Source organism: Oryctolagus cuniculus, chromosome 12 (assembly GCF_051225735.1).
Source record: "Oryctolagus cuniculus isolate XC-2025 breed Fujian yellow rabbit chromosome 12, ASM5122573v1, whole genome shotgun sequence".
NCBI lineage: Eukaryota > Metazoa > Chordata > Mammalia > Lagomorpha > Leporidae > Oryctolagus > Oryctolagus cuniculus.
In genome coordinates, this window is record NC_142878.1 from 87,087,337 (window position 1) to 87,307,500 (window position 220,164).

The 220,164-nt window shown below is 51.9% G+C and overlaps 3 protein-coding genes, 1 long non-coding RNA gene, 2 other non-coding genes and 1 pseudogene across 16 annotated transcripts in view; 3 read left to right on the top strand and 4 right to left on the bottom strand.

Annotated features, from left to right (window-relative positions):
• Nucleotides 1–20,672: 20,672 nt before the first annotated feature.
• DAPK2 (death associated protein kinase 2) lies at nt 20,673–142,209 on the bottom strand. Of its 8 annotated transcripts, none has more exons than XR_016218244.1 (12): nt 142,045–142,183; nt 133,880–133,977; nt 69,879–70,100; nt 60,008–60,146; nt 45,454–45,583; nt 42,381–42,429; nt 41,666–41,692; nt 38,064–38,216; nt 36,626–36,757; nt 24,240–24,329; nt 24,049–24,135; nt 20,673–21,355 (listed from the first exon to the last, which is right to left on the bottom strand). XR_016218244.1 is itself a non-coding variant. In XM_008268912.5 (12 exons), the coding sequence occupies exons 2-12, from the start codon at nt 133,954–133,956 to the stop codon at nt 21,275–21,277; spliced, it is 1,101 nt and encodes a 366-aa protein (XP_008267134.3). In that variant the 5' UTR covers nt 133,957–133,977; nt 142,045–142,183; the 3' UTR covers nt 20,673–21,274. The 8 variants fall into 8 exon arrangements, 6 of the variants coding, with proteins under 6 accessions (XP_008267134.3, XP_089166664.1, XP_008267131.3 ...); XM_008268912.5 differs by having other exon boundaries at nt 36,626–36,671; XR_007910155.3 differs by lacking the exon at nt 36,626–36,757.
• LOC149123147 (uncharacterized) lies at nt 57,788–59,738 on the top strand. The gene is made up of 2 exons (XR_016218245.1): nt 57,788–57,933; nt 58,036–59,738. It is a non-coding gene; the product is annotated as an uncharacterized LOC149123147 (long non-coding RNA).
• On the top strand, nt 95,978–96,131 carry LOC138842954 (small nucleolar RNA SNORA62/SNORA6 family). Its single transcript, XR_011381208.2, has one exon. It is a non-coding gene; the product is annotated as a small nucleolar RNA SNORA62/SNORA6 family (small nucleolar RNA).
• A 35,520-nt stretch (nt 142,210–177,729) lies between the features above and the next one.
• Nucleotides 177,730–195,176, bottom strand: CIAO2A (cytosolic iron-sulfur assembly component 2A). Of its 2 annotated transcripts, XM_002718162.6 has the most exons (5): nt 194,998–195,176; nt 189,787–189,951; nt 181,611–181,660; nt 179,009–179,054; nt 177,730–178,201 (listed from the first exon to the last, which is right to left on the bottom strand). In XM_002718162.6, the coding sequence occupies exons 1-5, from the start codon at nt 195,119–195,121 to the stop codon at nt 178,104–178,106; spliced, it is 483 nt and encodes a 160-aa protein (XP_002718208.1). In that variant the 5' UTR covers nt 195,122–195,176; the 3' UTR covers nt 177,730–178,103. The 2 variants fall into 2 exon arrangements, with proteins under 2 accessions (XP_002718208.1, XP_008267130.1); XM_008268908.5 differs by lacking the exon at nt 179,009–179,054.
• On the bottom strand, nt 185,140–185,270 carry LOC127484048 (small nucleolar RNA SNORA38). The gene has a single exon (XR_007910829.2). It is a non-coding gene; the product is annotated as a small nucleolar RNA SNORA38 (small nucleolar RNA).
• A 2,250-nt stretch (nt 195,177–197,426) lies between the features above and the next one.
• Nucleotides 197,427–220,164, top strand: part of SNX1 (sorting nexin 1) — a 45,262-nt gene continuing 22,524 nt past the window's right edge. The window contains exons 1-2 of one of the 2 annotated variants that reach the window (XM_002718154.6): nt 197,427–197,597; nt 216,278–216,389. In XM_002718154.6, coding sequence (XP_002718200.2) covers nt 197,439–197,597; nt 216,278–216,389 — 271 coding nt within the window. In that variant the 5' untranslated portion in view covers nt 197,427–197,438. Of the gene's footprint in view, nt 197,598–211,422; nt 211,459–216,277; nt 216,390–220,164 lie in introns of those variants that run through there. The other variant, XM_089310543.1, reaches the window with a different exon arrangement.
• Nucleotides 205,863–208,559, bottom strand: LOC149123148 (RNA helicase aquarius pseudogene; annotated as a pseudogene). The gene has a single exon (XR_016218246.1). The product of XR_016218246.1 is annotated as an RNA helicase aquarius pseudogene (transcript).

Sequence of the window (220,164 nt, forward strand, 5' to 3'; positions counted from 1 at the left end):
TTTTCCAATAAAATCACAAAAATAAAAAAAAAAAAAAGAACAAGACCAAGAAAATATAGGGAAAATATTTCAGACATTGGTCTGGGCTGATTTTTGGGGATATGATCCCAAAAGAATAGGCAAAAAAAAGCAAAATTTGACAAATGAAATTATATCAAACGTAACAGCTCATGCACAGCAAAGGAAATCAATCAGTGAGTGAAGAGATACTTACAGAAGAGGAGAAAATATCTGCAAACTATCCGCCTGACAAGAGATTACCATCCAGAATACACAAGGGACTCCCGAGGCCGGCACCGTGGCGCAGCAGGGTAAACCCCGACCTGCAGTGCCCGCATCCCAAATGAGTGCCACTTCAAGTCCTGGCTGCTCCACTGCTGACATGCTGTGGCCTGGGAAAGCAGTAGAAGATGGCCTAAGTCTTTGGGCCCCTGCACCCACGTGGGAGACCTGGAAGAAGCTCCTGGCTCCTGGCTTCGGATCAGCTCAGCTCTGGCCATTGTGGTCATTTGAGTAGTGAACCAGCAGACGGAAGACCCCCCCACCCCGGCTCTACCTCTCTCTGTAACTGTCTTCAAATAAAAAAAAAAATTAAAAAAAAAAAACCTCCAGCAACAAAATAATCCAATTTAAAAACAGACCTGTGCTGGAGCTGTGGTGCACTGGGTCAATCCTCCACCTGCAGCGCCGGCATCCCATATGGGCACCAGGTTCTAGTCCCGGTTGCTCCTCTTCCAGTCCAGCTCTCTGCTGTGGCCTGGGAAGGCAGTGGAGGATGGCCCAAGTGCTTGGGCCCTACACCCGCATGGGAGGCCAGGAGGAAGCACCTGGCTCCTGGCTTCGGATTGGTGTAGCGCCAGCCATGGTGGCCATTTAGGGGGTGAACCAACAGAGGGAGGACCTTTCTGTCTCTCTCACCATCTGTAATTTCCACTTTCAAAGTGAGGACCAAGCCTCCTAACAACCAAGGCAGAGCAACATCTGGGAAGAACACACCACAGCCACCAGGGGCGCTGGTCAAATGGGCAGAATCAATTGAAAGCTGAGGGGGTCAGCTGCGACGAAGCCAGAACCAAGGCTGTCACGCAAGGGTTTTTTATCGTGAGCACCTAAGGTGCTTGAAAGGAATCGGGCTGGAGATCCGACTTCAAAACACTCCCCAAACCACAATTTGATATTGACCAGTCAAAAGTCAAGTCAATTCTTCAAGGAAGGATCACAGTTCAGATATTCATATTGCCATGAAATAAATAGCTATTGATGTATTTTGATGTATTATAATACATTTTGATGTATTATTTGTATTTTGTCACTTCAGTTGAAATCTGTTCATTTTTCTTCTTTTGGTGAATGTACAGATTCCATATCTTGTTTGTATATGATCAAATAGCATGGGGCTCATTTTGGGGTCACTTTATCACTTTAAGGGATAACTAGTCATATTTTACTGAAGACAGCAACACATCTTTTCCTACATATAAGATTGTGATTAGACATCTAATTCTGTAACTGAATATGACAAAATAAAAATCAGTAAAACAAAGCAGGCATTTGTTTAAAAAGAAGAAAAACATGTAAATTTTTCAATATTAGGAAGACTATATGCCCTTATACATAATCACATGTGGATAGTTGCATATTATATACATATATAATCTTTAGAAGGAGTTACAAATAGCTAAGTATGGTGACCAATTTGAGGAGTCAAGGAAACTTTATATACTTTGGTTTTCAGGAACAATCCAATTTTTAAAAAAGATTTATTTTATTATATTTGAAAGGCCAGGTTACACAATGGTTGGGCTGGGCCAGGCCAAAGCCAGGAGCTTGGAACTCCAATCCGGTCTCCCACATGGATGGCAGGACCCCAAGTACTTGGGCCATCTTCTGCTGCTTTTTCAGGAGCATTCTCAGGGAGCAGGATTGGAAGTGGAGCAACGCAAACTGGTTTCCATTCGATGCCACTATCACAGGTGGCAACTTAACCCACCGCACCACAATGCCAGTCGCTATGTACTTTTTTTATACTTTAACACTTTTAAAGCATGTGAATCATATTTCACTGACTAGAAAATTGACATAATTTTTAAATAGTGACAGATCCCCAGAATCCAATCCAGAATTGGACTTGTATTTGTTAAAGGTTTCCCCCAAGAATTTCTTAGAGGAATCGTTGGGAACCTGCTGAGCCTGTCAAGGGCCCAGCCCCTGCAGCGCCACCTGGTGGCCTTAATCAGACAGGTTTCCAAGCATCCTAGTGCAATGCCTGCAGGTGCCCAGAGCACTCTGCGGAGGACGGAGGGTAACTCGTCACTGCCCCAGTGGGCATACGGTTGACCTCCAGAGCTGCCTTTGCGGGTGCTGACAGGGTGAGGTGCAGCTCCGGGAGCACCCCAGAGACAGCCTGCTGAAGCACACAGCACATGGATTTTAGAGTTAGACCTGGGCTAGGACCCTGGCTCCGCCCACTCCTCCATTAAGCTTTGTTATCTCACACAGCTTAATGTCTCAGGTCCTCAGTTTTCTCATTTGCAAAATGGGTACAGAACTAAGCCAGATCAAGTCTGCACACAGACCTAGAACAATATGTGCATGACAGGAGCTTGGCAAATGAGAATTCTCTTCCCTTTAGTGACTTCTTACTTAACTTTACTTCCCAGCCTGGCTCCTGGGAGCTTCCTGTGGCCTGGGAGGGCTCACGCTGGAGAGAGATAAAGAAAGGTGGGATGTCTATGCTTCTGTAAGTCCTAAACCTTCTCCCCCTCCCCTGCCACCCACTGGTTTCATCTTTAGCCACTAAGGAATGCATCTCAGACCTGGCCGAGATGGCAAAGGAGCTGGGTAGTGGCCACAGTCCTCATAAGCAGGGTCAGATCCACTTGCGATCCTGCCACTACAGGCCATCCTGGCGCAGGGTGGAGGCCCAGGCTGTGCTGTCAGACTGAGCACAGCCTGGGTGACAGCGGATGAGAGCAGGAGTCCCGGTGGATGTGCAGGGGGCTGGGGGGACTCTGAGCTGACCACGTGTCCTTTTAGGTTACGATGATGTTCCCAGAAGCTCCAGATAAAATCAACCAGGAACCCCCTCTTCCCCAGCCCTTGCTCCAGTTAGCCTCTTGGCCCCCTGCCAGGTCTCCTTGGAGGTGGCAGAAGCCAGGGCCTCGATGTCAGAGGAGAGCATTTTGCTGGGAGTGGCAGTGACTGCTGGGCCCCAGGCTCCCTGGCAGTGGAAGACACCAGCCTGGACGCAGGACGAGCCTCACCGTGGGGAATCGGGAAGCGGTGAGACCACCTGGGTCACGAGTCTGCTCTTTGAACCCACAGCAGCAGAGTCAGGTGCTGGGAGGGCAGAGTCCTGTCTTCAGAAATTCCTGATTCACCTGGGAAAGTGCTGGCCTTAGTCCCTGTGAGTTAATGGATGACCCTGACCTGAACTTGGAGTCTCCCCAGGCTCATGGCACATGGAAAACACAGGGGCTTCGGAGCCAGTTGGAACTGGATTTGAACCCAGACTCGCCCATTGGGTCACTGGCTCTGCAGCTTCAATCGCCTCTCAGAGGCTCGGTTGTCCTCATCTGTGACATGGAGACAAGAGCTCTTTCTCGGGTTGTTGCCAGGACCAAAGGCAGCGTGTGCAGATCCCCTAGCTCGCGGCAGGCATGGGGTAGGCGGAGGCTGCCATCACTGTTGCTACTCCCACACGGACCGCACAGGCAGGCCACAGACAGGTGGGAAGAGGGCTGGTGGTGCACCTGCCTGCTCTGCCCTCACGGTGGTCACGGTGGGGCACAGAGCTCTGGCCAAAGGGGCTGGACATGCGAAGGCAGAATGTGACTTGTGGCCGGTAGTGAGGCTTGCGACAAAGCCCAGCTCCCCAGGATGCAGGCTGTGAGGGGCCCCAGCCAGCCCCCAGCAGGGAGGGGCCTCGTGGGGCAGGCACGGCCCCTTCTTCACGCTTTGCAGTTGGGGGAATGGTTGCCGGGGTGGAGAAGGCAAGGCGTTTCCATCCCCCTCACCCGTTTGCTCCACTTCCCTGAAGATTCTCCAGCAGAGGAGTTGCCAGAAGTGAAATTCAAACCCCAGGCCCAGCCTGACAGCCAGTTCCCAGGCTGCACCTCCTGCCTGGTCTGAGGCCTCCTTCCAGGGAAGGGGGCGGGGCCAGCAGGGTTTGAAGTCTGCAGCCCCAGCTCCTGGCTGTTTCTGGGGACTGGGGAGCCTCATGTGAACCCCAGGGAGTTCACTCACGGAGCAGCCCCGAATGTAGCCAGGGCACCAGGGCTGTGGGAAGAGCCACCACCCAGCGGGGACAGGGCCGAGAGCCTGGGGGGCCTCAGGCCTGCCTCCCCGGGGGCTACTCCCCTGCTCTTGGCAATGGCTTTCTCCCCCGCCCCAGTTTTGGGGGAAGCTATCTCTGCACCCTCCCCCCTGCTTTAAGGCTCGAGGTCCTGAGCCACCCAACTCCAGTCCCCTGGCTTCCATCGTTGGCCCACAGGTGAGCATGGGAACCAAAAAGCTACAAGGAGGGCTTACAGAGGCCCAGCAGTTCTACCCTCGTGTCTGGTGCTCACAGTTCAGGACACACGCGGTCGCTCTGCCCTGGCCTGGTTCTGTGGCGGAGGCTGTGGGGTGACACAGAAAAGCCCAGCCTGTAGGGCAGGTGGGAAGCCGCGGTGCCCTGTGATCGCCGGTGGAGACGCCGCAGCCCCTCTTCCCTGACTCCTGGCCCAGACCAGCCACCACCTGGGTGCCCGTGCCAGGTCCTGGGTATTTTCAGCCTCCAGCAGCATCAGCAGCGGCTGCGAGCCATCAGCCATATTGTATTTCATGTGACCGAGGCGCCAGGCCAGCGGCGGGGCTGTGAGGAGCCAACCTCCCGCCCTTGCCACTGCCCTGGATCCCCTCGCCCCCTCGCCCCATCTGCTGGTCTCCGGAGCCAGGCCCAGGCCGAGGACGTGCTGGGGGAGGGGGCTTCCGCCAGGCGCACCGGGCACTAGAAACGGCGATGGCATGGGCTTGAGGCTCCTCCGCGGCCCCACGCCTCCCCGGCTACCACCAGGCACACCCCCACAGTGCTTCCCCCCCCCACCCCCCGCCCTGGCGCCGGGCTGTGGGAGGGCGACCTGTTGTCCCGACTTGCCCTGGGCTCTCCTGGTTTTAGCTTTGAGAGTCGCTGCCAGTGTCGGCTGAGCTGGGGCGTGGGTCACTCTGGGGACGTCGCTGGTGATCACTCACCACCCGCACGTCGGTCCTCACGTCCATCCTCCAGCTGCGTTTCCCTCCCCAAGGTGCAGCGTCTCAGACCCAGGGGAGCCTGGGCTGGAGGTGAAGGGGCTGGCAGGCTGACCCCGCCCACCCTCCTCTCCAGGCCCACCCTCACCCCCACCTCATTCAGGTGTCTCCCATGGACCCTCACTGCCACTTCCTCCTCCCCTCAATCAAATCAAGACTTGGGAGTCACCTGTGGGACTGCGCAAGACTCCTCCCCTTCAGGGGGCCTGGGCAATATGCGTTTCTACCAAGTTCCCAGGGCCTCCATGTGAGAACCACCGCTCCACACCCCAGCCCTGGCAGAGACCTCCCCGTAGCTCCCAGAATATGGACTCAGACCCAGGTTCCAGCCCCTCTGTGACCCAGGCCCCAGCCCCTCCACCCCAGGCTCCACACCACCAGGCTACCCCACTGCCTGCAGGCTCTCTCCCGCCCTCGGCCTTTGCCTCCCATCAGTCAGAATGAAGGACTCCTGGGCAGGCATTTGGGGCATTTTGCTCAGCACGCCCATGTCCCACATCCAGGGTCCCCAGGTTCAAGCCCCAGCTCCTCTACTCCCCATCCAGCTCCTTATGAACGTTCGTGCTGGGAGGCAGCAGGGGCTGGCTCCAGTACTTGCATCTCTGCTCTGCATATGGGAGACCAGGATGGAACGCCCAGCCCTCACTGTTCAGGATATTGAGGAGGTGGGGGAGAGAGGGGTGGAATCTCCATCTCTCTGTCTTTTTGTCTTTTAAATAAAGTGGAAATAAATCAATGAAATTTTAAAATGAATGAAGGGCTCCTCCCTCTGTTCCTGTAGGTCCCGTGAGCCTGCTGATACTTTGAGAACAGAGACATCTCCTTCCATCCTGGCCTACATATTTGTTGAATGGATAGAAGCAGGATGATGGATGGTCCTCTGGGGAACCATATTTGCATATTGCATATTTGCATATTGAAAGAATGTGCAACCACGTGACCAGTGTGACGCCTACCCTGTGGGTCCTGCCAGGAGACCGTGAACTCCCTGGGCCTCTTCAATGGGGTTGGGCAAGCAGGTGTCACCTCTCAAGCCCTTGCTCAGGCCAAGGACTGGCCATGCCATCCTCCTTTTGGGAGAAATCGACTCCCCATCAAGCCCATGGCCTTACTCAGCAGCCCCACCCGGCCCCATGGTCATTTGCAACAAAATGGATGCACCTGGAAAACACCATAGTTAGTGAAATAAGCCAGTCCCAAAAGGACAAATACCATATGTTCTCCCTGACCTGTGAGAACTAATAGAGCACCTAAAACAAAATCTGTAGAAGTGAAATTGACACTTCGAGAAGGGACGACTTGAGCTGCCCTTGTCTTGACTGTCGAGGAACAGTTCCTTTTTTTTTTTTTCCTTCATACTATTTTTTGCACTCTTAACAGAGTTAATCATATGTGTATAAAGTCAATTGAAAATAGATCTCAGTAAAAAATAAGAGTGGGAATAAGAGAGGGAGGAGGAAGTTTGTAACTGTAAAGCTGTATAGTTCTACATATATTCCTATGGATTTACTTCTAAGGGTACAGTTTAAAAACTTATTGAGGGGGGGCCAGCACTGTGGTGTAGCTGATAAAGCCGCCACCTGCAGTGCCAGCATTCCATATGAGCGCCGGTTCGAGACCCAGCTGCTCCACTTCCAATCCAGCTCTCTGCTATGGCCTGGAAAGGCAGTGGAAGATGGCCCAAGTCCTTGGGCCCCTGCACTCATGTGGGAGGCCCAGAAGAAGCTCCTGGCTCCTGGCTTCAGATTGGCGCAGCTCTGGCTGTTGCAGCCATCTGGGGAGTGAACCAGTAGATGCAAGACCTCTCTCTCTCTCTCTCTGCCTTTCTTTCTCTCTGTGTGTAACAGTGACTTTCAAGTAAAATAAATAAATCTTTAAAAAAAACTTATCAAGGGATCCCAAATCCCATTAAGCTGGGTGGTAAAAACGTCATCTTAAGTGTTAAAGTGATCATGTTAAGTGTTAAAGTTAACATATAGGTAGAATTAAGTCTTAAAGTGATCACATAAATAGGATCAAGAGTCTAGTAATAATAATAGATATAATTAAAAAGCAGAGAATGTTCCAACATGGGAAGTAGTCCACATATCGGACTCATAGAATGGCAATCGCTTTAAGTAACACTCTGACCTGAATAGCCCTAAGGCTTCCTGGTCTGACTGAAAAGCCCATGAGAGCATTTCAGGCATAGAAAGCCAAGACACTATGGCAAAAAATATTCTACATGAAGGATCTCTGTGAGTGAGACCCCAGTGGAAAGAAGTGACCATTAAAGAAGGAGGTACTTTTCTCTGAAGGGAGGAGAGAACTTCCACTTTGCTTATGGCCTTTGACAGAGTTTGTGGACTCTGTCATAGCCTAGGCAGCTCACATCAAGGGCCTTGGGTGATCACCGATGTCATGCATGAGAGGGTTAATTGTTAAATTAACAACAGGAGTCACTGTGCACTAACTCTCCATGCAGGACCTCTGTCCTCAGAGTTGTATTATGAGAGTTTACTGTAAAACTTGTTCTCAAGCAGTTTGTGTGTGTGTGTATGTGTGCAAATTGTTGAAATCCTTACTTAGTATAGAGTTGGTCTTCTGTGCACAAATTTAATTGAAAATGAATCTTAATGGACAATGGGACAGGGAAGGGGAGAGGGAGGAGGAGGAGGTGTGGGAATGTGGGTGGGTGGGCAGGCATGGTGGGAAGAATAATTATATTCCTAAAGTTGTACTTATGAAATTTGTATTCCTTAAAAAATAAATTAAAAAAAAAAGAAAAAAAAAGAACATCCACCCTGGCCTCCTCCCCAACCAGGAAGTGGCCCATCAGGTTCAAAGCCTGTAACTCAGCTGTTGGAAAGGCCTGAGAGAGCCAGGAGCCAGGGGACACGGCTGGTTAACACCTGGGGTTCAGTTCGCCTTCTGCCAGCCGCTGGGCCTCTTGCACTTCCTGTTTCTGCTCCTTCCCCCGGGTCAGCTGAGGTCTCGCCCTTCCGAGAGCAGGCAGGGTCAGCCAGCCCCTGGGAAATTTCCCCTCCCCAAGTGTGAAAGGCGATCCACCCACCTGTGAGCGCACACAGCCACATCCCCGTGACTCAGCACAGGCAGCTGCTCTGCACCTCGTGCCCTGGGGGAGCCTCCAGACAGCCCAGAGGTCTGCGAGCACAGAGCCCAGGCTGCAAAGCCTGCGTCCAGAAGGCACCTTCTCGAGGGGATTCCTTCTGGACGACACCCAGACACAGAAGTACACCCACAGAAAGAAAGACACTCTCACACAGAAACACTGACACATCTAAATATATCCACGCAGGTCAGACTCTGGACATAACTGATCTATCTATCTATCTATCTATCTATACACACACACACACACATATATATATATATCCAGAAACACACATACAGACACCCAAATGCAGCCACACACACACACACACACACTCCTCAAAAGGCTTAGCCAGAAGCGAGCCACAGGGGCCAGAGGAGAGAAGACTGTGAACTAGTAACTCGCCTCAGCGGGGTCACACATACACCCTCCCCCCCCCAAGACAGGCGTCTCATTCCTTCATTTATGGTGGCTTTCCCAAGACCAGCCACTAGAAGGTGAAGGACTGGTGACCAGAACGCCAGCTCCTGGCTGCTTTCTCCTCTTGGCAGGAGTTGGCCCATCCCACAAGGTCAGGTGCAAGGCCAGCTTGTCCATGCCGTCCTCTGGATTGCCCCAGGTGGAGGCAGCAGCTTCTCCATGCCTGCCTCAAGCCTGCTGCTTGGTCTCTCTTTAGCTGTTACTTCTTTCTAGTTGATTCTGTGGGGAGCAACTGGGAGCAACTCGGACTAGACTAAGTTACTGGAATTAAGACTTATTCTATGCATCTGCTCTCCCACAATATGGCGCTGGGAGAGGAGGAACCAGCTGCTACACAGCTGCCTCCAGTTCAACCAATAAACAGCAGGACCTGCTCCTGATTGGAGGAGAGCAGCGTACTCGGCGTGTGGGTAGCAGAGTTGGGATTGGTGGAAGAGGACTATAAAGGAGGAGAGAGACAACATGCACCAGGAACATCTATCTGAAGGAACACCTGTGCAGCCCCCGAGAGAGCCGGCCGGCGGTGTGCCGCTCCCCCGCGGAAGTGGGGAAAGTGGCTAGGGGGAACCGCCCTTCCACGGAGGTGGAAGGGACAGTAGCCAACCCGGGAAGAACCAGCAGCAAAAAACCCGGGGAGGGCCGAGCAGACGAAAGAACAGCACAGGGTTCTATGTCGTTCCTCCACGAAGACGGGGAGCGACAGATTCTCTGTGCTTGTGCCCCCCTACCCCCCAGATAACAAGTGCCCTGTCTACCATGTGCCCCATCAAAGGTCTGACACTGTTGGCCTTCAAGGCCAGAGAGCATGGGATGGGAGACAGCCATGAGGATGGACATGCTAGGAGGGGATGGCAGCCCAGTCCTGGATCCAGGGGTGCTCTGTTTGTGGCTTCTTGCTGGTCCGAGGCCCTGGAGCCCTCCTTGCTACCCTGGATCAACCAAGGGACTTCACTAACACACACTAGGTACCCACGGGCACTGTATAGAAAAGAGCAGACAGAAAGACACAGCCCCACCAAAGGAGACAGACATCAAAACTCAAGAACCTGATTGTGTAACAGGTGGAGCTGCACCTGCCTCTGCCTGAAGATCTTACGTTGAAGTCCTTGCCAGCCCCACATTGAAGACACCCTGTTTGAAGATAGGGCCCTGGGCCCTTACGGGGGTCCTGAAGTTCAAATCAGATCAAACGGGCATATTGAGAGGCCCTCGTCCAACACAGCTGTGTCCATACCAGGAGGAGAGATCACGGGACATCGCGGGGGCAGGTGGCAGCAACAATCGGACAAGGGGGTCCTCAGCGGACACCAGTGCTGCTGATGCCTCCTCCTCTGACTTCCGCCTCCCTGACAGGGAAAAGATGCATTTTCACTGTGGAAAACACGGTGGCACTTTGTGCAACCAGCCCTGGAGAACTAAGAGAGCGTGTGATTAAAACAGAGAAGGAGTTTGCTCTGAAGACGCAGGGAGCGAGCGAGGTTTGGGGTGGAAGAGGGGGCATTGTCGACAGAGCACACGTGCCCATGATGGGCAAAGGCCAGGGGACTGGAAGGGCAGGCAGGGCCAGGCCAAACGGACACCTTGGGCTGTGTTAGGGTTCGAGGCTTTAAGATACAGACAGACGAAAAACAGAGAAACAGTGGGTTGGCTTTCTACTTTAAGCAATGCTTTTTAGCTAAAGACAAAAACAACCATGAGTTTTTTTTTTTTTTTATGATGAACTTATATTATTTACTTGAAAGGCAGAGAGACACAGAGAGAGGGAGAGACACAGAGAAAGAGAACGTCCAGCTGTTGGTTCACTCTCCGAATGCTGCGATGGTCTGGGCCAAGCTGAAGCCAGGAGCCAGGAACTTATCCAGGTTTCCCTGGTGGGTGCAGGGGCCCAAGCATGCGGGCCATCTTCCATTGCTTTCCCAGGTGCATTAGCAGGGAGCTGGATCAGAAGTGAAGCAGCTGGGACTCAACCCAGCACTCCAATATGGGATTCAGCATTGCAGGCAGCAGCTGAACCCACTGCAGTACAACTCCAGCCCATCACGGTTTTTTGTTTGTTTTAAAGACAATACTTAAGCACCAGTTGCTCTATTCACAGTTTGCAGGTAAGTGGGATGGCTCTGTCAGTCCATGCCTGCCAAGAGAGATCGGTAGGGACAAAGAGAATAAGCAAGTTCAAGTTCACCTTTTCTCTCCTTGTATCTTTCAGCTCCTCCAGGACGCAGATACTAAGAGGGAATTAGAAGAGCAGGAGATCTGGGGGAGGGGGATGGGAAACAGGTGCAAAGGATGCAGGAAGAGGAGGCAGGAGCGGGCAGGCAAGAACTTCCAGATGTTGGTGATGAACACCCTGATGTCGGTGAGACCCTCAGAAGGGAGGGAGAGCCTCAGACCGCAGTGCAGCTCTGAGCGTCTCAGCTGCATGGACAAGGAGCCCCGAGCAAAGAGTAGAGGGGTCCCTCCGCTGGCCAAGAACAGCCTGGTGCCTGGTGCCTGCCATCCTCTGCCTGGCCCGGCTTGCTCTGTGGGGAGGACACGACCGGGGGCCAAGGTGCTGGTGTCAGGGGCTGGAAGCTTAAGCTTACTGCAGACTCTCTTGAAGTATCCGGGCTGCACGCCTCTGTGGCTGCCACACTTCTGATCTCCTCTCCTTCCTCCCCGGGTTCCTTCCCTCAGTCCTGCCCACCCTGCCTGCCCCCTCAGCTCTTCATCCCATCTGCCAGGCATGAACACCTTCACAGGGCACAGAAACGAACTGACACGGTCCCTCCCCTTCAAAGCGTTCCCCTATCAGCAGAGGCATTCGGCACAGCGGTTGAGGCATCAACATGAGATGTCTGCATCTCATGTCAGGGAGCCTGGGTTCCAGCCCTGGCTCCAGCTTCCTGCTAGTGCACACTCTGGGAGGCAGCAGTGATAGCTGAAGTATGTGGGCCTCTGCCCCCGATGTGGGAGACCTGGATTGAGTGAGTTCCTGGCTCCTGGATTTTTAGCCCCATGCTGTTGTGGGCATTTGGAGAATGAACCAGTGAATGGAAGATCTCTGTTCCTCTCTCTTTCTCTTTCTCTGCCTTTTTATGAAAGATTTATTTCTTGGAGCCTGTACTGTGTGCAGGGGACTAAGCCTCCGCCTGCAATGCTGGCATCCCATATGGGTGCTGGTTCATGTCCCAGCCACTCCTCTTCTGACCCAGCTCTCTGCTATGGCCTGGGAAAGCAGTAGAAGACGGTCCAAGTGTTTGGGCCCCTGCACCCAAATGGGAGACCCAGAGAAGCTCCTGGCTCCTGGATTCAGATCGGTTCAGCTCTGGCCATTGTGGCCATTTGGAAGTGAAGACCTCTCTGTCTCTCTGTCTGTCTGTAACTCTGCTTCTCAAATAACTAATAATAAAGATAAATAAATACTAATCCTTTAAAAAGATTTATTTATTTGAAAGTCACAGTTACAGAGAGGGAGAGGAAGAGGAAGAGAGAGAGAGAGAAAGAAAGAGAGAGAGAGAGAGAGAGAGAGAGAGAGAGAGGTCTTTCATCTTCTGGTTCACTCACAAATGGCCACAACAGCCAGGGCTAGGCCAGGCTGAAACCAGGAGCCAGGAGCCATGTGGTTGCAGGGGCCCAAAGACTTGGGTCATCTTCATGGCTGTCCCACGTGCATTAGTAGGGAGCTGGATAGGAATTAGAGCAGCCGGGACTTGAACCTGTGCCTGGTCTGCAGCAGATTATTTAGCCAAGTTAAAGAGCCATATCCAGTGAAACTCTTCACTCAGTGATTCCAGGTCTACTTGTAAGTTTCAATGGCAACATCGTTTCCACCGCTCCCTTCTCCACTGTTCTCCTGAGATCAATGAACTCTTGTTGGGATCCATCATAGAGTCAGGATTTCATTGAGAAAACTGGAATAAAACAGGAGTCAAGAAGACGCCAACCACAGAAGTTACAGCATCAAAAAATTTTCTCTGTTGGGCATCAACTCCTGTGCTGTAAGAAAAAAAAACCAGATGGGGCTGGCATTGGGGCGCAGCCGGCTGGGCCACCACCTGTGATGCTGGCATCCCATATGGGCACTGGTTTGTGTCCCAGCTGCTCCACTTCCCATCCAGCTCCCAGCTCATGGCCTGGGGATGGCAGCAGAAGATAGCCCAAGTGCTTGGGCCCCTGCACCCACATGGGAGACCTGGAGGAAACTTCTAGCTCCTGGTGTCAGCTTGGCCCAGTCCAGCTGTTGCAGCCATTTGGGGAGTGAACCAGCAGATGGAAGATTGCTGTCTCTCTGTCTCTCCTCTCACTGTAGCTCTGACTTTCAAATAAATTCGTCTTAAAAAAAAAAAAAGGAAAGAACTGGCACTTCCAGTGCCCAAGGGTGCCTGGAATGGAAACCCAGTGAAGTTGTCCCTGTTGGCTCGCTGGGCTCAGCAAGCCGGACCTCATGTGCCTGGTAGAGTCCGACCCCCAGGAGAATCCAGAAGCTGAGTGCAGAATGAGAAAGCAAAGGGCTCTCTTCAAATGGAGTCCTAAACACCTTCACACCCGTTACAGTGGAACTGTGTCCTCCCCAGATTCGCATGCTAAAGGCCAACTCCAGGGGCCTGGGCTGTAGCACAGCGGATTAAAGCCCCAGCCTGCAGTGCTGGCATCCCATATGGGTGCCAGTTCAAGTCCCAGCTGCTCCACTTCCCATCCAGCTCTCTGCTGTGGCCTGGGAGAGCAGTAGAAGATGGCCCAAAGCCTTGGGCCCCTGCACACATGTGGAAAGATCCAGAGGAAGCTCTTGGCTCCTGGCTTCGGATTGGCGCAGCTCCGGCCAATGCGGCCAATTGGGGAGTGAACCAGGGGATGGAAGACCTCCCCTGCCCTCCCCCCAGCTCTCTCTGCCTCTCCTTCTCTCTGTGTGTAACTCTAACTTACAAGTAAATAAATAAATCTTTTTTTTTTTTTTTTAACAGGCAGAGTGGACAGTGAGAGAGAGAGACAAAGAGAAAGGTCTTCCTTTGCCGTTGGTTCACCCTCCAATGGCAGCCACGGCCAGCGCACTGCGGCCAGCTCACTGCGCTGATCCGATGGCAGGAGCCAGGTGCTTCTCTTGGTCTCCCATGGGGTGCAGGGCCCAAGCACTTGGGCCATCCTCCACTGCACTCCCGGGCCACAGCAGAGAGCTGGCCTGGAAGAGGGGCAACCGGGACAAAATCTGGCACCCTGACCGGGACTAGAACCTGGTGTGCTGGTGCCGCAGGCGGAGGATTAGCCTATTGAGCCTCAGCGTCGGTCAATAAATAAATCTTAAAAAAAAAAATAAAGTCCAATTCCAGGGCTGGTATTGTGGCACAGCAGGTTAGAGGCTGCCACCTGCCATGCAGGCATCCCCTTGTGAGTGTTTGAGCCCAGGCTGCTCCACTTCTGATCCAGCTCCCTGCTGATGTGCCTGGGAAGATGGCCCAAGTGCTTAGGCCCCTGCCACCTATGTGGGAGACCTGGATGGAGTTCCTGGCTTCTTGCTTTGGCCTGGCCCAGCCTTGGCCATTGCAGCCATTTGGGAGCTGTCTCTCCATAGGCTGGGGACCCAGTGGGGAGTGCCAATGCTGACTACTGTCTTCCAAATAAATAAATAAAATGAATCTTTGGGAAAAAAAAAAAACAGAAGCCCAACCCCCTGTACTTCTGCTATGACAGCTAAGACAGGGCCTTCAGATTCATGAGTAAGTTAGAATAAGGCTGGGTAGGGGGTCCCAACCCAGTCCGAGTGGTGTGCTTAGAAAAGGAATGCAGCTGGTGCCACGGCTCAATAGGCTAATCCTCCGCCTGCGGCACTGGCACCCCGGGTTCTAGTCCCAGTCGGGGTGCCGGATTCTGTCCTGGTTGCTTCTCTTCCAGTCCAGCTCTCTGCTATGGCCCGGGAGTGCAGTGGAGGATGGCCCAAGTGCTTGGGCCCTGCACCCGCATGGGAGACCAAGAGAAGCACCTGGCTCCTGGCTTCGGATCAGCGCAGTGCCAGCCACAGCGCGCTGGCCACGGCGGCCATTGGGGTGAACCAACAGAAAAGGAAGACCTTTCTCTCTGTCTCTCTCTCTCTCACTGTCCACTCTGCCTGTAAATAAAAAAAAGAAAGAAAAAAAGAAAGAAAAGAAAAGGAACGCGAGCACACAGAGAAGCATCGGGGATGAGCACACACGGGGCAGCGGCCACATGAAGACACAGCGGGAAGACGGCCTTCTGCAGCCTCACAGGAAACCAGCCCTGCTGACGGCCTGGTCTGGGACATACCAGAGCTGTGAGGACATGTTCACTGTCACTATGGCATTTCTAGCCAATGCCAAACACCGCACAAGAAGAGAACAAGCCGTGGGCAATGGCAGCGCCTTTGAGATGAACTTCACGGTTCCAAACAGAAGGACAACCCAGCGCCCACCAGGACCCTCCCCTGCTGCCAGCCTGCTCAGCAGACCCCCTCAGGAGGGTGGGGAGAGAGCAGCCAGCCTAGAGGCCCTGGCTGAGAGCCTTTCCTGCACGTGGTGGGGGAATCCCTCGTGCTGTCTCCTGGGAGAGACCCGGCTGCATCGGGCATCATAAAAGGTGTGTCCACAGGAGAAGAGGTGTCCCTAGGTCCCTCCAGAGGCTGCAGACCCAGTGGGGGTGTGCCAGTGTTGACCACCGCAGGAGTCCAGGAAGTGCCAGCCCCACATGTACCACCCTGGCAGGCTGTGCCCTTTGGGCTAGAGGGTCAGCAGGTGCAGGAAAGGGGATTTCCCCAATTTTCTCCTCTCTCTCATTCCAAGTGGCTTCTCCAGGTACAATTGACTTGAAAGGCAAAGTTACAGAAAGAGAGAGAGAGAGAGAGAGTCCATCTGCTGGTTTATTCCTCAAATAGCCACAGTGGCCAAGGCTGGGCCAGGCCAAAGCCAGGAACCTGGAACTCCACCTGGGTCTCCCACATGGATGGTAGGGACCCAAGCACTTGGGCCATCTTCTGTTGCCTTCCTTGGCACATTACTAAGGAGCTGGATCAGAAGTAGAGCAGCTGGGACTTGAACCAGCGTTCATATGGGATGCTGGCATTGCAGGCAGCAGCTTAACCTGCTGTGCCACAACACTGGTCTCCGTGTATTTGCTTTCAAAATATAATTTTTAGGGCAGGTACTTGACCTAGTAGTTAAGATGCCCACATCATGGATCAGAGCGCTTGGGTTACAGTTCCAGCTCTGGCTCCTGAGTCTAGCTTCTTGCTAATGCAGACCCTGGGAGGCAGCAGGTGATGGCCCAAGTAGCTGAGTTGTGCCAACCAAGCAAGAGACCCAGATGGAGTTCCTCCTGATTCCAGCATCAGCCTCACCTACCCACAGCTGCGGTAGAAGGAATCAGCATGTGGGAGTGCTCTCTCTCTCCTTTCCCTCAAATAAAAAAAAGTATGTATATATAATATATATACATATATATAAAACCATCACATTAGTTATGTATCTCTAAACATATGGTATAGTGCTTGAGCTTTAAAAAATAGCACCGTACTGTATGTGGTTCTCTGGGATTCTTTTTTCATTCTGCACTTCTCCAGGAAAAGCAGAGAAAAGTGTGGATTGGACGGTGGGCAACGACAGGCTGGAGTGCAGCACCCCCGCCGTGTGACTGCGGACAAACGGCTCCACTGCCCTGAGGCGCAGCCGCTCGGCGCTGGACCTGGAGTTCCCACTCGCCTCACAGGGCTCTGCAGAGGACTCAGTGAAATGCATGCAAAGTGTTCCCACTGCAGAGCAGGCATGAGAAGTCCTGTGGGCTCCTTCTGCTTTCTTCTGTCACTTTTCCTCTAGCTCAAGGGCGGAGGATCACTGGCAGGGGAGGCAAGTGCAAATGGAATTTTCCCCCCAGATAATGCAATCAACAGGTTTTTAGGTTAAGGACTGGGGACATGAAGCTTATTCAATAATTACTCAAGTATGCATTTGAGCAGTATATTATTTATGAGCTTGCTCATGGACAGACGAGGTGGAAAAAAAAAGAAAAAGAACTGGTGGGAGAGAGAGAAAACCAGGGAGAGGGGAACTGGGAAGGGGAAGTCACCAACTGTGTTACTGCCTTTTGAAATGTCAATCACCATTGTTCACAGCTGTTGAACCGTTCCAATCCCTAAGCCTATTGAGGTTCGATAACAGTGGGATTCTCACCCTGACTCCAAGGGAGACATTATTCTTTAGGGTGCAGCAAAAGTACCTAGAATAATGTCAGGGTGACATCAAGCGGGGGAGCAGATGGAAAGAAAGTTCTAGCAGCGCATGTCAGACAAAATCCCCACCAGCAGCCCAGGCCTGGAGGCGGCTCTCTCCACAGGCACGGACTTGTGTGGGGCACGGGTGCCACTCTGCTTTTGCAGGCAAGGCTCGGTTCACCCCTGCTGGTGCGGCCTAGGTTTGCATCCAGTGTGAGGTTTTCAGCAAGCAAAGATGCAAGTGGAAAAGGCAAATGCAGTCTCGGCTCTGGAGTCAGGAAAAGCGGCAAGAACACCATTAAAACGCAGCACACTAAAATATTTATCCATGGACTTGTGAAATATTAATGCAGCACCCTACACACACGCAGCCACCCCCACACCTCTGGAAAGAATCACGTGTTAGCCGAGCACAGCTTCCATCAACAAGATGTTCCATTTGCCTCCGAGCACACCGTGGCCTCTTGCGGGCAACACAGCTGTCATCAGGGCCAACACAGCACATCTGGTTCCCTGCTCAGCCTCGCACCTGGAAGGCAGCAGCCATCTGCCAGCAGAGAGGCCACAAGGACTGGGGGTGGCATGGGCACCTGGCTTCTGGCTGCTGGGCCTCCAAGTCACTCTCAAAGGAGGCCCATCCTCGGAGGCCTCCCTCTGCCCGCTGCCTGGTCCTGGATTTACCAAGGGATTCTAGGAAGTCCAGCAGGTGCTCCCAAACACTGCAGAGCTGAGCCAAGTGGATCCAGTCTGCAAAGCAGCAGGCCAGGAGGAGCAGCCTATAGGCACGACAGAGCCTTGCCAGCATGCAGAACGAGCACCCCATTCCACAGGGACCACAACCCTGGTATCTAGAACAATACCACACCCAGAGTGGGAGCCTAACAAATCTGGGTTCCCTGGCTTTCTTTTTTAAAATTATTCGTTTCTGTTTTGATTGAAAGGCAGGGAGACAGAAACAGAAAGATCATCCCTCTGCTGGCTCACTCCCCAAATACCCACAGCAGCTGAGGCTAAGCCAAGGCAATGCCCAGAGGCTGGCACTCAATCCGGGTCTCCCAGGTGGGTAGCAGGGACCCAAGTACATAAGCTGGCATCTGCTACCTCCCAGGGTGTGCACATTTACTAGCAGGAAGCTGGAATCAGGAGTGGAGCTGGGATGAGATTCTGGGCAATCCGATAAGGGACACAGGTGTCACAGGCAGTGACTTAGCCCCTGTGCTGAACCCACACCTCTTCCTGACTTTCTTACCGCCCACGGGGGTCAGTGGATTCGAGGCCTCTGCCCAGGGGTGGGGCCCTTTCCTGTGAGAAGATGGCAAATGTGACCGTTTCTTCCATTCCCAGGATGAAGCAGGCCGCAGTAATGCACAGACAGGAGCGTGTTTAAAAGGAGGCGGCTCCAACGGTCCACCCACTTCCGGAAAGATCTACCGCAGGTCAGCAGGCTGCAGACAGGAGCACTGCACCTGGAGTCGGGCGGTCTGGGCTTGCACCAGACATGTCACAGATGGGCTGCGCGAAGCAGAAGCAGCCACTTCCTCTCCGCAGCCTTTTGTCTTGTCTTCAGGAAGACGCAGCGGCCAGGCTGGGTAAGGTCACAAAGCTGAGCCTCCGAAGGTGGTGGGAAACGAAACCCAACCCTTACTGCCTGCCTTTCTAGCAGGACAGAGGTCCCCCCACCTCCTGCCACACTCGACTTCCCTGCAGCGCCTGAACCTCGTTCCAGAACATTCCCTGCTGATGGATGTCACCAGCCCCAGCCAAGAGCCCCTCTCTGGCCCAGGGCCCGGAACTCAGTTGGGGGTTCTCAGCTTGGGCTGCCCCACCCTCCTGAGCTGGAGGGAAGCCATAGCTTCTCCAATCAGATTGAGGCCACTCCATCTCTGGCTGGAAGCCTTTCCCACACTGGACAGCACAGCTGTTCTTATTCTACTTTTTAAAAATGTTTATTTTCATCTACTTGAAAGTCATTGCAACACAGAGAGGTGGAGGTGGGGAAGTGTGGGAGAGAAAGAGAGAAAGGGGGAGACAGAGAGACATAGAGCAACATCTTGCACAGACTAATTCACTCCCCAATCATTCACAATAGCCAGAGCCAGTGCAGGCTGAAGCCAGGAGCCAGGAACTCCATCCAGGTCTCCTACATGGGTGTAGGGGCCCAAGCACTCGGGTCATCCTCAGCTGCTTTCCCAGGTACATTAGCAGGGAGCTGCATCAGAAGTGGAGCATCCAGGACTCGAACAGGCACTCATAAGAGATGCCAGCCCCACCGGCGGCAGCTTTACCTGCTATGCCACAGTGCCGGCCCCGAGCCTATCTATCCTCGTGGGAGCATTTCGTTCTAGATCCATCTCCTGGAGGAAGACAGCCTGGCCCACTCTCCCCAACAATGTACTTGGAGGACCAGATGCCCTCCCTTCCTCCTCTCTCCTGCCCGGCTCACCTCCTCTGCCCAGTTCCCTCACTTGTCGGGTCCCAGGGCCTCCCACTGCCATCTTCAGATGAGTCGCGTCCTCAGGTCTGGAGTTCTGGTCAGCTGCTCTGTTCTCTAGGCCCAGAAAGCAGGGCCCACACCTCACCCTGTTCAGTCACAGGGCCAGGTAACCTGTCTTTCCTTGCTGTCCTCTCTGCTGGGGCCCCTGCTGCCACATCGCTCCCCTGCCTCTCTCCTGGCCTTGGTTGGCAGGGGTCTCAGTGGGCTAGGCTTGCCTGACTGAAGCACCACAGGCCATGCAGCTTAAAGAACTATTATTTCTCTCTTGCGGGCTCCAGACATCCGACAGCAAAGTGTCCACAGGGCTGCTTTCTTCTGAGGACCCTCCCTCCGCTTGTAGGCGGCCATCATGGCCTTCCCATGGTCTTCTCCCCCCATTACTGCCACCAGTCAAATTCGGCTCACCCCAGCGACCTTAGTTTAATGATCTTTTTAAAGATCATCTCCAGGGGCCGGCGCTGTGGCATAGCAGGTTAAGCCGCTGCGTGTGATGCCAGCATCCCATATGGGTACCGGTTCAAGTCGAAGCTACTTAACTTCCAATCCAGCTCCCTGCTAATGTGCCTGGGAAAGTAGTAGAAGATGAGCCAATTGCTTGGACCCCTGTACCCATGTAGAAGACCTGAAACAGGCTCCAGGCTCCTGGCTCCTGGCTCCTGGCTCCTGGCTCCAGCCTGGCCCAGCCCTGGCTGTTGTGGCCATTTGGAGAGTGACCCAGGGGATGGAAGATCTCTCTCTCTCTCCATCTCTCCCCATGCCCCTTTTTCTGAAACTCTACCTTTCAATTAATAAAATAAATCCTTTTATAAAAAAGATGGTCTCCAAATACTAATATTGTGTGGTGGGGAGGGTTAGAACTTCAGCATGCTAGTTTTGGGGAGACACAGCACAGGCCTTTAGAACAGGAGCGAGGGCAGGAGCAGGAGAGGGGGCACAGTTCCATGCTATAATCAGAGATGGACACCTCGAGGCTGGGGAAGGCAGGCCCCCTGCAGTCCAGAGAGGATAGTTCCGGGCGACCGTGAGGCTCTGTCCACTCAGCACCCGAACTGGGGGCTCCCACACAGTTGTAGGTACCCCGGCTAAGGGAAACCAGACAAGGTAACCCTAAAAGAAGCCCCACACCAGGTCAACCAGAAGTTTAATAAAAAAATGAAAACCATGACAGCATAGTGGGCGGGCAATGGGCTGCTTTAGAAGGTTCCGTGTGCCTGTCGGGCTGACGTCCTGACTGCACGAGGCTTCCTGGAGGCCGCGGGCCTGGTCCCTCACGCAAGATTCACCTGCTCCCCTGCTCCTGCTCCCGAGGTTGGGGATGGGGTTCTGTCTTCCTGGAGTCTTTTGTGACCAGGCTGCCCTGAACTCCGTCACCCCCGGGGGGCGCGAGTCTGACCTGCACCCCAGGGCGAGGAGCGTGCCCAGCTAGGTGGTTTTCCCAAGCACACAGCCTAGTCCCAGCCTTGAGCTCGGCACAGAGAGCAAGCCCATTGCACGGACCATCAGGAGCCTTGGCCCCGCCCATGCTTCCGGCACAGGACGCCGCCGCCGCCGCTCCCGGGGTCTCCCAGCTCCCCCGCAAATTCCTCCGACGCCTGCAGCCACATCGCTCTTGCAAAGTGCTCAGGGATGCACACCGTCTGGGGACTGTGGTGGGCCCCAGAGTCCGCGCAGAAGGGAGCCCCGCGGGGCCGGGACCTCCCAGGCAGGCGGAAGGGTGCCGCTCATGTCAGGAGGTGCTGCTCCTCCGCCGGGGGTGGAGGGCCTTCCTCCGCGCCACGTCCTCCTCCGTGTCGCTCTCGCAGTTCCTCTGGGGAAAAAAACAAGATGCCCAGGGCAGGACGGTCAGGAGAGGCCAGGAACGGGGCTGGCGGGGGCCTGCACGTCAGAGGCCAAGGACGCAGATGCTGGAGGGCAGGGGTGGGGGAGGGACCGGAAATGAGGCCAGACCCAGCGGATCCCTGTCCTGAGCCTGCCTCCAGGGGACAGGGAAGCAGGCAGGGCTTGGAAGGGGAACCAGGCACCAGGAGAGGCCTGGTTACATCTGGTGCACCAGGAGAGGGGAGTTCCGTCTGGTGCTCTCTGTGCCTGCCATCCAACCCACACTGCACTGCTGGGATAGGTGGTCCCAAGGGGGACAGGTCTCCCGGGCGTAGTGTGTAGAGACAAAGTGTGTGTGCACGCGCACGCAGGTGTACGTGTGTGCCGTGGGTCCCTCCCCAATTCCCAACAACCACCTCTCCACTCCCCTCCTTGACCGGCGCACGCTGTGCTTTGAGCAAACCCTACTGTGCAGTGTGTGCCTTGAAATGATTTCTGAGCTCTATTTCTGTGCAAGAAGAAAAGCATAAAGCTCAGTCTGTCAGCTGGCCCCGGGTGGAAGCAGTGCCCAGGCAGCCACCCTGGAGGGCACGGTGTCTTCATTCGGCCGCTCCTATCAAATCTCATTATTAAAATGATGAGAAGAACTAATGCAAAAACCCTTGAGTCATAAAAAAGCTGCTGTGAAACAAAATAACAAAAACACCAAAACTAAAAACAATCTGTTGTCCGAAGTTCAATGCCAATGCTTTGCAAATGGAAGGACCCATCCATCATTGCACCTTTTTCTTCCTCCTCCTCCTCCTCCCCCCTCCCAATCTCCTTCTTTTTCCTTCTTGTTCTTCTTCTTCCTTTTTTTTTTTTTTTTTTTTTTTTTTTTTTTTTTTTTTTTTAAGGAAAGTCCCTTTAGCAAAACTGTATATCAGTTGTCTGGGGTCCAATCCTTTTTAACTTGTTCCCGTGAGCTGCTGAGGGAGCCGTGTTTGAGTAAAGAGAGTCCTATTTTTAAATGTTTGCACAAAGCCAAAAGTTAAGGAAGAAATGCCTGTTCTGTTCAATCACCCTCTGGTCCTCTCTCCCCAAGGACCGCAGTGTGTGAGGATGGCCCGGTTGGGGCTCAGCCTGAACGCTGTGCCTGCAGCCCCCCGCCGAGTGTGCCCCCCAGGCCCCCGCCTCTCTCTGTTTCCTGGATCCAGCCTGAGCCAGCTGGAAATCCACGGTCAAGATCAACTTAAGCCAAATACATCCTGGGCCAGGCCCGGCTGTAGCTGTGCTGAATAGCAGCTTTTGAGCCTGAGTCAGAGCCAAATAATAAAAAGGAAGCTGAGGTCAAGTCTGCTGTCGTCCTCGGAGATTCTCACAGGGAGGCGGTCCCCTCGCTTTCACAGCAGATGAAGGGCCCAGAAGGGACACGGCTTGGCCAAAGCTCCGCTGTTGTTCTGGGCCTCTGGAGCCGTAAATCCTCATGTCTTGGCAAGAGCAAAAATCAACAGGGGCTCAGGCTGAAGAAAGAGAGCCCCCAATACGTGCACAGGACTGGGTCCTGGGGGGCCACTTGGGGGCGCTGCATCCCGGTGCTGCCCAGGACTGCTTGCCCATCTGTCTCCGGCAGCTGCGTCTTGAGCTGGGAGTCACCTTCTGTCCCCACGGGGGCCATCCGGACACTCAGTGAGCAGTGGGAAGGGGCCGTCCGGGGAACCCCTACCAACTGAAATACACACCCTGGCGCTGCACTCCACAGTCTGTGGGAGGATTTTAAACCACAAAAATAATCGCCAACACTTGCACACCAGGTTTTAAGGTTATATCTTCATTTAATCCTCAGCGACTATTAATAACCCCATTTTGCAGAAGACAACATCTTGGCACAGAGAGGTTGAGTAATTTCCTCAAGGTCACACAGTATGAGGCAGACTTGAGTCCTGATCACCTTCCCCAGCATGCTCTGGGCTAAGCCTCTCATTGTAGATGCTCCTCCGTTACTGCTGGGTTACGGTCCACTTTACGTGCATCTAATCCACCTGATCTGCTGAACATCATGGCTTTGCCCTGCCTGCCTCAAACACACTCAGGACACTTACATTACCCTAGGGGTGGGCAGAATCATCCAGCCACGAGCCTATTTTATTGAAGTGTTGTGCATATCTTGTGTGATTTAGTCAATACTGTTCTGGAGTAAAAAGCAAAAATCATTGTATGGGAAAATCTTTGCACCACCAGAAAGTTGGAAAACATGATGTGGAAACATGCCAAGCCAGGGACTGCCTGTAGGCACTCACCCACAAGAGGGCATCTAAATGTGAGAGCAACACTGGTGTGGGTAAAGTGAGGTTAAACAGGAATGAAGACAGACTATAGAGCTTGCCGTCTCATTCCCCAGCATCCCCTGGGTCCCGGGGAGAGGCCATGGCAGGAGAGGGGGAATGGCGGCAGCAGGGCCATTTGAAGGCCACTGGGAAAGGACTCCAGCTCCCCCAGTGACACCAGCCAGAGGTTCCCCAAACACCTGCAGATCATGCACCGGGCTCTAGGGCGGACTGGGACAGGGCCAGCAGCAGCACAGGCTGGAAACAGCTCCCAGCTGCCCCACAGCGGAGCTCCAGCCCTGTGCCGCCCGCCCACCCCCACCCCCCCCCCCACACCTGGCTTCTGCCCAAGAAAGGGGACTAGGCCTTCACTCACCATGTCCTCGTCTGGCCTCAGGTGCTGCATCCTCTTCATCAGGGAGCGCGTCAGGTGGTTGCACAAGGAGACGATGCTGAAGGAGAGCTGAGGGAGGGCGAGGAAAGGGACGGGCAGGTGAGACCACACACAGAGAGCCGGGAGAGCCGCCAGCGCTCCCCACCCCCACCCCCACCCCCACCCCGACGCACCTTCCAGCGCCGGCGGACGTACTGCTTCTTAAAGTTCTCCAGGTTGACCGCGGACTCCCGGCGCACCATGGCCTGCTGATTGTCCACCGGCTGAGAGAGGAAGCAGAGCGTGGGGCTGACGCGGGGCTTCGGGCGGCGGCCACCCCCTCCCTGCGGAACCCTGGCACCTCCCGGCCCCAGCAGGGCACACGGGGCCGGCGGGAGGCTAGGGCTGCCGAAGTCGCAGCTGTTCAGAGGCCCCCTGTGGCCCTGAGCTGTTATTACCACAGCCAGACCCGCAGGCTGGCTCCGCTGCAGCCTCTGCCCCTCCCAAGGGGTCCAGCAGGAGGCAGGGGCCGGGGATTATCTTACTTTAATATACTGTATTTACTGTGGGCCGTGAAACCAAGTTGGTGGTTGCCATGGGTATCTTTATTTATTTTTTTTTTTTTTACTTTTTAAAATGTGTATTCTTTAAAAAAACATATTTTAAGGGCTGCTGTTGTGGTGCAGTGGGTTAAGCCGCTACCTGGAAGCCAGCATCCCATGTGGGCACTGCTTTAAGTCTCGTCTGTTCCATTTCAGATCCAGCTCCTTGCTGACGCACCCGGGAAAGCAGCTGGGATGGGAGCTTGGGCCCCTGCACCCACGTGGGAGACCCAGGTGAAGCTTCTGGCTTCTGCCTGGCCCAATCCTGGCTGTGGCTGATATGGCCATTTGGGGAGAAAAACCAGTGGATAGAAGACTGATCTCTCTCTCTCTCTCTCTCTCTCTCTCTCTCTCTCTCCTCCTTTCAAATAAATAAATACTTACATTGTCTCAATTGTATTTCTACAGCAGCACTGTGACAATTTGATTAATATATATGATGTATGATGATCAGATCAGTTAGCATTTCCTTCTTAAACATTTAAAAACATTTTTTGGATTAATAATTCATGGGATTTGGTGTGATAGTGCAATAAATGCATCTAGTGTGTACTGCCCGAATCAGGTAGTCAAGGTTCCTTCCTTATTATTTCATGTTTACAGGCTTCAAGCTCCTCTCTTCTATTTAATCACAAACTACATGAAAGGTTACTGGGAACCATAGCTACCCCACCAGCAGTGGAACGCTAACTGTGCTTCGTGGAGAGCGTCATTTTAACGGCACTTGGAGAGTGCACAGGCAGCCCTGGGCCTAGCAGGGCATCAGCGCTCCATTAGAAAATAAGTTAGGGAATGGGCATGTGGCCTGGAGGTGAAGACACCTGTGTCTCTGAGTTTGATTCTTAGACCTGGCTCCGGCTTCCTGCCAGTGCAGACTGGGAGGCAGCAGATGACAGCTCAAGTAATAGGGTTCCTGCCACCCACATGGGAGACCCACATTACATTCCTGGCTCCTGGCTCCAGCCCTGGCCATCGCAGGCATTTGGGGAGTGAACTGGTGGATGCCAGCTCAGGCTGTTTGTCTTTCCATTTCTCAGATAAAAAAAAAAATCCTTTTTAAAATAGAAGGTAATAGGGGCTTTGATGAGGGTGAGGGTGAGGGTGAGGCAGATGCCATGTGCAGCTGCCTTTCCCAGCCTGGAACTCAAGGCTCAGCTTCAATCTTCATGTTCCCAAGAAGCCTGGCACGCTTCTCTGAGCCTCAGTTTTCTCATCTGTGATACGGGGACAATGACATCAGGTAACAGAGTTGTTACGTCATAAAGCAATGTGGGCCTACGGAGTGCCAGCCCCAGCACCCCTCAATAAGCAGCGACGAACTGCTCATCTTCCTGCCTTCTCTGCTCCCTCTTGGATCCCCCCTTTTCTGTAGAATGAGGTTTTCCTAGATCAAGAGATGAAGCTGTGGTTTCAGGGGTTCTGTGTTTCCAGATTTAGTGTGTGTGGACTTGAACATAAATGTTCATGGCAGTGTATTCATAATAGTCCCAAAGAGGAAACCACCCCAAAGTGCATCGGCTAATGAACAGATAAAGAATGGTCTGCCCATGCCACGGAACAACCTTCCGGAGCACCACTCAGGGATACCCATGGAGTGCTGGAGCCTGCTACAACACAGACGACCCTGGAGAACATTAAAGTGTCCTGCGTGGGGCCGGCGCGTGGCACAGTGGGTCAAGCCTCTGCCTGTGGCACCCATATGGGCACTGGTTCTAGTCCTGGCTGCTCCTCCTTTGATCCAGCTCTCTGCTAATGGCCTGGGAAAGCAGCGGAAGATGGCCCAAGTACTTGGGTCCCTGCACCCATGTGGGAGACCGGAAGAAGCTCCTGGCTCCAGATCGGCCTGGTTCCACTAGTTGCGGCCATCTGGGGAGTGAGAAAGCGTATGAAGTTTCTCTCTCTCTCTCTCTAATAAATAAATCTTTAAAAAATTTTTTCAAAAATAAAGCATTATATGAATGAAGTCAGACACAAAACACTTCCTATTGTATGTATCCATGTCTAGAAAATGCCCAGAATACACAGGTACACAGAGACAGAAAACACACAGAGGTCACCAGGGGCTGAGCGTGGGGGAGAAAGGGCACACTACCAAGTCTGGGGTCACGGACGCGTTCTGGGGTTAGCTAGTGATGACGATCATACAACGTCATGACTGCTGAAAACCACTAGACCGTACATCTTAAAATGGCAAATTATATCTCAATGAAAACCTGCGCAGTGTGTGTATGTACAGGCACACATTTCTCCAGAGGGGAGTCCATAGCGTTCGTCCACTCTCCAAGGATGCCGTGACCTCAAGAAAGTGAGCTGCCCGGGTGACGCGTGAGGTCCCAGGCAGCCTGGGTTTCCCTCTGCTCCAAGCCTTCTCCGGACAGTGCCCCAGGGAACGCTGGGTGAGGCAGCACAGGGATGACCCAGTGCCGGCCTGGTCCCCTAGCGGCAGCCAGAGCACGCGGCAGCCAAGCGCTCGGCAGCCGGAGTGCCCGGCCCTTCCTGCTCGGCTCCACCATGGCCCCGGGCACCAGAAGGAAGCAGTGCCCGTGACTGGCCACACTGCTCTGGTCTCCGCATCCTCTGGCAGGAGGTCTAGTCCATGGCTACTGCACACCATGCCCTGCAAGGCCTTGCATAACCTCACAGCCCAGTTCAAGTGCAATGTCCTGCAAGACAACTTCTAAGCCTGCCTCTGTGCTCTCCTGTTCCACACAGTGCCTGTCTCAGTCAGCTGGCAGGGGAGTCATCCCACAGCTAGGGAACAACCTGAGGACACAGAAACTCTCTTCACGTCTACAGCCATGACCCCCTGTCCCTCCTCCTCCCCGCCCAGACCCAACAGCAGTGGATGCTGGAGACTTGCATGGTTACATTGCTTCCCTGAGCCGCTGAAGGGACAAATTAGAAAGAAATCCCAGGACCCGAGACCTATTTCCTGCTGCCGACAAGAAGCCCAGGTCACCGGGATGAGCCTGGCCACAGCACCATGAAGGGGGTCAAGACACCCAGACTCCCCGAGGCCCTACAGGGTTGTCAGTGAGAGGCAGAGTTCCATGGGGGTCAGGGTGGGAGACGAGAAGGCCAGAGTTATGCACCCTGCAAACTGGAACACAGTAGCATGGTCAAAGAATGCAGGAGGAGGGCCCAACGCTGTCACACAGCGGGTTAAGGCATCGCCCATCACGCCGGCATCCAAAATCCAAGTGCAGGGTCAGGCCCTCGATGCTCCACTTCCAATCCAGCTCCCCGGAAATCAGCAGAAGGCCCAAGTACTTGGGCCCCCGCCACCCACGTGGGAGACTGGGATGGAGTTCCAGTTCCCGGCTTTGGTCTGGCACAGAATAGGCTGCTGCAGCCATTTGTGGAGTTGAAGCAGCATACGGAAGAGCTCCCCACCCACCCCCACCCCCCCTTGCTCTGCCTTTCAAATAAATATTTTTTAAAAAATGAATGCAGAAGGAAAGAGAGGAGGAAGATAGAGAAGAAAGGGAAACAGACCAAGGGCGCTGTGGGGACCTCAGGCCGTACCCAGCTCTCCCGACCCTTGTCTTAACCATCGGTTTCCCACCCACTGCACCTGCAAACCCACCGTGGGTCTAGGTCCCACCTGGAAGGGGACCCAAAAGTAGGCAGAGGGCAACTTCTCTTTGCTGAGGACCTGCCTTTTCCTCTTCCCCAAACCCTCCATGGCCTGCTGGCTCTCTCCACACAACCCAACCCGCTCCTGGACACCCCCAAGGCCTGCACCACCGGCAGCCTCCTCCAGCCTGAATTCCTCCCCGACTCCTTCCTGCCTGTTTGGCTCCCATCACACTGCTCTGCTTGCTGGTCTGCGAGCCAAGGTCTCAGGTCTTTGTCTGAGTCCCACTTACACTCATGTTGTCCCTTGGGTCAGGCCTTGCTCAGATGTCACCTCCTCAGAGAGCCTTCCCCAACCACTCTGTAAAACAGCACTGCCACTGGCCCCAGGACTCGCCACGCCACGCCCAGCTTCTTCCCTGCACATGTCACCGCCTGATGGCTTATTCTGGATTTGCTTTTTAATCTTTAACACATTTGTTTATTTAGGGGCAGGTTACGGTGAGTTAAGCCACCTGTTTCAGAGTGCTGGTTCAAGTCCCAGCTGTTCCCCCTTCTGATCCAACTCCCTGTTAACACACCCTGGAAGGCATCAGATGATGGCTCAAGTAACTGGGCCCTTGCCACTCACATGGGAGACCCAGATGGAGTTACAGACTCCTGGCTTAGGCCTGGCTCAGTCCAGGCTGTTGCAACCATTTGGGGGAGTGAGCCAGCAGGTGGAAGATCTTTTTCTTTTTACCTCTGTCTGTTTCTATGTCATTCTGCCTTTTGAGTAGATGAAAATAAACATACGTTTAAAATTTTAGTTATTTGAGAGACAGACAGATCTCCTACCTGCTGCTTCACTCCCCAAATGCCTACAGATGGCCAGAACTGGGCTGGCCAGAGGCTAGGAGCTGGGAACTCAACGCGGGCCTCCCACACGGGTGACAGGAACCCAGTCACTCGGGCCATGCCCTGGGGGCAGCAGCAGGAAGCTGTAGTCAGGAAGGAAACCCAGCGACTCTAATGCAGACTAATGCAGACTGTGGGGTCCTAAGCAGTACCAGCATCGTAATTGCTAAGCCAAAGGCCTATTTGTGTTCAATAGCTCCCTCTACCTCTGACCCCTCCCAACTCCTAGCATCTCCTTCCCAGGGTGACTGGCACCCTGCTGCCCCAGCCCACAAAACACTTCTACCTGGGATTCCACGGCAATGACTACAACTCACAGGAGCGTGAATGCCCTTCAAGCCTAACCCTTGCAGGGCACCTGTCTCTCACAAAAAGGGTTTGGTGAGGCAGGGTTTGTAGCCTGGGAGGAAAGGAGCCTTTTTGCCCACTTTCAGCTTGGCCAGAACACTCAGGACAGAAGTAGCTCAAGCCTGTTGCTGGAAAGTCAACACGTAGCAAGAATCCAAAGGGCCCCCCGCTGAAATGTCAGGGGGGACCAGCCCCAGGGTCAGGGATGGGAGAAGGCACAATAGCTCACTTCCAGGGCCTATGTAAATGCTACCCGCTGCAGCAGACCCCCGAGGCGGAGCCCGTCTGGTTGCTGAGGGCTCACCAAGTGCCCGTGTTGTGCCTCAGCCTGCAAAGTCCTTCCTTCCCGGAAGGAATGCAGCTCAAACAACGTTCAGCAAAGTAGGGAGGGGACAGGGAGGTGGAGCTGGGTCTGCCTTCGCCTGAGCCTCCCTCTCTGCAGACACATGGTGCCCGCCTTCCAGCCTTGTGGGCCCTCGGTGACGCCAGCCAGGGAGTCTGGTCAATTCTGCCCAGGCTTCTGGGAATGCCTTCGGGGCCCTGGACAAAGGTCAGAGAAGGAGGCAAGAAGACAGAAAGCTGTGGTTGACATCCGGTTTTGTTCCTGCAGTTGCAAATGCTTTGGAAAGAGGCTGGTGGGCGTGCGAGGTCCACACCGACATTCACAGAGCAGCCACAGCAGCTGCAGCCGACGTTCAGGCGGAGAATGGAATCCTGGCTTTTTAAGACACGGTTTTCTCTAAATGCCAGGCCTCCTGAAGACACTGCAAGCAGACTGCAGCTTTCCCAACCTTCGGCTGTGCCATCTCTCCTGCCTGATATTCCACGGAAAGCCGGGAGCACCCACATCTCTCTCCTGCCCTGTGCTGCTGTCACTCTACCTCTGTTTCTGATGGCTGGAGCCTGGGGCTGCTGCCCACCGGTCTTCCCAGCAAAGGCGCACCTGAGCCTCTGCTTCCTCCTAGGCGGGGAGGGAGAGCCGCAGAAGGGCCTAGAGCCCACGCGGTACCCCGTCCAGGCAGGAGGCAGGAATGCCCCTGGCCTGGCCTCACTTTTCTGAGTGAGGTCTCAGCATGGCCACTCTCTCTTTTATTCCTCGTCTCCAGGACCATCAGTGTACTGAGTGGCTTTTCATTCCCCTGGAAATCTTCCCAAAGCTCTCCCTCCTGCCCTGTTACAAAACCCAAGAGACTTGAGAGATGGACATAACAACCCAGGGCCACATGTAGACGGTGCGTGGATCCTGATTTGAGCAAACCACTGTCACGGGACCCCCTTGAGAAAGGTGGGGCATGTCTGGAGCTGGTATCCAGATGAGAGGGAGGAGTTATTGCTGGTTTTGTTGAGTGTGATAATAGCACAGTGGATAGATGAAAAAGAAAGCCCCATCAGAGATTTCTGCTGAAATAGTTAAAAATTAAATAATTCAGAAGTTTGCCTTAAAATACTCTAAGTGGGGGTAGGCGTTTGGCTCAGCGGATTAAATTCCTACTTGAGATGGCCACATCCCAAATCAGAGTACTTGGGTCCAGGTCCTGGCTCTGCTTCCAATCCAGCTTCCCGCTAATGCACACCCTGAGAGGCAGCAGGTGATGGCCCAAGTACTTGGGTCCCTGCTACCCGTGTGGGAGACCCAGATGGAGTGCCTAGGCTTCAGCCTGGCTCGTGTGGGGATTTGGGGAATGAGCCAGCAATGAGAACTGTCTGTCTCTCCCTCTCTTTCTAACTGCCTTTCAAATAAATAAAGTAAATCTTAAAAAAAAAGTTTAAAACTCTTCCCCTTTTTAAAGCCCATAAACTCCATTCCACCTTCAGTTAACAGTTCCAAATTCTTGACCCCAAGCTGGGCTTTTCCTGTTCTTTATAAGAACTGGCACACGGCCGGCGCCGTGGCTCAATAGGCTAATCCTCCGCCTTGCAGCGCCAGCACACCGGGTTCTAGTCCCGGTCGGGGTGCCGGATTCTGTCCTGGTTGCCCCTCTTCCAGGCCAGCTCTCTGCTGTGGCCCGGGAGTGCAGTGGAGGATGGCCCAGGTGCTTGGGCCCTGCACCCCATGGGAGACCAGGAAAAGCACCTGGCTCCTGGCTCCTGCCATCGGATCAGCGCGGTGCGCCGGCCGCGGCGGCCATTGGAGGGTGAACCAATGGTAAAGGAAGACCTTTCTCTCTGTCTCTCTCTCTCACTGTCCACTCTGCCTGTCTTAAAAAAAAAAAAATAACAAGAACTGGTGCGGGGCCGGGCAGGTGCCAGTGTTGGTGAGACTTCCCTGAGACAGCCCCTGCTCTCTACTGCCCCTCCTGCCCTGTCTCAGTCAGAGCTCATCTTGTTCCTGTTTTCTAGGTTGGGGACACTATGTTATCGCTCAACCACAGCCTGCCACCCTCCCATCTAGAGGGTCCCCAACTGCCCCAGACGTTGAGTCATAGTCAGTGTCTGTCTTATCCTTATCTGTCACCTCCCCCAGAGCCAGAGCACAATCTACGCTTGTTCAACTGAGCTGGCCCCTTCTACGGCTTGAATATGCCCTCTGCGGGGTCTCCTATCCAGCAGGCAAAGAAATCTTCTCCAGGGACCAAGAGTGCTGCAAAGGAGGAGAGGCACTGAGTTCCCCAGACATTCACAGAAGGGCGGTATGGCGGGGGGAGGGGGAGTGCTGGCTGGGCACACAGCCACCCGCCCTTGGGCAGGGATGGAGAGGGCAGGGACAGAAGGAGGCAGGATCCACCTTTAGTTAGGATCACCTGCAGGGAGGGGGCTGTGGCTTCTCCTGCCATTATTTTCTCTCCGTCCCTCCACTGCCAGCCCCCTGCATCTGTAGCAGCGTCCTTCCTCAAGCCGTGCCACCACCCTTGCTGACACAGAGGTGGGCAATCTCACACTCTGATGGGCAGAGGCTACCTCCCGCCAAGGGCCACCGACACTGCAGCCTCCTTGGGGATCCATTCTCATTCAGGGAGGTATCACCTCCCCCTTCTCCTCCCCGCCTCCCAGGAACCCTCTGGGTGTGAATCCGGAAACCGACCTTTAATTCACAGTCTGGCTAATGAAAAATCCCCAGGCTGTCCTCCCTCCGGGCGCCAGCACCTATCCACTCCCCTTGCCCCTAGCAGCCACCGCTGGCCCTGCCCTCGATGCCACTGCTGAGAGCCAGCGGTGGGCAGCAGGAGCGCAAGGCAAGCAGCTCCTCCGGCTGCGTCCCGCCGGCTCCCAGGGCTCCCAGCAGCCTCAGCTTCTAGTGCCAAAGCAAAAAGGCTCTCCGTTTCACCAAGAGACACAGGACGCTCACAGACACTCTGAGTCTTCTGAAAGGCTTGGGGGGTTTCTCAATTCACTTCAGTTTGCCTCTGGAGGCCCTTAGTACAGAAAGAGTCTGCTTGGAAACACCTAGAGGGGAAGGCGTCACCAGGAACACAGGGTGGCATCACCCACAAGAGGACAACCAGGCTTAGCAGAAACGGTTCTAACTCAGCCTAGGGTCTCGCCAGCCGAGCCCACCCCCACCCACCCCCCGAGGCTGTGAAGGGAGGGCGTTGAGGGGCTCTCCAGCACGAGCCCCGGGTGGCTGAGTCCACACTTCTCACCGTACCGCTTCTCCTCCCCTCTTTCCAGTCTCCCTACTTCAAAACATCGCCAACATTGCACCCTTTTATTGCATTTTTATTTTGAGCTGCACAAGAAAGTTGGCCCTGCACTGCTCAGTTGGCGGCTCCCCCTCCTGGGCGGCAGGGGAGGAAGTGTTGACACAGTCAGGGGACCTCTCGTATTTGCAGTGTGTGCGCCAAGCAAGTTGACGACGTCCGTGACAGCACAGGTGAGCCCTGGGAGCGATGGCAGACAGCTCACTGGCACCAGTTCTCTCAGGCAGAGCTTAGGAATGGGGCTGCTTCGCCATCTTTCACTGGTTCCAAGATCCACATTCCCATTTCTCTGACATCAGGGGGCGCCTCCCAGTCCGTGGCGTTGTATCTTCACTGCCGGCCTCCGGCGGAGGCAGGTGCTCCGGGAAGGGAAGCCATCCGCGGCCACCGGCCTGACTGCTGGACCTCACATTCTCTGCATGAGGTTCGCTGGATCACAGATTGAGAAGCCGCACCTGCACAAGCACCAGCGGCCCAGCTTCCTGGGAAGAGCAGAAGACGGCCCACGCGTGGGAGACCCAGATGAAGCTTCTGGCTCCTGGCCCAACCCTGGCCACTGTGGCCATCTAGGGACTGCACCAGCAGGTGGAAACTTTCTCTCTCTCGCTCTGTTTTTTTTTTTTTTTTCTCTCTCTCTCTCTGTAATTCTGCCTTTCAAACAAATAAATCTTCTTTAACCCATCTTAGAGATGGGCATCCTGGGTTTCTTCTTTTTTTTTTTTTTAAGATTTATTTATTTATTGGAAAGGCAGAGTTACAGAGAGACACAGGCAGAGAGAGAGAGAGAATCTTCCATTTGCTGGTTCACTCCTCAAATGGCCACAATGGGTGGAGCTAGGCTGATCTGAAGCCAGAAGCCAGGAGCTTCCTCCGAGTCTCCCACATGGGTGCAGGGGCCCAAGCACTTGGGCCATCTTCTACTGCTTTCCCAGGCCATAGCAGAGAGCTGGATCGGAAGTGGAGCAGCCAGGACCCATATGGGATGCCAGAACTGCAAGCAGTGGCTTTACTCGCTATGCCACAGCGCCGGCACCATCCTTGGTTTCTGTTCATTAGATTCAACTAGCTGTGAAAGGTTCTAAGTTGTTAGAATCTTTCTAAGTTCTTCATCCATTACATAGAAATAATAATAATAATAATAACGGCACCACTCATCCCCTCGCCTCAGAGAATTCTTTTAAGGATCAGGCGAGTCACAGGCCTAAGGGCTTGGGAAGAGAAAAGTCAGTGCACATGAAAGAGAATATTATTTTCTCTGTGCATTTCACACCCCTATTCTGCAGCAGCAAGTCGCCCTGCTGGCTTAGTTCATCAAATGTGGCCCAAGACCTCACTCAGATCCGCGGAGGGAGGCGGGAAGTGAGAAGTGAACAAATCCGTTATCTCACGTTAATTTTCCTCCCTCGGAGAAGGGGACCCTGGGGGGCTTTCCCAGCGTGGCTGCCTCTCCAGCACTCTCCGAGGAAACTGGGTGGGTGGGTGCAGGGTTGTGCGTCGTGAATCAGGAGCCAGCACCTCAGCAGTCCTGGGGTCCGTGGAGCAGGCGAGAGGCCCTGCAGCAGACACACAGCTCCGCAGGTGGGTGAGCACACACATGTGCAAGCCATCAGGGGGCATTGCCGGCCGGATCCTGGGGCTCAGAGCTGCACGGCGCCCAGGACTTCCTCACTGCAGACTCTGCTGAGCAGCTCCGACAGAGATTCGCTCGCGTCCCCGCGGAACACGGAGCCCAGGCCATCTGTGCGCCCACCCTCCAGCTGGAAGCCGTTCACCACTTCCTGCATCCACTGTAGGTCCGCGGACAGCTCCCGCCTCAGGGCCCCGAACTGCTCCTGCACGCGCTCCAGCTTGCGGGCCACGCCCCCGAGGCTGGCGCTGGTGGCCTGGAGGTCCTCTCGCAGGAGCTTCTTCAAGGACTCCACCTTGCGGAACTCGTACCTGAGCTGGGACAGGTCGTGCCGGGCGCTCTCATTCTCCTCTCGGTACCAAGCCTCCTTCTCGTTGTAGATGGAGATCAGCGTCTCCACGTCGTCCTGGAGTGTGTCGTGGGCCCCTGCCAGGGCGCGGCACCCCTCATCCACCCGTGCCATGTCCTCCACCACACGGGCAAAACGCTCGAAGTTGACATAGGTGTTGTTGGGGGGCATGCTTGAGTGGCATTTGAGGGTGTACTCCCGCAGGCGCTTGGTCTTCAGCTGGGGGGGCTCCGTCTCCCGCTGTTCGGGGGCGCTGGCTTCTCCTCCCGACTGGTGAGTGTTCAGACAGAAGAAGCAGAGTGTTAATCTGGTGCGTGCCCTGAAGGGCTGGCTGGTGGAGGCACGGGCGGAAGGCACACACGCAGCCTCTTTGCCATTCGCTGCATGCGCCAGGCCATGGGGAGAACCAGGCTGCATGGAGCACCCCCATAGACCACAAGGAAGGTTCGAGGAGCCTGGGGACACGGCCTGCATGCTCGCTGCCAGGAGGAGGGGCCCGTGGCCATTAGAGAGGGTCTCCACACGCGTAGCGTTTAAGGGGTGCTCGCGCAGAAAAGCAGCTACAGCTGGGACTCTGCAGGCATCCGCTCGAGGACCGGAACACACAAGGCCATGGCTGACAGAGGGCACGGGAGGCATCTGGCTCACGTCAGGGCTCCTCAGGCCCTGGCAGCACTCAAAGCACTGAGCAAGGCGCAGCGCGAGCCAAGCTCGCATTCCAAGCCCACCCGCACTGCAGGCCCTTGGTTTTCCCCGTCCTTCAACGAGCACATGAACCTGACCTTCTCCTGGGCCACGGCGGCCTCCCTGTCTCCATCGCCCGCAGGCCTCTCCCCCTCCCCATCCGCAGGCTCGGATCACCCTCCTGGCTTTCTGATCTAACCATCACGATAAGCAGGAAGTCCGGCACGTGCCTGGGTGTGGGTAACTGGGCGGTAGCAGAACCGGGGCCGGGATCCTGGCTGCTGAGTGCCACCCTCCGACGTGCACGACCCCCCGAAGAAACAACAACTGGAAGCTCAATTATAGGGTGAATGGGGCAGGTTCACCTGTCTGCCCCCACCCCCTGATGTGGGACAGAGATGTCTCCATGGCCACAAAGCCTCGTCCGGAGGCCTGCTGGCGCCTTGTGTGTCAGCTCAGATGTCACTCAGAACCCCAGAAGTCAGAAAGAAAGAGTCCTGGCTTCAGAGCTGTCTTTTCCTTAACTGCCACTGACCCCTCTACCACTGGGGAGTCCTGGCTTTGCCTTGAAATGAGCCGGTGACAAGTTCTGCACCACGATGGCCCCAGAGGAAAGGGCTGGGTGTGAGCGCAGTTTCTGAGCATTTCAGTTCCCAAGTTATCCGATCCCGGAAGCGGGCACTGAGAGTTGTGGGAACCCCACTGAATGAGCTCAGGCCCTCTGGGGTCCCAGACGAGCTTTGGTCTGTGCCCGGGGCCCGTGTTCCAAGCAAAGGCCTCTCTGCATGCGGCCGCCCCAGCCAGCCCTGGCGACAGAACAGAGGTCTCTGCTCGCTTGGACTCACTGCTGCGTCCTTACCGTGATCCAGGGGTGAGAGAGCGCCTCTTGGATGGTGAGCCGCTTCCTACAGTGAGGACGAGAAGACAGCGGTGACCCACGAGGGCAGAGCTGCGAGCAACCATCTCCACACTGCTCTCTGTTTGCCCACTGCTGTCAAACCAGGATGGACGGAGGTGGGCTGCCATGCCTGCTGTCCAGGGAGGTGGTCTGGGAAGACCCCTCAAGAGGGTGACCTTCCCACTTACACCTTCCCTTCAGCCCCAAAGCTGAAAGACCTAAAGCTGGGGCTGGGGCTGTGGCAGAGCCCGTCAAGCCTCCGCCTTTGATGCCGGCACCCCCTATGGGTGCTGGTTGGAGTCCCGGCTGCTCCAGCTCCCTGCTAATGTGCCTGGGAAAGCAGCAGAAAGATGGCCCAAATGCTTGGGCCCCTGCACCCATGTGAGAGACCCGGGAGAAGCTCCTGGACCCTGGATTCAGATTGGCCCAGCTCTGGCCATTGTGGTCATTTGGGGAGTGAACCAGCAGAAGGAATACCTCTCTCTCTCTCTTTCTCTCTCTCTCTCTCTCTCTCTCTCTCTCTCTCTCTCCTCTCCCCATCTTTCTCTGTAACTCTGCCTTCAAATAAATAAGGTAAATCTTAAAAGAAAAAAAAAAAAAAAAAAAAAGAAAGCAAGCCCTAAAGCCACACTATACAAGAGCTATGGATGTTCTACTGTTTCCAGAATGCTCCAAAAGTCAGCTCCCCATTGTTAACCCCTGGTCTCTGTTTTTCTGTTTGCCTTCCAGATCCCTCCCCTGCCCGTGGCTGCTCTGTCACCAGGCAGGATGACCCCTGTCCCCACTCCCAGTGCTGCCTTTGGGAAGTCAGGGACTCTGCTCTGCCAAGGACCTAGGCTGGCTGCCCCTTTGCAGTCTGTGGGACCAGGCAGACACGGCCTTCCGGTGTGTGGCCCTTTTCCCCATCCCATCCGGGCCCTACTCTGCGTGCCCAACCCCCTGTGACTCCGCCCACCTCCTTCTTTGCCTCCAAGGCCATGGGGCGGCCCCACGGGGGGCTGAGGCAAGGGTAGGATTTGCTGGTCTCCTCCACATTCCCTGCACTGATGGCTTGGAGCTGCCTCCCCAGCTGTCAGCATCAAGTGGCTTCGAAACTCTGCCACTTCATCTTTTCCAACCCAGGTGCTTTGGGGCAGGCTGCCCGAGGCCATGAGCCCGAAAGAAACCCAGGCTGACTTACGCATACACACACACACACACACACACACACGGTGATTTGCATCCCAGGAGAACACAGCAGAAAGACTTGAGCACACGGATGAATGTCCAGTCTCAGCTGGTCCACCCGTCTCCGCACCTGCCCCATGTACACCCCAACAGTGCAGATGACAGGTGTGGCAAAGAGAGGCGACAGGAAAAGGGCAGTGCCTGAGACCAGGGCCTTTCTCTGTTCTCTTACCGGGTCTCTTTAACCAGAAGCTTCCGAATGAAGTCCTTGGCCAGCTCGCTGGTCTGGCTGAAGAACTCCTCGTCGAAGTCGTAACTCACTGCTGTGATGTTGGACAGCGTCTCCTGCTTCGTGTCACCCAGGAAAGGGGATGCTCCGCTTAGGCTGCAAACAGAGAGGGAACCCCATGACTGCGGGAACAGGGTGGAACGTGAGGGAGGGGGCCGGGAGTCCTGGCCTGCCCTGCCCTGCCCTGCTGTGTGTTGGGGGGGAGCTGGTAAGCTGGGGAGGCTCCCAGGCAAATAGCCTGCTCGCCCTGGGCGTCCACCCAGCAGCCTTTCCAACCAAGCCCAATTCAGAACATTTTTACGGAGCTCCTCCTAAGAACCTGAAAGAGAAAAACTGTGTCTTCAGGGCCCGTGTAGTGGTGCAGCAGGTTAAACTGCTTGCGACACCAGCTTCTCATATAGGAACATTGCTTTGAGTCCTGGCTGCTCCACTTCTGATCCAGCTCCCCGCTATTGTGCCAGGGAAAGCAGCAGAAGGTGGTGCAAGTGCTTGGGCCCCTGCACTCACATGGGAGACTGGATGGAGCTCCTGGCTCCTGGCTTCCGCCTGACCCACACCTAGCTGTTGCAAGGCATTTGGGGAGCGAACCAGCAGACAGAAGATTGATCTCTCTCCTCTTTCAAATAAAAGAGATTTATTTATTTATTTGAAAGGCAGAGCCACGGAGAAAGAGAGGGAGAGACAAAGAGAGAGGACTTCCATCTGTTGGTTCACTCCCCAGATGGCCACAATGGCCAGGGCTGGGCCAGGCCAAAGCCAGGAGCCAGGAGCTTCATCCAGGTCTCCCACATGGGTGCAGGGACCCAAGCACTCGGGCCATCCTCCGCTGCTTTCCCAGGCACATTTGCAGGGAGCTGGATCAGAAGAGGAGCAGCTGAGACTTGAACTAGTACCCATATGGGATGGCAGTGTGGCAAGTGGTGACTTAACCTTCATATGCCAGCCCTGAATAAGTCTTTAAAAAAGAAAAGCCGTGACGTCAAGGGACACGGAGACACGGCTCTTCACAGTGTCCAGGAGAACACAGCAGGAAGCCAGACAAAGGCCCAGGGCGCACAGTGCAGGGAGCTGGGGCCACTTCCCGGGAGAGCGGGCATTCGCACTGCTGGGGACCTCCGGAAGGGAGAGGTTGCCAGCAGCGAGAGGAGTGGGAACGGCTTCCAGGCTGAGCAGCGACTGAGCCAAGCTGGAGAGGCGTGCAGACGGGCCACAGCACTGCGGGTCTGTCACGCACGTGGCACACAGATAGCGACCCCCGAATCCACTGTCTCCTGCCTGGCACACAGCTGCTCCCGGGCTGCCTCTCCCCGTCGGGCCACTGTCCCAGGACTCACTGTCCCAGGACTCACTGTCCCAGGCATCCTTCTCTGCACTCCCTGACTTCATTTGTGATACCAAAAATGTCCCCAAGCCAGAAGCACACGCATCACCTGGGATTCCTGCTTTTTTCCTGGCCACATCTAACTGCCCAAAAGTCTTGTCAGTTCCATTTAACAAATATCACTTGCAGGTTATCCCCAACCCTGCTGCCATGTTCTGAGCATGGTGGCAGCAAGGTACACCAGCAAAAAAAAAAAAAAAAAAGAAAAAAATTGTTATTTCAATCCTGGGTTTGAATCACAGTTCTACCACTCTCAGCTGTGTGACCCTGGGTAAGTTACTCAGCCTCTCTGAGCTGCAGTTTCTCCATCTATAAAACAGACAAAGAAAGCCCTCACCACACTTAGGAATCATGAAGAACAAACACATATAAAATAATGCTTCATGCAAGGGCTGTGGAATTCAGGGCCATTGTCATTGTCACGGTTATACTAGGAAGGACCTCCTGTGTCCCTGCAGTTTCACAGGATCTCATCTAAACCCCTGAGCCTCGGGCCTCGGGAGTTGGCCCCTACCACACACTCAGGACGTTTCAGCCACGCGGAACGTGCTCTGTGTTGCTTTCCTCAGCCAACACAGCACCTGCCCTCCACCCACCTGCAGGAAAACTCATTTCAGCCCTTGCAGCCCAGTGCCATTCTCCGTCTCCCCCTCCTCTCATGCAACCATCAGCAGCCCCAGCAAACCACTGGCTCCTCATCTGTATCTCGCGGAGGTGGGGACATGGCTTGTGAGGGTTTGATGGCTTAAGTGCTAGACACTGGACCTTCAAATTCATGGTTTGATGGGATCTGGGGGTGGGGCCTCTGGGAGATAAGTAGCATTAGATGAGGCCGTGGAGGCTTTGTAAGGCGAGGGAGACAGACCCGAGCTAGCACGCTTGCTCAGTCTCATCCTATGATGCTGCAGTAGGCGCTGGCTGGAGACCGAGCATCTGCCGGCGCCATGCCCTTGGTTGCCGCGGGGCGTCTCCCCCAGCCAGGGAGCCCCTGGCCGGCAGGGTGCCCACCAGGGAGCAGGCCCTCAGGAAAGCTGTGCTGAGTTCAAAGGAGCCACCAGAAGACCGTGTGCCCCGTGCACACTGGGAGTCCTAGGAAGGTTGACAGGGAGACCAGAGTTCCGAAAACAGCGAGGTTCCAAGAGCCAGCGTCCGAGCACTCAGGCTCTGACCTGGAGTTGCACAGTCATCAGTTCCTGGCCCTCTCTTCGCTTGCAGCCGATTCAGCACGGGTTTTTAAAAGGCACTCAAGCCACTCCCCAGGCCTGGCAATTCTGACTTTAGAGATCCTGGTGAGTAGTGGACGCTCCATGGTGCCGCCAGGGCTGAGCACCTCGGCTGCACCTCCGGGGCGTCCACCACGCCTCACCGGCACCCAGGCCAAGTGCCGCTGCCAGGGGCAGGGCCAGTTTATGGGGATGAGATGCGAACGGTCCCTTAGCTGTCCAGGGCTGCCGCAGCCCGGCTCCCCTGACTGCAAGCAGACTCCTGCCCCAGGGAGCCATGGGAACAAGGCGGGGAGCACAGTGGGGAGGCGGGGCAGGGACTCCCACTAATCCACCAAGCAGGTGCCAGGGCCAGGGCTAGGAAACTCCCCCGCGTGGTCCCTGCAGGGAAGTCCATGATTCCTGTTTTTCTGGTGGCAAAACAAGTCCAGAGGTTAAGAATGCGTCCAAGGCCACAGAGACGGAACGGGACGGCCGGCCTCACTCCAGCCTCGCCGTCACCCAACCCACAGGGGACCGGGGCAGGAAATCTCTGCTTACACGCTGAATACTGCAGGGACAGGAGAGGAGGGGAGAGGGTGTGAGGAAGGACAAAGCGTCTGGGAAAGGAAAGGCGGGATCCAGAGGGCTACCCGAGGCTCCTGCATGAGAACCTGCACCACCTGACAATGGCAGGTGAACCAGCCTGGGGAGGCTGGGCAGGGGCTCCTGGTGTGGACGCCGGGGGCTGCTCTCAGGGCTCCTGCTCCACCTCAACTCCAGGGTCAGGAGTGTGACACACAGCTCAGTGAGCCTGGCCTCCGGCTTGCTGTGTGGACTGGACATATCCAGCTCGGGGCAGGTGTGCAGCACGCACAAGTCTGTCTGTCTATCTCACTCTCACTTCTCCCGCCTCCCACAGAGCTAAGCTGGGGCGTGCTCTTGGTGTCAGGGATACTCACAGGATGTAGGTGATGACGCCAATGCTCCTGCAAAACAGAGAGCAGTCAAGTCAGGGCCATCAGCACCCCCCACCCCCATCCCAGGCCGGCCAGGGACGCCCCACGGGGCCTCAGGGGTAGAGGCCATGGGCCTCCTCTGTGGCAGTCCCGGGATGTCGTTTGGAGCCCCACACCCTTCTCAGTCCCACCCTCCGCAGCAGCCTGGGATGCATTTGGAGTCCAAGGACCCAAGTTCAAAGTCAGACTAAGCCCCTCTCCTCCTCATTTGAGGACAATGACAACCACCTCGCACCTGGTGATGGCGGTGCTCGGCCAGCTATAAGGGGCAGGGACCAACTGCTGCGGCATCCCCAGGCCACACAGTGCCCAGTGAACACAAGGCTGCCAGTGAGCCTTGGCGGGCTGACGGAGCGAGCCATCGTCACTGCTTCCTGAGGCTGTGGCAGGCCCAGGGGTGAGCCTGCGCCCCGGCCCCTCCTCTCGCCTTGCTCCTCACTGCTGCCCGGGCTCCTGCCCAGCCACGGCCTAACCGGCTTCAGCTCCAGGCCTCACTGTCTCCAGCTGCCCGGGCTCCAGGCCCCGCATGCTTGAAGCAGGCAGAGGCTCTGAACGGTGCATGTGGGGAAGGGGTACCCATGGGCAAGGGGCTGTCACGTGGAACAGGGTCCGGGGCCCTGTGCCCACTCCAGGATCCCTAAGCGTGCGGTCAGCTCACCACATGTCGGCTTCCAGGCCCAGGGGCTCATAGTTCACAATCTCTGGAGCTGAAACAAAAGTCACAAGAGAGAGTCCACAAGGGTGCGGAAGGGACAGGAGACGGCTGGGGGAAATGTGAGGGGTTTGGTGGCAAACGTGTCCCGGGCTGAGTCCCCAGCAGCCAGCTGAGACTGTGTAGACCTAAGAATTCTGCAGCAAGGGCTTCCCATAGCCTGAACATTTGCCGCCCCGCCCACCAGGTTGAACCCCAGTTCCTGATACGATCGTATCACAGGGTACAGCCTGGAAAAGGGGGTTAGGTCATGAGGGTAGAACCCTAGGAATGGGCTTTTCCTTTTTTTTTAAGATTTATTTATTTATTTGAAAGGCAGAGTTATGGGGCGGGGGGGGGGGGGTGGTAGAGAGATCTTCCATCCACTGGTTCACTCCCCAAATGTTCACAATGGCTGGGGCTAGGCCAGGCCTAAGCCAGGAGCGAGGGGTTTCACCAGGGTCTCCCAGGTAGGTGGCAGGGGCCCAAGCAATCAGTCCATCCTCCACTGCTTTCCCAGGAGCCTTAGCATGGAGCTGGATCAGAAGTGGAACAGCTGGGACTTGAACCAGCACCCATACGGGATGCCAGCATTGCAGGCTGCGGCTTAACCCATTTTACCACAACTCTGGCTCCCACAGAAGGGAATTTCTTATAGGAGAGGTCCAAGGAAGCTCATTTACCCCATTGCCATGTGAGGACTCAGGAAGAAGTTACCAGCTCTGCATGAAGCAGAGTGTAGGCCCTCACCAGACCCCAGTCATCTGCTGGCACCTTGACCTTGGACGTTCCAGCCTTCAGAACTGTGAACCACAAAGTCCTGTTGTCTAGGATCTTGATAGAGCTGCCTGACAGAGCCAGCACGGGGTTGCCTGTGGTCCTGGTGGAGACTTTTCATGCCAGGCCCTGGCAGAGAAGAGGGAGAGGCCCCCTGGCACACCCAAGAGAGGAAGAGGAGGGTACAGGAAGGAGCAATGGGGCCCTTATGAGGAGGGCTGCTTGATGGCCCTGGGGTGGAATCCAGCAGAGAGAGAAGCAAAGCTGGCAGAGAGGGAATCCACAGAGAGGCTGCCTCCCACCGGAGGGGAGGGAGATGGTGCTGGGGCCACTGAGATGATGACAGTGAGGTGTCCAGGGGCAGCAGGGGAAGGTGGCCCCAGGAGCGGGGGCCAGAGCCGTCATCGGCAAACAGGTGGAAAGAGGAGCTGAGCCAAGGGTGTGGTGACCAGGGCGTGAGCTGGGCCAAACCGGGCCAGAGACCAGAGGAGCCCTGCAGAGGGAGTGCTGAAATTTGCATGCACTCCAGTGCCCAGGGTCCAGACACAGAAGGGTGGAGACCCAGGTACGGATGACTCTGGACACACCTGGTGAGCTATCAGAGCTGAGAGAGAGGAGGAGGGATGCAGCCTGTCCACCCACTAGTGGGAAGTGGAGAGTGAGAGAGCCTATGTTTATTTTTCTAGAACAATATTGAAACCATCGCATCTGGGACAGGCGTTTGGCCTGGTGGTTAAGACACCCACATCCCACATTGGAATCCTGGGCTCTGTTTCCAATCCAGTTTCCGGCTAACACAGGGAGGCAGCAGGTGATGGCTTAAGTGCTTGGGTCCTTGCCACCCGTGTTGGAAACCTAAGGTTGGGTTCTTGGCTCCTGGCTTCAGCCTGGCCCAGTCATTGGGGGCATTTGTGGGGGGAACAGTGGAAAGATACTCTCTATCTGTCTCTCAAATAAATTTTAAAAATAGTTCGTAGAAAATGCATTATGAAAAACCTATGCATGCATTTCAAAAATGTTGGCACCAAAATAAAGTTAGCTTTTGATTCCATTTTTCCACAGACTTTTTTCTTTTTTAAGCACATTTAAAAAAATTATTTTGGGGGAAGAGGGAGAGAGAGAGAGCAAGAGCTCGCATCCATTGATTCATTCCCAATTGGTCACAGTAGCCAGGGCTGGGCCAGGCCAAAGCCAGGAGCCAGGAGCTTCATGTGGGTCTCCTGCGTGGGTGACAGGGGCCCAGGACTTGAGCCACCACCAGTTCTGTCTTCCCCTTTGGTCAGACTGTGGTGAGACGTGTCAGCCCCCTGGCTGTGAGGAGACCACCGCTGCGGTCCCCCAGCACAGAGGCAGGTGTGGCTCTGCACAATCAGTCCTCTCCCCTTCGTGGGACTGTTCCCTCCAGGCCACAGCCTCGGGCCCGGGCTTCATGGAGAGGCTTCTGGGGTGCAGGGCAGGTGGGGGCCTGGGCCCAGGGTGAGAGACAGAGAGGGAAGAGACAGCAGCCAGGCCTGCAGGAGCTGCACACCAGGACAATGAATGAGGGCCAGGCGCATGGGAGAGGCTGGTGGGCAGATCTCGCACCTGCCTGATGACTTCCTGTTTCCTTTTCACGAAATTTAAAGGTTGGGTTTATGGGATCGTAAGTGGGCAGGGTGATTTCAAATGTTCACACTAAACTCAGCTAAAAACAGAAGGTAGGGCCAGCTCTGCAAAGGGTTCTAGCTCCACCTGGCCACACCTGCCCCGCTGGGTGCTCACAGCCTGCACCTGGACCCTCACCCAGGGGCTGAGCAAGATATCTCAGGACTTGGGGCTGACGCTGTGGCACAGCAGGTTAAGCTGCTGCCATGCAATGCCGGCATCCCATACAGGAGTGACTGTTTGAGTCCTGGCTGCTGCGCTTTCGATCCAGCTCCCTGCTAATGCACCTGGCAAAGCAGCAGGTGATGGCCCATGTGCTTGGTCCCCTGCCACTCCCATGGGAAACCCGGAAGGAGTTCTAGGCTCCTGGCTGCAGACTTTGCAGCAATCTGGGGGGTGAACCAGAGATTGTTTCTCCCTCTATAACTCTGCCTTTCAAATAAATAAACACCTCTTTTTAAAAAAGAGACATTTCCTTCCCTCCGTGATCGGTTTCTAGGGGGCGTCCTAACGTGTCACCTCCCCATGCAGAGGCCACAGCCCTAACCGCAGGGTTCATGCCTGGGATTTCTCCACCTTTTAATGCCAGATGCTTAACTAGGAGACAAACAAAACTCACCAACAAATTCCGGCGTCCCAAAAATGTTCTTGAATTCAACTCCATCTTCGATTTCGTGAGCCAGGCCAAAGTCAATGAGTTTGATGTGTGGAATGGGAGTATTCTTGTCTAGCAACATAATATTTTCTGGCTGGGGAACAACAACAACAAAAACAACAAAACCCAAAAACAAAAACAAAGGAAGGAAGAAAGACGGTAATTAGAGTCCTGTTCTGTGTTTTTGCTGTGGGGCCTGGGGTGGGGTTGTTCTTTTTTCGGAGCTGAGAACAGCAGAAACCCTTGCTTTCGTGTCCTCGGCCTTCTCCTGCGAGCTCAGAAGCAGGCACCGGGCTGGGCGCAGGGCCCGGGTTAGGAGCCAGAGACCTAGGCTTTAGTGTCCGTGCGGGCTCTGAATTGCAGGCCCTGTTTCCCGATCTGTCAGATGGGGTCAGTGGGACACGGGCAGCGTTTCCTGTAAATACAGCCATGGGCGTCTGTGTGAGTGTGCGGGTGGCGGCCTGCCCGCCCGGCCCGGCCTGCTGCACACTCGGCTCACCGACCCTGGCCTCCTCACTGTCCCGGCCAGCCAGCTTCCTGTTGACAACACTCCTGTCCTCCCAGCTCTCCCTTCTCTGTGCGTTTAACTGATTCTGGCCCACAGCAAGACACAGGAACAAAGGCACCTGCTTTCCGGGGAGAATCACAATGCCCCAGAATCCATAGGCAGCTGCCAGGCATGCCCGGATGGTGAGGGCAGGCAGAGGTAGAGGATGGCCATGCCCTGGCTGGGCCCCCGGAGAGGCTGGACCAGGATCCTGAGTGCCACCTCTCCCGTTCCCACCCTGCCGAGACCAGGACGGGGGCGAGCAGGTCCCTCAGCTCTGCCTGCCTTCCTCCGCTCCCCCACGGCTGCCCCTGAGTCCATTTGAAAGGCAGTGTCCTGCAAACGTGAGACACAGACGTCCAAAGCAGCCCGAGAGCCGCTCCACCCAAGAGTGGAGCCCCGAAACACGACGCACCCATACTGTGTATCGCAGGGTTCACATGGCATTAGCGCTCGGCCGCAGAAAGGAATGAAGTCCAAGAAGACGACAAAAAGGCGTGAAGTGTTCACACGCTGGCAGCTGGTTGAACATGGTTTGGTCCCTGAATTCGGTCAGGACTTTAACCCCCAGTCGTAAGTCAATGGGCCCAAGAGGGAGGAAATAATAAATTGTGGTGCTAAGACATGAGAGCTCGGTGCTTACGATAGCAGAGCAGGGAGAGAGCTTGCGGCTCGAGTCTAGGAGAAGAGAGTTTAAACGAAGCGGAAAGAGTGCGGTCTCAGGGAAGACTTAGGGAGAAAACAGCAGAGGAGACTACGTACGCTGGCGAACACAGCGGACCTACGTGGAGGGTGAAGGCGTGCACAATGTAGGATCCCACCAGCCGAGAGCCTCCGCACCGGCGTTGGAGAGCAAGCTCAGCTCACAATAGCTAAGACGTGGAATCAGCCTAAATGCCTGTCATCCAAAGTCTGGATAAAGAAATTATGGGATATGTGCTCTATGGAATACTATACAGCAGTAAAAAATGAAATCTAGTCATTTGCAACAAAATGGATGAATCTGGAAAACACCATACTTACAATATGGTGAAATAAGCCAGTCCCAAAGGGATAAATACCAGATTTCTCTCTGATCTGTGACAACTAATAGAGCACCTAAAAGGAAATCTGTAGAAGTGAAATTGACACCTTGAGAAGCAATGACTTGAACCACCTTTGTCTTGACTGTAAAGGAACAAGGTGTTTTTTTGGGGGGGGGGTTTCTTAATGGCGAATGGAACTGGTAATGGGAGAGGGAGGAGGAGGAGGGGTGGGAGTAGGGGGTGGGGGCTGGGTATGATGGGAAGAATCACTATATTCCTAAAGTTGTACTTATGAAATTTGTACTCATTAAACAAATGAAGAAGAAGAAGAAGGAGAGGAGAAGGAGAAGGAGAAGGAGAAGGAGAAGGAGAAGGAGAAGGAGAAGGAGAAGGAGAAGGAGAAGGAGAAGGAGAAGGAGAAGAAGTGAGGGCTTTGGGAAGTGAGCGATCAGCTCGCTGCAGTGCAGTCCCCATGACAGAATCCTGGTGGCTTCAGAAGAGACCTCCGTGCCTTCGACACACACGCTTCCCATCTCTGTGCCACCCTGCAGCCCCACAGCAAAGCATCCTACCCAGAGGCCAGTCCGACAGGGGCCACTGGATCTCGGACTTGAACCTTTGGAACTTGGAGCCCAAATAACTCTCTTCTCTAGAAACTCGGGCAGCCTCGGGTGTCGCGTGACAGTAACAAGAAGTGGACTCACACCATGCGACAGTGCGGATGAACCTTGACAACGTCATGCTGAGACGAAGAAGCAGCCACAAAAGACCCCGTGGTACGTGATCGCACTTCTAATCAGCACCGACAGAAGCCTAATGTGGGTTAGGAGTTGCCCAAGTCTGGGGAAGCAGGGATGCTAATGAGTACACAGCTCCTTCCTGAGCTGGTGGAAATGTTCCACAAGTGATTCGAAAGTTGTTCTACTGGTGACTGTGGTATTGGTTACCTAACTTTGTAACCCATAGACATTAAGCGGGTAAGAACCCCAGAGCAAGGCCACGTTTTCTACCAGAGTTCCCACCCCCAAGAAACTAACACACAGCAAGCAACAGCTCTGTGGCCTGGAGCACACTCTCCTATCACCGCCTCCTCCCCCCGGACTGCCTTCACATTTCAGTCAAGACAGCAGCGCCTCCTCCGGGAAGCCCTCTCTGCCTCTGCATCAGCCCCACAGGCTCCCTGAACACCCGTGCTTCCTTCCCCCGGTGCTCCCAACACTGGCAAGCTTGTCTGAGGACTGACCCGTGCCTCTCCACTGGGCGGCGACGGTCCCCGAGGCTTTGGGAGAGAGCCTGCCATCCAGCAGGTGCTCAGTAAGTGAAAGAAGACAGGTGCCACCTGCTAAGCCCCTGAATTACACAGAGCCAAGTGCTGCCCACACATGTGACACTGAACTCTCTCGATGACCTTTGTGTGGCAGTGTTATCCTTCCTCTTGGGCAGAAAAGGGAACTAAGACTCTGCCAGACTCAGGGACACGGGGATCTGTCAGCCCCCAAAGCCGATCCCTGCACTGCACGATCCCCTTCCCCTGTTCTTCTTGGATCTTCTCTGGGGACCCCAGGGGGAAGCAGGAGTGGCACGTAGGTCTGGCCACGCAAGCAACCTCAGGCGCCCGGATGCTCTTTCTTCTGGTGATGCCCTCACACAGGTGAGTGGGCCCCAGGCCCCGCCCCAGCCTGGTCCTCAGAGCCTCAGGTGCTCCTGATTTCAGATGAGAAGACCTGACACAAGGGCGCGGCCTGGGGCTGTCAGGCGGGGTGGGGGTCGTGGAGCAGCAGGAAGGCTCTGCAGGGCTATCAGGACTTGCCTTCTTGTCTTCACTTACCATTCACTCGTTAGGCTGCTTGGGCCAGATGCACCTGCAGATCCAAGACCTGCCCTGCCTGGAAGTAAAGATGCCACGGGTTCCTGGCCAGCTAAGGTGATTCCAGGCTGGCTGGGAGATCAAGACCTCCCTACATCAGCATATTTCCTGCATTCAAAAAGGCCTCCTTCTTGCTGGCCTGGCCGACACTCACAGCCTGACCATACCCAAGCCCAGCAGCATACTAGTGTCCTACGTGGTTCTTGTAGTCACCCTGATGCTGTTATCATCCCCATTTCTCAGATGACGAAACTGAGCCCAGAGAGCTACATGACTTGCTCTAAGTCCAGCAGCTCATAATGGCAGTCTCAGGGGCTCCCCTGGCAGGCTAGCCTGTGCTCTACATTCTGCATCACCCACCCTGGTTAAATATCCTGGGTGGTCCCACTGACCACCAGGGAGAGTCCGACTGCCCTGCGTGATGCCTGAGGCCCTGGCGCCTCTGCACCAGCTGCCCCAGGCTACTGGACGCTATCTTCCAGGCTCATCGCCCACCGCTTGCCTGTGCCTGCCCCACACCTCTCAGGCTGGGCAGTGCCAACCCCCAGGGCACCGTCTCACACCCATCCTTCACTCAAGCTGGTTTGCCAGCCAGGAATACCTTCCCTGCTCCTCTCCATGCCCACACAGCCTGTGCCCGACGGCCACACTCCCTTTGCTCCCTCCTTTTCCAAGGACTCCTGCTCTGACTCTGACCCCCTCGACACTGACAAGCTTGCTGGCAGTCCTGAGCTGTAGGCTGTCTCTCATCTGTGAGCCACTTTCCTAGGTGGAGGCCTTTCCCCTTGGAAAACTTCTAATCAGTTTGAGGTCCCTCTGTGGTGTCTTGTATGCTGCAGCCCCCACCACCACTAGGGGCGCCAGAGAGCACAGGACTCTGCGGGGCTGGAGCCAGGTTGCTGGGTAGGGAGGTCAGAGAGGCAGCTGGGGGACAGGAAAGAGGCCATCCCCCAAGGTCTAGGCTAAGCACCTCTGTTTCTCCCTCCCCCCAAACCGGGCAGAGTGGTGGAAAAGAACCCAGGCCGGGGGCAGGGGAGACCGCAGTTCCAGCTCCACCCCCAAGGCTGTGTGAACTTCAGCAAGGCCACTTCCTGTCTCCGGGCCTTGGACCCCCTCCCAGTGCTGAGCGAAACACTGGATGCCGCCCAAGGCCCCTTCAAGCTCGAGGCTCAGTAATTCCAAGGTGGCACCACCTGCCAAGCCAGCTGAGCAAACCTGCACTGCCCTGAGCCCCGGGCCAGTGCCAGGGTCAGGAAGGAAGAACAGGCGCTGGGCCCTCGCCAGATGCCCTCGGGGGGAGCGTGATCCTCTCACTCCCCCGCTCCTGTCATTCTCCCCAGCATTACTGACTTCCACCGAATACCTCACCCACACAGCTGACCTCACCGCCAAAGCTCGGCTGGAGGAAGAGATCACCCTGAAGAAGGTGCTGCCCAGCCCAGGCCTATGGAGCTGCCCCCAGGAGGTGCAACTGCCCCTGCCTGTCCAAACAACCCAGCAGCTCAGCCTGCCCCCAGGCACCCGTGGGAGAGGCCTATGTGTCCCCTCTGAGTCCCGCATCTGACTGTAGTGCCGCCCAGAAGCCAGACCTCCAGGAGGGACACGTGTCCCACGTTCCCAGCACAGCACACACCCAGGAGCCCGTGCAGGAGAAAGGCAGTGCCGAGCACAAGGGACAGGAGTCAGGCAGGTGTGGGTTCAAATCCCAGCTCTGCCACTTACAGTCAGTCTCCTCTCTGTAGCGTGGGGACAGCACCTACCAAGGCCTAGGTTGCTCTGAGGATTTGGACGGACAGCGCACAGAAGGGGCACAACCCAGGGAGACTCCAGACAGCGGGGGTGATGTCTGTTCATTCTCTTCCAGGAGGCAGCAGCGAGCGGCGGCCCGGGAGCTCAGACAGTGCCTGGTGAGCCGCCCGCACTCAGCTGCGTGCAGAAGGCGCCTGTTCAAAGACCCCACTCCCACCCCCCATCCCAGCCCCAACTCCTGACAACAGGTGGCAGGGATCCTCAGAGGTCAGTCGGTCCCTTCACATTGCAAAGCAGCCCACAGAAACAGAGAGATTGCCAGGGTCCCTGAGCAAGGGTCAGAGCCCACATGGGCAGCCAGCAGGCCAAGGTCCGTGTGTAGCCTGCCTGCTACTGGCTGGGGCCCGGCCAGGCCGCTGCTATGGAGACGAGGAAGCTCCCTGTGAGTTAACCTTCACCGGCAACGTCAAGCACGGCCCCAGATTCTTCAGGCGTCGCCCAGCAACCGCGGAAAACAAGGCTGCTTGCTGTGGGGCCTCCGTGGGCCTCCAGGATGCTGTGGCTCCCGCTCCTCCTGGCACACGGCAGGCGAGACCACAGGCAGCCCCACCCCACAAGCCTCTGGTGTGGCCCACACCCAGCGTCTGCCTCTGCTGGACGGTCACAGCCCTCCCTCCCCCTGCCACCTCTGCTCAGCTCTGCTACGTCCCCACTGCCCCCTCATTGCCGCACCCCAAGCTGAAGTTCCCTCGCTGCGATGCCCCTGGCCACAGCTCCTTCCCCTCGGCACCCAGCTCCAACGCACCCACCCTGGAACATCTCCCACCCCGCACATGCGACTCCTCACTCCCACCCAGGGGCCTGCGGGGCAGCCTGTGCGTGCTTCTGGCAGAACCAGTGGTAGTACGTTCACCCTTACACATTCCCCCAGACCCCTGGGCGAGGACAGGGCCTGGCCTCCCGTTTCTACCCCCAGCGCCCAAGAGCGCTGGCCTCATGGTGGGTGCTCAGTCCCCATCTCCTGGATCAATGGACCGATTAGCCAACACAGTGGAGAGACTCCACCGAGATAAGGGGGACGGGCATGGGCCTCAGGATCTGGGTTGGAGTCCCAGCCCTGCCCTTGGCCAGCAGCCTGACACTGGGCCAGTTCCTTCTCTCCCTCTCCTGTGAGGTTTCCCACCTCTGTGTTAGGACTGCTGTCAGACGTAGCCTCAAGAGCGCCACTGGGAGGATCCAACCAGCGGCCTGTGGTCCACCCTGGGACTGAGGCTCCTCATCCTATGCCTGTGGACCTTCAGGCCACCCCTCCAGGCTCTGCTAAAAGCCTGTCTCCTCCAGGAAGCACCATCTGCCTGGCCCCGAGCTCGTGTGGCTCCTCCTCCCCGTGGATTGCTCCCTCGCCGAGGGCAGGTTCTCCCCTGTTCCTGCAAGCACCCAGTCCAGCAGAGGGCAGAGCAAAGCGCACGGCACTTCCCAGTTTGCACCGGTACCACGTGCATCTCCTGGAGCCTTACTCTGTGAGGCTGGTGCTGTCGCCAGCCCGGCACTGTAGGGGAGGTGCCGGCCCGCAGTGCCTCGGGCAGCAGGGAGTGGAGCTGAGGGCCAAGCGCAGCCTGGCCCCAACTCCTGTGTGCTTCCCATGCTCCCGCGCTGACCCCTCGCCTAGGGCAGGGGTGGAGGACGTCTGACCTGCAGGCCGTGTGGTCTGACCCTGCCAACTGCAGGCGGGACTCGAAATTCAATACATCTATATAGCAGGCTCATCTTGAAGCTGATCGTCCGCATGCCCAGTGAACAATGCTATAAATACCCAAAAGGCCCTTGGCAGAAGAAAGGTTCCCCGCCCCTGGCCTAGATGATGCAGGGGCTCCCTGGGGTCACCCCGAGGCTGCCGGCCACGTAGGCATCTCCACCCCAGCTTGGGTGCCTCAGCGGTTTGTTGCCCCAGCTCCAGGTTTATCTCCCAGAAAACCCACAGCTGTAGTTTAGGGAGCAGCCCAAACTCAGCTGCTTTTGGACTTGTTAAACCACAGGCTCTGGCCACCCACTCGTGGCCTCCCCCTCCTCCAGGGAAGGCCACTGCACGGCTCCGCCCTCCTAGGGCTGTAGAGGAAGGAAAGCTCACTTTCCAGGCCATTCCAGGACCAGAAGCTTTCAATGTTGGGCCAGCATACAGGCCTTACAGTTGGCACCCGTGACAACAGCACCCCCCATCCTCAGACCCGTGAGACTGCCGCGTGAGGGCGGGATGGCTGGTACCCTTCAAGCCCGCGAGGAAACTGGGCCTGGATCCTGGCACCCTGAGCCCCAAGCCACGCTCCTCACCAATGGCAACCTCCTGGGAACCGAATAAAAAAGACAAAAGCAACAAAATCCCATCCCTAGGAGTGGGCCCCAGGCGGGTACTGGAAAACAAGCTTGGCCCAAGTGTCTGGGACACTCGTGCCCTGGCCTCCACAGACATGGGCCTGAGTTCCACTTCTGCCCTGTGCCCTCTGCGTGACCTTGGGAAGTCATTGGCTTCTTCGAGTCTTGGACCCCTTGTTTGCAAAATGGAACCATTAATACGGTTAGGGGTTCAGAGGAGGCACATTGAAGCCCCAGGGGGCCCTGACACCCTCCCCTCCCTGTATCAGAGGCATAACCTGAGGGTCTCCCTCCTGTGTCCCCATTTTGAGATGAGTAGCCTGCCTGTGAGACATTGGCTGCCTCCGTGACACCCAGACCTGCAGAGAGCACACGCTGCTGTCCAGTCTCAGGGGACCAGGGATGCACTGGAGCCCACTGGCTCAGGACAGCGGATTGCTCAATTCACAGGCATTCTGTGCCCAGTTCTGAAAGTGAGCTGTTGTCAAAGATAAGGGTCAGACACGGCTCAGTCCCGGCTGTTGCTATTGTCGGCATTTGGGGAGTGAACCAGTAAATAAAAGATCTCTGTGGCTGTGAGTATGTACGTGTGTGTGCACATGCCTTTCAAATAAAAAGGGATTAAATTAGACAAACTTAAATTATGCCAAAAGTATAAATATTTAAAACTCATGGCGCCAGCGCTGTGGCGCAGCAGGTTAAGGCCCTGGCCTAAAGTGCCGGCCTCCCATATGGGCGCCAGTTCGAGTCCTGGCTGCTCCACTTCCAATCCAGCTCTCTGCTATGTTCTGGGAAAGTAGTAGAAGATGGCCCAAGTGCTTGGGCCCTGCACCCACATGGGAGATCTGGAAGAAGCTCCTGGCTCCTGGCTTCAGATCGGCGCAGCTCCGGCCATTGCGGCCAATTGGGGAGTGAACCAGTGGATGGAAGATCTCTCTCTCTCTCTCTCTGCCTCTCCTCTCTGTGTAACTCTGACTTTCAAATAAATAAAAAATCTTTAAAAAAAAAAAAAAGACAGCTCTTTAAAAAGATAAAACTCATAACTTCCTTTCCAAAAACTACAATTTAGTATTTTCTGTGCTCCTTGGGTTATTTATCCCCGTTGCATCTGTATCACTAGAGACCAATACTACGCAAGGTGGTACTGCACACTTCTGTCCCACTCCGGTAAGGGATCTTGAAATGAGCCACGCTGGGTACACTTACACCACAGATATCGGCAACCAGGACCTGAAGTACCGTCTTCTTGACTCTAGACTTAAGGTGATGGAGAAGCTCACTTAATAACACAGATGAAGCGGGAAAGGGTGTTATGTGTCTAGCTACCACTTTGTGAGTAGCAGAGAAAACTGAGGAAATATGCTGCCCGCGGTCAAACGCTGTTGTCCGAGTGAGCCACAAAGCCGCCTGTGTCACCCGTGAGCAGAAGTTCCAACGTGTCACCAGCATTCTCATGAGAACTACCTGCGTCCTGTGGCTGCAACCTAGGGGGGGGCCCCTGATAGAGGGTTTGGCAAGAACCAAAGAAAGTGTCCTATGAGAATCAATTGGCTGTATGGAGCTGACAATACAAAGTATTATGGGGAGTGGGCATTGGGTGCAGTGGTTAAGATACTACTTGGGACACCTGCCTCTGACACTGGAGTGCCTGGGTTCGAATCTCAGCTCTGCTTCTGATTCTAGCTTCCTGCTAACACATACACACACACACACGCACGCACGCACGCACCCTGGCAGGCAGCAGGTAACTGCTCAAGTACTTAGGTACCTGCTACCCATGGGGGAGAAACAGATGGGGTTGCAGGATCCTGGCTTCAGCCTTTCAAATAAAATACAAATAAAAATTAATTTTTTTAAGGTGTGACCTAAAGAAGTAAGAAATCTAGAGTGTTAGAAGCTTGTGAAAGAAAATCTGGTGATTCCCAGCTTTGCTTATGGTGTTGCCTCTCACTAAACTCAAGTCCCAGCACCCTGATTTAGTTCCTGTGTGACCTGGGGCAAGTCACCTAACCTCTCTGAATCTCAGTGGCTTTGTATGTAAAACAAAGTAACACTACCTTCTACTTCAATGAAGATGAGATGTGCAGGCATGCCATATTCTAGAAAGTCCCACATACCCTGAAATTTCCATTATATTGGAGCATCTTGCTCAGGTATTTGTCCCTCTTACTGCTATTTATAATAAGCCAAAAGTCCCCTTAGAATGCTGGGCTCCTGGCTTGCATACAATTTTCATGAATTCCTACAGCTGTCCTTTTCACTTAAAATATCTATACACCAGCTTCCAGAACTGTTGAGAAATAAATGTGTGTTCTTTATAAACTAATAAAATAAGAAAGTAAAATCAATAAAGCCCTATCAGACCCAAGGACTGCCTTCCGTATCTGAGTTCTCAGGTTGGATCGGCTGGGGCAAGGACAGGGGTAGACACTGGAGGGAGGGGAGACAGACACACTCATGCCCAGGGAGAAACTCCCAAATCCAAAATAAACACAAAACTACATGAAGCACCCTCCCTCCACAAGGTCTTTGTTTGTGTTGGGATCCTGGGCCAGGACGAGGTTCCTTGGTGGTACCGAGCCCCACTTCCTAGTGATCCCATGTGGGTGCCATCAGTACTGAGGGACACTCAGCCCAGTGTTCCTGCCACCCAGGTAAACACGGTGTGACATCAGCTATCCTCCCCGCCCCCACCCCCACATCACTGGGCCTCTCGGCGGTGACTCCCAGCACACACCAGGAGCCACCAGGACAGCTCCCGCTCTGCTGCAGCAGGGCGCTCACCCTGGGGAGAACTGGGTAGCTTTAACTCCAGGCAGCCTCCCCAGCCAGTCTCAGGGGAGCCCCTGCGAGGGAGCCAGCAGGTTACATTCACTCCAGACGCTGGCATACAGTAGGCCCTCAATAAATGCACACATCAGTGAACTGAAGCCTGCCTGGAACCTCTCGTTTTCCTTGGGCATCATGCATGCATGTGGTCTTCAGCAAGGCACTCAGTCATTCATTCATTCATGCATGTACTCATTCATCTGACACGGAGCGACTCGTCCTGCGCCGTGCGGCAGGGAGTGACGAGCGCTCACGCAGAGGTCTGTGCACAGGGCAGCGGAAGCAGAGGCGAGTGAGTCCTCAGTCACGCTGCTGGGAAGTGGCGAGGGTGGCAGGGACTTCCCGAGGAGATGGTGTGTCTCCTCGGCCTCAGGGGGTGAGCAGGAAGTCCACGGGCGGACGGAAGGAAGAGCAGCACATCCCGGATGGAGGCAGCCGGAACAGAGCAGGAGGGAGGCCGGAATGTGGAACCGGCATCTCACAACCTGGGCCGGCCCTTTGGAGCAGGGAGGGTGGCTGAGCTGCAGACAGGGCTGAGGCGGTGCGAGAAAGGCCCACACACCAGGCCCAGAATGGGGCCGGGCCGTGTGTCCCGCGGGCTCCAAGGACCCATCAAGGAGCTCTGGGCAAGAGCGGGCCATGATCTGTCTTTACCAAGACCACTTATCTTATGCGATCCTGTCCAATTCATCTGTTCTGCAGTGAGGCTGGCAATGTGTACAAGCAGGGACAGAGTCTGACTGTCCCCAGCGCAATGGGGGGGACATAGGAGGCGCTCATCAAACAGCAGCCCGAGGACAGGGGGTTCACGCTCCAAGGAAGGTCCAGGAGTGGACCCACATCCATCACCTTCGAGCTGGAAAGTGGGCGTAGAGCAGGCTATGGAGCGACACAGTGGTCGAGTCCCCGGGACAGCAAGGCCGACCTGATTCACTTGGTGAGGGCCTACGGCACCGGCACCCCGGGTTCTAGTCCCGGTCGGGGTGCCGGTTCTGCCCTGGTTGCTCCTCTTCCAGTCCAGCTCTCTGCTCTGGCCAGGGAAGGCAGTGGAGGATGGCCCAAGTGCTTGGGCCCTGCACCCGCATGGGAGACCAGAAGGAAGCACCTGGCTCCTGGCTTCGGATCAGCGCAGCATGCCAGCCGTAGCGGCCATTTGGGGGTGAACCAATGGAAGGACGACATTTCTCTGTCTCTCTCTGTCTCACTGTCTAACTCTGCCTGTCAAAAAAAAAAAAAAAAAAAAAAAAAACAACAACAACAAAAAAAACAAACAACAACAACGAAACCAGAATATAGCAGGACAGAAAGCAGAGACCCCTCATGGAGAATCAAACTCAGGAAGGAAAATGTATATTTTATCATCTTTTAAAAAATTATTTTACTTTTCTTTATTTGAAAGGCAGAGAGAGACAGAGATCTCCCATCCGCTGGTTCATTCTTCAAATGCCCACAACAGCAGGTGCTGTGCCAGCCTGAAACCAGGAGCCTGGAAGCCATCTGGGTCTCGAACATGAGTGGCAGGGACCCAAGTGCTTGAGCCATCTCTGCTGCCTGCCAGGCAGTGTGCCTATCAGCGGGAAGTGGAGCTGAGGCTGGACCACAGGCGCTCCACTATGGGACACAGGCATGCCAAGTAGCGTCGTACCCCAGTGCCAGCCCCAGAATGAGGTGGCTTGTCCACGGTGGGAAAGAACGTGGAAGCCAGAGACATCCTCTAAGCTGCCCACCGGATGTTGAGCAGGAAGCCTTCCAGCTGGCAGGAGGCTCCAGCCAGGGGGCGCACACACCCCCCCCCCACACACACACACTCTGGCTGCAGGAAGCATCTCCCCCACCATGAGGTCACCCTTTTGAGTTCCAGCTCCTCGTCACTTCCTGAAGCTGCCCTGCTGGGCCCGGGCCAGGGGCTGCACAGGCCGGGGAGTCCACACAACTGCAAGGCCGCGGGTGGGGGTTAGCAGCATCATCACCAACTCGATCTGCCTGCCCAGACTGTCCCCAGGTCACAGGAGGTGCCCAGGCACAGCCCCCACCCGCAGTTCCCACCTAGCAACCAGGTAAGGACTTCGCTGGCAGGGTTTGTTTTCCTTTTGTTGGGGGTGGAAGGGAGGGGGCCAAAGCACCATACCCAGAGCTCTGCTTCCCTCTCTTCCGGAAAGGGAAGCAATGAAGACAGCCACGATCGGAGCCCCTGTCCCCGAGTCAGCACGGAATGCCTCTTCTCTCGAACCCTTACCACCCCTGTGCCAGGCAGACTTGCAATGCAGCTGAAACAGCAAGGATCAGACTGCAAGCCAGCGCTCCCCACACCACAGCAACATCGTGAACCTGCCCTGGTCCTTGGGCCCTGCTGGCTTCCTGCAACTCTGCTACCTCGACCAGACCCATTAGAGAAAAGACAAGGAGCTCATCAGAGGCTGCTCCCCTAGAGCCAGCACAGACATCAAAGCACAGCCGTCCATCGCATTACCAGCAAGGAGACCCAGGTGCACCCCCACGCAAGCTATTTCCTGCTTGGTGGATAACCCCGGAGGTCCAAAGGCCTGTCCAGGGGACCCCAACTTTGACCCTGTGACTCCCGGGCAAAACACTGCAAGAGGCCTTCTGTTAGAGGAAACTCAAAATATCATAATAGGCACGGGAGGGGGACCAGCGGAAGAGCTGGGAGGAGGATGCACGCTGGGGTGCAGGGCTCACAGCCTGGCCCAGCTACTGTGAGATGGGGGGCCTGTCGTGGCTGCTCCAGCCAGAATGGGGGTGTCAATGTGGACTCTGCCCTGCCTTTACCCGCACATCTAGGTAGGCACTGACCGCTGCTCACACGACCGCTTCGGCAGAGTCTCTGTCCTCTCCTCCGTCTCACTCAGACTGGCCAGCTGCCAGTCTCCAGGCTGTCCCCATTCTGTCCATCCCCCCAGCCAGAGGCACTGTCCTGAAACACATGCCTGCTGCTCTCACCTCCCTGCTCACCTCTCACCTCCCTGCTCACCCGGCCCCAGTGTCTCTCAGGACAAAGTGCAAGCTCCGTGGCTCAGCTCCCTCCCCTAGGGTCAGCTTCCTGCTCCCTCTGCACTCCCTCTCACGTGCACTTCGCAAGAAAGCCCTGCCCTGTTTAGTGACCACATACACTACAGTCCTCCCTTCCTTACAAGGCTCTTCTCTGCTAACTCCTGCCAGTCCTTTAGGATTCAACTCAAATACCACCTCTTCCAGGAAGCCCTTTCTAATACCCCACTCTTAGATGTCCCTTCTTTTGGGCTCCCATGATGCCCCCAGTCCCCCTGCCCGGGGCTTCCTCTCTCACAACACTTAGAGCTGTTGATCTTTCTTCTCTCTCTTCTGCACCGAGTTCCCTGGAAAGAGGAACTAAGCCCAGACAGAACCTCGGTTGCTTTTGTATCTACGGCAATTCTCAGGCACCCTGCATGGTCCTTGAAAGATCGCAGGAATTCTGGACAGAAAAACGAATGGGCGTCTCCCCCGTAAACACGTTCAAGGTCCGAGCAGGGGACCCTGGGTGTCAGGGATCTTGCGAGGGTGCAAGAGACGGCAGCCGAGCCGTGACTAAGGGAACTGCTCTTTCTACCGTGCCCACACTCTTGCTTCATGACGTCCAATGCGGTCACCGTGAACTTTCTCGACCCTGCCGATCAGTTACCACAAATGATCACTGGCCCTGGACGCAGCTTGAGGGCTGCGCTGTGGGGCAGAGTCAGTGAGGGCAGCCAGGGGTCCCTGCTGGGCTGGAGGCTGCAGGCTGGGCTGGGTGGGGGCTGGGCAGCCCACCGACCTCAGGAATTCCTTCTGGCTGTGCCCAGCCTGGACTTAGCTCGTGACAACAGGAAAGCTCCATCGTGTGAAACGTGCTTGGTCTAGTTTCCTGTCACTGGTCTGCTTGTTTAAAACTCACACCCCTCCTGCCCCTGAAAAATGCCCTGTGCTTTGACTAAGGAGCTTCTTGCAGGCTGTGCCTCAGTGGGTGACAGGACTGGACAGGCGGACTCTCTGCACGGCACCCTTGCTTTCCCGGGAGCTCAGGCTTTGCCAGGGTAGGATGAGGAGGGCCAAGCAGGCCCCAGGCCCCTCCTGCCTCCTAAACTCGGGTGCTCGTCCCCTGTGCCCCTTACTGACCTTGAGATCAAAGTGAGCAATTTTCTTTGTGTGAAGGTAGTGCACCCCATCCAGGATCTGCTTAATGAAGCTGGTGGCCTCCTCCTCACTCAGCGACTCCTTCTGGGCCAGGAAGTCAAAGAGCTCTCCTCCAGACACTCTGCAAGACACCGGCGGGGGGGACCAGGCCCAGTCAGCTCTGCGCGGCAGGAGGCCAGGCTGCCCGGGTGCACCTTGAACCTGACCCTCCAGGCACCGGCGGGGGGGTGGGGGGCACCTTCCCCTTGCCCATGTCTGGAGAGTTATCCAAACAGTACCAGGGACTGACTGCCTCAACGTGCTCTGTTCTTTCTTTTGCACCAGGACAAGGCCACGCTGAGCCTCTGCTCACCCCGCGGGCCCAGGCTCTTGGTCACTGTGGTTGTCACCCTGTCCCCTCTCTGAGGCAGCTGAGGACAGAGCCCAGCACAGTGGCAGATGCTATGCTCTGAATGGTTTTCTTGCCCCTCCCCCTCCACCCAGTTCATATTTTGAAACCCTAACCCCCAAGGTGTCAGGAGGGGGATCTTGGGGAGGTGACCAGGTCCCGAGGGCAAAGCTGCCAGGCCTGGGATGAGTGCCTGCTAAGGGAGACCTCAGAGAGCTCACCGCCCCTCCCGTGGTGCCAGCTGACAGGGAGAAGAGGGCCATCCAGGAGAAAGGGAGTCCCCGTGGACTTCCCAGCCTCCAGCCCAAGACAGAAATCTCCACCGTTGGTAAGCCCCCCAGTTCATGGGATCTGCTTGTATGGCAGCCTGAATGGGCTAAGTGCAAACAGAGGTGGAGTACTATGGTGTGAACGGACTCAGAAGACAAAGAGGAACACAGAGAAACTGAAAACCCAGGCGCCACTCCAGCCCCTGTCACCGACCACAGACAACTCATTTCCCTTCTCTGGTTAGGTCTCAGCTTTCTCACCTGCAAAATGGGCAGACCAGGCAAGATGGCCCCTCAAGACCCCTTTCTCTGAATTTATAAAGGATAGTCAGCCTCCACAGGCTCAAGGGAATCTAGGCAAGTCTCCCAATCCAAACACAAGACCCCATTAACTATACCAATCTCTGACGGCTCTAGAATATGACTCTTGACATTTTTTTTTTTTTTGACAGGCAGAGTGGACAGTGAGAGAGAGAGAGAGACAGAGAGAAAGGTCTTCCTTTGCCGTTGGTTCACCCTCCAATGGCCACCGTGGCCGGCGCGCTGCAGCCGGTGCACCGCGCTGATCCGATGGCAGGAGCCAGGTGCTTCTCCTGGTCTCCCATGGGGTGCAGGGCCCAAGTACTTGGGTCATCCTCCACTGCACTCCCGGGCCAGAGCAGAGAGCTAGCCTGGAAGAGGGGCAACCGGGACAGAATCCCGCGCCCCAACCAGGACTAGAACCCGGTGTGCCGGCGCCGCAAGGCGGAGGATTAGCCTAGTGAGCCGCGGCACCGGCTTCTCGCTCCTTTATTCAACAACACCTGGATGCACTCAAGAACCTGAGCATCAGGGAAAGAGCATCCAGACACGATGTGGCACAGCACGAAGGCCTTAGCAACTCCCACCGTGAATCATGACCTAAAAAGCTGGACCTAAGTCTGCCTAAGCCTGGTGGTCAATGCAGTCAACAGAAGGTTCGGCAGTGGTGGGAATGTCCCATATACAGGCTGCCCAGTGCAGTGACCACTAGCCCAAGTGGCTTCTGGGCACTTTGAAAAAATGGCTAGTGCATGGAGGAATGGAATTTTATTTTTTAAGACATTTATTTTAAAGGCAGAGTGACAGAGAGAGAGAGAGACAAAGAGAGAATGTCAGAGGGACAGATCTTCCATCCACTGATTTATTCCCCCACATGGCTGCAAAAACCAGGGCTGGGCCAGGCCTCCCACAGGGGTAGCAGGGGCCCAAGCACTTGAGCCATCTTCCATTGCTGTCCCAGGCACATTAGCAGGAAACTGGATCAGAAGCAGAGCAGCTGGGACTCACGTTGGCACTCTAATATGGAATGCAGCATTGCAGGCTGCAGCTTAACCACTGCACAACACCAGGCCCTAGAAACTTAACTTTAAATTCAATTTATGGATGGGCATTTGGCCTCGCAATTAAGACACCTGTTAGGATGCCTGAGTCACACATCAGGGTACCTGGATTTAATCCATGGTTCTAGCTTCTTGCTAATGCAGACCCCCGGGTAGCAGTGGTGATGGCTCAAGTAGTTGGGTTCCTGTTGCCCACATGGGAGACCTGGGTTGACTTCCCAACTTTCAGCTTTCGCCCATCCTATCCCTGGCTGTTGTGGGCATTTAGGGAGAGAACCAGCAGATAGGAGTACTCTCAAGAAAAAATTTTAATGATTTAGTTTTAGTTTAAAAACTGAAGTGGAATAAAACAATTTTCCATTAAACAAACATAACATAATTCTTTTGGTAGGACTGCATTTTGCTTTTTTTTTTTTGACAGGCAGAGTTAGACAGTGAGACAGAGAGAGACAGAGAGAGACAGAGAGAAAGGTCTTCCTTCCATTGGCTCACCCCCCAAATGGTCGCTACAGCCGGCGTGCTGTGCCGATCCGAAGCCAGGAGCCAGGTGCTTCCTCCTGGTCTCCCATGAGGGTGCAGGGCCCAAGCACTTGGGCCATCCTCCACTGCACTCCCAGGCCACAGCAGAGAGCTGGACTGAAAGAAGAGCAACCGGGACAGAACCAGCGCCCCAACCAGGACTAGAATCCGGGGTGCTGGCGCCGCAGGCGAAGGATTAGCCATGTGAGCCGCGGCACCGGCGTGCATTTTGCTTTAACCCCAGAGTTACATACAAGTTGAGATAGGCTAAAATGTAAAATGTTCACCAGATTTTGAAGAAATTTTTTATACACAGTATGAAGAAAGAAAAGTAGACTATCCCAATAAATTTATATTGATATTACATATTAAACAATACTTTGTTTATATCTGATTAAATTATATTATTGCAATTGATTCACTTATTTCCTTTTACTAATTCAACTTGGCTCTGAGAAAATTGTAAGTTACATATGTGGTTCGAATTACTTTTCTGTCGGGCAGCAGGAAGGGGCTCTCCTTTAGATCCAGCCACCAGTTTACAGGAGACGCAGGGGCTGGAGGAACAAGTCAGATAACAGCATAACAGCTGGAGGTGTGGAGCGGCAGGCTAAGCCACTGCTTACAACACCAACATCCCATATCGGGACGCTGGTTCAAGTCTCCGCAAGTCTGCTTCCAATCCAGCATCCTGCTAGTGTGCTTGGGATGGCAACAGAAGGTGGCCCAAGTGCTGGGCTCCTACCACCCATGTTGTTGGAGTTCCTGGTTCCTGACTCTGGGCTGGCCCAGCTCTGGCAACGGTGGCCTTTTGGGGAATAAGCCAATAGCAGATAGAAGATTCTCTCTCTCTCTCTCTCTCTCTCTCACTCACTATACCTTTCAAATAATCTTAAAAAAAAAATCCCATGAGGAAGGAGTATGTCAAATCTAGACTATGAGATAATCAACAGGACAAATGACTTCATTTTTCCAACAAATCATAAAATATGGGGATAAAGGAGAGAAGGGGAAGATGGAAGGGTGCAGAGAGTGAGCTGAGGCGGCCCCTTGGAGGGTACTGACTGCTGGAACCTTAGAGAGCGCTGGATGAGTTGAGGCCTGCAGTGGCTGCCTTGGTGTGGAGGCCAAGGCTGGTGCGCTGTTTCCTCAGCGTCTCAAGGGTGAGGTCATCCTGTGCCCCACCCCCACCTGGGGCAGGGTTTGGCAGCTGGATCGCCTTGCAGCTGCAGAAGCAGTAACCTTGAGTCTGCTCTGCAGGCTGGGGTCAAAGGGCCAGCACAGTGGCCTCAGCCTTTACCTTAGGGCGGGGCATGTGGGAGTTCCAGGGCTCAGCTTTTCTTGTGAAACAGGACAAAGAAACTGTTTCATGCCACCTTCCGGGTGGGGCTGGGAGTGGGAGGAATCTTGAATCAGAGGCCCCTGATAAAGGCGGTGAGCTCAGCACCGTGCACCTGTCATCGCCAGAGGTGGCCGAGGGGGCCGAGGGGCTGCCTTAGAGTCCAGCTTTGCCACCTGCGCGAGCTGCTTTCCCAAACATTGCCTCACTACAGCCTCACATCCACCCCAAGAGGGAGACGGAGGTCCCCGTGTGTCAGACGAGGAAACGGGCGCAGAGAGAGCAATGGCTTGCCTAAGGTCGCACAGCCAGGAGGCAGCAGACCCAGGCTTTAGACCCAGATCTTCTCAGCCCAGTCCAGCACATGTCCCTCTGCCTGTGCTCCTTCTGTATTGCAAAGCCTGAGACGCTGATGCAAACAGGAGTGCCCCAGGGCCAGCCCAGGCACTGGGCAGTCCTCCGACATCCCTGCTCGGCTGCATCCATGGCTTCACCACCCTCGGCTTCCTTATTGTCTCTCTCTCTCCCCGGCTACATCATTGTGACTTCCATGGTACCTAGTGCAAAAAAGACCCTCAACAGGACCTTGTGGAATAAAGAACAGAGGGAAGAAACAAAACGCTAAAAATGTCAACATGACATAGAATGTTCCATGTCACATGGAGAGCGAAGCCTTGGCATTAGCAAGAGACCTGTGCAGAGTCCTTTGTGAATTTCCAAGTCCACAGTGCCCCATTGCAACACACAGACCCAGCCTTGCCCCGTCCTCCTAGCCCAGGTTGAACGAGGCTGTGATCCTGGGGAAATCCCACCAGTCCTACTGTAAGTAAAATGCTGCACCAATATAGAAGATGATGGCTACCCTGGAGAGACATTCTATCACCCAAAGCCACAAACAAGAGGCTCCTCCCTGCTGGCTGAGGGCTTTGCAAGGCGGTAACCTGCCATCTGCTTAAAGGTGTGAACTAGGCAGGAAACCTGAAAAGACATGGTCTCCTTGTGCTGACAAAGGGGGAGCCACGTGGCTCCTGGCCCTTCCATCTCCCGCAGACTCAGAAAGGCGGGAGCCTGCCCAAGTAACTGCTGGAGCCCTGGGTGCCCAGCTGGGGGCCTCCGCACCCAAGATCAGCCACCTCTTTGCAAGGTTTTCCTTCCTTTTTCCCACTATGGTTTCTACCAAGACCTTCCCAGAGCTAAGGCCCGGGGCCGAATCCCGCCCCATCTCCTTCCACACGCCTTCCCTCTCTCATCTCACGTTTCTTCAGCCTAAAGGAGAAAAGCAAACCCTAACAGCCTGGCCACCCCCCTTCTTGGAGTGCTCCCAGGAGCTCTGAGCACGGCCTCGGTGCTCCCTGCAGGTGGGTCTGCCTGCTGGAACTCTGCTGGGAGCGAGTGGCTGATGGGGGAGGGATGTGGCCGGGGCTGCCGGAGCCCAGGAAGCTGGGTTTGATTCGGGGAAGCAGCAGGTCCGAGCCAGGGTATTGCCTTCCACAGGCTCGAAGCCGGGGCGGCCCCAGAGGCAGTCAGGGGCCTACAGGTCTCACTTGCATCTTTCAGGGTGATGGCCACACGCGGCACGAGTTAGCCTATGAGATTCTGAACACATCCTCTCTACCTTGTCTGAACAACTCAACCCTGCCCAACCCTGCCTGCTGAGCCCCGTCTGCCTGCTTCCGATCAGGCCAATGACCTGACCATGGCCTCTAAGGAGGCTGCAGCTGGGATCACAGCAGCTGAAAGGGACTTAAATCAAGGCTGCTCATGCCCTCTTGCACAGCAGAGGCAGAACAGCAGTTGCTAGAGGGCAGGCTCTGCCGAAAATCTGAAGCTGAATGGGTTTCAGCTGAGTGGGCGGCTGTTGGTGCTCACATTCAAGTGTGGGGCAACCACTAACCCGCCAGGTCCCAGGGAGGCCCGGGAGGCCCAAGACTTCTGATCAGCCGGAGAGGAGTCACCAAGTCAAAGCACCAAGCCCCATCAATTAACGCCTCTCCTGGGAGACCCCTCCACCCACAGACCCTGGCCCACGCTGTTCAGGCCTGTTCAGTCTTGGCAAGTTTGGGTCTAATTTCATATACCCTTTGAGCATTCCTGAGGCAGGCACTCTGAGGGTAGTGAGATGGGCTTGGATGTAAAGGAGGAGACGGACACTGATGGGGGCTGGTATGGTGGTACAGTGGGTTAAGCCACCATTTGCAACGCCACCAACCTATATTGGAGGGCAGGTTTGAGTCCTGGCTGTCTGCTTCAAATCAGAATAACGTGCCTGCAAAAGCAACAGAGGGGGGCTGGCTCTGTGGTGTAGCGGGTAAAGCCACCACCTGCAGTGCCAGTATCCCATATGGGTGTCGGTTCAAGTCCTGGCTGCTCCACTTCCGATCCAGCTCTCTGCTATGGTCTGGGAAAGCAGTAGAAGATGGTCCAAGTCCTTGGGCCCCTGCACCCGCATGGGAGACCTGGAAGAAGTTCCTGGCTCCTGCCTTCGGATCGGCACAACTCCGGCTGTTGCGGACAATTGGAGAGTAAACCAGTAAATGGAAGACCTCCCTCTCTCTCTCTCTCTCTCTCTCTCTCTCTCTCTGCCTCTCCTTCTCTCTGTGTGTAACTCTTCCTTTCAAATAAATCTTAAAAAAAAAAAAAAAGCAACAGAAGATGGTCCAAGTCCTTGGGCTCCTGGCTTTGGCCTGGCCCCGATCTGGCTATTGCACACGGAAAGTCTCTCTCTGTCTCTTCCCCTCTCTGTTTCTCTGCCTTTCAAATAAATAGAATAAAATCTTTTTTTTTAAGATTTGTTTATTGTTATTTGAAAAGTAGAGTTAGAAAAAGAGAGGGAGGGAGAGACAGAGACAGAGAAAGAAATCTTCCATCTGCTAGTTCATTCCCCAAATGACCGCAATGGCTAAGGCTGGGCCAATCTGAAGCCAGGAGCCAGGAGCTTCCTCTGGGTCTCCCACATAGGGGCAGGGACCCAAGCACTTGGCCTTCATAGGCATACCAGCAAGGAGCTGGATAGGAAATGGTGAAGCGGTGCCCTTTATATGGGATGCCAGCATTGCAGGTCCTTCACCTGCTATGCCACAGTGCTGGGCCCAGAACAAAATCTTAAAACAAAACTGTGAACAGACAGAACTCAATGGGCCAGCAGCCCAAGCCAGGCACAGGAGCCCCCGTGTGAGGACGTATGTCAGGGGAGGCATATCGGGGCTTCTGAGTGAGAAGTGTGCACATAACTGGGGGCCGCCTCTGAGCCCCTGAGGACCTCAGGAACATCCTCAGGGCACCCCAAACCCCACTCCTGAGATTCCACACACAAGCAAAGCGGGCAATTTCCCCAGTAATTAAAACATAAGCACACCATCAAGGAATAGCCATAAAGATCAGTAAGTAATGAAACAGGTTTCAAAACCAGTGACCCAGGGGCTGGCACAATTGGTGGCAAATGAAAACACACCTATGTTACAGGCAGCCCTGGTTAATCAACACCAGCGTTTGAAAGCAAAACTATCGGAAGCCCTAAAAACATCTGCCTTTGACCTAGTCCCTCTTGGGGATTTAGATAAAAGAATTCAAAAGAAAAATGAGCCAACCTTGTGGGAAGAAAATTGCTTCCCAGTAGAACTTGTAATGGTGAAATGATGAGCAATACAAACCAATGTCCAACAACAGGGACCCAGTATTGGCAGACAAATCAATAAAACACGGACAGTCAGATAAAAGAGAAAAGGCTATTTACGGAATTGTATTAACTGGGGGGAAAGAACAGCAAGAAACTGGACAATGATTGTACACAAATAAAGCTGGGAGGAGCCACAGGAAGAGAAAGAGCTGTGTTTTATGGCAGAATTATGCATGTAATTTCTTTTAGTTCCTATGAATTTGTGGTTTTTTTTTTTTTTTTAACAATAGAGTTTAGAGAAGTGGCGTGGCCTTTCCAGCACCGTGGGGTTTGTCACTGTGCTGGCAATCAGGATGCCAACTGTGCATGCCACCCCTTGGGCTGGCCACACCTGGAGGACCCCACTGTCTGCGTCAGGCTGGTGCAACCGGCCAAGAGGTCCACAGGAGAAATGTGGGGAGCACTGGGAACTGGGGAAGAGGCTAGCACATTTCTACACATTTCAACCCTGGGCTGGATGACGTTAACAGTCACACACAACTGGGGCCAGCACTGTGGCATAGCAGGTAAAGCCGCCACCTGCAGTGCCAGTATCCCATAAGGGCACTGGTTCGAGTCCTAGCTGCTCTACTTCCGATCCATCTCTCTGCTATGGCCTGGGAAAGCAGAAGATGGCCCAGGTCCTTGGGCCCCTGCACCCATGTGGGAGACCTGGAAGAAGTTTCTGGCTCCTGGCTTCAGATCAGCTCAGCTCTGGCCATTGTAGGAGTGAACAAGCAGATGGAAGACCTCTCTCTCTCTCTCTTTCTCTGCCTCTGCCTCTCTGTAACTCTGCCTTTCAAATAAATAAATAAATCTTTGTGTTTTTTTTTTTAAAGAGTCACACACAAGAGTACACAAATGCCTATCTCTGCTACTTCAGTCTGCACCCTGCCAAGTCCAGGATAGAATGATTTCAAATGTCAGGTGGCCCCCAATCTGAGGGTTGGGTAAGGATGGCTACATGGTTTATAGACAAGATCTGAAGCTCGGGGGGGGGGGTGACTTTGCTCAAGATCACAAAATCAGGGGCTGCTGAGACAAATGCCACCATCCCCCTGCTAACTGGCAGGTGCACACATGCTTAAGGGACTCCAAACATCTCTTCAATTATTTGAAGGCTCCCCTCATACCTTCTTTTGTTTAAATTTATTTTATGTGAAAGGCAGAGTAATAGAGGGAGAGAGACAGAGACAGAGACAAAGATCTTCCATCCGCTGGTTCACTCCCCAGATGCCCACAACATCTGGAGGTCAGACAGGCCAATCCAGAGACTGGACTGGAAGTGGGGTGGGGACCTGAACCCAGGCACTCTGTCTCGGGAGGCAGGTGTCCCAGGTAGCATCCTAACCTTCACACTAAATGCCCACCCCTCAGAACATTAACACGGGGTCTGGCTGCTTGATTGGACACAGCTACTGTCTTGTATCACAGCTCCACCCCAACTACTCTCTGTGGAAGTCCCACCTGTCTGTTCCATGACAATGCCTTCAGCTCACCAGGGTGGCCACCCCACCCCTGTGGTCTGAGTATCACCTTTCCCTTTTCTGCTGAACGCTGTGAGGTCTCCCCTGGCTAGACCAGCTATAAGGCCAGCCCACCCTGTGCTCACAGCTGTGTACACAAGCCGTGCTGACCCCAGTCCTGGCCCTGCCACCTCCAGGCTATGGGATCTTGTAAGTGCCCTGGTCCCTCAGTGTTCTCATCTGTAGAATGGGGGTAAGAAGAGCATTCGTATGACAGCATGGTTGGGAGGATTGAAGAAAGAAACATGAGTGCTGAGCACAGTGCTAGTGAGATGCCTCCCTCATCACCGTCTGTCACGGACAGAGCAGGATGACAAAGATACAGCACTGCTCAGACGGCTCAGCTTCTAGTGGGGCTCTCTAAACAGCAGCTATGGTGAAACTAACAGAGGCATTGGACAAAGCACAGGTGCAGTAGGTTTTCCCCAGGGAAAGGTGGGAGCAGGGCTGTATAGAGCCCTAGGAGCTGTTGGCTCCTCCCCTCCTCAAAGAACAGATCCCTTCCTGCAGCCCCTTCCTGCCTCCCACCAATCCCTCTCAACCCCTCCCATCAGGGGAGGACCCAGTGTCTATTCCCTTTGGCCCCCAGGGCATAGTGGCAGCCAGTACTTGGACCACTGCCCTCCACCCCTGTGATCCAGCAAGCCCCACCCTCTTCCAGCCCTGTTCCAGATGGAGAACTGAGGGCCACTGATGCCCTCTCTCGAGGCCGACCTTCGGTCTGGGTGCTGCTGCTGCCCTCCCGGGCCTGGGGCTGGCACCGCCTCCCCCTGCCCGTCCCTGCTGCCCCACTCACAGCTCTAGGATGAGCACCACGTCGGTGCGGTTCTCGTAGACGTCGTGCAGCGTGATGATGTTGGGGTGCAGCACCTGCCGCAGGATGCTCACTTCCCGCTCGATCTCCTCCCGGCACACGCCCCGCCGGCTGGCCCGGCTCTGCCGCTTCTTGATGAACTTGGCTGCGTACTCGAGCCCCGTGCTCTTCTCCCGGCACTTCTTCACGATGGCGAACTGACCGCTGTGGGCACACAGATGCACACGGTGAGAACGCCACTGCGGCTGTCAGGCAGGTGGCCTCTCCCTCTCTCTCAATCAACAGGCCATGCTGATTCAAGGTCACACCGCAGGACAGGACAGATCACGCCACCCGCCAGCATCTGCACGTGGCCGACAAGCCAGGACTGGGCTGGGCTGGGTACCGGGCCTCCCTTCCTTGCCTAGGAATCCTTGACCTTTCACCGGGGCCCTGGAAGGTGATGCACTTGGTCAGGTAGCCACCACCTTGTCCTAGCAAAGCCTCAGCTGGACTCCAAGTCTAGTGTCCCCCCGATGACAACACAATGTCCAGAAGCAGCCTGGGCTGTGGGTTGTGGCAGAAGCAGTCTCGCAAGGTTGACCATCACAGGGAGAAGTCACCCCAGTGAGAGGACTGGTGTGAGCACAGGGGCTGTGAAACCAGGAAACCAAGGCCCAAGGGAAGCCAGGTGACGCACCTGAGGAGCCACAGCAGAGCCAGGCCTCAAAGCCAGCTCACCTCACTGTCCACCGCCTCGAAGACAGCTACAGGACTCAAGACCACGCTTCGTCAATTCAGGCACTGGCACCCAGGCTGGGCCCGGGAACCCGTCACTCCAGGGACCGACAGCCCTGAGCCAGCAACCCTGGGTGCTCTAAAGACTGCCCATGCCCAGGGCAGCCACTGTCTGCCTCTCCATCCCAGGCCAAGCAATCAGCAGGGCGGAGGTAAGTCCCTGGGGACTGCCAGTGTTTACCTGTCCTGGGATCCCCCCACTCCCCTTCCACCATTTCTACTTTGGCCCCCACTTAAATGCCACCCCAAATAGCCACTGCTCAGAAAGTTCATGGCTCAGCGTAAAGGCTCCATAAGGGGCCACCAGAGTCCAGGCTAAGGATGGACTTTGAGTGGCCTGGGGTTCATGTGACCCCCACTGAGGGCCCTGGGTGTCTGCTCCAACCTCAGAAAACAGCCCAGCATCAGGCCCATGCCATTATCAGAATAACCTTCAGAGAGATTGTCTTCAAGACAACCTGAGTGACAACCACAACCAGAAAGTCAAGTTGAGCAAGCAAAGAATACGGGCGCGCTTCAAAAAGTTCATGGAAACAGAACTCAAAGAGAAGTTTCCTTTGGGGCCAGAAAAAAGTGAAATTCATGCAGTTTTTTCATAGGATGCATTTTTCATGAATTGTTTGAACACACCACACAGATTCACCAACACTCCAATAACTCGTGATGGCAACTGCTTTTGAGATGTCGCCACGCCATCAAGATGTCACCATGTGTCTCTCTCCTCCTCCATCCACTCAGAATGGTCTAAGCATCTGCTGTGTGCTGGGCAGCAAAGCCTTTGGGCCTTGGGCACATCGAATCCCTTAGCAGGTGCCAGCAAACCCTCGACAAACCTTCCAGCCCCAGGCGGCCGCAGGTCTAAGCATCGGGGCAGCCACACTCCTGAACTCTCCCTCCATCCCCTCTCCCAGGGGACTGCAGCTGGCAGGGCCTGGCATTTCAGTTCCACGGCCTGTCCACAGCAGCCCGAGGGTGACCCAGCTGGTGGGGACAGCAGAGTTGAAGGGGTTAAAGTGGCGAGGTTCCGCTCCCAGGACACACAGGCAGCTGGCACCGCTGTGCTCTGGGACAGGCCCAGCGCCCAGCGGTCCAGCTCTCAGCCCTGCCCTCTGTTGATGGTGTCTGGACCACAGAAGGGCTGAAGAACAGCTCAGGCCAGCTTGACACAGCTGGCCTGTGCCTTAGAAGGGAAACCGGGCCGGCGCCGCAGCTCACTAGGCTAATCCTCTGCCTGTGGTGCTGGTACTCCGGGTTCTAGTCCCGGTTGGGGCGCCGGATTCTGTCCTGGTTGCCCCTCTTCCAGGCCAGCTCTCTGCTGTGGCCCAGGAGTGCAGTAGAGGATGGCCCAAGTGCTTGGGCTTCTGCACCCACATGGGAGACCAGGAGTGTGGGGAGCAGCTCGGACTAGACTAAGTTACTGGAATTAAGACTTATTCTATGCATCTGCTCTCCCACAATATGGCGCTGGGAGAGGAGGAAACAGCTTTTACACAGCTGCCTCCAGTTCAACCAACAAGCTGCAGGACCTGCTCCTGATTGGAGGAGAGCAGCGTACTCGGCGTGTGGGTAGCAGAGTTGGGATTGGTGGAAGAGGACTATAAAGGAGGAGAGAGACAACATGCACCAGGAACATCTATCTGAAGGAACACCTGAGCAGCCCCCGAGAGAGCCGGCCAGCGGTGTGCCGCTCCCCCGTGGAAGTGGGGAAAGTGGCAGGGGGAACCGCCCTTCCACAGAGGTGGAAGGGACGGTAGCCAACCCGGGAAGAACCAGCAGCAAACCCGGGGAGGGCCGAGAAGACGAAAGAACAACACAGGGTCCTGTGTCGTTCCTCCACGAAGAGGGGGAGCGACATAATGGTGCCGTGACTCGGATATGAAGCCTAGGCAGGGTTTAGTGTCGTTCCTCCACGAAGAGGGGGAGCGACAAGGAGGAAGCACCTGGCTCCTGGCTTTGGATCAGCACAGTGCACTGGCTGGAACCGCCATTCGGGGGGTGAACCAACAGAAGGAAGACCTTTCTCTCTGTCTCTCTCTCACTGTCTATAACTCTCTCTCTCTCTCTCTCTCTCTGTCTCTCTCTCTCTCTGTCTAACTCTGCCTGACAAATAAAAATAAATAAATAAAAATTTTTAAAAAGCTATAAAAAAAAAGAAGGGAAACCGGCATTTTTCTCTATTGCACACCTCAAAAATTCCTCAAACCCTCAGAATGCAGACAAGTGTTTGCTTTTGCTGCCTCAAGCTTTCTCTCTGTGAGAGCAGCTGCAGCCATGGGAGGGGAGAGGGGGGGACGGGGAGGGCAGGGAGCCATTCCGCCTCCTTCCAGAAGGAGGTATTTTTTGAGAGTGGGAGCCACATACCAGGCGACACCACTCACCCGGCCGCTCTTCACGCTAGAGGGGCCTCCATGAGAGCCAAGGTCCCTGGCCAGGTTCCCCCTTACCCTGGGCATTACCACCCTCTCACAGACACAGCCCCTGGGACTTCAAGGAGAAGCAGGCCTGGCCTCAGGGACTTGTGCCATCACCTGGGGCGGCAAGTCTGTACCTGCCCTGAGCATCAGTCTTCTCATTTGTAAAATGGGTGTACGACTCCCTGCTAGACAACTGTGAAGACTGGACATACCCGTCTTGGAGTCAGGACTAATAAATGGCTCGTGGGAAGGCCAAGCAAGAGTGGAATGGCCTGGGGCGTGTAGCCAGGGCACGACCAGTCACGGGGCTATTACTGTCCTAAGCAATTAGCCAACTCTTGCTCCCAGAGCAGTGGTTCTCACTGCTGCCCGAACAGAGGAGTCACCCAGGGAATTTTCAATCTACTGGCGGGTGGCACTCACTCCTGGAGAGGCAGAAATCTGAATGTCCCAGGGGTGACCCTGGAGGGCAGCAGCCCTCTCGCTGTCTCCATTTCACAGAGGGTGAAACCGCGCCATTGCTGCTACCAGCACTCCCTGTGCCTCGCGCTGTTCCACTTCCCTGCCGCTCTCTGATCCAACTACGGAGGGTGAAGGGGGGTTGGGAAGGATTACAGGTAAGGGGTTGCCTCTGCACAGGCATGGCTTTGGCTTGAGAGTCAGCAGTCTGACTGCTGTCGTATGTGTTTGCAGAGCAACACAGACGATCCCCCTGGGCTCTGGGAGGGTTGTCGGAGTGGAAATTTGCAGGCACCCCCTGCACACTGCACCACAGCAAACGCACAGAGGCAGAACACATCAGAGGGCACCAGCGGACTCGGGGGCAGGCGATGACTGTGACCAGCCCTTGACCACACACCAGGAAGGCCCTGCAACCAGAAGTTGAGGCCCACAGCGCAGAAGCCATGGAGCAAGGCAACAGCAGTGAGGGGTGGAATATGAGGTCCCTCTGGGTTAAGAGCACCACCCAGGGAGGGAGCAGAGGAGAGCTATCCGACCTCAAAGGAGGGCACTGCCCACACTCACCCAAACATCAGGCCAATACTGAATCGCTAATGCTCATACACAAAGCCTGCATGCTGCAGTGTGTGCCAACAGTCAGCACCTGATCCAGGGTCTCACACAGCAACAGGCCGGCCATCAGCCTGCACCTGCCATCAAAGCATTGTAAGTTTGGAGCAGGAACTGGTCCCCTCGGTTCTTGTTTCTGCCACCTGAGGTCTTACCTAGGTGGGAAAGCTCTAAGGAGCCTGCGACCACAGGGAACAGAACTGAAGGCCTTCCCCCCGCTCTCCAATTCCTATCTCGGGGCTGGCATCAGGAGACACAGGTTCTCAGAGCCCAGCCACTGCCCGGCCCTCACCCTGGGCAGCCTGGGCAAGCCCCCAGCATGATAAAAGCTGCATCACCCACCTCCTGGAACTGCTAAGAGAATCACAAACGACTGAGGGCTTTGCCACCCAGCAGCAGGGATGCAGGAGGTGAGGGTGCTGGGACCCGGGAGTCTGCAGCCAGCTTGCAGAAGTCCCACAGGGTGGCCTAGCGAGGGACAGTTAAGTCCGCAACACACCGACCCCGCTCGGCACGCTGTCCCACAGCTATGTCAGGAACAGGTTGCAGCCCCTCGGTCACTCAGCTCCGGGGGAAGTGCCGTGGCACCGGCACGTGGGCCTCTCCAGGCACCCTGCAAGGGCTCTCCTGTTGTCTGCTGGATGTCACGTGGAAAGAGCCCACCTGGAGCAGCCCCCAGAGCTCAGAAACCACCCCAGCCCCTCCTGAGCACCACAGAAGAACCTGGCCCAAGCCTGCCCAAACTCTTCACACACCACCTTGGCAGGGTGGTGAGACCTGGGCGTGGCCTAAATGTCAGCCCATATTGTAGGCTCTGCAACGTTCACCTCCTGTTTTCTCCCCATAAGCTAACTTTGTATGCATTTTGTCTCTTTTTAAAAGATTTATTTATTTATTTAACAGGCAGTGTTAGAGAGAGACAGATCTTCCATCTACTGGCTCACTTCCCAAATATCCACAAGAGGCAGGACTGGGGCAGGCTGAAGCCAGGAGCAAGGAACACCATATGGGTCTCCCATGTGGGTGGTAGGGGCCCGAGCACTTGGGCCATCCTCCACTGCCTTCCCAGGTGCATTAGCAGGGAGCTGGATTGGAAGTGGAGCAGCCAGGACTCGAACCAGTGCTCCAATATGAGATGCCGGCCTCACAAGTGGTGGCTTAACTTGCTGAGCCACATCACGAACCCCTCATTCCCTTTTTTTGTTTGTTTGTTTTTTGTTTTTTGACAGTCAGAGTGGACAGTGAGAGAGAGAGAGAAAGGTCTTCCTTTTGCCGTTGGTTCACCCTCCAATGGCCGCTGCGGCTGGCGCACCGCACTGATCTGATGGCAGGAGCCAGGTGCTTCTCCTGGTCTCCCATGGGGTGCAGGGCCCAAGGACTTGGGCCATCCTCCACTGCACTCCCTGGCCACAGCAGAGAGCTGGCCTGGAAGAGGGGCAACCGGGAAAGAACCCGGCACCCCAACTGGAACTGGAACCCGGAGTACCAGCGCCGCAGGCGGAGGATTAGCCTATTGAGCCGTAGCACCGGCCTCCCCTCATTCCCTTTTACTATTTGCAAGCATCCTTCTTGGTGCTGTTTTACAGATAAGAAAACCAAGGCTTAGAGAAGTGAAGTGACTTGGACGTCGGGACCAGGAGCAGGGCCAGGACACAAAGCCAGAGACAAACACCTTGTTCTGCTGGCCCAACTAGTGAGGAACAGGAGAGGGGAGTGGTGTCTCAGCACTGGGGTCCCCGGCACATGGTGACTAGAAAAAGCACACTGCTTTTTACACATGTTTACTAATGGTTTCAAATTCTCTAAAGATAACGCTCTCATGACCTGGACCAAGGCGGGCCACCCTCACTGCACCCCCGGCCCCACTCCCTATAGTGAGCCCTGGCTGATCCCACACCTGCTCTGCTCTGTCAATGACCACAGGCCAGTCACTGGAGGCTGGGAAGGTCCCCCACTAGTCTTGGTCTCTGCTCCAACCCAGGTGTGCCGAGGCAGAGCTGCACAGAGCACAGGGGCCCAACCCGGGGAATCGATGTCACGCGAGCTGAGAGGGCTCAAATAGGAAGTGTTCCTGGCAGAGGGATGTGGCCGTCGGGTTCCTCCTCCTGCTTCCCCTAGCAGTCACTGCAGTTCCTCTCCCCACCCTGGAGAACAATGAGCCGCAATTCCTCTGGAATTACCCTGCCAGCTTCAGGGACTAGCCAGCAGAGATGCTTCCAGATCTCCAGGCAAAGTCACTGCAGGTGCAACCCCACAGGTGGAGAAATGGGCCCTCCAGCCAACGCGGCCCAAAGGCAGAAGAGATCAGCCTGACCCCAGAGGGCCCCTACCCAGACCCCAGGGCCACAGACTGTCTGGGATGGTGTCTCTGAGCTCCCCACTCCTCTGCCTGGTCTTCTCTGCCTTCCCTACACACCCAAGCTCCAGCCAGGCCACTCCTAATGCCCATGAATGAGCACCTTTCCTCACTGTTTAGCAACCAACCTGTTTCTGAGCTCTTATGACCATGCACAGAAGGCTGGTGTCACCCAGGTTCAGAATTTAGAGTCAAGTTGGATTTCCAGCTCTGCAGTCTTTAGCAAATCACAGAAGGCTGAGCCTCCACTTCCTGTGTGTAACAGACACAAGACTGCCTCAGCCGCCAGGCGGATGAGAACGAAATGAGACAAGAGTGGGAGAGTGCCGCGTAAACCACGCTGTCACCGGGAAGGTGAATTTTTCTTTCTTTCTGCCCACTGGGTCGCCCCCATTAATCCTTCATCCCCATCTTCCAATCACAGCACAAGTCTTGAACCTCACTCAGCTCCACCCTCAGATCCCAGCCTAAAAGTAGACAGTGCTGGGGCCGGCGCTGTGGTGAAGCGGGTCAAGCCACTGTCTGCAGTGCCGGCATCCCATAGGAGTTCCAGTTGGAATCCTGGCTGCCCCCACTTCAGATCTAGCTCCCTGCTAACGCACCTGGGAAGCCAGTGGAAAATGGCCCATGTACTTGGGCCCCTGCACCCACATGGGAGACACTAAAGAAGCTCCTGGCTCCTGGCTCTGGATCGGCCCAGCTCCAGCCATTGCAGCCGTTTGGGGAGTGAACCAATAGATGGAAGATTCTCTCTCTCTCTCTCTCTCTCTCTCTCTCTCTCTGTGGCTCTTTTAAACTAAATAAATAAATCTTAAAAAAAAAAAAAAAAAAAAAAGACAGACCAGGGCCTCCAGGGACAGCCAGGATCTAAGAAGTCAAAAAAAAAAAAAAAAAAAAAGTTTAAAACAGTCACCCAAGGTCACAGCAAGGAAGGGAACAGATATCCAGGAAGACAAAATCAAGTGAAAAAAAACCATAATGCTGTCAGAAGGGAGCAGGAAGCAGGTCAGCATTCCAGGCCAGAGAGGTGATGGTAAGGGGCAAACATTTACCAAAAGCAGGTGGACTGCATGTCAGGAACTAGGCAGGCAACAAGGGGTGAGAAGCAGGAAGCGCAGTAGAGCCAGCAGCAGGTGCAGGGTCTGGAGCAACAGAGGTGTCCACCAGAACCTGCAAACAGAAGAGATTCCCGGCCATTCGGAAGGACTTTTCTCCCAGCCAGGGAGCCAAGCCCATCGTCAAACGGACTGGCCACCTAGCCACAACAGTCTTTCTATTCTCTCGACAATGGTTCTGAAATTGGAGGTATGGATCCTCCTCTCCAATAAACCTCGTGCAGAAATTTCATGTGTAAAAACCGATACGAGGGGCTGGTGCTGTGGCTCACTTGGTTAATCCTCCGCCTGTGGCACCGGCATCCTATATGGGCACCGAGTTCTGGTCCCGGTTGCTCCTCTTCCAGTCCAGCTTTCTGCTGTGGCCAGGGAAGGCAGTGGAGGATGGCCCAAGTGCTTGGACCCTGCACCCACATGGGAGACCAGGAGAAGCACCTGGCTCCTGGCTTCGGATCAGCGCAACGCACCAGCCGTAGCGGCCATTTGGGTGGTGAACCAACGGAAGGAAGACCTTTCTCTCTCTCTCTCTCTCTCTCTCTCTCTCTCTCTCTAACTCAGCCTGTCAAAATAAAATAAAATAAATAAAAAAGCAGATACAAGGCAGCGTTTCTTTTTGGGGAGAGGCACCGCACCCACCACACTCGTCTCCCTTGATGACTGAAGGAGCTTCACGGAACCCCAAAAGTTCCAGGGGACACAGTGCCTGTGTACTGGGGAAACTAGCTCGTGGATGACCCGAAAGACATGGGAAGCCATAAATTAAAACAAGGAGAACAGACCACATGGATGCTTCTCAAAATGAGTGTCCGGTCCTTGGAGAAGTTACTCTAAGTCAAACTCAGTAGGGTAAGCATCAGGAGCCAGAAGTCGCCCGAGGGCTTCAACCTGACCTATCAATGACCCTGGTCCACAGAGCCACAGGAGGCTGCCCTGGCTGCCCTGGCTGCCCTGTGGCCACTGCTTGCACAGGTTTGCTCATTTCATTCCCTGGCCTGCAGCCTAACTTCCTTCCTCTGGCTTGTATTGCTGCTGTTATCCAAAAAATCCGTAAGACACAGGGAAGGAAGGAATTGTTGAGCAGAGCCAAGTCGGGCTGAGGGCTGATGCCTTTTTTGGAACCTGCTCTAAGTAAAAGCACAGTGGATGGTGTTGTCAAATGAAGGGAGCTCCACAGTCCAAGACTGAGATAAATTAGGCTCAGCATGAGTTGCCCTTGGCAATGCAGAGAAAGGCTTCCAGGGACAACACGGCCTGGTGTTCTCTGATCTCTCCCTCAGTCTACCATCTTCACTCTAGACACAGCCCTGCTGTAGGTTACTGGGGCAGTGCTGAGCTCACTCGCCCGTCTGCTCACTCACCCATCCACCCACCCATCCATCCAGCTGTCCATCCATCTCTTCACTAGTTTATACTGCCACCCCTCACTTATTTTTAAATTTTTTACTTAGTTTCTTTTTATTTGAAAGGCAAGAGAGACAAAGAGACAGACAGAGAGAGATCTTCCATCCACTGGTTCACTTGTCAAATACCCACAATAGCCAGAGCTGGGCCAGGCTGAAGCCAGGAGCCCAAAATTCAATTTGGGCCTCCCACACTGGGAGCAAGGGCCCAAATACTTGAACCATCACCTGCTGCCTCCAGGGATGCACATTAGCAGGAAACTGGGACTCAAACCAGGCATTCCAACATGGAATGTGAGCATCCCAAGTGGCAACTTAACCACTGTGCTAAACGCCTGCCCCTCCCCCCATTTGCCAATCATTGTCCTAAGTGCTCCAAAGAAGAGATACCCCACACCATGAAGGACTTACAAGCTATTGCAGAGAGCAGAGAAACACAAAGAAAAGGAAATACAGCACGGATGTGAAAGAAATATCTGCGAGAAGAGAAGAGGCAGGAGATGCTATACAAACTCTCCTGTGGTGTCCCCAAGTCCCCATCTCTCTACCCCACTTCCTCCCTGTTAAATAACCACTTCCTTGCAGAGAAATACCAGGAATATGAACTTCCCCTTGCCTCTCTTCCTTGTGGCAATGACAGGAAGGAGAAGAAGCAGTCAAGTGGCCAGGCGTGCCCGGCTGGGTCAGGCACCCTTCCCACCACTCGAGCTCCTGACTGTCGATGTCCATTCGATTCATGAAAGAACTTCAGCGGCATGAACTTCTTGCTCACTGCTTGAAACATCAGCCAGAACCACAGCCTGAGCAAAGCCCAAGAGACTGTGCGTGAAAGATAAAACCTCGAATAGGCACTCATGCTTTAGAGCAAGAAAAGGGAGAAGATGGTGGAGGTGCCCCCCTGACTGTGGGACACACAGTCATCCTTATCAAGTGGTGAACTAAACAGTGCATCTTCTAGAACACCTGCCTCCCAACTCCCCTCCAGGGCCACAGATCCCCATCCCCAGCCTGCGAACCCTCTGCCTCTCCCTGGTCACATCCCTTGTGATCTTCCCCAAAGTTCATATAAGGTGATCAAGCATCGCCCAGGGTTGACTTCTCTCCAAGGTGACACATTCCCATTTACAGAGCACCTTTGGCCAAGAAGGGGCGTCAACAATGGCAGGTTTAGGCACACACTGAGCAGGTGGAGAAATGACATGGGGACAGAAGGCCTTCCTACTTTCCTAAAATTCACACTGAACACGTGGCTCTGCAGAGGACTGTGCATGGGTGTGGATATGGATGCAGACGTATGTCCAAATTGTTACCAATTATTCCTTGTCCCTCTTTTAAAAAAAGATTTACTTATTTATTTGAAAGTCAGAGTTACAGAGAAGCAGAGGGAAAGAGAGAGAGAAGGTCTCTCATCCAATGGTTCACTCCCCAAGTGGCCGTGACGGCCTGAGCTGCGCTAATCTGAAGCCAGGAGCCAGAAGCTTCCTCCAGGTCCCCCATGCAGGTGCAGGGGCCCAAGCATCTGGGCCATCTTCTACTGCTTTCCCAGGCCACAGCAGAGAGCTGGATGGGAAGTGGAGCAGCTGGGACTAGAACCGGCGTCCATATGGGATGCCGGCACTGCAGGCAACAGCCCCACCCACTATGGCCCCTCTCTGCCCGTTTTCTTCTGCACACCTGGATTTTAATGCCCAAGTACCCTTGCTATAATTTCATTTACAGCCTCAACTCCTGGCCACTTATGGTAAATTCTGTTTCTTGATTTCTGTGAATCTTTTATCCCAAATTGGCTTCCTGATCACCACTTGACAGTGCACAAAATTGCCCCTCCCAAACACTCAGCACTGTGCTGACCCATGTTGTGGGCAGAGCAGAGGTTAGGAGTCCTGGCTCCACCACTAACTTCCAAATCTCTTTCTCTCCTGAGGCCTGTGGTCTTCTGAAACACATACTTGCTCCTCATGCCCATTTCCTGCCATGTAACTCCTAAGAGACTTGGAACCTCCCTGGCCTTAAGGGTCTTTTCCTATGCTAATGAGCTGAATGGTAGCTGGCAGAAGGGGAACAGATCACAGGAGAGACCAAGGCAGGGTTAGAGCGCTGAGACCCTCCCACACACCTCAACCTCCAGGAGAGAGAGACTGAGGTTAAATTGATCATCAACGGCCAATGATTTAATCACTCTTGTCTATGTAATGAAGCCTCCATAAAAACCCAAAGAGGGAACCTGCTGTGGTGTAGCAGGTAAAGCCACCACTTGTGACTCCTATATGGGTACCACTTCAAGTCCTGGCTGCTCCACTTCCAATCCAGCTCTCTGCTATGGCCTGGGAAAGCAGTCAAAGGTGGCCCAAGTCCTTGGGCCCCTGAACCCACATGGGAGACCCAGAAAAAGCTCCTGGCTCCTGGCTTCAGATTGGCATAACTCCAGCCATTGTGGCCATCTGGGGAGCGAACCAGCAGATGGAAGACCTCTCTCTCTCTCTCTCTCTCTCTCTGCCTCTTGTTCTCTCTGTGTAATTCTTTCATATATATATATATATATATATATATATATATATACACATATATATATAAACCAAAGGGACTGGGTTTGGAGACAGCTGACCATGCGGGGATTCCTGATAAGAGATTTTACTCTGCGCCCTCCCTGGTGGGAAGTTCTACACCCCTTCTCCATTCCTCACTATGTTTGTCTCCTTATCAGCCTCCTTTCTAAGATCCTCTGTACTGGAAATGTGTTTCCATGAGTCCTGTGAGCTGCTCTAGAAAATTAGTCAGACCCAAGGAAGGTGATCTTGGGGATGCTGATGTATAGCCAGAATTTAGAGGTCAGAAGCACGGGTGACAACCCGCTATTTGCGACTGGCACTGAAGGTGGGACTGAACCCTCAATCTGTGGGATGTGATTCTACCTCCAGTAGACGATGTCAGAACAAACTTGCAGGACATTGCTGGTGGGAAGAAATCGCCACACAGGCTGGTGATAGAGGGTCTCGGATATGTTCTGTGTTGACTGTTGAGTGAGAGAACCGGGAACAGCACTTTGCTTTGGTTTTTCCTATACTCTTGCACACTTGGTCATAGGAGCACATTGAGCCTGAGAGCAGAGTTTGCTTCCTTATCTGACTTATCCTGCTAGGATTGTCCAACACATGGCAGCATGTCACATGCATGCATCCATGTGAGACATAATCCAGAGACACATGGCGTGATTTTTCAATGTCCCACTGCACTGCACAGGGCCTGGTCCCCTGGAAATCATTGCAGCCTACTGATTTATCAGTCAAGAGCTGCCAACTGCATTTCCAAAGACAGAGGGGAACCAGGGCTTCAGGCAAGAAGGGTAGCTCTCAGGCACTCAGCGAGACGCCCCCGTACCATCTTCACAGCCAGCAAAATGCTGGACACTCAAAAGGCCACAAATGAACTTTGAGGGCAAACGACCTAGGCACTCATCTTAGCCTTAAATACCAAGCATCCTGGAGGGACCTGCGGGGGAGAGCTGTCATCTTCATCAATCTCTCAGGGCCCAGCTCAGCCCCGGGCACCAAACAGGTGTTCAGCCAGCTTTTGTAGAAATGATGATCTAAACTGCAGAGGCAGGAAGGCTGGGACGGCCTTGTCATCTGCCAAGGTCCTCAAGGCAGAAGGAACACAGCAATGGCAGGCTCGCTTAAAAAGGAAAACCCTTGCTTGATTAGGTTTTTTTTTTGTTTTTGTTTTTTTTTTTTTTTTTTTTTTTTTGACAGGCAGAGTGGACAGTGAGAGAGAGAGACAGAGAGAAAGGTCTTCCTTTGCCGTTGGTTCACCCTCCAATGGCCTCCGCGGTTGGCGCGCTGCGGCCGGCGCACCGCACTGATCCGATGGCAGGAGCCAGGAGCCAGGTGCTTTTCCTGGTCTCCCATGGGGTGCAGGGCCCAAGCACCTGGGCCATCCTCCACTGCACTCCCTGGCCACAGCAGAGGGCTGGCCTGGAAGAGGGGCAACCGGGACAGAATCCGGCGCCCCGACCGGGGACTAGAACCCGGTGTGCCAGCGCCGCTAGGCGGAGGATTAGCCTAGTGAGCCGCGGCGCCGGCCTGATTAGGTTTTATTATTAAAGAAACACGCCCATTATTTAAAAAGGAAAACAGAAAAACACCAAGTGGAAGCTAAAAACTTGTTTTCAATCCCATCTTCTGAGATAACCACATTACCTCTGATGTCTGTTCTCAGAGTTTTCCTGGTGCAAACCACAGTCATTTCTATTTATTTTTTTTTTTAATTTAACTTCCTCGAGAGGCAGAGAGAGAGAGAGAGAGAGAGAGAAATCCCAAACTCTGATTCATTCCCCAAATGCCTGCAACGGCCCCCAGCTAGGGCCAAAGCCAGGAGCCCTGACTGATTGCAATGCAATCTTCCACGTGGATGGCAGGAGCTCAGCTGCTTGAGCCATCACTGCTGCCTCCCAGGGTCTACAATAGCAGGGAGCTGGAGTCAAAGCCAAGCATTCCAACGTGGCGTGTAAGCATCATAAATGGTGTCTTAACCTCTAGGCCAGATGTCCACCCCTGTTTATTTATTTTTAATATAAGGGAGAGGAATGCTGTATATATGAGTTTGGAGCCTACTTTTCTTCTTTAATTCTTCACTTAATAATAAAGCATGAACATTTTCCCACATAATTAAAAGTTCTCTTAATATCCAGCTTTTAATGGCTGCATAATGGCCCATCGTACAGATAAACCATGGTTTTTAAAGACAATTCTTAATGTTAGACATGTATCTGCAATTTAGAAACAAATGTATTTGAGAGTGAGCTCCCGTCCACTGGTTCACTTGTTGGGCAGGAACCCAATGGCCTGAGCCATCAGCGCTGCCTCCCAGGGTCTGCATTAGCAGGAAGCTGGAGTCAGGAGCCAGAGCCAGGTACTCTAACAGGGGACACAGGCATCCTAGATGTGACTTAACCACAGGGTCAAACAATTTTTAATATCATTAACTCATTAATGTCAATTATAATTTTAATATCATTAATAACACTGCTATAAATAACTTATGCATAACTTATGCATACATTCTCTGATTGTCTTTCTTAAGATAAATACGAAGAAGAAGCATCCTTCATCAAAGATATGGACAGTTTTAAGGTTTTTTGATGCTTAACTGATCATCCTCCAGAAAGACTGATTAACCCTATTAATAACTACAAACAACCTCAGCCCACTCCTACGCCCCAGCCAGGCTTCCCCTCGTCTTGCCAAACACGGCCTTGGTGCTTTTTCCAGCATCACTACTGCGATACTTGAAAGGTGGTATTTCTGTGTTGTCCTAAAGCTGATTACCAGTAAGCGTGCAGTCTTTTCCCATGTGTATTGGTCACCAGAACTCCCCGCTCATGTATGCTTTGCTGGTTTTTCTGTTGGGGTGTTGGCCTCTTCTTATTGTATATAAAAGCTAGGACACATTTATGATGTTAACCCTTTGTCACGTGTCTTACAAATATTTTCCCCAACCAACTTTGTCGCGGCTCAGTCATGACATTGTCTTGACAGGAGCTCCCGGCCGTTGTCAGCTCCTGATGGTGGGAACCAGGTTTACCATCGCCTCCCTCTCCTGGCAGTTCAGTCACCCAACTGCTGCACCCTGGGGTGTTCACAAGCAGCAAGTCTGTGCCTCCGTGGGACTTCTGACAGTGTGGGACAGCTAGGTACTCTGTGCAGGTGACACCTTGAGCCTGCTACACAGGATTGGAGGGTCCACCAGTATCCCTCAGCCCTCACCCCTGTCCTGTCTTCAAAGTCACTGTGCTCCCTTGATGGCCGACGTCCATCAAGGACGGGACAGGACAGCATCTGGGGGTGAGCATGTCTGGGCCCCCAGGGCACACCACATCTATGGGGCAACCAGCACAACAAATTCCCCCTTCACCCACGAGGTGTGTGGCGCCCTTCCTCACAGGGTTCCCAGGCTCTTCTTCCCAAAATGACGCCCACAAAGACATATGCTTGCCCTGGGAGGCTCACCCCCTTCCTGGCTGCAGACCACGAACCTGCCACAATCTCCCCCAGCTCCTCCTTGCTGTCTTGGTGGTCGGTGACAACGTGGCGGCCTTGATTGTGGGTGCAGTTCCTTCCTCCTTCCGTTGTGCTAGTAGCCCTCAGACTCAGGGGCGCAGCAGAGCAGTCTGGGGAGCCTGCTAAAAATGCACCTGTCCAGGTCTTAGCACAGGTCTGCAAAATCATAATTTTGCAGAGGGTCTGTGGCTGGCATTTGACCTTGCATCTGTATTTTCAGATTCTAATGGTCTCAGTGCCTCTCCCTGTGATCCTGGGCATTCACAAGCAGGAAGAATTACAGGTGGCTCCATGCTGCAGGACTCACTGGCCCGGGACACAGTGAGCCACAGAGTACGCCTTCCAACATGGCCCTGACCAGTGCACAGTCACCGCGGATCCCAGTGGCCAAAGCAATCACAAAGAAAGGGTTTCCCACAGGAATGGGCAGTGCCACCCCGCCTCCTCCTGCCTGCAGGCTTGCAGGTGGCCCATTCCCTCGCCCCCGCCCTCAAAGGGATTTAACGCAGATCCACACCCAGCCTGCCCGCCCGTGCCCGTGAGTCTGGAGGGCAGGGAGGGGCAGAAGGAGCAAGTGCAAGCCCTCTTGGAAACACATCTCTCTCCACCTCCTCCTCCCACCCAGCGCCGGCCCCCAGCAGAAGCCAGAGCCTTGGTGGGCCAGTGGCTCAGAGCATGGCTGTGCCATCTCTTCTGTCAACACTACCCCCAATTAGCAGCTACCAGGCGCCTTGGGGGCTGCCACTCCTGCCCGTTCCTCTGACTCTGCCCAAAGTCGTTAAGGATTTGGCACTGCCCGACAGCTTTCATTCAAGGCTCATTGTCAGGACGCAGGAAAGTTATGCGTCATCTTCAACACGACTTATTTTTCCTCCGTCTACCCAGGCTGAGATCTAGAATGGCCCCATCCCTCCATAATGCCCACCCATCAAGCATGGCCCACGAGCTGCCTCCAGGGGCCCCACACTGGACTTGCACAGGAGAACAGCACGTCCAGAGCACAGGGGTTCAGATCTGGAGAGGACCCCAGGATCACGCAGACCCCAGCTGCCTAGGAGGCTGGCTGTGGGAGCCTGGGCGAGCCTCCCCATCCCTGAGGCGGGGACCACAGCCACCACGCTGGTTGTGGTGAGGATTCAGTGCACTGAGCCGTTTGCAAGTGCCCGGAACAGCGAATGCCACCAGGCAAACACTGTCGCTCATGGTTTTATTTTTAGCTTTCTGAGCATCAGTTTCCTCGCCTGTAAAATGAAAATAATCCATTTATCTCACAGGACAGTTGAGAAAATGCAATTCAAGAAGCATGAGAACCCAGAGCCTGGTACGTCCTTGCTGACCACAGAAGGGTTCCAACTGAGGAAGGGTGAGCCAACTGGACGATGAGTGTCATGATCCATAGCAGACACTGGCACCCACGTCCTCTCAATATCCCAGGAAAAGAATTCCAACAGCCCACTGAGCAGTCCCTGGCTCACCCACAGCCCGGGCGAGCCAGACGGGTGCATTCCTGCCTTATCTTGAGAGCTGGCAGGTCCTGGCCTCCCTCCAGAGCAGAGAGGGGAAGCCAGGTGGTGTCTCAACACGTCAGGGCCCAGGACAGCCAAGGGACAGACTGTCTCCCTCAGGCCACCTGCCCCCACCCAGTTTCCTCCAGGTCAGGTTCTACTGCCGCAGGCTGGGCCTGGCTCGCAAGACTCCCACATGCACAGAGACGTGTCCTTGCTCTCTGTCTGGGTCCCCAAGACTCTGCTGGGTGGGCTCACCACTTGAGGAGAACCCGGGCCGTTGGCAGGAAGCTCATCCAGGAGCAGCTGAGACTGCCATGACCATAACCACGGTGCCCTGTGCAGGATGGCTCGGCATCCTCCCCATCATGGGGCACTGCCCTGGACTGCTCTCCCCAGTGCTTGCCTGGATCCCACCGGGGCCAGCAATGCCCGCAGGACAGGAGTGAATGCACTGTCATGCTTCCTGCATCCGAAGTGCCCAATAAGTCTTGGGGACACAAAGATACACAAGATGCTGTGCCCCACGCGTGCAGCAGCCACCAAATGCAGGAAGAAGGCAGCTACCATGTCCCATCCTCATTCCTCTTATCTTGGCTGAGCCAAAGACTCTGAGTATCCATTCTTGAACAGTGGAGCCAATTTGCAAAACTTCTTTCCACTCCTTAGGACATCCAACTTCATGCCAGGCACCTACTGTGCCTTGACATGGACTACACCCAGCTCAGGGGCACAGCGCATGTGCTGTGCAAGAAACCTGCATACTCACTCTTCCCACAGATGCCAGGGGCTGGGAAAAAGCAATCTAACTCAGTCAAAATCTCCCTCATCTCCAGCCCACCAGTTATCTGGCCAGCCCGTGGGTGTGGGTGTGGGTGTGGGTGTGGGTTGGGACCACCCATGTGGTAGGTGCTAGACCTGTGTCCACCCCGGGCATCGTGGGGACTGGGAGGACACTTCTGGCCCCACTGCCGACAGCTGCTCCTGGAACAGCAGGGTCAAACCACAGAGGAGGGGAAGGACCGGCTCTTCTCCCGTGCCACGGCTGAGGAAAGACTCAGAGCCGCCTGGGCCAGGTCGTAGAAAAGTTCACAGCCGAACGCCTGAGCCCCCAGATCTCTCCGCTCCCAGTCCTGCGTCTTTCTCCCACGGCAAGGATTTCCCATCTTGCTTCAGTGTCAGAGGTCTATTTCTTTTCATTAGTTATTTAAATTAAAAAAGAGAGCTATTTGAAAGGCAGAGAGAAGGACAGAGAGAAAAAAGAGAGATCTCCCATCAGCTGATTCATCCCCACCCCAGATGGTTGCAACAGCCAGGGCTGGGCTGGGTCAGCCTGAAGCCAGGAGCTGGGGGTGGCAGAGGCCCAAGTACTTAGGGCATCATTCGCTGCCTGCCCAAGCACATTAGCAGGAAGCTGGATCGGAAGCAGGGCGGCCATGACTTGAGCAGCATTCCGATATGGGATGCTTGTGTCACAAGCAGTGGCTTACCTCGCTGCACTACAGCACTGATCTCTTTAATTTACGTGTTTAGCAGAGTAATACGCATGAGCACCGCTAAGGCAAAATGGCATTGCACAGAAGGCTTTACAATGGAAGCAAGATCCTCCGGCAACATCCTTCCTCCTCCAAGCTCGACTCCCCAGGGACAACCACTTTTAACCCTTCTTGCATTTAAAAACACTTTCTTCAAACACAGGCGATGTCAAAAAGTTCACAGGAAAAAATGTAATTAAAAGAGAAGTTGGGGTTGGCGCCATGGCTCATTTGGTTAATCCTCCACCTGCGGTGCCGGCATTCCATATGGGCGCTGGGTTCTAGTACCAGCTGCTCCTCTTCCAGTCCAGCTCTCTGCTGTGGCCAGGGAAGGCAGTGGAGGATGGCCCAGGTGTTTGGACCCCTGAACCTGTGTGGGAGACCAGGAGGAAGCACCTGGCTCCTGGCTTCGGATCGGCGTAGCTCTGGCCATGGTGGCCATTTGGGGGGTGAACCAACAGAAGGAAGACCTTTTTCTCTGTCTCTCTCACTGTCTAACTCTATCTGTCAAATAAATAAAAAAAAAAAAAGAGAGAGAAGTTGATTTTGGTGCAAAAAACAAAAACAAATTCCATGCATATAGGGGGGATCAAAGCAATGTATATTTTAGGAAAAAAATTACACATGGATTTCAAAAAGTTTTACACCAAAATAAACTTTTAATTTCATTTTCCTAGTTTGAAGTCCCCTTATAAATCTTACATAGTGGTTTAATGCACAAGATAGATCACAGCAAAGATAAAATTTGAAAAGGGCACAGCACAAAGCACTTGCTTGACAATCACACACACACACACACACACACACACCAGCCCCTAAGTCTGCACAGCGAACTCAGTGTGAAAATCACCCCACCACAGCAAACTTCAGACACCCTCGCCTCCTGCTGGGTGCCCACTGTGGAGGCAGAGAGACCCCTTCTCCTTGAACTGACACCTGCACCCGGCACATCTGGATTTGTCCCCACGGCTCCCCCACCGCAGGTCCCTTAGGTGTCAGGACCCACAGCAAAAGAGACCTGTTCAGAGCCCCAGGTTTCCCTACGGCTCAGGCTCAGGCCGGGAGGAGAAGCAGGGAGGGATCGGCGGGCGGCGCGATGCTGGCGTGCCCAGTGGGTCTATAGTCACGTGGCCCCCGGTGTGGATGAATCGAATCAGGCCACTCTCCCACCCACGGGCAGGATTCAACTACACTCAGGCCAGTGGGGACGATTTGACGTCAGGGCAGCATGAGGGCACCCAAGAGCCTGACCAGCTGGGAAAGGGTGAACACAAAAGGCGTGGCAGGAATGCAGGAAGAAGGGGCACTGGGCACCTTCTCAGTGCTTGCTCCTTGCTCCTCCCCTGCTCCGCTTTCAGCCATCACTCCTCACCACCTCCACTGCCCGGCCCCTCTGACCCCCACACAATCCGGTCTGCACCGCCTTCCGCCGCGCTGTCCCGTGAGATGCTGGCGGCAGGAAGTGGCTCACTCTGCTATCTCTAGATCACTGTCCAGCCGAGGGAAAAGGCAGCTGCCCCCACACATTACACATACATGATGGGGCCCCCTTCCTTCCTCCTCCTCCTCCTCTTCTTCCTCCTACCCTCTCAGAGCGCATTTCCGCCTTCCAAACTCCAGACAAGCACACAGCCCAGGAAAACAGCAGCCTCTTCCTCCCAGTGTTGTGGGGGGGGGGGGGGGGTGAGCAGTCTCCAGAGACCTCTCCACAACTCTTGCAGGGGCGCCTGCCTGGAGACCCCTGGGCTGTGCTTCCTTTCTGCTCCTCCCCACCGGACACTGCACCCCTGAGAGCCCTGCTCCTCAAAGTGTGGTCCACGGCCCAGCAGCACGGACTTCCCCTGAGAGCTCGTTACATAAGCAGAACCCGGGCTGTCGCCGCGGCTCACTAGGCTAATTTTCCGCCTGCGGCACGGGCACCCCGGGGTTCTAGTCCCAGTCGGGGCGCCGGATTCTGTCCCGGTTGCCCCTCTTCCAGGCCAGCTCTCTGCTGTGGCCCGGGAGTGCAGTGGAGGATGGCCCAGGTGCTTGGGCCCTGCACCTGCATGGGAGACCGGGAGAAGCACCTGGCTCCTGGCTTTGGATCAATGCGATGCGCCGGCCGTGGCGGCCACTGGAGGGTGAACCAACGGCAAAAGGAAGACCTTTCTCTCTGTCTCTCTCTCTCTCACTGTCCACTCTGCCTGTCCAAAAAAAAAAAAAAAAAAAAGAAAGAAAGAAAGAAAAAAGGAAAAAAAAAAGATAAGCAGCACCTGTCGCCTGCCACCTGGTAGCTCACGTCCCCACTCAAGTTTGAGCAGCGCTATTTTAGAAAATATTGCAGCCAGGCCCCAACCCACTGCTGAACCGAGTCCTGGGTTCGACCCCACCGTTCTGGGTTTTCTTGCTGAAAACCAGTTTTCCTTCCTTGCTAAAGTTAGTCTCACCAGTAAACACAAACTGATAAGCACATGTTCAACGACCCCTCCTGGGAATAATAATCAATAGCCCTAGGTGGTTTCACAGAGGGGTCCTCATTGCTTACCCACAGGAGCCTGGGTGCCCTGTGGGCCAGGTGTTCCCTAGCCCCTACAGAGGAGCAGCCAAGCCTTGGAGATCCAGCAGCACAATCAGGCCCCACCACATTTGGTAGGCCGCTCACTGCTCAACGTGGATTAGCCCTGGTGTTTGCAGGGCTGGGGAGTGTCCCGCCCGTGCGCCATCTGAGGTACATGAAGTCACGTGGTCTGGCCCTGCCAAGGCAACCACAGGTGGAACCCGAAATTCAATACAGCTAGAGCAGGCTCATTTTTAACTTATATGGCCCACGAATGGTCCTTGGCAGAAAAAAATGTCTTATGAACACAATTCATTAGAAATCGAGAGGCAAATGCCCAGAGCAGCCATGGCTGGATTGGGCCGACACCAAGCGTTCAGGAAAGCTACCCAGGCCTCCCAAGTAGCAGGCAGGAACCCAAGGACGTGAGCCATCACCTCTGCCTCCCAGGGTCTGCATTAGCACCAAGCTGGTGTCAGGAGCTGGAGCTGGGAATCGAACCTGGGGTCTCTGATACTGAACACGAGCATGTTAACTGCTACGACAAATGCTTGCCCTCAAATGCGTTCTTGGAGCCGGCACTGTGGCAGAGCAGGTTAAGCTGCCGCCTGCAGTGCCAGCATCACATATGGACATCAGTTCAAGTTCCGGCTACTTCACTTCCAGTCCAGCTAATGTGCCTGGGAACGCAGCAGAAAAATGGCCCAAGTGCTTCAGCCCCTGCACCCCGGGGGAGACCCGGATGGAGCTCCTGACTACTGGCTTCGGATCGGCTCAACTCCAGCAGTTGCAGACGTGTGGGGAGTGAACCAGAGGATGGAAGACTTCCAATAAATAAATAAACCTTTAAAAAGAAATTCTTTTTTTTTGCTTTGGTCTTCTTGTTAGAAACAGGAAATCGGCTTTTCAAGCTCTGCTCATAAATAAGATCCTGCAAACGTACCTTGAGAAAACACTGTTCGAAAGTTTGAGTTTGTCCCCACGTCTTCCACTGTATTGGTCATAGTAATTTGTGCATAATGGTCAAAAACTATATTTAAGTAATTAATGGGCAGATGAATGACTGACTGGAACATTCATCAGAACTCCTCCACCCGTGGTGCTGGGAGCTCCCATCAGGAGCCACATAATGTCGTCTCTCTCCCTCCCGGTGACACTAGTAGCTCTATGTCTACATGGGTGAATTCAGCAGAAGGATATTCGTCACCATCACTATCGTGACTTGCCTCATGGGATACTCTGCCTGCACGGCGCAGCTTTGTTTGGACAAGAAGACCCTTCTGAGCAGTTTCAGCCCCTCGGTGGGATCTGGACTTTCAAAGATGTTACTGCCCCATCTGCAAGGGGTGGAGGTGTGGGGTCTCTGCTAGGCTGCAGTGGAACCTGCTGGCTGGTTTGGCGGCTCCTCCCCCTCGGCTGTCATCACACCATCCCACGGTAGGCCCCTTGGTTTGGCAGTGGGCTTTCTCCCAGGTTCTGGGGCACGCAGGCAGAGGCCTTTAGCACATGCACAGCTGCCTCTGAGTCAGCCAAGGACACAACCCAGGAATGTCAGAGCTCTGAGAGCCACTCCCTCCCCTTGAGGCAGCCACAGGTTGTTCTCTGACCTCACACTCTGGGCTTCAGTGCCAAAATCAGGACCGGCTTCTCTTTCTTCCCTTTGAAACACTAATTCCTTCGACTACCATGGCCCCTTTGAGATGAGGATTCTCATGAATTTTCAAGTCATTCTCTTCCTTAATCTGAGTAAGGAATGTGGGAGAGTCCCCACTTCTCAGACAGGGAGACTGCAGCCCAAGGGCTCAGCTGGGCCACCTGATGCCCTGCTCTGGCCTCAGGCCTGTGCTTGGAGGTGTAAGATTGACGAGACAGACGTGACCTCTGAGTAAGTCCAATACTCATCCCTCAGGGTCCGCCCCGTGGTGTCAGGGGAACCAGGGGTGCTCCTCTGGAGAGATGTCCACTTAGCTAAGAGAACAAATCATCCCATCTAGAAGTTCCTGCAGAGCAGCAGGAGGTTCAGACGCTGCTTCACCTTCAGGGCCTGTGTGCGAGCAGGGGTTAGTAGATGCAGTCACCACAGACGGGAGAAACAAGAGCAGCAGTTGCTCTCTCCTTGATCTAAATCCTAGATGCCCGTCCAGGAGTTCATGGGCAGATCAGGGCAGACAGGCAGGTGCAGGAGAAGTCGTGGAAGGGATGCCTGCATCAGCCCAGAAGGTGGAAGCACAGCCATGAGCCCTTCCAAGATGGGACTGGCTTCTACCAGTCCACCCGGCAAACACTGGGAGACAGGTGGCCAAGCTGAGGGTGGAGGGGGAGAAAACCAGAAACTCTCCTGCCCACAAAGGGTGGGGAGTGAATACAAGGAGTAGACCCAGGAGTAGAACTAGGCCCAACCCCTGGAAAACTCTGCAATATGGACAAAACCAGCCCACCTGGCACAGCTCTCCCTGTGCCTACTCCTAGCACCCCATCATCCTGAGGGCCTCAGCGCCAACCACACGGAGTGGTCCTACCCATCCAGCTTCTCCAGGCCAGCCTGACCCCCCTCCCCAACCAGAGCAGCACCTGCTAGTGACTGCATCCCTTCCAGAGCTCTGCACAGGCAGCTTTTGTCAGTTTACCAAAAACAGCCAAGAGCCAAAGAGTCAGCACTGGCATCCAGGGCCTCAGGCATCCAGACTGACCAGCCAGGGTGCAACAGAAGCCAAGATGACCTCTTCTCCAACCATGGCCTGGTCCATGTCAGCCCATGGCAACTCCCCGCTGAGGACAGACAACCTCACCACCTATATCACAGCTCTTAAGAGAAGTAACAAACTCCCCACCCGGCCCAAGCAGGACGGAACCAACTGTGGCGCTTTCTCAGAGTCCCAGCACACGGTGATGCTTGGCAACCTTCATGTTGTAAAGGGAACTGCTCACCATCACCCTCACTGTACAGGTGGGTAAAACAAGGCCAGGGAAGGGAAGGGAAGAGCCCCAGTGCCCCTCCTCCCAGGTAGTGGCAGATGCAGGACCACACGGGTCTCCTGGCCAGCGGCCCCGTTCCCTTTCCTCTCCACCCTGCCTCATGCTTCAGACAACTCAGACCTGGCACCCGCACAGGGAAGGCGGCTGCGAGGGGATGGGCCGAGCACAGATTACATCAACCTAGCAGGTAGCCAAGAAGGAAGTGGAGACTATTTCCCTCCCGCCCACAGGCAGCCTGAGTCCAGAAAGCCCTGACACACAGGCAGGCTGACTCCTCACTCAGGGTACCCTCCAGTCCCGGGGCAGGGGGAGGCCAAAGGACACGACCACACAGCCCTGTCTCATTTGCCCTCCAAATGAGCAGAAAGTAGAGGCTCCCCTTGGCCTGTCATCTGGCCCCCACTCAGTTTCCTGGGCCCTCCAGTCTCTACCAAGGCAATTTATCCCTGTCTCACTCGTACCCAAGATGTCTACCTCCTCCTAGCCAAGCCAGAGCCTGGCAGCCCCCTGCATCTCCTGAAGCCCTTCCTCCCATCTCCCAGGCTCAGGAAAAGTTAACACTTGGAAGGAAGTCAGAGATCCCCTCCTGGGGTGGTGCTTACTCTCCACTGGGGTTTCCCACTCTCCACTGGGACAGCTCTACAATGCTTCTCTTAACAGTGGCCTGATTTCCACATTAAACACTGCAAAATGATCAAGAGTCCTTCCATTTTTTGGTTCATCAAACAGCAAGGGGCATACAACAGTGCTTGAAAGATGCCGCTTAGCACTACGTATCAAGAACCATATGCCCCAAATGTCCTTCAGCTGATGAATGGGTAAGCAAACGTGCTCTGTCCATAAGTGGAATATTATTTGTGAGTAAAAGGAATGAAGTAGTGGCACATGCTGCACCATGGATCAGCCTTGGGAATACCGCAGTAGGGGCTGGCATCGTGGCATGGCAGGTAAAACTGCTGTCTGCAATGCTGGCTTCCCACATGGGCACTGGTTCATGTCCCAGCTGCTACACTTTCAGCCTGGCTTCCTGTTAACGGCCTGGGGAAGGCAGCAAAAGATGGCCTAAGTGTTTGGGCCCCTGCCACTGATGTGAGAGACTCGGATGAAGCTCCTGGCTTTGGCCTGATCCAGCCCTGGCTGTTGTAGCCATCTGGGAAGTAAACCAGCAGATAGAAATTCTGTCATTCTCTGTCTCTACCACTAACTCTGACTTTATAATAATATAAATCTCAAAAAAAAGGGAGAGAGAAAATATTGTGCTAAGGGAAATAAGCCACTTACAAAGGATTATATTAGATGATTACAATACATTTCTTTTTTTTTTAAGTTTTTTTTTTAATGTTTTTGACAGGCAGAGTGGACAGTGAGAGAGAGACAGAGAGAAAGGTCTTCCTTTTGCCATTGGTTCACCCCACAATGGCCGCTGCGGCCAGCGCACTGCGCTGATCCGAAGCCAGGAGCCAGGTGCTTCTCCTGGTCTCCCATGTGGGTGCAGAGCCCAAGGACTTGGGCCATCCTCCACTGCACTCCCTGGGCCACAGCAGAGAGCTGGCCTGGAAGAGGGGTAACCGGGACAGAATCCGGCGCCCCGAATGGAACTAGAACCCGGGGTGCTGGCACTGCAGGTGGAGGATTAGCCTATTGAGCCGCAGCGCCGGCCTACAATACATTTCAATTACACATATTTTGTGATTTCATTTGCATCTATAAAATGGCCAGAATATGCAAATAGAGACAGAGATAGATTAATGATTGCCAAGGAGTAGAGGGTTGAGGAAGTGGGGAATGATTGCTAATGGGCTTAGAGTATTTTATGGTGTGGTGAACTATCCTAAATTGATTATGGTGATGGTCAAACTACTTGGAATATACTGAAGTTACTGAATATATAAGGACTCTTTACAAAGTTGATGGAAAATGTGTATTATGAAAAAACAATGCATATTCCCACAACAGCTAGGGCTGGGCCAGGTCAAAAGCAGGAGCCAATAACTCCATCCAACTCTATGTAGGTAGCAGGGACCAAAGTACTTGACCCATCATCTGCTGCCTCTCAAGATATGCCTTGGCAGGAAGATGGATCAGAAGCAGAGGTACAACTGAATCCCAGGCACCCCAATATTGATGCAGGTGCCTCAAGCAGTGGCTTAACCTGCTATACCACAATGCCTGCCCCCATAAATTTATCTTTTAATTTAATTTATATGACTTTTTTGAAGTTCTCTTGTACACTGTACATGGCTGAATTGCATTGTATATGAGTTCTTTTTTTTAAATCTATAAAAATACTCACATGCTTTTATCAGGTGATATCAACTGTGCCTTAACATTGAAGTTCTTAGTGCACATTGCTGGAGCTTGGAGTGGGAGGCCACTGATTGGCCATGAATTCCCAAGTGTAGGTAGTGTGCCACATGAGAGGCAAGTTTTTCACTAACACCACAAGGGTCCCTGGCCTGATGAGTGGAGTTGGATAGTGACACTTGCTACAAGCATGATGTAAAAAAAAAAAAATGAGGTTTTTATAAAGCACTTCTACAAATATTGGCCTGAAGCCATATCTCGATACCTCACACGGTCAGTATTAACCTGCGTATGTAGACCAGGAAGTTGACGCTCGGAGAGTTAAGGTCACAGAGCTCCTAGCCACAGATCTGAAACTTAAAATCAGATTATGTGATTACCAGTGCAGCATTCTTTGAGAATTCAGCCTATAGAGAGACTAGGAAAGAACAAACACAGTTGCACAGACTCTGGGATGCTGGAGAGAAGTCAATGCCCTCCATCAAGGAACTGGTGTACCAACGAGACGCTCTGGATGCAAACATCACAATGACAACCATGAACGACGGGGGAGGCACGTGCGCAAAACAGTGATAAGTGAGCTCGCATAACAGTGCACTGTCGTCGTCCAATCAAGGGTGAACTCAAAGGGGGACCTCCCCAGCACCAGGGGAGGATCGGGCTGGAGCGCCTTTCCATTCTGCAAACACAAGACCTCGCCTTTGTCAGAGGCGGCATGGGAAAGTCAGCCAGAACCTGCTCAGCACCATAGATCTTTCCTCCTAAATCTGTGTGTCCCAGACACGGGCCTCCCTCTCTGCTCCCCACCACGTGCACCTCCAATCATGGCATTCAGCACACGCTCCTGACATCTCTCCCTACACACTTCTCTGCCTCACACCGTCGGGTCTTCAGGCAGAGCCTGTGATTACCCCCAGGTGCACACCCAGTCAGCCCCCGCCAACGCTGGACACACAGTAGGTCTGCAGTGCACGCTTTCGGTCTGGAGTTGGGCTAGCCTCCTGTTATCACCTCCACCCTCTCGAGCTCAGCTTTCACAGAGCGAAGCTCTCAGGGCCGCCTCCTGACCATTGGTGCTGTCCTCGGGCTCCACCCCACACAGCTCCCAGGTCCTCTTCCGCAAACCCTGAGGTCACCACATTCTCCTCTGAGCAAGACTCCTTTCCCCGTCCCCTGAATCCTGAGCCGCCTGGCCAGGCCCCAGCAGCCTTTCATCACCTGGTCCCTTCTACTCACCCAATTGTCCTCTGGCTTCCCAGCAGGCACAGCCCAACACACTCATTCCCACCCCCGGGCTCTGCCGGCCCTTTGTGCCAATCCTGGGCGTCTCTCTGCTTACCCACAGCCTAGCGCAGCTCAGTGCAAGTTCCAACTCCTCCTGGAAGTCCTCCGTGTCCATGCTCCACCCCGCCCCCACCCCGCCCCTCACCTCCAGTGCGTCAGCCCTGCAGTCGAGTACACTTAATGATCTTTTTGCATCCTTTGCTTTCTTGTGTTTCTCTCCCCCACCCCTAAACTAGACTTAATCTGCTTAAGGGCAGGGCCCCGTCTTGCACTTCATCCGCACGACCCACCACACCCACTGCAGGAGAAGCACGCTGCAGGAGTCCAAGACCTGGCAGTGCTTGGCACTGGGAATCTGGAACAGTCATGATGAGTAAAGACGAAGTGCTTCCCAGGTGGTGCAGAGGCTGGGTCTACGCAGCGTGGTTGGGGTCTGGGGAAGCGGGGTCATCCAAAGGGGTTAAAAATTTTAAAACTAGGGGCAAGCCTTTGGCCTAGCCATTAAGATGCCAGTTCAAATGCCAATGTTCCAGCACCAGCATTCCACATAGGCACCGGTTCAAGTCCCAGCTGCTCCACTTCCAATCCAGCTCTCTGCTAATGTGCCTGGGAAAGCAGCGGAGGATGGCCCAAGTCCTTGGGCCTCTGCAACCACGTAGGAGACCTGGAAGAAGCTCCTGGCTCCTGGCTTCAGATCAGCGCAGCTCCAGCCATTGCAGCCATTTGGAGAGTGAACCAGCAGATGGAAGACCTCTCTCTCTCTCTCTACCTCTCTCTGTAACTCTGTCTTTCAAATAAATAATTTTTTAAAAAAATAAAGATTTATTATTAAAAAATGTAAATTCTCAAGCTCCCCACTCTAGAGCTACAGAATCAGAAATGTGGGGGCTAGTTCCAATGCAGACTAACATTTGAGTATTGGTGTTATAAAACACAACAGAAAAATCCAGGTGTACCAGCAGGAGTTCTTCCACCCATAACGACTCATGTCTTCTGTTTGCTACCACTCCTAACACTAGTGGAACAGTTACCGACTATCTAGGACTCTGCCAATTTTCTTAAGCACAGCTTTCAGGAGCAAAGAGCTGGGACAGAACCTGGAAAGTGTTTTCTTAGCCCTTTCCACACGGTGACGGTCCCTGCTCGTCTCTCGCCAACAAGTTCTCATCATTCCCGAAGCCCACAAGACCCCACCAGGCAAAGCTCCGCCCGCCTGCCTTCGCTATCCCCTTGACTTTCACAATGTGCAGTTTAATGGTTCTCATCTCAATGTTGTCTACCCACCCCTAGTTTTTAAAGCACTGGGTCAGGCTGTCAGCACCGCCACTCTGAGCCCAGCCACTCAGCCAAGCCCCACTTCTGCGGGAGCACCTGCGCCGGCTCTGCAGATGGCTGAGGGGGGTGGGCTTGGACAGTGAGAGGCAGCCCAGCTTCCTGCGACCTTGTGTGTAGGTTGCTGACACTTGTCCTGACCTCAGCAGAGAAGGGCTCAAGAGACAGCCTGGAGTCCTGGTGGAAAATCCCCCCACGTGGAGAGACTCAATCCACGGCCTCTCAATGTTGGGGACACAGCAAGAACACAGACCCAGAGCCACTTGACAGAGGGCCCTGCTCACAACAGGCACCCATTCTAACCCCTCTGGGACAGCAAGTGGGCAGAGCAAGGGAACAGATGAAGCTGTACACAAAGGGGACAGAGTGGAGTGCAGACGACCCGAGGAGGGGACTAGCTCTAAGGGCACTTGCACCCCAGCTGCATGGCTGCAGGCAGCGAGTCATTTCTGACCAAGTGAGCATCTTTTTCCTTAAAATTTAGAAGGAAAAGATGATCTCAAAAGTCCCTTCCACAAACATCCAGGTGCTAAAGGAGAAAACGAATGCTATAGCTTCATGGACACACCAAGTCAGTGGCAATGTTCTGGGGCTGTGCTGTCCAACACAGGCGCTGCTCGAGACTGGTGGCTACTGAACACCTGAAATGACTGACAAGCCAGTCTGCTATTTTGTTTATTTTAATGACTTTGCCATTAAATTTAAACAGCCATCTGTGGCTGTGGCTACCACATTTACACGGTGCAGCACGAAGTGAATTCATGAAATGCAAGGTCCTCCTGTCTCCAGACCACAAGTGAGAAGAAAACTTCAAAGCCCTTCCAGTCTGCAAATGCTTTCATCTAAACAGGGAAGAAGTACCAGGAAGCAGAGCCCCTCATCCTGGGTCCTCAGCCCAGCCTTGCCACCAGCCCGCTTCCTGGAGAGCTGGGAGTCCCTTTCCTCCCCACTTGCTTGGCCTCTCCTGTCCCGGTTCCTCCTGTGAAGTACAAACCAGCCACCCTGACTTCATCCATGGATGCAATGACACATTGCAAAGCTGTACCCAAAGGAACCTTAAAAGCCCTAGCGACACCACCCATCCCTGCTGGAGCAACCTTCCCTGAGGCCTTAGTATACACAGCCCTTGAACCAGACGGAGGCTGGGCGACAACGCCACGGCCAAGGGCAAGGGGAGGGGAGAAAGTTTCAGGCATCCACTGACTGATCATATGTTCAGGAACGTGAGGGGCTTACTTACTGCACACACACACACACTGAATCAAATCAATCTCCCAGCAAGTCTACTCTGCAGAATTCATCTGACAATCATATGGGGGTGACACAAAAGTTTGTCTTGTTTACTGTTGAGACCTCAGTGTCTAAAACGCTACTTGGCAGAGAGCAGGTGGGTAAAAAGATGCTAATTTCAGTAACAACTTAAATGCCCACCAACAGGGCACTGGTTAAGTTAATTATGGCCCATTAATAATAGATCTATACAGTTGTTAAAATAATTTCTCTCTCTCTCTCTCTCTCTCTCTCTCTCTCTCTCTCACACACACACACACACACACACACACACATAAAGAGAGAGAGAGAGAGAGAGAGAGAGAGAGAGAGAGATCTGGGAAAATTCACAAGATTAACAAGCGTAGGCATTTGCCTCAATGGTTAAAGCGCTACTTAAGAAGCCCACATCCCTATCAGAGCACCTGGGTTCAATAGCAACTCTGCTCCTGACTCCTAACACACACCCTGGAGGCAGTGGCAAAGGCTCAAGTCATTGGATTCCTGCCACCCACATGGGAGACCTGAATGGAGTTTCTGGCTCCCAGCTTCAGCCTGAACCAGCCCCAACCATGGTGAACGAGCATCGGGGGGAGTGAACCAGCAGGTGGGAGTTCTCTACATCTGCCTCTCAAATAAATAAAAATAAAAATAAATAAATAAATAAAGCACACACAGTTTCTGGAAGGACCTACAAGAAATTCAATAATGGTCACTTCTGAGAACTGGTCCTAGAGTGCTTCAGGAGGAAGGTGGGAATGCATCTTATATGAACGATTGGATCTCCACTCAACTCGCCTTCTTTATCAACTGCCAAAGTTAGGACCTTGTCAAAAATTCTATCTGGAACACTGCATGGCCAATCAACGTATTTCTAGAAGGGATGACAGAGAAAAATGTTTACACAGCAACGTTGTTGGGAAGAGTTTACACGCTACATCTGAGATGGGCTCATTTTCTTAGACAGACAGGAACACACAGGACCAGAACCCAGACAGCCCCTCCCCATCTAGTCCCCGAAGGGAGGCCTAAGACCCCTGCTGCCCCAGGCCCCCAGACAATCCACCGCAGGTGGCAACCACACAGCTAAGGAGCCAGGCCTTCCTCCAGCCGGTGCACAGGAAGCTGTCACCACAGACTCAGGGGCTCTGGAAAGCGAGACGGGGGACACAGAGATGGGGGATGCTGCCATCACCTGTGCACCAAGGCCGAGACCTTGTTCCCCAGGACTGAGATTAGGGCTGGGAGGCTGGGAGTCGGAAGACAGCAATGGAATCCATACCTTCTTAAGAGGCAGAAGCCCTGACAACTTAAACCGTGCCAGGCGCCTTTAAGACATAGTGACCAGCAGGAAAGAGACACTGGGCAAGAGGCCTCCCCGCAGCCGAGATGGCTCTGATTACCTTGTGTGCCCGCCTCTGGAAGCAGATACCTTAAGAAAACAGCAGGGTGAACTGGGAGATGGGGCAGGAATTTAAGTAAAGAACCTGAGGGCTGACCAGGGCTTAAACACCACATAGCCCAACCAGGCCCTGGACAAAAAGGAGTCAGGGCCCAGAGAGGAGTGCCTGCCTTCTAAAATGACCGCAGCTTTGGGAAGGAGGGGCCCACTGAGTGACCAGAGTTAGAGGTTTCCAGGCAGCGGCTGGGAGAGCATTCTGGGAAAACAGCTGGCTGCACACATTACCCCTAATGAAGCCACAGTCAACAAGGGGCCGGTCCCTGTGAGTGGCCCAACCTCGCATGAATAAATCAAGATGCTATTGTGAGCAGATAGCAATCGCTTCAGGACTCATTAGTCACATCACTTAGCAAATGGGAGCGCCCGGCCTTCTCCAGGTGTGGCCGGCAGCTGTGCCAGAAAGAAACGCCTTCCAGCGAGGGTTCTGGGCCGGGAGGCTCGGCTGCCTGCATCCTCAGGGAGGCTGCATCCATTCAGGCTGAGTGCTCATTGACCTGGTCCCAAGATGGCCTTTACCCACCGCCAGAGAACCTGACCTCTGGGAAGTGAGGCGACCGTAACAGCTGTGCAGAGAGGATTTTTACCTGTGAAGTCAGCACTGCTGGTGCCAAGAGGGAGGGAACTTGGGCCTGCAACCCCACCCCAGCCACAGGGGAGCGTCCCTCCTGAGCCCCGTCTCCAAGGAGCAGACACAAGCCTTCAGAGCCCTACAGGCTGTTGGGGACGATCCCAGGTCGATGATCCATACACAGCAGATGGAAGACCTCTCTCTCTCTGCCTCTCCTTCTCTAACACTGATTTATTTCAAATAAATAAATAAATCTTTAAAAAAAAAAAAAGTAAGGTGTGATACAGTTGAGGGAGGAGAAACAAATTACCAGGCACACAGCACAGGCCACCAAGGGGCAGGTCATCACAAAGAGTGCTGAGGTGCTGGGGAGGGAGGGATGGCGCGATGTGGACACAAGAGAAGGCAGTGTACTTTTGCAGGATGGTGAGTAAGGATCAGGCAGCAGGAAAGGCACTGTGTGGTCAGGGATCTGTGCCAGCTGCATTCTGGCAAGGGAACAAACAGCCTGGCTGACCCCTAGGGCCCTGCCCATGCCAAGGATACCCGGCTCGCCTGCCTGTGCCACACAGGACGAGGGCAGCATGTTCCAGGTGGGAATTACCACTCTGAAGTTCAAAAGCAGCTAATCCCAGGGTCTGCATGTTCTTTGTACAAAGTCTTCCCATTGCTTGTCTTGAACCACTTGACCATAAGGCTCAGGGCACTGCTGGGGGCAGAGCAGGCATCTGCTGTGGGCACGGGCCCAGCCTGCAATAAGTGCATTGACCCCAAAGTTCTCAAGCAACTCCGAGAGGAAACAGGAGTGGAAACTTACAGCGGGTTAAACAGTGGCTCCCAAAAAGATACGTGCCTGTCCTAAGCCAGAACATGTGGATGTGACCTTATATGGAAAAAGGATCTTTGCAGATATAATTAACTTAGGCCTTGAGATGAGATCATCCTATATTACTTGAGTGGGCCCTAAAGCTAATGACAGGTATCCTAAGAATGAGAAACAGGGGTGGGCATTCGGTAAAGCAGTTAAGATGCAGCTTGGGACACCTACATCCCAAATCAGAGTGCCTGGGTTGAAGTCCTAGCTCTGCTTCCCAGCCAGCTTCCTGCTATTGTGGGCTCTGCGAGGCAGCAGATGGCTCAAGTACTTGGGTCCTCGTCAACCACCTGGGAAGCCCAGATTGAGTTCCCAGCCCTTAGCATTTGAGAAATGAACCAGCAGGTAGAAGATCTGTGTCTGTTGGTCTTGCTGTCTTTCAAATAAATAATGGGTTTTTTTTAAGATTTATTTAGTTTTTTTTTTTTTAATTGAAAGTCAGAGTTACAGAGAGAGAGAGAAAGATCTTCCATCAGCTGTTTCACTCCCCAGACAGCTGCAATGGCCAAGGCAGGCCCAGGCTTGGAGCCAAGGCCAAAACCAGGAGCCAGAAACTTCATCCAGGTCTCCAATGTGGGTGCAGGGTCCCAAGCACTTGGGCCATCCTCCACTGGTTTCCCCAGGCCATCAGCAGGGAGCTGGATCAGAAATACAGGAACCAGGACTTGAACTGGTGCCCGTATGACATACCCGTGTCGCAGGTGGTGGCTTTACCTGCTGTACCACAACACCTGCCTCACAAATAAATAATCTTCTTTAAAAAGGCAAGGCAGGGGCCGGCACTGAGGCATAGTAGGTTAAGCCTCCGCCTGTGGCACTGGCATCCCATATGGGCACTGGTTTGTGTACTGGCTGCTCCTCTTCTGATCTAGCTCTCTACTATGGCCTGGGAAGATGGTCCAAGTGCTTGGGTCCTTGCACCTGCATGGGAGACCCCAAGAAAGCTCTTTGCCCCTGGCTTTGGATCAGCTCAGCTCCAGCTGTTGTGGCCATTTGAGGAGTGAACCAGCACATAAAAGATCTCTGTCTGTCTCTCCCTCTTTCTGTCTGTAAGCTCCATCTCTCAAACAAATAAATAAAATATTTTTTAAAAAAAAAGAGTGAGAGGCCGGCGCCGCGGCTCACTAGGCTAATCCTCCGCCTTGCGGCGCCGGCACACCGGGTTCTAGTCCCGGTTGGGGCGCCGGATTCTGTCCCAGTTGCCCCTCTTCCAGGCCAGCTCTCTGCTATGGCCCGGGAGTACAGTGGAGGATGGCCCAAGTCTTGGGCCCTGCACCCCATGGGAGACCAGGAAAAGCACCTGGCTCCTGGCTCCTGCCATCGGATCAGCGCGGTGCGCCGGCCGCAGCGCGCCAGCCACGGCGGCCATTGGAGGGTGAACCAACGGCAAAAGGAAGACCTTTCTCTCTGTCTCTCTGTCTCTCACTGTCCACTCTGCCTGTCAAAAATAAAAAAAAAAAAAAAAAAAAGAGTGAGGTATAGGGAGATTAGATGGAAGAGGAGGATTTGCAGAGACACACGGGAGAAAGCAATGTGAAGACAGAGACAGAGACTGCAGCGACGCATCTACAAGCCAAGAGATGCCCAAGCCGGGGCTCTCCTCTAGGGCTCCCACTCAGCGCGGCATCACGGAGCACCTCAGTGGCTGTAGAGACCGCTCTCTGAGAGGCAGCAGCCGTGGAAGGCCCGGGAGGAAGGCAAAGCACCACACCAAGCCCCAAACTGCACCTCGAAGGCTGCCTGTCCCGCCCTCCCCTGCCATGGCCCCGCTGGGCCCAGGACCACACAGTGAGGTTTTTTTTGGTTTGTTTTTGTTTTTGTTTTTGTTTTGACAGGCAAAGTGGACAGTGAGAGAGAGAGACAGGGTTCACCCCCTAATGGCCGCTGTGGCCGGCGCACTGCGCTGATCCAAGGCCAGGAGCCAGGTGCTTCTCCTGGTCTCCCATACGTGTGCAGGGCCCAAGGACTTGGGCCATCCTCCACTGCACTCCTGGGCCACAGCAGAGAGCTAGCCTGGAAGAGGAGCAACCGGGACAGAATCCGGTGCCCCGACTGGAACTAGAACCCAGTGTGCCGGCGCTGCAGGCGGAGGATTAGCCTATTGAGCCGTGGCGCCGACCATACAGTGAGGTTTTGAGATGTCCACATCTCCCTATGTCCAGAGAGTCCCCTTTCCAGGACACGGGCAGGTCTACACCTTCCACTGAGTGCAAACCTCCCTGCTCTTCCATGTCCAGAGTCAGAAAATCATGGCTCAACCCTGATGCTGCCTTGGCCCCATTGTGTGCCTGGGTCACCAACACCTCTGAGCCCTGTCAACTGGCCCTGTCTATCTAGAAATGGAGCCGTGATGGCAGGTGTGCCTGGTGAAGTTCTCTACAGGTGCAGGCAGCCAGCGCGGTGACCCGCATCATGTTCAAGCACGCACACGCGGCTGTCGGCCTCAGGGCGGCACAGCACAGATTCCGGGGCCAGCAGGAGTGGACAGATGCCACTGCTCCTTGCAGCTTTTGCAACTTTGAAACCTTCCCCATCAACTAGCAAAATCCAAAACGTGGAAGAAGAAAAAAATAAAACTAAAATCCCATATGGCTTTGCCAGGAAACCCAAAACACTCCAGCCACAACTCAAGAATATTCTAAGCACAAGATAAGCCATTCCCATAATGAGTACTTGCTGCACTTCAACCAATGCAGCTGCTTGAGCAAAACATCAGTTTTAAAAAAACCAACAAAATCAAAAAACTCCACATACCACATGCCAGCCCCTCCCCCAAAACACACATCCTTCCTCTTAAGAAAATAAAATAGAGGGAAATCAAGTTTAACAGATGAAATCCAATGCGGAGGCACTCATTCTCGGAAGGCAGGTCCTTGCCCGGGTGATGGGGCAGACGCAGGCATTCTTGGGTTTCAGCTTGCAAGTACACAGATTGGCAGTGGAGGCGGAAGGGGTGGGGAGCCCCTGGCTAGTCCCAAGGGCTGTGAGGGCAGGGCCTGGGAGCCCAGAGAGACAACTGCTGCTCGGAGGCAGAAATCAGCTCTACTCATCCAGCTTCTTAGCTAACCAACCTTGACCTCTGACGCAGTGGTTAGGATGCCATTTGAGGTGCCTGCATCCCATATCAGAGTGCCTGGGTTCCAATCCCACCTCCACTTCCAACGTAGCTTTCTGCTAATTCACACTTTGGGAGGCAGCAGTGATGGCACAAATAATAGAGACCCTGCCACCCCTATGGGAGACCTAGATGGAGTTCTCGGCTCCTGACTTCACCCTCGGCTAGCCTTAGCCTTGCAAACATTGCAGGAGTGAACCAGCAGACAGAAGATCTCTGTCTCTCCGTTGCTTTTAGATAGATAGATTAGATACTTTTTTAAAAAGTTCAATATACCATCTGGGGCTGGGGCTGTGGTGTAGCAAGTAAAGCTGCTGCCTGTAGTGCTGGCATCCCATATGGGCACCGGTTTAAGTCCTAGCTACTCCACTTTCAATCCAGCTCTCTGCTATGGCCTGGGAAAGTAATAGAAGATGGCCCAAGTCCTTGGGCGCCTGAACCCACATGGGAGACCTGGAAGAAGTGCCTGGCTCCTGGCTTCAGATCAGCCCATCCCTGGCCATTGTAGCCATTTGGGGAATGAGCCAGTGGATGGAAGACTTTTCTCTCTCTCTCTCTCTCTCTCTCTCTCTGCCTCTGCCTCTCTGTAACTCTGCCTTTCAAATAAATAAATAAATCCTTTTTTAAGAAAAGTTCAGTACACCAGCTCCCCACCCATAGGCCTTGATGCTGTAACCCCACACTCCCACTCCCTGCTCTCCAACAATGGCCTTAAGCAATTGGCAGATGAAAAACCCTCCCAGACCAGCCAGAAGGACCCCCAAAGGAGCCACTTGCCCCAGGTTGCCATGGTCCCACAGCCCAGGCCACGTGGTCCCTGCGGGTTGACCGAGGACTGAGGAGGACAGACACAGCCAGGCCCAGGCCCAGGGCTGACACAGCCAGGACTGTCCCTGCAGCTCCTCTTGGGGCAGCCTTCTCCTCCAAAGGCTTGGTTCTGGATGCAGACAGCATGTAGTTCCTTCGTTAGCTCGGGCTCCCTTTAGAGGTCTCTGCTCTCTGGCACATAACTTGAGCCCCTGGGGAAGCAGGCTGCATGGCAGGAAGAGCAAATGCTTGGCAGTCAGAATTGGACCGGGCGGCCAGCGCCGCAGCTCACTAGGCCAATCCTCCGCCTTGCAGCGCTGGCACACCGGGTTCTAGTCCCGGTCGGGGCGCCGGATTCTATCCCGGTTGCCCCTCTTCCAGGCCAGCTCTCTGCTGTGGCCAGGGAGTGCAGTGGAGGATGGCCCAAGTCCTTGGGCCCTGCACCCCATGGGAGACCAGGAGAAGCACCTGGCTCCTGGTTTCGGATCAGCGCGGTGTGCTGGCCACAGCAGCCATTGGAGGGTGAACCAAAGGCAAAGGAAGACCTTTCTCTCTGTCTCTCTCTCTCACTGTCCACTCTGCCTGTCAAAAAAAAAAAAAAAAAAAAAAAAAAAAGAATTGGACCGGGGTCCTCTGCCGCCTGCCTTTGAGCTCTGAGAGACAGACAGGCAGGCAGAGGTCTTCTATCTGCTCTTTTACTCCCCAAATGCTTGCCTGACCCTGGCTTCCGCAGCCCTAAGTTAATGCCTATCACACAACCTCATGTAAGGTTAGTAACAACTATGAAGGGGTCTTCAAAAAGTTCCTGGAAAATGCGTGTTATGAAAAATCTATGCACAGCTTTCCAAAGGTTTTTTTGGCAGCAAAACAAAAGTATCTTTTAATTCCATTGTTCTGCAAACTATTCTAGTCAGTTACTTAGTTAGTTAGGAGAGGAACTGAAACAGAGAGAGCTCCCATCCACCAGTTCACTCTCCAAAGGCCTGCAACAGCGGGGGTGGGCCAGGGCCACAGACAAATTCAGGAGCTGGGAATGCAATCCACATCCCACACCCGTGGCAGGAACCCAGTAACTTGAGTCATCACTACCGCCTCCCAGGGTGTGCATCAGCAAGAAGCTAGAATGGGAAGTGGTGCTGGGTATGGAACCCTGGTACTTCAATGTGGGAATGCACGTTCACTAACGTCTTAACCATTAGGTTTAACACCCAACCTGGGGCCGGCATTGTGGCACAGTGGATTAAGCTGCTACTTGCAATGCCAGCATCCCATAAGGGCACTGGTTCATGCCCTGGCTGCTCTACTTCCAATCCAGCTCCTTGCTAATATACCTAGGGAAAGCAGTAGAGGATGGCCCAGGTGTTTGGGCCTCTGCCACCCATGTGGGAGCCTGGGATAAGGCTCCTGGCTTCAGGCTGGCCCAGCCTTGGCTATTGCAGCAATTTGGGGAGTGAATTAGTGGATAGAGGTTCTCTCTCTAAATCTACCTTTCACATAAATAAATAAATAAATAAATAAATAAATAAATAAATGTTTTTTAAAAACCCCACCAATCCTTTCCATACATGGAGAAACCTAGTATTTGGCTGGTGCTTAATCAGTGGTATTCAGCATCATTCAAATGCCACTCCCACCCCACCCCCACCCTCACCCTCACCCCAGTGCTCCAAATCCCAAGCCCACTCACTCCCCTGTAACAGCCCTCTTCCATTCAGCTCCCACATGACCACCTCCCAGGGGACCGTGTTCTCACACCTGCCCACTTCTGGGTCAAACCTGCCTCACTGCTGTGGAGGCCAGCGCCGGCTCCCAGATGCCATTCAAAGCGGTGACAGGTCTGTGGCCTTGGGGGGAGGGGGGAAGCACCCTGGAATCTGCAGTGGTTGGAGGAGTCTGCCGTCACAGCCTCTTTCGCGGTGCACGTCAGGGAGTGAGCGCACAGAGCTCAGGGCACCTTCAGAGGAGCGGCTTCTCCCCAGGGGCTCTCCCCTTCCCCTCACGGCTCTGGCACCTCACAGAGCCCATCAGGCCAAACATCCTCCCTCAGGGGTACCCGGAGGGCCTGAAAAGTTCCTACAGACTCTTCCAAAGCCACATTTCATCGGCAATACACGCAGTCCCTGTCCGATGATGGAGGAGGACTTTGGTAGACAGTGTGGAAACAGAAGGATACGAAAGGAACAAACCGTGGCCATCTCACCACCCTGGAGAAGGCCACGGTGATTGTTCGGTGTGCGTCTTTCCAGCCTTTTCCCTACATGCGTGTATCGAGTTAAGTGCACGCTCATAGGCCAGCCAGCAGGTGCAGACAGGAAAGCAGCCGACTGCCCGGGGACAGCCTCCTCCTCCTGTGTTCCGTTCTCCCCACCCATAGACAACTTACGTTGCACAACTACGTCTTGTCTTATCAGGGGCTGGTGACCTTCTACCCCTGAGTAAGTTAACGCAGTCGTCTCTGCTTTCCATTTTCATGCCGCAGAGTCAATATTTACCAGCCATGTTGCTAAAACAAGGACTGGGCCCAGACGAGGTGCCAAGCCGCCCTGTCTAAAGGTGGCAGCAGCAGGCTCTGCGGCACCCGTGGGTTTCCCTGTGCCCCAGGCCTCGGCACCAGGTGAGCAGTTCCTGCTGTCACTGAGCAGGCTGCCTCTGGTCCAGCGAGGAAGCTTCTCACAACCAATGAGGTTAGAACCTGCTATGGAGCACGTAAGTGTTAGAGATGGGGAAACTGAGGCCCTATTGGAGGAAAGGACTGGGTCCAGGCACACACAGCTCCAGAACCAAAACCAAAACCCCTCAGGTCCCACACCTGCTCTTTCTCCTGCACTGTCTCATTGAAAGCATCAACAAGGAGGGGCAGGGGCGGGGGCCGCAGTAGGAGCCAGAACCTATTTCAGCAGGACCAGAAATTGGGCAAGGGTGCCCTGAGATGGTTGATTTCAGAGCAGTCTTCTCACCAGTGGCCTGGTTTCTTGCACTAATGATTAAGATGTTACCACAGACTCATCAATCCTCTCACCTCTCGCTGGCATCCATTCATCCATTCATTCAAATGGCAACTTCTTATTAAGGACCAACGATGAGACGTTGCTACTTAATTATTCCTGGCTTCACCAGAGCAGCATCACTTTGCCCACCTCCTCTAGGGAGGATTTGTAGTCGCCGATTTCCTCGGCGGACCAAGAAAATCTGAGGCTTAAAGGAAAACATCTATAGGAAGGGAAGGCAGGCGAATCGCAGCTTGGGGGTAGCGCTCTGACAGCAGGCTCCTGAAAGACAGTCCCTATTCCCAAGGGCACCTCGAGTACTAGAAGGAATGAGCGTAAAGAGAAGGGAGAGGGGGCTTGAGTGATGCCAAATGCCCATGGCCTGTCTGTGCAGCACTAGAAAGGGCAGAGGACCTGGACCCGGGAGACCTGCATTTGGGTCCCACTCCTGCCACCAAAATGCCGCATGGCCCAGAAAGGGAAATGTCCTGGCCCAAGGCCACACAACCTATTGGTGACTGAAGTGGAACTTTACCCAAGTTCTTTACTCCAAGTCCACGGCTGCTGCCACAAATGAGTCTTTCTACTCCTCTAAAAATCCAAACAGTGCCAAGAAAGCCAGAACCCTGATCTGGAACTTCTACAGTAACAGGGCTTCTCTCCATCTTCTCCCTCAGCTGACAGCAGGTCCTGACCACAAGGGGAAGCCCCGGCACCTCCTGTCCACAGAACCAAGCTTTGTCCCTTCCTGTAGAAGGAGAAGCACACCGGGAACACCCGGCTCTGTCAGAGAAAGGAAGATGCTGTGCTGTGGGACAATCGTGGCTCGGGACAGGCAGCACAAACGAGCTCTCTGCGCATCTGCTGGAATGTGAAACAGCTCTGTGCACTTGGCCCGTTTCCTTGCCCTGTCCCCTCCAGGCAAGCAAACAAAGAAGGTCATGTGAGCAGGCCTGCAATAAAAAGGCTGCTGCTCAGACGAGGGCCCAAGTGCTTAGGCCCCTGCTACCCACATGGGAGACCCAGATGAAGCTCCTGCCTCCTGGCTTCGGCCCAGCCCAGAGCTTTCTGTTACAGCCATCTGGGGAGTGAACCAGCAGATGCAAGACCTCTCTCTGTAACTCTGACCTTCAAAACAAATAAATAAATCTTTAAAATAAAGAAAAGAAAATGCTGCTGTCACACATCTACCTTCTCCTGGGCTTGCGGACATGAACTCAGATCCCTCGAGGGCTCAGCACAGCTGTTGGCTACAGCAGCCCCTCTGCATGCTGAGTGGCTACTCTGGGTCCCTGGTAGGAATACTAATTAGACTAACACTTGGCCCTGTCTTCAAGGGGCTCATGTCTGGTATGCAATACAAAATGAAGCCCTAGGAACACCTCTAACCTCAGAACAGTTACGTAGGAGACACAAACTCAGGGCTGGAGTAACAGACAGACCGGGAAGAAGCCTTGGGAAGGCCTCAGTGGAAAAGGAGGGATGCTCACTGGACTGGAGAGCTAAGCAGACCCATGTAGGGAGAAGACGGAAGGGAGGTAGCAGAGAAGGTGCTCAGAAGGGAGAAAGACCATCTCATAAAAGGCTGAGAGTAGCTACAGGAGAGCAAGGCTAGGAAGGACTGAGAGGGCGGCAGAGTGGACAAAACAGCAGGTCTAAGTTCGCCCCATTCTTCATTTCATTCTGCCACCTCTTACTCCTGACTCTATATCCAGCATCATAAAGAGAAGACAAGGCCCAGGAGCATTTAGCCTACAAAGAGAAAACTGAGCTAGCAACAGAAAGATACACTTGAAGGCATGGACGTTTTCCAAGGGGAACCATCCAAAGGCTGGCTGGTGTCAGTGAGGGTCAGCTAATCTCGGCAGTGCATTAGGTGACGGCTATTGGGCAATCTCAGTGACAGAGGTGAGGCACAAACCGTTACGACTCAGCAAGCACTGGCAATTACTAACAGTTGCAGGGTTCACATATTTGGGGGGGAAGAATTTCTGATATACATCTATATCATTATATAGCAAAATAATACATATAATTATATAGCTAAAAGAAAAGATACTAAAAGCTAAAAGAAAGGATTTTGGATGTTTTCACCATGAAGAAATGATAAATGTTTAAGGAGATAGATATGTTTATCCCAATTGCAACATTACACAATGTTTACCTGTATCAAAACATCATAACGGGGGCTGGCACTGTGGCATAGCGGGTAAAGCTGCTGCCTGTGGTGCCAGCATCGCATATGGGCACTGGTTCTAGTCCCAGTTGCTCCACTTCCGAACCAGCTCTCTGCTATGGCCTGAGAAAGCAGTAGAAGATGGCCCAAGTCCTTGGGCCCCTGCACCCACATGGGAGACCTGGAAGAAGCTCCTGGCTCCTGGCTTCAGACCAGCCCAGTTCTGGCCATTGCAGCCATCTGGGGTGTGAACCAGCAGATGGAAGACCTCTCTCTCTCTCTCTCTCTTGCTCTCTCTCTCTCTCTCTCTCTTTCTCCCTCTGCCTCTCTGTAACTCTTCCTTTCAAATAAGTAAATAAATATTAAAAAAAAAAACTAGAAAACATCGTAAAGAACCCCAAAATAGGTATAATTTTTAGGTGTCAGTTAAAAACATTTTTCAAAGGAAGAAAAAAGTTCTCTTCCCAGCTAATGGTCACTTTCTTCAGAGCATTCGGCAGAGGCTTCCCAGACGTATTCCTGAGAAGAGCCTCCTAAAGGCAGCACGAGCTGGAATTGGGGCTTATGCTGTAATATATACAAATAAATCTCACTTCACAAAACTAACAAGCTTCTAAAGCAGGGACCCTTCGAAAGCCAAGTCTCCCCACTCCTCTTTCTTTAAAATGCCCACAGTGACTACTTCTGCAAAGAACAGACTACTTCAATTTTTTAATTGCCCTAAGGAGCTTGCAGCCCACTGCAAGGATGAGAGATGGCATCCCGGGCCCGCCCAGCCTAAGACAGTGTGATGACAAGTGACTCTTTCCAGACGCCGCCGGGTACCTGTGTCAGAACTTTTCTAGCAAAAGGGATGAGAGCCTCACCGCAGGTAGCAGCATGCAAACCTCACCACCCTTCACCTTCGGCTTGGCGTTGCTCGGCGTCGCCATCCTAACTTGCCAGCCCTCCAGCAAGGGCTCACTGAGTCTCTCCTCTCGGTATGAACGATACAAGCAACGAAGCCTCCACCTCTCCTCCTCCCCCATGGGACTCAAATCCACACTCCAATATGGGAGGCCGGCATCGCAGGCGGAGGCTTAACCCGCTGCACATGACACTGGCTGCCACTGCCAGGTCCTCGTCACCTCACATCCTCTACGGCGATTCACTGCTGGTCAGTCTCCCATGCCCCCTTCTCTATCCAATCCCAGTAACTTTCCTCCTGACACTCTCCAGCTCAATCTCCTGAGCATGAAATACTCACACTTAAAAAACAATGTATCTGCTTTATATTACATAAAAAAAAAAAAAAACATTAAACACTTGTATACAGAAAAGTAGGAGAGAAAAAAATAGACCACCCATCGCGGCCCCACCCTAACCAGTACTATTACAACTTGAGTGATAGAGCGGCTGCTTAGCTAGGACACTCATGTAAACATGCAGCCCAGGCCCTGGAGCTCAGCTCCTGGCTGTAGCCCCTGACTCCAGATTCCAGTGAATGCAAGAATGGAGTCTAGGAGGCAGCAGGTGATGGCTCAAGTAATTGGGTTCCTGCCACCCATACGGGAGACCTGGTTTGAGTTCCTGGCTCCTGGACATTGGGGACCTCCGGGGAGCAAATGGGAACCCTCTCTTTCTGCCCCCTAAATAAATTTGTGTCAATGGCTCGCTTAGCCTTCTGTCCCTTCTCTGCTTGTGCTACCCTGGGCTCGCCCCCTGCTTCCCGGCTAGAACACATCACCCAACTCCCAGAGGACCCACCCTTCCCAACCATACCTTGCCTTTGCCTGTCCTTAGGCGGAGCTCAAACCCATCTGTGTCTCAAATGCCGTCCTCCCTGCTCGGTCACCCAAGTTCCACCCACCCTTCAGGGCTCCCTTAGCTCCCACCTCCTAAACTCCCCCTGGCTATACCAGGCCCTGGGAGGAGTCCCTGCTCAGAACCAGAATCCCATGTGTTTGTCTGCATGTTCTGACAGCCAGTGAACAACTGTCAAGCCTGGTTTTCATGACTTTCTTTTGTTTGCTTTTCAGTCTGCAGCCCCCTGTAAGCTTCTAGAAGGTACAAACTATATCTGTGTACTCACCACCCTGCTCTCCTCTTCCCACCCTTGTGCTCATCAAAGTATCTCCTACCCAATACATGCTTGATAGGTATCTCATAGAACTGTGAAATTTTAGAGGTGAGGAGATCATTAGTCCCATCTCTTAGTTGTGCCAAAAAAAAAAAAAAAAAAAAAAGAGAGAGAGAGAGAGAGAACTCAGGACAAGAGAGGAGGAACTTAAGGTCACAGTGGCAAAGGCAGAATGGAGACCCCAGGAGCTAAATTAAATCAGAATTCATTTGTGCATTCATTGTGCACCTACCACATGGCCACCACTGTGGAAGGCACTGGGGGATGAAATAGAATCTGGCCTCTCCCAGACCCTGAGCTCAGAAAGCTCGCTGGACTGGGGGCTGCACTGGGTAGGTGCTTGCCAAGGCGCAGTGTGGACACAGGTGAGAGCACTCATAGGCGACGTGACAACAGGGGCATCCATCCTGTGCTGCGGGCACACAGAACCGGCGTGCCCAGTCCAGTGCTGCCTGCAGCAGTCACAGCAGGTGTCATGGAGGAAGAAGAATACGAGCCAGGCCCGATCCCTGAGTGAGTCCAGATGAGCGCAGGGACAGGTGCCCCAGGGCTCTTTGGGGGAAAGGTGGCCACTGGAAGAATGCACACAAGAACGGGCTCTCAGACGCCATGATTCCCTGCACATTCGGTGGCTGCCCCATGCCTTCCCTAATACTTTGCCTCAAGTCCCAGGGAGAGGCCAGGCCACTGGCTTTGGCTAATTAATGTGGCCTCCAAGGGGCAGAGTTTTTCCAGTCCAGCCATCTCACAGGATATCAACCAGCCTATGACTGAGACTCTCTCAGGTCAGGTGACCATCCCCAGTCCAATCAGAGGCCACACCTGCACGCGGACCAGCCCTTGGGACAGGCAGCCTGTGGTGTGAACCCAAGAGAGCAGTTCTGGGGAGACAGTGATGCAGAATGCGGTAGACACACAGCAGGTGGCGAGGACTGGGGAGTAGGGAGGGTCAGGCGGGGCTTGGGGGCCCAAGGTGTGCAAAAGCCAAATCCACACAGTTGGGACAAGGAATAATAATGAGACTTCCTCTGAAAAGGGAAGAAAGGAACAAGGCAACATATCTGAAGGCCTACAGTGAGTCTCAAGGTCCATTTTGAAGAACTCATCTCGGGTCTAGCTGTACATTCTGCACAAATTGAGGCATTATAGAAAAATACAGATGACAGGGCCTCACCCCAGACATCTGAATCCCCTGCATGTGTGTGTGCTTGCTTGTTTTAAACCCCCCCTGTGATGCAGATGTACTGCCCAGGGTGACAACCACCATGCTGCCTGGTTCAGTCACAGTTTCAGCTAATCCTCTGGAGGTCCAAACTGTGGTCTCCTAAGGTGAGGTAGTTAGGTTGCCCATTTCACAGATGAGAAAACCAAGGCTCAGAAAAGTGAAGTGACTTGTCAAAAGTCATATTGGCGGGGCCGGCACTGTGGCTCACTTGGTTAATTCTCCACCTGCGTCGCCGGCATCCCATACGGGTGCAGGGTTCTAGTCCCCAGTTGTTCCTCTTTCAGTCCAGCTCTCTGCTGTGACCCGAGAGGGCAGAGGAGGATGGCCCAGGTCCTTGGGCTCCTGCACCTGCATAGGAGACCAGGAGGAAGCACCTGGCTCCTGGCTTTGGATCGGTGCAGCGCGCCGGCTGTAGCAACCATTTGGGGGGTGAACCAACGGAAGGAAGACCTTTCTCTCTGTCTCTCTCTCACTAACTCTGCCTGTCAAATAAAAAAAAAAAAAAGTCACATCGGCAATCAGGGGTGGTATCCAGGGTTGATCCCTGAGCTCAAGCGACAAATGACTGCCTATGTGCTGGAGAGGGGAGGCTCAACTGCCCCATGGAGATGGCCGGACCTAGGGACCTCCTCCGCAGGAAACCGCACGCACGGGTACTAGGGAAGGTGGGAGTGGAGGCAGCCCCACAGCCAGGGCGTGGCAGTGCTTCCTGACTGGCAGGGAGCCGGCGTCTTCTCAGAGCCACGTGTGGACCCCAGGAAGGACCCTACATCAGGCTTCAGCTGAGACATCAGGATGTCACGATCGCAATCTCGGGAAATGGGTGGAGTTGGCTGGCTCGGAGTCGGGTTATTACATCTCTTTCTCCAAGAGATCTCTTCCAGGTTGCTGCTTGGTGGGGGCTGGGGGAGCAGGTGTTTGGCGCAGCAGTTGAGATGCCACTTGGGGTGCTCACGTCCCACACTGCAGTGCCTGGGGCTGAGTCCAAGCTCAGCTTCTGATTCCAGCTTCCTGCTGATGTGCACCCAGTGAGGCAGCAAATGATAGCTCAAGTGCTTGGATCCCTACCACGCAAGTGAGAGATTCAGAGCAAGTGCCAGGCTCTTGGCTTCAGCCTGGTCCAGCTATTGAGGGCATCTGGGGAGTGAACCAACAGACAGAAGGTATCTCTGTCTCTATATCTCTCAGTCTCTGTCTCGTTGCGTCTCTGCCTTTCAAACAAATTTAAATATTTTTTAGATATTGCTAATTGGAGCCAATATTGTGGCATAGTGGGTAAAGTACCACTCGCAACACTGGCATCCCATATGGGTGCTGGCTCATGTCCTGGCTGCTCCACTTCTGATCTAGCTCCCTGCTAATGGCCTGGGAAAAGCATTGGAAAATAGCCCAAGTACTTGGACCCCTGCACCTATGTGGGAGACCTGGAAGAAGCTCCTGGCTCCTGGCTTCAGCCTGGCTCAGCCCTGGCCATTGCAGTCATTCAGGGAATGAACCAGTGGATGGAAGATCTCTCCCTCTCTGTAACTCTGCCTTTCAAATAAACAAATAAATCTTTTAAAAAAAATTGCATTGCTCCTTTACCTGGCGCTTACAAACCTCAGTGGACACACAGCCTTATACCCACCTCTCTGGACTCCCTGTCTCGAGGGTAGGGACTGGGTCTGCGTGTCTCTTCCTTCACTGGAAAATGGGGATGAGCTTCCCACTTACCTGCCTGCTCCACATAGAGTCTCACAATCAAGTGAGGTAAAGAGGAACTGGCCAATTCCACTCCTCCCACCTGAGCTCTTCAAAATGTGTGAAGCCACCGCTTGCAACGCTGACGTCCCGTATTGGAGCGCCACTTCAAGTCCAGGCTGCTCTGCTTCTGAGCCAGCTCCCTGCTAATGCACCTGGGATGGCAGCAGAAGATGGCCCAAGCACTTGGGCTCCTGCCATTCACATGGGACACCAGCATGGGGTTTCTGGTCCCTGGCTTTGGCCTGGCCCAGCCCTGGCTGTTGCAGCTGTTTAGGGGAGGGAACAAGCAGATGAAGTTCTCTCTGGTTCTCTCTCTCTCTCTCTCTCTCTCTCTCACTCTGCCTTTCAAATAAATAAACATTTAAAATAAAATGTAGCCACTGTGTCTTGAGGACAATGACATCAGCAACTGTGGTCATTTGCTGGGCAGATGTGAGGTCAAGCCCCTGACATCTGTGCAGGAATGGAAAACGTGCTATTCTGCAGCTGCTCAAAGCTGTTACCACCTTGTGTGGGGGTCATAGACAGCTTTTATTAGGGAAAGATGTGGCTTTTTAAAATTTTTATTTATTTGTATGGGTTTGAAAGGCAGCGACAGACACAGTGATTATGTTGCATGCCTGGTTTACCCCCCAAATGCCTGCAACAGCTGGGAGTGGCCTAGCTAAAGCCAGAAGCCTGGGGACTGGAGCTAAGTCTCCCAGGTGGGAGGCAGGGACCCAACTACTTGAACCATCCCCTGCTGCCTGCCAGGGTGCACGTAGCAGGGAGCTGGATCAGAAGCAGAGGAGGTGGGACTCAAACTCGGGCATCCAAGAGGCAGCATCTTAGCCACTGCACCAAACGCCTGCCCGCCCCGGGGGGGACTGTAAAGGGCCTTAGGGTCTGCTCAGGGAGAGGCCAAACCACCTAGATATGAAAGGATGGACTGCCTCCCTTGGGGGTCTCAGCAGGCGTGGGGAACGCCCGGCCCGTGGGCTGTATAAGCTCCACGGAACCATCCGGTCAGGTCCTGCCAAGGCAACCGCAGGCAGCACTCGAAGTTGGGTAAATCTAGAGCAGGCTGGTGTTTGAGCTGATTGATGGTTTTGTGTTGGCCTGCGAATGATGCTATAAATATCCAAATGGCCCTTGGCAGGAGGAAAGTTCCCCAGAGCAGGCAGGGTCAGCTTTGGGCCCTGGGAAGTCCCAGCACCACGGCCACAGTCAGCAAAGATGCAGAGGTGACTGTTCCCAACTCCAGCCATTTCCTTCTCTCTGCGGAAATGCCTCTCGCCACCCCCAAACCTCACCCGAAACAGTTTACCCTCTAACGAGTCTCAGTGTCCAGGGAGGGACTGGGACATGGGCCTGGGTGCCTGTATCAGCCGGGAGCACAGAGGGGTACAGCTTGGACTTGAAGGACAACACGACCTTCAAGATCCAAGGGCCTGGGGTGTCGGGGAGGATGTGAGCACTTCCTGCTGTTGCCCTAGAAAGCGAGGCCTGTTATTCTCATTCAGGACCTGGAAGGCTGGAAAGCAAGAAGAGGCAGGTTCCCCAACAGCACTGCAGCAACCCCGAGGCACAGCAACTATCTGACAACAAAGAAACAGCCCAAAGGAACCAAGCTGTTGGTCCCACAGCTCAGAGCAGCAGAGCCACTGGTCAAACTTAGACCTGGTGACTCCAGTGCCCAGAGTGGTCGCTGGTCAGCCCCCTCCCCTGAGCCCATCCTCCTCCCTTCTTCCAAGTCCCCTCTCTCATCAGGGCTCCCCCAAAGCACAGATGGCAGGAACCCCGCGGCAGTGTCTCAGAAACCAGTGGTCCCTGCCCCCAGGATGCCAAATAAACCTCAGCCCAAAGAGTGCAGAATCTTCCATCACCTTCCAGGTCCTGTGTCCAGGCCACCAGGGGCCAGTAACTCAGGATTCAAGATCAAGGTCCTGGGGCAGGTATTTGGCCTAGCAGCTAAGATATCTGCATCCCACATCACAGTGCCTGGGTTCTGTCCCCAGCTCCAGGTCCTCACTCCAGCTTCCCGCTAATGCAGACCCTAGGAGGCAGCAGCAATGGCTCAAGTAATTGGGTTTCTGCCACCCACGTGGGAGACCTGGATTGAGTTCCTGGCTCCTGACTTTAGCCCCAGTCACTGTAGGCATTTAAGGAATGGATCAGAGTAAGGGAGCTTTCTCTCTGTCTCTTTGATCTCTTTGTCTCTCTGCCTCTCAGAAAATTAGAGATTAAGATCCTGATGCCTCAGGGTTAGATGCCAGCAGCAAGGGGCTGCAGGGAAGTACCTGCAGCCCTGGAAATGGAGCAGACACAGGACAACTGGGCTCTCAGCGGTCTCCCCAGTAAACCACCAAGAGCACCAACCATACTGGATGGGGTCTGAGGGTCACGGGAAGCAAGAAACTCCTTGGCAGCTCAATACCTCAAAGGGAGCACTGCATGAGGAGTCATGAGTTTGCATCTAGTTCTGAGGGGTGAGCATTTGCTTAGCCATTAAGATGTGCACTGGGACACCTGCAGCCCAGATAGGAGGGCCTGGCTTCAAGTCCCAGTCCCACTCCTAACTCCAGCTTCCTGATAATGCAGGAGGTAATCGTAATGGCTCAAGTAGTTGGGTCCCTGCCACCCATGCGGGAGACCTGGATTGGGCTCCCATTCCCAGCCTCAGCCTGGCCCAGCCTCAGCCACTGCTGGCATTTGAGGAGGGAACCAGCAGATAGAAGCTCTGTCTGTCTCTTGCTCTGTCTCTGTGCCTTTCAAATACATAAAAAATGTTAATCCCAGATCTGACAGTTGCCTTGGAAAGTTAGTTAAACTCTCTAAGTGTCTGCTTCCTTATCCATGGGATGGGAGAAATTCCTGCCACAGCATTGGTAACATATCCCAGTGCCTGGACACTCATTCCCTAACACCCAAGGCTCCTGTCCCTTCTTCCTGCCCCAGTCACTAACAGGGCAGGTTGCACCCAGGTGGACAGTGGCTCTGAAACATGGCTTCTCAGAGGCTAAGGGGGACAGCAGGACAGGGAAGGTGGGCCTCTGCTCACCTCCCCCCTCTTCCCCATGCCTGCATTGAGATCTGTTTCTTTCCTTTTCTTTTCTTTTTTTGACAGGCAGGGTTAGACAGTAAGAGAGAGAGACAGAAAGAAAGGTCTTCCTTCCCTTGGTTCATCCCCCAGATGGCCACTACAGCCAGCGCGCTGCGCCAATCTGAAGCCAGGAGCCAGGTGCTTCCTCCTGGTCTCCCATGCAGGTGCAGGGCCCAAGGACTTGGGCCATCCTCCACTGCACTCCCGGGCCACAGCAGAGAGCTGGCCTGGAAGAGGAGCAACCGGGACAGAATCTGGCATCCCAACCGGGACTAGAACTCGCAGTACTGGCGCCACAGGCGGAGGATTAGCCTAGTGAGCCGCAGCGCCGGCCGAGATCTGTTTCTACGCTGCCTCCCATCCCACAGTAATCCCAGTTAAAGAGTTTTGCTGTCCACGAATCCCTACGGGAGGAGAGCAGACGCCTTCTGCAAGGTGCCGGATGGTAACTATCTGAGGCACCGCAGGCTGAGAAGCCAAATGTAGGCTATCTGCTCAGGACTTACATAACAAGGAGAAAACGAACTTTCCACACGTTGGTAATTGCTGAAATTCAAAACACAATAACAGAATTTTGTTTTGCTTTGTTTGGGTTTTTGTCAACACAGGTGTTCCAATGAGAAGAATGGGAATTTGAGAGGGGGTGGGTGGATAACATTTTGCTTAACTGGGGCCCAGAGTTAGTGTCCCCTGTCACCGAATCCACTGGAAATCTTCAACCGCACAACCCGTTCTGAGCTCCAGGGCCATGCACACACAGGCAACGCACAAGATTTTGGCTGCTGGGCTGTAGTTTCATCTTGTTTTGATTGAGATTTGTTTGTTTATTTGAAAGGCAGAGTTTGAGAGAGAGAGAGAGGTCTTCCATCTACCAGGTCACTCCCAAATGACCACAACAGCCAGGGCAGAGCTGAGTTGAAGCCTAGCATTCTGTCCAGGTCTCCCACATGGGTGGCAGGGGTCCAAGCACTTGGGCCATCTTCCACATCCAGCAGGGAACTGGATCAGAAGCTGAAGTTCCAGGACTCAAACCAGTACCCACAAGGGATGCTGGCTTCATGGCGGCTCAACCCGAGGCACCACAGCACCGCCCCTGGGCTACAGTCTTCCGTGCCCTGGACTAGACAGTGAAGCAGGCCTGGCAGGTCTTCTAAACCTGCTGAAGGCGGCTTTGGGTTGGAGGCAGCTTCTGGAAGAGAGACTCCAAAGGTAACAGCCATCAGTTCAGGGGAAGGCCCTAGAAGCTGCTGGATCTTTCCACTTCAAATTTCCCCACGGTAAAAACCTTAACTCTTAAACCACTAAAAATACACAATCCATAGTGGCTTTGCCACAATGCCGGCCCCATATGTATTTATTTTTTAAAGGCCAGCATTCTCCAAAATAGTCAACATTAAGAAAGTCAGAGGCCGGCGCTGTGGTGCCGCAGGTTAACGCCCTGGCCTGAAGCACTGGCATCCCATGTGATTCTAGTCCCGGTTCTAGTCCCGGCTGCTCCACTTCCGATCCAGCTCTCTGCTATCGCCTGGAAAAGCAGTAGAAGATGGCCCAAGTGCTTGGGCCCCTGCACCCACGCGGGAGACCCAGAGGAAGCTCCTGGCTCCTGGCTTTGGATCAGCATAGCTCTGGCCGTTGCGGCCAATTGGGAAGTGAACCAGTGGGGGGAAGACCTCTCTCTCTCCCTCTCTCTCTCTGCCTCTCCTCTCTATGTAACCCTGACTTTCAAATAAATAAATAAATCTTTAAAAAAAAAAAAAAAAGTCAAACAAAAGCCGAGGAACTGCTCCAGGTTAAAGGAAGCTGTGATGACGAGAAGCAACACGTGATCCTGCAGCAAGTCTTCCACCGCAGACAAGAGAACTGCGATCCAGCACCCTCGGGAAACTGGCTAAACTGGGACAAGCCTTGATAAAAATATCATATCAGTGTTAAATACCCCAAATCTGACAACGGGACCAGGATCACGTACGAGGATGTCCACGTTGGTAGGGAATACTGCACACAGTGACACATTCAGGGATGAGGAGGTGTATCTGCAACCTCAAATGGTTTGAAAATGGTGATTGATAGACAGACAGACCGACCAGTGATAGGCAGGTAGAGAGGTAGATGAATGGATGGATGAGGAAGAAGAGGGAGAGAGGGAAGAGATGTTGTAACAAAATGTGAAAAATCGGTATATCAAGTCAAAGGTATTTGGGAGTTCTGTTAGTCATAACTATTACATTTGAAATTATTTCAAAATAAGAAATTTAAGTATGTGAACTTTGGGTCATAGAAAGGTATACATAAAAGAAATTGAGTCAAAAAGCAATATGGAGGCAGGTGCGTTGTGGCACCGTGGGTAAAGCTGCTGCTTACAATGCCAGCTTCCCATATGGGTGGGCGGTTCAAGTTCTCCACTGCTGATCCAGCGCCCTGCTAATGCTCCTGGGAAGGCAATAGAGGATGGCCCAAGTGCTTGGGTCCCTATCACCCACACAGGAGACCTGGATGAAGCTCCTGGTTCCTGGCTTCAGCCTGACCCAGTCCTAGCTCTTGCAGCCATTTCAGGAGTGAACCAGCAGACGGAAGATACCTTTCTCTTTGTGTTGCTCTGCCTTTCAAATAAATAAATCTAAAAAACAGAGGTGCAGGCCAGCACCGCAGCTCACTAGGCTAATCCTCTGCCTTGCGGCGCCAGCACCCCAGGTTCTAGTCCCGGTCAGGGCACCAGATTCTGTCCCGGTTGCCCCTCTTCCAGGCCAGCTCTCTGCTGTGGCCCAGGAGTGCAGTGGAGGATGGCCCAAGTGCTTGGGCCCTGCACGCGCATGGGCCCTGTACCGCATGACTGTCTACTCTGCCTGTCAAAAAAAAAAAAAAAGACGTGCAGATCTTGGCCTAGCACCTAAGATGCCAGTAGCCCATACGGGGGGCCTGGGTTCTATTTCCAACTCCAGTTTTTTCCTGGAAGAAAGCAGGCAGTGCCCTAAGTATTTGAACCATTCAGGTAGGAGGCCTAGGTTGAGTTCCTGGCTCCCAGATTCAGTCTGGCCCAGCCTTGGCCATTGCAGGCTTTGGGGCATGAACTAATGGGTGGGAGCTTACATTCTCTCTCTCTCTCTCTCTCTCTCTCACTCTCTCTTCATTTCTCTTTACTTCTTTTTTTTTTTTTTTTTTTTTCTGACAGGCAGAGTGGACAGTGAGAGAGAGAGAAAGGTCTTCCTTTGCCGTTGGTTCACCCTCCAATGGCCGCTGCGGCCGGCGCACCATGCTGATCCAAAGCCAGGAGCCAGGTGCTTCCTCCTGGTCTCCCATGTGGGTGCAGGACCCAAGCACTTGGGCCATCCTCCACTGCATTCCTGGGCCACAGCAGAGAGCTGGACAGGAAGAGGGGCAACCGGGACAGAATCCGGCACCCCAACCGGGACTAGAACCCAGTGTGCCAGCGCCACAGGCGGAGGATTAGCTTAGTGAGTCGCGGTGCCGGCCTCTCTTCACCTCTTAAATAACATCAAGCAATTTATGCCCTGGCGATAAGTAAGTGGAACAGATGGTAAACACGGTAGACGCAGGTATGTAAGAGCTCCCAGTACCCCCGCGGGCATCCCTCCCTCGGCTCTGCCAGCTTTCCGGATACAAAGTGGGCTCAGGGAGACCCACGCCCCAGGACAAGCGGTTGTGCTGAGCTGCTCCAAGCATGTGTAATGCAGCCACTTTGTCTGAGTGGCTTTGTGCTTTGTTTTCCTAACAAAGGGTGATGAAAGCGCCTCCCTCCCTCATCCATGGCTTCTGCCACCCAGGGCTCTGCAGCCTCATCCCTGCACCCTCCCCACATGCCATCTTGCCCAGGCCCAGGCCCCTGCAGTCCTGGCACTGCCCTTTCCTCGAGGGGTCACCACCTGTCTCTGGGTTAGGCCCCACCCTCCAGACTCCTGGCCCAGTGTTGGGGGACCCTCCACTAGCGTGTAGTCTAGTGTACCTTCTCATTTGCTTTGTGTTCTTTTTTAAAAAGATTTATTTATTTATTTGAAAGGCAAAGTACAGAGAGGCAGAGGGAAAGTGAGAGAGGTCTTCCATCTGCTGGTTCACTCCCCAGATGGCTGCAACGGCCGGAGCTGCACTGATCCAAAGCCAGGAACCAGGAGCTTCTTCTGGGTCTCCCACGTGGGTGCAGGGGTCCAAGGACTTGAACCATCCTCCAGTGCTTTCCCACCCTAAGTCTCCGCAACCTATCATGGTGCCCAACACACAGCACGTGCCTGAGACTAGTAACTGCTGATGTCAGGGCAACTTAGAGAGGACAGACGTGCACGTACACACACAGCCACACGCAGCCACTAACCTCCTGGAACTCACCAGCTTGCCTGGGGCACATCTGCCTCCCAAGACGCTTCCTTGCCTGGTCTGTGCCAGGCCCAGGCAGCTCTCAAGCCCACAGCGTGAGTGACAGGACTGTACTGTCCCAGGTGCGGCTCATGGCTCCCTCCATCCTTTGGGAGACCTGCCAAGGGCTCTGGAGCCAGCCACACCCCCTTCACTGAAGTCTGCTGTGCAATGGACAGGGCCAGAGCTGACAGCAGTAACCACTTCCTCCACCCTCGGTGTGGAAGGGGCCGCTGCTCACCCCTCCTGTTTCTGGGATGGGTCTGTGGCTACCTTGGGACGCAGCCCACTGAGCCTGCAGGCTGGAAGCTTGTGGGCCGGTGTGGTCCTTGCTTCCCCCTTACAGAGAATGGATGCATCCGCCCTGTCTCCCTTCCTGCTACAGAGGTTCAGCACCCTCCGTACTACCTGGAATCTGCCTGGAGTTAAATATGAGGCAGGAAATCTCAGCCAAGCCTCAAGTTCCCATAGGCCTGGAATCTGTGAATGTCCAGGATTCCCCAAGCACAAAGTAGGAAATAAAACCGCAAAATTATTCCCAAGAATGGGCATTTGACGCAGCAGCTAAGATGCTGTTTAGTATGCCTGAATCTGCTGTCTTAGTGCCTGGGTTCCAGTCCCAGCTCTATTTCCGATTCCAGCTTCCTGCTAATGTGCACCCTGCGAGGCAGCAGGTGATGGCTCAAGTTCCTACTTGGGTCTTTGCCACCCATGTGGGAGACCTGGATTGAGTACCCAACTCCTGGCTTCAGCTTGGCCTGTCCCAGTCGTGGGGGCGTGCTCTCTCTCTCTCTCTCTCTCTCTCTCTCTCCCTCTCTCTCCATCTCTGTCTTTGTAGCAGGCCAGGTAGACAGATAAAAGCTGAAGTCCACAGGAGGCCTTTGGCGCAGTGGAGAAGGTGGCCAGGAAAGCCCGTCGTGCAACATAAGGCGAGATGTCCCTCACACTTAATCAGAGGTCACGGAATCCAACAGGACAGGGAGGGCGGGCCTGGGAGACAGCATTTGATCTGGGCTTTCGAGGAAGAGCATAAAAACCAGAACAAAGGTAAGCCACAAGTTTTGGGGATGTCTGGACGCAGTCTCAGTGCTATAGTGACACTAAGAACAGGGGAGCCGAGACAGCCCTGCTTTCAAAACACTGACAGCAAACAGGCATGAGATAAGCCTAATCACATCCCCCACCTGCCCCAGCAGCTTAGCACTTGGGGGAATGCAAAGCCACATGTGTGTGGATGTGTGGGTGAGAAATACCCTGGGAATGATCAGAGACAAGACTCAGAAATAAAAAGAGCTGTTGGCCAACAGCCTGCTGCTCTTCCACTGGCTTAAATGGGCATCTTACATTTTTTCCTTAAAAAAAAAAAAAAAGAAGAAGAAGAAGGAGGATGGAAAAGAAAAAGAAAACCTTTGCATTCAAAGTAAGTCTCCCAGAGCTCTACCACTGTTGTAAAAAGATGGTCAACATATTTCTTTCTTTCTTTCTTTCTTTCTTTTTTTTTTTTTTTGACAGGTAGAGTTAGACAGAGAGAGAGAGAGAGAGAGAGAGAGAGAGAGAGAGCCAGAGAGAAAGGTCTTCCTTTCGTTGGTTCACCCCCCAAGGAGTGAGACCACTTTCTCCTGGTCTCACATGCGGGTGCAGGGCCCAAGCACCTGGGCCATTCTCCACTGCACTCCCAGGCCACAGCAGAGAGCTGCACTGGAAGAGGAGCAACCGGAGCAGAATCCAGCACCCCGACCGGGACTAGAACCCAGGGTACCAGCGCCGCAGGTGGAAGATTAGCCTATTGAGCCGTGGCGCCAGCCAGTCAACATATTTCACAAAGTGAATAAAGAACATTGTGATTCCATTTTAGGTACACATACAAGGAAGCTTCAAAAAGGTTGTGAGAAAACTGGAATTAAAAGATAAGTTTACTGGGGCCAGTGCTGTGGGGTAGTAGGCTAAGCCTCTGGCTGCAGTACCAGCATCCCATATGGGTGCCAATTTGTGTGCCTGCTGCTCCACTCCCAATCCAGCTCTCTGCTGTGGCCTGGGAAAGCAGTAGAAGATGGCCCCAGTGCTTGGGCCCCTGCACCCATGTGGGAGACGTGGAAGAAGGTCCAACCTTCTGATCAGCCCAGCTCTGGCCATTGCAGCCATTTGGGAAGTAAACCAGTGGATGGAAGACCTTTCTCTCTGTCTCTCCCTCTTTAGTAAATATATTAAATTTTTTTAAAGGTAAGTTTATCTTTATCTTTTAAGGAGGAAAAAAACCTTGACATCCATGCATGGGCAATAGGGGAGAGCAGCCCTCGAAAGAGCTCATGAGAAATGCATATTGTGAAAAAACTATGCATGGATCTTACATTCTTTTGGCACTAAAATAAGTTTATCTTTTAAAACTCTGCTTTCCATGACCTTTGTGAAGTACCTTGTACGCGCTTGCTTCATTAAGAGAGAAAAGTTCTGGAGCTGGTGTTACGATGCGCCAGGTTAAGATGTCACTTGTGACACCCATGTCCTATTTCAGAGTGCTGGCTCTGCTTCCAATCCGGCTCCCTGCTGGTGCACCTGGGAGACAGCCCATGATGGCTCAAGTGCTTGGGACCCTGCACCCACATGGGAGACCTGGATGGAGTTCCTAATTTCTGGTTTTGGCCTGGCCCACAATAGGCTGTAGCAGCCATTTGGGGAGTGAACCAGGGGATAGAAGATCTCTCTCTCTGTGTGTGTGTGTGTGTGTGTGTGTGTGTCTTCTTCTTCTGTCATTCTGCCTTCCAAATAAAATGAATCAATTTTTAAGAAAAAAAAAAGCTCTGAAAGGCACAGAGATACTATCATCAGAGTCTACCTGTGAAGTGTGAGACCCAGGGCAGGGCAGGAGGCCTACTTTTCACTTTATATTCTTCATAACTCTACAACAATTGCCATTCATTTTCCCTAGTTCAAAGGGTAGAAGCTCTTTTCCCAGAGACTGAGAAGAGCAAATCCAAATGCCTATTTGTGTCATTTCCTGCAGGGTTCAGTGGCTGCACTGGATTACTGAAGGCAGCTTGGGCAGCTCTGAGCCCCGCACATTTCCTGGAAGATCTGGTATCTCTCCCTCAAACAGGTTGCCCTGGCTTAGCTGAGCATATGTATGGTGGGTGATCTTTTAAAAAAAATTTTATTTATTTATTTGAAAGGTAGAGAGAAAGAGACAGAGCTCCCATCCACTGGTTCATTCCCCAAATGCCCACAGTGGCCAAAACTGGGCAAGGGTAGAAGCCAGGAGCCAGGAACACAATCCAAGCCTCTCTTGTGGGTAGCAGGAACCTAACTACATGAGCCTCCCAGGTCTGTGTTAGCAGGAAGCTGGAGTCAGGACCCAGAGCCAGGAATCAAACCCAGGTACTTTGACGTGGGTTGCAACTGTGCTACTCTCTAGGTTAAACATCCAACCCTGATGGGTGATCTTAGCCACAGATCACCCCTCCCGGGGAGGGGAGGGCCTCAGATCTAGCTGCCCCTCCATCGATATGGCTGCCCCAGCAAAGTCCTGCCTGTATTCAGGAAGGCTGAGTGTTGAGTGCATTGGGTCCTTCCCTGCTTCTACAAAAGAGATTCTGCAGGTGCAAGCAAAGTGCCTTACACACAGGTGCTTCCTGTCAGCCCTGGCCATGATGGCTGGTGTCTTCACCAGCAGAGGGCTGGGGACGATGCCATCTGAGGGGTAATGGTTAGGTGAGGTCTTTGAGGGGTGGGGGGCTGAGGACCAAGGCTGAATGTAGATACAGGTTCCCCCTCCAGGCCTCACTCTCCTCATCTACACAATCATGTATGTGCATTGCGTTCTTGTAGAGACTCAGTATTTCATGATTTCGTGTTGGTATAATAAGTATAATAATTACAAGTATGATAAGTAAAGGAAAGCCAAGTAAGGAAAAGCCATTGAAGTCTAGGAAACAAGGCATCCCGATCATTATATGCTGCTTATTCTAAACCATATCCTTAGGCATAGAGCGCTGTCCACGTGGAGCCCAGGAAAGCGTCACTGGCCTGTCCACCTGCCCCCTCCTGCTGGGCATCACCCCTTCCCAGCTGTTACCCCCTAGCTCTGACCCCACCACCTCACCCTCAAGGTCAAACACGAAAGGCTACCCTCCCCTAATTCTCCCCCACTCCTCTAGAAGCTTCCAAATTAAAGGAAGAAGCGTGCTTTGTGAGTCCTCACGGCGTGGTGGCGGGAGACTTACACCAGGAGACAGACCTCCAGACCCACTTTAGTTTATCCCTGGTTCCCTGTGTGGCCTTGGACAAGCCCCTTCTCCTCTCTGGTCTTAGCCTCATCCATAAGATGAGGGATTGGATGGGTTTCTCTGTATGAGCCCTGCTCCAATACGAAGGTTCAAAAAGTTGGTAGAAAGTGGTTCCATGCACAGTTGCGTCACAATACACCTTTTCCATGAGCCTTGTAAAGACCACTGTAGTGCCCTATTGTGCCCCATGGGTGCTGCCAAGGCTGGGAGAAGCCACATCTGCAAGGCAGCATCTCTCCAAACACTCCCAGAAGTGGCAGACTACCTACAGGACCCCAAGCAGGCCAGTGTGAGCACAGCCAGGCATCTGCACGCGATGCAGGGAGCCAAGAAATGAGATGAGACACACGGGGCTGGGTGGGGTCCCAGCTGGGCACAGGATGCTCCAGCCCCACCTAAGCCTTCTTACAGAGGTTCTCTTCCTCAGAGGAGAAGGACAGACCAGGCCCCCAAAGGAATCAGAAACACATGCTTCAGGGACCACAGCAGGCAGGGAGCAGAGTTCAAGTTCACTTGTTAACAAGAGCACACTATCATAAGTATAACACTCATATGCACAGGTAAATGTACACATACATGCACATCATAACACATATTCATGAAATGAATGCATTCATGAGACAAGGACCCGTATCAAGAAGCAACACTGTGGGACAGGCACTGTGGAACAGCGGGTTAAACCATCAGCTGCGACACCAGCATCCCTGATCAGAGTGCTGGTTCAAGTCCCAGCTGCTCCACTTCTGATCCAGCTCTCTGCTATTGCACCTGGGAAGGCAGCAGAGGATGGCCCAATAACCTGGGCCTCTGCCACCCACGGGAGAGACCTGGAGTTCCAGGCTCCTGGCTTCCCCCAGGCCCAGCCCTGACTGTTGTGGTTGTTTATGGAGTGAACCACTGGATGGAAGATGATATCTATCTCTCTCTCTCTCTCTCTCTCTGCCTTTCAAATAAATAAAACTTTTTAAAAAAAGAAACCACTCTACCTACACCCCAGAAATCTCCTCCTTCCTTCTTTCCGGTAACCAAGGATAAACCCCATTCCCACTTCTAGCACCATCGATTCATTCTGCTGGTTTTGAACTTGACACCAATGGAGTTACACAGTGTGGATCGTCTCGAGTCTGACTTCCTTTGCTCTACGTGTGCGTCAGCTTCAGCCATCACGACCGTCCCTGCTGATGCTTTCCCATGCACACTGAACCCCTCAGTTCTCAAACCCATGGTCACATCCTCAGAGCAGCCTTCTCTGACAACCCAGTCTAAATACATGGCCCATTTTACTCAGAGAACCCTGTTTTACCCACCCATAGGCCTCCACACACCTTATGATAACACATCCATTTACGTTTGTGTGTTTAGTGCCTTTTTCTCCAAGAGATCATGGACTGAGTGAGGACAGGCCATAGGATTGCCTTGGACAGTGCCTGGCACACAGTAAGTCCTCGTAACACAGTAGGCCCGCCTTACCTGTGGTTTTACTTTCCACAGTTTTGGTTTCCCATGGTCATCTGCAATCTAGAAATATTAAATTAAGAGCTGTAGTGGAGCTGGTGCTGTGGCCAAAGCGAGTTAAAGCCCTGGCCTGAAGCACCAGCATCCCATAAAGGTGCCAGTTCTAGTCCTGGCTGCTCCTCTTCCCATCCAGCTCTCTGCTATGGCCTGGGAAAGCAGTAAGAGATGGCCCAAGTCCTTCTGCTCCTGCACCCACGTGGGAGACCTGGAGGAAGCTCCTGGCTCCTGGCTTTGGATCAGTGCAGCTCTGGCTATTGCCGCCATCTGGGAAATGAACCAGTGGATGGAAGACCTCTTTCTCTCTCTCTCTCTCTCTCTCTCTCTCTCTCTCTGTGTGTGTGTGTGTGTGTGTGTGTGTGTGTGTGTCTGCCTCTCTGTAGCTCTGCCTTTCAAATAAAATAAATAAATCTTTTTTTAAAAAAATGACAAAGGAAGAGTTCTTGACTCAAGGAAACAAAAGAAAATCCTAGATCTTTTTTTTTAAAGATTTATTTATTTATTTGAAAGTCAGAGTTACACAGAGAGAGAAGGAGAGGCAGAGAGAAAAGTCTTTCCTCCCCTGGTTCACTCCCCAGTTGGCCACAACAGCCGGAGCTGCACCATCTGAAGCCAGGAGCCAGGAGCTTCCTTTGGGTTTCCCACGCCGGTACAGGGGCCCAAGGAGTTGGGTCATCTTCTACTGCTTTCCCAGGCCATAGCAGAGAGCTGGATCAGAAGTGGAGCAGCTGGGACTCGAATAGGCACCCATATGGGATGCTGGCACTGCAGGTGGCAGCTTTACCTGCTACGTCACAGTGCCAGCCCCGAAAATCTTAAATCTCACACTGCTGTTGCTAAGATCCACAATATGAACAAATCTTCTATCCATGCAATTGTAAAGAAGGAAAAAGAAATTTTTGCTTGCTTTGCTGTTGCACTCCTGACTGTGAAAGTTGTAGGCCCAGTGCTTAGTCAGGATAGAAAGAGCATTAAATTATAAGGCTCTGTATTATTTGTGGTTTGGTGCACCTGGTGGCGGGGGAGGTGGGGTGTCATGGGATCTGTCCCCATAGGTAAAGGGGACTAGGCAGGCACCTGAAGGCAGCTGTAGTTCCAGTCTGTTCTGTGGCCCCAGGAGAGACCCTTCTCTCTGAGCCTGTTTCCACTGTCAGATGAGGGGCCTAGAAGAGAGGACCCTAAAGACCCTTGCAGCTCATCTGATGTCTATACCTCTGCTGCCTCTTCCCCACCCAGGACTCCCCAGGCTGGGAGCTGCATGGGGCCTTCACGGCCTGTTGCAAGCAGACGACCAGAAAACATGAGGTCTCTTCCAGAGTGCGTGATGCACAGAGTAGGGAGAGACAAGGCTATTAAAGGAATATGACAAGAATTCTCTAGGAAACTGCTTCCACTTCCTTCTTAGAAAAATTATTTGGGGGCTGGAGCTGTGGAGCAGCAGGTTGAAGCCCCAGCCTGCAGCACCAGCATGCCATGCGGCACCAGTCAAGTCCTGGCTGCTCCACTTCCGATCCAGCTCTCTGCTATGGCCTGGAAAAGCAGTAGAAGATGGCCCAAGTCCTTGAGTCCCTGCACCCACGTGGGAAACCCAGAAGAAGCTCCTGGCTTCAGATCAGTTCAGCTCTGGCCATTGCAGTCATTTGTAGTGTGAACCAGTGGATGGAAGACTTCTCTCTCTGTCTCTACCTCTCTCTATAACTCTGTCTTTTAAGTAAGTAAAATAAAACCTTAAAAAAAAAAAGAAAAATTATTTGAAAGGCAGAGTGACAAAGAGAGAGAACAAAGAGGGAGATCAATCTTCCATCTGCTTGTTCACTCCCCCAAATGCCCGTTACTAGCCAGGGCTGGGCCAGGCCAAAGCCAGGAGCCAGAAACTCCATCTGGGTCTCCCACATGAGTGGCGGGAACCCAAGTATTGGGCCATCACCTGCTGCTGCCTCCCAGGTGCCTTAGCAGCAAGCTGGATTGAAACACAGAGTAGCCAGGACTTGAGCCAGGCACCAGAACACAGGACATGGGTATCCTAACCCACGGCACCACAACACCTGCCCCTCTAACTGCCTTCTTGAGAGCTCCTGCCTCATCCAACTTCTCAGTCTCTCCACCCAGCCACATATGACTTCAACCCAACTCTATCCCTGTTGTGCATGCCAGGCTGGGCCCCAGGACACAGGAACTGTGTCTTCCTCATCTTCATGCCCTTGGCGCTTAGCACAGACCCCTACACGCAGCAAGGGGTCAAGGTGAGCACCAACTCGAATGCCAAGGGTTGGCCAAGGGCTGTTGCTCAGGATGCTTTTCCAGTGGTGTCATAAAACAGGAGACGAACCTAGGGGTCGAGAGAGCTGGGTTCCCATTCGGAGTCTCCAACTGACTCCCCCCAGCCTCTGGGCCCCTGTCCTTCCAGCCCCGTCACTGGGCCCCGGATTGGCAGGGGCAGTCCGTCTCTCAGAGCAGACGCTCTGGCATCTCTGCAGTGACTGGCTCTCCCGCTCAGCCAGCCAATCAGGGCAGACACGCCCAACATGTGAAGCACCTGCTGCCTCCCACGCTCCTTGGAATAAGGGTCCTTTGAAACTCTGTTTTGTCTTTAAAAACAAAAGAAAGTAAAAGAACGAGCCCTGACCCAGGAGTTCTATGAGGGGAGAGGCCTCCTGTTCTACCTGCTGGATACAGTAGATCCCTAGGCTGCACAGTTTTCACCCTGCTGGCTGTGGGAAGGGGTGAGGCTGGATTCTGCTGAGTACATGTGAGTGTGCAAACGTAAGCATGACAGGTGTGCAGGTGCCAACGGGACAGGCCAGGACCCTGGCTGTGCCACTCGCTGGCTCTGCAATTTTGGAATTCTTACTTTTTTGGACCACTGTTTTCTGGACTTGAAAATGAGCGTACAAATCATTCCTAGCTCACCCACTGCTCTGAGAATCACAGTTTAGGACTGGGGTTTCGTAATCACTAAAACACCATCTAAATACTAGCCGCTGTGAGAATGGAAGGCAAGAGGAAAGCTTCAGAAAATCTTAATTCCTCCCCAAATAATATGAGGGCACTTCAAAAAGTACATGCAAAAACACAGAATTTAAAAGACAAGCTTATTTTTGGTGCAAAACATTTTGAAATTCACAATAGTTTTTTTCATTTAAGAAGTTCATGGAAACTTTTCCATAGTATGAGAATTCTATGCATGGATTTCAAAAACGTTTTTGCACCTAAATAAACTTGTCTTTTCATTCCATTTCCCATGAACTTTCCCAAGTCCCCTTGTAACCATTTCAGAACTGGGAGCGCAGCTCTGCCTGCATTGTGGGGCTGGCAAACCTGGAACTGCCCCAAGGAACTTGGATCTCAGGCTCGGGTGGCTGACTGCTCAGGGCAAATCCACTTTCAGGAGGATTACTGCACCTCCCAGTCGGGCTCTGAGCCTCCAAAACAAACTCCTGGGCACCACGGGACTCGCCAAGGCCACCTGGGGAGGGCTTTGTGTGCAAAGTAACAGGCAACCAGGAAGCATCAAGATGGGCTGCACTGACAACACACATCTCAACAGTGCTGGGCCCTTCCTTCCAGAGAGACGACTCTCTGCAGAGTCATCCGAGTTCTAGAACTCTGCCTGGGTTCTAGAACATCCGACTTGTCCTGAGAGGGGCCCAGGGCCTACACCGCCGAGTGACAACTGCAGCAGGAGCCGTGCTGCCTGGGCTCCGTCTCGCGTCCGCTCCACCTCTCGCGGTCTCTCACCTCCCCAGCTCCTCTCCTATGTCGTAGAAGTCCTCCACCTTCTGCTGTTTGAACGTCTCCATGTTTGGGCTCCTCATTGAGGCCTGAGCCAGACGACCCTGCAATGGGAAGAAGCCCGAGGTTAGCACACATGCAAACGAGCACACACCCAAGGGTCTGGAGAGATCCCAGCCTCACTATGTAGGAGATGCCAACCTCAACCTGGTCCAGCCTGGCTGTTGTAGACATTTGAAGACTGAACCAACAGAAGTTCTCTCTTTCTCTCCCTCTCTCTCTCTGTCTCCCTCTCTCTCCCTCTCAAATAAAAGTATAAAATCTAACAAGAGGGGCCGGCACTGTGGCATAGAGGGTAAAGCTGCTGCCTGCAGTGTGGGCATCCCATAAGGGCACCGGTTTGAGTCCCGGCTGCTCCACTTCTGATCCAGCTCTCTGCTAAGGCCTGGGAAAGCAGTAGAAGATGGCCCAAGTCCTTGGGCCCCTGCACCCACGTGGGAGACCCAGAAGAGGCTCCTGGCTCCTGGCTTCAGGTCGGCCCATCTCCGCCCGTTGTGGACACCTGGGGAGTGAACCAGCAGATAGAAGAGCTCCCTCTGTATCTGTGTCTCTGCCTTGCACTAATTCTGCCTATAAAATAAATAAATAAATCACTAAAAAAATCTATCAAGAAAAGAGGAAGTTGTGATAAAAAAAAACTGATTTTTGAGTCAGAAATCCTGGGTTCAAGTTCCAATTTGGCTTGGGTAAGTCATTTCAGCTGCCAAAGACTTAGCTTCTTCGTCCATAACATGGAGCAAATATTGTAACAATCAACTTCACGTCATGGAATTCTTTTGGAGACCATAAAATGCTATCAAAAGGTAAGGGATGATCGTGACCTCAGCTCCCTCGGGAAGTGTGCCACCCAACTGCGAGTCTGAGCTGACCTGCACACTCTCCCTGTCATCTCCCCGAGGAAAAGAGGGGTGGGAAATGGTGTGACAAAGTACAGCGGGCACCAGGAGTCGGGAGCCTGGGGAGCTGGCTCCAGCTTTGCCCACAACCAGCTCTGCGACCGCATCTCATGTCAGAGGGGCCTCAGTTTCCTCATCTGTGACATGGAGCTGCCCTGCCTGCCCAGGACACAGCAGTGAGAGTCACAGGACAACTCTGAGCCACGGCGGGGGTGGGGGGGCATCACCACTGCATCCGAAGAGACTGCACCTTCTCCTGGGATCCCCCTTCCTGGAGCAGCTCACCTACTCCTAGGAAAGACACCCTGGACAGCACCTGCAGCGCAGGGCCCAGAGCGCAGTCTGCAGATCACAAAGATAAGCCCAGCTACCTGTGCACGCGTCTTCCTTGGCAAAGGCCTCCCAGAGCTCTTTTTGCCTGGCCTGGGTAGCTTCTCCTCCACCTGCCAATCAGATACCAGCCACTCCCGGGCTCCAAAATCCGCCTCAGACTGTTTCCAGCAGACTGGGTGGAGGCACCGTTACTTAATGCCAGTGTCAGCAACACCAAGCAGCCAGGGCTGTTCTAGCTCTCAGAGTCCTGTGCATTTCACCCTCCCTCCTCACCCACGCCCCCTGCAAGCCACAGCTGCATCACCAACAGGCCACCGCCCCCCTCCCCTCTATGGAAGTCCACCGCCCTAAGACCCCTGGCCGAGTTGGCCCGGCTCTCCTGCCCATCAGCAACCCACCATGCTCTATCACGCACCTCCTCTCTGCTAGGTCTCCGCTCTGCGCACGGCCAGGCCCAGCAGCCCAGCTCTGAACTAGTTTGGGCGTGTGCTACCTCTGTGACCCCAGGATGTTGGTGCCCATTCTGGGCCGCAGCCCCCTCCTCTGTACACAGGGATGATGCTTTCTCTATGACCAGCTGCACACGTCTACATGGGGACCATTGTGGCGGGGATCTACACTGCAGGGCAAATCCGGAAGATCAGCACGTTGTTGGACGCATCCCAGGCTAAGGTCTGTTTGTACCGCTTCTCATAGCCATTGAGATGACCAGGTTGGAGTTTCTCCTGGCAGGGTTGGCTGGACCAGATTGGGAGCTGGGCCCACCCTCACCCCCCAGCACCCTGACACATCTCCTGAGACTAGCCCAGGGGGACAGTGGCACAGCTGCCTGCCAGCCTCTTTTTGTTATAAATAAATAAATAAATAAATAAATAAATCCTTCCAAATAACCGTTTGGGTCACGTCCTGGGGTAGGGAGGTATGCAGTTGCTAATTTCATGCAGCAAATGCAAGCAGAAAACTCTAAAAAAACATGGGACAGGCACTGTGGCACCACCGGCTGAGATGCCCACATCCCATACCTGAGTGCCTGGTTCTAGGCCCCGTTGCTCCACGTCGAATCCAGCTTTCTGCTAATACATCTGGAAGGCAGCAAATAGTGGCCCAAGTACTTGGGTTCCTGCCACCAATGTGGGGGACCCAGACTCAGTTCCAGGCTCCTGGCTTCAGCCAGGCCCAGCCCTGGCTGTTGCGGGCACTTGGGGAGTGAACCTGCGCATGGAAGATTTCTCTATCTTTCTGTCACTCAGCCTTTCAAACAAATAAGTAAATCTTTGGGAGGGGAAAAAAAAAAAACTTTAAAAAAATCCCCAAAAAAGCTCAGTTGGCCGTAACCCTGAGCGATCCCATGAACCACTAAGGTCTTCTACTCGGCGAAAGACCGGCTCCACCTGCAATCCAGAGTTGAGCTGGATTCCAAGAAGCCCCAGTTCCCCAGCAAAACGGCAAGTCTCTGCCCTAGGTGCCACCACCTGGATGGCCAGAGACAGGGGGAAGGGAAACCCCCTGGGGACAAACTGGACCCACAGCTTGGCCTCAGCTTAGCTTCCGGCCTGAGCCCCCTCCCCTCATACCCTGGATTCCAGCCAAAGCAGACCCTTCCCATTTCCCCAAAATTTTCACCCCTGCCATACCTCGACTAAAGAAGGGCCCTCTGCATGGCAAGAAGACCCCCTGGAGACCCCTCCCAGCAAAACTGCCTCCTTCCCTGGAGGCCTAAATGCTGCCACCCCTGTGAGGCCATGGGATTCTTTCCCTTCCAAAACCAGAGGGGAGCGCCCCCTGACAATGCTCCTCCTGAATTTTCAGGCTCAGAATTTCTGCCGTTCTGGCTCTGATCAGAATCTACATGTAGCCGGCGCCGCGGCTCACTAGGCTAATCCTCCGCCTTGTGGCGCCGGCACACCGGGTTCTAGTCCTGGTCGGGGAACCGGATTCTGTCCCAGTTGCCCCTCTTCCAGGCCAGCTCTCTGCTGTGGCCAGGGAGTGCAGTGGAGGATGGCCCAAGTGCTTGGGCCCTGCACCCCATGGGAGACCAGGAGAAGCACCTGGCTCCTGCCATCGGATCAGCGCAGTACGCTGGCAGCAGCGCGCTGGCCGCGGCGGCCATTGGAGGGTGAACCAACGGCAAAGGAAGACCTTTCTCTCTCTCTCTCTCTCTCTCTCTCTCTCTCACTGTCCACTCTGCCTGTCAAAAAAAAAAAAAAAAAAAGAATCTACACGTCTATGTCTAACCCACAGGGTGGGCATGCAGACTCCATGGTCACACGGGAATCCTGTGGGAACCCCTGCTCCACCACTTAATACAGTATCCAGGGTAAATTTTCCGAGCTTCAACTCACTTTTGCAGAAAATGAACACAGATGGTGCCTGGCGCTGGGGAGAACGTGAAGCGACTGGGGGCAGGACCCCCAGGGACAACCTCTTAGGAAAATGGTTGGGCAGTTGCTACACACACACCCAGGAGAACTGCATGCAGTGGCCCCATCTGTGAGAATAAGAGCTGGACACTACCAGCGTCATCAGTAGAATGGGATTGATACGTATCCATACCATGGAATCATTACACAACAGAAGGAATTAACAAACTGCTGTTACCTGTAGCAGCATGGGGGAATCTCACAAATATACTATTGAATGACAGATGCCAGAGACAAGACTGTGTGGTTGTATCTGAGCAAAGTTAGCGCATGACACTAGGACCCAAGATAGTGGAGGGGAGGGGGGCAGAGTGTGGCTGGAAGAGATGGGAGGAGGCTCCTGGGTGCTGGCAGTGTTGCTCCTTATCTGGGTGGGTGGTGGTAATATGGACATGAGAGGTAGTACATTCCATTTGCAATCAGCATTGTACATAGTCAGGATGCTGGAGTTGGGGTGCGGGGAGTTACTCTGGTTGCCATGCTGGCACCCCAAATCAGACAATGGTTTGAGTCCCATCTGCTCCGCCTCCAATCCAGCTCCTGGGAAAGCAGCAGAGGGTGGTCTCCCACGTGGGCGACCTGGATGGAGTTCCAGGCTCCTGGCTTCAGCCTGGTCCAGCCCTGGCAGTTGTGGCCACTGGAGGAGTGAATCAGTAGATGGAAGATTGATCTGTGTGTGTGTGTGTATAACGCTGCCTTTAAAACAAATAAATATTTTTAAAAATTAAAATAAAAAAAATTTACATAGTTGAAAAATGAGACTAAAGCTATGTTACTATGAGGTAACACGGCTGAAAGCCTTTAAACACTACCCTGACAGTCTCAGTGAATGAGGGCAAGCGTTGTGCCACCCTCACCTCCAGACCCTTGCAGGAGCTACTATGCAGCAGGTAAGCATAAATGTAGATGGACTTGGATTTTTTTAAGATTTAGTTATTATTTGAAAGCGTTAGGGCCAGCGCCATGGCTCAACAGGCTAATCCTCCGCCTAGCGGCGCCGGCACACCGGGTTCTAGTCCCGGTCGGGGCGCCAGATTCTGTCCCGGTTGCCCCTCTTCCAGCCCAGCTCTCTGCTATGGCCAGGGAGGGCAGTGGAGGATGGCCCAAGTCCTTGGGCCCTGCACCCCATGGGAGACCAGGAGGAAGCACCTGGCTCCTGCCTTCGGATCAGCGCAGTGCGCCGGCAGCAGCGCGCTGGCCGCGGCGGCCATTGGAGGGTGAACCAACGGCAAAGGAAGACCTTTCTCTCTGTCTCTCTCTCTCACTGTCCACTCTGCCTGTCAAAAATAAAAAATAAAAAAGGGGAAAAAAAAAGAAGAAAGCACTACAGAGAAGGAGGGAGAGACAGATCTTTCGTCTACTGGCTCACTTCCCAGATGGCCACAGTGGCCCAAGGCAGGGCTGGGCTGAAGCCAGGAGCCAGGAGCTTCATCTGCATCTCCCATGTGGGTGCAGGGGCCCAAGCACTTGAGCCATCTTCTTTGGCTATGTTCAGGCCATCAGAAGGGAGCTGGATCAGAAGTGGAGCAGCTGGAACTTGAACCAGTGCCCATGTGGGATGCTATGCTTCACATAGCAGCTTTACCCACTATACCACAGTGCCAGCCCCACTGACTTGAATTTTGTACCCTGGTCTTTCTCAAGCTGCCCAGATACCTTATCAGGTGCAGCACCTGATAACAGCTTAATGCCCCTTCCTAATCCTTCTCCCAAGATGAACATGCACTTGCGCAGTTTAGAAACAAGAAGACAAGGAGGACAAACCCTGAAGAGCAATTATGAGGGGCCGGTGCTGTGGTGCAGCAGGTTAGGTCCCCGGCCTGCAGCACCGGCATCCCATGTGGGCGCAGGTTTGAGTCTCTGCTGCTCCACTTCCAATCCAGCTCTCTGCTATGGCCTGGGAAAGCGGTGGAAGATGGCCCAAGGCCTTGGGCCCCTGCACCCACATGGGAGGCCCAGAAGAAGCTACTGGCTTCGGCTCTGCTCTGGCCATTGCGTCATTTGGGAGTGAGCCAGCGGATGGAGGATCTCTCTCTCTCTCTCTCTCTGGCTCTACCTCTCTGTCTTTCAAATAAATAAAATAAATCTTAAAAAAAAAAAAGGAAATTATGGCCACCAGCCATAAGGGAAGGGGCGGCGGGCAGAGGTCTGGCACACGAGGAGAGCGTGGGAGACAAATATCCATGGAGGCAGGCCCCCCTCGAAGGGGCAGAAGTCTCGCCAGCTGTGGCGCCTCTCTGCACCCCCGCTCCCTGCTGGTGCCAGGAGGTGATGCCAGGGGGGTGCCCAGTCGCAACGCGCCTTCTGTGTGGCTTGGTCCCAGAGGGATGCTCTCCTTTGTGGCCCTAAAGAGCTGGGACCACACGGCAGAGGGAGGCACACAGCCAACCCTCTGGCTATCAGCCTCAGTCATTTCTAGGATGATGGAGTCCTTGGAATTCATAGTCCCAGCCCCAACCCCAATACTGGGCAACACCTCAGGGCTTAACACAAATGTCTTAGCACCCCACAGAACGGGGCCACACAGAGCGTCCACACAGGGATTTTTAGACTGTTTCAGGAGCCGCCACAGTGAGATGGGGCCACAGCAGCTCCACGGCACCCATACAGTGTGCTGGGGCTCTGGGTAAGGAATTCATGTGAGACGGAGTTTGAAAACCACTGGTGTCTCAGGCCAGCTGCTCCACTTCCAATCCAGTTCCCTGCTAAGGCACCTGGGAAAGCAGCCAAAGACAGCCCAAGTGTTTGGGTCCCTAAGCTCCTGGCTTCAGCCTGGCCCAGCCCCAGCCATGTGGCCATTTGGGGAGTGAGCCAGCAAATGGAAGATCTATCTCTCTCTGTCTCTCCCTCTCTCTGTGAGTCTCTGTCCTTCAAATAAATAAGTAAAAAAAAAAAAAAATTAATGATGCTGTCAGGTCTAACCCACTCATTTTACAAAAGGAGGATACCGAGGCCCACACAAGGGAAGGATCTCACCTACAGCCACAGCGCCAGCCCCTCCAGCTGCGCCTCCCAGGTTTACATTGAGAGTCACCCCACTCCTTCTAGGGCAACCCAGGTTAGGACATCAGCAAGTTCCTGACAGACAGCCTGGAGGAGGTGTCCAGGCCGGGAGGTCACCAGAGGGAACTGGTCACCCATCGTGAGGGAGAGAAACAGGTCCAGGGCCACGCACATCCTTTAGCAATCATCCCACTAGGGCTCTGGGTAGCTGCCAGCAGACTTGGGGGGGGGGTGCAGGGGGGCAGGTGGGGACGCTCCAGACTCCCACCCAGCACAATCCCTGATGAGGACGCTGGGCTCCAAGGAAGGCAGCCCCCTGGCTGAGCGGCCGTGAGAAAAACTTCTCTTGCTCGGAACGGTCCAGCTCCGCCCAGCGGCCGACTTGCTCCCCCATCTAACCCACAGAGGCCTAGGGAGGTAGCGGGGGGCAGTTCAGGTCTCAGTTCCTGCCCACAAGACACCTGTCCCAGCACAGCACACGTCCACCCACATCTGCACACCCCGGGGCATCCCCACCCCAGCCTCCCGGGAAGCCGCTGAGCTACCAGTGGGAGACACGTCGAGTGCAAAAACATATCTTGGAGAGAGGTGATTTGGGGGAAAGTATCTGTGACCAGGACAAGGTGCCCATGGTCCTCAGCCCACAGGACTCGCCCAGCAATAATACCCTCCACAAAGGCAGCCAGGAAACAGCGCCAGAAAGCAGAGCAGCAGCCCCCAGCGAACCGGCGCTGCATTCTGGAGAGCCGGTGTCAGGCGCTGTGCCCCCACCTGACGGCGCCCGCCAGCTAAGCGTCCTCTCTCCACCAGCGAACACCCTCTCCCCCCTCCTCTTCTCCTGGGCCAGGCGGGAGGACTCGTTTCCACCTTGCAGAGTTACCGCGAGGGTTAGGGAGACGGTGCCTGTCCCGAGTCGCAGCCGGTTGTCCACAGCGTCCTCCCGAGCCCTTCAACCCTGGCCTGCATCAAGGCCTGTCGGCTGCCCCAGCGCACTCTCGCTCTGCCCCGGGGACCAGGGCTCCCGCAGGCGAGGACCAAGCCACACAGAAGGCGCGTTGCGACTGGGCACCCCCCTGGCATCACCTCCTGGCGCCAGCGGGGAGCGGGGGTGCAGAGAGGCGCCACAGCTGGCAAGACTTCTGCCCCTTCGAGGGGGGCCTGCCTCCAGGGATATTTGTCTCCCACGCTCTCCTCGGGCGCCAGACCTCTGTCCGCCGCCCCTTCCCGTCTCCCGGGTCAAAGTGCCAGGCTCCCAAGAGCGCCCTGGCAGATCCCGCGTCCGGGGGCCGGCCACAGTGTCCATGGTCACGGCCGGCCATACCCGGGGTCGGCGGGTCCGGGAGCCACAAGAGAGCGCCCCGGAGCTCCGTGCCCCGCCAGCCTCGGTACCCCCTGAACCGTTGCAGTCGGGCAGCGCGCCCCGTCCAGCCCGTCGAGCCCGCAAGCGCACACTACTTACAGCGGGAGGTTGCGTTGCGGCAGCCGCGGCCGGCAAGGGGTGCGCGGTGCGCAGCTCCACTCTCTGCTGCGCGCCCGGCGCCCGTCAGTGGAGCCGCGCAGGAGCCAGGGGGCGGAGCGGCCGGTCCTGTCCCAGGCGCCGGCTGGAGGCGCTCCGGTTGGCCCCGGCCCGGGGCTCGAGGCGCCCCCTGCTGGGAGCCCCCTGCGGACAGCCCCGGGGTGAGGGCCGAGAGCTTCCAGCCTGGTGGAGCCGCCAGTGGCGAGACCCTATCCCCTTGCCCTCCATACTCCGTGCGTGCGGGCGGAAATCCCATCAGGGAACAGACCGCTTCCTTCCTCCGGGCCAGGATATATCCTGACACCGCACAGATCCCCTGGGAGCCCCAGACCCAAGACATAGTGCAGGGTGCAAGCCCTGGCGCTGTTGGCTGATTGTAACTCCCCTATCACCAGGAAGCCATCCCTAATCAAGGACCTGGAAGAGGACTCCTGCTGTCTTCGTCCTGCCGGACAATCCCAGAGGAAAACAGGAATGAGTACGGAGGGGGCGATGGGAGGAAGGAAGGGGAGCCAGACCGATGCCCCCTTACTGTTTGGGGCAAGGAAACGCAGAGCCTCGCCGGAGCTCCCATCCCGGAGTCACCCACCCGGCCACCCCAGGGAACAACAGATCCAGCCAGGCTCCTTCCACCTGGTGCAAAGCCCTGGTCTGCCACCTCCGGTGCGTGGTCGAGGTCGTGGCGCTTTGTTCATCGCTAAAGTGAGAGACACCTGCTTGGAGTAGCTCCTCGTGGAGCTCTCTCCCGCCGAGCTGATGGCGGGGTGGGCAACACGGCACCGGGGGAGGTCTCCCAGGTGTGCAGCCTCTGCTGCCTCTGCCTTTTGGAACCCGAGGACAGATGGACACTGGCCCAGGCTGAACTGTGCAGGGGACAGACTTGGCAGGACGATCCCAGCATCCCAGGAGGGCTCAGTCCCTGAGTCCCTCTCCTGAGAGCGCCAAACCACACAGAGCAACATCCAAGATCGGAGGTGAGTGGGAGGCGGACCCACTGGGTCCAGGAGACCCCTCCTCCTCCTCCTTAAACGAACCCCAAACACCACCCACTGCCACCATTTCTGCTTATCTATGGCTAAGTAACTGTCCCAGCCTTGATGGCACAAATCTGTGCACACATGCTGGGAGCCAGGAATTCAGACAAAGCATGGTGAGTGTGGCCTCTCTCTCTGCTCCATGATGTCTGGGACTTTAACTGGGAAGACTGCAGAGGCTGGGGGTGGCTTGAATGGCTGCAGGCTGCAGTCATCTGGAGGAGTCCTCATTCAGAGATGCAGCTCCCGGTGCCGTGCAGAATCCCAGGCTGGGCCCAGCTGACAGTGCCCCACCGGGAGCCACTCTGTCTCTTTCCCTCTGAGACTCCTGCTTTATACGTGGGCTTTAGCAGCAGTGTCCCCTCCCACAAATAGAAAGTGACATTGTTGGCCTTGGCACCTGGCAAATTAGTCAGAGAACATTGCAGCTGAAAGGGTTGCTGTCTATCAACCCCACTGGTCATTCTGCAGATGAGGAATCGGAGGGAGAAGGAGAGAGAGAGAGAGAGAGAAAAGTCAGTGGTGCCAAAGTCTCACAGGTGGTGGGATATAATCAGGCTTCCAGGCCAGCGCTGTGACGCAGCGGGTTAAAGCCCTGGCCTGAAGCGCCAGTATCCCGTATGAGCACCAGTTCTAGTCCCAGCTGCTCCACTTCTGATCCAGCTCTCTGCTATGGCCTGGGAAAGCAGTGGAAGATGGCCCAAGTGCTTGGGCCCCTGCACCCACGTGGGAGACCCAGAAGAAGCTCCTGGTTCCTGGCTTCGGATCGGCGCAGCTCTGGCCGCTGCGGCCATCTGGGGAGTGAACCAGCGGATGGAAGACCTCTCTCTCTGTCTCTACCTCTCTCTCTAACTCTGTCTTTCAAATAAATAAAATAAATCTCGGGCCGGCGCCGTGGCTCAATAGGCTAATCCTCCACCTTGCGGCGCCGGCACACCGGGTTCTAGTCCCGGTCGGGGCGCCGGATTCTGTCCCGGTTGCCCCTCTTCCAGGCCAGCTCTCTGCTATGGCCAGGGAGTGCAGTGGAGGATGGCCCAGGTGCTTGGGCCCTGCACCCCATGGGAGACCAGGAAAAAGCACCTGGCTCCTGGCTCCTGCCAGGATCAGCGCGGTGCGCCGGCTGCAGCGGCGGCCATTGGAGGGTGAACCAACGGCAAAAGGAAGACCTTTCTCTCTCTGTCTCTCTCTCTGTCCACTCTGCCTGTCAAAAAAAAAATAAATAAATAAATAAATAAATAAATAAAATAAATCTCAAAAAAAAAAAAAAAAAAAAAAAAAGAACCAGGCTTCCTCCAAATTCCGGTGCTTTGCACTGTACCTTCCAAATTGCAGCTGCCCAGGAAGCTCCTATGGAGAGATGCACATTACCCGGGATGGTGAGTGAGTGCATCAGACCCTCCCCTAAGGATGAATACAGGGCTCTGAGTACCCAGCACAGAAACAAGAGAGTGGCAGGCAGAGAATCGGGACCCCAAGGATCGTGGCAACAAAAGAGGTCTACTCTAGAACACAGCCCAGGAAGGTCCGGGCATCAGGAGCTCCGAGTTATGCAGCTAAGCCCCAGGCCTCGCACGGTAGCTGTGGCCGGCCACTTAGAGTCGCCACACCTCTTCCTGGCTTCCACGGCTGCAACCTATGGGCACAGCCTCTTCTCTCCTGGCCTGCACATTCAGCTCTCCTCCCGGGCTGCAGCGTTGCCCGTTCTGGCCTCTGAGCTTTTGTTTGAGCTGTTCCCACCATTGCTCCCCTTGTCCATTCTACAAAACCCCATCTGTCCTCCAAGGGCCCTCTGCGGTCTCATGTCTTCCATGGAAACTTCCCTCTCCCGCCCTCTAAATGTCTCTCCTCTGAACCCCAACAAGTCTTGATTCGCACTTCTCTCTCCTTTCTCCTTCCTCTATTTCAGTTGCAATTACTGCCCACTTCTCTTTTCTTCAAGGGTAAGGACAATGTCTTGTCTATCTTTGAACCCATACCGTGCCTGATATCCCAACCCAATAAAAGTGAGTTAAATTGAATTACTGTAGTGTAAAAGTAAGGGACCGTAGCTGCCTTGTTGTCCCCCAAAGACACCCAGGTGCCTGACACTTAGCAGATGCTCAGTAACCACGGGTTGGGTGGATGAATTTGTAACAACTGCCATTTTCTTCTAGCATGTGCCTTCCCACGGCTTCGCTTCCTGACTGATTCTATGATCCCTGCCTTTCATAGCTGAGTTAGCTGAGGCCTGGGCAAGCTGACTTGCCCAGTGGTCGAGCTGTGATGTGAATCTTGGCTGCCCATCTCTTTAAGTCCAAGCTCTTTCTTCCCGTTCTTAATGGAAACTTCCAAGATTTTTTTTTTTTTTTTTGGACAGGCAGAGTGGACAGTGAGAGAGAGAGACAGAGAGAAAGGTCTTCCTTTTGCCGTTGGTTCACCCTCTAATAGCCGCCACAGCCAGCGCGCTGCGGCCGGCGCACCGTGCTGATCCGATGGCAGGAGCCAGGTACTTATCCTGGTCTCCCGTGGGGTGCAGGGCCCAAGGACTTGGGCCATCCTCCACTGCACTCCCTGGCCACAGCAGAGCGCTGGCCTGGAAGAGGGGCAACCGGGACAGAATCCGGCGCCCCGACCGGGACTAGAACCCGGTGTGCCAGCGCCACAAGGCGGAGGATTAGCCTAGTGAGCCGCGGCGCCAGCCAACTTCCAAGATTTCTAAAGACATGTAAATGCGGGAGATTCCATCCCTGGCAACACATCAGAATCACCATAGAGTTGTTCTAAAATTCCCCAGGCCTGCACTGTGGCATACTGGGTAAAGCCACTGCCTGCACTGCTGGCATCCCATATGGGCACCAGTTCATGTCCTGGCTGCTCCACTTCCGATACAGCTCTCTGCTATGGCCTGGGAAAGCAATAGAAGATGGCCCAAGTCCTCGGGGCCCTGCTGTGTGGGAGACCCAGAAGAAGCTCCTGGCTTCAGATCAGCACATCTCCAGCCATTACAGCCATTACAGCCATCTGGGGAGTGAACCAGCAGATGGAAGAGTGCTTGCTCCCTCTCTCTCTCTCTCGCTGCCTCTCTGTAACTCAGCCTTTCAAATAAATAAATAAATCTTTTAAAAAATAAATAAAAAATAAAATTCCCCCAGCTGCAACCGCACCCTGCTTCAAGCACATCAGAACCCCCGGGCGTGTGGCCTGGGCACCAGCAGTTGTCAGAATTCCCCAGGTGGTTCCCAGGCAGGGGCTGAGGCCTGTTTTGCTCTTGTCACCAACACCCAGGGTAACTAAAGCATCTTCTGTCGGCCCGCCCAACTGCAAACCCAGCTGACCACCCACTTAGCATAGGTACTCCAAGCAACCGTGGGACAGGAAGTCAGATCTGGAAGCTTCCATGGGACACCAATGCAAACCCATGGTTAAAGAGATAACCCTGGTGGGCTACAAAAGGCAGCGACACTGGTGATAACTCTAATGCCTGCGGTGGAGCCAGGAGAATTTACAAAGTCCGACAACCTCCTGATAAGGAGGTGTGGCAAAGATTAAGATGATGCCTGTGATAGCCAGGATGCCTGACTCAGGGTTAGTGTAGACGTATAGTATGGGCTAGGCATTTGGTGCAGTGACTAATCCACCATGTGGGATGCCCACAGCCCCTATCAGAGAGAGTTCAAGTCCCCACTCCACTCCCATCCAGCATCCTGGAGGCAGCAGGTCATGGCTCAGGTACTTGGGTCCCTGTCACCCATGCAGGAGACTTAGTTGGAGTTCTGGCCTCCTGGTTTCGACCTGACCCAGCCCTGGCTCTGGGGACATTTGGGGAGTGACCCACAGGATGGAAGATCTATGGGTGTGTGTGTCTACCTTTCAAAAAAATGAATAAAAAGAAATTTTAAAAGATTTATTTATTTGAAAGCCAGAGTTACAGAGAGGGAGAGAGATCTTCCATCTGCTGCTTCACTCTCCACATGGCCACAACAACCAGGGCTAGGCTAGGCCAAAGCCAGGCGCTTCTTCCGGGTCTCCCACATAGGTACAAGGACCCAAGTGCTTGGGTCATCTTCTGCTGTATTCCCAGGCACATTCGCAGGAAGCTGGATCAGAAGTGGAACATCTGGGACCCAACCAGTACCTGTATGGGATACTGGCACTGCAGATAGCAGCTTAACCCACTACACCACAGCGCCAGCTCCAATAAAAAGAATTTTTAAAAGATGCAGAGTAAGGGCTCAATGTGGGGACTCTGACGCCAGGCAGCCTGAGTGTGGGTCCCAGCACAGAACTTACTGTGCTGCAGGGCGGGCCACTTGATCTCTCTGGGCCTTGTGAGCCCCACCGCTCAAATGGAGCTAACAATAGCAAGTATGCCATGGGTTATTGTGAGCACTCAGTTATCAATACATGTGGAAGACTCAGATCAGCGTCAGGCGTGAGCTGCCTGAAAGAGGAAATGGATCTTGCTCACCTTTACACTCCAGCCTGGCCCAGAGCAGATTCTTAGTAAGTGCCAACTGCAGCCTGGAATGCAGGCTCTGAGTCAGTGGGCCCAGTGCGCACTCCTTTCTTGGGCTATCAGATCAGGCCAGGGGATCCCTCCCAGGCTGGCGGGCCCCCTGGGTGAGAGGCAGGCAGGAAGCCGCCTCCCATGGGTAGCCTCATGGCCTGGCTTCTCAGCCCTTCTCCGCCCTGCCCACCCTGCCCTGTGCCCTCTGCTCTCCCACACCCAGCCAGGCAGGGTCAGGGCGTGGAGCAGGCCTGGCAGCCCTTCCTGCTTCTCCTCTCCCAGGAGGTCCCCTGGTTCCTGCAGCTCCTTGAATCTCAAGACTTACTGGCTTCAGCAAGGCCTTTGACGCCACCACAGGCACCAGACAGTGGGGAAGAAGCTGGGAGGTGGGAGGCCCTGTCTCACCATGGAGCCCTGGACGATGGGGATTTCCTGGGCATGAGTGCACACTCATTCACTCAGCAAACATTCAACGGCAGCTACTGGGGCTAGACACACTGGTGTAGGGGGAAGTGGAGGCCCAATGCCAGGAGGGGCCTCAAGAGGTGGGAGCAGCCATACATGTAAAGGGCCGGGCATATGACATTGCCTGTCATTTACTGCCCAGCTCCCGCCCGAGCCAGCACAGAGGTCACACTGTGGGTTTAGAACCAGGCACATGCCATTGCCTTTTATCTAGGGCAGTGGCTGGTGACACAGTGCATGACATGGTGGTTGGCTAGGAGCCCAAACTATGGCCACCTTTAGGACTACAAACTCTACCCACCTATTCCTTAGGCTCAGGAATCAGGCCTGTCTCTTCCTGCCCAGTGGTATCTGGGTAAGTCACTTTCTTTTTGGAACCTCCATTGCCTCATCTGTAGAATGGGAATAATTACACCTTGCTCCCAGACTGACAAACACTGGGCCAGATGTTTGAGAAAGCACAGGCACAAGCGGCGGCTTCCTCCTAAGACAGACACTTCCCTTCTCTAAGCCAGCCTGGCCCTGTGCCCTCTCTCCCCAGCCACGTCGCTCCTGCCTCTGTCTCTGAAACTCTTCCCCTTGGTCTATCCCAGGCTCAGCACGGTTCCAGCCTGGTTCATTCTTCAAACCTCTCCTAGTGTCCAGACCATGGAGGGGCTGGGCTCTGAGAGACAGGAAGCACTAGTCCTGGCCTTCAGGAACTAGGGGTCAAGCAGAGGGGAGATCCTGGGGATGCACCCCGGAAGCCTGCATGCTGTGTGGCCAGGCTAGGGGCTGGCAGGAGCCCAGGGCTGGGTGCTGCATGCCTGGCATGGAGCAGGAGGCAGGGAGCAGGGAGGCCTGTCAGCACAGAGGAACCGTCCCAGATCTCCCAGCCACAGTGCAGGATCCTAACTGCAGAGCTCAGGATGGGATCTCACAGGCCTGTGTTTGCCAGTGGTCCCTTGCTCTTGGCACTCCTTCCCACACTGGCCAGGGATGTGGCCTTTGCTGGACCCACAGGGAAAGGATGGGTAGGCTGCTCCTTCCACTGACCACTGACCTCTGTGTGGGCTGACCCTCCCCACCCCAGGGTTGGGGTTCCTGCTCTGCCCTCCCTGGTCTGCATGGTGACTCACACGGCTAAGCCAGGTCCTGAGCCGGTGATGAACAGCTGGACCCAGAAAAACGAATGCACAGAAGGCCCAGCCCAGCCGTCTGTAGGGCCTGCTCCACCCCACCAGACCTGCTTCCCAGGCTGAGGGGCCCCAGGCTTCCCCAGCCCCTTCCTTTCCCAAAATGTTCTGGCCTCTCGGACTTGGCTTACATCACTCCATCCACTTAGAATACCTTTAGGCCTCTACCCATATGAAATCTACATTAAAATTTTTTCTTAATTTATTTGAGGCGGGGGGAGATGGAGAGGGAGAGAGAGAGAGAGAGAAAGGACTTCCATCTGCTGGTTTACTCCCCAAATAGAGAGAGAGCTCTTTCACATGCTGGTTTACTCCCCCAAATGTCTGCAACAATTAGACCAGGCCAGGCTAAAGCCAGGAACTGAATCCAAGTCTCCCACATGGGTGCAGAGACCCAAGAACTTGAGCCATTCCTCCTAGGGTGTGCATTAGCAGAAAGCTGGATCAGAAGCTGCACTGAGACTCGAACCCAGATACTCTGATATGGGATGCGGGCATCCAATTGACATCAGCACCACTGCACCAAACACCTGCCGCAAATCAGCATCTATAGAGAATTTATCATGAGACGAGAATCTTGCTGTTTTCTGATTCTCTGCTTTAATCCTCCAGTTGAATGCTTTTTTGGGCCAATGTTGTTATTCTTTTTTGTTAAATTTATTTCTAAATATTTGATTTTTTGGTAGCTATTGTGAATGGGATGCCTTTTCACATTGTTTAAAAGATTTATTTTATGTATTTGAAAGCCAGAGTTACAGAGAAAGGTAGAGACAGAGACATAGAGGTCTCCCATCTGCTGGTTCACTCCCTAAATGGCTGCAATAGCTGGAACTGAGCCGATCTGAAGCCAGAAGCTTCTTCTGGGTCTCCCACATAAGTGCAGGGGCCCAAGGACTTGGGCCATCTTCTGCTGCTTTCCAAGGCATATTAGCAGTGAGCTGGATCTGAAGTGGAACAGCAAGGACTCTAACCAACACCCATATGGGATGCTGGCACAGCAGGCTGGGGCTTTAACCCACTGCACCACAGTGCTGGCCCCCTTTTTATTATTTTATTGATTAGGTGGGGAAATCAATAATCAAAGAATATTGCAGGCATTTGTATTTATTTTGGCTGTCTAATTTCCAATCCCCCTCTTCCTGTTTGGGAGGAAACAGCTATGGAGGCTATGTTAGGGTGTAAGTGGATGTAACACACCATCTCCCACCACCAGAGTAGAAGGGAGGAAATACTCTCTCTCCCAGAACATGAGACTTAGGCTTGGCCAACCAAATGCTTCTGTCCTGCACTTGAACCCCAGGCAGGTAATGCCAAGACGTCCACAGTGGGGGTTGGAAGCCACTGAGGCACCCAGGAGGGATGACCGCTCCAACCTCTATGATCCCTTTGGTTTTTGCTGCTCCAGCCTTTCATGGATTCCGAGCCCTGCTTGGCTTCCAGTAAATCCCTTTGTGCTGAGTCAGCAAGACCTGGACGGGTACCGGGAAGGACAAGAATGTGCTCAGCACTGAAGAGCCAAGAACCGGGTACCTTCTGTCACACCTGATCACAGGAGAGAGATAGGAGGAGTTCCCAAGATCAACAGGGAGGGAAGCCTCAGGATGACAGCGTGCCACCTGCCTGGAGAGCAAGCAGACCAGGCTGCAGCAGGAACGGAAGCTCCCAGAGTGATACCTCCAGGAAAACTGAAGATGTGAAACCGCTACATCAAGCAATCTGGTGGTTTTGGTTTTTGTAAATAAAGGTTTATTGGGCTACAGCCATGCTCACTTATTTACATATTGTGTGTGTCTGCTGTCTTGCTACAGTGACTGAATTACAATATGGACAAATGACCTATGAAGCTGAAAATACTTACTATCTGCATCTTTGCAGAAAAAGTTAGGTGATTTTTTTTTAAGATTTTACTTATTTTAGAGATGGAGTTACAGAAAGAGAGAGAGAGAAAGACAGAAAGAAAGGTCTTCCATCTGCTGGTTCACTTCCTAAATGGCCGCAACAGTGGGAGCTGGGCCAATCTGAAGCCAGGAGCCAGGAGCTTCTGCTGTGTCTCCTACGCAGGTGCAAGCCCTTGGGCCATCTTCTACTGCTTTCCCAGGCCATAAGCAGAGAGGTGGATCATAAGAGGAGCAGCTGGGACGCCAACGCTGCGGCAGAGGCTCTTTAAGCTCTTTAAGAGGACCGTTCAGGGATGAATTGAGTACATAGAAAAAGTAATCAATACAGAACAAACAAAAGAGTATGCAAGGAAGGAAATGACATCATAATACACTACAGCTGAGCTTGAACTGTGCATAACACATGTGAGAATAATGTAAGTTTTAGCTCATCTCAGTGGAGAAAATAAGCACTAAATCCTCACCTTTCATGCTAGGAAGTCGATAGATACATAAAATTGAAAAGTCATGAAATAGCTTTATAATAATCTTGTTTTGGAAATAGGATGCTGAATAACAAAAGAAACAGCTTTGATTGTCGAAATTGGTGGCTTTGGGGCCAGGATGGGACAGGGGATGTGGTTTGTAATTGTAAGACTCATAAAGTTTTTGCTCTTTGAAAAATAAATGTTAATTTGATTTAAAAAAAAAAAGGAAAAGAAAATGGGTAAGATTATATAGAGAGGGAAAAAAGGCAGACAAAATCGTGGCAGAGGATGGATACAATTTGGCCTCACAGTTAAGATCCTCAACTCAATCAAAGTGCCTGGTGTTCCAGTCCTAGTGCCAGCTCCCAGTGCCAACTTCCCTCCAGTGCAGACCCTGGCAGCTGGCAGGTGATGGCTCAGGTACCTTGTCCCTGACATCCATGTGGGAGACCTGGATTGAAATCTTGGCTCTAGATTTCAGCCTGGCCCAGTCATGGCTGTGATAGGCATTTGTGAAGTGAATTAGCAGAAGGGAGTTCATTTGTTTCTCTCTCTATCTCTCTCTAATAAATAAATATTTTAAAAAAATTATAGCAGAGGGGCCGGCACCATGGCGCAGGTTAATCCTCCACCTGCGGCGCCAGCATCCCATATGGGCGCCGGTTCTAGTCCCAGCTGCTCCTCTTCCCACCCAGCTCTCTGCTGTGGCCTGGGAAAGCAGTGGAAGATGGCCCAAGTCCTCGGGCCCCTGCACCTGCATGGGAGACCAGGAAGAAGCACCTGGCTCCTAGCTTCATATCGGCATAGCTCCAGCCATTGCAGCCATTTGGGGAGTGAACCAACAGAAGAAAGACCTCTCTCTCTCTCTCTCCCTCTTACTGTCTGTAACTCTACCTCTCAAATAAATAAAATCTTTAAAAAAAATTATAGCAGAGGGATGGATGTTTGGCATAGCAGTTAAGCTGCCACTTGAGATCCCTGCATCTCATATCAGAGGCCCTGGGTTCCAGTCCAGACTCAACTTCCAATTCCAGCTTCCTGCTAATGCACCCTGGCAGGCAGCAGGTGAAGGCTCAAGTACTTGGTTTCTTCTACCCATGTGGAGTGCTGAGCTCTTGATTTCAACCTGGCCTAGCCCTGGCCATTACAGGCATTCGGGGAGTGAACCAGTAATGGAAGAGTCTCTCTCTCTCTCTCTCTTCTCTTTCAAACAACAAAAATAATTTTTAAACAATCGCCGGCGCCGCGGCTCACTAGGCTAATCCTCCGCCTTGTAGCGCCGGCACACCAGGTTCTAGTCCCAGTCGGGGCACCGGATTCTGTCCCGGTTGCCCCTCTTCCAGGCCAGTGCTCTGCTGTGGCCAGGGAGTACAGTGGAGGATGGCCCAAGTCCTTGGGCCCTGCACCCCATGGGAGACCAGGATAAGTACCTGGCTCCTGCCATCAGATCAGCGCGGTGCGCCGGCGGCAGCGTGCCAGCCGCGGCGGCCATTGGAGGGTGAACCAACGGCAAAGGAAGACCTTTCTCTCTGTCTCTCTCTCACTGTCCACTCTGCCTGTCAAAAAAAAATTTTTTTTAAGCAATCACAGCAGAGGGGCTGGCACAAAAGATGAAGCTGCCACCTGTGACACCAGCATATCCAAGTGCCAGTTCAAGTCCCAGCTGCCCAGCTTCTGATCCAGCTCCCTGCTAATGCTCCTGGGAAAGCAGTGGAGGATAGCCCAAATGCTTAAGCCCCTGTACCCATGTGAGAGACCCAGATGGAGTTCCTGGCTCCTGGCTCCTGGCTCCAGGCTCCTGGCTCCTGGCTCTGGCCTGGCCCAGCCCCCACTGTTGTAACCATTTGGGGAATGAACGAGCAGATGGAAAATCTTTCTCTCGCTTGCTCTGTCTCTTCCCCACCCCTCTACCTTTCAAATAATAAAATAATAAATCTTTTGAAAAAAATCACAGAACTTAATAATCTTCAGTCATTAATAATAATCAAATTCTTAGTGCAGACAAATCTCTAAATTATTATAATCCCTATGTTATAGATGAAATCTAGCACAGTCCACATAGTTAACTTGCACCAAGCAAAGACAGGCTGTAAACCGGAGCAGCCTGACTCTAATCCCTAATTATGCTGTACTCTATAGCTCCCGATTCTGTACTAACTGTCAGCAAGAGCAGCATAGACTGGGGACGGAGCAGTGACCAGGACAACGCATGAAGGGCCACGTTAGGCAAGACGAGACCTCTGCGTTCCTCCCCTAACAGGACACAGCTTTGGATCTGGGGAAAGCCCAAGTGAGAATAATGCCAGACGTGCCTAGGGAACCCCCCAAGTGAAGGGAGCCTTGGGGAGAAGAGAGCAGAGGTAACTCGGGGCCTCCAGAGGGGACGGAGGCAGGAGGACACCACAGAAAGGCAGCTCTGTCCAGAAGTGAGATGCACTGCGGCGTGCCGTGCACACAGGGAAACTCCGCTGTGTGGCAGTTTGTTGTCCCCAAGCTGTGTGCTCCTCACCCAGTCTCCAACAGGAAAGTGGGTCTAACATGTCCAACTCCCTTACACAGCTTGTAAACTGCAAAGTACAGAAGTCTCCCTGGGGGGCAGCTCCATGGCATAGCAGATAAAGCCACCAATGCAGTGCCGGCATCCCATATGGGCACTGGTTCAAGTCCCGGCTGCTCCACTTCTGATCCAGCTCTCTGCTATGGCCTGAGAAAGCAGTGGAAGATGGCCCAAGTCCTTGAGCCCCTACATCTGCATGGGAGACCTGGAAGAAGCTCCTGGCTCCTGACCTCAGATCAATGCAGCTCTGGCCATTGCCAATGGGTGGAAGACCTCTCTTCTCTCTCTCTCTCTCTCTCTCTCTCTCTCTGAGCCTCTCTGTAACTCTGCCTTTCAAATAAATAAATAAATCTTTAAAAAGAAATCCATTAGGGGCCGGCGCTGTGGCGCAGTGGGTTAACGCCCTGACCTGAAGTGCTGGCATCCCATATGGGCACCATATGGGATCCAGCATTGCAGGCCATAACACTGGCCCTAGGGGTGCAAGCATGCTAACTGCAAGGCCAAATGTCCACCACTGGACTCTAAAGTTACTGATTCAGAACTTCTGCCAGTGAGACTGAAGAATGTAAGTCTTCGGGGCCGGCGTCTTGGCTCACTTGACTAATCCTCCAACTGTGGTGCCGGCATCCCATAAGGGCGCTGGGTTCTAGTCCCAGTTGCTCCTCTTCCAGTCCAGCTCTCTGCTGTGGCCCTGGAGGGCAGTGGAGGATGGCCCAAGTGCTTGGGCCCTGCACCCGCATGGGAGACCAGGAGGAGGCACCTGGCTCCTGGTTTCGGATCAGCCCAATGCCGGCCGTAGCGGCCATTTGGTGAGTGAACCAGCGGAAGGAAGACCTTTCTCTATGTCTCTCTCTCATTGTTTAACTCTGTCAAATTAAAAAAAAAAAGAATGCAAATCTTCAACAGGCCCCTGAGGAGATTCACATTCACACTAAAAAGTGAGAACCAGTGCTATATGTTTGTTTCTAGAGGGAAATATAAATTATATATCGGGGCCGGCGCTGTGGTGCAGCAGGTTGATGCCCTGGCCTGTAGTGCTGGCATGCCATATGGGTACCAGTTCTAGTCCCAGCTGCTCCTCTTCCAATCCAGCTCTCTGCTAAGGCCTGGGATAGCAGCAGAGGATGGCCCAAGTCCTTGGGCCCCTGCACCCAAATGGGAGACCCGGAAGAAGCTCCTGGCTCCTAGCTTCAGATCAGCATAGTTCCAGCTGTTGCAGCCATCTGGGGAGTGAATCAGCAGGTGGAAGACCTCTCTCTCTGTCTCTGTCTCTCTCTGTAACTCTGTCTTTCAAATAAACAAAAATAAATCTTTAAAAAACTAAATAAACGATGTATCAATTATAGAGATATTTTAAAAATCCTAATATAAATGTAATTTACTGGCTTTCAGTATTTAGAATTAACCTATAAGCAAATGATTGGCAAGTTTAGCTACAGATATGGATCAAAATGTCATGTTTCAAATCTTGACAAAGAAAAAATAATATGGGGCTGGTACTGTGGCACAGTGGGTTAAGCCACCGCCTGCAGCACTGACAACACATATAGGTGCCAGTTCGAGTCCCAGCTGCTCCCATTCCAATCCAGTTTCCTGCTAATGTGCGTGGGAAAGCAGCAGAAGATTACCTAAGTACTTGGGTCCTGCCAACCATGTAGGAGACCCAGAAGAAGCTCCTATCTCCTGGGTCCTGGCTTCGGCCTGGCCTAGCCCCAGCCATTGTGGCCATTTGGGGAGTGAACCAGTGAATGGAAGATCTCTCTATCTGCAACTCTGCCTTTCAAATAAATAAATAAATCTTTAAAAACAAAATACATAGGGGCTGGCACTGTGGCATAGCAGGTGAAGCAGCTGCCTGTAGTGCCAGCATGCCATATGGGCGCCAGTTCAAGTCCTGGCTGCTCCAGGCTAATCTGCCTAGGAAAGCAGTGGAAAATTTCCCAAGTATTTGGGCCCCTGCACACATGTGGGAAACCCAGAAAAGCTCCTGGCTCCTGGCTTCAGATCAGCTCAGCTCCAGCCATTGTGGCCATTTGGGGAATGAACCAGAGGATAGAAGACCTCTCTCTCTTGAATTCTCCCTCTCTCTCTGCAACTCTGTCTTTCAAATAAATAAATATTTTTTAAAAAATAAATGATGAACAAATTTGGGAAGTAAAAAGGAAAGAAGTTTTAGAAGGAAGAGAATTTTCTGTGGATTACATTATTTTAAATTACAGGGGGGGGGGGGGGCTGGCTCTGTGGCGCAGTGGGTTAACGCCCTGGCCTGAGGCACTGGCATCCCATGTGGGCAGCAGTTTGGGACCCGGCTCTCCTCTTTTGACCCAGCTCTCTGCTGTGGCCTGGGAAAGCAGTGGAAGATGGCCCAAGTCCTTGGGCCTGTGCACCCGCATGGGAGACCCGGAACGGGCTCCTGGCTCCAGATAGGTGCAGCTCCGGCCATTGCGGCCAATTGGGGAGTGAACCAGCAGATGGAAGACCTCTCTCTCTCTCTCTCTCTCTCTCTGCCTCTCCTCTCTCTGTGTAACTCTTTCAAATAATAAATAAATCTTTTTTAAAAATTACAGTGGAAAGCAGAAAATGGCAGATGCCAGGGCTTAAGCAGAGTACAAGGTGCACCTTCACCATCTTGGGCCCAAAAGGAAGGAAGTGCTCAAAACTTGGTCGTGATGTGTCAAGAGGACAAGGGAGACTGGAAAGGGCTCCCACTGGCCAGATTTGGATTTATTTGAATACCAATTTAAACCATGATAGGAACAGATTACAACATATCAAACAAAGTTTAAAATAATCTATACACCCTCAGGGCTGGTGTTGTGTCTGCAACACCTGGGAAAGCAATGGATGATGGCCCAAGTACCTGCCTTCCATGTGGGAGACCCATACAGGGTTCTTGGCTCACTTAGGCCTGGCCCATTCCCAGCCACTGTGGCCATTTGGGGAGTGAACAAGAGGACAGGAGATCTCTCCCTCTGTCTCTGTAAGTCTGCCTTTCAAATAACATAATATTAAAAAAAAAAAAAAAGGACTGGGGAGTATTCTGGTGTTCTGGCATCAAGCTGCCCCCCTGCAATGCCAGCATCACATGTGAGTGCTGGTTTGAGTCCCAGATACTTTGCTTCTGATCCAGCTCCCTGCTGGTGCACCTGGGAAGGTGGTGGAGTATTGCCCAAGTGCTTGGGCCCCTGCACCCACATGGGAGACCCAGATGGAGCTCCTGGCTCCTGACTTTAGCCTGGCCCAGCCCTGACCATTGTGATCATTTGGGGAGTGAACCAGAGGAGGATGGGGGACTCTTTCTCTGTCCCCTCTCTCTCTCTGTATCTCTTTCAATAAATAAAATAGGGGCCAGCACTGTGGTGTAGTGTGTAATGCCACTGCCTGTAGTGTCGACATCCCATATGGGCGCCAGTTCAAGTCCTGGCTGCTCCACTTCGGATCCAGCTCTCTGCTATGGCCTGGGAAAACAGTAGAAGATGGCCCAAGTCCTTGAGCCCCTGAATACACATAGGAGACCCAGAAGAAGCTCCAGGCTCCTGGCTTTGGATCAGTGCAACTCCAGCCATTGCGGCCATCTAGGGAGTAAACCAGCAGATGGAAGACCGACCTCTCTCTCTCTCTCTGTGGGGAGCAATTCGGACTAGACTAAGTTACTGGAATTAAGACTTATTCTATGCATCTGCTCTCCCACAATATGGTGCTGGGAGAGAAGAAAACAGCTTCTGCACAGCTGCCTCCAGTTCAGCCAATAAACTGTGGGACTTGCTCCTGATTGGAGGAGAGCAGCGTGCTCGGCGTGTGGGCAGCCGAGTTGGGATTGGCAGAGGAGGACTATAAAGGAGGAGAGAGACGGCATGCACCAGGAACATCTAAGGGGAACATCTGAGGGAACACCTGTGCAGCCCCCGAGAAAGCCGGCCGGCGGTGTGCCGCTCCCCTGCGGAAGTGGGGAATGTGGCCAGGGGGAACTGCCCTTCCACGGAGGTGGAAGGGATAGTAGCCAACCCGGGAAGAACCAGCAGCAAACCCGGGGAGGGCCGAGCAGACAAAAGAACAGCGCAGGGTCCTGTGTCGTTCCTCCACGAAGAGGGGGAGCGACATAATGGTGCCGTGACTCGGATATGAAGCCTAGGCAGGGTTTAGTGTCGTTCCTCCACGAAGAGGGGGAGCGACATCTCTCTCTCTCTCTCTCTCTCTGCTTCTCCTTCTCTCTCAGTGTAACTCTGACTTTCAAATAAATAAATAAACCTTAAAAAATAAAAATAATAGATCTTTTTTTAAAAAGGATACATGTGCTCAAATCTATTTAAATCTAAAAATTTTTTTAATTTATTTATTTGAGAAATAGAAAGATATAAACACAGAGAGAGAAAAAGAGAGATCCTATCCCCTGATTCCACCCCACACACACACCCTGCCCAAAAAAGCCCACAATGGCTAGGCTGGGTTGAGGTTGAAGCTGAGAACTAGGAACTCAATCCAGGTCTTCCGTGTGGGTGGCAGGGACCTAGTCACTTCAGCCATCAGCACTGCCTCCCAGGGTCTGCACTGGCAGGAAGCTGAAGTCAGGAACCAGAGCTGGCAATTCAACCTAAGTACTTTGATGTGGGATGCAGGCATTTAAACCACTAGGATAAATCTATACTCCCTAAGAATAAAAATTTTAAAGGGGAAAGTGGCGGGGGGTGGGGGGGAGGAAGGAAGGAAGGAAAGGAGGAAAGAAGGTTGGAAGGTTGGTTTTTTAAAAATCGGTCAGTTGGGGCCGGCGTTGTGACATAGCAGGTAAAGCTACCACCTGCGATGCCAGCATCCCATAAGGGCACCAGTTCAAGTCCTGGCTGCTCCATTTCTGATCCAGCTCCCTGCTAATGTGCCTGGGAAAGCAGCAGAAGGTGGCCCAAGTCCTTGGACCCCTGCACCCATGTAGAAGACTTGGATGTAGCTCCTGGCTCCTGGCTTCAGCCTGGCCTAGTCCTGACTGTTGCGGCCATCTGGGGAGTGAACCAGCAGATGAAAGATTGCTCTATCTCCCACACTTTCTCTGTAACTCTGCCTTTCAAATGAATAAAATAAATCTTTTAAAAAAATCAGCCAGTAAATGTAGAAGAAGTGTTGGAATTAGAAAAATGACCATTTAACTACCCTATAGCAATAAGTGCTTCAGGCAAGAAACAGCATTGGCTAGTAAAACCACTGAGTGAAAGACAGCTGGGGAAGAGGACACTCATGTGGTCTCGACCCATCGCCCTGAAGATCACTCACGAGTAACAACGGGGAAAAGGGGCTTTTACAAGGGAGGAATTTGGGAGATGCTACCTTAGTAAAGCGATCAGTGGGGATGGGACAAACTGATCTCCTGAGCCTGCTCATGTGTTGCACTGAAAAAGATATGACATCATCTCTGTAGCACTCCTGCCAAAAAATTGTAGACTCTGAATTCTAATTGCAGAAACTCTCAGATGAATCCAGATGGAGGACCTTCTGCAAAACAAGTGACCTGTGCTCTTCACAAATACCACTGGCGTGGAAGGAAAACGTGCTATTCTAAATGAAAGGGAGCTGAAGAGGCGTAACAGCTCAGTACAGTGTGTGCTGACTGCCTGAGTCCTGGACTGGGAAAAAAAAAATAGAAGGAACCGTATAGGACAATTGTGGAAATTTGAATATGGGCATTTTTAGATGACATTTTCTGCATGAGAGAATTATATTATCGTTATGGAGGAGAATGGCCTTATTTCTGGGAGACATGGCACTGTGTCTACAACTATTCCTTGTGTGGTTCAGCAAAAGGGAATTTGTAAAGGCGGGCATTGTAGCACAAGACGGGTAGGCTGTCTCTTGGGACACCCGGATCCCACAGTGGAATGCATCTGCTTCCCATCCAGCTGCCTGCGAATGCACCTGGGAGGCAGCAGCTGATGGCCCAAGTACTTGAAACCCTGCCACCCACATGGGAGACCTGGGCATTTCTGGCTGCAGGCTTTAGCCTAGTCCAGCCCAGCTGTTGTAGGCACTTGGGGAGTGAATCAGCAGATGGAAGATCTCCCCCCGACCCCGGTCTCTCTCTGTCACTCTGCCTTTCAAATAGATAAGTAAACTTCAAAAGAAAAAATGGAGTGTCCAGTGCTACAGTCCAATGGGTCAAGCCTCTGTTTGTGACATCACCATCCCATATTGGAGGGCCAGTTCATGTCCCAGCTGCATGGTTTCAGAACCAGCTCCCTGCTAATGTCCCTGGGAAGGCAGCGAATGATGGGCCCAGGACTTGGTCCCCTGCCTCCCATGTGAGACCAGGAATGGAGTTCCTGCCTGGCCTGGACCTTACTGTTGCAACCAATCGGGGAATGAACCAGCAGATAGAAGATTCTCATTCTCTCTCTCTCTCTCTCTCTCTCTCTCTCTCTCTCATAGTTCTGGGGGCTGGGATGTTCAAGACCAGGGCCCTGGCAGATCTGGTGCTAGGCGAGGGCCCACTCTGTGGTTCCAGATGGCATCTGTCCTGTGTGTCCACTCATGGTGCAGGGGACAGGCAGCGCTCATGGGCCCTGTTCAACAGTTTTTAAATTATCTGTTCTCTTTTTTTAAATATTTTATTTATTTGAAAGACAGAGTTACAGAGAGAGGTAGAGACAGAGAGAAAGAGAAGTCTTCCATCCACTGGTTCATTTCCTCAAATAGCCGCAACAGCCAGGGCTGAGCCAACCTGAAGCCAAGATCCAGGAGCTTCCCCCAGGTTTCACACATGGGTGCAGGGGCATAAAGACCTGGGACATCTTCTTTCTCTGGAGCATTAGCAGAGAGCTGGATCAGAAAGGAACAGCCGGGACTCGAACTGGCACCCATATGGGATGCTGCCTCTACAGGCCAGGGCTTTAACCCACTGTGCCACAGCTCCGCCCCTATTTTCATTTTATTAGAGAGGCAAAACAGAGAAAAATCTTCCACCTACTGGTTCACTTGCCAAAAGCCTGCAACAGCCAGGGCTGGGCCAGGTAGAAGCTAGGAGCCTGGAACTCAGCTGAGTCTCCCTCATGGGTGGCAGGCACTCTAGTAACCAAACACCTGCCAGTGTTGGGGCCTCTTACAAGGGCACTAATCTTTTTAAAGCCTGTGTCCTCATGACTTCATCACCTTTTGAGGTTCTACTTCCTAGCCCCATACCTTGGGGTGATGAATCTCTGGGAGATGCAAACCTTCAGACCATAGTGGGGAGTAACACCTGGGTGAGCAGAAGGGACAACTCTAGTTTCCATTTTACATTTTTTAAACATTTTTGAGCTTTGCTATGTTTCTATATCACTTCTGTGATGAAAGAAAACTCGGTTCATAAAGCAAACAAAATATTGCGGCCAGAGCTGTGGTGTAGCGGGTGAGGCCGCAGCCTGAGGTGCCAGCATCCCATATGGGCACCAATTCAAGTTCCGGCTGCTGTACTTCCGATCCAGCTCTCTGCTATGGCCTGGGAAAGCAGTAGAAGATGGCCCAAGTCCTTGGGCTCCTGCATCCATGTGGGAGACCTGGAAGAAGCTCCTGGCTCCTGGCTTTGGACCGGTGCAGCTCCAGCCATTGTGGCCATCTGGGGAGTGGACCAGAGGATAGAAGATCTCTCTCTCTCTCTCTCTCTCTGCTCTCTGTAACTCTGCCTTTCAAGTAAACAAGTAAATTTTTGAAAAGAAAGAAAGAAAGAAAGAAAGAAAGAAAGAAAGAAAGAAAGAAAGAAAATCTACAAAAGAGGCTGCCCTGAGTATAGGAAGTTTGTATCCATAGGGACTTCTACAGCTGGCAAATGAATGGGTAAATATTGTGCTTACTGCCTATTATTGCTTACTCGGCTTGTAGACCTGTTAATGAGTGCTAAGGTTTCCAGAGTTCATTTGAGCTTCCTCAGACTCATTCCTGCTCAACAACAGCACTTGTTAAAGGGAGTTGTACATGGGAAGCAAGATACACAGCAGACTCATAGAATAGCAGATGTCCTAAACAGCACTCTGGCCTCAGAATCAGCCCTAAAGGCATTTGGATCCAGCTGAAAAGCCCATGAGAGTATTTCAGGCATGGAAAGCCAAGACACTCTGGCAAAAAAAAAAAAAAAAAAGAAAAAGAAAAAGAAAAAAAGAAAAAAAGAAACTAAATGAAAGATCTCTATGAGTGAGATCCCAGTGGAAAGAACAGGTCTTCAAAAAAGGAGGTACCTTTCTCTGAAGGGAGGAGAGAACTTCCACTGTGACTATGACCTTGTCTAAACAAGATAAGAGTCGGAGAACTCAAAAGGCTTCCATAGCCTTGGAAACTCATGACTGGAGCATAGGGAGATTACTGACACCATAAACAGGAGTGTCAATTTGTAAAGTCAACAACAGGAGTCACTGTGCACTTACTCCTCATGTAGGATCTCTGTCCTTAATGTGCTGTACATTGAGATTTAATGCTATAACGAGTACTCAAACAGTATTTTTCACTTTGTGTTTCTATGCGGCTGCAAACTGTTGAAATCTTTACTTAATGTATACTAAACTGATCTTCTGTATATATAGAAAATTGAAAATGAATCGTGATATGAATGGAAGGGGAGAGAGAGCGGGAAAGGGGAGGGTTGCGGGTGGGAGGGAAGTCATCGGGGGGGGTGGGGGGAAGCCATTGTAGTCCATAAGCTGTACTTTGGAAATCTATATTCATTAAATAAAAGTTAAAAAAAAAAAAAGGGAGTTGTATTCCTTTGCTAAATCTTGCTAGGAAAAAATTTCCGGGGCCAGCGCTGTGGCATAGCAGGCACAGCTGCCGCCTGCAGTGCCAGCATCTCATATGGGCACCGGTTTGAGTCCCAGCTGCTCCTCTTCCCATCCAGCTCTCTGCTGTGGCCTGGAAAGCAGTAGAAGATGGCCCAAGTCCTTGGACCCCTGCACCCACATGGGAGACCTGGAAGAAGCTCCTGGCTCCTGGCTTCAGACTGGCACAGCTCCGGCCATCGCGCCATCCAGGGAGTGAACCAGCAGATGGAAGACTTTGGAAGACTTTTCTCTCTCTCTCTGGTTCTGTAACTCTGTCTTTAAAATCAATAAAGAAATCTTTTAAAAGAAAGAAAGAAAGAAAGAAAGAAAGAAAGAAAGAAAGAAAGAAAGAAAGAAAGAAAGAAAGAAAGAAAGAAAGAAAGAAAGAAAGAAAGAAAGAAAGAAAGAAAGAAAGAAAGAAAGAAAGAAAGAAAGAAAGAAAGAAAGAAAGAAAGAAAGAAAGAAAGAAAGAAAGAAAGAAAGAAAGAAAGAAAGAAAGAAAGAAAGAAAGAAAGAAAGAAAGAAAGAAAAGAGAGGAAGGGAGGAAGGGAGGAAGGGAGGAAGGGAGGAAGGGAGGAAGGGAGGGAGGGAGGGAGGGAGGAAGGGAGGAAGGGAGGAAGGAAGAAATTGCCAAGAACATTAAACATCAGAGAGACGTTACACTGCCAACATCTTTTAGACTGATGAAGATGACAGAAGGAGTGAAGCCGCCTCTCACCTCTCGACTGCTATTCCTGCAAGTCAGGGCTTCCTCACTCGAAACATCTGACAGCGCTGCTGCTTAGGAGGGGAAGTCTGCTCTGGCACACGGTTCTGGAAGTTCACAGTCCAGGCTGGGGTGGCCCCGCTGGTCCAGCCTTCTGGTGAGAGTGGAGATGCAAAGGCAGAGCGGGGGTGGAGGAGCCATCACATGGCAAGCCAGGATGCAGGGACAGAGGCCGCTGACCCCCACTCAGGCTTTCAGCCCCAGCCCTTCCCTCCACCCAGAACAACCTCCCGAGGTCAAGCCCTACCCATGTCCTAAGGACCTCCCACTCCGCCCACCGCCAAAACTCCACAATTGAAGCAAATCTCCACCCTCTCCCAATGGCGCCTCCTTGAAGCCCAGCCCTCAACACACAGGCATTTAGGGACACCTACACTAATAACCAAATCATAGCAACGTCCAACTGTGTCCTTCCCCTGTTTAATCACTGTTTTTAGTTCAAAAAAAATAAATAAGGGACCTAGAAAAATATAAGATGTTACCATCCCCATGGCCGGTGCTGTGGCTCACTAGGCTAATCCTCCACCTGTGCCGTGCCGGGTTCTAGTCCTGGTTGGGGCGCTGGATTCTGTCCCAGTTGCCCCTCTTCCAGTCCAGCTCTCTGCTGTGGCCCGGGAGTGCAGTGGAGGATGGCCCAAGTGCTTGGGCCCTGCACCCACATGGGAGACCAGGAGGAAGCACCTGGCTCCTGGCTTCAGATCAGCACAGCGCGTGGGCCGTAGCAGCCATTTGGGGGGTAAACCAATGGAAAAAGGAAGACCTTTCTCTCTCTGTCTCTCTCTCTCTCTCACTATCTAACTCTGCCTGTCAAAAAAAAAAAAAGATGTTACCATCCCCATTCCCTCCCCTTTTTGTTGACACCCTTAGTGCAAGAACCAAGCTCAACCTCCCCAGAGCCCTTGCAAAACAGCTGGCAAAACAGATAAGCTGCTCGGGGCACCTTGTGAAACAGATAAGAGGAGAGTTCCCAGCGGCTCCTGAAAGTCCCCCACTCCCTGCTTCCCGCCAGCTGCAACACCTCTGCCTCCCACCAGCGGAAGATTTCCTCTTCAGCCAGATAAAATCCAGCCCTGTGCATGCCCAGTGCACAGTCTCTTCACCAGAACAGACTGCCACTACCTCTTTGCTTCCAAAAAGCCATCTGTCTGTCAGGGCTGGTCCCCTCTCCTTCTTCCATCTCCTTTATGAGGGTCACGAAAGGCCAGAACCCCAAGCTATTCCAAATCTAACAATTTCACTCTACTCAATAGGGAGAGATTATTTTCCCAATTCAGCAATTGCTGATTCTTAGCAAATGCTCAACTGGAAACCAAGCTTCTTGTCATATATCCTAGACCCACAGTCTTGGTCCAGATTCTTCCACGCTGAGTGTGTGTGGACAGGGCACTCCACACTGCCTGGCCTCAGTCTCCTTACTATGAAGCGAGGTGGTAGGATGAGGTTAACTACCACACAGTCCTTGGTGGTAGCCATGTGTTCCAGTTGCAGAAATGAAGGTCCCACCACTTGGTAAGATCCACTTGGTAAGGTCCACCCCGCACACGTTTTTCCATTCTGACTCACCAGAATGGGCTTCATCTCACTGTAGCTAGCTAATACATGGCCACAGGAATGTGCACAAGGAGACACAGTCGGCATGATCCAGTTTAACCTCATCGGCTTAATCAGAACAACAGCAACAAAAATCTAAGAACCATAACATTCCTTAAAGCAAAGAAAAAAAAAAGTGGGACTGGTGCTGTGGCACAGAGGATTTAGCTGCTGCCTGTGATACAGGCATCCTGCACGAGCATCAGTTCGAGTCCTGGCTGCTCCACTTCTGATCCACCTCCCTGCTAATGAACCTGGGAAAGCAGCAGAAGATGGCCCAAGTCCTTGGGCCCCTGCATCCACGTGGGAGAACTAGAAGAAGCTCCTGGCTCCTGGCTTCAGATCAGCCCAGCTCCAGTTGTTGTGGCCATTGGTGAAGTGAACCAGCAGATAGAAGACTCCTCTCCCCTCCACCTCCCCTCCCTCTCTCCCTCCCCCCTCCCTCTCTCTCCCCTCCCCCTTCCCCTCCCTCTCTCTCCCTTCTCCCTCCCTCTCTCCCCCCCCCCTCTCTCCCTCCCTCTCCTGGCTTTGGATCGGTGCTGCTCTGGCCATTGCGGCCATCTGGGGAGTGAACCAGTGGATGGAAGACCTCTCTCTCTGTCTCTACCTTTCTCTGTAACTCTGTCTTTCAAATAAATAAAATAAATCTTTAAAAAAAAGCTGATTTTAAAAGGATATATTTACTATAAAACTTTTTTGATGTTTTAAATAGTATCTTAGGGGTATTCAAGTTTTCTTTTTTTTTTTTTAAGCTTTTATTTATTTGTTTGAGAGATAACGTTATAGGGGTCAGGAGTAGAGATGGAAAAGTCTTCCATCCGCTGGTTCACTCCCCAAGTGACTACAATAGCCAAAACTGAGCTGATCTGAAGCCAGGAGCCAGGAGCTTCTTCCAGGTCTCCCACATTGGTGCAGGGGCCCAAGGACTTGGGTCTTCTACTGCTTTCCCAGGCCAGAGCAGAGAGCTAGATTGGAAGAAGAGCAGCAGGGACTCGAACCAGCGCCTATATGGGATGCCAGTGCCACCTCTACTAGGCCTACTACGCCATACCACTGGCCCCAGTTTCAGTTTCTTTTTTCTCTTTTCTTTTCTTTTTTTTTCTATTTATTTGACATGTAGAGTTACAGACCGTGAGAGAGACAGAGAAAAAGGTCTTCCTTCTATTGGTTTACTTCCCCAAATGGCCGCTACGGCCAGCGCTGCTCCTATCTGAAGCCAGGAGCCATGTGCTTCCCCCTGGTCTCCCATGTGGGTGCAGAGGCCCAAGCACCTGGGCCATCCTCCACTGCCTTCCCGGGCCACAGCAGAGAGCTGGCCTGGAAGAAGAGCAGCTGGGACAGAACCCGGTGCCTGTATGGGATGCTGGCACCGAAAGCGGAGGATTAACCAAGTGAGCCACGGCACCGGCCCCAGTTTTCAGGTTCTTAAAAGGAAACATTAGGGGCTGGCGCTATGGTGCAGAGGGTTAGAGACCCTGTCTACAGTGTCTACTTGAAAGGCCAAGTGACAGAGAGAGAGAGAGAGAGAGGTTCCATCCACTGGTTCACTCCCCAACCACTGGCAACAGCCTGGGTTGGACCAGGTGGAAGCCAGGAGCCTGAACTCCTTCCAGGTTGTCTTCCTGAGTGGCAGAGACTCAAGCTTTTAAGCCATCATCTGCTGCCTCCCTGGATGTGTTAGCAGGAAGCTGGATTGGAAGTGGAGGAGCCCAGATTCACACCTGCACTCCAATGTGGGACCCAGGCATCCCAAATGGCAACTGAGCTCACTGCCCAATAACCTTCAATTAAGCTCTTTAAAGGACAGGTAACTGGGGGCCAACGCTGCATTGTAGTGGGCTAAGTCTCTGCCTGCACTGCCAGCTATCTCATATGGGCACTGGTTCATATCCTGGCTGCTCCACTTCCAATCCAGCTCTCTGCTATGGCCTGGGAAAACAGCAGCAGATGTCCCAAATGCTTGGGCCCCTGCACCCACATGGGAGACCCGGAAGAAGCTCCTGGCTCCTGGCTTCAGATTGGCCCTGCTCTAGCTGTTGCAGCAATTTGGGGAGTGAACCAGCAGATGGAAGATTTCTCTCTGTGTGTTCTTTCTCTCTGTCTCTCTCTAACTACCTCTCAAATAATAAATACATAATTCTTTAAAAAAAAAAAAAAGACAGGTAACTGATGCTAGGCCAGCATAGTGGCACAGCAGTTAAGTCAATCCTGCTCCCTGCTAATGCCTGGGAAGGCAGCAGAAGATGGCCCAAGTGCTTGAGTCCCTGCACCCATGTGGGAGACCTGGATGGAGTTCCAGACTCTTGCCTTCAGCCTGACCCAGCCCTTGCTGTTGCAACCATTTGGGGAGGGAACCAGCGGACAAAAAATCTCTTTCTCTCTGTCTCTCCCTCTTTCTCTGTCACTTTGCCTTTCAAATAAATAAATCTAAAAACAATAAATAAATAAATAAATAAATAAATAAAATACAGAAACTACTCTTAATTTTTATTGTATATCCTCATAGCTATTTTATACAAGATAAATGTGCTCTTTCATTTTTAATTTGGATCAATTGCCATATGTTGTATTTTGCTTTTCTCTCAATTTTTAAAAAAGATTTGTTTATTTATTTTGAAGGCAGAGTAACAGAAGGAGAGACAGACAGACACACACACACAGAGACACACAGAGAGAGAGAGAGAGAGAGAGAGAGAAACTTTCATCTGCTAGTTTCGTTGCCGAAATGGCCACAACAGCCAGGTCCGGGCCAGGCTGAAGCCAGGAGGCTGAAACTCCATCCTGGTCTCCTATGTGGGTGGTAGGGGCCCAAGCACTTGGGCCGTCCTCCACTGCTTTCCCAGGCACATTAGCAGGAAGCTGGAGCAGAAGTGGAACAGCTAGGACTCAAACTAGTGCCCCAATAAGGAACGCCAGCATCATAAGTGGTGGCTTAACCCACTGTACCACAATGCCAGCCCCTCTCTCTTAATTTTAACTTGAGAATTTTTCATGTAACTAAAGTGACTTTGAGGCTAGCGCCGTGGCTCAATAGGCTAATTCTCCGCCTTACAGCGCCGGCACACTGGGTTCTAGTCCCGGTCAGGGCACCGGATTCTGTCCCGGTTGCCCTTCTTCCAGGCCAACTCTCTGCTATGGCCCTGGAGTGCAGTGGAGGATGGCCCAAGTGTTTGGGCCCTGCACCCGCACGGGAGACCAGGAGGAGGCACCTGGCTCCTGGCTTCAGATCAGTGCGGTGCACCGGCCGCGGCGGCCATTGGAGGGTGAACCAACGGCAAGAGGAAGACCTTTCTCTTTGTCTCTCTCTCTCACTGTCCACTCTGCCTGTCAAAAACACACACACACACACACACACACACACAACTAAAGTGTCTTTGGAAACGTTAATACCCCATAAATTAATAATATAAATTATTTTACTTATTGTTAGACATTTTAACTGTACATGTGTGATCATAAAAATAATGCTGTGATCATACAATTCATAGACTAGGATTTAAAAACTATGACCATAGATAAGACGGGCCGTTCAAAAGGTAGAGTCAAGACAACAGTTAGCTATCTGGACAAAGACAGAGTTGGCACCATTCCTCCCTCTATACCAGGATAAATTCCAAAAGGCTCAATGATTGAAATATCAAAAATGAAATCATAGGGGCCAGTGCTGTGGCATAGTAGGCTAAGCCTCCAACACCAGCATCCCGGCGCAGGTTCTAGTCCCAGGTGCTCCACTTCTGATCCAGCTCTCTGCTACGGCCTGGGAAAGCAGTGCTTGGGACTCTGCACCCATGTCGGAGACCGGAACAAGCTCCTGGCTCCTGGCTTTGGATTGGCCCAGCTCCAGCCATTGTGACCATTAGCGGAGTGAACTTGTGGATGGAAGCCAATATGGGATGCTGGCACTGCAGGCAGAGGATTAATCTACTGCACCAAAGTGCCAGACCCCAATGCATAGGTTTTTTTTTTCCTTAAATATTTATTTATTTGAAAGTCAGAGTTACACAGAGAGAGGAGAGGCAGAGGCAGAGAGAGAGAGAGAGGTCTTCCATCTGATGGTTCACTCCCCAGTTGCCCATAATGGCCAGAGCTGCACCAATCCAAAACCAGGAGCCAGGAGCTTCTTCCAGGTCTCCCATGTGTGTGCAGGGGGCCAAGGACTTGGGCCATTCTCCACTGCTTTCCCAGACCACAGCAGAGAGTTGGATTGGAAGTGGAGCAGCCAGGACTCGAACCGGCACCCATATTGGATGCCAGCACTGCAGGCAGCGGCTTTATAATATGCATTTTCCACAAGCTTTTTGAAGTACAGACGATCTGACAGTGATAGATGAGGTACATATCCATATTGTATAATTAGCTTTTAACAAAGTGAATATTGGGGCCAGTGTTGTGGCTCCCCAAGTGAGGCTGCCCCCTGTGAAGCTGGCAGCCCACACTGGAGGGCCAGTGTGAGCCTCGGCTGCTCTGCTTCTGATCCAGTTCTGCTGATGCGCCTGGGCGGGGTGGGGGGGGCAACAGGGAAAACGGCCCAAGTGTGTAAGCCCCTGCCACCCACAGGGAGACCCGGATGGAGTGCCTGGCTGACCCCTGCCCAGGCTGCTACTGTCATTTGGCATTTGGGGAGTGAACCAGTAAGTGAAAGATATTCCGGCCCTCCTGATGCTCTGCTTTTCAAGTGAAAAAAAAATATTTTTTAAAAACTGAACATTGCAATAGAAAAATAAGCAAAGGATATAAACAGATGTTGAAATTTAAATATTTTTAAATGTTAGACCTTATCTAACCAATGCAAGTGAAAAAATGGCATCTTTTTTTATCCTCCATCTTGGACAAAGATTTTTTCTTTAAATAATATCCTACAGGGCAGGGACATCTCCCGCACATTCTTGGTGGGGCATCAATTGTGGCACAATTCTTCGGAGGACAATTCAGCAATACGTAGCAAAGCCTCAAAATAGCTCATCATCTTTGGCAAAGTAAGTCCCCACCTAAGGAATCGTGCAGTGACCATCACTCCTGTCAGGACCAAGGCTCAGGCTGCAGAGTCACCTGGTGTGTGCTCTCCGGTGCAGTGCAGCCTGCTGGGGCTGGGGGCGTGGCGGGCAATGAATGCGCCCTCAGGGTTTCCTGGGCAGATCCCTCTGCAGGCGCTGACAATAACCAGGGCAGCCCCAGAGGCAAAGCAGCAAGGCCGTCACGAAGGAATCGTGCTTTTCTGCCATCTAGTGCTTCTCCAGGGAATTGCACCCAGTGGGGAGTTAAAAACCTCCAAGGTCATCAAGTAGCTGGGCACCAGAGGGTCCTCTCCTCTGACTGTAACTAACACTAACAAGGGGTTTACTAGGTTCCAGCCTCTGTACTAAGCACTTTATGAGAATTCCCCCTTTTGGTCCTATTAACATCACCATGGCTGGCGCCGCAGCTCACTAGGCTAATCCTCCACCTGCGGCGCCGGCACCCCAGGTTCTAGTCCCTGTCGGGGTGCCAGATTCTGTCCTGGTTGCTCCTCTTAGTCCAGCCCTCTGCTGTGGCCCGGGAGTGCAGTGGAGGATGGCCCAGGTCCCTGGGCCCTGCACCCGCATGGGAGACCAGGAGGAAGCACCTGGCTCCTGGCCTCGGATCAGCGCAGCACGCCGGCGTAGCGGCCATTTTGGGGGTGAACCAATGGAAAAATGGAAAACCTTTCTCTCTCTCTCTCTAACTCTGCCTGTCAAAAAAAAAAAAAATCACCATGAAATAAGGTGATTTTTATCAGGAGGTTAGGTGACTTGGCCAAGGCCACACAACTACGTGACGGAGCCCAGCATTGGAACAGGTGCAGTATGGGACCAGAGTCTGTGCTCCTGACCGCATCCTGTGTGAGGGGCAGGGGTCCGTGTGGCACTGACTGTGTCCCCTCTTCACAGAGGGGCCGAGATCATCCCTGCCCTATGGACAGTCTCGACTACGTCACAGACAACCCTCAGTGAGGCGAGAGTCAATAGGTTTTTGTAGATTTTTATTCTTACTCATGGAGACATTTTAAAATATATTTATGTGCATTTTGTTTGAAAGGCAGAGAGACAAGAAGAGAAAGAGATCTTCCATCCACTGCTTCACTCCTCAGATGCTTGCAAGACCCAGGGCTGGGCCAAGCTTAACGCAGGAGCCTGGAGCTCAGTCCAGGTCTCCCAGGTGGGTGGCAGAGACCCAACTCCCTGAACCATCACCTGTGGCCTCCCAGACGCATTAGCAGGAAACTAGATAGGAAGTCGACGAGCTGGGGCTTGACCCAGGCCCTCTAATATGTACTGTGGCCATCCCAAAGTGGCATTGGAACTCTTGTGCCAAATACTCACCCTTATTTTTTTTTAAAAAAAATATTTATTTTATTTATTTGAAAGGCAGAGAGAGCGAGAGAGAGAGAGAGAGCAAGAGAGGGAAATTCTCAGTACTTACCAACAGCTGAGAACGTCAGCGCGATGGCAGTGGGGCATCAGGAGTGAGTGAACCCTTGCAGCTCACTGGCTTCTTCTCCTTTTTCTTTTCTTTTTTTTTAAGATTTATTTATCTATTTGAAAGGCAGAGTTAGAGAGAGGCAGAGGCAGAGAAAGGAGAGAGAGAGAGAGAGAAAGATCTTCCATCCTCTGGTTCACTCCCCAAATGGCCGGAACGGCCAGCACTGGGCCGATCTGAAGCCAGAAGCCAGGATCCAGGAGCCTCCTCCAGGTCTCCCACGTAGGTGCAGGGGCCCAAGGACCTGGGCCATCTTCCACTGCTTTCCCAGGCCATAGCAGAGAGCTGGATTGGAAGTTCAGCAGCCAGGTCTTGAACCAGCACCTATATGGGATGCCAGCACTTCAGGCCAGGGTGTTAATCCACTGCGCCACAGCACCAACCCCTAGGATTTTTGTTTTTTTATTTGACGGATAGAGTTAAACAGTGAGAGAGAGAGAAAGAGAAAGGTCTTCTTTCCGTTGGTTCACCCCCCAAATAAGCACTCCAAAGCCAGAAGCAGTCCGAAGCCAGGAGCCAGGTGCTTCTTCCGGGTCTCCCACGCGGGTACAGGTGCCCAAACACTTGGGCCATCTTCCACTGCCCTTCAAGCCACAGCAGAGAGCTGGACTGGAAGAGGAGCAACCAGGACTAGAACCCGGTGCCCATATGGGATGCTGGCGCCGCAAGTCGAGGATTAACCAAGTGAGCCACAGCACTGGCCCCCAACCCCTTGGATATATATATATTTGACAGGCAGAGTGGACAGTGAGAGAGAGAGACAGAGAAAGGTCTTCCTTTTCCATTGGTTCACTCCCCTAATGGCTGCTACAGCTGTCACGCTGTGCCAATCCGAAGCCAGGAGCCAGGTGCCTCCTCCTGGTCTCCCGTGTGGGTGCAGGGCCCAAGCACTTGGGCCTCCTCCACTGCACTCCCGGGCCACAGCAGAGAGCTGGCCTGGAAGAAGAGCAGCTGGGACAGAACCCGGTGCCCCAACAGGGACTAGAACCCGGGGTGCTGGCGCCCCAGGCGGAGGATTAGCCTAGTGAACTGCGGCGCTGGCCAAATATTCTTAACATCACTTGTGGGCCTATAAAATTATCAACTTAAAAATTAATCCACTATAGATTTATTGAATTTCAAGTCTTTCCTGTGGTTGCCTGGGCAGAGCCAGGCCAGATGGTTCTGCAGGCCTTACACTGCCCCTGGGCCACCCGCCCATGAGAGTCCATCCCATGTCTTTTGAGACCTCCCAAGAAGGTTAAGAACTAAGAACTGTACTTTAGACCCTGAGGCCACAAATGACCTACAGGCCAAATCCAGCCCACTGCTTGATTTTGTATGCTAAAGGATGGTTTTTGTATTTTTTAATGGTTGAAAGAAATTACAGTTCATGGCACATGAAATTCAGATTTGTGCCCTTCGTTTTTCTGGCACAAAGCCACACTCATTCATTCATACTGTCCTGTTGCCTCTGTGCCACAAGGCTGGGGTGGGGTTAAATCACTACAACAGAGTATGTGGTTCCAAAACCCTTAAGCATTTCCTGCCTGGCACTTTTCTGAAACAGTCTGTCAACCTCTCCCGGAGATGGACTAGACGGTACATCTTTTGACGGCAAGTACCTCTGTTTTTCACTTGTAGATGCCGCCATGATGGATAAAGCTCAAGTTCATTTTCAAGCAGCAGTCATCTGAACCCTCTTTCTATATTAGGGCAACTTCTAGATCTTTTGAATTCTGCTGGAAGACAGAGTCTGCATCCCCACACGGAGGCCAGACTCTCCAGTCTCCGCCACCCCTGGCAGCCAGGCCATCAGCATGTGACCTGGGATCAGGTGTGACAGCAGAAGGGGGTCACACACACACAAAAGCAGGGGTGGGGAGCAATCATTCTGGCAATGGTGACGACAGAAGTTACACCCAGCTTCCAGGAACTGCAGGGCCTGCAGTATTGTGGGCTCCTTATAGTGACCTGTTTCCAGTTGTACACCCTCACCAGGCAGTCCCTAAGCAAGGTATTGTCTTTGGCTGTGACTGGCTGGCCAAGACTAGCTCAGGCTAGAGAGCAGACAGGGTGAAGGCAGAGGTCACCACGTGTGCATTCCAGGAGAGAGCTGCAGATCCATCTCTGTGTCTCCGCACTTGCGACAGTGCCTGGCGCTGACGTGCTCACTGCATATCTGCAGATGAGAGAGTGAGCGAGCAAGTGCACGAATGGGTGGAGGATGGGACTGGGGATCTCTGTCTCACCTGAAACTGGCGATGAGTGTGGAGATTCAGGGTCTTCTGCAGGAACGTAGCCAGCCCTGCTCTTCGAGCCCTGGAGATGGTTCCCTGAGTCTCCCGGGTCCTCAGTGGGCCCCGGTGATAAGGTCAGAACCTGGGGATTTCTGCGCAGGCTCTGGAGCAAGTCAGGTGTCCCAGCCACCCTATATTGGGTGCCAAAAACAGGGGGCACAAAAGGTGCGGTATCTTTCCTTGCACATATAAGGTCATGGCTGACACTCCTAGAATGTCACCAAGAGAAAATCATACCAAATGTATGTAGCCAAAGTTTTACATGGACGTGACAGCCTTTGGAAATGACGACTCAAAGATCCAGGGAGAAGTAATTGTACCTTCAGGCTCCATGAGGAATGGGCAGCCATGCAGAACTATGTTTGGACAAAAGGGTAGGCTCTGATGGCGATAAACTGGAGGACGAGGTAGGCACTGGATACCCAGAAAGGCCTCTCTATTCGGATTCTTCCTGGCCTGTTAGCAGCCCTGAGAGTGGGCAGCACCCCTCCAGAAGGAGAGTCTAATGACTGTGCTATCAGGCAAGGCAGGCCAGCTTGAACACAGAAAGGTGGGGGGAGGCTAGTGCCATTTCTACGCGTTGCAGCTTGCTTTGGGGCAGGAAGGTTCCAGTTCCTGTGACATCTCTGGGGAGGAGAAATTCCGGCTTCTATGACTCCCTGGGGGAACAGGAAGAGTGTGAGACAGGAGAGCAGGTCAGGGCGACTGCTTCCAATCTCCTGAAGTGCAGAGAACTCTGCATGCTAAAGCGATGAGTATTGTTTTCTGAGTTCCAGCAGCGTGAGTCTGACCCTGGACCATAATCCCCAGAGCCTGCTCAAAAGATGCCTGTCATATCTTCTAGAAGCAGCTGGCCATCCAGCATGTTTGTGTTCACATGTGTGCCCTGGGTGGGAGAAAATGGAACAGGGAATAGACCAGGTGCACCTCGCACGTGCCCTGGCCCTGGATCACAGAGTGTAGCATGTGGGTCATAAGGACCTTTTCCTGAATGGAGTTGTACTACAGGGATGGTTAAAAATAAGGGACATTCCATTACTTCTGAGTATGAAGGCTGGCTTACAGATTCCCAGAGCTGAAAGAAAGAGGAGCGAATGGGAACACTTACAGCCAAAGGTCAGGAACTCGGAGTCCTGTTACCGCAAAGCTGGCGTTTCAGTTACCGCCAGAGAAGACGACGCAGGGAGAAAGCTGTGCTGAGAACTTCCCACAGTGCAGAGCCTTGGCAGAAGCCAAGACGATTTTAACAGAGCTTCTGCAACCAGTATGCTGGCTAAGAGCTGGCTTTATTTTTGTCCCTCAGTGTCCTTTAAAACTCTGGAGCACAGAGCATCTGCCCTTGGGTGAAGATTTGATTTCTGTCAGTAAGTCTTCCTGAAATCTCACTTCATAAATTACCTGGTCACACCTAACAGTCGACACCACAGACTCGGAGGGGGTCAGCCTAGTTTTCAAAATGCCTGTGTTGCACCTACGTTCAACTTCTGGCTCTGGTCCTGGCTTCCTGCTAAACGCACGCCCTGAGAAGCAGCAGTGACAGCTCAAGAAATCAGGTTCCTGCCACTCACACGGGAGACCTGGGTTGCATCCCCAGCTCTGGCTTTGCCTCCAGCCCAGCTCCTGACCATTGCAGGCATTTGGAGAGTGAACTAGCAGATGGAAGCTCTATCTCTCTCTCTCTCTGACTCTCACAACGCCACGACCAAACTGGAATTAAATCTTTTGCTAACTTGAGCTTGCTTCAAACTTGACAGTGAAGAAAAGGGATGGAGTCCTTTGCTCCCTCCCCTCCTCTCCAACTGTCCTCGTCTCTCCTCCCCCAGGTATTATTCTGCCACGGCCCTGGGTGCTAGGGCGGGGAGGGCCAGTCTTCCTCAGCTGTTGGCTCAGTGCTCTCTGGGTCTGCCCCACGGTTAGAACTGGCTCTTCACTGGGAGTGGCACTTTCACGAGACTCGTGACCCTGGCGGATGCATCGCCACCCTGCCTTCTCACTTTCTGTCCTCTCACCGCAGTCCTGGGCACCAGGCAGGACGCATTCACATCCAGACCGGTTCCGCAGAGGTCCTAAGGCCCTCTGGTGGACTACCGGACCATGTCAGACGTGACCTGACGGCGGGACGCACGAGAAGCTCTCCTGCATGCCTGCCACAGGGCTCTGCCCTCAAAGCAGCCAGCCCTGCCTTCCTCTCACCCTCCAGACTTCCAGGGCAGGAGTCAGCCCCACCTTCAGCCACTTGCGCTCTCTTGCGTGGGCCTGAGGCTCCCAACTGCACAGACACATTTCCCAACTTGGAGTTGTCCCCTGAAGGTCATCTCAGCAGATGATAGGCGCCATCTCCCTACCCTTCTGGCAAAAGGGTGATCAGAGCACGGTGGTACCTTCTACCTGTTGGATTGCCTCAAAACAAACTACCCCCAAACTCTAAACAATAAACGCTCATTATCCCTGGTAGCTTCTCGGAGTCAGAAATCTGGGAGTGGCCTCTAGCGCAGCTCTGGCTCAGGGTCTCTCGCGAGATTCCTGTCCACACGTCAAGCTGACTGGGGCTGCAGGATCACTCCCAACATGGTTCACAAGTTGGTGCTGGCTGATGGTGCAAGGCTCAGTTCCTACCCACGTGGAGTTGTCCACAGTCTTAGAGATCGAGGGGAAAGTAGCAAGTCCTTTCATGATTTAGCCTCCGAAGTCACAGTCCCTACCTCCACCAGTCCTTACTGGAGGTCATACCCATGCACTCCGACACAGCCAGGAAGACACCAGACGAGGGCATGAATACCAGGAGAATCACCTTACATCACACAACCACTAACCCCTACAACAAAATGACAAAGCATAATGAAGAGAATCTAAATTGAGATGAGTTTAATAAAAACTTCTTTGGGGGACTTCTTGATCTTTAAAATTATATGTTGGGAGGCCAGTGTTGTAGTGCTGGTCCCTGTCCCACCTGCTAATGGCCTGGGAAAGCAGCAGCAGATAGCCCAAAAGTTTGGGCCCCTGCCACCAACATGGGAAACCCAGATGAAACTCCTGGCTCTGGTCTGGCCCAGTCCTGACTGTTGGGAGTGTGCGCGCGCGCTCTCTTTCAAAATAAATAAAAATATTTTTTAAAAAGTAAAATTATATGTTGGAACAGGCACTGGCATAAGAGTTAAGCCACCGCCTGGGACACCTCCACCCCAAACCCCAGGCACGGGTTCAGTGCTAGCTCTGTTCTGCATCCTGCTCCCGCTCACGTGCACTCTGGGAGGCAGCAGGTGATGGCTCAAGTATTTGTGTCTCTGCCTCTCACATGGGAGACCCAGGTCGAGTTCCCAATTCCTGGCTTCAGCCTGTCCCAGCCCTGGCTTTTTCAGGCATTTGGGGAGTGGATCAGTGGGTGGGAGATCTCTCTACCTTTAGAATAATTAAACAAACATTTTTACAAACTTGAGTCTGTCCTCTGGCCTGCGTTGGTTGCTCTTCTATAGATGGGGCCGACTCTCACCGAAGGAAGGCAGGATCTCATCTTCCAGGTACCTTTTGGATCTTAGAAGTGATTTCACCTTATAATCAGCAAAAATAAAGCTGTGGAAAGTTCTTTTGGGAATCAACAATTACACCGGCATTTACAGTTCAATAAACACATTTTAAGCTGAGTCATTACAAGAATCATATTTTTTTTTTTTTATTTTACAGAATAATGATTTAAAGTGAACACCTTTGGGCACGGTAGGTGTTTGACATGAAAAGCAGTTTTATCAGAATGGGCATCAGAAAAATAGCGACTCATCTTACACATAATAGCTAGAAAATATTTTTCTGTCTGATTACTTATGTGTTACAAATCCTGAGAATGTTATACACTGAACAAGTTAGGTCCTAGCTTATAATTAAATCTCACTTGGAAATAATCCTTTAAAAAAGGCTTTGAGGTACAAATCACCTATGTATTAAACATGAGTCTTTTTATATTTTACAAAGCATTTAAACAAATATAGCAAACAATTACGGTTCAGTGGCTCTTAAAGCAGCTATTAGTCAGGTTCAAGGACACACTGTTCCACAATTTCCCGTAAGTTGGGGTTCTCCATTGCGGCTGCCACTCGCTCTTTGTCATTGATCTGCTTGTTGACTGCAAAACACAGACAAAAGTTAGCAGAACTGTGTCAACATATAACACCACGTAGTGTTTTTACTGGCCTGCTAGAATGGCAAATTTTTCCTTAAATATTTATTTATTTATTTGAAAAGCAGAGTTAGAGAGAGAGAGTGAGATCTTCCATCTGCTAGTTCATTCACCAAATGGCCACAATGACTGGGGCTGGGCTAGGATGAAGCCAAGAGCCAGAAGATTCTTCTGGGTCTCCTACGTGGGTGGCAGGAGCCCAGGGACTTTGGTCATCTTCCCCAGTTTTTCCAGGCACATTAGTCGGGAAATGGATCCTAAGTGGAGCAGCCAGGACTCAAATCAGAGCCCATATGGAATGCTATTGTCACAGGCGGCAGCTTTATCTGCTAAGCCACAATGCCAACCCCATAAAATTGTTTTTAATGGAACATACAGACCATCTAGAACATTTTGTCTTTTGTTTTTCTCAAACCTTACTTTTGCCATTTTTAAGTGATTACTGATTGATTTCTCTGTAGGTCAAAGTCTATACACAAAAAGGTTCCCCACTCCCATTCATCTACACCAATCCAGAGACACAGCACATACCTCAAGAGTCCCTAAAGTTTTACCTGCTTGACTTCCACCCACCCAGCAGACAGGGATGAAGCTCCAGGCTCCTGGCTTCAGCCTGGCACAGCCCCAGCCATTGTAGCCATTTGGACAGTGAACCAGCATGTGTAAGATCCCTCTCTCTGTCTTTCCCTCGCTCTAACCTTGCCTTTCAAATTAATTAAAAAAAAAAAAAAAAGTCTCAAGATTGGCACTTACTGTCTTCTTCTGTTGAGTGAGTTCCTTCAGAAATGTAGATCTCCAACTGGGGAGGAAAAATAGTCAAAACAAACATGAGAACATTCTAAGATGACAGATAAGGTGGAAAGCACCAAGGACTGCAGAATCCTGGAACGACAACCTAAATTCTGTTTCTAAAGACTTGGGGGTAAATCTTTTCACATTTTTATTTTTGGTCACTTGGGAAAGGCTTGCTGGGGGCATCTCCATTCAGTGTTTTCATAAACACACATAAGCACAAGGGGACACAAACGAGGATCAGACCTGCAGTCTTACTCACAATTGTATTTCCCTGCACTCTACTCCGTCCGAGTCAGGACCTACACCTCCTCCTGCCCCAGCCTCTGGGAAAGCCACATGAACACTCTGGGGCAGGTTCTTTCCTATTTTTGCTTACATTCACATAATCTTACAGATTTTACACACACACACACACTCAAAAACTGGAAGCTTCTTTTCATTGCTTATTTTACAAAAATGGGATCACAATATATATAGTTTAAGCTATCCTCTATTCACATTCATTATTATCTTGCTAAATTTATTTTTATGAATAATATTGGTCAGGATATCCCTTCTGACCCTGCTGTACCCTCCTAGAATCAGAGCTTTTGAGACAACCCACAAAATTAGTGCAAATTCTGCGACAAAAAAATCATGTATTTGATAAAGATATCCACTCTCCAGAGAAGACTGGTGCAAATTAACTAACCCTCATTATTTACTACTGAGATACATGTTTTTCATGAGTGAAATAAAACCATAACCTATTATAGCTAAAAGAGACCTGAGAGATCATCTAGTTCAACCTGTTTTAAAAGACATCATAAAAATTCCCCTACTGGTATAACATTTATTCCAGATTACAAAATAACAGGTACAGAATCACTCCATACTCATTTACTTTAAAAAATTATTAAATTGGGGCCAGCGCTGTGGCATAGCAGGTAAAGCCACCGCCTACAGTGCCAGTATCCCATATGGTTGCCAGTTGGAGTGCTGGCTGATCCAGCTCTCTGCTACGGCCTGGGAAAGCAGTACAAGATGGCCCAAGTGCCTGGGCCCCTGCACCTGCATGGGAAACCTGGAGAAAGCTTCTGGCTCCCGGCTTGGCCTTGGCCCAGCTCCAGCTGTCTTGGGCATTTGGGGAGTGAACCAGCAGATGGAGCTCTCAGCGTCTCTCCCTGAGGGCACTGTGGTGCAGTTGGTTAAGCCACTGCTTGTGATGTTGACAGTCTATAGCAGAGTGTCAGTTTGAAATCCAACTACTCCACTTTCAATCCAGCTTCCTGCTAATGTACCTAGGGAAACAGCAAAAGATGGCCCAAGTGCTTGGACCCGACCACCTACATGGGAGACCCAGATGGAGTTCCAGGCTCCTGGCTTTAGCCTGGCCCTGACCTGGCTGTTGCGGCCATTTGGGAAGTGAACCAGCAGACAGAGGATCTCTCTCTCTCTCTCCCCCTGTCCCCCCTCCCCCTCTCTCCGTCTCTCTCTGATGCTCTGCCTTTCAAATAAATAAATAAATCTTTCTAAAAAATAAAGAAAAAGAATGAGAAGAGGACAGCATTGTGACACAGTGGTTAAGCTTATGATATTGACATCCCATATCAGTGCACCGGTTCAAATCCCAACCTCTCCACTTCCAATCCAGTTTCCTGCTAGTACAGCTGGGAAAGCAGCAAACTCTGCCACCCATGTGGGAGAACAGGATGAAGTTCTTGATTCCTGGCTTTGACTTGGCCCAGCCCTGGCTCTTATAGTCATTTGAGAGTAAACCACTAGATGGAAGATCTCTCTTTGCCTCTCTCTGTCTCTCTGTCACTTTGCTTTTTGAATAAATAAATCAATCTTAAAAAAATTTTTTAAAAGGTGGGAAGATAACTCATAGAATGGAAGAAACTATTTGCCATTCATATAAACAGTAAGGGACTTGTATCTAGAATACATAAAGAACCATTACAAATCAATAATAAAAAGTCAACTCAATTTAAACATGGGTAAAGAATCTACATTACTAAAAACCACTGAACTGCATACTTTATCTATTCTTAGGTTTATTTATTTATTTGAAAAGTAGAGTGACAGAGAAACAGTGATAGGTCAACAGGGCAACTGAAAACAGCTTTGAATCAATTCAGTGTAAGTGTCCTTTGAGCCTGGCACCATGATAGGAAATTTAATATATAGTCTTAATTATACCTCATGATAATCCAGGGAGCTGGGTATTACAACTGCTGGTTTATTCCCCAGTTGGCTACAATGGCCAGACTTGGGCCAGGCCAAAGCCAGGAGCCTGGAAGTCTATCTGGGCCTCCCCTCTGGGTGGCAAGGGGCCCAAGTACTAGGGCCATCAGCAGTTGCCTTTTCCCAGGCACACTGGCAGCAAACTGGATCAGAAGCAGAGTAGCCAGAATAGGAACTGCCACTTTGACATGAGATGTTAGTGTTTTAAATGGCAGCTTAACCTATTGTGCAACAATGCCAGCCTCTTGAGTCGTATACTTTAAGTAGGTGACTGCACGGTATGTGAATTCATAACAGAACTATCCTAAACACCAACAATGAGCATCGTCCTTACCTTGTGTTTAAATGGCAAACACCGCTGAAGTTTTACTCTTAAGCACAGCCCTGTGGAAGGCAAAGAAAAAACAAACATCTCCAGTTAACAATTCATCTTTTCTTATGGGTTCCTGAAAAAGCATACAGTGTGTCTAGGTGTCGCATACAACAGGGCAACTGAAAACAGCTTTGAATCAATCCCGTGTAAGTCTCCTTTGAGCCTGGCACCATGACAGGAAATTTAATACACAGTCCTCGCAATAATCCAGGGAGCTGGATTATCTACAAACCACATTCTGCAAACTACAGATCCAAGGTCACATGTAACTTGCCCAAGGTCACTAAGCCAGTCAAGTGGCACAGGTGAGACTGGAATCGAACACCACTAGAAAGCCCACACTGTACCACTACATCAACTGGCCTCCATGCAAGGGGCATTCAGTCATTAAACTGTGCTGACTGCCCACAGCAGGCCAGCACATACAAAAACTTAAAGCCCGGTAAGAGTCATTTAAAAAGGCCACATGGGGGGCTGACGCCCGTGGCTCACTTGGTTAATCCTCCACCTGCAGCACCGGCATCCCATATGGGTACCAGGTTCTGTCCCGGTTGCCCCTCTTCCAGTCCAGCTCTCTGCTGTGGCCTGGGAGTGCAGTGGAGGATGGCCCAAGTGCTTAGGCCCTGCACCCTCATGGGAGACCAGGAGAAGCACCTGGCTCCTGGCTTTGGATCAGCACGGTGCGCCGGCCACAACGCGCCAGCCACAGTGGCCATTGAGGGGTGAACCAAAGGAAAAGGAAGACCTTTCTCTCTCTCTCTCTCTCTCACTGTCTAACTCTACCTGTCAAATAAAAAAAAAAAAAAAGTCACATGGTTGGGGGAGGTATTTGGCCTGCCGGCATGGTGTGTTAGTGTCTGAGTTCGAGTCTTTGCTTCAATTCTTGTTCCAGCTTCCTGCTTATGTGCACTTGGGGAGGTAGAAAGTGATGGCTCAAGCAGTTAGGTCCCTGTCACCCATATAGGAGATCCACAATGAGTTCCTGACCCCTGGCTTCGGCCTGAACAGGCTCTAGCTGTTGCAGGAACTTGGGGAATAAACCAGAGGATGGGTGCTCTTCCTGTTTCTGAAATAAGTAGAACAAATATACATTTTTTTTTTTTTTTTGGACAGGCAGAGTGGACAGTGAGAGAGAGAGAGACAGAGAGAAAGGTCTTCCTTTTTGCCGTTGGTTCACCCTCCAATGGCCGCCGCGGCTGGCGCGCTGCGGCCGGCGCACCGCGCTGATCCGAAGGCAGGAGCCAGGTACTTATCCTGGTCTCCCATGGGGTACAGGGCCCAAGCACTTGGGCCATCCTCCACTGCACTCCCTGGCCACAGCAGAGAGCTGGCCTGGAAGAGGGGCAACCAGGACAGAATCCGGCGCCCCAACCGGGACTAGAACCCAGTGTGCCGGCGCCGCAAGGCGGAGGATTAGCCTAGTGAGCCGCAGCACCAGCTGAACAAATATACATATTTTTAAAATTCTCTCTTCTAAAAAATAAAAATAAGGTAAAAAAGATCACATGGGGCATGTTGGGCCTGGAAGTTAAGACATAAGTTTGGACATCCATCCTACACTTTGGAGTTTCTGGGTTTAATTCCTGGTTCCAGCTCCTGATTCCAGCTAACTGCTAATGTGGATCCTAGGAGCATGGCTCAAGTACTTGGGTCCCTGTCATCTGTATAGGAGATCTGGATTGAGTTCCTGGCTCCTGGCTTCGGCCCTGACCCAGCCCCAGCTGTTGTGGGCATTTGGGGAATGAACCAAAAAAACGGCAGCTTCCTCTCTCTGCCTCTCGAATAAATAATATAACATGAAACTTCTCAAATTTGGATTCCTTCACACCTGCAAGATACAAACTACTTCCCTAAAGCAAGCTCTGCTAAAGTTCAGTTTATCACCCCATGCTAAGTCACAGCTGAATAATTTCCGTTTGCAGTTGAGATCTGTAGCAGAAATTAAAACTGGACTTGGAACAGGTCGTTGGTGCCAATGTTCCACTTACCCCTCACCTCAAACTAAAGAAAGAATTTTTAACCAAATCTGTATTCTAGACAACAGAAGCTGAATCAAGTTACTCTTATTATAAATAGAGTTTCAGCCTTTAGTGCCCTGGCTTTGCAGGCAGTCTAAAAACATAGTAATCCTATGACAAATACTAGGGGACACTAAAGAAAACATTATCATTCCCTTAAGTGGGTCTCCATTTAAAGGACCTGCCTTATGTATATCTGGGAGGGTTCTTTCCCTCCCTCTGCCCCAACTCTGTCTCCTTAATTTATTATTTGCATACCATCTGAGCATCCTCATGTGTTCTGGTCATTGTTGGTAGGTATTTTACCCATTAGTAACTGTGTTACCATTCACAAAACACTTTCTTGAGAACTATTATCCTCAAGAGACACAGCGGAGCACAAGTGAGATAGCCATGCGGGGGTCAACACTGGTTCCGCAACACACTAGCTGTGTGACCCTGGCAAGCTACTTAAGCCTCTCTGCCCTTCAGTTCCTCTATTTGCAATAGCACCACCATCCGTGGGCTGCTGGGAGGAGTAAATAAATCGCTACACATAGTGCTTAAATACCACCTGACAGTAAGTATCCACTAAATGCCAGCATCATTACTGTAGAATTTTCATCTCACAGCCAGCAAAACAAGTGAAGTGATTTATCCAACATCACGTGGTGGCAGAGGTGGGCACTGAACCCAGACCTTCCTACTCCAAATCCTATGCCGAGCTCATTGGACCACAGCTGCCTTCAGCATTCTTCCCGGACTAAGGCAACACAAATTGTTATCCACTGGTTCCCCTGCCTTCCCCACTTAACGCCTTCACGGACTTCCTCATCTCTGGCATTCCTCCCCAGGCAGGGTGGAGCCGTCACTCAGGCGCCTCTCCTTGCCCTGGGAGGACGACCTGCTCCTCGGCACGCCAGCCAGAAAGCCAGCTTTCCTCACCGGGCTCGGCAGCGGGGCTCACGGGACACGATTACTGCGACAGACCATTAGACTACTCTCGAAAAGGCCTACGCTCTTAACCCCTTATCAAAAGGACCAACAGAAGTGACCAAACTCTGGGCAGTGTACGTGTCTGAAATGCTGACCAGAACCTTATCTTAGTCCTCCTACATAGGGTTATTTACATTTCACTCAATCTCTGTCCCCAGAACAGTTTATCTATCATTGCAGTCATAATGCACATGGAAATCATCACTGAGGCTTTTTCATACATCTCTAAAGAAAAACTGTGATTCCTTGATTACACAGTATTTATCTTTTACAACAGCAATAGGGAATCCCATTACATTAGTGCCATTTTCTATAAATATAGTTGCTTCCAAGTTTCACTATGATGAATTTACCAGAGACGTTTTATACCTGATAATTATGTCCTTCTATGGAATTATTTCCTTAATTCCTAGACCAAAGAATATAAACTTCTTGATAAGGATTTGTCATATATACGAGATACAGGAGACTATTCATCACAGTATTATTCATTCATTCTACAAGGACGGTTGACCTTGAGCCTACAGGGAACATGCTGGTCCCAGACTTCTCTAAGTACTCATTTCTTTGCCTCCAATTCTTCATGTGTTAAAAGACAGGAAGCCACAGATATGACTCTGTAGAACAGTCATAGTATTATTTATAATTGCAAAAGGCTAGAAATAGTCTAAAAGGTTGCAAAACTTATGATATATCAAGAAGATTGACATGTAACTATAAGAAGGAACTTCAAAAGGTTCACAGAAAAATTGAATTAAATGTTTTGGTGCAAAAAATTTTGAAGTCTATTCATAGCTTTTGTTTAATTTTATTATTTATTTTCATTTCATTTGAAAGGAGAGATAGAAAGAAAAAGATCTTCCATCCATTCATTCATTCTCCAAATGCCCACAATAGAAATGGCAGAGTTAGGCCAAAGCCAGGCGCCAGGAACTCAATCCAAGTCTACCCAATGGATGCAGGGACCCAAGCACTTGAGCCATCATTTGCTGCCTCCAGGGAGGCTTATTAGCAGGAAGCTGGAATTGGAAGTGGAGCCAGGATCCCATCCCAGGCACTCCAAAATGCAGGGTCTTAAACACTGCGCCAAACGCTTGTCCCCAGTTCTGAAAATGATATACATTTTGCATGAACTTTTTGATTATGTGTCATGTAACTGTGTACTTAAACTGTATGACTAATAGAAAGCTCATAGTGAATGATAAAAAAACAACATTTTTCATATATTGCAAGCTTTTGACTTTGCTCTTCCCACTCTGTAGGTAACCTTTAACTGTCCCAATTTTACAGATAAGGAAACTGAGACTCTGCGAGGTTAAGTAACTTGCCCACGGCTACAACACAGCAGAGCTGTTAGAACTGGAATTTCAGCCCAGGGCACACGTTCTTTCATGACAACAGGTTTTATTTCTTCCTTTATGTTCAGCACAGCTTCAAAATTATTGTTAATAAACTTGTTACTTTTATAATTTAAATACATTTTATTTGTTGGGGCCAGCATTGTAGCATAGTGGGTTAAGCCGCCACCTGCAATGTTGGCATCCCATATGGGCGCCCAGCTGTTCCGCTTCCAATCCAGCTCCCTGTTAATGCACCTAGGAAAGCAGCAGAAGATGACGCAAGTCCTTGGGCCCCTGCACCCACATGGGAGACCCAGAAGAAGCTCCTGGCTCCTGGCTTCTGCCTGGCCCAGTTCCAGCAATTAGGGCCATCTGGGGGAGTGAACCAGGAGATCAAAGATCTCTCTATCTCTCCCTCTCTCTGTAACTCTGCCTTTCAAACAAATAAAATAAATCTTAAAAAATGAATTTGTTGCGATAGGTGTTGTGTAGCAGGGTAAGCTGCTGCTTATAATAACATGGGAATCCCATGCTGGAGTATGGTTCAAGTCCTGGCTACTCTACTTCTGATCCAGCTCCCTGCTAATGCACCTGGGAAGACAGTGCTCAGGCCACCCATGTGGAGGAGACTACAACAGAGTTCCTGGCTCATGCTTTGGACTATCCCAGATCTGGTTGTTAAGGCCATTTCAGGAGTAAACTAAAGAATGGAAGCTCTCTCTCTCTCTCTCTCTGTCTCTTTCTCTTTCTGTTGAAGTAACACCTTGACAGTAGGGACTCCATTTTGGAGAACCTGAGACTCCATTCTGGGAAGGTGCCCCCCCCACCATGAGACTCTGGTCTGAAACTATGATCTAAAACAGTTGGACAATAGCAGTCCACTACATCACACCTGGCAGAGCATAGAAACCCCCTAGCATGATCACTCAAGCTTGGAAGTAGATAGGCTGTACCTGGGTTAATGACAAAAATATAATTTGTCTATGTCCTACATGTGATTAAAACCAATACCTGGATTAATGTCAAGATTATAATTAAAACTGTTAACACTGTAACTGGTATTGTCAAGATTATAATTGATACTAGTTCCGCATAGGTTTTAGGTCAGCTTGACCCCAGTAACCATGTATTCCCCCCAATCCCAGTAACCATGTATTCACCTCCCAATTTTGTGGTTTTTGCCTTTATAAACCCTGTTGCTTTGGGCTTCAGGGTCGAGAGTTCTTTAGGGCATGAGCCCACTCTCTACCGCCGGCAATAAAGGACCATCAAATTTTATCAATGTGTGGTGCTCCTTTGTTTACACTCACTCAGGTACAACACTGTCACTCAACCTTTCAAATAAATAAATCTTTAAAGGAAAAAAAAATTTGGTCTAGGCTCTTGAACCCTCTATTTATGGACTCTTAACATTATGTCAAAGTATTTTAAGACATACTTTTACATCAAAATAATAGCAGGGGCCGGCGCTGTGGCATAGTGGGTAAAGCTGCCGCCTACAGCGCTGGCATCCCATATGGGCACTGGTTCTAGTCCCAGCTGTTCCTCTTCCGATCCAGCTCTCTGTTATGGGCTGGTAGGGCCCCTGCCACCCATGTGGAAAACTTGAAAGAAGCTCCTGGCTCCTGGCTTCAGATCATCTCAGCTCTGGCCATTGAGGTCATTTGGGGAGTGAACCAGCAGAATGGAAGACCTCTTTCTCTCTCTCTGGCTCTACCTCTCTCTGTAACTTTTTCAAATGAATAAAATAAAAATATTTAAAAAAATAAAGATAATAGAAGTATTTTCAATATCTATTGGTTCAGAAATTGTCCAGTGACAAAAAGTAACTATGCATTCAATAGTGCTTTTTCTAGTTTTAGAACTTAAACAATGATAATACCTATAGATTCACAGACCTTCCAGTCCCTCAGTCCATATTTTAGAAACCTCTATCTCAGGGAACTCAGGTCAACTGATGAGAAGTCAAAGACAGAAATCATAGAGGCCAGCGCTGTGACGCAGCGGGTAAAGTCACCATCTACAGTGCCAGCATCCTATATGGGCACCAGTTCGAATCCAGGCTGCTCCACTTCTGATCCAGCTCTCTGCTATGGCCTAGGAAAGCAGTAGAAGATGGCCCAAGTCCTTGGGCCCCTGTACCTGCATGGGAGACCTGGAGGAAGCTCCTGGCTTTGGATCAGCACAGCTTGGGCTGTTGCAGCCAACTGGAAAGTGAACCAGCAGATAGAAGACCTCTCTTTCTCTCTCTCTGCCTCTCTGTAACTCTGCCTTTCAAATAAATAAATAAATCTTTTAAAAAATCACAATAATCATGGGAGTAATATGGAATACTGACTTTTTCAATCCTTTCAGTAAACTTATTTGCTCTTTTAATAGATGATATATTCCCATGGTTCAAAAAAAATTTTTTTTGACAGGCAGAGTTAGACAGTGAGACAGAGAGAGAGACAGAGAGAAAGGTCTTCCTTCTGTTGGTTCACTCCCTAAATGGTCGCTATGGCTGGCGCGCTGCACCAATCCGAAGCCAGGAGCCAGGATCTTCCTCCTGGTCTCCCATGAGGGTACAGGGCCCAAGCACTAGGGCCATCCTCCACTACTTTCTCAGGCCACAGCAGAGAGCTGGACTGGAAGAGGAGCAACAGGGACAGAATCTGGCGCCCCAACTGGGACTAGAACCCCAGGTACTGGCGCCGCAGGTGGAAGATTAACTGAGTGAGCCACGGCACCGGCCAGTGAGCAGCGGCGCTGGCCCAAAAATTTTAAACATACAAAAATATTCCTCAACCCTGTCCTTCACATGCCCAGTTCCTACCACCATTACCCCAAATATCCATCACAGCAATTCTCTTCTTACGTATTCTTTATGCTTATGAAATAAAATACAAATAGGGGTTGGCACTGTTGTGTAGTGGATAAAGCTGCTGCCTGCAATGCTGGCATCCCACATGGGCGCTGGTTCAAGTCTTGGCTGCTCCACTTCTGATCCAACTCCCTGCTAATGCCTGGGAAAAGTAGCGGAAGATGGCCCAAGTGCTTGGGCTCCAACATCCACATGAGAGACCCAGAAGAAGCTCCTGGTTTTGGCCTGGCCCAGCCTCAGCCATTGCAGCTATCAGGGGAGTGAACCAGCAGACAGAAGATCTCTGTCTCTCCGTCCCTCTCTGTAACTCTAACTTGCAAATAAATCTCTTAAAAATAAATTCAATATAGAGAGCTTCTTTACCCTTTTTTATAACTGCATGGAATTCCATTGGTCACATTTACCATTACTGATTATTTAATCAGCTCCCTACTGATGAACATTTGGTTTAAAACAAACTCCCTTTATATTCTTTATAACAAAGTAAATTGTCACAGAGACCTATTTATCTACTGTGAACTGACTCAAAATATTGGGAATATATCCTCTTAAATAGAAGACTGCCTCAAAAAATAGCCCCTCCCCAGGACTTCCGCCCACCCCACAGAGAAGCCAACAGAGCAGCTGCAAGACAGACAGCAAGAGCTGGTGTGACAGCAACACTCCAGTCCAGAACTGAGCAGCAGGAGCTGCCCACAGCCACTCTCCGTTAGTCCTGAGGGCGGCTACCTAGGAAGCAGCGCGTTGTCACTAGATGACTAAGAGCTGTGGAGACAGGAGACAGGGGCTTGAGCCTCAGCGGCACCATTTCCTGGCTGTAATCCTGGGCAGTCTTGCTTAACCTCTCTGATCTTCAGGCTCCTCATTTGGAAAATGAAGAAATCTACCCCCATACACCCAGAACCTCACGTGTGTGAATTCATATACTTACAGACCCTTACCAATGAGAGTTGCCAAAGAGCAATGAGGTACTGTTGGTGTGAACCTGATAACAACAAGATAGTCATCTTCATTTATCTCCTGGACCTCTACGCAACTTTCCGTTACCACTTCCAGTTCTTCCAAAGTATTGGGCTTTTCTGGGTCCCGGATAGTTCGAATCAAATCTAAGGAATCATCAGAAACAAGGTATACTATTAAAACATGAATATTTCTAAATAAGGAACAATTTGGCAGTCCCAACATAAGCACCAATTTTTTTCTTGGTTTAAGTAAACACTACAGCCAAGTTCCAGATTTCTGATAGAAATTTCCATCCTTGGTTTCCTTTTGAAAAAACCATTTTCTTGTATTATCAAGAGAGACTATATCCAGCTTCTTGGGTTCTATACTGCAGAGAATACAAAGAGAACGGGAAAAGTGTCAAGGAAACTCGGGGAGAAGAAAAAACTTTTAGCTTGGGAGCAAATGGTATCAAGCAGGTGAAAGGTGAATCAAGTCTTTAAAAATGGGGGTGCCAGCACTGTGGTGTGGTAGGTTAAGCCTCCACCTGCAGTGCCTGCATTCCATATAGACGCTGGTATGAGTTCTGGCTGGTTCACTTCAGATCTAGCTCCCTGCTAATGGCCCGGGAAAGCAGTGGAAGATGGCCCAAGTGCTTGGGCCCCTGCACCTGCGTGGGAGACCCAGAAGAAGCTCCTGGCTCCTGGCTTTGGATTGGCGCAGCTACAGCCATTACAGCCATCTGGGGAGTGAAACAGCGGATGGAAAACCTCTCTCTTTTTCTCTCTCTCTCTGCCTCTGCCTCTCTGTAACTCTGCTTTTCAAATAAAATAAATGAGTATTTTAAACAAAAAAAGGTAACATTTTAGGGCAGGCGTTGGGCACAGCAGTTGATGCTTCTGACACCTACATCCCATTTCAGAGTGCCTAGGTTCAAATTCTAGCTCCACTTCTGATGCTGCTTCCTGCTAAGGCGTATCCTGGGAAGCAGCAGGCAATGGCTCAAGTAGTTGGGTCCCTGCCACTCATGTGGAAGACCTGACCTGACTCCTGGCTTTGGCCTGACCCAGTTTCAGCTGCTGCGGCCATCTGGGGAGTGAACCTGTAGATGGAAGATCTGGGTTTCTTTCTCTCTGCTTCTCTGTCATTCAAATAAATAAAAATAACATTTTAAAAATAGCTAACTTTTCAATAAGAGGGAACTTCAGAAAGTTCATGGGAAACAATTAAAATTTTAGTGAAAACATTTTTGAATTACATGCACGCATAGCTAATACTTAAAGTGAAGAACAAGAAGTGAAGAACAAGAAGTGAGGAAGAGTAGCAGGATAGGTTTGGGTAGAAGCATCAAAGGTCTTTTACAGTCAGCTACAGGCAACAGGGAGCCCTAAAGAGACTCTGACAAAGGCAGTGACATAGATCGCATTGTACTGTCAGCTGGTATCTCATCCGCCAGCTGCTAGATTCGGAAATAAAGAACAGAGCCAGTGATACCAGCCGAAAAAGCTGGGCCTAAAATAGGCAGCACGTGACAACGTAACAGAGAGAGATGAGGAAGTCATTTCAGAGGCAGAATCAACAGAATTTGACCATCATTTGGATGTAGACGACAAGGAAAAGGAAGACGAGTCATATTTTAGTCTAAGGACAAGGAAGAAATACAGAGGGTCCTGGGTAAATGAGTTCAGTTTCATACACAGTGTTTTTGAGGTGCTTCAGGGGCAATCTCATGGAATTTTCCAGCAAATGTTCAACCGTACCTTAGGGTTTTAAGAGCACACAGAGGCTAGGGCAGTTGTTGAACCCATACGTTTCACAAAAAATGAGTAGGACCTTGGCTGAACACTGGAATTATCAGGAATGTTTTAAAACAAAAAACTGATACCTGGACCCTATTCCCAGAGATTCTGATTTAACTGGTTTGGAGTATGGCCTGAGCATTAAGAGTTTAAAAAATGCCTCAGGTTGGTGTGGTTGTTGTGGCACAGGGAGTTAAGCCACTGCTTGGGGACAACCACATCTCCTATCAGAGCGTGGGTTCACGTCCTGGCACCTCCACTTCCAATATGGCTTCCTGCTGACACACCCTGGGAAGCAGCAGATGACGGCTCCAGTACTAGGGTCTCTGCCACCCATGTGGGAGACCCAGATGGAGTCCCTGGCTCCTGGCTTCAGCCTGGCCTAGCCCTCCCTAATTGTTGCCATCATTTTGAGAGTGAGCCAGGGGGTGGAAGGTCTCTCTCTCTTTCTGTCACTCTCTCTTGCTCTATGTTTCAAGTGATGAAAATAAACAAAGATTTTTTTTAAAAAGAATTCCTCAAGCTGGGGCCAGAACTGTGGTACAGCAGGTTAAGCCATGGCCGGCAGTGCTGGCATCCCATATAGGTACCAGTTCGAGTCTTGGCTGCTCCACTTTTGGTCCAGCTACATGCTAATGTGCCTGGGAAAGCAGCAGAAGTTGGCCCAAGTGCTTGGGCCCATGTGGGAGACCCAGAAGAAGCTCCTAGCTCTTGACTTCAGATTGGCCCAGCCCTGGTCATTGTGGCCATTTGTGGAAGTGAACCAGCAGATGGAAGATCTCCTGTCTCTCTGTCTCTCCCTCTCTCTCTCTAATTCCGCCTTTCAAATAAATAAATCAATCTTTAGTAAGAAAAAAAATTCCTCAGGTAATTCTTATGTGCAGCCCAGTTTGAGGAATCATTGGTGTAAAGAGAAAGAGACCCAAGGGAAGACTCACGGGAAGCACAAAACTTAAGGGTCAGAATGAGAAAGTAAAGAAAGAAGAAGCAGAGAGGGAGAGAGGCGGCCGCAGCATCAGATGCTGCCGGAGCACTGAGGCCGCCGAGAGCTGAGGCAAGTCTTCGACCTGTCAGCCAGGAGGCCATCTGGAGGAAAGAAGTTCTGCTAGTGACGCAAGGGCCCAGGCCAGCTCGCAAAGGAGAAAGCGAGCCAGGACTGAAAGTATATTCCTAGGGCCTTGGTTGGGAAGGGAAGGGCAGAGAAAGGACAGCAGCTTAGCAAGGAAGCTAGAACAATGACGAGGGTTAGGGAAACCTGAGTATGTTTTAAAGCCCCAAAGGAAAGATTAAACAGGGAGGGAAAGACAGAAAACATAAAGAGGGGAGGAGGGGAAGCTGGGCAAATAAGCAGAAGACGATGGGGTCACGAAGGCGGGGACCGGGGCTGCCCTGGGAAAGGCAAGACTTCCTTCTTACCAGGAGGCTGTAACAGAAGAGGAGAATTGATAAAGAGGAACAGCAAGGCAGAAAGCGGCAGCCCCGTCCACATGGTGGGCGTGAGGTCCTCAAGCCTGAGGCTCCCTTCTACTATTCAGGGCTCCCTTGCAAACACAGATGCGGTTGAGAAACACAGACCAATCTCCTACTTTCTCCCCAGGTATCTCCAAGGCTTACCACTTGATTAGAAGCAGGATTTGAACACGGGAAGCAGATTTAACTTCTCTTTCCTAGAGCTGTGTTACTATGGGACTCAAAGAGATGGGATTTTTTGACAAGGAATTCTCCGCCTCTCCTCCTAGGCTTGGGTCCAGCCAAGGCTCATTTAAACTCACTGGACTGTATTCTTTAAAGCTCACCCCCTGACTAAACTTCTCAAGTTTTCTAGCAGTTTCAGAGGCGTGGATGGATTTCTTCAAAAACAAAACAATGCTGCTCTCCACATTACTCCTCTGACTAAAATTTTTCTCTGGCTTCATTTAAATTTAAAATCTTGGGTATCCAATTCGAACCTACCATCAACCTCACCTCCATCTTCAGCCACAGCCTGTAGCCCCGCACACCTGTCATCCCCTTAGCGCCCCAGCTCCACACTTTTGCTCCAGCTTCCTCTGCTTAGTATGCCTTCTCACCCCCTACATATCCAGATCCCAGTTATTCTCCAAGGCCAATGCAAATGACTCCGCTTCCAAGTTTTCCCAGATTCCCCTCCCCTCCCCTAGAAATGAGGATCTGTCCTTTGAATTTCTGTACTACGTCTTCAAGTCTATGCCCGTCTATCATAGATAGAAAGCAAAGATAAGCTTTCCTCAATGTAAGCTTAAGGACTAGAAGCAGCGCTCTTCAAAGCTGTGTCCCCAGTGCCCTGCATCCCAGGATGCCATAGAGTATGGCAGGACAGGAATGAGTCTACGACACACCTTAACCATCTGGCCAGGTTACGTGAGTCCTGCCTCTAGCAAGACAGAGCATTTAGACCAACCCCAGAGGTCTTTCTCACCCCCCACTTCCTTCTGGCCTGTAATCCTCACCAGATTATATTGGTATTCTTACTGCCAGCTCTTTCAACAGTGCATCAATTCTATTTAGTTAAAAAAAATTTTTTTTCCAAGAAAAAGAGTCCTAAGCAGCTGTGAGATGGTGAAAAGTGCGGTCAGTTTGGGATCAGAAGACGCGGCCTTTGGTGTGGGCTCCAGGCTCCAGGTTGTTGCTTCCATATCTGCACAATGCAGATGGTCCCACAGGTTGGGGAATACTTACTGTAGAGAAAAAACACTGTGTGTGTGCACACATGAGGGTACTTCAAATTGGTGGAAAACGGAATTAAAACACAGGGCTCACTTTCCATGAGGCACCCCACCGTGTGTGTGTGTGTGTGTGTGTGTGTGTGTGTTTCGCACTTCGGCATGGCTGTGCTGAGGAACTGTAAGTTCGAGGCCTCGCTATGCGAGTCGCCCTGCTCTGAGACCTCTGCCTACTGACTGCCCCAGAAGACAGTGGCTGTGACCTTGGGGCCGTAGTACCCAGCTCGGCCATCGCCCAGCAGTAGTGGGAAGAGGAGTACGTGTGCGGGAGCTAGAGAAGCAAGGAGGATCAGGCAGTAGGAGCCCAGGCCAGCTCTGCCCGCAGGCCAAGCACCGTACGCTTCCGCTCTGCCCACGACGGCCACGAGGGCGCGGGGCAGGTTAAGGGGGTGAGACGTTGAAGGCCTCCAGGCTCAGCTTGCCGGGGGTTTAGGAAGAGCCGGGGTCCTGGACGAACCCGCACTCTCGCGTGACTTAGGACCACCACCACCACCACCACCACCACCCCCGCCCCAGAAGAAAACGCTTTCTTCGCTAGCGACGAGATCCAGCGAAAACCCCAGTGTCACTCCCACACCCTCAGGTGAGGCCCTTCTCCCCCACCCCAGCCCGTCCTCCGCCCCCGCGCCTACATATACCACCAAATGCTGCACTGCGTAAAGTTAATTACCATAAACCTCTAGCGCTTTCTCTTCCATGATCCGGGGCTGCCGGGCAGCTCCCCGCTCAGAGAGGCCTGAGAGCCACAGGACTCTGTTCAGCGTCCAGGAGAACAGCCCGGACACCCGCTCCATTCTCACGCTCCGCCATCCCTGGCGACTGTCCCACCCGAGCCACCGTCTCTCAGCTGCCGGTGTCGGGATTTAGCAACTTCCTGGTCTTCAAAAGGGCCAACACTAGTCTAAAGAAAGGGTCAAAGGAGCAGAGAAGAGGCGGGGCCCGACGGAGTAGCGCGAAAGACCTAGGGAAGGGAGCCGCAAGGACTACAAACCCCAGCATGCTTTGCTTGGCTTCAGCGCAGCAAGAAAAAAAAAACAATCCGCGTGACCCAGCTGGCGCTATGCGCGCTAGGATGTATGGGATGTTTTCCTCGGAATACGGCGAACAGTATTCTGGGATTTGGAGTTTCCTCCTCCGAGTGGGCGTGTAACGGTCTGTCACCCACCGCCTGATCAGTGCCCACAGAAAGCTAAAGATGAATCCTGAAGAGGTAGAGGAAAGGAGAGTGGTTTCTAGTACGGAGACTATTTACAGTTACTTCTCGGAGGGAGCTGCTTCCAGCCGGTCTGTCTTCCTAATCAGGCCAGAAGCGGGTTTCCGGTTGCGGTGAAATGGGATGTCGGGGAGGCCAGTAAGGACAGTTAGGCATGGTGGATCTCTGGTTTTCTCGCCTCCTAGGGACTCAGTCCAGCCCAGCTCATCACTGTGGGCTGAATATTTCTGCCAATCGCCTCCAAAGACGACTTAGAGCTAAGAGGACTTTCCCTGCACCCACGGTGACAGAATGGAGTTCGCTATGCTAAAAAGGACGTCTCAAGCCATCTGGTGTACGTGTTGTCATGGATGCCGTTAACATAGTTGATGATGTTATTTTATCCGTCTCGTCCTCCAGTTAAATCTCAGCTATGAATTGGGTACTTAATTTGCCAGATGCGATCTGTAGGTGCCGAGATAGGACAGGGCCCCTGCCCTGAAGCCTCTCGCAGCCCTGTGAGGGAGCCAGCCTCTGACGCTGAAGAATTTGCATTAGGAACAAAGTAAACCTTTTGTCAGTTCGTGATAAATTTCATCTCTGTTGAGAAGAAAGTCAGATTATCTTACAGCACTATCCCTTTTAACATACCCCATGTGTCTTTAAGATGCCTGTCTTGTTTATCTGGTTGATTTAGGCTTTTTAAAATAAGATTTGTTTATTTGAAAGGCTGAGTTACAGAAAGAGGGGAGCTCTTTGATCCGCTGGTTCACTCCCCAGTGGCCACCACAGCCAGGGCTGGGCCAGGCCGAAGCCAGGAGTAAAACAGCCAGGCTGTGCCAGGCCGAAGCCAGGAGCCTGGCACTCCATCCAGGTCTTGCACATGGGTGCAGCGGCCCAAGCACTTGGGCCGTCCTGCACTGCTTTCCCAGACACGTTAGCAGGGAGCTGGATGGGAAACGGAACAGCCCGAGCTCCGACCGTGTCCACATGGGATAATAAGCGGCATCGCAGGAGCAGCTGTACCCGCTGAGCCATAAAGCCGCCTCCTGATTTAGACTTTAGACTCACCAGTCCTTGAGTAGTTTAAACCCTAGAAAAAAATGTTTGAGCAGTTGATACCGCCCCTGCCATCTGTTCCACTCCGCTTACTCCACAGCAGTGAAGACAAGCCTCACTTCTTCCCTACCAAATCTAGTTCGGTGGGGTTTGCTCACCCTCCGCGCTTCCCCAAGCAGAACTGGAGGTCTTGTTCACCGTGCTGGGGCGCTGAGCGTGTGGAACTGTTGATTTGCATGGCTGTCTGTGTCTCATGGGTTGTAAGCACCTCCGTAGGTGGGCCAGGAGCTTGTTTATTTCTGTACCTCAAACGCACAGCAAGCTGCCAGGCACACGGTAGATGCTCAGTACATATTTCTTGGATGAACGCCCTGTAGTTCAAAGAACAAGTGGTCAAACTTTCCCGCTGTCTGTTCAGAGACCTCAGTCAAAAATATTTCTTGAATCTCTGGAGAGGGGAACTGTGCTTGGCCTGGAAAGGTGGCATGTAGAGGCTTTCAAACATTTTTAGTCACAGACTAAAGGCTCCTTTATTCAACCGAAATCTTCAGAAGCCGGTTAGACAAAGCAATCGCAGGGAACACGGAGAACCTGAGCAGCCCCTGACTGCTCCTCTCTGCCCCTCGGCCCGCCCCGGGGAGCTCGCGGGGCCGAGGCGCAGGGCTCCGATTCGCGGGCGGCGGGCGACGGCCCGGCTCGCCCCGCCCCCGGCCCCTGGGCCCCGCCCCCACGCCCCCGCGCCTCCGGGCCCGCAGGGTCCGCCGCGGCCCTCGAGCTCCCAGTACCCCCAGGAACGCTTTGCTCGCGGCGCTATCTCTCTATAAAGTTGTTGTTGCGGCTTCCGCCGCGGGTGGAGGAAGATGGCGACGGGTGGTGGCGGCTGTAGCGCATCGGAGAGACTCCCTCCACCCTTCCCGGGCCTGGAGTCGGAGTCCGAAGGGGCCGCCGGGGGGTCAGAACCCGAGGCCGGGGACAGCGACACCGAGGGGGAGGACATTTTCACCGGCGCCGCGGCGGCCGTGAGTTCGCACCCTTGGGGGCAGCCGGCGGGAGGGAGCCCCCCGAAAAAAAGAGGGGCGCCGCGAGGGGGCGAGGAGGCCGGGCCGTGTGGACCCGGTGAGACCTCGCCCCGGTGTGGTCCTCCGGGCCCGGGGGCCCTGCGTGGGGGCCGAGCGGTGGGGCCTGGCCGCCCCGGCTCCGGGGCGTGAGGGGTGTGGTGGCCTCGCCGCCGAGGCCGTCCTCTGGCTCTGCCCCGTGGTGACCCCGCGGACCCAGGGGGCTGTTTGGCCCAGGCTGACTTGGTGGGTCCGGACTCTGCGTTGGCGCTGAGCCCTGCCTTTGGGCCGTCTTCTGGCGTGGCGGAGGATCGCGTCCCGCCCACAGATCCCCGCGGCAGCCCAGAACTTAGCGGTGATGAATTACCCAAGGCCCTTGCTGGGGCTGAGATAGCCAGAAGTTGGGCCGGCTCCCCTGTTGGCCGGAGGGAGCCGTGGAGAGAGAGATGCGAGTCCGTAGACCTGGAAGCCTCGTCCCACTTAGTGGGATGCCTTCGGGTGCCCGAGGACCTCAGGGAGGGCAGATCTGGAAACGCGAGGGGGAAATGGTGTTTCCCGAAGAAGCTCCCACTAGAAGTCAGGTGTTGAGAAAACTAATCTTTATTCGTGGAATGTGGAAACCGATGATGAGTGACGGAACCGCTGGCGGTGTCTTGGGCTGTTTTACGAGAACACTGACTCACGCCACTTAGTTCATTCCAGCTTGGTAAACTGAAGCGCCGGGTCCATGAATTGATCGTCTCGGATGATGCTTCTCCTCTGGTAGCTACTCAGTGTGTAACTAAGTCAAACCGCTTGACATTCTCTGTGCGGCGCGTGTCTGAAAAAGTTTGAGGCTCATCGATTTGTGTCAAAAAAAGGATTAAGTTTTTTGGTTTTGCTTTTTTGTTTTGGAATCTCTTCCTGGACGATCTTTAGAATTTGACCTGTATGGTATTCAGTGCGTGCAGTCCACCGTCCCAGCTCATAAAGTCCTTGCTGGTGCTGATATAACGATAGCACACTGTCTACTGGTGCCTGTTGTTCTGACAAATGACTCTCACTGCTCTTTTTAGAGTCGGCTTTCTGTATCCCGTTTAAAATAAATCTTGAGTATATTCCTTTAGTAATTCTTCCATAAATCATGGCCGAACAGCTACTGTTGCTAACTGCTGGGATGATAGATATGCAGACTGGGTGTCTGAAATAGAAACTCAGGCCCTGAGGTGACATAGGCAAATGTTGTTGTTTTCCAAAAAGGGGCTGAGAGTGGTTTTCTAGAGTTCTCTAAAGTCCGGGGGTCCAGTGATGTTTGCATCCCTCTAGGTTACTTCATGGAGGTGTGAAACCTCTCTGTTGTAAGATTGTGAAAATCCTTTGTCTAATTTTCAGGGAACTCAAGGAAGGGGAGTCGAAATGACTTTTTACCACCGAAAGCACAATTATTTGTATTTACATGTGATCTAGGAAAACTGAATTATTAAGGAACTCAAGTGCCACCTGTAAGCTAGTTTTTGAACTGTCTGCCCTGATACTCATCTTCAGGAAGCTAAGACCTCCAAGATTCCTCACTGTGAAACTGTGCCTGTCGTTAATCAGCCATTAGATACAAACTGTATTTCAATAAATGCTTGAGGTGTGAGCTGGAGACATTGAGGGATTGCAGCAGCTTGTATTTTAAGGAACGACATTGAAGATTAAATTATGAGCTTTAAAGTCTGATTAAAATCTAGGCTCTGGGTGGGCATTTAGCCTTATGCTTAAGATGCCACATTCCATGTCAGAGTGCCTGGGTTCCGTACCCACTTCTGGCTCCTCCCTCCAGCTTCTTGCTAATGCAGACCCCGGGAAGCAGCAGTGATGGCTCAAGTCATTGGGTTCCTGCCACCCATGTGGGAAACTTGGCTTGAGTTCCCAGAGTCCAGCTTAGCATTGGGGGAGTGAACCAGCATATGGGAGCTCTGATTCTCAAATTAAGAGTAAGTAAATGGGCCGGCGCAGCTGCTCACTAGGCTAATCCTCTGCCTGAGGCACCGGCACCCCGGGTTCAAGTCCCGGTTGGGGCGCCGGTTCTGTCCCTGTTGCTCCTCTTCCAGTCCAGCTCTCTGCTGTGGCCTGGGAAGGCAGTGGAGGATGGCCCAAGTACTTGGGCCCTGCACCACATGGGAGACCAGGAGGAAGCACCTGGCTCCTGGCTTCAGATTGGCACAGCGTGTCGGCCGTAGCGGCCATTTGTGGGAGTGAACCAACAGAAGGAAGACCTTTCTCTCTCTCTCTCTCTCTCTCTCTCTCTCTCACTCTCACTCTCTCACTGTCTAACTCTGCCTGTCAAAAAAAAAAAAAAAAAGAGTAAATAAATGTAGGCTCTGCTCACTAGCTTGACCTTAGACAAAGTAGTCACCTCCACTGTAAAATGTAAATAATGATAGCACAGTTGGCCTTCTGTATCCATTGGTTCTGCCTCTGTAGATTCAGTGCACCATGGGTAAGAAATAGAAAGAAAACTTGTGTCTGCAGTGAATATGTACAGGCTTTGTTTCCTTGTCATCATTCCCCAGACAGTAACTGCCACTTGGCGATTACATTGCATTATATAGTAGAAGTAATCTAGGGACGGCTTGAGGCACACGAGAGGATGTGCTCAAGTTCCGCACAAACATTAGGCAAGGACTTGACCATCCGCGGCAAGGGGGGTGGGGCACCCAGGGCCACAGAATACTCAGTCAGAATACTTGTGGCGCACTTAGGACAATTCCTTCCATGTGAGAAACACTTACAGAGTGCTTGCTGTTTTGGTGGCTTGAGCTGTATTTGTTGATGAGCGTTTTGTAAACTGTAATTATTCTAAGAATCAAAAAGCCCACAAAATCTAATAATGGATTAGAAGAGTTAATTCACCCAAAAAAGTGGATAATGGGATTTATCAAAACTAGTAATAAAATTGATTTGGTTAGCTAAAAGCCATCAAAGTGGGCCCTTAATGATTTCAGTAGCATGGTAATAATTTCAGTTAATCTTCATGTTCTATTTTGTTGCTGGTTGGAGGCGAAGAGGGGGCACTGAAGAATTGGGCAGCTGAAGCATGTAAAATCTAAAACTAATTTACAGTATGCATGCAGTTTCCTGGACATTGATGTACAACAGCTGCTGTTCTTAATCATCCCATCTGCTCTCTTTTCCAGCCCAAAGGCTTTGTTAATAAGTAAAAATGTGATCTGATTTATAATCACAAGAACAGCCTGTGATATATACATTGCAGAATTTATAAACCAGTTAGTTGAATGGAAGAGATTAGAATTAAAAGAATTATTAAAACAAATCGGAAGTCACTTTTTTTTGAAGATTTATTTTATTTATTTGAAAGCCAGAGTTAATGGGGGTGGGGTGGGGAGAGATCTTCTCATCTGCTGGTTCACTCCCCAAATGGCCACAACAGCCAGGGCTGGGCCAGGCTGAAGCCATGAGCTAGGAGTTTCATCCGGGTCTCCCATGTGGGTGCGGGGGCCCAAACACTTGGGCTATCTTCCATTACTTTCCCGTGCACATTTGCAGGGAGCCCGATTGAAAGTGGTACAGCAGGGACTCCAACCTGCGGCGACTTAAACCACTGCACCACAATGCCAGCCCCTGAAGTCGGTTAAGACAAAACTAGCTGGTGGAAGATCTAATTCGTAATGCTTAAGACCTTTCTGCCTCTTACTTTGTGGGCCTATAAATAAAAAAGTATAAAACTCTTATTCTGAATCTTTGACATCGAATTGAATCCAGAAATGTTACAACTTTCTTAGTTCTAGGATGGGATTCTTTTTCTCCTTAATAAAATGAGAGACTGAATTGAAGCCATTCTTCTGGCTTTCCCAATTCTTAAAATCACCATTTTCAAAACACAATAAATGGTATGCATATTTTTATACCTCATGTGACTTCACTGATCTTGTGAACTTCTAAACTCAAATGATTAGACTTGAAGCAAATGATTTTATTTGCCTTTGCAGTTCTCTGATGCCCATCCCTCTTTAGCAACATGCCAGGACCACAGTTAGATTTGCCCTCTAAATTAATGGAGGGACTGTGGTGGCTCTTCTTTTGCTGAGGGGAAGGAGGGGAACATAAATGATTTCCTCAGTTCAGATTTTGGCCAAATCTGGCAACTTCTTCTTTTGATGATATATTAGGCGAATTACAATTTGTTCCCATTACTCTTGTTCTTGAATTGAAACCCTCTAGTGAGTGGGGCCGGTACTGTGGCATAGTGGGTAAAGCCACCGCCTGCAGTGCCGGCATCCCAAATGGGCGCTGGTTCGAGTCCCAGCTGCTCCACTTCTGATCCAGCTCTCTGCTATGACCTGGGAGGGCAGTAGAAGATGGCCCAAGTGCTTGGGCCCCTGCACCCACTTGGGAGACACAGAAGAAGCTCTTGGCTTCGGATTGACACGGCTCCAGCCATTGCTGCCAATTAGGAAGTGAACCAGCGGATGGAAGACTTCTCTCTCTCTGTCTCTCCTTCTCTATGTAACTCTTTCAAATAAATAAATCTTAAAAAAAAAAACTAGTGAGTAGAAAAAGAGTGAAGAGGGGCCCGGCATTGTGATATAGTGGGGTGGGGTAAAGTTGCTACCTGTGATGTTAGCTCCAGTTCATGTCCTGGCTGCTCCACTTCTGATCCAGCTCCCTGATTCTGGCCTGGGAAAAGGAGTGGAAGATGGCTCAAGAATTTGGGTCCCTGCCACCCAAGTGGAAAACCCAGGTGAAGCTTCTGGCTCCTGGCTCCAGCCTAGCCCAGCCACGTCCATTGGTGGCCATCTAGGGAGTGAATCAGTGAGCGGAAGATCTGTCTCTGTGTCTCCCTGTCTCTCTCTGACTTTCAAATAAGAAACTTAAAAAAAAAAAAAAAGGATGAGGAAAATGAGATAGAATAAAGAAGAAATAGCAGAGGACTGGAAAAGTTATATGTTAAATTGTTTGTCCTTGACTACTAAAGAACCATTTACTTATGTTTATTGGTCTTTAATGGGCAGTATAACTTACTTTTATTGGTATTTAAAAGGCTTGGATAGCAGCTGGCTCCTAATGGACAGTTGTTTTACAGTCTGCAGAGAGTTAATGTAAATATAAGTTCTGTATTAGTTTGGCAGGCGTCATGGCACAGTGGGTTAAGCCTCTGCTTGGGGTGCCCACATCCCATATGGGGCACTGGTTCGAGTCCCAGCTACTCTGCTTCCTGTCCAGCTTCCTGCTAATGCTGGCAGCAAATAATGGCCCATGTACTTGAGTCTCTGCTACCCACCTGGGAGACCTGAATGGAGTTTCGGACTCCTGATGTCTGCCTGGCCCAGCCCTGCGCATTTGGTGAGTGAATCAGCCGATGGAAGTTACCACTTTCTCTCTGTCTGCCTTTCTCTCTCTCTATCACTCTGCCTTCCAAATAAATAAATAAAACTTTTTTAAAAAAACGTGATAAAAGGTATGTATTTTTAAAGTCACATGTTAGCATTTAGACACAGAGGACATGTCTTTATAGAATCCGGCTCTAGATCTAAATCTAATCATTCTGGGGAAAAGAAATAAACTTTTTTTTTAAATTATGGTGAAAACACACTTAAGTCAAATTTTTTTTGGCATTTTAGGAGGTGAAATGCTAAGATGATTAGATTATCACCCATTGAATATGTTTTGATTTTTAATAGTATACCTCACAAATATGTACAATCAAAATTTTTTTAAGTTTTATTTATTTATTTTGAAAGTCAGAGATCTATCTTCTATCCACTGATTCATTCCCTAGATAGCCGCAATGGCTAGCATCAGACCAGGTCAGAGTCAGGAGCTTAATCTGGGTCTCCCACTTGGGTGACAGGGGGCCCAGACAACTGGGCTACCTTCCACTGCTTTTCCCAGGCCATTAGCAGGGAGCTAGATTGAAAGTAGAGCAAAATGGCACCTATATGGAATGTTGGCATCGTAGGCAGCTGCATTAACCTGCCATACCACCACACAGGCCCTAAAAAATAATTTTTAAAAGTAAAAAGTTTACTAATTCTCTTTAAGTGTACTGTTCATGGTGTTAAGTATATTTAAATGGGGCTAGCATTGTGGCTCAGAGTTAAGCTGCTGCCTGTGAGTGCTGGTTTGAGTCCCGGCTGCCCCACATGTGATGCAACTCTCTGCTAATGCATCAGGGAAAGTAGCAGATGATGACCCAAGTGCTTGGGCCCCTGCACTCACATAGGAGACCTGGATGGAGTTCTAGATTCTTGGTTTGGCCTGATGTAGGGAGTGGTCAAGCAGAAAGGAGATACCTTTCTCTCTCTCTCACTCTGCTGTTCAAATAAATAAATCTTTTTTTTTTTTTACATTGTTGTGAAACAGACCTTTAGAGCTTTTTCATCATGTAAATCTGAAACCTTATACACATTAAGTGACAACTTCCCTTCCCCCCACCTCTCCCCTAGTAATCACCATTTTGACTTTCCCTTTTTATGGATTGAACTACTTTAGCTATTTCATGTAAGTGGAATCATGCAGTATTTGCCTTTTTGTGACATGCTGTTTTCACTCAGTACATGTGATGTCCTCAAGGTTATCCATGTTGTTGCATGTATTAGTACTGCATTCCTGTTTTTAAGGCTGAATAGCAGTCATATGTACACCATTTTTAATCCATTCATCTGCCAGTGGACACTTGGGTCACTTCTGCCTCTTAGCTGTTGCGAAGAGAGCTGCTGTGAACATGTTGTGCGGATATCTCTTCAGTCTGCTTCCAGCTCTTTAGGGTGTATATCAGTAGTGGGATTGCTGGGTCATGTGGTAGTTCCAGTTTTAACTTTTTTTTAAGATTTGTTTATTTATTTTGGAAGAGTTTCAGAGAGAGAGATTTTTCTTCTGCTGGTTCACTCCCCAGATGACTGCCACAGCCAGCGCTGGGCCAGGCCAAAGCCAGGAACCCTGGGTCTCAGACGTGGGTGGGTAGCAGGAGCCCAAACACTTGGGCCATCTTCTGTTTTTCCCAAGTCATTGGCAGGGAGCTGGATGGGAAGTGGAGCAACTAGGAGATTAACTGGCACCCATATGGGATGGCAGCGTTGCAGGCTGCGGCTTTACCTGCTATGTCACATATCCTACCTCAGCTCTTTTTTTTTTTTCTTTTTTTTTTTTTGAAGGTTTACTCATTTGAAAGGCAGAGTTACAGAGAGAAAGGGAGAGAGAGAGATTGAGAGAGACACAGAGAGAGAGATATCTTCCATCCACTGGCTCATTCCCGAGATGGCCATAATGGCCAGGGCTGAGCCAGGGCTGAAGCCAGGGGCCAGGAACTTAATCCAAGTCTCCCACATGGATTCAGGGGCCCAAGAATTTGGGCCATCTTCAGCTGTTTTCCCAGGCATGTTAGCGGGGAGCTGGATCAAAGTGGAACAGCTGAGAATCAAACCCACACCCATTGGGGATGCCAGCATCGCAGGTGGCAGCTTAACCTGCTACATCACAGTGCCAGCCCCTACCTCAGCTCTTTTTAAAACCAGTTTATTTCCTTTTGAATGCTTGAAGAATAACTTCTGTGAATATGTACAGAATTTTGTGGTTTTATTTAAAACCAAAAGGCGATTAATAGTTTAACTATAATAGTTTTCTGTTCTGTTATACATGCATGGTCATTGTTTCCAGAGCTGTAACCTGTCCATAATAAATTCCTTGAGACTAGGTAGCCTTCCTCTGGTCTTAATGAGACCAGAAAGTGAATCTACAAATTGGCAGAGATTTTGCTTAGTTTGTTTATTTATCCACAATTAATATTAGTAAGTAGTTACAAGTAAGTTTCTCTCTAGGGTGTAGTATTTTCTATGGGCAGATTGCTTCATATTTGGTTTTGGAACTAACATCACATCAGTTGTTTAAATCTGGTCAAAAGATCAGAAGTTGAAATTTCAGAGGCAGTTGTTGGACATTTGGTGTGCCAGTTTTAAGTTACCACTTGGGAGTCCCCAGGTTCAATTTGAAGCTGCACTTCCCAGCCAACTTCCTGCTAATGTGTACCCTGGGAGGCAGCAAGTGATGGCTCAAGTTGTTGGGTTCCTGTCACCCACATAAGAGACCTAGATTGACTTCCTGGCTTCAACCTGGCCCAGCCCCAGCTATTTCAGGCATTTTGGGATTGAACCAGCAAATGAGAAATCCCTCTGTCTCTGTCTGTCTACCTTTCAAATAAACAAATTTTTTTTTTTTTTTTTAAATTCACATTATCTTTTAATTTCATTTTCCTTGAAGTTTTTGAAACCCTTCCATCCTCATACATACATTTTATATACTTAAGACCCTGAAATCAGTTAACAAAAGTAAGGACTAAACATTAATCAGTGCCATTAAAACGGCAGAAACAAACGTCAAATACAAAACTTAACTTTACAAATGAAACGTCCTCCCTAAGCAAGGCTACTTGGTCTCTGCTGTGGCAGATGGAGCATCTCGAGGGTTGCTGGTCTCTGCTGGTGCAGCCACAGGTCCTGTGACAGTAGCAGTGGCCTCAGTTAGAGCGTGGGCAGCTTCAGGGTCGCAGCTGTCTGCTGTCTGACTCAGGACGCTCTCCGGCTGAATGGGGGTAGTGTCAGTCTGAGAAGCTGGGGGTTCTTGACCGGCGCTGGCATCTGTGGGACTAGATGTGGTGTCAGTCTGAGCAGGCAAGCCCTCTTCTTCTGTATCCAATTCTGTTTCTTGATTTGGAATTTCTTCACTTTCTTCAACCATGGCAGGTGGTAGCTGTAAGAAAGTCTGATGATAATGATGTGTAGTCTGTATTAAATGCATGTACATGTTGTATACAAAGTTTGCCATCTGGGGCATGTTCTTTATTATCTGTACTTCATGAGATGGTCTTTCTCCATTCTTTCTAGTGGTTGGGAAAGGTTCCGTTGGAATTATATGTAAATGCAGTGGGCGGGCCGTGAGCTGGCTGAAAGCTGGTGTTAGTTCAAAACAGTTTTGGAAGAGAGATACTCTGGCAAAGATATAAAGTCCAAGTCTGGCTCTAGACATGGCCACCACTAAGCGACGGACATCCCTCAGATGACCCACTGCCCTAGTTCGTACTAGAGACAGAAGAATATAATCATTCTGCTGACCTTGAAATCTATCAACAGTAGTCACCTTATTTGGTCTCCCAATCAATGGATTATTCCCACATCGTCTATTTATAATGTCACGAATAAGATGCTTTTGCCCATTGTATGTCGTTAGAATACTGATCTTGTCGGCAGGGTATCCAAGTAAGCACATGTACATAAAAAGTGCTACCACATATTCTGCCTCTCCAAGATTCTGATAAAAATAAGGATTAGGTTCAGACTCTCCCACTCCCTGAAAATCTTCAACATTAATAAGCTGGAAGTCATACAGTAAGCCAGCATTTGCTGTACTGAACTCCGGCAAGAGCTGCACATGGGGTAAGTTTCCCAGATTCTTGTACCGCCAGTTGTAGAGGTTGCATAAGCTTGCCCTGGCTCTCCCTTGAGCATCAAGGTCCACAGTAGGAACTCCAACCCGGACAAAACGAGTGAAGAGTGACTGTTCCATGTTTGAATACTTCTGAAAGGCCATATTTTTAATGACTGGAGGTAACTGGTGATGATCACCAATCATAATCCACCGTTTTAGCCGGCTAAAACCATCCTGAGGATTCTGTAGGAGAAGAGGTATGAACGTCTCTATCTCTAGAATCTGGGCAGCCTCTTCCATTAAGATATTGTCATACTTGAAACCTAACTTGACCAAGTCATGTCGTTTTAAGGCAGCATGAGTACAGGTCATAGCAATGATTTTGGCTTCTTTCACCAAAAGATACTTAGATCTGTCCAATCCACTACGAAGCAGTTCAGAGGCTCTGAATTCCTCAAGTTGAGTAAAGATTTTCTTAATATGCCTGAAACATCCTTCAGCAATTTCCATGTCTTCTTCATAAGATCTGCCTTTAAAAATTGGTTGAGGGGCATTTGCAAAGTATTCATGAAACGGGAAGAAAGTAGAGACTTCTGTAACATCTGGTGAAGTACTACCTTTATTTTTCACTTTGCTAATATACTCTTCCCAACGAGACATCAAATAAACAAATTTTTTAAAAGTAAAAAGTTGAAATTTCACTTTCTGATAAGATTTTTCTTGAACATGTCAGTGGTGGAGCAGACATTGTAATGCAGCAGGTAAGCCACTGCTTGGGATGCCCACATCTCAGATTGGAATACCACTTAGAGTCCCAGCTACTCCACTTCTGATCCAGCCTTCTGATCACAGGGCATTAGCAGTACTTGATGGCCCAAGTACTTGGATTCCTGCCAGCCATATCTGAAACTTGGAGTTCTCAGCTCCAAGTTTCTGCTTGGCCCACCCCTATCTGATGTAGGCATTTAGGGACTCATCCAGCAGATAGAAGATCTCTCTCTGTCTGTCTCTCTGTCTCTCCCACTCTGTCACTCTGCCTTTTGAATAAATAAAAGCTTGTAAGGGCCAGTGGCAAGGATTATATCCAAAGACTTGTTTTAGTGTGCTGCTCAAATAGTAAACAGGTCTTACTTCTAACACATTTAGTTTTTGCTGAAGTCCATAGACTGACTCATTGATTTATTTATCATTGAATTCTAGAAGTTAACCTATTAGAATTATAGAGGAAGGGGCCAGCATTGTGGTATCATAGTGGGTTAAGCTACCTCCTGCAATACCAGTATCCCATATGGGTGCCAGTTGGAGACACAGCCACTCTACTTCCAATCCAGCTCCCTGCTAATGTGCCTGGGAAAGTAACAGAAGATGGTCCAAATTCTTGGGCCCCTGCACCCATGTGGGAGACCCACAAGAGGCTCCTGGCTCCAGTCTGGCCTAGCTGTGGCCATTGCAGCCATTTGGGGGAGTGAACCAGCAAATGGAAGATTTCTCTGTCTCTGCCTCCTTCTCTGTAACTCTGCCTTTCAAATAAATAAGTAATCTTAAAAAAATAATTATGGGGGGCTGGCACTGCGGTACAGTAGGTTAATCTTCCACCTGTGGCACCAGCATCCCATATGGGCACTGGTTCTAGTCCTGGCTGCTGCTCTTCCTATCCAGCTCTCTGCTATGGCCTGGGAAAGCAGAAGAAGATGGCGCAAGTTCTTGGGCCTCTGCACCCACGTGGGAGACCTGGAAGAAGCTCCTGGCTTCAGATCAGCACAGCTCCGACTATTGTGGCCATTTGGGGAGTGAACTAGCAGATGGAAGACCTTTCTCTCTCTCCCTCTGTCTGTAACTGTACCTCTCAAATAAATAAAATCTTTTTAAAAAAAGAATTATGGGGGAAATGTAACTAAACATGGTTATAAAGCACTTTTAAAGGAAGGGAAAGGCTTTCTTTGAAGATTTATTTACTTACTTGAAAGGCAGAGTGATAGAAAGGGAGAGAGATATGCCATCTGCTGATTTACTCCCCAAAATGGCTGCAACAGCCAGGGCTGGGGCAGGTTGAAGCCCAGAGCCTAGAATTCCATGCTGATCTCCCACACGAGTGGCAGGACCCAAGTGCCTGGGCCGTCTTCTGCTGCTTTCCCAGGTTCATTAGCAGGCAGCAGGAAAGGAGGTGGAACAGCCAAGACTTGAACACTCCAATATGGGATGCTGGTGCCACAGGTGGCAGCTTAACCCATTGTGCCACAATGCCAGCCCTGGGGAGAAGATTTTTAAAGATGATTAATAAGAGCCCAACTTAAAGTGTATTTAAAATTAGAATTTGGGGGAGGGGGGCAGTGCTGTGGCATAGTAGGTTAAGCCTCCACTTGCGGCTCCAGCATCCCACATGGATGCCAGTTCATGTCCCAGCTGCTCCACTTCCAATCCAGCTCTCTGCTATGGCCTGAGAAAGCAGTGGAAGATGGCCCAAATGCTTGGGCCCATTTACCTGCGTGCGCATCTGGCTTTGCATAGGCCCAGCTCTGGCTATTGTGGCCATTTGGGGAGTTAACCAGCAGATGGAAGACCTTTCTCTCTTTCTCTGTAACTCTACCTCTCAAATAGATAAATAAAATCTTTTTAAAAAATTAGAATTTGGAACTGTGAGAGAAAAAGCAAAGATTACATTTGGACTTCTGGTTTCTGTGAGGAGTCAGTGCCTCTTTGCTTACTCAGATGTCCAGGCATTTGCAGTTGGTTATGTTGGGAAGGAAGAGAGAAAACAGAACAATGTAATTTCTCTCCCTTGGCCCTCCGAGCTCCTCAGCATTCTTAAGTAACTTGTGGCATAAATAAATCATGGGTAGTTGGTAATTGCTGGAGCAAGTAGCCATAAGTGTCTCATCTCCAGGAAAAGCCTGTTGCTCAACTTTTTCTGGCTTGTTCTTTTGCTTAGTCAAATGGACAGCTGGGGCTTCATTCTGCTTTCAGAGCAGTTTTGAACTGGGTTTACTTTTTCAATTTAGAATATAATCTACTTATTAATACTCTGGCCCCTCTGCAATTTTCTGGGCCCCTCTAAGTTCTGTTAGTTTGAGTCTCAAACCAACAGAAATAACACCAGGGGATTCAGTAGAATGTAGCTGAATTTTGGTCACTCTGGTATGCCCTTTTAGTATGAGGTCTCTAATGGCCTGCTCATGGTTTGCCTTAACTCACTCAGTGGTCAGCTTCAGGCACATTTTCCTCACCTTCCAGCCCCCTCCTCCATTTTCATTAGTCCCTCTACTTTCCAGCCCAGAAGTTCTTCAGCTTTTTGCATGGACCCAGTCTGAGAGCAATGTTTAATAATACATAAGATTACATGGGAAACTAATTATGTTGCAATACATTTATCACCACACTAAAACAATTTTATATTTATACCATGTTTTTAAAACTTTAAGTAATAAGATCTAGGACCTGGAGGAAGATGACCCAAGTAGCTGAGCCTCTGCCACCCGTGTGAGAGACATGGGTGGAGTTCCTGGCTCTGACTTCACCCTGGTCTAGCCTTGGCTATTGCAGCCATTTGGAGAGTGAACCAGTGGATGGAAGACAGCTTTCTTGCTCTCTCTGTCTCTGTCTCTGTTTCCTTCCCACCCTTCCTCTCGCTATTGCTCTGCCTTTCAAATAGATAAATAAATACATCTTTTTTTTTAAAAAAGTTTGTGACAATAGAATTGTAATTTTATTCCCATCTGAGTATATGGACCATTGCCTGGATTCTGTGGCTCATGGATCCTGAGATAAAAACATCTAGTTTGACTTGTTAAGCTATGAGAGGAGAGAATGCTGGAATATATTAATCAGTTATTCACTCAGTTTAGAGTAAGATGTCCTGTATTCCTGAATGTCCACTCTCCTAAGCACAGGTGCTTGCAGTGCCTCCGGATCATTTTTGAAACAGTGCTGATAGAGGAGTCTCTGCCTGTGGTAGGCAGAATAATGCTCCCCGCTTCTCCTCAACAATGTTCATGTCTTAATCCCAGAACTAAGGGATATATTAGGTTATGTGGCAAAGGGGCATTAAGATCACTCATCAGCTGGCCTTAAGATAGGGACATTATCCTGGATTATCTAAATGAAGCCAGTATCATTGCCAGGATCCTTAAAAATGTAAGAAAGATTATGGAAATGACTGGAAGAAAGACACACAGAGATGGGATGGTGCTGGCTTTGAGGTGGAGGAAGAGGCCATGATGAGTCAAGGAATAACTCAAAAGCCAGGAAGGAAACAGATTGTGTTGGACTTCTGTAGGGACAGAAGATAATAAATGTGCAGTTATTTAAACTGTTCAACTTGTGACTGTTTTAGCAGCAGTGGAAAACTAATGCACTGTCTCACTTTGCTCCTTTCTCCATAGAAAAGTGGAAAAAGAGCAGCCTCATGCCGAGGCCCACCAGGGTAATCTTTAAAGACTGCATGGCTGCCCTTTATCATCTGGGGATAGCGTTTGGGGTTGACTTATTCCTAGTTGTCTTTGCCTTGTTACTGTTATTGTGATCACACTACTTATTAAAGTATACTGGTTTTCCCTAAAAAAATGAGTACTCTTGTCCTTTAGAAGCAGTATTCCCTTAGCATTTAATTTGAATTTGACCTCTAACTACAATGGAGAACTCTAACAATACCTACCCTTTTGCGGTCCCTTGAATATAATGCACAGATTCTAAATGGAGCCAAGAGCAGTTAAGCAACACAAGAAGAATCACAGCTGGTTAACCCAAGGGGAAGTTAACTGGAATCCCAGTGGTACTTTTCAGTACCAAATGGCTGTGTCAGCTCATAGCAGCAGCAAGCCCTCATCTGTCCTTCACTGAGCCTTGTAGTTTGAGGCTGGTAATTGTCAAGAAATACCCGTTTGCTCTTAACAAAGGTGCTCTCTTGCTTCCGAGTACCTCTCTGTGGATTAGTGTTTGTATGATATGATAAACAGAAGCACTTGAGCTGTTAAACGGGCTTATCGGTGGAACCACCTGCTAGCTAACAGCCAGAAGAGGGAGGCAAGTATTGGACACCCTTGCTAGGCTTCTGTCAGCTAAAAGAATAAATGAATAATTGCTTTTGTTATATAAAAAGAGTAAGGGAAGTAGGCAGAGCACTTCTTTTTACCTTATCTTCTACACCACAGTGTTTTTACCACAAAAAAAAGTCTTTTATCTGTTGCTTGGAAATTTAGCCCCTTTCAAACAAATGGATAGTTATGGGACTTCCTGACAACTAAGAAGTTTTTAAAAATATAGATTATTGGGCTCAGCGGGTTAAGCTGCTGCCTGCAACAGTGCATCCCATACCAGAGCACTGGAATCCTCAGCTGCTCCACTTCCAATCCAGTTTCGTGCTGATACACCCAAGAAGGCTACTACAACAGAAGATGGCCTGAATACTTGAGTCCCTGCCACCCATGTGGGTGACCTCTACGGAGTTCCTGGCTCCAGACTTCTGCTGGCTCAGCCTTAGCTGGTACAGGCATTTGGGGAGAGAACCAGCAAATGCAAGATATCTTTCCCTCTCCCATCCCCTCTGCTAATTTGCCTTTCAAATGCATAAGTAAATTTTTTAAGATTTATTTTATTTATTTGAAAGAGTTAGAGAGAGAGGTAGAGCCAGAGAGAAAGAGCAAGAGGTCTTCCGTCCACTTGTTCACTCCCCAAATGACCACAATGGGCAGAGTTGAGCTGATCCAAAGCCAGGAGCCAGGAGCTTCCTTCGGGTCTCCCACACGGGTAGAGGGACCCAAGGACTTGGGCCATCCTCCACTGCTTTCCCAGGCCATAGCAGAGAGCTGGATCGGAAGCAGAGCAGCCAGGACATGAACTGGCGCCCATATGGGATACTGGCACTGCAGGCCGCAGCTTTAACCCACTGCGCCACAGTGCCGGTCCCAGTAAATCTTTAATACAATAAAATAGATATTATAAAGCAAGGTTTAGTGTAATCAAAGTGTCTTTTTCTTCCCCCAAAATAAGTTAATTCTAAAATTTTAGTTGTTGATCCAAAGTTAGCTTTCTAATATGAATTATACCTAATACCGTTTAAAATTAGCCTTTTAACTTTAGACATAGCATATGCAGTGTGCTCTTTTAATGCTCAGGATATGTGTCTTGATGACAAGCTATTGTTTGACTATAGTTTCATGGGAGACTTGTTTTCTGTTAACATCCCTGTGTGAATATGGGATGCCATGAGTATGAGTCCATTTATTCTGTCTTTAAAAGTACTTCTGCTCAGTGGTGTTTTTTTTTTATCTGATTTTAAGTAAAAATTGACAATATTCATATGTCTCAGTGGCCAGCTGTGTGCTGGGGATTGTTCAACCAAAAGAAAGAAGCTTAGTTTGTCCAAGGCCAATCCAGATCAACTAAAAGTAAGTTTGTTAAGGACAAAAATAAAACAAATATGAAGAAAGACGAAGCTGGGAGGGGTGCTGTACAATATGCCAGAGATAGGATTAACACACTAAGAAGAGTGCGCACTTAACTAGGTAGTGCTAACTTAGCATAGGAAATAGCGAAGCACGTCAGAACAAATCACAGAGGTTCAGATGTTCAGTAAACTTGCTGAAACAGATTTTTCCCAGTCAACCTAGTCACTTTTTTTTTTAATTTTTTTTTAATTTTTTTTTTTTTTTTTTTTTTTTTTGGACAGGCAGAGTGGACAGTGAGAGAAAGAGAGAGAGAGACAGAGAGAAAGGTCTTCCTTTGCCGTTGGTTCACCCTCCAATGGCCGCCGCGGCCGGTGCACTGCGGCCGGCGCACTGCGCTGATCCGATGGCAGGAGCCAGGATCCAGGTGCTTTTCCTGGTCTCCCATGGGGTACAGGGCCCAAGGACTTGAGCCATCCTCCACTGCACTCCCTGGCCACAGCAGAGAGCTGGCCTGGAAGAGGGAAAACCGGGACAGAATCCGGCGCCCCGACCTGGACTAGAACCCGTTGTGCTGGCGCCGCAGGCGGAGGATTAGCCTACTGAGCCACGGCGCTGGCCAGTCACTTCTTTTTTTAAGAATGGTTACTATTGCTGTGGTTATACACCCTCATACAGTGCTAGAAGGTGTATAAATTTGTGGTCTTTCTGGAAGGCAGCTTAACAGTCTTTGCAAATTTTATGTCCAATAATTTTGCTTAAGAAGCTATTCCCTCTGAATAAGCAAATGTTAAGATGGCTATCACAGGCCGGCGCCACAGCTCACTTGGCTAATCCTCCGCCTGTGGCGCTGGCACACCAGGTTCTAGTCCTGGTCGGGGCGCTGGATTCTGTCCCTGTTGCTCCTCTTCCAGTCCAGCTCTCTGCTGTGGCCAGGGAGTGCAGTGGAGGATGGCCCAAGTACTTGGGCCCTGCACCCCATGGGAGACCAGGAGAAGTACCTGGCTCCTGGCTTCGGATCAGCGTGGTGCACCAGCCGCGGCGGCCATTGGGGGGTGAACCAATGGAAAAGGAAGACCTTTCTCTCTGTGTCTCTCTTTCTCACTGTCTACTCTGCCTGTCAAAAAAAAAAGATGGATATCACAGAGGCCGGCACTGTTGCTTAGCAGATAAAAGCCGCTGCCTGCAGTGCCAGCATCTCATATGGGTGCCGTTCAAGTCCCGGCTGCCTCACTTCCGATCTAGCTCTCTGCTATGGCCTGGGAAAGCAGTAGAAGATGGCCCAAGTCCTTGGGCCACTGCACCCACATGGGAGACCCAGAAGAAACTCCTGGCTCCTGGCTTCAGATCAGCCCAGCTCCAGCCATTGAGGCCATTTGGGAAGTGAATCAGCAGATGGAAGACCTGTCTGTCTGTCCATCCCTCTCTCTCTCTCTCTCTCTGCCTTTCAAATAAATAAATCTTAAAAAAAAAAAAAAAACTATGCAGAGAATTCAAAATTATTTTGCAACAAGAGTAACTTAATTATTTATTTCTTTATTTTCATCTACGTGAAAAACATACTGACAGAGACAGAGAGCAAGAGATCATCCATCTGCTCTTTCACTCCCCAAATGCTGCAATGGCCAGGGATGGGCCAGACCGAAGCCAGGAGCCAGGGACTTCTTGGTCTTCTATGTGGGTGCAGGGACCCATGTACTTGGGCCATCTTCTGCTACTTTCCCAGGTGCATTAGCAGGGAGCTGGATCAGAAGTAGAGCAACTGAAACTCAAACCTGCACCCACTATATCACAACGCCGGCCTCCATATAATTTTTGAAGCAAGCCCTTTTCTAAGTATTGGTAAGAGTGTCTTTCATGCTGATGAACCCAATATTGGGATATAGCTGTTTTGCATGACAAATTGAGAGTACCCAAATGGATCTGTCATTTCTTTTGTTGTATTGAGTCAGAAAAGGTCTTCTCTGGGGAACAAACTCCCTCAGATTTGTTAAGGAAATGTTTCATAAAAGCTTTCTTAAATCAGGTCTTTTAACTGATTTGGCCTTAGGGTCTGACTTCAAAACCCTGCAATTTACACAAAGGCTTTTGAAGCCAAATTCCCAGCCTTCTCTTCATGTTCTGCACAATCTGGCTTTGTTCATTCTGGTACCGGTCTGGGGACCCACCCCAGCCTTGCTGGTGGCTGATCACTGAGCTTTTAGTAAAGGCCACGGACTGACTGTATTTACACCATGTGCTCACTAGGCTAAGCATGACTGTTCTTTGTTCTCCTAGCCTGACACAGGGTGCAGTTGAAATTTGTGTCTGAGTTCACAATGAAAAGATACGTTATATTTAGAAACAGCATTAAAGTGTTATGTACTAACCCAGTGTCATGTGGGTTGGTAATATCTATACTACAAGGCTTCAGTCGACAGTTTAGCCAATGCCACAACGTAAACCAGGGTCAGACCTTGGATTCTGGACTCCAGTGTGGTGTCACTAGGATGTGCCCCATCAGCATTTGAAAGATAAAGGTCATCAGCTGAAAAGGAGAAATGGTTTGGACAGGTTCTTTTGAAAATTATCTGGGTGTACACATACCCACATTGATATCGCGTGCTTTGGGGAAGGGCATTTCAGCAAGGTTGTGGTGTTAGACATTAACCCTAAAATGTGTGTGCTTGTGTTAGCTCTGTGATCACTAGAGCAGCACTTACATTACTAATAATGATTGGCTGCGTATTGAACTAACAATCCTGTTTTTCCCTAAACACCTGCAGGAGTGGCTGAGGTATCTATTCAAAGTTACTGTCTAGGCAAGTTGGGTTTGGTTTTAATGGTACTGCTTTATTCAATATGTCTCATTGTTTCCAGAATAAGCCCCATTCTCCAAAGAGAATCACATCCATTCTTCCCATCAACAACGGCTCCAAAGAAAATGGGATCCATGAGGAACAAGACCAAGAACCACAGGATCTCTTTGCAGGCAAGTGTGGACTCAGAATTTATACTAAGAATCTTTTAAATGGCTTTGTTAAGTTTCTGAGTAAAAGTCAAAAACAAAAAAGAAAGAAAAAGGTTTGGGGAAGATACCTTTATGTAAGAGACTATTGTGGAGAATTCCAAAACATGTGAAATCCAGGCTCTGCTGTCCAGATTCTTAGAGGTTTAGGAAGTCAGACATAAGCAGACAGTTATGTGAGGTGAACAGACTCTGTCAATAATAGAAACGTGGTCAGAGGAATGAAAGAAATACTGTCCCAGGAGCTCACAGGAGGATGCGCTAAGGCAGTGGCTTTAGACTTTTATGACCAAGACTGATAGTAAGAAGTGTCATAATCCAAAATATGTGCAAAACGGAAAGGTTTTAAGTGATTTGCCCTTATTACTTCTAATAAAATCTGAAATGTTCTATTATTTCCCCCTTTTTAATGCTCTTTGAAATGCACTGAATTCATTTCTCAATCCCCCAGCAAGCCACAACCTACAATTTGAAAAGCACTAGTATAGAGCAGGGTTTCTCAACTTCTGCCCTACTACCATTTGTCACTGGATCATTCTTTGTTCAGGCAGCTGCCCTGTTCTCAATAGGGGATGGTTCCTCTCCCCTAACAGACACCTGGCAATGGTTGGAGACATTTTTGGGTGTCACAGCTGGAAGTGCTGCTGTTTGTGGTATATAGAGGCTATGGATGCTATTTAACACACTGAATACACAAGACAGACCCTCAGAAAAGAAGTGTTCAGCCCAAAGTGTCAGTAATGTTAACACTGAAAAACTCTGGTCTGTGGTGCTACTGGAAGACTTCCTGAAAGAAGCAGGATTTATATAGAAGGAAAGGAAAATGGGTCCAAACGGTTGGACAGACACATAAAATGTGTTTGAGAGATAGTTGATAAACTTGTGGGCCAAGGCAAGACATTCTTAGAGAAGCAACAGAATAGAAAACTGGGAATTTAGTTTGAGAATAGGTCTGGGAAGACTTTGGGCATCAAAAATTAGAGTCTGACTTTTCATCCTAATGCTAATTTAGAACCACTGGCAGTTTTGCATAAGGAACATGACAGGACAAAGTAATATTTTAGGAAGATTGACCTAGTGAAATTCTTTTATTAAATAAATTGCAGTGGACAATTAAAAGTGGAGACTTTTTTAGATGGCAGTCACAAATGACTTCAAGAAGGAAATGGCAAAGACTGAATATAAGGTGATAGAACTAGGAAAAGGAAGAAGAAAACTGAAAAGAGAAATCACCAAAATCTGGTGTTAGTGGTTGGCTATGACAAGTGTCTAAATATTGGGATTAAAAAGCAAGCAGGTAGTGCAGTGGCTAAGCCTCCACTTGGGATGCCCACATTCCATATCAGAGTGCAGGCTACTCTGCTTCTAGTCCATCTTCCTGCTAATATACATTGTGGGCAGCAGCAAATGATGGCCCAAGTAGTTGAGTACCTGCCACCCACATAGCAGATGGAATTCTAGGCTGGCATAGCTTTGTCTTGTGAGCATTTGGAAAATGAACCAGCAGATAGAAGATCTCTCTCTCAGATAAAATGAAATAAAAAATTACCCCACTCTCAGATTTGTTCCACTTGGGATCAAGTTGAAACTCCATAAGAGAATGGAGATTGAAGACCAAATCAAAGGTTTCAAGTCCAAATTTTGAAAAGATGGCTCCATTTTTAGAACCACGTTCTTTTATTTTTAAAGATTTATTTATTTGAGAGGCAGAATTCAGAAAGAGAGACAGAGAGAAGTCTTCCATCTGTTGGTTCACTCCCCAAATGGCCTCAAGGGCCGGAGCTGGGCCAGTCTGAAGCCAATAGCCAGGAGCTACTTCCAGGTCTCCCACATGGGTACAGGGACCAGGCGCTTCAGTCATCCTCTGCTGCTACCCAGGTGCTTTAGCAGGGAGCTGGATTGGAAGTGAGCAGCTGTTACTAGCATCAGTGCCCACATGGGATGCCAGCTCCACAGACTTTTCCGTTACTCTTATCAGTTATTCAAAGAAAAAGCATGTTTTTAATGTAAGTTTTGGCAGATGAATAACAGTATAAAATGCGCATGGACCAGCGTTGGTGCTGTGGTTTAAGCTACTACTTGTGACACCAGCATGCCATGTCAGAGTGCCAGTTCGAGTCCCAGGTAGTCTGCTTCTGATCTAGTTTTCTGCTAGTGTTCCTGAGAAGACAGTGGATAATGGTCCAATTACTTGGGCCCTTGCCACCCATGTGGAAGACCCAAATGGAATTCTAGGCATCTGGCTTCTGCCTGGCCTAGCACTAGCCATTGTGGCCATTTGGGAAGTGAAATAGCAAATCAAAGATTCCCACCCCCCGCCCTTGCCCTTCCTCTCCCTCCATCTCTCTCTCACTTGCTCTCTGTCAGTCTGCCTTTCAAATGAATATTTTTAAGAAATACAAAGCGGCCGGCACCGTGGCTCAATAGGCTAATCCTCCGCCTGCAGCGCAGGCACACCGGGTTCTAGTCCCGGTCGGGGCGCCGGATTCTGTCCCGGTTTTCCCTCTTCCAGGCCAGCTCTCTGCTGTGGCCCGGGAGTGCAGTGGAGGATGGCCCAAGTACTTGGGCCCTGCACCCCATGGGAGACCAGGAGAAGCACCTGGCTCCTGGCTTTGGATCAGCGTGGTGCACCGGCCGCAGCAGCCATTGAGGGGTGAACCAACGGAAAAAGGAAGACCTTTCTCTCTCTCTCTCTCTCTCTCACTCTCACTCTCACTGTCTAACTCTGCCTGTCAAAAAAAAAAAAAAGAAAAGAAAAAATGCACAGACCTTCAAAAGGCTTTCAGTAGCACTCTAATAAGCAAATTTTTTTTAAAGATTTATTTTTTATTTATTTGAAAGGCAGAGTTACAGAGACAGGAGGCGAGAGAGAGAGACAGACAGACAGACAAAGAGAGATCTTCCATCCATCCGCTGATTCATTCCCCAAATGGCCACAATGGCTGGGGCTGGGCCAGGCTGAAGCCAGGAGCCCAGAGCTTCTTCCAGGTCTCCCATGTGGTTGCAGGGGACCCAAACACTTGGGCCATCTTCTGCTGCTTTCCCAGGCTCATTAGCTGAGAGCTGGATTGGAAATAGAGCAGCCAGGTCTCGAACTGGCAACCACATGGGATGCTAGTGGTACAAGTGGAGGCTTAACCTGCTATACCACAAAAGCCCTGCAAAAGGTTTTAAATGAGTAGTACCTCCTGTTTCATTTCCATATGGATTTATAACTATTTTTGTGAGACCTGTAGGATGGGAATATCCTGTACATACTTTAGCTCCTTGCTTGTTTCAGGCTCATAGTAACCTAACGTATTGATTATTAATGCTGCTTCTTTTGCTTTATACCCCCACACCAGGGTCAGATTGTATCACCAGTTCTCTACGTTTCCTGGTGGTGATTAGATTCCATTTCTAACAGCTTGGGGCAGCCTTGTCAGCACCTTCAATGTGTAGAACATTGAGCTAGGACTTGATTATTACAGGTCCCATCTCTGGTCTTCTTTCAGCTCCAAATGAAAATATAGAAAAAAAGAAACAGCTTTCATTGAATTTCCTAAGACTAAATTTAAATACCTACTGAGGCCAAATCCAAATAGATACTTTTTTTCTTTACGGAAAGGAAGAAAATTGAACTTAGCTTTAGAACTTCTAGCTCCATTGCTCCAAGTTTAAAGTGCTTTCTTTCTAAACTACTTTGGTTAGAAAGACTTTCATACATTATGTATGTCTTCTTTTCCCTACTTGGATAGTC

Coding starts and splice junctions, on each gene's coding strand:
- DAPK2 (XM_008268909.5), bottom strand. CDS start 133,956: ATGAGGAGCCCAAACATGGAGACGTTCAAACAGCAGAAGGTGGAGGAC. Junction 70,101..133,879: donor ATAGGAGAGGAGCTGGGGAG/GTGAGAGACCGC, acceptor GTGTGCCCACAG/CGGTCAGTTCGCCATCGTGA. Junction 42,430..45,453: donor TGGGACGCCGGAATTTGTTG/GTGAGTTTTGTT, acceptor CTTTTGTTTCAG/CTCCAGAGATTGTGAACTAT.
- CIAO2A (XM_002718162.6), bottom strand. CDS start 195,121: ATGGAGCGGGTGTCCGGGCTGTTCTCCTGGACGCTGAACAGAGTCCTG. Junction 181,661..189,786: donor CTCTTTGGCAACTCTCATTG/GTAAGGGTCTGT, acceptor TGCCTTCCACAG/GGCTGTGCTTAAGAGTAAAA. Junction 178,202..179,008: donor TCACTCAACAGAAGAAGACA/GTAAGTGCCAAT, acceptor TGTGTTTTGCAG/TCAACAAGCAGATCAATGAC.